This window comes from Panicum hallii, chromosome 9 (genome assembly GCF_002211085.1).
Source record: "Panicum hallii strain FIL2 chromosome 9, PHallii_v3.1, whole genome shotgun sequence".
Taxonomy (NCBI): Eukaryota; Viridiplantae; Streptophyta; class Magnoliopsida; order Poales; family Poaceae; genus Panicum; species Panicum hallii.
Window position 1 is genome coordinate 64934629 of NC_038050.1, and position 242639 is coordinate 65177267.

Here is a 242639-nt window from a genome sequence, read left to right on the forward strand (position 1 = left end):
AAAAGGTTAAGGTGGAAGGGGGCACCAAGGCAAAATCTAAAGTTTGGGATGTCTTTGATAAGATAACCGTGCCAGATCCATTAGAGAAGGGTAAAATGTTATCAAAGGCAAGATGCAAGTACTGTAAGAAGTTTTATTCTTATACACAAGGGTCAACAACAACAACATTGTCAAGGCACATGAAGAACTGTGAAGCATATTCCAAGCATATAGAAAAGAAGCTAGATCAAACTCTTTTGAACTTTGCTCCTTCAAAGGCGGGTGAATCAGGTTCTGGTCTCCCTACTATTACATCCCCTAAAGATTATAATCACGAACAAGTTAAAAAATTAATTGCTAAGATGATTATAGTTCATGAGTACCCATTTAGGATGGTTGAGCACACATGGTTTAACATTGTCCTGAGATATTTGAATCCTGCATATGAGTTTATTGGTAGGAAGACCATAAGAGCTGAATGCTTGAAGGTATACCAATCTGAAAAAGAATCACTAGCAAAGGCCCTTAAAGGTGTGGATTTCATTTCCTTAACCACTGATTTGTGGACATCTAACCAAACATTATCCTATATGTGTTTGGTTGCACACTACATAGATAGTGATTGGAAAATGCAATGTCGTGTGCTCAATTTTTTTGAGTTAGACCCTCCACACAAAGGACCTGTGATAGGGCAAGCAGCTTATGAATGTGTTACTGCATGGAAAATAGAGGATAAGATTGTTTCCATCACTCTTGATAATGCTGCAAATAATGATGGTGCTATCCGTGGTTTGAGATCTAGATTTTCAGCTAGACAGGGAAGTGCTTTCATTTCAAAGTATTTTCATGTGAGGTGCTGTGCACACATTATTAATTTGGTTGTCAAGGATGGAACTGCTGTGTTAGAGTCTCTGATAAACAACCTAAGATCAACGGTGAAATACATTAAAGTATCTCCATCACGCATGCATAAGTTTGTAGAGATTTGCAGATCTCTTGCATTGAAAATTGGAGAAGGAATCAGTCTAGATGTGTCAACAAGGTGGAATTCAACATACAAGATGTTGCGTACTGCTATAGCTTATAAAGAAGCTATTGAAGCATATGCTGATGCAGATTTAAATTATAAGTGGGAACCTACAGCTGAAGAATGGGACTTGTTTCTTACAATTGAACCGATTCTTGCCTCTTTAGCTAAGGTAACCACCGCATTGTCAGCTTCTTCATATCCCACTGCAAATCTATTCTATCCTCACATTGTGGATGTGAAAATTGCATTGAGAGCAGCAATGTGTTCCAATAGTTTAAATTTGAGAAGAATGGGTATTGCAATGATGGAGAAATTCAATAAGTATTGGGAAGAAAAGAACAATGTTATGGTGATTGCTACTATCCTAGATCCAAGATATAAGATGAGATATATAGAGTGGTGCTTTGGTAAGATATTTGATGGGGACCAAATTAGATTTGAGATAGATGAAGTTCGAGATGAGTTAGAAAAATTGTATGAAGATTTTGAGTTGCAACATAGAGAAAGAAAAGCTGCTCAAAGCAAGTCTAGTGCATCCTCATCCTTTACAATTGACAAGACATGCAGCTTGCCATCCGCCTCATGTGAATTTCAGTCATTTTTATCATCTACTGAAGCAAACCCATCGAAGAGTGAGTTGCTCATCTATTTGGATGAGACTAATGTGAGTTTAGGAGATAAGGACTTTGATTTGCTAAACTGGTGGAAGGTTGAAGCGTCCCCCCATCAGGGAAGACTTAAAAGTGTTGATTTATCAGTCCCAGGAGGCTGATAACACTTTTATTACATCAAATGGTACATCACCGTACAACTCTACGCGGTAATGGGCAGTGAAGCGCCACTATCGCGAGGATTACAACCAGAACCCACACTACTACACTAGCTACGAAAAGAGAATCATCAGAGTCTTGCGCCATGCGGAATCCAACGGTGGCCTCAACCACAGGCAAGACTGGGTGCAGGACGAAACCCTACTCGTTGTCTTCGGGGACGTAGTCTGGGTCTTCCACTGTAAAAATAGGAATGGGGTGAGTACAAACGTACTCAGCAAGTCCAATCACACCCAGGGGGGGGGTATAGAAATTAATGCAAAGGACAATCCAAGGGTACGGTTAGGGTTTGTTTGCGGAAAAACTCGGTTATATGCAGGGGTTCATTTTGAAAACACTTTTCAAAACAAGTTTTTCCAATACCAAGGAGCACACGATGTTGATCCACACAGGATCCCAGTTTTAAACTGCTACCGGACTCCCCGTCCGCCGTAGCACACGGCACAACTGCCGGACACTTTTCCAAACAACTCACACTAGCCCATCCATTCCCAAGATAAACACTAGTTATGTGACCACACCGTAACTTACCCAATACCGTGGGCACGGCTATTCGAATAGATTTTTAACTCTGCAGAGGTGTGCAACTTTACCCACAGGTGGGGTACCACAGCACGAACACCTTAGTGCCGGTGCAGATCCCAACAAAGCCATTACCCACCTTAGCTAGACCTGACTAGCCACCACGGGATCCATCAAGGGGTCATTCGACCTATCACCGAGGTTTAACCGGGGCATAAGTCACACAGAGCTTATCCCGTCTCCTTGATCACCCGTTGCTCTCAGCTCTCCTGATGGCTATCAGGCTAACTAGTGGGATTTATGCTAAGCCGTTGCCCATACAACGGTCAAGTGGTTCGCACGACAAGAAGCTAGGTGAGATGTCACATCAACTCGGTCCTTAGGGGTGACAGGATGGATATCTCCCTTCCTCGCTCAACCACACAGGTACGAGCACACCAACGGCAATTCACACAGAAATGCCATCCATCCCGTCTAACTCGTCTTTCAAAACCACATTGTATCCCTTCCCACACACACACATTTTCTTTATAAAATCAGGTGGTCAAGGTAGGGTTATCTCAAACAAGGGTGGCTATCCTACCATGTTTTCAGCACGCAAAACCATGCAATTTTATAAAACAGGCCACTGGGTTGTGTTTATAAAAACTAGGACAGAAACATGCATCAAAGGGCGGAATTGAACTTGCCATCGTCAAACCCTTGCGGGAGGTCCTGATCGAAGCACTGTCCCTCGGGTTCGGGGTCGCAGTACTGGTCCTCGGTTGCTTGGTTGCAGTCAGGAACTTCTTCGTTCACTCCGTGTCCTACGACGCAAACAAACAGACATACAATCAAGCGTAAGAACTAAAAGTTTTTATCGTTGGGCTTGAATCGGAAATAATTTAGTTACGGAGTTAGGGGTGATATCTTTGGGTGGTTTCTTAATGGCCTGACTAAAACTATACTAGAAAGGGCGTGGTAAAGTTTCGGGTCGATCGGAGGTCGTTTCGCACATAAAATGACGGGTTAAAGGTGGTTTCAGGGGTTAAACAGGGGTCCAAGGGCTTGTTCGTAAATATCCGAAAAGAGAAAGGGCCTATTTACGATTCCTAGAAATAATCTGAGCATGTTAAAATGTGTCGGGTATAACTAGGTTTATACCCGAGGGGTTTGGTTTGTAATAATAAAAAGAATGGGGTCTCATTAGCAAAAGAATAATTAAAGGAGAGGGGGGGGTTTCTTTTGGGGATTATAGGAAAAGGAGGGGGCCTCGGGCAAAATTTGCCCTTCCCTCCCCTTCTTCCCCGTGCAAAACAGAGGAGGGGGGGGGGAGACGCCGGCGGCGGCCAATTCCGGCCGGCCAGGCCACGGGCGGCTCGGGGGAACGGGGAATGAGAGGGAGGGGGGCACGGGGAACTAGTTCCCGGCCTCACCTCGGCCTGGGGCGCGGTGAGGAAGCGGGCCCACGGTGAGGGGCGGCGGCCGGTGGTGGGGTGTGCGGTGGCGGCGCTAGGGCGGTGGAGGCGAGGGGCCGGTCGTGGGGCGGCGGTTGTGGGGTGCCGGGGGTGCTCCTCGACCCCTTTTATAGGCGGCCGGGGCGGCGGGCGGTGGAGGCCGGTGGAGGGGTGTGCGGGCGGCGCGGGGGCCTTAATGGCGGCCGCGTCGTGGCACGGCGGGCGGCAAGCGCCAAAGGCGACGTCAAGCACGTGGGGGGGGGTCGGGTGTTGTGCGCACAGGGGGCGGCGCAGGCGGCGAGGCGGGGTGCAGCGGCGGGCGGCGCGTCGCCACGGCTCGGCCGTGCGCGGTCGGCACGGCGGGCGGCGCGGCACGCGGTGCACGCGCGCGCGCGCGCGTGGGCACGGGCAGCCGGGCACAGGGCGGGGCCAGCGCGCGGGGAGGGGGTCCGGGCGTGCGCTTGCGCGTGGGGGGGGGAGGGCCGTGGTGCTCGGCCAGGGGGAGGAGGCGTGCGGCCTCGGGCAGGAAAGCCAGGAAAGAAAGAGGGAAGGAAGAAGAGGAAAAGAAAGAAGAAAGGAAAAGAAGGAAAAGGAAAAGAGAAAGAAAAGAAATGGGGGAGGGAGGAAAAAGAAAAGGAGAGAGAAAGAGAAAAGAGAGGAGGCGCGTGTCGGCGCCGGTCGCGGCGGCGACCGCGGCCGGTCGGCCATGCGCGCGCGGAATCCGCGCTCTGCGCGGGAAGTGACTTGCGCCGGCGCTATTCGCGGCGGTGACCGCGCGCGGACGGCAGGCCTCCGGGCGGCGCGGGATGGGACAGCGATACGGTCAGGGGTTAGGGCTAGGGTTTGACGACGAGTGGTTTTTAATCGAAACCTTCTAACGCGTGATTTGACCTGGTAAATTTTTAGGGCGTCACAAAGGTTAATTCACATAGATTTCCTGTGGTGTCAAGGATGGCAAAAAAGTTCTTAACTGTACCGGCAACCTCTGTATCTTCAGAGTCTACTTTTAGTACTGGGGGTAGAACTCTAGATGATTATCGTAGTTCTTTAAGCCCTACTATGGTGGAGGCGTTGATATGCTCATCTAGCTGGATTCGAGGTGCACATGATGGAAGCTTTACACAAGTGGTATGTTATTCTTTTCTAGTTTCTTACAGTAGGTTTCAGATTTTTTATCTATATTTAATTTCTCTTTGTATTATCAGGAGGAAGATGATGAGGACGATGTCAAGAATATTTCATTTACAAAAAGCTCAGTGGAAAGCAACTAGTAATACTCACAGATTGCAATGCTCACAGATTGTACAAATGAGATGGAATCATGGAGACATGGAGGTGATGATCTGTAGTTGGACACTTGGACATGGACTTCGAAAGTGCTTTTGGAGTGATGGGAATTATAACATGGGTGCTTTTGTATGGCTACATGGACTTCAAATTCAATGACATGATTAGTAAATAACTTATTAATATGTATACATTTTCAAATGTTCAATGAAAAAGTTCACACATCAATTAAATGTTCATAATATGTATACAGGAAGCGTGCAAATTTATTGTGTTGACTCGGCTCGCGAGCCGGCTCGAGCCGGCTCGCGAGCCTTGTTCGAGCCGAGCCGAGCCTACTCAGCGAGCTCGAAAAATTACCGAGCCGAGCCTAGCTCGGCTCGCTTAACCACCGAGCTGCACCGAGCCGAGCCGAGCTCGGCTCGTTTCCAGCCTTACAACCTCCCCTGTGATCCATGATATTTTGTGCTTGGATTTAATTATGGATTGGAGAATGATAATTTAACAGAACATTACGCCCTAGCCAATTCTGCACAATTGCACCTGAATAAGACCTCAATGATGTTGTACCACTCAGCAAATTCGCTTCACTGCAAATGCAGAATGATCTGCAGAAAGATAAGCGGCGAGTGCATTCCGGCTGTAACAGAATGGATCTCAAACCCACCAGGACGAACTGTCAACGAGACAAAAAGCCTTCCCTTTAAACGGTAAAAAACGCAACTCCAGAAACAACAAGCAAAGCTTGTGCCGAATGCAAAATGAAAAGTGCCATTGGGTAATGCCCATGCTAGTACGCGCCAACCTTTCAAGATGATTTTGCTGTCAGAGAAGCTGCTCCATCACCTTTGTGCACATGGACCAAATTCTTCTGGGCCTCCTGAATCAGGATTGACAAACAATGATAAAGTTTAGTCTGCCAAGAGATGATCACACTACACCTTCTTTAACGGCAGAAGTACAGCGACAGAACGAGGTACAGATCCATACAAAAACTGCAGCGACTTTAGACTATTCCGTTTGTATACAACAGCAGCGGCTGGTTAGTGTGGCCGTTTTGACCGTAGGCATACAATTTTTCAGATTTTCAGACTACAGGGCAGCTAAAAACATAGGACGAACAGTTAAACACAGCTCGAGAGAAAAATAAGAAACGAGAGAAACATTTGCCAGGCGGCAGAGGAGTTATGTTCTGTTGTTTCTTTTTATTCCCCTCAGGCTCAAGAACAAGTAATTGATCAAAGTTTATCTGCTGGACAGGACAGCGCACGTCCGGACATGTCTGTAGCCTGGTACTGCAGATGAAAGCCATGGCAACAGGCTCCTACAAATTGCAACAGTGTCGGCGACAAGATGGCTAGGGAAAAAAGATGTCCTGATCGAGAAACTTGCAGATTATCGTACAACACTACAAGACTACGTTCCATAATGAACGCTAGGTGATTGCTGAAAAGAAAGCCTGGAGTCATCTCTGTCTTGCAGGTAGACTGTTGAAGCTTCCTTTTTTTTCAAAAGTAGATGTCCACTCCACAGCATCTCCTTGCTCCTATCTTCAGAAACGGCTTAGTTTAAGTTTGTGAATGATAGCAATTGGCCAGCTACTGTACAACCAAAGGTACTCAAGAATCCTAGCTTGTTCTTAATGAGTGGCTTCAGGGACCGGCAACAAAAGGGCCATAGTTTAGTGTGTTTCTGAAGCATGCTTGTTAATGCAGGTGTCTTTCCTTTTGCGAATTGGACTCCTTGCATTGGAGTAACTTCTGAAGAGAAAATAGCACAATGTGTATCATCATTGTTAAGTGGATTTTTAGCTTGCCTTCTATTTCATTACATCCTTGAGAGACACATCAAGGGGGTATTATGTATGTATTCACCTAAACCCTCTTGAAAAAAAAGAAAAGAAGAAATTATACATATATCACAATTTTTTAAGAAAAAGAATAGTGGAAAATTGTACATTATGACGGAGAACTGGGGTCAGAGGTTGATCCATCCCCTGGTGAGAAACCCAAAATTTCCTTCTTTGCAGCTTGATTGAAGACAACCAGCGCCTCGATGGTGTAGCTATGCATGTACAATGTACACCACTCTGGGACCGTCCTCCAGCTCGTCCATTGACCTCTTCTATAATCACCCTTTCTATCTTCTCTTGTTCTCCAGAGGTGGTTGCTAAGAAGAGGAAGAAGGGGGTGTCGAATCGACATGCCATACCATGACCTCTGAACAATCGGAAGGAATGCCCTTCACCTTGCTAAAATCTTCCAGAGCCACTTGCTGGACGAACTTCATCGAGTCCTGAAAAACAATAAAAAGACCAGAAATTTGTCAGGGCAAGTAGTCGTGAGTTTTTTCTCTGTTTTTTTTTGGCATAACAAAGGAGCAATGAACAGAGGAAGAAACCCTAACAACCTCGCATGGTTGACCATCATAACAAACGGGGTGCTTTAGTGGTTAGGTTCGAGAAAGATGAATAGTCAATTTGCACACCTAAAAGAGGCTCAGGTTTTTTTCTAAGAAGGGCCAATGCACCTAAAAGTAGCTCTGTTTTTCTTTTTAAACAAGGGCCGGTGTACTGCTGCTACAACGAGCCAAGCCGCAGCCACCAACTGGGTTGCCTTGCAATGGACTTCATCATGTCTGCACCAATCCTACTCAGCCATGGACCCCTCCTCCCTCAACCAAATCAGCCCAACGCACCGGAAAAATATATATATATATATATATATATATATAAAGAAAATAAACACGATCCGGCATTCGCAAATGCCATCTCCGGATCCTCTCGGATTCGATCCGTTTTGTCGATCAGCTGCGCCTGCACTGTACCGGCTACCGACACCGACGCCATTTGCTAGAAGAAACCAGCAACTAATCTCTCCTCGGATCAAATGGGAACACTGATCTTTACGCAGAAACGAGGGGGCTTTGCTAACTGGTGACCTGTGACCGGCGACAAGGACGTATACGTTTGACCCAGGGAAAGTTAGGACAGATGGGCCACGAGGCACGGCCTTTTTCTCCTTCGTCCTCGCCCCCACATGCACCGGCGGCCATGGACATGGGCGCCGCTAGCTGACAGCCGAGATGCCGCTTTCATGGCGGGAACGCCTCTTTCAATCTGACCCCAGAATCCGGGCGCCCGCAAACACCACCGCGTGCGGACACCGCCGCGGCCGCCGCGCGAAAGGCGCGGCGAGCCCTTGCTACTTCCGGGGGCTTGTGGGCACACGCATGCGGCGGATGCGGTGGTGGTATGTGTGCGGATGCGTGAAGGGCGATCGTGGGGACTGACCTGGGACTTGTCGGGTTCGGAGGTCGGGTAGCGTCCCCAGCGCTCGGGGTCCCAGAGCACGGAGCTGTTGAAGGCGAAGCCGTGGGCGTCCACCTCGGGGGGCCTCGCCGTCGTGGCGGCCGCGGTGCCGTTGCCGCCGAAGTCCTGGGAGAACCAGCCGGTGACCGCGGAAGCGCTGCACGCGGGGCCCCGGACCACGACCTTCCGCTCGCCCCGCGCCATCGTCGCCACCGGCCACGCGCCGAACGCGCTGCAAAAAGAAGAACCGAGCGCCGTTAGAAATGCTGATGCCGTGCCAGTGATGTGGAAGCAAGACTGCAGTCAAACGTGTCGATTTGATGCTGAGCTGGTAATCACCGAGCATTAACGCCCTAAAAAAATATCAGGCCGAGCACTTTAATCGGCAGGTGTAGCCAGCACTCCGTACCATCTAACATTGGCTACGATCAAAAAGGGAAATTAAATCATGTGATGGCGGTGTTGATGTCAGGCGGCAGGTGGCTGCCATCGCAGTACAGATTGGACACGCCCGCTGAATTGCGAGAGCGGTTGGCATGATAGCTAAGGACCAACAAGCACGGGCACGCTTTGAAGCAAAGCAAACTTGAAAAAGGAGCGAATTCACGTTTGCAGAAAAAAGAAGGAAGAGTGAATTCTGCGACTGGCCAAGCTTCACGAGCAAAAACAGCGCTACCGAACAGCAGTCGGTCGCTGTACGCGCGGCAAAATTAAAAACAACCTGCAGATAGAGCCATTTCTGACTGCCTGCCAGTTGCAGCTCGAGAGGCACATCGGCTTAAAAAGAAAAGAAAACGTGACTGGAAATCTGGAATTGACACGAGCACGAGCAGGAAGATTTTTCTGGTAGGGGCAATGGGCGTGAGCGCGCATGCAGCGGCCGTGCATCCAACGCCATGCAGCCGCACCGGCGGTCGCCACCACCGGTTTCTTTCCGGGGTGCCCTACCGGATCCGGAGGAGGCTCCCCCGTTAGTTGAGGGGTGGCAATCATCATGACATCTCGCCGACACGCTCGGGCCGCTCCCACGCCACCAGACCGGAATGTACCGTGACACTTGCAGTGAAACAGATGAAAAGGGGCGCGAGGGAACAAAGCGAACTGCTGCCAGAGAGCAGCTGCTGCTGCTGCTACGCTGTCAGGCTGGGGCTCTCGTCTGCCTGTCCCCGGACCCGGAGATCTGAATTGGGAAGCAGAGCGCAGGCGCCGGGAAAAGGGAGCTGGAGTGGGGAGATAAAAAGGACCCTTGAATGGCGGACGCCGGGATGGGGAGGGCGACCCTCCTCACATGGCCCGGATTCTCGCAGCCGATTAAACTAGCCCCGCCGCAGAGGCCACCGGGGTGGTGGTGCGTGAGCTGTTGCTCTCGGGACAGCCTGACAAAGTCGCTCGCAGCTAGCCGAGGGCGATGACTAGTGTGCTTTGGGCGCTAGCGCGCATGGCGACAGCGTGCGCCTGGCTTAGCTTGCTCGCATCGGCGCTTTGATTTGCTTTCATTGGTTTGCTTTGTTCAGTTTAGTACACAAGTTGAATGGAGAGTTTTTCTCTCTTTTTTCTTTACTTTTGCGACGACGCCATGCGAAGCGAGGATGGTAGCTGTTTGTTGGTAGTACGGTATTACGTACCTGATCTGGCGGAGCTGGTCGAAAAATCGGAGGTCGAAGACGTCGCCGAGGCCGGCGAAGAGAACGACGCCGGCGAGGCGGTGGTGCTCGATGTGGCCGAGCGCGACGTTCCGCTGGTGGTGCCGCTCCTTGCCCGCGGCGGCGTCGGCGGCCGTGAAGTTGTCCTTGTACGTCAGGTGCCGGTACATGAGCCCCGTGGTGCGCAGCAGCCGCGCCGTGGCCGGCACGTCCGGGGCGGCCTCCACCACCACCCACAGCAGCGGCGGCGCCGCCAGCCGCAGCGTGTGCGCCATCCGCGTCAGCGCCGCGGCGCGCTCTCCAGACGCCGCGGGCGCCGACTCCGTCGTCGTGACCACCACCAGCAGCGGCCGCGGGGTCGCTGTCGCGGCCGCGTCGAGCAGGCCCGCACCGCCGATGAGGGCGCTGCCGTGCGCCAGCAGGCTCCGGTTCACGGCCCCGCCGGCGGCCGTCTGCAGCGCCCGGACCACGTGGCTGCTGCCCACCCCGCCCGCCGAGACCGCCGCGGACGTCCAGTCGGAGACGGACGACGGGGCGAAACCGGTGAAGAAGCCCATGACGAAGCAGAGGCAGGAATGCAGCAGCGCCTTCTTCCACAGCTGCGACCCCTGCTTCTTGCCCCTCCCGCCGGCGCCGCCGTGGTCCGCGGACGACCCCATCGATCAGAGAAACCCAAACCCAAACCACCGCAGAACCTGCTGCCCAGCTAGCTCTCCTCGACCTCGATCCCGAGCTAGACTCACCGGCCTCGTGTCGATCGCTTCCCTCTTCCGCGCCGCGCGGCTGGCTGTCACCCAATTAAGCGTGGCCTAACTAGCTAGCTAGCTTATCAGCTAGACCGCAGCAGCAAAGGGGTGGTGGTGGGGAGGCAAAGCAAATTTGGCAGCGGGTGGTGGTTTAAAAAGGGCGGGAGGTGGCGAGCGAGCAGGAGTGGGAGGGGAGGTAGGAGAACTGGAGAAGCGGCGCGAGGGAGACGACGGGAGACGGCGAGCGGATGGCAGCAGGCTATAAGCGGAGCGAGCGGGCGGGGCCGTGTTGGTGTCACGCATTTTTTTCCCTTCCTTTTCCGCGGAGACGCAGCAATCATTAGGTGGCGTGCGAGTTTTAGTGACGCACTAATGCTAACACTTCCCCAACCGGGCAGGGCCGTCCGTAGCAGCATGTCCCGACGCTCGCGTGCGTATGGTATGTACGAGCGTGCGTGCGTGCGTGCTGGTAGCGTGGCTCGCCGCGTGGTGTCTCCGATTCGGCCTCTCACTACGGCTGGTGGGGTGCGCCGTACACGTCCCATTCCGGGATCTTTGCTCTTGCTCCCCATGTCTGAGATGTGCTTGTACTTTGCTACTGGTTTTCTATTTTATACATACAACTGTAATGCACTGTGTTGCCTGCGTCATGCCCCGTCTACGCTTGGCCAGGCTTCGTTGTAACACGTATCAGGCGCCGAGCTCTGCATAGGTAACGAGTCATGGCCTCACCAGTCGGCATCGACGCATGAAGGATTGGGCCCGGATCGAAGCCTCGCGCGTGTGGTGGCAAATGAGGAAATTGTAGAGGCTGTAGCAGGACAGTAACGGGTTATGGTAATTAACAAAGTGGTATGAGTATGAGGTAGAGCGTAGGGAGCTGTCGGACAAGAGTAATAAGATTCGCATGGAGTAGGGAAGAAATGGATAGAAGAACCGCCACCTCTGCTTTGTCTTTTCCTCAATCGTAAATAAAAGGGATCCGTATAGGGAAAAAATATTGGCAAGTATATGGAGCATGTATCTACAAACATTTTTTCCTCTCTCTTGAGCATGACACCTCTCATCAACAACAGAACATATCTATACAATGTAAAAGCGTTCTTTTACAGGCTAGGCAAATTATATGATGACTGGCCAAGCTGCTTCCTTTAGGGCAGTCAAATCTTGCTCCATACAGCTATATTAAGGCCCACACATAGTGTGCAAGTCTTGAAAACCCACAAATGAAGCAACACGCCAACACGTTGCCTATGTACACGGTACAACTTAAATCAAACCTCTTACTTTCACTCAAAAAAGGAAAAAGTTTCAGACAGACACCGATTAGACTGTCCTGCTGTCGTCAAGCACACAGCACCCGGCACATAGTTTGACGAACAGATTGTGGTTCATCACTCCCATCCGGTGATACCAGTGACTGCACTAGCTTTTTTTTTCTTGCTTTGTGCTAACTATTGTACAGTGCTGAAGTTTCTTAGCTTTCCTTCTTCTTATTAATACAACGGGCAGCTCTCCTGCCAGTTCCGTTTTAAAAAAAAAGTGACTGCACTAGCTTTGTGTTAACTATGCAAGCAGCAAGCAACAGTTCCAGGCGCGGCTGAAATTAAACTGGCCCTAGCTTTGTGTTTGGTGAGCGTGTGACGCGAGAGATGGGTGGCGCCCGGGGCGCTAGTGGGCAGCAGCGGCAGGTGCCGGCCGGCCGGTTGGGTGGGGAGTAGAATCCAGAAGCACTAGCCGGTTGTTGAGGCACTCTTGTTTTCTCCTGGTGGGTTCCAGTTGGGTGTCTGATGCGTGGCATCGCCTGACCGACCCCCCCGGGTGGATGGGCGCCTTTCTCCCCACGACCCCGGCCGCGTCAGGGCTTCAGGCTTCTTCTTCTTACGCCGCGGTCCTGCATGCGGCGGTGCCGGGCACTCGTGAACAGCAAGGCTGTTACGCTCTGTCTCGGCCCTCCGATCCGATTGGCAGCTACCTGCTCTTAGGGACCCCAGTATGTTGTCAGCCTGTCAGCTGAAAAAGGGCACGTGTAGTTCAACATTCATGTGTAATCCATGCCAAGGAGGCAAGGAATGACAGTGCACGCATCGGATACACGAATACTCGGATGCTATCTTCGCTTCGTTTGCTCAATGTTCGTCTTGATTCATCATTCATCTGCCACTCGATCGTGAACAGCTTTTGCATAAAAAAAGGGACCGCCTTTTTTCCATTTTTCGCCACCCTAAAGACCTACTACTACTAATTGGCGATGGGGGCCGGCCTGCCTACTCCACAGTGATGCTAGCACCCGGTAGAGCAGAGCTAAGCTATAGCCCGTTTCGTGCATCTTGCGGACGAAGCAAAGATGTTGGTTAGGATGGGAACCCGCCACCCAGAACCAAACAGGGAGAATCCCGACGAACAAAGGGACCGACATAATTCCGACGAGCTCACTCGGCCGCGCTCCGGCTGCCCGGATGCTAGAGCGGCCGGCCGCTCCGACGCGCTGCTAGCCCCCGCCGGCCGCGAGGTCAGCTCCCGCGGAGCACATGGAAGGCACCAACCGCTCCGTCCTTCCCCCCCGGCAGGAGAAAGAGGGGCCAATAATCCCGACCGGCCCAGCCAGGCCATGCACGTTCGTTCAGCGAAACGTTTCTTTCGCCTGCTCCAATTTTTTTCCCCTCCTGCTCTGTCGGTCGCGGCCGGGGGAACCCGCGAAGCAGCAGCAGCAGCGGGCCAGGCCAGTCACCAATCGCCGCTGAGGAATAGAAGATGCCATCGTAGTCTAGTCACACCACGAGTAGTAGTATTCTAGTGCTCGAGTCCAACTACCAATTGACCTGGGATTTGTCTTTTTTTTCTTCTTCTCAAAGACCCTGACGAGCAAGAAAAGCCGGAGCCAATCTTTTCCCTTGGATCCCAATACATGTGTGCGACAGTGCGAGGCATGAGCTGTTTTCTCCGCGTTTTCAAATTTGCCCCATGACCGTGAGGTTTCGTGTCGCCCGGGGGCGGCCTCGCGTGCACCGACGCGAGGAGGCCCCGTTCGTTGGAGATGTGTGGGTAGGCTGCAGGTTTATTAACGATTTATTTAAGCACACGCAAATGCTGTCGTTGGGGATTAAATTACGCGCGCCCCCGTCCTGGCCAGCCGATGGTGAACCGGCAGCCATGTAGATGTAGCCAGAGCCAGCAGCACGCCGTACGCGCACAACAGCCGCCGGATCCAACTCACCACCCGGCGCCGCACCGCTCAGCCCGACGCGTACGTACGCCGCCGCACATGTCACCGGCGGAGTTCGGCTGGCGTTTTCCGGGGAGAGAAAAACACGGCGGACCCGCGGAGCACATTCAATTGCGCCTCCATGGATCCAGGCCGGCGGCCTTGACTTGGGCGATGTGGCTATGTGAACGGCGGCGGCGGCGACATCTTGGGCTGCGTGGCCGCCATCGTTGTCCGGTTAGCGCCGCCGTTGGGCCGTCGATTCGCGGGCGGGTTTGTTTCGGGGGTGACGCCGTGCCGGCCGTGTCGTAGTACCGGGGGTTAGGTGCCGCCGCGCGCGAGCTCACCTCACTCGGCTCGGTTACGTTTCACCTACTGGGCGTTACGGAGCTGCTGGGAATTTTATAGATTGACGAATTGGTAAGTGATTGGGCTTGGCCCGGAATCTGGCTGCTGATTTTGTTATCATTTTCACCTCGTCTATTCTGAAAACTCGCAGAGCTTTCGTGGGAAAAAAAGGATGTGTCCTGTTTATCAACTTGGAATTACAAATGATGTTCCAACAAATGGGGGGCTCGTTTACTAGCTTTTGTAGAAAATAAAAAAGGAGTGTGCTTTACATTGTAAACTTCTTTCCTTTTCTTTCACCAAAAGTTTGATTAAACAAGGTGCTCCATTGATCTCATGCAACAGCAAGAGTAGTAGTGTGGTGGAAGGGAATTATATTCAACTTGCATGTGAAGATAAAATTCTGAAGAAAAGAGGAAGAAATAGGTGGCCTGGGCGTGTGGGTTTAAGTGCTAAAAATATTTGGTTTTGGTTGCATGGTATCGATCAGAGGCAGTTGGTGGAGGCTAACGAACTGGCATACACATCGTCACATCGAGTAGGGAAATTCGTAGCCTGTGAACTGTGAAGTATTTCCCGTTGAAAGTGAGGAGGGTTCAGTACTTCAGTACGAGGTACAGAAGAAAGGCGAGGTTTTCAATTGCTTCTGGAATGGGCCATTTCCTTTTGACGAGCCGGCTTAGTTGTTTACTTCTGGGATATGGCCCGGGCCACGTATAAAGCTGGACCGCACACATGTACTCCCATTTTTTTTTTGGAAGAACCATATGGGCCTCGGATCTCCATACACAGGCCCGGCCCTGAGGGGGGTCGAGCAGTGCGGCCGCCCCGGGCCTCAGAATCCAAGGGGCTCTCCTCAACTACATGTATACTAGGTATCTCCATACACAGTCACGTTTGCTCATATCACTAATCAGTCCAGTCCATCCAGCCCAACAAAATATCGTCGGAGATCGCGCATGATGCAGACGCAGCTCCTCACCTCCTTGTTCCTCAGTCCCCTCGCGCCCCCTGCAGTCTCGCCAATATCTGCAGTTCAGCAACCAGCACCCTCCCGGCTGGTGCAGCCTAGTCCACGTAATCCCACGGCCCGGTTTGCGCAACGCAACTGGCTGTCCACAGTTGTCAAGATCGAGCCATCGAGGATCAGGTACGATAGAATAGCTAGGCTACAGCATACATGCACGTAACAATTAGCATGATTTATAATATGAATGATGATCACAGACCAATAGATTACATGTTTGTTGCAGCTGGCCACTATTAATCATCCATTTATTATACATTGGTCAGGAACAGAATAGCTGCGAGTTTTTTGTGACAATCAGTAAAATTTTCTCCTTGAGCTCATCTAGTACCTTTCGATTTTGCGCTAGTTTTCTATAACCATCTTTTACGCGTTTAGCACCATTATGTTGTCTAGAAAATATGCATTGATGATCGAACTAGTATTAAAAAGTGTTTGATATGAATATTTGTATTAAGGGCCCCAAATAAAGGTTCGCTCCGGGCCACTAAAATCTCATGACCAAGCCTATCCATACATTGGCTCATGTTCCCTTTTGACTCTGAGAAGAAGAAAAGATGCCACCCAATTTGAAATCTTCAAATCCTTTCACACGATGGCACTGTGTCGGGAGGCCTGAGAGGCGGTGGTGGTTTACCTGTGGCGGATGTCAGCGGTTCGAGTCCGTTTATCTCTAAACAGCAATGTATGCAGCTGAGGTATCCTAACCAACCAACGATATGAATCTTGTTCCTACACGACCCTTGTGCGCCCCACGCAAGATTTACAGCTTGCACTTTTTCCTGCTGGTTGTTCAGTTCTGACTTTGACTTCTGCGTCAATATCCGCATTGTAGCAAAGGTACCATGTGGCATCTTCTTCGTAAAAGCACATTAGTGGCCAGTCACCTTCACAATCTTCAGACCTTCAGCTCTTGCAGAGTGGATTCCATCCAGCCTTATCTCGCAAGAGTTCCATTGGTACAGCACAAGGAAGCGTCGATTATCCAGAAACGTCTTGACGGGACGACAACCAGTTGGTGGTTGACAGAAATGCAGGCCGGAAAAAAAAAAGGCAGAAGTCTTCCGGTTGTACACACCATGGAACTATGGCCTCCCAGTTGTGCACTCTTCAGGGCTCCACTCAGCTGTCGAAACAGGAAAGCTCCTAGTCCCAGGTTCAGATGTCTCGTGCGTTGCTTGCTCCACCAACGCCGCCACTTTCTGGGGTGCGCAAGCCTCTTGCTGTCGCGCTCGGATAATCTTCAGTATCAGAAGTTCAGAACAATAGGGGGAAATGTGGCCATGAAAAGTGGAAGCAGGTAGTACTGCCGCGTTTGATCTCTGTGATTTGGCCCTCCAAACATGCGCACCTTGCCAGCTTCATGAGAAGATGAGCCATGCGAAGAAACGGCAGCCAAAGAAGCCGAGTTATTTTTTCCTCGCAAAAAAAAGAAGCCGAGTTTTTTTAATCAGGTCTTTATATTCTAATCAAAGTGAAAGGACGCATGCATAGATGTTTATTACTCCGCGGTGAAAAGTTATCTGATGAATCAACCAGCTTTAGGATCGATGGGCATCGCAAAGCCTGCACGAGGGCCACATGACAGGATCCTGACCTCACACCTTTAGACCTGGTGGGCAGCGCGTGTTTGCTGAATCGTTCCGGACATGCTCGTGTCCACGGCACTATGATTGTGCGAGTTGGTTGATGACGAACCGATCGGTCGCGATGTCCGATGTGGAATGTTATTCCAAAATTGGAGAGCACAACGCATGACGTGGACTGGGGACTCGGTCTAGACCTAACCAACAACGGCAGCTGTAGATTAGGCCATCTCTGTCGGAGTTTCCACATGACAGACAACTGAGATCGCACTATAAAAAACGCGAGCATATCATTAGAGCTGGAACGCCTCTGAAGATTAAATTTCTTAGTATTCCTTGTTGCCATTAGTAGTTTAGAGCTGACTTGTAGAGACCATGTGCGCCCTTGCCATAGATTTTTTTCATCACTTGACGCGAGTTGGACAAGGGGAGCCTAAGGCGACCGTAAGTCCACATACAACAAGGAGTTGTTTTGAATATTGGTAGCGTTTCCCTTTCCTTGTTCTCGTCATCATCAGTGCTAAGCTCCTCGAAGCAGGCCATCCAGTTCAACTGGGTGGAAAAAATATTGATGAAAAATTCCCAATTGTGAAAACACCTCAGCCTCATTTTGTCTGGAAGATCTATCATACTCGCTCTAGATAATCTTTTCCTAATACTTACTTTTTTAACATGTCCAAGAAGAAATGTTGAGAGCGGGAAACGCCGACAAGCTGATGAGGATCGGAGCAACGACCCCTTCAAAAGCTTGAAGAAATGTTGACCAGCTAGCTCTGATGCTGCTTGCCTAACCGCATGCCGCCCTCGCTGGCCATGCGGCGTGCGTGGTGGCGCCTGCGCGCAGCCTTTGAAACGAACGGCCTATTCTCCCTGATGCTTTTCCCTTTTTTTTTTCCAAATCTATGGCGAGGGCGAGCTCATGCGCTGCTGAATGTTCAGAACGATTTGATATGGGGTTTTGGAAGAGACCGGAAAACGGACGCCGAATAGTCGCTGTCCCGTGCCGAACGAGTGCCCCTACTACACGCTGTGAGCCGGTGACCGGCGCGTCAGGTAATTTGCAATCTAGCGCGCGGCCAAGTCCGCGTCGGTCAACTGCATCGCCGGACGCTAGTGGGAAAAGTCCGGCTCTCGAAGTAGACCTTTGACGTGTGATGAGGTAAAGAGGAGTATCATGCTATCTATAGATCGGCAGCAAGGGTTTGGTTATTTCTGATGTCTCCCAACTCCAAGACTCCAACAAAGCTGGAGGCTCACATGCATGATCGCACAAAATCATGCAGGAACTAGGGATGAGCTAGCTCATCATCTCTTGATGATAGTGAGCTCCAATTGTGGTGGTCATCAGCTATACAATTACAAGCACATCGTTATGTAGTATATCATTCTAATAAAATTGGGAACCACCGCTATGTATTTTTCAGAGTAGTCCAGGATGACCGGTACTTAGTACTAAATGGGCCGGTGAAAGCTTTTGAGCGACCTTCCCGGCCTGGAAAACACCAGCATTGCGGTTGCATACACGCAAGGACGGTATGGATACACCCAAGAACACAGTCCTGGCACGCCTGTGGGGGTGTACTCCATTACTATTACCTAACGTGCAGGTCATGCTGCGCTTTATTTCCATGGCCACACTTTCTGACTTGCATACTACCAGCAGTCTCTATACTTGTTTATGGACGACATCCAAACAGATGGCTGCTGGAGCATGCTCATGTTTTGCATGACTTGTGAGACGATGACGACTAGACATCATGTTTAGATGAATCATGAATGATCTTTTTTTCTTTGGCAATTCTTGCCGCCTATGTGCGTTCGTTCCAGGCCGCCACGCGACATCCAGCAACAACAATAAGGTCTTGGTTTTGGACATGCGTTTCTACGGGCTCGGCTTGAGGGTCACCTCGTCTGGAAATACGGCATTGGAAGATTCATACAAGAGACAAAAACATTTCGAAATCACTCGTACGTTCTCGGTTTTGTAAACTAGCATACACGTACGAAAAGAAATGCATTTTGATCTGACTAGTAGTACTGGCAGTTCTCTACGCACGAAGGCATGATCGAGTGACATGCGCGGTGGCGAGATTAACTAAAGGAAATGCTGCTACTCTAACCATCCGTCCTTTTTCCTAGACTTCAACACCTGCCGAACTTGGCCAAGCACAGCACGGATGTTTGCTACTAGTAAAACCGCAACTGAATTGATGTTGACCTGATCGTCAGCATTGTGTACTGCTGCATGTCTGCATCTATCGATTTGTGCTATATTCCACGAAGAAAAGGCCTCTCTCGAAGGAAAGAGGGGAAAATCTAGCTGGGCACGTCCCGTTCGATCCCTCTATATATATAGTACCACCTCTGATTTACCACCAGCAGCAGATCATATTATTCCACCACGTACCCTAGCTAGCTAACACTAGCTGCCACTGCTTGATCATGGACTACGGCAGCGGGAGCACGGGCACGGGCACGACGACGACGACGACGACGACGCAGCAGCAGTATAGTAGCTGCCGTTCCGTGTCGCCGCCGTCGCGGGTGTCGTCGTGCTCGCCGCCGCCGCCTCCCCCCGCCATGCAGGTGGTGGGCAACGCGCCGCCGACCCTGGTGCTGAGCCCGTGCGCGGCGTGCAAGATCCTCCGCCGCCGCTGCGCCGACGGCTGCGTGCTGGCTCCCTACTTCCCGCCGACCGAGCCGGCCAAGTTCACCACCGCGCACCGCGTCTTTGGTGCCAGCAACATCATCAAGCTCCTCCAGGTAACGCGTCGCGACACACGTAATACTCTCTACGGCCGGCGCGCGCGCACGCCAATGTGTGCTGACGCGTGCGTCACTGTATGCAGGACCTGCCGGAGAGCTCGCGCGCGGACGCGGTGAGCAGCATGGTGTACGAGGCGGAGGCGCGGCTGCGGGACCCCGTGTACGGGTGCGCGGGGGCGGTGTGCCGGCTGCAGAAGCAGGCCAACGAGCTCAAGGTGCAGCTGGCGCGGGCGCAGGCGGACCTGCTCAACGCGCAGGCGCAGCACGCCAACCTGCTCGCTCTCGTCTGCATCGAGATGGCGAACCGCCGGGACAGCAACCACCACCAGCAGCAGCACCAGCCCCCGTCGCCGCCGCTGATGGACGGCGGCGGCGGCGGCGGCGGCGGCGGCTGCAGCGACTTCGGCGCGGCGGCGTACCAGGCGTTTTACGACTCGGACATGGACTCGGCGACGTGGCCGGATCACGAAGCCCAGCTCTGGACCTGATCAGCAGCTGATCTTAGCTAGTAGCACCAGTGGTACACATACAGACACAAGTACTTGGACAACACATAGCACCATACGTGCTAGTAGCTGCAACCGTGCAGGAACAGTAACGTTTCTGGTTGCTTGCTGGCTGCGGCAAGACGCTGTAGCCGGCCGTAATTATGGCTGTACAACTATTACAGTATTACTTCGTCAATACGATTAGTTTGATATTGAGTCCATGCAGTAACGGCCGATGGTGTTGTCCAAAAAAGAAGTTCTGTATGTGTTACGGCCGATTAGGGTTTACGGAAATACTCCCATGAGACGATGAACGAAGTTACGCATGAGCTGACTTTGCCAGCTAGCAAGATAGCTGCGTTTGTTACTAGCAGCAGGTCGCCGGCTCGCCGCGAACTTTGAGCTGTTGCTAGACGAACTGATTTTAGGCAATCGCCGGCTGAATGGACCTGGAACGAACGGTCATGTGCGGATATGCGAGCCAGCAGCTCCATGCAGTTACGCACTCGACTACGTCTACTACTGATGCGCAACCCTGCATAATCACACGTCTTAGCTTGCAAATCAAAAACAGAGTTGGCAATTAATCTGAAGATAGAAAAAGAACAAGCTAGCTAAGCACAAACTATAGCTAGTGATACACGCTAACACAGTAAGACGCATGGCGCATCAGCCAGCGTCATTTAGCATGCATGGATACCAACACGAGCTGCTCTGTGATAGCTAGATTTTCTCGTGGACAATCCCGCGTGTTTCTTTGCGTGGAACATGCCTCGCGCGCATCGCCTCCAGAGTCCAGACAGGTGTGCAGAAGCAGGACGCGGAGCACACGCGCAGCAGTGCAGCAGGGGCTGGAGCCTGGAGCTACGCATGACCCCATGGGTCAGTCACTCGCCATCAGTCACAGACGATACCAAAAGAAGGCCGCCTAACTCTATCTCCAAACCGTACTTGGACAGTTTGGATTGACAGGGAAGAAGGCAGGCCGGCCGGCCGGCCGTCTTATTTACGGTTTCCAACAATCAAGTCTCTCGCATGCCAACCATCATGTGAGCTGGCTAGACGAGGCGTGGTCTGACGCGCGGTCATCGCCGACGGCGAAGTACCTGTTCCAGCGAATCGCTGAACAGCATCAGTCTGCAATCAACCCTGCTGTCTTTCTTTAATCATGGCCTTCCTAGAAGCTACTGCTAGCCTGTAATCTTCGTTAGGGTTACTGCAACCTACTAGGACGGAGAGGAGCTAGTAGGTTTTCCAGCGTGCTGCTACCACCGTGGAATCGCGGCGCATGGATCCAAGCAAGTCCTTTGGATCGACTTGCACAATGTCCCAAGGGAGCCTAGCTAAAATGTCCAGACGAGCTGCTCCCGATCGATCTGCTGGAAACTTGGAGCCGTGATGGTGTGGTGGTGATGGAACGGTATCCCTTGTATTTTTGCAGCGTTCTTTCGTCGGGAGGGAAGAAGTCGTGTGTGCCAGTGTGTATTCACACCCTGGTGCTCTGTGATTTCCAAACCTGTATGTGATTTATCGAAAGCGAGAGAACTGGTAGCTTTTCGTTTCACCATGTGCCAAATCTGTACACGCAGGTGTCACTGTGCATTAAATGAGCTCAGAAGATATTCAAGTCGTCGACCGTGTGCGTGTTATTTATTCATGGGCTCAGTGCCTAATAGCGTATGTGGGCCCGTGGGCCGTAGATCTCCTTTGGGCACCTTCCAGCCCACCCCGCCAAAAGCCCGAGGCCGATCTTCTCGATCTCTTTCGTTGTTTGGAGTGCGGTCGCTTGACGAGCTGACGGTAACAGACTAACAGTAGAAAAGAACAAAAAATCTCTTCGGAGACCTCCTATAAAAAAGAAAAGAGAAAAATAAAAATCAGGGCCAATGGTCTTTGATCTAAAAAAATAAAAAAAAAGTAGAAAAGAAAAGGCTCCTAACGTATCATAATAATTGTAAGTAAAAGTTTAAACTGAAGAGCGTGATAAGGAAAACAAAAGGAGAAAAAGGGGGGAAACCGTAAAATAAATGCATGTATTTAAAAATGGGAGGAAGGAAGAAAGCCAGTAAGTTATCCCCAAGGCACGATTACGTGATGGAGGAAAAAGTACGCAAAATGGTACAAGGGCCATCCACTGGTATACTATGGAATATCCGCTAGAATCTTCCGTCCATGGCACCTTGTTAGGAACAAATGGTGTCCGGCAGCATCTTCTCTGAAACCGGATAGGCATTCTCTCCCCAATTGCATATCAATTCCAGACTCCAGAGGGTCTTTTAAACTTCAGAATCTTGCTGCACGTGGCTGAAATTGCACAGCAGGCTTTGTCGGACTGAAACTTTGTTCTTACTAAATTAAAAAAACGGACGATTTAGGAGGGGCAAACATTTGGACGGCATCATTAGTTCTGCAGGCTATTTTGTTTGTGCTTATGCACCTAACATTTAAATATTTAGTCTGTGCTTAGTGTCGGTGCTACCTGTTGCCGACCAAGTCCACTTATTCGGACTTGCAAGAAATCAAAAGTTCTTTCATTATCTTGTTGCACCATGATTGTTTGATCAGGAAGCTTCCCGGGCATAATACAGAACAATTCTGTTCAGTAAAACATCAGCTCTGGAGCTCATGCGATCAGATATACCTTGCTCCTAGAGCTTTAAATTTCAGGCAGGATTTGCATACGAAACTCTCCTTGGAGAAATTCATGTTGGATGCATTTCTAAGGAACATGTAAATGTAATTGGATCAAGCCGAAACTTTTCTGTAGGCATAAAAAAAATACTAGAGACACTATCCGATATCAACAGGTCAGCGTTCAAGATTACTTTTTTCCTATTTCAGAAGCCAAGAGTTGGAAGCCTGTTAGGTGATTTGACAGGCCTTGTTGCAAAGAACTTCGACCACTAGATCAGGCAATCAACCGCCACGATCCATCATTGGGTGATAGAACTGTGCGTTTTCAAGGCATAAATTTTTCCTGGCCAAGTGTTTTTCCCCTGGCGCAGGAACGGAAAGGGGTGGGCACCATCGTCTGGGCGGCCGGGCGGATGCCGGCATCTTCCCTTTTCCATCAGCTGCAAGATACGTTACATAAAGGCAATCAGTGACGTTCGTAAGCTTCCCACCTCACAGCTCGTTTCGATGTAGACCTGCCCATTTCTAGGGTTCTTTGCAAGTCTGTCCTCCTGGAACTTCAGTTTAGCACCACAAGGATATGTAAACCCGTTTTGCCTGTTCTGAAGTCTGAACTTGTGTGCATATTGTTCAATGCAGGGAGAATGGGATTTCACATCTTTAAGAGGGTATTTACGTAAGAAGTTTATAAGGATTGAAAATTGCTCCTTGGCTATGTCCACTGCCTTCTTCAACCATCAAAGAACATAAGAACGCGAAAAACAGACAAAAGCTCTTCCTCACCCTCCCTCTCACCAGCAGTTCAGGAAGCCATCGAACTGGCTCATCTTGATATTATTTCTGCCATGGTTCAGATCAAGGAATTGTATCCTCCCTAAATTCTTATGTTGACAATGTTTTCTGCCCATTTTTGTGTTTTCTGTATCGTTTCAAAAAAAAAGTTTGTGTTTTCTGTATGAATTTGGGCACACCTTGACTTCAATCTTGTGCAAAGTCGGATCGTCATGCCTATGTCCATGGAAGAGGTATGATGACAAAAGAAGCAGAAAAATGAAGCTTCGGCATTCCTGCGATGAATTATGAACTGACCAAGCTTGATTCTTGTGTTACAGTACGAAATAGGCCTCAGTTACACCATCATGAAGATGGAGCAGCAAAACACAAACAGCAAGGAGGGTGTAGAGGTACTGCAGCAGGTCCCATTTGAGGATGAGAAGCTTGGCAAGGGCCAACTCACCTCAAAAGTCTATCATCTGCAGAGGTTTGTATTTATTTTAATTTTATCATCTACTTCTACTTGTTACTCTAAGTATACTTGGTGACCTTCACAAGTATGTCAGGGTTAGCAATGTTTTTTTTTTCAGAAACATGATTGTTAAGGCTTTATTTAAAGATTTATGAATTACTTATTTTATGTACTAAGTTTCTATGAACATTGTAAGACTGCCTTCCTTGGCAGGCATAACTGAATAGACAGATATCTGGAAAAAAAAACTAGGATCATAATTTTGGCCTGTTCAACAATTACAACTAAAACTATGTGCAGCAAAATTCCATCCTGGATGAAGGGCTTTGCTCCTGCCACTGCTCTCACGGTGCATGAGGACTCTTGGTGTGCGTTTCCAAAGAGCAGAACAGGTTAGCAATGGTCAATTTAAAGCAGAGTCTGCAATGTAATGTTCAGTGCATGAGAATGTACGCTAAACTTGTTCTGCTGTGCTTTGATGTATGCTGTGAACTCCATCAACTCTGACGCTCACTAGTGATCAAGGTATTCAGAAGTGCTTCGCAAACATTGACACTACATTGATAGCTGAATACTTCAGTACTAACTTGGTTGTCTGCATCATCTGTCGCCAGTGCCCACTTTTCAGCAAATGCTCATTGACCATCGACACTGTGAACAGACCCGACAATGGTTGTTCCGAAAACGTTAGTATGCTGAAATCATCAGGACATTTTAGTAGTAAGAATATCAGAATACTAATAAGAGAGTACTACTGTACATCAGGTGCATAATCTGAACAGTGAGCAATTAGCTGCAAGAGAAGTTGAGATCATCGACATCGCATCTATATCCCGAGATTACTGGAGCAAGGTGATCAGTGCTCCAAATGTCGACCTGACAGCCTTCAAGTCGCAAAGAACAGAGCGAGGCCCTCTTCTGAAGGGATGGATGGTATGCAGTCATACAGACTTTTCCTCAACTAGTATGTTCAGCAGCCTAGTGCTGCCATCATCAAGAGACAAATCAGGAATCACATTACGCATGATGTTCGCTGCAGGATTCATGTCGTCCAGTCATGACCGCATACAAACTGGTGATCATGGATGCTCCAATCTGGGGCTTGGGCGAACGGCTCGAAGACTGCATCATTGCGGTACGCTCTGAATGTGCACAAGTTCAGAGCCTTTTTACTTCTTCTGGGTTCAGAAGTCCAGAGCTAATAATGCAGCGTGCTCGTCCATGCAGGGGGAGAGGGCGCTGGTTTTGGCGTGCCACCGGCTGTGCTTCGCGTGGATCGACGAGTGGTACGGCATGACCGTGGAGCAGATACGGGAGATGGAGCGGCAGACGGATATGCTGCTGAAGAAGGTCAGTGTCTCCTACCCCTTTCTCCCTTTGTCTCAGTGTTTGTCTCCAACAAACCTAATGCTACCGGATTCTGACTGAATAACTTGTGATACGCGAATTCGCTGGTGTGATGCTGCACTGCAGACGCTGAAAAAGCCTGGGAAGGCCGGGAGCAAGCACGAGGGCAAGAGGAAGACGCTCAAAGACGAGATCGCGGTGGTGGGGAGCTGCACATAGCGCTAGGCTGCTAGTTTCAGGTGACAGACCATTTGATTCCGGTTCTGGTAGACCTGATGGCATCGGCGCCTGAAGAAAGGTAGCAGAAGTCTGGCACGGGACGGGAAAGATTAGACGTGTGTGGAAATCTGGTGTACGCTTGTACGTATCCATCCACCGACAGTGCTGTATATATACACATACACTCAGGGCATTCAATGGTTTGCCTTTCAAACCAATGTATCGAATGCTTAAATGATTCTTCAGATTCAGAATGCATCCTAGCTGGGACAAGAAAGCTGTTTGTTTTAGTCCGCTAGTTATTTCATCAGTCTGATGCTCCTTCATAATTGTGAAAAATTCCTTCAGGGAGGAAGCGACAATTTTGATATCCTTTACATGCCTTTCCTTATCTGATTGAACGATTGGAATCTTGGATGACGAGGCCGATCTAAGCAGGAATTTGTGAAAATCCCTTCCTTTGGCTCGCCTTCAATAGGTCTGTAAACTTCGAAAACAAACAAATTTAACTTCTGAAAGATGTCCTGAACGCATCGAATCCGATCCAGAAATCCGCATATGTTGTTCAGTTCAGTCTGAATCAGAATCTCTGAACATCACAATTCGAAGCCGCCTCGCCGTCTGGTGGCCCGACGGCCTGCCTCCACGGCTCCATGCCCCGCCGGCCGCCGGCCAGGGCACTCGTTCTTCCGCCCGAAACCGCCGCGCCCATTGTGATGAATGAGAGAGAGGAGGAGGAAGCGGCCATGGACTTCCGAGCCGCAGGCTTCAGTCGGTGCGCACCTGGAAGCTGCGCCCGGGTTGATGGGTGCGGCGACATGGAAGCGGCGGCGGAGCCCTTCTGCGATTCCGAACGGTCGAGATGCAAAGAAGAAGAAGAATAGATTCCCCAGACTTTCGATAAAACAAAGATGTGCTGTGCAATATGGCGATTGATTCTGTTCAGGCCGCCACTTTGGTCCTTTCAGATTTCTGTCTTGTCCAGAAGGTTCAGCAATACGTATATCATTGTTTCCAGCAAGGGTCTGAATGCTTTATACAAAAATGGTGTAACTGCAACCTTGACCAGATGATACAGCTAGTCCTGAAACAAAATACCTGGGTTAACTCTAAAAACAAAATACCCGGGAAATAAGATGGTGCAATCCTCTGATAGGTTGCATTATAAGGATGGAGCCTGGAGGAGGCACAGTCAATCTCCTTGGCAGCACAACGCCCTTTCGAAACTTTTCTGAAACTTTCACACGCCAATTTGTATGGCTCAGAAGGCCACACACAAACAGCTTGATCTTGTCAACTGCTAGTATCATACCATGTATCATGGAGTACTTTTTGAGCCAGCCATGCGTCCAGCAGCAGGATTTGGCCTCGGGCAGTGAGCAAAAGAAATAGTACTTGTGCAATTCTACAAATGGTTTTGTTTGCAGTTCTCAGGCCTGCGAACAAAACTTCGGAGCTCTGAATAATCCTGAATGCATCAGCTTCAGTCCAAAAATCTGCACAAGGTCCTTCATCTTGGCTTGAATATGATTACTCTGGATATAGCATTATATATAGTCTGATATCCTCTGAGTGTCACCTAGCTAGTACTGCACTTTCCATGGATGACCAGCACAATGACAGCGTATCCCACCAAATCAGGCCAGATGCTTTGCTGCACGAATCTTCGACCTATAGACGACTTTGTGCAGGCGTAACACAGAGGACTTGTACGTACAGCTGAATTTGTAAACAAGTAATCCACTATATCTAGTGTGCAGATCAGTGATCGGGGAGCTGGCAACTGCACGAACCCGGTTTTCTGTCAACTACAGTCTACAGGAAGAAACTGAAAAGAAGCTGCACACTATCGATAGCGTGGGGTCTCATCCATGTCTACCACAACGAGCTGGGTGACAAATTGCTTGTCAGCTGATCTGGAACAATCTGCAGAACCCAACCAGACCACTATCTTATTTTAGCTTAGCGTACTTATACTACACCAATAAGTGACCCCCACCACGGATTGTAAATACTCTCTGGAATGTACATGGCATTGCATGCATTTCAGAAAAAAATTGGAGCTGTTTGTTGAGTTCTCGCTCAATCGAGAAATTAAGGGAAACAATGATCCGTCATCTTGGGTGTGTCCTTAGAACCTACCAGATGCACTTTCCCTTTCCATTAAACAAACAAACTAGTGCCAAAAGACAATCTTGAATTGGATTTCCATAGTGACTCGGCTGACGGTAGAAACCTACTTGCAAACCTCTTAACTGGAGAAGCAGGATGCCTGTACCATTTGTTAAAAAAGAACTGCAAAATACCTTTGTCATTTCAAATTGGTGCTGGCATCATATTTAGGTATCTGGTAATTCTGCTCCTAACAATGAAAAGTTTGAAGGTTATATTTTAGTGATACTCTGTAGATGCCATTACCGTGTTCTCCCCCCTTGGGCCAAAGAAAGATGGATATACCAAAGGCCATGTCTGCCGGTAAATCATCACAAGAGATTGGCTCGGCGCCAGGGTTTTCTATCGACTCATGAATCACTAGGCATGGGCTGTGCAGCAATAAAGGCGAACCGACAGCTGTCGCGACGGATGAAGGGCCGCCCGCGAGCCTAACTCTCGGTTTAGGCCCCAGCTATATCCTCATCAGCCAGCCAAGCAGACGCTGACACCGAGATCAGAGGCGGATCGGCGAAGAAGGCTCTCCCTTTCACGGAGAACGCACCAGAAGAAGGGCCACCGATAGCGTAGTTTCACCCGCGTCCGGCTCGCGGACGGCATCGCGCGGTTCGCCGCGGGTGCCCGAGTCCCGCACGGAAGGACCGCCGGCCGGCGACGTGGCGCGATGGCGCGCCCGCCGCGTGCCGCGGCGGCGGACACGTACGCCCCCTCTCTCGATGGGATCGGAGCAGGTGCTACGGAGTACTACTACTTGTCCAGCTAAAACCACCCTCTGAGACTCTGAGTAGGTAGGCTTATATAAACGGGGCTTGTGCGCCACTTTTGATCAGGCACTTGCACAGTTCCAGGCGCTTCTTCTTCTTCGACTTCGACTCGGTGAGTGAGAGAGAGAGAGAGAGAGAGAGAGAGAGAGAGAAGCAGAAGCATCAGCAAGCGGATCCATGGCGACGGCGACGTTCGTGGAAGTGCTCCTCGCCATCTTCCTGCCGCCGGTCGGCGTCTTCCTGCGCTACGGCTGCGGCGTAAGTGGCATGAACCCATTTTAGCATTCTCGTGTCCTGGTCTTCCTGTGTGCTGTGCGCCTTTTGTGACTCTGGCATGATGGATGGATCGGTGATGCAGATGGAGTTCTGGATCGACCTGCTGCTGACCATACTGGGGTACATCCCGGGGATCATCTACGCGCTGTACGTGCTGGTGGCGTGAGGGCCGGGGGCCTTGGGCCGGGGACGGGGAGCATGCCACCGGAGAGAGTAGAATTGTGTAGCTTGTACCTGTGTCTCGGTGACGTGGATTCAGTCAGTGTGGCGACGAACCTGGTCCCTGGAGGTGTTCTGTACTGTATAGTGCAAGCGAAGGTGGTGTAATTGTGGGGCGTAATGTATGCTCGAGCATTGTGCGTCGTTTCTTTCTTCGGTCGCAACGCAGCATTGCAACTGCTGTAATGTAATTGGGTGTATTGATTTATGTCGCGGTTGCTTATGGTGTGTTTATCGATGCCTCGTGTCTGCTATGTTGTACTGTGTGTGAGCTGAGCCCTGTGATTTAGGAATTCCTTCCTCTCCCCCCTCAAAAAAAAAAAGGAATTCCTTCCTTTAATTCTTTTCCACTTTCTTTTGGGGCTAGTTTGGCTACCAACGGGCCCGAAAAGTTGTCCTGGTTCTTTGGGCCTGCCCAACAAGGCTGCCGGAAAAAGGCTCACGAAAAGGGGAGGAAATTCCAGCCCAACTTACTCAACAGGGTCCCGTCTTCTGGGGGGCAAAAGGGGTCCAACGCGTCGGCGTCAAGCCGTTGTCCTCGCGAAGCACGTACGCTACGGTCAGGCCAGCGCGGCAGAGGCCAAAATTTCCCCCAGGAACGAGCGGCGGCGTACGCGTCACGTGAATGGTCGAGAAGTATAGAGCAGCGACAGTCAAGCGGCTGGGAGGAAAACGATCGATCTTTCCCTGTACGCTTCCTCAGACATGCTCCGGGCCGTTTCCTGAAAAGCCGAAACGCGCGATACATCTTTTTTGGAAAAGCTGGAATTCTGCGAGTCTCTGATGTGCCATCTAGCGTCGTCGTCTTGCCCGTCACGGTCCGCCCTGAGCATGAACGCCTCTCCCGTCAGTCTCATCGGCAACAGCAACAGAAACCCAATCGAAACTTCCTGAACACCACAGCGTCACCGAAGTTGCAGCTGTTCATCTTACTCTGGAGCCAGGATTCATGAAGTCGCCAATATAAAATTATGTGGAGCACCAATGGAGGCATTAGTACACAATGTACAGGACACGCCGGCTGTTACATCTGAAGACGTAACAAATGTCACAGCAGAATACAGATAATAGATGCTCTGAGTTCGGTAGGCACAATTGGCAACCAGGACATTTGACTCAGAAGTGGAACATACAGGTTCAGTTGACAGACACCAACACCAGCGACTGCGCTTCCAGATTATGCAGGGAGAATGCATTGCCAGACAGGCGAAACAACTAAAATACTGATTCCGAATGTTGCAGCACCAAGGAAAGACTATGTACATACTGCACGGTCAAAACCACAATTCAGGCTCGGAAGAGCCAACATACAGTTCATAATTACACATGCTGGGAGCAGAATTTATTTTACTAGAGCTATGTATACGACATTTGAGAAATTGAGCGTATCCAGTATAGCTACAACAGAACAGACGAGGAGAACGCTGCCGCACTACCTATTGAGCTTCTCCGTTAAGTATCCCGATCTATATTCCTCTGGGTGCATTGTAGGAGGCACATCCCGCAGCATAGCTTGGTATGTAAAACTGCAAACTAAGACTAGTGCAGTTTGCTCCAACATGAATCCAGAGCCAGGCTGTGAAATTCTCCTGCTTTAGCTACGTTACAATACATTCCCTGGGATCAGAGTTTTCCCTTTCGTCCCTTTCTGTGTTGCCAAATCCAATGTAGAAAGTCTCATCATCATCACTGGCAAAATCCGCAGCAGCTGGTTCATTCTCCCGATGCAGTTCAGACTGTCTCCTATGCAACCTCAACATACGCATGATGACATCAGATGAAAGTGTCGCTTCTGCTCGAGAAGCGTTAACCTCTCTCCCCCGTTCATTAGAGGTTATTATCTGTTAGGAAGCGATATAAACACATTGTAAGAAGTAAAATTGGAGGAAATGTAGCAAGTGCAAGCCCTAATCACTTGTATTTTGCATAAGCAAAAAACAACTTACTTTCTTCACGTTTTTAGGCAGTGACATCACTTTTTTTGAGGAAGGTGTCCACAGCTTGACAGTTTTGTCAATACCACTAGTAGCCATGAAGGGAAAATGCGGGTGGGGTTCAATGCAGTTAACTACACTTTTGTCACCATTCATCATCCTCATCAATTCACCTCCCTTCTTCCTCCATATGAATACATTCCCGCAATCTGATCCACTCACAACATATTCATCATTTGGTCCAAAGAAACTGACTCCCTTAACAGTTCGGTAATTCCTGTGACCTGAGTATGCTTGTGGCTGATCGAGCATGTCAAAACACTCTGGCTGTGCTGCCTCGGGATTTGGACCAAGACCCATATTGCTTTGGAACAAATAGACAAGTTCATCATTGTAGGATACAAGTATCTCCCTTGCATAGGAATATGCAATACTGGTGATGTGGACCTTCCCGCCCTTAACAAGATGCTTAGGGCAGAAGGTATCTACAGGCTGGTTTATGTTTCTTGAATCATCCAACTGGAATCTCCTCATGTCATACAACCGTACATACTCATCAGAACCACCAATTGAAAAATAGTAAGGGTTCTGTGGGTCAATGGCAATGCTATTCAGTCTTACACGGCGTCTGTCATTCAAGAAAGAATAGCAGGTGAACAGCTTTTTTCCCGAATCGCTTCTCAAGTCAAACTGTAAGGGGGAAAACGAGTTAAATCCCACTGCACTAATTCGTTTGTTACCATTTAATGGCTCAGTGACTTACATGCTGTACCAAGCCATCCTCTCCACAACTGTAAAAAATGTAAGGGCTTCCTGGTTCGATAGCCATCTTATGCACCGGGGAATCGTGCTCCCCAACTAGTCTGGTTGTGACTTCACCGCCCTCCTTCAGTTGTCCCACTCTTACCTGTGCGGAAGAAGTGGTTCATTTGGTTGCAATGAAGAAAAAACTCTGCATGGTGTTTTAGCATGGAGTACAAGCAGCTGGCAGACAGTAAAATCATTTCCAATATAATACCCAATAGGAAGGAACAAAAAAGAAAAGTAGGCAAATGCTTATCAAAATAATATGTAGTGCAAGAAACAGTGCTAGTTAAGCGAAGCAAATGCTTCAGGACAAGGTCATAAAGATGCATGCAATCATTTGCTGGAATGGAGTCGTGTTGCCCTGTTTGCCAACAATTTCCAGAATAACAAAAGCTCTAATTGTGTATATCCCGAACTTTGAAAGCAATGCTCCAGTGAAGGCAAAAGATATTGGAATGCTAAAAGCCTGAAACAGAAACAGAAGTTTATGTGATTTGCCTTTTGTGTTCTTGGTTAAGGATCTTGGGCAATGCTGATATAAGGATATAGATGCGCTCTATGAATGGAATAAAAGTTGACATCATGCCAACCTAGGTTAAAAAGCAAATAAGCTAGAACCATGGCAGAAGGTCAGCATGGTTTACAAATTTGTTGCCCAACTTGATGGCACAGTGTTCCACATACACCAGTATTTTTCATAATAATTGATTATGATATTTTGTGCAATGACCTGAGTCTCTTTACACATGGTTCACGTGCCAGAAAATGAATCATGATATAAGTTCCTTGAGCCGTTTATGGTTTGTGCGACAGATAAAAAATGTACTGTATCCATTCAAATAATTGTTGGTAGAGACAAACCTGTCCATCAGCAGCGACAGTTACAATAGTGCTATCATCAGTAAATGGCATCACCCGGGCATGGAAGACATTTTCGTGGTGGCCAGAAGGGTAAACAAGCCTCTTAGTTTTAGCAAGCCAGTCCCATAGTATAATGTTGGTGTCATCTGAACCGGACACAAGGAGGTCACCGGCAGGGTTAAAGCTCACGGTATTAACACAACCATCATGACCACGCAACTTTCCATACTGAGTCATCCGCATCAGTATATGCTACTCACAAGAAGAAAACAGAAATGACAAGCAGTTAGCACTACATCCAAGAATGGTGGTTAATCTAGAAACCCAGCATTGTAGAAATAAATTATTAAATACCAAAGCTATGGCAAAATTCATCAGCATAATCTGTAATACAGCTCGCCAGCTCGGGTTGGATCATATTTGTAACGCACGTGATCCAGTAAGACATTTATCAAGCTTGAAAATGAACAGCGACTAAAAGAAACTAGATAACAAGTAGAGATCAAACATGAACAAAACACATAAATCTTACCCTCCAGGCTACAAACAATAGGCAGCATTTCATCAGTGTAACTTTGTCTAATCTATAGACTCTGACATTGGCTAATGTTATAAAAACGATTAAAAGATTTGATAATTATCGCACTAATTCCATAAATTTTGCAAATTTAAGTTTCTGAACTGATACAGACAAGCTCGCAACCACATCAAGAATACATAGCCTACCCTCCAGCCATCATATTCTACCGAACCGACAGATATATGAGCCCGTGCACCTTCCCTATCAGCGTGCACCCAGCAGACATGCTCGAATCATCTGTCGACTAGGAGACATCGAAGATCGAAAAGTGCTAGGATCACATAGAAAAATAACGGAGAAGAAAAGAACCTCGGAGCCGCTGATTCGGCGGGAGGAGGCGCGGGGAAAGGAGGAGCCGATCTCGCGCCGGCCGACCTCAAAGAAGCAGTTGGCCTTGCGGCCTCCAGCTGCTTCGACGGGAGCGGCCATGGTGAGCGGTGGAATGCGAGAAGCGAGTGCGGAGGGGAGGGGGATTTTGCGTGGGTCTTTTAAGTGGTAGAATCTCCTAGTCGAGGGATATTTAACTGCTCATTTGCTGACTTCTATAATTTTTATCACCTCTCCACACACGCGAAGCTAATAATTTATTAATTCTACTTGCGTGACAAACTACCTCCACGTACCAGTATAGATCACCTATGTAAAATAATCAAAGTGCCCCTGCAATTTTATTGCGATGGTACCGTGCTCTCTCCCTCCTTCTACCTCTATGGTAGGTGGGGCCACCTATCTTCTTCCACCTCCAGCCTCCCATGGTGCCTCGTCCCCGATAACGGCGCCCGGAGCCTTCTCTTCCTCCTCGCCTTCATCTTCCTCTCACCGTGCCCACGGCGCGCTTCTCGCCGCCCTTGATCTCCTCTTCCTCCTCGCCGCGCACACACTCGTCCTCCACGCGACGGTCGCGTCGCGCCAAAGCTTCTCGTGCGCTGCGGGAGGAGCTTCCGGTACGGGCTCCTCGTGGACGGCGGTGGCCGCGGCCAGGACGCTCACGACTGTCAGCCAAATGCCGCTGCTGGTCATCAGCAAGCTCTCCATCAAGCAATCCCCGCACGCCGACGTGGACAGCGGGAAGTGCGGTAGAGCGGAGCACCCCTCCCCGTTGTGCATGGATGCGCCGGACGGCCCATGAGATAGCGAGGCGGCGGTGTTCTCGCTGGTGAGGCGACAGCTGGAGTTGCTGAACGTGGATAACATGATGCTGCGGCACGCCGTGGAGGATCACCACGCTGAGATCCGGAGCAGCAGCAAGAGGAGCACGCCCGTGGCTGCCGCCGGTGCCAGAGGCGAGGGCAGGGTGGCGATGGCCCCGCCGCAGCCTTACCACGCGTTCCCCGGGAAGGCGGATCGCCCCTGGGGCGCCGAGAGGGAACCCGCACCCAGGAAGGCGGCGCCGCTGGACGATGTGGGCGAGGAGCTGAAGAGGACATTGGAGGCGCGTCTGCGGTGAGCTTAGCTTCGGTGGCCATTGCACTGCCACGTCGGCAGCTCGCAGGTGCCGTCGGCGGCCAGACGTGCCGTGCGGCAGAGCTGGTGCCAGAGCGGCGGGTGAAAGGAAGGAGATGGGGGAGCGGTGAGAGCGGGGTCAGGCAGGTGAGAGGACAATGTGGAGGTGGAAGAAATAACTGGGTCCCACAAGTTATAGAAATAGAAGAAGGAGCAACATATATCTTGGTAAGGCAGGGGTAAAGAGGTCTTTTCGCATGCTCCTTCCACGCTGGCCTGGTGATTTGGCACACCACGTCGGCAAAATTGGCAAATTATTAGCTTCGCGTGTAGAGAGATGGCAAAAATATAGAAGCTAAAATAAAAACGATAAATAAGTAGGCGGCATTCGTAAGGATGGCAAATATTTAAATATCCTGCTAGTCGAGGGCTCGAACCTCAGTCGAGGGCTCCAACCTCAGGGACGGTTCTCGGATTTGGACCCTCCATCGCAAGCTTTTACTTTTCAACTTTCGTGTGCTTTTTTTCGATTTTCATTTAGAGAAAAAGAAAAGGTACTTCTAAGATTTTTCTAATCAGGATAGATATGCATCGTTACATGAAATTCTGAAAATGTCGCATACGGTACTACTCAGTTTGTTGTACAGATTTATGCAAAGTATTTCACACGAAAAATACCATGTTAAGTACAGTAACTTTTATGTTCAGTTCTCCAACTACGAGGTATACTCGTATTTTTTACTAGTTAGTTTTTTTAATTGCACACAATGTTATGAATTTATCAATCTCGAAATTGATCGGGCCAATACGTCAAGCTTCTAAAACAATTAGAATAACTCTATCCATCTCCTTAATTAAAGCAAAATAGACAAGATTCTTTCCTTATTTTTCTTAGCACCAAGAAGACACAATGAACAGGAGGTGTGCAATGATTGGTCTATTTTAGAATATAAAATCTGGTTTGTCAAATATAGATATAAACATCCTCGCGACTTCAATAAAAATAATGATGTAAAATTCTATGTTTAATACTTCTAATTAGCATCCAAATATCTAATGTGACGAGGTTTAAAATAAGTCCACATGAAACCAAACACCCTCCACATGTTCAATCGAGCAAAATGCAGCAAAATCGACGCTATAAATTTCATTAGTACAGTGTCCTTATTATTCAAAATAAAATAGAGACAGATGTGGAGAATTTCGTTGGCTGACCGTCGTGTCATCGCTAGGCATGGTACATCCTACTTGAATGATCTCGTATCGCTCCATTGTCGATGGTGATTAAGAGGCCCTTTAGCACGACTTTTTAGTGGACTTTTTGAGCGGCTCCAAAACCGGCTTCTTAAGAAGCCCTGCCAAACGGTGGAATGAGAATAGCTCTAGTGAAGCCCCGTAAAACACGGTGACTGGAACAATTTGGGGGTACCGGAGCCACAAAACATGGCTCCATCCGGCTCCGGCCACACCTCCGCACCTGCCTACCAGCGTTGCCCCTACGACCTCTTCGCGCGCTCCGCCTTCTCGCGACGCTCGACCTCCATGTCCTCTTGCTGCTTCTCCTAGGCGGCGCCGGGAGGTCATGGCCGCGGCGGAGGTCATGGCGGTGGCGGGAGCCTGAGCAGTGGCAGAGGTCATGGCGGCGGCTGGAGCCTGAGCAGCGGCGGGTGCAGCCGGCTGCCGGAAGCCACGCGGTGTGGGGTAGGCCGGCTGCGGGAGGTCGCGCGGTGGTGGCAGGGGACGGGAGTGGGCTGCGCAAGAGGTCAAGCGACGGCTGGCTGTGCGAGAGCCGCTGCGCGGGAGGCCGATGGTAAGAGCGCGAGGCAGGGCTGCTGTCGGCGGGGGGAGCACAAGGTAGGGCAGCAGCCGGTGGCGGGAGCCCGAGGTAGAGGAGGCCGACGTTGGAAGAAGAGGACAAGGAGGATAGAGAGCGCTAGCCAGGCCGGCAGTGGAAGTAGAGGATAAGAAGGAAAAATAAGATGGGAAGAAAAGAAAATAGAGAGAAAGGATAAAAGAAAAATAAGAAGGAAAAGAAATAAGAAGAAAAGATAAAAAAGGAAAAAATACAAGGGTATTATGGATATTTTCTTCTTTTCAATCTATCTAAAAAAGTAAGATGAAGTTGTTTTGCTAAATATTTTTTAAAATAGTTTCAGCTGAATGAGAGAAACCGCTCCACCAGAAAAATCCCTGAAAATTTTTACAGGAGGCGCGGCCTTACAAACCGCGTATTCCGTTCCCTCGCCTCCTCGTGGGCGCGGACTGCACGCGAAATCAACCGCGACCGCCGCGATTTCGATCGGGAGGGGATGGTCAAGGGTGGAAGCTGGCGCCGGCCGCTGCCGCTGTGGTGCCTGTGCGAGTGCACGGCCTGGCTGGTGGGCAGGTCACGGCTGGGCCGCTGGGTGCGCCGCTGGTCAGGTAATTCAGCGCGGCTGTTGCGAGACTAGTCAGACGAGCCCGTCGCCGTCATTGCTAGGAACTGGGCTCCCTCTCGCCTTCAGGCGAACGCTGGTGTGCGAAGAAGCCGGCGGTTAACAGGCCGCTTCTGGTCGACCATATTGGACCCCGACATTCCGATATGCACATATTGGACCCCCCCCCGCGGCCTCTACCCAATCACACACACATTGGGTCCTCAACTGGGCTACTTGTAACTTGTCGGCCGGATGGACACAAATGCCAGGATCCGCTCTCATCCTGGGCCTTCTTCCCCGATTGCTATTGAGTTCCATGACCGGTGTCCTTTTTTTTCTTTTTTTGCAGTGGAGGGAGCACGCAGGTATCGACTGAGATTGAGAGACAGGAGCCTGGAAGAGAAGAGAGAACCTACAAGAATTCCCACTCGATCGGGGACTGACAGGACGTCAAGAGGAACAGCCTGGTCCAACCGGCGGACACCCTGCACCTGCAGCAAGCGCATCGCCCTGCACGCATGCAGCACACATGGCGACGCCGCGTCGCGGAAAAGGCCTCCCGACACGCTGTGACCTAGCAAGCTCGGAAACAGCGCAACCGAGCTGCTCGCCATCAGAACGGATCCCGAGTCCTGACGACCCCTCCGCTCGGCCGCTCAATCCCGGGCAAGCATGCCCATGGCCACATGGAATCCTCGTGCCACCTCATCGTCAGCTAGTGGTGTGGATCCGTCAACGATGATGCTGCGCCTCCCGCGCTCCCGTCCTAGTGCAATTTCAGAGCCACAGGCCCGGCCGGTCTTCCGGCGGCGCGGCTTAACCGACACGGATCGCCGATCGATGACCTGGAATCGTGTACGGACAATGAGCTCGAGCTTTTCGCAGTTTCAGTGCGCCTTGCGCCATACCGTGCCACTCCTTTCTTCGTTGTCCTCTAATCAGGCCATGTACGTCGCGGTTGCAACGCCTTGATGTTTCTCTCTCGTCGATCTTAAATTAAGGCCAGACGAGACTGCTGGCTACTGACAGACAGATTGATCGGGCCGGGAGTACAAAACACTAAAACAAACTGACGCTGATCGATCGATCCACCGTGTTCATCATGCAGCCCACACAGGAGCTGCTCGCCGGCTGGCAAACAGCGCTGCAACTGCAAGTGGCCGTGCTCAGTAGCAAACCGAGATCGGCACCAAGCATTGGCCTAGCACGCACCGTCGTCAGCTTCTGCTACGCCGCGCCATGAGCTCGGTCGCGCCTGCTACTTGGCCACTTGTTGTTTATTATCCCTCTTTTTCTCGTACCGGCCGGCCGGCCGCGTGGAAGCCTGCCGTCGCCGTCGTCGTGCACCCACCCACCAATGCGTAGCATGTACGTACTGGCTGGTGGCAGATGGATCCACGGTCGCCGCCGAACGTGGCGGGGGGTACTGATGACCTATAGCAAGCTGGGTGGGGGGCCTCGAAGCGACACCCCCCGGCCCATCTTGTTGAGTTGCATCCTCTCCATCGTGGTGGCATCAATCGAAGGATGGATGCAGACATGCGTAGATCAATCGGAGCGGAGCAGAGAGACAGATGGTCTCCAGATGGATGCCTGCCGGCCAGCTCGAACGCGCATGTGCGCCACCATCTGGGACGTACGTACGTGATCGATGGAGTTAAAATGCGCTTCGACGTGTGGCCATGTCCATGGTATCATCATAAGTGTATATTCTTTATATATTAATTTAATTAATTGCGTCCGCGATAACTCTTCTTCCTCGTCAAGCTTCCTTGTTCTTATTACTACGTACCACATGCAAGTGCACCCCTTGATTAGCATTCACGTACGTACTGACATTAAGCAGCAGGTAGTGGATGTACCTGCCGGTCAGAAGTTTCAGAGGCCCTGAACTTGAATTCACCTGTGTTCACTTTGGAGAGCTAGCTAGCTTCTCAGCTGTATTATGTACGCATAGCAGAACAGTTCAGAGAAAAACTATCGACACATGCAAACCGCAGCCCTTTTCAGCTTTCAGAAGCTTAGCAGTTAGCCGTGAGCCACCCAAAAAGGCTTCATCGCCGGGAAAATTGAGGAGAGCAAAAGTTACCGCATGCACGGCCAGATAAGAACTAGCACTAGCACTCCATGCATGGGCCATCGGCTGTCGTGCGTAGTATAGATAATGCAAAGTTGTGAAACAAAGCAGAGCACAGTGCAGCATCGATCTCTGCCTGCTGCTGCCCGGTGCCCGTCCCGGCAGCTTTTCTAAACCCCATCTGATGATGATTACCCCGGCGTTGTTTAGCGTGAACGGCGCACACACTCCCTGTCACTCCCCCCTCTGCCCTTTTCCTCCCGCCAGCTCACTTCTCAGGTCTCACAGCTAGCTCCCAGCCCGGGCCTGTCCCTACCGTGCTCCGCTGCACCTCGCGCGCGGCAGTCTCCTCCGCTCCGATCCCCCGCCGGTCCGGTCAAACCTACCACCGTGATCCATCGATCCCTCTCCAGACTCCAGTGTGGCAGTGCAGTGCAGTCCAGCGCTGTAATGCCCTGCCGGTGCCGGGCCACTGGTCGCCTCGTCCGTCCCGGGCATGTGGACAGGAGTTACAGTTGTCCACGTTGCGGCCACGCAGGGCCGGCAGTGGGTGGCCGCCCGGGCGGAGGCCAGGGAGACGGCGAGGGGAGGAGATTCTCGCGGGCGGGGGAGCATGTGCCGCGCCCACCACCCGGCCCCGGCCACTTGCGGGCTTGCGGCGTGCGCGCCGCGGGCGGATTCCCGCGATCCTGCCCATCCTGGCGGCGCCCGCCCGGCCGTCGCGCCGGCCCGCCCGTCCCCTCGGTCGTCCACCGGCTCGCGCCGCCGCCGCCGCCGCAGTTGCTGTGACTTGTGAGGAAGGCGAGGAGAGCAATGAGCCAGTAAGTGACGCGTCAGTGCGTCCCGGTACTCGCGTAGTACGCCACGTGGGCGGTGGACGGTGGGCGCCTCATGACCTCATCGCTCGTGGATCTGGTCTGCTCGTGCTCTGCGGCCTGCAGTCTGCACCAGCTGGCGAGCATGCCACGCGACGCTGGTGTTGGCGCGCTGATGCCGGGGGCCGCGCGCCAGCAGACGTGATGGTGTATTGGTGTTTGGGCGCAGGCAGGCATGGTCTAACGACCCAGGGAGACTGGAGATTTGCTATTTTTAGGAGGCTAGCCATAGCCCCCTTTTTCTGAACTCCGATCGAGTTGTTTTTGGGGTGCTGATGTTGCCTACGCGCTCCCCCACCTACTCGGTCAGAACAATTCCACTGACCATTGCATCGGAAAGCGTAAGCAGATGGAGCACTAGCAAGAGCTGGTTTAGTTGGATAAAGAGATTCACATGCAGTACAATGGCAATGGCATCCATCCAGCAGCTACAGCGGCGTTAGATCGTGCCGTCGTGGTGGCAGAAAAATTGCGTTCAGACAGACACCACCAGCCACATGCGCTGCGCTGTTGATGACAGTCTGAATCAGCGTACGTACGCCCGGCATCGTCGCGTCCAAAACTGTATCGTCGTATCTTTCTGATAGTACGATGTAACTCGACCATCTTTGCTCTGTAAAACGGCTGCTGTGGCCGATCAGTCGGTGGCGTTTTGTTCGGTTAGGCACATACACTGATTCGCAGGCTAGCACTGCCGCACTAGCCTGAGAAAAGAAATTCGAGATTCCCATCTGAGCGACGGCATATCTGCATGATCCCTTGGACAATTTGTCGGCTCTCTTGACTGGCCCATTTTTGCCTGTAAGTTTTTTTTGGGAGGGGGGTGGGGGGGGGGGGGGGGTCAATTTGACAAAAGGAATAGGTGCCGATCTTGCTTGCATGCCCTAAACACAAACCTGTAAAGGAAAGCAGCCGATTGCTTTTCTCGCACGAGGAACCGCGTCGCATGACGACGCACGCCGTATATTTATACCTCCGTGTACAGTACACACAGAATCACGCTCGTACGTGTGTCCTTGAGGCATCTGCGCGCTCACGTGAGGCGTGCCCGCCAGGCTTCAATCCATGCATCTGCGAGGCTCCGTATGGCGCCAACCGGGCAGCTCAGCTCTCCGAGAGCGTACCTGACCAGGCTGGCAAGGGAATGTCCCCAAAGTCCCAAAGCCTAGCGTCGGCAGCGCCGTCCATCTACCCGACCCCTGCACTGGGCGTAGTAGTTGCCAAACGGGGGCACCATCCGAGGAGCCAATAACCAGCTACGACGGCGGCAGGAGATGTGTACCTGGCTGCGCACGGCGCTGCCTCGCTAGCCAGACGCTGCTCGATCCACGAGGAAAGAGAAGCAACGCGAAGAACGGGGCCGCCGTCACGCGCGCGCGGTGGGCAGGGTACGAGTGTACGACGACGGCGACGGGTCCGTCGGAGAGAGGACGGTTCACGGCGCGAGGCGTTCCGGGCCCCCCCTCTCACGTGCGATCGAGCGGGGGTTTGCCGGGGACCGCGCTGCCCGCCCCGCAGCCTCTGTGGACTGTGTGTGGGGGGCGGGCGTACGCCGCCGGCCCCGCGTTGGCGTCGCCCGCCGGAAAATGCTCCCCCTCGATCTGCTTTTGCGCTGCGTTTGCCAGGCCATGCCTCCTCGGCCGTGAGCTGAATAGCTGATGCGAGATCCCGTCGTCCTGCCTAGCTAGTACTACTGCTCCGTAGCTTATACCTCCCGGTCTCCGGTCTATCTAGCGCGTCTGGGCCACCTCCCGGCAGTCCGCCCACGGCGATTGCTGGGCGGGCGCTGGCTGCTCTTCGTGACGACGGACGGGCATCCAGGTGATGTGCCACGGACAAACCGAACGAAGTGCTGGATCTGTCGAGACGAAATGAAATTTGAAGCCTCGCGGGGAACGCTAGCTGACACGGCCGGTCGAGGATGCTCGGGTTCTCTCGCGGAGTAAAAAGGCCAGCTGGCAGCTCCGTCCTCCGTTTGAAAACATATGGTCTGGACCTGGAGTGCGTACGTCAGCGCGAGCGTAGGGGCTGTTGCCAGCACAGCACGTACGTATAAAACCCTGCGATGCGCGCGTATATATACGAGTAACCGTACGCTGCGCGGCGTATCTCATACTCTGTGGTCACGGCTGTATATACTCCTGGTCGGGCGTGCCGGTCTCATGTTTTTCCTGTCAGGAAACGGGCCCTGCGCTGCGCCATCAGACCGTCACGTGCTGTCGTTCCGCTACCGATAAGATGTGCCTTTTCTGGTGCGCCGTGTACGCTAGCGTATCCCCCCCGTTTTTTTTAAAAAAAAAATACGCGTCGAGCGCTTTAAAGACTGCCAGTGTATACAGAGTATAAAAATACTCCGGCTTACGAAGTGGTACTGGTATAAAAGGAAACGGAAAGGATTCCTTTTGAGAAGGGCTCGCCTGGACCAACGCGAATTGTTAATCGGGCAAGGGGGATGAAATGCGAGGCGAGGAAAGCGGGGGGCGAGGGAGGGAGGGAAGGGAAAGGGGTCAGCACGTTGCGTGGTTAAAGGCAGGCTCTGCAGCTGCGACCGAGGCCACTGGGCGGCCAGCTGTTCCCCCACCCGCTCTTACAGCTCGCCCACCTCGCTCCTCGCCGATCCGGTTCGGCTCGGCTGGCCACTCGCCCCATCTGCTCCTGTCTCCGACCCGGCAGGCTGTACTGCAAACAAATGGATGGTTTCCGTTTAGAATTGCATAATTACACATTTACACGGTACTCTGTTCAGCGTGCGGAATTACTCGCCACGAGTAAAGAAATGGGCATGGTTAAGCACGCATGGAGTGAGAAGGCGACATGCAGGCCTTTTCTGTTACAGTTGCAGAGCTGCACAGAGAGAGAGAGAGAGAGAGAGAGAGAGAGAGAGAGAGAGAGAGAGAGAGAGAGAGAGAGAGAGAGAGAGAGAGAGAGCGCCCCAGGGCGCCGGGGGCAGAGGCCAATTGTTGGCAGGCAAGAGGACCAGGCGGCAGGCTAGGAGTAGCCCTCCTCTCCTGTTTCCGTTATCCGCCCGCCCAACCACCGCTCCCTCCCTCCCCCGGAATTATAAACTCCGCCCTCGATATAAAACCCCGCACCCCCGCACCTCGCCCAGTCGCCTCTCCTGCATTTGCATCCCCAATCCCCCCTCGCGCGCATCTCGTCGTCGACCCCCGATCCGAACGGAGCAGGAGGACGAGGAGCAGCGCGCGGCAATGACGATGATGGCGCCGCAGCCGCATCCCCTGCCGCTGGCGCAGCCGACGCTGGCGGCGGCCGCGGCGTTCGGGGACACCACGCTGACCAAGGTGTTCGTGGGCGGGCTGGCGTGGGAGACCCACAAGGACACGCTCCGCGAGCACTTCGAGCGCTACGGCGACATCCTCGAGGCCGTCATCATCTCCGACAAGCTCACCGGCCGCTCCAAGGGCTACGGCTTCGTCAGTGCCCCTCTCATCCTCCCTCCCTAGCTTAATCTAGCTCGCTCGCCTCTCTTGCAAAATGCAAATGCATTGTCGCATGGAGTCAATGGCGTTCTTCTTCTGAGTTCTGACGCGCGCGCGCGCGTGTGATCTGAAACCTTGCTGCACGCATGATTACGACAGGTGACGTTCAAAGAGGCGGACGCGGCGAAGAAGGCGTGCGAGGATGCCACCCCCGTCATCAACGGCCGCCGCGCCAACTGCAACTTGGCCTCCCTCGGCGCCAAGCCGCGGCCCCAGCCGCCGCACCTCCTCCGCCCCTCGCCGCCGGCCACCCCGGCGCCGCACGCGCACGCGCCAGCGCTCCCGTCCCCGCACCAGCCCGCGCCAGGTACGCTGCTGCTGCTGTTACAGCCGGCTAATTACTGCGGTTAACGTGGGTACTGACAAGGGATCACATGCCTTTGGCGCGAATTCCACCTGGATCAGCCATCGCATTGGGGTCCAGGGGCGTCTCGCCGGTGCCGTGGTACTACCACCCCTCCACGACGCCGCCGCCGGCGGCGGCCGCGCACTACGCCCACGGCGCGCACCAGCAGTACCACGGCGTGCTCCCCTTCTACCCCGCCGCCACCACCTACGGGTACGTTCCCCGCTCTTCACAGGCTCGCTTCAAATTCCAATCCCCCCGCGCGCGAAGTTTTGGATGGAGGCCCAGAGAGAGAGAGAGAGAGAGAGAGAGAGAGTTAAGTTTACGATCCGGCGTGCACGCGCCTCGAGCGCCGCGAATTGTCTGCGCGCCGCGCGAGGCTACGAGGATTTCGTGTCCGGCGACCCGCGCGCAGCCAGATGCCGGCTGGAACGGAACGGCACGCGGCGGCCGAGGGGCGGGAGGGGAGCCTGGGGGGCGCAGGGACCGGACGACCGGTCACCGGTAGCGTGGGCGCGCACACACATGGCGCGGCAGCGGGCCGGTCCGGAGCGCGCGACGCGACGGGGGCAGCCGGGCAGGTGCGCGGGCGCAGGCTGGACCTGCCTGGGCCGCCGGACCGCGCGACAGCTGCTGCCTCGTCGTGCTCGCACGTGCCCACGTGCCGGCCTGCACGGCGGCAGGGAAAGGAGGGGCTGATAAATAATGCTTCTGGCCATGTGTTAGGCCAAAGGACTCAGCTCAGGGCCGTAGTTAATAAACGCTTAAACTAGATCGATTAGTACACTACCAGACAATGGATCTGTCATTTTCTGACATGTTTTACTGGGTTAAACTACGTGTTGCACTCGTACTTACCGATGTGTGGTTTTGCGCGACGCGTTTCTGTTCAGGTACTCGCCGAACTACGTCGCTGACCTGAGCTACAACGCGGTAAATCACCTAATCTCTCGCAGTTAATTTTTTTTCTGCACTGCACCATTTCCTTCTCAAGTAACAGTTGTTTATGCTTGATTGGTGAGCGAAGTGCTAATCAGAGTGTTGTCTGGATGCAGAAGCTAGGCCATGCGGCGGCCGCCGGCACGCCCGGGTCCTACCTGCAGGGGCACTTCACGTACCCTGCGGCGGCGCAGGGAGGCATGGTGGCGCCCAACGGCATGATGCCGGTGTACCCGTTCTACCACTACCAGTACCACGGCTCGCAGGGGCTGGGCGTCCCCGCCGCGCACTTCTTCCCGCCGGCCTCCGCGGCCGCCGCCGTCCCGGCCATCATCTCCAAGCCCACTGTCATGGCGCCTCCTCCCAAAGGTAACAAACATCACACAACACCCAAATCAAATCAAAGAACCGTGCCAAGTTGGCATGTGCGCGGTGCCATGACGCTCTCCTGCCGTGCCAAGTTGGCAGGCACGCGCAGCGCAACCAACCTTGAGATAGATCTCGTCCAGTCCAGCTGAGCTGATGGCCCCGGCCGCATCTTTCTGTACTGTGTACCTGCAGTGGAGCAGGTGACGGGTTGCAGCTGAAGGCGCGCGCACGCGCGCGCGGTGGTGATGGCTGGCTGGGTGGCGACGGTGAGCGGCGGCGCAATGGAAGGGGGAAGGAGGCCAAAGGTGCTCTGGTGGGTTTAACAAAGCTGCGCGTGAAGGGGTGTCGTCCGTCTGGTCTGTCGGGGGCCCGAAGCGAAGGCCGTCGCACTGCGTTCGTTCAGTTCCCTCTGTCTCTAACTCTCGTCGTGTGGGGGAGCGCGACCACCGGCAAGGTAGAAACCCAAAAAAGGAACAAAAAAAAATCTGTAACAAATGATTCGATTCGTCTCTCGTTTACCACCGTATTTTTCCAATGGTAAACCCGTTACCAGTGTCTGTAGTAGTCCGACCGCTGCAGGGGGCAGTGAACCTCGATCAATAATAATGATGTCGTAATCTTTCGTCGTCATCCTTTCTCGGTTGTTGTGTGCTCTAGCAGAACCGTTTTAAATCGCGTCGCTGATTCGCCTCGTTGCTCGTAGTTCTGTGAAGTGTAAGAACAGCACAGCGTGGAGACAGATTTTGCAACGGTGAAACTACAGGATGCAGGTGGCTAGAGTGACCAGAAATAACAGGATCTTTCCTTGTTCATTCGGACTATAAATTATTACATTCATACGCTCAACAACTCCAATTGTCAGCAGGTATACCTCGGTAGAGTATGTAGCGACAGCAGGACGTTTACAGATTCCATAGGAGTGCAATTGCAGAACCCCAGTTGAACTTTTGTGGTTTCTTAACGAAATGGAGCCAGGAAGGCATCAAGCCGTAAGAAACTGACCGCAATCTAGAATGACCAAAAATGACAGGTTCGCGCAGTCTCGACTATCTCCATGTGCCGAGTTGGATCGACAGCAGATCACCAACCTGGAAATGAACTTGAGCTTTCCAAATACAGATAGGGCTAAAATCAGAACATAAAAGCCTGAAACGGCCCAAGGTGCTCTTTCATTTCCTATTAGAGTTGTACTACCTTTATGTCCTTCCAAACCAATACATAAACCGAAACCTTTTAATTCCCGCTATAGGTGAAATCGCAGTCCTTTAATGTGCATAATCAGCAAACAAGATGACACGGACATGCTCTTTGGGCAGCTTCGGTTGGAACAAAACTCGTGCGTCCAAACATGCAGCATCTGGCAAGGGTTCGTAGCACCATTCCTTTTGAGTCTACTGAACGCCCTAACTTTTAACGATTGAAATGATCAAAAAATCCAACAGAAGAATTTTTCATCATGCAGCAACAATACCGACGGTCGACAGCTATACTGTTGGATGTAATCTTGAATCAACAACATACACTGCATTTCATAAGGCAAACTACAACATAGAAAGAGAATACACCAACAGTCACACTAGTTGTGCTTAAATTCAGTGTCATAATATATTAGGAGGTCCTGGAGCAAAGTTTGGTAAAGGCAGTCTTTAGAACAAAAGAAATGGAACTTACAATAGCAGACGAATAGAAGAGGGCAATTTCCAAGAACTAAACGTATTAACCAATTCTGGCAGTGTGAGCCACAGTTCTCTAACACAAAAAAATTATATTCTATCCATCATCACCATTAGCAAAACAAAATGCCTCCCAGATGCCAAGGGAACACTACAAGTATTATTGGACTTCTATCCTCAATGTCCAATCACTGAGGCGCCAAAGGCTGTAGGATTTGTTGTGACCGCCCCGATGTATTTCCCCATCATATATTAGCTCTGGGCACTGACCGGACAAAGAAAGGATGGCCATATTTACTGTCTTCTAGGGTGCTCACGGCTTGTTGCTGCGCTTTTTGGACTCACTGTAAAGAATAACGCCTATGACTGTGAGAGTGTAACCGAGCATTCCTGTTATAGACACAGGATTCCTGAATATCATAATTGAGACGACAACTGCCACAGCACCCTTTGCATTTCCAAGAACCTGGAGAGACATGGATGTCAAATCTCTTTTAAACCATAATTTAAGGCAAACTATAACAGACATTATAGCATGTGGTAAATAAATCAATCTAGAGCAATATGATGATGTATACATCTAAAAGATGAGTAGAAAGTTTTACTTGTTTCACATAGGTCTTATCCGTAGGACAGTAAGGTACATATGTTACTTCTTTAAAATGGATTTTTGGAAATGCAGTAGATCTCCAAAAAATTAAGACCAATAACATTCAATTCTGACAGATCTCTAATCAATTCAGTTTCCAAATATTTTTCAGTAAAAGACACTAAAAGCATTAGCTATTTGTGCAGCAAACCTATACTGTAGCCAATTACAGACCCAATTTGAGTCATGTATAGTTCAGAATCAATGTTAAGTACTTCTAGCTATATAGTTGTACAAGACAACAACTGTGTATTTCTAAGCTCAGTAAAAACAGCAAATTACAGGGGTTGAAAAAGGTCAAATATTAATCGACACTTGGGATGCAAGTAGATCTTAGTACCATCCCCCCAACACATCTAAAATAGCATGGATAAAAATTAAGATGTGTCAATGTGGATAAAAGTTAAGATGTGTCAATGTGGCTCGTGAGTGATGCAGGATCATGGATAATTAACAGATGCAACTTCATTTTAAACTCTAAACTTTCAGCTAGAAAAGCCAAATTCAAACAACATCTCACACGCAACTAAACCCTAACTGAATTAACTTCTGCAGGAAAGCTGAATTGATGAGTAATAAAGCATTTCGTACCTGTAGAGTCAGTGCACTAGTATGCTTGGTCACCAAGAAATTGGTCAGATTAACAAAATATGCCAAGCAGGAATTGAACAATAGCAACCAAACAATCTTGAAATCCTTTTTTGCCAGCTGAATTGTAACGCCAACTACATTGTCCTCCATAAAGATAGTTGCAGGAAGCAAGAGAATAACAGCTATTGGAGCCATGTACAATAACAAATTCATAGAATTAAGCTTCTCCCTGTGTGATATCAGCAAAAAGAAACACTCAGAATCCAGAAAATGTGCAAAATGAAACTAGTATATGAATACAAAACAATGTGTACAAAATAGCGAATTCATAAAAAGGGGAAAATGGAGTTACCCCTCAGAAGACAGAAGAATTCCTTGCAAAACTGTCTTCAACGCCCTTGCTGCAGTGGCTCCTATGCACATGATGAATCCAAACAGGTGAAAGCTTGGCTCGCCCTGGAAGTTCAATTTGTATGCTCCATATTAGTTAATGTCAAAAACTTAGGTCCAACAACAGCTTTACTTCGCACGTACTAGCATGCATGAGTGATGCATACAAAGCTCTAGGATATCCACTTGATCAACACTTTGAGATATATATACTTGTTGTGAGAAACATATACCTCCTAAAAGCTTTTTGATAGCAACAACTTCTATACTGAGATGCTACACGTTAACACAATATTCCTCACAATCTTATTATAGGTAAGTGCCTCCAGTAGTCATCGGAGGCTTTGCTAATCTAGTATGCAGTATTGCACAAAGTAGCTATAACACAATGTAGTAGATATTACATATAACACAAAAGAATAAACTTAACAATGACACAATTAACGACGCAGCTCAGGTTCCACGAATATTAAAGCATGGATATTTCACAATTGTAATTTCACAGTTGTCCCTGTAGTAATTCCAGAGGGAACAAATATTAAAAAATGATCCACTGATAAAGCTCGGTCAGCTGGATTACTCTCCAGCTGATCACATAGATAGTGAACAGCTGTTATGAAAGTTGACCACTTGGCCCTAAAAACTAGCCAGCGCCAGGGATAGAATCTGCAGGCATCACGACACACAATGAATGGTTTCTATCTGATAATCCTTAAATCCTATTCCCAACGAAGGGAACACCATCCAATATTCCAAAGAAGTGAGGCTCGATGCTTGCCATTTTACTCAAATTATAGTTAGATGACAGATCCACCTCTCGTCGCCAGCTCGATCCCACTCTTACCGAGTTCCGAGCCAGGCAAACCAGAATTCCCCCCAGATCCAACCCCAACTCCGATAGATCTACCGAAACGAGAGAGATGGAGGCGGAGCAGGCAGTAACTTACTCCGCTGGCGATGATGACTCCGGTGACGACGGGCACGAGGGTGAGGTAGGTGACCCACGACTCGCGCTTGACGGTCATGATGTACGCGAACACGGCGGTGAAGAAGGGCGTGGTGGCGCCGACGGCCTGGTTAAAGGAGACCGGCAGGTACCGCAGCGAGACGTTCCCCGACACGACGGAGCCGCAGAAGACGAGGCTGAGCGCGGCGATCTTGGCGAGCTGGACGCGGGAGCGCACGAGCTGCATGGGCACGACGCGGAGCCAGGCGATGGCGGCGTAGGAGAGCAGCGCGCAGGCGGACATGTGGCACATGGTGAGGAAGATTGGGTACTTGAAGCCGTAGTTGCTGAGGAGGTACTTGTTGAGCAGGAGCACGCCGATGTTGGAGGAGTACCAGGCGGTGACGAGCCCCACCGTGAAGAGGCGCCCGGTCCCCGCCGCGGCCCCCGTGCCGCCGGGGGACGGCGCGGAGCCGCCCTTCGCCGTCATGGCGCTCCTCGGTCGTCGCCGCCGGCGAAGGCAGCACCCCGGCGCCCGCGCGCAGGGGGGGAGATCTGGGGGGAGGGAGGAGGTGGGAATGCGTGCGGGGGTTGGGTCGGGTCGGGTCGGGTCGCGGTTGAATTGGTGGTGGTGGACTGGTGGGTTTGGGCTTGGGGCGAGGCGGAGGCGGAGGCGTCCGCGTGAGCCTGCGTTTATGGGAAGAGCCGGGGAGGAGACGCCCCCCTCTCTGTCGGTGGATGGACGGAGCCAGGGGAACGCAGGGGGGAGATCTTTTCCGGCTTCTCTTTCTGCTGCGCTGTTCGCGTGTTCGTGTAGGGGGCCTGGGCTGGTTTTCTTTTCATATTGTTTGGCAGATCGGCGTTCACGCTGAGTCCAGCGGCGGGGCAGGTATCTTCCCGCCACGTCAGCTCTCACCCTCACCCTCACCTTACACTTCCAATGCACAGGTTATAGTGCTAGCTCTCACTTCTCTCTTCTCCATATTAGCTTTTCTTTTCCAAATTTAATTATTTCAACCTCCACGTGGACCAATAGAAACACGTCACGTCACTCCCGCCCCACCCCTCTCGCCCGACGCCAGCGCACCGCCTCGCTACCGCCCGTCTACCGCCCCCGCGCGTCTGCCAACGTGGGCGAGAGTGGGGCGATAGTGCCCGCTCCCGCCCGGCGGTACTGCTACCGCCTTCTCTCTCCCTCTCACCTGCCTCTCGCCTCGCTCTCGCCTGGGCTGGGCCGATAGGAGGGCGGTACCGGCCCCCATTGGCACCAGCCTTAGGGTTGGGGGGGTTTTCAAACTGGCAGTGCATTATTTTATCCTTAGTGCATCAGACTATTAGGTGCCTAGGCGATATCTATGGTTTATAGATAGTGGCGTTGGATATAAAGTCATCTCCAGACTTTCAAATTTCTATTGTCGAAGAAGCTAATTGATGAGAAGTTTGGGGGGAAATCACTGTTATATGTCAAAAGTATGCAAGCAAAATACGAATTGATCAATTCAGACTACTCGCGTATATATAATTTAAGGGCATACCAATTTAGATGGTCACACCATATATTTTACAGTATTAACTCAGTGCAAAATTTATTTTGAAGCTGTTGTTCACCGTACTTTGGCGAAAATAATCGTCACCAATAACAATATTAGAGTACAAATCAGCCTCTTAATTTAACGCCGGTAGCCTCCCAACGATCATCACTCCTAACTCCTAACTACCACCCCACAGGATCGACAGGTGCGTTTGGTCTGAAAAGTTCGGCAGGGAGGCGCAAATCGGCAACGACTTAGTCCGTTCGGCAGCCGAGCATGACAGCACCCGCCGCTCAGAAAACCCAGCCCGCTGATCGGGTCTCTCCCGCGAGTACAAAATAATAGCTACAGCCGGTGCGACGGCTACGTCTACGCTCTGCTCAGCACCCGCAGGAGTCGAGCACGAGTGATTGCCTGCCTAATTCGTGGACCCGATCGCCCGGTCCGGTGGCACGGGTACGTGTACGGGCTCGTTCATCTTCATCCAGCAGGAGCGGAGCAACGCGCCAAACTTTTTGCTCGGGCTGATGACTCGCAGGAGCAAGCAAGAGACAAAAACGCCGCGCCAGATACGGACCCGACCCGGCGGCGCCCAGGTGACGGTGCGCCGCGACACCTCGGTCACTCGGTTTTCGCGTGCCAGCCCAGCCGTCTGCATCTGGAGACTGGAAGAAGCCAGGAAGGTTCCTCCTCCTCCCCTATGGCTAGGCATGCGAGTTAACACTCAACAGCGACGTGTCTGAGGCCGTCGTGCTTGCTACCAGTACTGTAGTTAGCCGCGACCTCGACCGGTGGTGTGGTGATGTGGGCACGTTCGCTGCCCAAACTTTAGGATGGGAACTTGGGAAGGGGGGAGGGAATAGGAAGAAGTTGGCTAGGACCGGTCAGGTTTCGGCTTCAGAAAAAGGCGACGAAAGCTTGAGGGAGAAGAGGCGAGGCGCTGAGCGGGAGGCACATTCCGAGCGCTCGCTCCCCGTTGCGGAGGGAGGAACGGGTTCTCTTCTTCCTACTCATCATCGTCCTTTTTGCGTGAAGTGGGGTCAGCTCCGGGCTCGGATCGACGGGAGAAGGAAAAGGCTTTAAACATGCTTACATCGTACGACGATCAAGTGGGGAAAGAGAGCACAAACCGCACGCGAACGGGGGCGACCGTTTCTTCACGAGATCCGAAGAAACTAGGCCACCAGGCCATGTGTATCAGCCCGTATTCGGCAGAAAGCCGAGCCGTTGACCTAGTTTCCCCTAAACACCCCCCCCCCCCCCCCCAGCTCCAACCAAAGCTTCCCAGTTCCCGTCTCCACACGTTCTCTTACTCGGTAAAATGCTAATGCTTTTTCCCCCAGGATTCCTGATGCTTGATGATCCTGGAAAGAGAAGATGTTACACGAGGGGGGACCGGCCAACACCGGTAGTGTCATTAGGAGACTGGTAATTCCTGACATATTCTTTGACCGTCTCTAAAAATAACCGGAATTCAAAGGCAGAATAAACCGAGACCGGAGAGCACATGGTAGATCTTGGAGTGCAGAGCATAATCATATACTAAGCGAGAAGCCCATGTGGGTTCCTCGAATGTTTCCTCCAGAACAATGCCTCCAGAAAAGAATATTCTCCAGCTCGGCACCAATACTTAAACATCATTTACAGAGTAAGCAGGCGCTAAACTGGAGTCAACTTCCAGGCAATTACCTGGTAGGGGGTATACTGTATAAAAATAAGAACAGACCCATTTGACCTAGCACAGATCACGGCAACCAACCAAAGAGCCTTTTTTCCACGCACGGAAAGTTTGGCCATCGTCTGACCCAGAGGCATAGACCGAAAGAGCATCCATCCAGTCATCCAAATAAACATGGAAACACACGAGCTATTGGGAATTATGCCATGATACTACAGTGCACATGACAGGATGATTACTCGCCGCTATGACAACATGTCAATTAAAACAGACAAACCTTTTTTTAGGCAGCAGGACGGTTTAAACAACCAAACTAACAGACAAAACTATTCTACTATAGCTGTTTTTTACAAACCAAATATCCAACCCTTGATCTCTATATGTGTTCTAACAGGTTTCTGCATTACTGGAGATAAAAGAAGTCATCTTTAAGGTATCCTCCTCGGTCCTTGCATACAAGAACATCAGCAGCAAAAGATGTGATTTTCTTCCCAATATCATAACCAAATGCATGCCTCACATGCTCTACTATTTTAATGTAGCCATTTTGCTCCATCAAAATTAGCAGCAGCCAGATAATTGTTCCTGTCTTTTCAACTGCCTGCCCATTTCACCCAGTTTCTGAGAATCCTGGGTTAGAAGACATTTGTGAAATAGAACCCTCGAGGAAATAAATTATTAATGTAGCGACAAAACTTTCCATGTTCATAAATTATCAGATATGCACCCAAATGGCCAGTACCCTCTCCATTTTTTCCATAAGGTGCAACAAGATTTCTAAATTCAAACTTCATAATCTTAAAGCAAAATTAGCCTACCGATTTAAATCTAATCACACAATCTCCAAACGAAGTTCAGTATTCTACTTCAACTCGACCCAATCAACTTCAGGAACAGATATGCACCCAAAAGCCTAGTGCTCCCTCCATTTTTTCCATATGGTGCAACAAGATTTCGAGATCCAAACTTCATAATTTTAACCAAACAATAAGCCTACAATTTTGTAAATTTTTTCATGCAAATTGGTACCATTAAGATCTATATTTGATCGTTCTATATCATGATAACCCCCCAAGGTAGTTGTTGTCTGTTAAAAACTGAAAGCTGGTGGGATGTGGCTTGTGGATTGTTGTGTAAAGGACGTTGGATTCTACCAATCTGATTTAAAAAGCACCGCATTTGTTAGCGTTTTCAAGCTGAATCCACAATCTGAAGCTAAAACAGATAGTTCCTGAGTTGCTCGACTCGAGCCACGCTCAAATAGGTCTGGTATATTTTTACCCATTTAAAACTGAAAAAATATGCTCTAACTTCCGGACAAAACAGCAGAAACAGGTATTCACTACTCACCAGCATGTGATCTGCAGAAGTACTTGCTATCTAAGGTTCGTTCACATCTGTAGGATAGCTTCCCAGGACTCTTAAAAAGGTTGCAAACTCCTGTAAATAAAGCAACATGAGCACAGTTCTCTTTGACCAGATAGTACTAACCAAGAAAGAGCACCTTCAAATTTCCAAGAGCATTCTGAGTTTTTGGATCAGCCATTGAAGCCTCTAGGTCGACGTAAAAGAGGTAATCAAAATTCCTGATGCAACCCAGGATCCAATGGGTTAGTAAGATAAACATCACAGGTAATGCTCGTAAACATGTATAATTGCAGGAAGTGAAATCAAATAATTTAGAAGGCCACAGGTTTAGCATCTAACTTTAATAGACAGTCATCAGATACACGAAGAGGCCTTTCCTTGTGTGGACGACTTTCAATCTGTTCATCCATTAAAAAACTGAGCATATATAGTGCATCATTTCTACAGAATGTATACATGTGACAGGACAAAGTTGTTGGGCAGACCTTTGTGAGGTTGATTTCCCTCAGTGCGAATACAGCAAGTGCCTTGAAGAGCTGTCCAGGCCCTTCTTCTAGTGAAAAGACTATGCTAGTCTGGAAAACGACCATACAACAGATCAGCAGGGTTGTCATACGGCGAGGGTCGGGTCCAGGCAGCCAAAATGAAGATGAATAAGAGTTTGCACAATGATTTGTACCTTGAATGGTTTATCAGTGCGAGGTATGATGGGTTCTCGAGCTAGCATCATAAAACGGGTGACATTATCTTTGTCATCCTAAAGAAAGTGATAGGGTAATTTTGAGAACCAACAGAATATTCTCTCTTATTTTACTATTTTAACATGAGTTCATTATACCTGAATATTCTCAGCAAGAACATCCAGTCCATACAGTTTAGCAGCCAATGAACTAGCAATAGCACCAGTGTCCTGGAGCATTTGTTCTGCAACAAACTAGAAAATAAGAGTCATGTTATGATTGACGACAGAGAGTTCACTTGATGAGTAACTGAAATCACATTCTATCCAAAAATCAAAACGAGTTGCTAAACAATAATGAGGAAAACAGAGATATGTGCGTTAGAAGATGAATCTTCCAGGTGAAGAAAACATCAGTCTACCTTTGCTGCACCAGCAGTGTCATCAACAGCTTCTCTGTGCTCGATTCCTAATTCCGTCAATGTGTGCTCACATTGTGCAAGAGCCTAAGAATTAAAAAAAATGACATGTTTGAACAACTACCTCCGCCAAAAAAAAGAATAAACAGTATTGATGCCAGATCAACCAAGCAGTTCACCTGGGGATGACTCATAGCACTTTTGAGGTTTTCAATCTTCACACCAGGATTGGCTAGCAAGCAATGACGAACCGCAAGGCGAACTTCTCCAACAATGTGCAAACTATGCCGAAGCAAAAGGTCATAGTTCCGATGAATGCTACCTCCCAATGAATTCTCAAGTGGCAGTACAGCCCTATCAGCCACCCAGTTTTGAACAGCCTGTCAAAGGAACATGCACAAAAAAAATCTTTCTATGTGACTATACATTGAAACAAAATGACTACAGAAGTGTCTGAAGGCAAAAAAGAAAACCTGAGCTCCAATTCTTATAGTATTGACATTTGCTACTAACCTCTCTTGAAACATAACAATTGGTTTTAGAAAAAAGAAAAAGATTCTGTTACATGCTACAGAGACCTGGCACTACAAGAGGTGCTCCCCTAGTAGCCTATCCAGGAAATTGACAATTTAACATGCCAAGTGACTTAGTCTTATCTATCTCAATTCTTAAATAATATATAAGCAGACACACGGGTTCTGGTCATTTTTGGAAGTACGATTTAACATGCCAAGAGAATTTTTTTCCCCAACACAACAGTGTTTAAACAATGCATGTATATCATGTGCTAGTGATAGGTTATTTGGACGAATTACTCTCAACTAAAGCAACATGGAACCAGTCCAAATGTCCAATTCATTGTCAGTATTTCAGTTACTCGATATATTTCATAATCAAAATATTTAACCACTCCAATTTGATGTCCGTCTTCCAAAACTACAATATGAATCAGGTAAAGTAACTAGGGCATGTGTTCCACCAAGCAACTCACTTAGCTACCTGAAATGCAGTATCGAAGTGCTCGCAGGGCACAGTCTCACAATTCGGGTATGCCTTTTTTGCTGCCGCCTCACTGTACGCCCCAGGGCAACCCTGTATCAGACACCATAGCCAAACTCAACTCCCATTAAGATTATTCGAGACACACGCAAGCACAGACGAAGGAAAAACTGAAACAGCAGACGCGTTTCGTCGAGCACCTGGTAAGCAACCTTGAGCCCCTTCCCATTCGCATCCATGACGTCCGCACTAGTGAGCGGCCCTGAACACAATTGAAAGATAAAAATAAAATAAATCCACAAGCAGCTACCGCGGAATCAAGTGGTTAATCAATTCCGGGGAATCAGCTAAGGCAAAGCGTCGCCGAGCCCGCGTGACTTACGAGGCAGCCAGTGGGGATCGCGAGCGCCGGGGACGGTGAGGCCGGAGACAGGCGCGGACGGGCGGCGCAGCCCGTTGACGTCCACGGACTCGACGCCGTCCGCCACCGTCGCCCGCGGCACCGGGGCGGGAGAGTTGGAGATGGAGTTGGGTTTGATGGAGCTGTCGCCGTTGGCGGCGCTGCATTTCAGGGAGGGGCGGCGGGGGGACGGGGAGGTGGCGGCCGGGTTAGTCGAGCGGGCCCGGGCCGGGAGGAAGGGGAGCCGGAGGCAGGTCGTGGGCGCCATTGCCGCCGCCGCGGTGAGCGGGCTGGGCGTTTATGCTTGCTGGCTTGCTCCGCTGTTGCTCGCACGAGACGAGAGGCAGCGGAGGAGCCGAGGCGTGGAGAAGTGGAGATTTTCTTCTTTTTCCCGGCGGCCGGCTCGGTAAATGCCCTGAGCTGAACGGTGTGGGGGCGTGCGGCCGCGTGAAGCGCCCGGCGCCGTGCGCAGAGCTGAACCAAGATTTTCGTCGTTCTCGGGCTCACGCCGACGACACCACACCGGACCGGACGGACGCTGCCTGCGTACCTGTGGTGTCGGCGGCCGTCTCTCTTACAAGGTTCGCGAGGGAGAACTGGGCTGTCTATTAAGTCCGGCCAACCATAGAAAAGGAGAAAAGTAGTCTTAGCCCAAGAAAGATGGCCTGTGCATCATCCCCAGCATAAGCCAGTCTTGGCCCGGCCCATTGGGGAGAGAATTCCAGCTTCCGATTAGTGTTTGCCGATGCAGAGCCGCAGAGGGATCAAAGCTCACAGTACCAGGAGCCATGGAGCATCGTGTCAATTAACAATACAACCTGAAAGTTCTAAAAAGACCAATTCATCATTAGCACTGATGGTAGCAAAAGAACATTATCCTGGTCTCATTACCAATATACTGGCCGCTCAATCCGCCTCGATGTCATCACAGCACAGCAAACGTATGATGTACCTATCACAAACCAAAGTTCGCATGATAATCGTACCAGCAATGCACAAATCAACTTAAGCTTGTGGCACGCCAAGTACGATATCTTGTGAGACCTTTCAAACTAAAATCCCCGGCAGAATCATAGAGAGTCCGGCCTCGCAATCATGGCCTCGGTTTCTTAGCCTCCCTTGTTCCAATCGGCCGGGCAATAGACTACTGCTAGCAGCAGTACGCATCCATCAGTCGCTGGTGCTCCTCATCCGTTCGCCCATTTTTCCGGGAAAATTTGCGCCATCAGCTTGCAGTAAACTAATCTGCAGCACCCCTTGCATCGAGCCGCCATGCCCCGGCCTTGTCTTTTGCAGGGCTGTCCATGCTTAACGGTAAGAGTATCCCCTTCGGCACTAAGGTGTCTCTCTCGTGCCTGTGGATCAACGTTTCTTGGTCGACAGCTGAAACTGGTGGCTGCGAGTATACTAGTAAAATTACAACGTGAAACCTGATGTCTAATTTTAATCGGCAGTGCACGCAGATGAGTTTGGATTTGTTCTGGTTCCTGAACTGTTCAGATCACTCCAACCATTGGATGACAGGTTGGCTGGGCCTTTCTTGCTTCAAATCATTCTGCGAGTAAGCAAGCATGGGCGGGGCGGCCGCTTGCACTTTCTCTGAAGTGCTCCGGCCACTGGATCGAGCTCCCCCCTGTCCCACGATCTTTCAGCCATTGTTGCCGTCGCCGTCTTGGTGATCGCAATTACTTTCCAGAAGAAAGATCTCGGCGGGCACAACAAAATGGTTAATTCCAGGAACTTTCAGTCCCTGTCCCTATCCGCGCGTTTCAGATCAAACTGGTTATTTTTCTTTCTTTCTTTTCTACTTTTATTTATCGTTGTGCTTTTCTAATCCGTGTTTGCACAACCTTAGTATCTACTCTAGCCTACAGCCTACTAGATTTTGTTCGTTTCGACGTACACGGCTCAGGAACACCGTAGCCTCGCAGGCGACAGAGCAGACGAAATCACGCCCGAGAGACGGGTCCGGGAATCCCACAGCCCCACGAGCTCAACGACCAGCAGCTTTGGAGTCGAGTCGGCACCCGGCACGCAGGGCTTTCAAGTTCCCCTTTCCACACGTCGCCGCGGCTCGAAGCAGGAGGAGGAGGACGACGACGCGGCCGGCCGGTCAAACGCCACCCCGCGCCCAGGCCACGCAGACCGCATCATCAGCCCTGGCCCCTGGCCCAACGGCTAAGCATTTTTCAGTCTATCAGCCCACTCGAATAAGTGTTAGCTTTTTGCTATTGTTATATAGTCCATTTATTTCTCTCATAATTTTTTTTATTTTTATATTAAAGCTGAATATAAAATCACAGCTCGCTTCTCCCCTCTCCTCGAACAACCTGTCGTACTACTTTCCCAGCGCCAACGCCAGCCAAACAACGCGTCGGCGGCTATCCGCCAATCCCACTCTGGACAATCTCTCCCGCAGCCGCGCTCCGGACGGTCCGTCCCCATCACCCACCAGGCCACCACCCATCAGAGCAAGCCCGGAGGAGGAGGGGGGTCCACACCCGGGACACCCTGACACGGCGGCCCCACCCGTCAGCCGAGCCGCGTGCCGTTGCCACGCCAGCACAGCACCCGACGGGGTCGGGGAGCCTTCGTTTGACCGTTGAAACGCCACGACCGCCGTCGGATCCGGCGCGGCCTCCTATCGGCGGCGCCCCGCCCTCGCTTCTCTCGCGTAGAGACGGCGCGGGGTCGTGCCGCACCGGGCGTCACGCAGTAGTCTCCTCGCGCTCGCCTTCTCGTAACCTTCCTCGGCTGGAGTCAGTCCGTCTCGGCCTCTCTGGGCAGCGGGCCAGCAGCAACGCCCTGCTCCAGCCGCCCCTCTTTTATAAATCCTCGCCTGCGCTTCCTCTTTTGACAAATCGGTCGAGAGGGGGGAGAAGACGGTCGATAAAGTCAATCTGCCCGATTGGCTTCGTGCTCGTGCTCGTGCTCGTGCCTGCGAGGAGTGAGCCGGCCTTCTTCTTCTTCTTCTTCTTCTTCGAGGGGAGGGGGTTCGGCTAGCAAGGGGGAGAGGAGCGAGGATGAGCGGCGGAGGCATGGACGGGGCTCCGGCCGCCGAGTTCCGACCGACGGTGACGCACGGCGGCCGGTTCCTCCAGTACAACATCTTCGGCAACCTGTTCGAGATCACCAACAAGTACCAGCCGCCCATCATGCCCATCGGCCGCGGCGCCTACGGGATCGTCTGGTACGTTCTGCTCGACCTCGCGGCTCGTCGATTTCTTGCGAGTTGCAGATGACTGGCAAGCAATCGGGTTAGTTCATAGGTCCGGTCATGGATTGATAGGGCCAATCAGTTCCTTTTTCGTAAAAAAAAATAGTAGAGTACTGCAGCTGAGCAACAAGTTTGGTTAAATTTAGTAGTGTAGTGGTTGGTGAGCTCTCGAATCGAATGAACGCTCCCACCTTTTAAGAGTGGTTGATTGATCTTGTTCTGAAAATTCTGTACGGGTGCGCGCAGCTCGGTGATGAACTTCGACACGAGGGAGATGGTGGCCATCAAGAAGATCGCCAACGCCTTCGACAACCACATGGACGCCAAGCGCACGCTCCGGGAGATCAAGCTGCTCAAGCACCTCGACCACGAAAACGTAAGCGCACACAGTACAGCACCCGCCCAAGTCCCGATTTGCGTTTCAGGTACATGATGATATGTAACCTGACGCCGGCTGCTCCCATTTGGGCACGAACAAACAACAGATCATTGGCATCAGGGACGTGATCCCTCCGCCGATCCCGCAGGCGTTCAACGACGTGTACATGGCCACGGAGCTCATGGACACGGACCTCCACCACATCATCCGCTCCAACCAGGAGCTCTCGGAGGAGCACTGCCAGGTAATGTAACTGAAAAACTCTGATGGCACGCAAGCTGCTCCTGACGACAGAGCCAGTCAGAAAAAACGACGCCATCGATGGTGTCGCCGTCAGATTTTAAAGGCCCTGATCTGACGGGGTAATCTCTGTACGTGTCGGCCGTCGTCGCGTCGTCGTCGCAGTACTTCCTGTACCAGATCCTGCGCGGGCTCAAGTACATCCACTCGGCGAACGTGATCCACCGGGACCTGAAGCCCAGCAACCTGCTGCTGAACGCCAACTGCGACCTCAAGATCTGCGACTTCGGGCTGGCGCGCCCCTCGTCGGAGAGCGACATGATGACGGAGTACGTGGTCACGCGGTGGTACCGCGCGCCGGAGCTCCTGCTCAACTCCACCGACTACTCCGCCGCCATCGACGTCTGGTCCGTCGGCTGCATCTTCATGGAGCTCATCAACCGCCAGCCCCTCTTCCCCGGCCGCGACCACATGCACCAGATGCGCCTCATCACCGAGGTAAACCCTCGCCGATCACTTGTTCTGATGGGTTGCACGACGCCATTTCTCCGCCACTGATCCTCGTCGTCGTCGGCAGGTGATCGGGACGCCGACGGACGAGGAGCTGGGGTTCATCCGGAACGAGGACGCGCGCAAGTACATGCGGCACCTGCCGCAGTTCCCGCGGCGGCCGTTCGCGAGCATGTTCCCGAGGGTGCAGCCCGTGGCGCTGGACCTCATCGAGCGGATGCTCACCTTCAACCCGCTGCAGAGGATCACAGGTCAGTCGCCGCCAGCCCGCCGCCGCGGTTTTAGCGTTTCCTTTCTTTTCTTTTCTTTTCTCCTTGTGCAACTCGTGCGGCTGCTGAATCTTGAGTACTACTACTACTACACGTGTGGTTTTCTATTCCTGCGCCGTGTTGACCAGTGTTAGAATCACTGCCATATTGACGTCGGTTGTTAGTGGCATGGCATGTGAGGGGCACTCGCTACGCTGTGGTGGTGTATAGGCAAGGAAAACACCGGACATTTCAAGAGAGGCATCGAGTAGGTGTGGTACTGGCCTCCGGTCAAAGAAAGAGGCGTGCCACGAGCTAAGTCTGTCCGCGCAAATTTGAGTAGATTGACTGGTCTGGTAAGGTCCAAATGCGATCGATGTTCTTTGTCTGAAATAGAAACTTTTACTAATCTGCAGCTACAAAACGCGGGAGGGTTTGGTAGGTTTCTTCGTTGAATTCAGACCATAACTGCCTAACACAATAGTGGGGGCGTCACTTCTGTCATTCTGTGATGAAATATAGTAGTGTTCTATTTAAGGTGTGCAGCTACTCTGCTAGTGTGAATCTTTTGTTTGTATGTTCAGTTGTTGCCTACCGTCCAAACTGGCAGAACACTACCGCAGTGTGCTGGCAATTATGCCGATAAGCTGTCCAATTGCAACTTACCACAAGGATAAAAACCTTTGTATAAATTCCTGTTCAGAAAGCTCGTCAGCTCTTCTTGTTTTTCTGTTCTGTGTTTTTCAAATATCACGCTTCTGAGTCATCAAACAAAGCTGTACTTGCTATGGAGTGTTCTCCATATGCATGCAATTTGCAGTGCTGTTGCGTTGACCCATCCTCGCTTATTTTATGCTTGCATTGGAGCTTTCTGCGTATTGCTTTTGTCGAAGTGGCGATGACGACTATGTAAAGAACAAACGCGTTTTGGATTGAAAAGAAAAAACAACGGTACAAATAGTCTAAAAGATTATGTTCCTGCACTGTCTCCTCTATGGGTTTCAGACTGTCACAGTTTAACTTCAGAGATTCCTGTACTGGGTTCAGACCAGCAGAGTTTCAATTCGGAGACTCCGTCAGGGTCCAGGTCTGACTGATTTCAGTTCCCACCGAAATTTCTTTTGCCGTGCAGTTGAAGAGGCGCTGGACCACCCGTACCTGGAGCGACTCCACGACATCGCTGACGAGCCCATCTGCACGGAGCCCTTCTCGTTCGACTTCGAGCAGCAGGCTCTGACCGAGGACCAAATGAAGCAGCTGATCTTCAACGAGGCCATGGAGATGAACCCGAATTTCCGATATTAGATTGAATCTCCAGATGTAGGGTTCCCATCTACCTATGCATGCTGTTTGTAAATAGGCGTAAGATTGAAGAGCCGGCTAGACGGAACATTGCATTTGTTTGTTTGTCGAGATGTTCGAGCCCACCATCCTGTCAGTGTAGGGCTGTGTAAGCTGTTGCTGCTGGTTTCAGGCGTTGTTGTAATCGACTGTAGCAAGAATAAAAGGTTTGGAGCATGATTTTCGAGCATTTCGAATCTCAATTTTGTCTGCCTACTTAGCACAGAGCTTGTTAACGAGTGCAACCCAGCTGCTTCAGACTCCACGTAGAGAGGTACGAAGGATTTGTTTGGAACTAGCTCGTGCAAGACACCTCAAGTATCGATCTTTTTACAATCCTTTAGGAAAGATTGGAACTCAGCACACCTATACTTGACCACACAAATTTTTTTAATTCGAACCACGATCCTGTTCAGTTCATTTGAAATGCAAATGATAAGTTCCAGAGGCATATGCACTTCATGCCTATGTATTCGTGATGCTTGACAGCATGCCTAGTGCCTATAGGTTGACGAGGCGAGTGATCAAAGGATATAACCTCCCCAGCCGAACTGTTGAGAGCTTAACTTGACAGGAAAGCAAGCAAATCAGACTATCAGTCGCTCAGAGGAAAATATGATCCAGATTGCCCGAAACATCATTCTAACCAAAACTTCTCTTCCGGTCAGCCCCCAAGGCCCTACCAAAAATGCTCAATCAGTCTACCACCACAACAAAGAATAAGTAGTACATAAGTAGCTCAAGCAGTCCCGCACACAACTTTAACACCACACAAGCTGAGAATGATACCAAGGGAAGCCAGATCCAAGAACAGGGCAGAGTAGCACAATATCTCAGGAATGCAACCATTCGAACATAGTTTTGAGGCAACAGAACGTACTGCATTCATAAGGTAGATCATAGATCTTGTAGTTTCAGTGACATACAACATCAGAGTCTAGCCAAACACCCCCCCATTCAAACATCTGACAGAGTACCAAGAATGGCCAGGGGCAGGGTGACAAATTTATTACAGAGAAGATACTTAATCTGCTGGTTCACACCGACTCCAGATGCAAAACAAGATTACACGATCCCATACAAGCAGCAGCACGTAGTAGTCTAGGATATGCCATTTACGCATCAGCAAACCTGCAACCAACAAGGGTAAACAATCAGATTTGTTCTACTGACCAAGCACAAATTCTGAGTGGTGATTGGTGAACGGTTACTTACCCCAGTTCAGAGAGCTTGAGGTGGGCCTCCTTGTAGTCATCAAAGAAAGCCTTCTCATCCTAGAATGCAATCAACAATTAGAATGTCTCTTACAGATATTCACAATCTGGAATGTTAACTGGAGACATACCGCAGCATATTTCTCAACGAGAGGGCGGAAGACAGGGTCGCTCAGCAGGGCTTTGTCACTTGGGAGCTGAAGGAGGCCCTCTTTGTCACCACTCAGAAGTTCCCTACAGAAATAGTTAAGGAGAGATGGGGTGGCATTAATGCCTAATAACATTCAGCTGCCCAGGAATGATACAACAAAGGTAGACACTTTACAAGCATCTCTTCTTTAAATATAATTGCTTTTCTAAACAAGCTGTAGACTCACTTGAAGTAAGAGTTGTCAAAGACCAAAGGGTTTCTAGTCCAGGGCCCCTCAAAACCAGACCGCTCCTTGTGGCACCTTCCCTGAAGAAAAACTCAAGAAAACAACATCAATGCATGCATACATATTGCATTGCTATGAAGCAAACATGAGTAGACAGCAACAAACCAAGGTGTGGCCACCAGAGAGGGCAACAATGTCCTGATCGCTCAAGCCCATCTGCTTGCCAAAGACTTGCCTCAGATGGTCAGATCCTGGTTAAAAAACAGAAAGCAAGCTGTAAGTGATGGTCCTCATGTCAATTTAAAAACAAGATTCAAGATAAATTTGACAACAAAGCCCACGAGAACAAATGATGAATATAAGCATTCATGGCAATAGTAGTAAAGGTTAGAGATCTACCCTTAGTAGCATCAGGAAGGCGGCCCTCGGGTGGGGGCTGAGGCTTGTCCTGAAAATGACAAATGAAAGATGTAAATACACAGTATTGAAAAATACTGTCACGACACAAAAAATCAAACAAATAAAACTATCACTCAGTCATGTCCATCTCTATAGTTAATTTGAATTACATGAGGAAAGAAAGTTTGGATAGAACAATGTTATCACCAAATGCTAAATGTCACCTGTCACTCCGTAAGAACAAATCATGGAAAATACTATCAGCTTTGGATGCCCTATAGAAGTTGATGGCTTATAAGTGTATGCTTTAACAACGTATCGACTGGGACCACATGTGTGCATAATGCACATCACCATCAGGACACAGCAATCAGAACAATCTAGACATGATGAGAAGTTTAGACTCGCACCATACAACGAATATACTCATACCCAACCCATAATGTGGCAAATTCAAAACATCCAAGAACACGACAAGTGCACAACTGGAATTCCCCTCAAAGAATTGTGATATGGTATATGTAGAAGGAATAAATGGTCCCATGACATAACTGGACCACTACACCTGCCTACTCAGACAAATATATGCACAAGAATCCAAGTATTCCTGAAAGTATATAGCATTCAAAGTAATAAAAAACTGAGCATGGACTGTTGATGGACAATACCTAAACAAAAAAAATACAAACAACTGTTTTTCCCAAGATAAATCCAGCATTTCAATAGTACTATTCATAAGGAAGGCTATTTAGACATTATCTATGTGCAAAACCAACACAAACAAAACCATTAAAGTTGGATCCAGTTTTTTAAGAAACCTAAAATTTGACGGTAACTGATTAGTTGCATCTCCTCACACTATTAAGTATGAAACATGCATAAAAGTCCATTTATGTGACTCAACTATCACATGCCTACAGGATTCAAGGAATGACTCAGTACAAACAAACAATTAACAAACCGTAGTCCTACATACACTGAAAGCGGCATATCATATACTCCATGAACAATCGTTATTGTAAGTTACCATGTTACTTTTTACCAAGGCTCCTAGCTGATACCACATTATAAAAAATATTAAATTAGTGAGCACATAAAGGCAAAAGCCCAAACCATGAACCTACCTCACAGGAAAACAGATATTGCCAGGAGCAAGGCATGAACACAAACCAACAAACGATATTTCAAGGGTGAAAAGGCGTACCCTTGAATGATAGAATCACGTGCCATGAATAAATAAATGCACCCACCAAACCGATAATAATACGCTCATAAATCAGGGGCACTAATTAAACAACCACGATCTCGCCCAACTACCTTCACACCCTCTTGGGCATTTCGAATCAAGGCCTTAAACCCAGGCAAAACCCCAAAGGCAGTAGAAATGGGATGAAAAGTCTCACCTCCCTACCGGGGTGGAAAGGGACCTCAGGTCCACCGGTCACCTCCACGGCCACAACTCCAGCAAGCTACACCGGAACAGAGAACAAAAAAAAAACGTCAGAAACCACATCCATTTGGGGGGCAGTTCGAACCGTCCGACCAGATCGCAGGCGAACCTGGTACAGATCGGCGTAGGAGAGGATGGGGAACTCCTCCTTGACGGGCTCGAGCAGCCGCACGGCGATGTCCAGACCCGCGTTGGCACCGTGCGCCTGCTCCGCCGGGTTCTTCATCGTACCGAAGGGGCCGCCGGTCCTCGAGGACACGTCGAACGTCCCCGCCGAGTGCCACCTGCGCAATCGATACGGAAGCCCAGATCAGGCCACCAAAAACTTCCCCCAGCGATCCGGAAGTACGCACACGGACAGGGTTGGGTAGAGTAGAGACTAGAGAGAGGACTTACGCGAGACGGAGCATGAGGGGGGCGCAGCTCTTCTCGGCGATGAGGGCGCGGAGCTTGCGCCTGGCCTTCTCGACGGCCTCCTGGTACTGCGCGCTCACTGTCGGGTAGCACTTCGCCATGGCTGCGAGCAGAGAGCTTCCGATCGGAGAATGCGACGCGGCGGTGGGGGGAGGGATCGCAAAAGCTTATGGGTCGAATGGCAGCCACGCTCCCACCCCAGGGGTTTATATGGCGAGAACCGAGAGGACGGGGGAAGCGGGGTGCTCGGAGAAAGGGAAGTTTCTCGTCTCGTAGTCGTAGGGCGCATCCTGGCCACCGATCCGCGGCCGAGCGATCGTGCGGCCAGACGGGGGGTACATTTGGACGGGCGCAATTGGCCCCAGTGGCCTGCCATTTGGGCCGCATGCGACTTTACGAATATACCCCTGCACAGTAGGCAGACCGTGGAAGGTAGGGATGGTGTTTCGGTCATTTCGTCTCTGGCCGCGTCCCCACGTCTGCGCAGTTAACGGCGACGGTTCATGGCTTCACGGGCGCGCGGGTCGCGTGAGGGGAAGCGCGGCGGTTGGTGGGTAGCCGCCTGAGCCGGTTGAAATAGTGTTGCCTCGTGCAGCGTGCCGCCGGCCTGATCCATCCTATCCCACATACTGTTCGCCCATGTCCTTGCAATGTTTTTTTTATATTTTTATGTCCTTGCAATGTTAACTCTACTGGCAAATGGCACATGTGTTTGGTCTTCGGTGTACTGCTCACCGGTGCTGAATAAACGATCAGACGGACGACCAGACCACGCTCCCAGATCCGTTTCTGCCTTTCCAGAAGTTCCGGTCCAAGTTTTCATCTCCTCCGGTTGATCCTTTTCTCATGAAGATCTCTGAAGCTCTGGTCTCATTTCTCATTTTTTCTAATCCACCCTAGCTCAAAAGCCAAAACCAGAGTGCGCGACTTGCCATTGCGGCAGCCATTTTTTCCGATGCAGAACATGATGCCCCACACATCACTGGTTTGAAAAACCTTAGCTGCCGGGTCTGAAGCTGACCGCTCGGTCCTACCGGCCTTTCAAAGAACTTTGTTGACGGGGGAAGACGGGCGTGTGAACGGGAACTGCAAAGACATCTTTCTGGAACCAGCCTGAGTGGATCGGTGGCAGACCGCGGACGACCCCAAAGATGGGTTAAAGTTGAAAATTAAACCAAGCGGAAGTTGCAAGTTTAGGTCTCAAAAACTGCAGTTGGAAGGTGAAAGGCTGAAAACACACGATCGACCTGCCTTCGACTTCAGGCAGACAAAACGATGGCCTCGAATCCATTGATCACTGCAGTTTGTTGTACAATACAAAAAAGAAAGAAAGAAAGGCGTAGAGAAAGACGATAAAAAAAGGCACGGTATCAGCGAAAGCCATGGACGAGGCGAGCGGCGGAACGGAACGGAAGCATCTTCTTATCCGAGCCGCCCAAGGTGGCTAAAAAATAGCCCACCCCTCCCCTTGGCCATTGCCCGTTGGGGCTGCGGGGAATCCTCACCAACCGCACCAAAAAGCAAGCAACCGCGCCGCGACGACGGGGAGCTGGCCCCGCGCGGTGGCGATCGGCGCCAAACCGGTGGTGACGGGGACTCCCATGGCAGATTCCCTATCGGCTTGCGCCCATGCCCGCGCGCGTCCACGGCCGCCCGGCGTCCGCGACGACACAACACTGGCGGGTGGCGGAAAATTATTTTCCTTTTTCTCCGGCAGCTTCCACTTGGGGGGTGGACCCCGTGGGGTGGGGCGCTGCTTTGGGCTTTGGCCTTCGCGGGATTCGCGACGACGGCTCGCGCTGCACAGAATGACGGGCAGAAGCGTTCGTCGTCAGCAAGCAGGAAGCAGTGAGCAGGCCGTAAATTATGGATCCGTATGTTCGTGGGCCAACTGGACGATTTTTTTGGCCTTTCTAAGTTTTCCGAACTGGAGGCCAATTCAGAGCTCCAAAGCAGAAAGAAAGAAAAAGTCTTTTTCAACCTCCTCAACTATCAACACAATTTGATTTACCCCACTTAATTAAAAACCGGATATTCAACACCCCCAACTATTAAAACCATCCAATTTACCCCTAGGTGGTTTTGAAAGGCGGTTTTGCCGACGTGACGCCATATCAGCAATCTTACATAGCGCCACATCAGACAAAGGGGGTAAATTGGACCGTGTTGATATTTTAAGATGGTGTTATCGCCATAATCTGACCGGGCCAGAAGTGGGCCATGGACCAAGACGGACCTAGAAGACAGTCACGATAAGCTTGCGAATCGGGCCCTGTGCAGGTGATTGAGGCCAGAAAGGCCGTGTAATTTAGGAATAAGCAGTTAAGATTCGTGTCGTGTTAGGTTAGGGTTGGTTAAAGAGGATAAGTCTACGGACTATAAATATGTACCATGAATAAACAAGAAAGATAGAATCATTCATCAACAACTCTCGGCGCATCGCCTACCCTGTTTTAGGGTTTGCATCGGGTAAGTGACATGCGGCCCCGATCATGCTCTGCGTGATCGGGGTAGCATTATCCTTGCTCGTTTGTTCATATGTTGCTCGTTCTGAAGCCTTGTAGATGGCGAGTAGCATTAGTTATCCTAGCCCGCATAGAGTGATGTTATTCTTTTTTGCATCTTAATCATGCTTTGTTCGTTGCTCTCGTGTGCTTAACGTCGTGTTCGATCACGGATGCGATGGTTGTATCTTGTCTCGTCTTTATCAGTAGATCTGATCTGTTATGGCTAGTTTCTGTTTATTTAGAGACTTGGTTCGATATGTGCATGATTAGGCCTTGCAAACGAGTTGAATGTTCCGGCAATACGCTTTAGTATCAGCTTGTAGCTTGAATAGAGGTTGCTCTAGGAATCGGCTTTTCGGTTGTTTCTTTAATCTCTGTTTGGATTGTTTGTTCCGATGCTTTCGTGTATCTGTTAGGCTCAATCACGTGTAGGATGTTCCGATCGTGCATTGAGGGCTTAGTTATCGTGGGTTGGATTAGATTGATATTTATGAAGCAAGTCTTATTTAAATATATATATGTTTGTATGTTGCCTGTTCCAAAGATCCGATCCGGTATCGATGCAATCGGCTCTCTATAGCCGATACCGAGGAGGAGGTGATGAGCCGATCGCAGCTCGGACTAATCTTTACATATGTTTGTGCACGCAGGAGTTTGACACGTCACACCTTCCTGATCAGGTGCAGGATCAGGTGGCACGCCTAGCGACTTCAAGCCAGGATGTGCGTCGGATCGCTGGGCCGTTGACCGAGGGACCGGAGCCCACCAGCCGTCCCGGAAGCCTCCCGGCTCCTCGTGTTGCCAGTCACTGCCCGCCGGCGGGTTTTGGCCGACAACAGATGGTCAGCTAGACTTATCAAAAATAGTTATAAAAATATTTTTTTCTTAGAAAATATATGTAATTAAAAATCCTAAAATCTGGTTTAGTCTTCTAAAATTCATTTTAGCTCACAAATATACGAAACTAGTTTCTTTTTTTTTCTAAAATTATGCTTTATTTATAGTGTCCAGTTAAAAATTAATAAGATCCTACTATCATACTTTATTTTTTTGCTAAAAGTTGGTTCTGTTATTTATTGTAGGTTATCTCAATTTATTTATTATCATCTCCTGTATATCGTTTGAGGCTCAGTTTCAGACAAGCTAAATGAGCCAAGTTGAAGTTGACTTCCGTTAAAAATACCTAATTCTAATTTGGAAATAAAAATAATTTTAATCAAAATATTTTTAAAGATCTAATAATTCCTAACTAAGAACCAGAAGATAGAGCTTGTTTTAGAAAGAAGTATGAAACCGCTTTTACATATTTTTTTCTATGATAAAACCAGATTTAGGAATTTTGATTGCATATTTTTTTAAAAATATTTTTAATTATTTTTTGATAAAGTCTAGTTGACCACCTTCAACAATCAACACAGTACAATTTACCCCCTTGTGGCTGATGTGGTGCTACGTAGGATTGCTGATATAGCGCCACGTCAGCAAAGCCGCCTTTTGAAAACGTTGAGGAGGCAAATTGGACGGTCGAAAACGTCGATGAGGCAAATTGGACGATTTCAGTAGTTGGGGTGTTGAATATCCAATTTTTCGAGTGAGGTGTAAATCAGATTGTATTGATAGTTGAGAGGTTTGAAAGGGCTATTTCCAAGCAGAAATGCCGAAAGCAAACGTGGGCCTGCATCGCAAACCGAAGGCCCCAGCTGTATCCGGATATCTTAGCACCGAACCAATCTAGTGCGCGTGCGCAGGAATATTCACCTTCTACTATATGATCCGATGGAGCCAGTTTGAACATGGTGCATATATCCAGTTTGAACACTGGATAGTGGATATGTACACTGACCATATATGATTCGGTTGTTGATCTCACGTGAAGATCCCAAACCGTGCGAATGGGCACTCGAACAAGTCATCAACATGCATGCGGGCTCCCACCACACCGTGCAGAAAATCTGTAGAATTAGAGGGTGGAGCCGAGTGAGGTCGTTGCCGACAGTGGGTTTAGCTCAAAGCGAACGTGTTCTCTTGAATCCAATTCATTCTTCTTAGTTCGTTGGTGCGTTTTTTCAAAAAAAAACTTCTGTCCAATTGCCAAATTATTCATGTCCACGTTTCAAGGGGAAAAAAATCATATTCATGCATAAGGATGATGGATTCCAGAGAGTTTTGCATTTTTAAAGAGGAACGCAAATTATTGACGGAACAAGAAGGAGCGAGCGAGGGGAACAGTTCCAATCGACAGCCGTATATACCGGCCAAAATAAATGACCCAATAGTTCAAGCGAGGCGATTCAAGATAGAAAAAAAAAGGTGCGCACACAAATCTGATCGAGGAGACACGGGGGAAAAATATCAGTCGAAGATCCATCCATTCGCGCACGAACAGCAACATCTCGGTAGGGCAGAACAAACGGCAACGAGGGTGTATCATGCGGCGCAATGCAACGAAGCGAACATTCGCTCGCATGCAGGTCCAAGTAGGCAGGCAGGCGCGGCCCCGTCGATTGATCCAGAGTTATTGAAGAACCAGAACGCACAACAGGTAGTGCTACTACACAACCACACAACAACCCTCCACGCCACGCACCCACAACACGATCAACCGGCAGCTAGCCTAGCAGCTGCAAACCGGCGCCGGCCAAACATTTGACGAGGCGCAACGAACTAACGTACCATCTCCGGGGACTCGCTCTCCCACGCCGCGCCATGCGTCAGTCGGCACCGTAGCCGCCGCCGCCGCCGCCGGCGGCGGATCCGCCTCCCGCGTCCCCGCCGCCCCCGCCGCCCCCGCCCCCGCCCCAGCTGCCGCTGTCACCGCCGCCGCCGCCGCCGGTGAGGTCCTTGATGATCTTCCTCTTGATGTCGCCCCTTCTGGGGTACTGGTTCCCGTGGGGCTTCCTCGGCGGGTCGGCCCCGTCCATGGCGTCACGTCGCGCCCACAGGAACGCTGGCGGGCGAGAAGAACCGCCGCCCCTGAGGCTGGGAGTGGTTTTGCGTGGGGTGGCAGCGTGAGTGATACGTGCGCGTGGAGCCGTGCACGGTTGGGGAGCTTTCTTATAGAGGCAAAGGGCCGTTTGTTTAACGCGCGCTCTTGATTTTGCGATTAGGGATAAAACAATGAGCCCGACGGGCGACGACTAGTCCAATCCAGAGCTCTGTATCGAGCTATCTGTACTGTATGGACGTGATTTTTTTCCTCCTTTATCACAGTACACCGGACAGCGCATCCCTCTCGCTCTCCGTGGCGTAGCGGGTGGGGTGTGTGCGCGCGCGCGCGCAGAGTCGCTGGGCAAACGGAGATCAGACACGTGGCTGTGGATGAGAGATGTTGCGTCTCTGTCCGGAGTCGCAGACTCGCAGTTCGCACACACACTCAGCTCAGACCGCAAGCTGGAATCACCTCGGAGAAAAAAAGCTAATCGCCTTTGTTAAGGTGCTGTTCGGATTAAGGGCAAATGGTAAAAGGGCAAATGGTAAAATTTTTGCTCTTATCACATCAGATGTTTGGACGCTAATTAGAAGTATTAAATATAGTTTAATTAAAAAACTAATTACATAGATGAGGACTAAATGACGAGACGAATCTATTAAGCCTAATTAATCCATAATTAGCAAAATTACGGTAGCATTTGCCCTTTTGCACTTTGGGGTGTTTGGATCCAAAAATGTAAAAAAAGTGCAAAAAAGCAAAAGTTTTACACTTTCTTTTTCTCTTTCCATTGGATCCGAACACACCCTAAGTATTTCCTCTTCTGTCCGAATTAGAGTTAGGGGCCATTGGCGACGACGTAGGTGAGCTCTTACCGAGTCACCGTCTCATCGCGTCCTCAATGACACACACGGGCACAAAAGCCTTGGTTGCACGCCAAGTAATTTGTCAGGCATTATTTAAAAAAATTTGTCAGGCACGCATGTAGATTCATGTGCTACTATTGGGCAGATTTGCATGGGCGAAGAAATGCTTGAAACCATCGTGTCGATCGGAAAACCGGACTCCGCCCTCCACGCTCAGGTGCACGAAAGGTGTTGCTGTCATGGCGAGCTCAGCAAGGCGGAGGGGCCGGCGTTGATCTCGAAATCAAAGGTCTACGACCATGCTACAGGCAATGACGCAAGCCCGTGACGTCATGGGTGACGATCGACTCCCCACGAGTGGCTGGCTTTCGGTCAGGCACAGGTCCACGGAAAGTGAAAACCGGAAGCCACCGACGAAGGCGCGTGAGCTGTGTCCGGATTGTCTTAGCGCCGAATCCATCTAGTGCGCACGTGCTCATGAATATTATTCTACTAGGAACAGATCGAGCTAGTCTTATGCGCAGAGGATGCTCGAGAGGGATGCGAACCAGATGTGTTACGCTTTGCCCGCGATCCTATACGATTCGATCGGTTCTTGATTCCCGTGAAGACTCCCCGCACGTGCGAGTGGGCAGCACGCGCCCGTGCGCACGTACCAAGTAGGAATTTGTAGTGTGGAACCGATAAGATCGCCGCCGGCACTGGGTTTAGACCGAGGCGAACATGTTCTCCTGGATCTAATTCATTGTTCTTTTTGTTGAGAGATCAACAGTTTCAAATGGAAGATGGAAACGGTTCCAAATGGATACGGCAGCATCGACCAAACCCATTTCCATCTGATGCGTGCACGCACACGAATCCGATCGAGGGGAGACTAGATCCGGACGTTCATACAAGAAGAGCAACGACGGCAGAGGCGATGATTCGGTGCAGTGAAAGTGAACACACACTCGCAGAGATCCAAGGAGGTAAGTGCGTGCGGCCCCATCGATTTGATACAGAATTATTGAACACAAGTTACACAGCCAGGCAGTGTGTCCACTTCGTACACCACCGTCGTCCTCCACCTCCCGTCCACCCCACACGATCCGCAGGCTCGATTAGCAACCGGCAGCGAGCTAGCTAGCCTAGCAGCGATCCGGGGTCGGCGGCAGCCAAACATGAGCGGCAACGACTAACAAACCATCATGGGGGCTCGCTCCGACGCACCGGCGCACGCGCTGTGCGTCAGTCGGCACCGTAGGAGCCGGCAGCGGCGGAGCCGCCGCCGTTGCCGTCGTCGCTGCTGCCGCCGCCGCTGCCGTCGCCGCCGCCGCCGCCGCCGCCGCCGCCGCCGCCGTCGATCCAGTCCTTGATGATCTGCTTCTTGACCGCTCCCCTCCTGGGGTACGGGTTCCCGTGGGGCTTCGTCTTCTTCTTGCTGTCGCCGTCCTGCCCGTCCATGGCGAGCTGAGACCTGATGAGAGTGGTTTCGCGTGGAGTGACGGCGCGAGTGATATGTGGAGCGAGGCGTGCACGCTGGTGTGGGGGGTCTATCTTATAGGAGTATTATAATTGGCCCGGTCGGCGACTTGTCCTCACGGTGAGCTCTGCATCGAGCAGGGGATTGCTGCATGGGCCGTGATCGCTGGCCGGTGGCAAGGCGCGCTGCTCTCGGTCATATGGGGGCGTGATCATTGGCTTATGGCTGGCTCGGTGCCGGTGGGCAGGCTCGCTAGAGCGTTGGGTTGAGATGGGTTTTACAGGGTTTTGACGTGAAGTGTGTTTGGATAGGTTAAAATGGATTGTATTAGGTAATAAGTCGGAGCGGTACAATTTATATGTAAACGCAGGTTGGAGCGGGTTGGGGTGTGTGGTGATGCGGAAACGAGGGACCCCTAGATCTAAACAAATTAAGGATAAATGGGCTAAATTACTCTCTCAATCCATTAGCAGCAATGGCCCAAACTGAGACGTCTTCTAGATGATCTGAGATTGTGGGAGGCTAAACATCTCCTCGGAACAGGACGGTTCATTCGTGAAGAAGGAATCGCCTTACGTCACATTTAATGTGTCCGCCTTACTACAACTGGGTGAGGCCCGTGGGCAGCGCGCCTTCCCCGTAAAACAACATGATTACAGGGAGGCGTGCTCTCAGAAGGCGCGGCGACCGGGACATAGGGAGCCTCCCCTCACGGGTCACGTCGCGTCATCTGACGATGGGCAGTGGAGTGGCCCCGCCACTCGCAACACCCATCACATCGGATAGACGTGGAGAGAAGCGTCTGCGACCCCGGAAAACGCACATGAAAGACCCCAGGCGATGCACAGAGTCTGGGAGAGACCTCGGAGCATTCCAGGGTCACTCGAGGAGGACCCCAGGTGACGACAGTTCTGGCCCACGGCGCAGGACTCTGCCTGGCGAGCGGGCACCACTTATAGGCCGGCGCCCATCATCAGGCGCCGCATTCACGCTTAAGGCGGCAAGCCTCTTCCCGGGGCTCTTGGCTATAAATAGAATAGACGGGCAATATGTAAAGGGATCGAATCCAATCGACTCGAACTTAGATTCAGGTGAATACTACCACCAGCTCCACACAGGACGTAGGATGTTACGCTCACAGCGGCCCGAACCTGTCTAAACCACCTCGTCTTCCAATTGTCACACGGTCGGAATCCTAATGTGTGTTACATCTTTGGCCGAATCTCTAAACAGAGGTTCCTACGAATCCCTACTTGCGGGACTCACCCACCGACAGACTGGGTTGAAATAGGTTTTATCGAAATTGGTTGAAAGTTGTTGGAGATGACTCGGTATGACTGCAGCTACTCCGTGCAAAACGGTTGGCTAGACCTACACGTAGGCCCATGTTATGAGCCGGATCCTAGAAATAAAACCTCAGTTCACACTATAAAATTTTATTGAAATCGACTGAAATTTATTGAAGATGACTCAGTATGACTGTCAGCTACTCTGTGCAAAGCGGTGTGGCTAGACCTACACGTGGGCCCATCTTAGGAACCGGACCTTGGAAATAAAACATCACGCTCACACTATAAAATTTTATCGAAATTGATTGAAACTTGTTGGAGATGAGATGACTCAATATGACTGGCAACTGCTCTGTGCAAAGCGGTGTGGCTAGAACTACACGTGGGCCCCATGTCAAGAGCGGAGCCACTAAATTTGTATATATATAGTTAAATATGGGTTGGATGGGTTTAATTAGTAGGTCTAACCATGCTTATGGGTTTAAGCATCAAATAGGATAGGGTGAGTTATTTAGTTGAGCTTTTGGGTTGAGCTGGGTTGTCATTTGATTTCTAGAAGCATTAGGGTGGGTGGATAAGGGCTAGGCTTAGCCCCGTTAGCAGGCCTACCGGTGGGATTGCGGATGAGTGAATGCGTCTTCGTCACACCAACACGATTCACAAGCCGCACACTCTCTCAGCGCGCTCAGCTCAGATGATCTCTAGCGCTCAAGTCGAGAAAAAGATGGCAAGGATGTAGGTGAGCGGAGACGCAAATTGCACTACCGCAAAAAGCATTTTTAGGGACGGATAAAAACACATTTTTAGGAACAGGTAGTGCACCCATTGCTAGTTTTTGCAGCTAAAAATAGCTGTTTACAGGGTGGGTGCGTTACACGCCCCTGCAAATCCATTTTCAGGGGCGGGTCACCCCTCACCCGCCTCCGCAAATGGGTTTCCTGCTATTTTTTGCAATTTGCATTCCCGCCAATTTTAATTCTCAATCTAGTTCACGATCGTGACGTGAAATATGTTCGATAACTAAAAATACTTATGCATACAAAATTAAATCATATGTAAATCAAACATCACTAGAGTACATCATTAAAGTGCACATTGAATACATATTTTTCCTGTATTCCTCCATAGGAACGCTACTAGAGGCCGCACGGTGCCGTTGATCGTCCCACTCACGAAGTCCAATGTATTTATCTTCCGTTGCCAAATCTTGTGCTTCGTGAAAAAAATTGCCCCTCATGTTGACCACTTCATGCATAATGAAACAACACAAATTGTCGACTACGTCTAGAAATTGTTTCTCGTGGAGCTGGCCACTGTGTTTCTCCGGGTGAATCTGCAGTTATTGAATCCATGATAAAATTAATTAACCAAGTGCTAGTTACTATAAAAAATAATGTACACATATGCATCTTTCCTTAATAAAGAGTATCGCCTTACACGTTCAGAATCAGTGGTATATCTCTCTTGCACTCTTAGATGCTCGCACATGTAGTACCCACAGTACATGGAACCCGCGGGTTGCTTGTGGTATGGGAACCTTGTGCGTATAGTTATTTTCTCTGGTTTGCCGGCAGGATGAGTTGATCCTTTATGAATGTAGAACTGGTAAGCCCTATTTTAAAATAAAAGAAATGGAAAGTTAATTTATACATGTATACTTCTGTAGAGAAATAAGCATGATGTGCATAGGGAAGATAAGAAATTCTCTCACATTTGTAGAATTTCTATAAATTCTTGGTATCTCTGGGTTGACCAGTCCAAGGAGTCCAATATGGGTAATCTTTCAAGTTTTGGCTGTAGATAGAAAGAAATCCAGTGATTTCTAAAAAAATTATTATGTACGATTTGTAAGCAATCCAGTGGTTTATTATATCAAATGGTTGATAAGACTTACTGGATGTGGTATGGCGCAAATATGACATCCATATCTTCCCATCGCGTCATCATATGCGGTATGTAGACCGCAACCCTCTTCACCGTCTCTTGGTGAAATTTATGTCATTCCTTTTATTTTTCCCTCTTTGTTGCAAATGGCTTTAGGTAGTTATCGTTGCTCTTCATCCATTTTGGCCCGGCATGCCTGGCCTCGCGAATCGCTACGGGGTCAAGGTACCGGACCTTTTCTTTAAAATAATATCATCGATTGTTTGCATCCTGTAGAATATAATGTATGACAATTAAATATTTGTGCATATACAGGACTTTAGGTCGTAATATAAATCAAATTAGTACCGATGAGGCACTTACATGCACCAGAGTCGAACCATTTCAATATCAAATTGTTGGAGGCGGAACATGTGTTGGATTTCTTCAAAATCGAACATGATATCAAAGATTTGTTGCCCCTTAAGTCTGAATACATCCGGATGGTATGGAGCATCGGATGGTACGGAGCATCCGGTAGAAAGTACATGCGCTCCTGTACTAATTATGAAACCTCAGCATAAAACTAGGACAATCCCTTAATGCCTAGTCCGGTAGCAAGTCTTTTCCATACTGAAACTTTTAAGAGAGCATCATCTAAGTTTGGAAGTTCATCAACTCTAATGTCCTTTTTATGCTCTGTGTCAGCGATTGGCGTAGAAAAGTCCGACCGTCTGCTGGCACTACAGTCCACTGGATTATCCTTTGACTTACCCTTCTTAACCTTTTCATCAGACTTCTTGTTTGCGGCATGCCATCTATTCACAATTTCTATCCTTTCTTTGTCGTTTTGGTAATACCGCAACACTCAAAGCAACAGTGATCGGTCCGGTGGCGGAGCCAGTGGTGATACTGAGGCCTGTGGGGATGTCTCTCGTGGTGGTGGTGATACCTGTACCTGTGGGGATGGCTCTCGTCGTTGTGGTGGTGGTGATGTTCAAGCTGGCGGTGATCGCGAGGCTGTAGGTGATGGCTCTCGTGATACTGGAGCCGCTGGTGATGGAAGAGCCTGAGGTGATGGCTCTCGTGATACTGGAGCCATTGGTGATGTATCTCGTGGTTATGGTGATGGCAGGGCCGGTAGTGAAAGCTCTGGTGATACCCCCTGCTCTTGTTGTCGTGGTGCTGGCGAGATATGGTGCGGAGCAGCCAATGGTACGTGACCAACCGCGAGCAGCCAATGGTTTGTGGGGAAAAAATCAATTTAACTTGTACTAAATAAAACAATAAAAACCTCAATATATTATTTTACCACTAGATGTTGGGGAAAATCTAACATGTATCTTTGAAAAATAGGAAAAAAATAAATCTTCTTCTCTCTCCTCCATAGATCTAGGGCATTATTTACTTAAGAATGATGCTAAAAACTATAGATCGAGTCAAAATGATTATATAATCTCGTTCTCCTACTAAAATAGCACAACTTCATCTAAAAGTTCGAGACAAATGGTGTCTCAAATGGCTAATCCACGCCATGGAGATCTAGAGCTAGTTAGAGGCGAGAGCTCCATTTGAGCCATAGAACTAATAAAAGAGCTCAGAAATGATAAGGAATTAGCGTCAATTTAACTCCTAGAGCCTCCAACTCGAAGGAAATTAAGTTGAAAAGCTCCCCCCCCTCTCTCTTTTTTCGGCCCTTGGGGGAGCTCCTACCCCAAGCAAACAATGGGGGCTGAAAGGAGGAAGAAGGTGCCCAGATTTTTATAAATATTTTTAGGGGCGGGTTGGAGGGTGAGCCGTCCGTGTAAATTTATTTGTAGCGACGGCTCAATCCCCCGCCCCCCCCCCCCCCGGCACCTCTGAAAATGGCGTCCATTTGTAGGGGCGGCTTAGGGGTGAGTCGCCCCTGCAAATGGATTTACAGGGGCGGTTTGGTTGTTATAGTACCAACTCCCTATTTGTAAGAACGGGTGATATTTTGGTCCGCTCGTTATAGAAATTCGGGGTGTTGCTATAAATTATTTTTTATTTTTTAGTAGTGTTGGAAATCGGGGCTTGTTAGGCGCACGCACTCGCGAAGTTGTTTGGTCATGGTTCATGTGCTGTTTGGGAGCTGAACAGCAGCAGCAGCGCCTCGTCAGTGAGGAGGAGAACAACGAGAACATCATACAAGCGCAACAAAAAGCGAGTCCACTCACCAGAGCGTGGCCCCATCGGCCAACCAAGGATTATTGCGCGCGCGCACAGGCACACAGATGACGGAACCAGGCACGAACACTGCGATCGACGACCATCTACTCTACACGGCATCCACATCCTACAACACATACCGATCGCCACGCTTGCTTCATCAACCGCCGGCACAGCTAGCAGACCAACTTAATCAGCGACAACCAAAGTACTGTACCTAATAACCATCTTGGGCCTGGCTCAGCTCCCTCCGCGTGTCATGCGTCAGTCAGCGCTGCCGCCGGCGTCTGCTCCGCCCCCTCCGTTGCCGTCGTCGTTGCCGCCGTTGCCGTTGTCGCAGTGTCGCTGCCGCTTCCATGACGGTTCCGGGCGCTCCTGCCGGCGATCTCTTTCACGATCCCAATCAAGATGCTGCCCCTCCTGGGGTTCGGGTTGCCATGGGGCTTCTTCCTCTGGCCGCCGTCCTGCCCGTCCATGGCGTCACGTGCGCGAACACAGCTAGGAACGCCAGCGAGGTAGGCCGGCGCCGAGAGTGTTCTGCGTGCGACTGTTCGAGAGTTGTCTTCACTCTGCTGCAGAAGTGTGAGGCGAAGGTGCTACTGCTATCCAGTCTTTTATATATATATATATATATATGTGCAAATGCCAGCTCTTTACCCCCAATGACTTCTCGTCCTAGTCTTTAGCACTACCTCTGGCTTTCGAGCTGATTCAGGCCCTAGTTTGATGCTCATTTCTACTGGGTACTGCTGTCTGCTGCCCTAGCTCCGATCCGGAACGTGAGCTTTGGGCCTTTGGCTGGTCCTGTGGCTCTTTGTTCTCCGTCCCAGCACGTGACTGGTCAGCTGTGGTGTGTGCGGGCGAACAGAGGCAGGCAATGCAAGTGGGATATACCGGCCGGCGGGTGTGGTGTCTTGTCGCGGCAGTCGCGCGCCACTCGCTCGCTCGGCCCCGCTCGCCTCAGCTCGCGATGACGTAACCGTAAACCTTAAACGACGGCGAACTGCACAGGGGGGACGGCACGACGAACCGAGACACGGAGGTCCGGCCAGGCCGCACCTACTGGCGTTCGACTTGATGGGTCCGGCCCGGCGCCGAAGCATGTGACACCGTCCAGCACTCCAGCGGATGCATGCATGCATGTACCCATGAAAGTCTCACACTCTCTAGTCTGGACTCTGAACCACCAAGGCACCAGAGCAGCAGCGGATGAAAGGATTGCCGCAGTCAGGGAGTCGCGGTCACCGTCCTCCCACCGAGCACGGCGAGAAGTCCTGTACGACGGTGGAGGAAACGGAGTTGCTCTCCCTCCCAGAAAAAGAAAGGCAGGAAGGAAAAAATGCAAATTGGCCGTCAGGTCACCGTCAAGCGCTCTTCCTTTTTCCCGTGGCCGTGGTGGTTCTGTTTGGTCTCGGACGGATCCTGGCCAGGGGCGCATTCCGCGCCTGATCCTTATCCACACTCCACAGTCGCGTCCCGACGACCGTCGCGTCTTCCGGTTCGCCGGTCACTGATTCACCCGCCGCCGTGCGCACTTCACCGGACGGGCACCGATTTCCACCCACACTTCTGGGCTCTGGCACGGCGGAGCAGGGGTGCTACTGCTACCGGCCTACCGCGCCCGCACGCTGCTCGGCTCCCTCGTGCATTGGATAGCTGGATCGCCCGCCGTGTCTCGTGACCCCGCCTGGATTCTGCCGTCCCTGGCTCCCTGCCTCCTGATGATGGCGCGCCCCAGGCCCCACCCGGCCGGCCACGAGCCACCACCCGCGTCCTTTTTGGGGGCTCCGGCGGATGGATCCGCAGGCATGTTCAATGAACATGTGCAGGTTGACGGACGCCACCACCCCGACGCGACCGTGACCGGCGGCATCTGATCCAGCAGAGCAGGGGTGGGGAGGGGCGGAGAGCCTCTCGCCGAACTGCTGGTCCCTGGCCTGGCCCGGCGTGTCGTCAAGACGGGAGAGAGGCTTCCTCTTTCTTCGCTCTGAAAGCCACGGGAGGACGTGTCCTGCCTGACCCGGTGAGCCGCCCTCCAACCCTAAGGAGGCAACAGAGCGGTGGTGGCCTACACTCGCCACCGCGATCTCGGGGGAATCCGGGCCGGGGAAAGAGAAATGAAACCGGGATCTTTTTTGCGTCACATTTTGGAAACAAAAGATAGTGGGCACTGCACTGAGCTAGCGACCACAAGATTTTGTTTGCCGCACCTGCTTATTAGCCTAGGGCTCCTTGGGGCAGAAGAAGAACGGAGAATTGAATTTGAGGATTATGACTCCGAGCGAAGATCCACGCCGTTTTTAGCCAACCGGGGCTCGACACAACCCCCTCCCGTTTTCTAATGATCTCGACTCGTCCAAACGAGAGAAAAGAAAACACTAAAACAGAGCAAAAGCGCCGCACGCCACGAAAAGAAAAGCAGAGGTTTCCTAGGGCACCGGGGCGGATGACGAAGACGAAGTCGCCGAATTTCTCTGCTTCTTCAGTCCGGGTCGGCCAGTCAGTGGGACAAAAGGCTTGCCACTTTTCTTGTTCCCTAGCATAGCCATCGATGCCGAGTCGGGCCCAATCAGCAGGTACAGCTTCCGGGGCAAGACTTCGCCATGAAGGCGAAGCACAACGCAAGCACCTCGATCTAGCGCTGACGGTGACAGGAACCTCGCAGCAAAGGAAATGAACCAACAACCTTGACAGCCTCTGAATGCAAGGTTCAAGAGCATTGGGTGAGGAAAAACGGAACCTGATTGCAAGAAGGGCAAGAAAAACACAGCAAGATGCATGCATTGCTGCTCTACATTTGCCGTGCCTGTCCGGTGAGTATAAGAGGAGCATGGTTGTCCGATGCCTATCGTACTGGTATCGGGTAGGGATATCTCTATATTATATTACGGGCAGATTAGAACTGTATCCTACCATATCCATATCTGTAGGAGAGGCTCCTTTCCTCCAAGTCATGTACCCCTCTCAATGCAGTACAATCAATCCATTATATACCAACTCTATTATTCTACGGAACGAAACAGATCACACAACTGCAGTGCAGAGTGCAGACTAGAAATTCGTCACCACTACAGCAATCCATTATGGTGTGTTCGATATAAATACCAACACGACAGTGATGTTCGATAGAGGAAATAAATCCCCATACCGCAGGATACAGCTAAAGAACACAGGCTAGAGAGTGTAGTTGTGATGCCGGAGTTCAGACTCCATTTGTTCACAAAAGCTTCCGGATTCAGATCATTCACTGCCCTGTCTGAATTCTGAAACTCTGTATCCGATACCTGTTGTCTGCATCCAAAGGAAGCCAAGCATGTTCAGTGCTTTTCTGATTCGTATCGGAGGAGTATCTGTGTCGGACACCGAATGGAGAAGCGTCTGTATCCAAGAATTCAGTATCCACGCATTGTAGTTTCAGGCTTTCAGTAAGTATGAGAAGAAGAAGAAAAGCTTGTTCAACTGAAAGAAACAGAGTACGCAACCACAATGCAGAACAGAACAGAAATTCACGACCAGTACATCAATTGCAACGTCCGACATAAATACCCACACGATAAGTGATCTCAAAGGGAAAGAGAGAAAAAAGTTCCCCATACTACAGAGTACAGACTATAATTACAGCTAAAGAACTGAGACTAGAGTGTACAGAGCACTCCAGCCGAACCCGGAGTTCAGAGACTCTATCTGATCACCGAAAGCTTCCGAATTCAGATTATTCCGTGCCCTGTCTGAATTCTGAAACTTTGAATCCCATATGGCCATACCATTATCATAGATATAGCTTAGTCACGGGCACACCCCCACCCACCCCACCCCGACCCTCCGCCGGTTCAAGGACCGGCGCTACCGCATTTCTCACCGCGTCGCGGGGACCCAATTCTTGATTCTCCAGACCATCTTCCCCTTGCCCGGACCGCATCAACCACCGGGGGAGACGCGGCAGCGGTCGCTGACTTCCTTGTTCTTGCCGTCTTCCTTGCGCGCTGCTGCCCTGGGGACGAGGCACCGGAAGAGGCTCGCGAAGATGCGCGCCTTGATCTGCCCGCGCCGCGGCAGGGTCCGCCTCGCCGCCTGCTGCTGCGGCCGGCGCTCCATCGCCGCCGTGGGTGTCTTCTTGCTCAGGAAGGCACGGAAATTTTGGGGCTGAAGAGCCGTGTGCTGTGCTGTGCTGTGTTGTGTCTGATGTCAGAGGAAGGAGTGACAGGGGGAGGCGACGGCTCTGCATTTTTATAGCCGTTGATGAGATGCTGGGCAGGGGAGGGCACTGGGTAGAGTAGGGGCCAAGCTTCCTTAGGGAGCAAGGACCAAGCCGCGGCAGGGTCCGCCTCGCCGCCTGCTGCTGCGGCCGGCGCTCCATCGCCGCCGTGGGTGTCTTCTTGCTCAGGAAGGCACGGAAATTTTGGGGCTGAAGAGCCGTGTGCTGTGCTGTGATGTGTTGTTGTCTGATGTCAGTAGAACACTCTACTCAGTCAATCTAGTTCCTGTCTGAAACCTTGAAATGCTGTGGCAAGACCCTGTCTTGTACGTGCTACCCAGTTCAGAAAGACTCTGTCCATTTTGCTGCTTGGCATATGCTATTCTGCATCCGTGCCATCTGGATGCATTGCCAGCTGTACAATGTGAAAAATAATAATAGAAGTACTGCAAATATGGGGATAATCATCCACATTTGCTGGTTGCCAGAAATCAATTCTGACTTGCAAGAACAATGGTGACCAGTCAATCTAGTGTTTCAGCGTTTGGGTGTAGTAGTCACATAACTAATCTGAAAAATGTTGGATTACGACTGGCTAGGTTCTCGATTCTGCATTCCAGCTGGATTGAAATAGAAAAGTAGGCCCTTGTCTGGCTGTCCAGTTGCCCTTGGTGATTCTAAGCATTAATGTATCTTGAACAAATAAGAGAATCTTTGATGCCAGAAAGCTTTTAGATTCAGTACTGAAATCATGCAGTCTGGTTCTCTGTTAGACATGGATATTGCAAGTGCACAAAAAGCAGACATAAACTAAGACATATTTTGATAATCGTTACAATAATGCACAATCAATCAACCATTAAAATACGGACACAGATGGACCCGAGATATTATAAGAAATTATTTGGACATCCAGAGAGCAGTTGACTTGAATGACACACTACCCCTGTGACCGATCTATTCCGTTCACATTGAGGATGAAAGTCTTGGTCATCGGCATGGACCAATTTTCTGTTTGCTAGTGTCTGGAATCAAAGGGAATGCAAGAGTAACAAAAGCACAACAAAATAACTATCACGGTAATAATTCATAAGAACATTGTAACTTATATGATATGCAATGTTTTTGGCTGAAATATAAACAGTTTCTATCATTAGTGAAGGATTGAAGGTAAGACGAAGCCAGGTCCAGATACTCTCAACAATCTGCGGTCTTCAAAATGCTGAAACTTACAGGTTTTAATTTTAGTATCAGACCAATCTCTCTTCACTAGACCAACACTGCTATAGCCCATATGAGAGTAAAAAGTTGGAGATTGTTCAGGTCTGAACTCTGAAGGTTGAAAAAGCCACTGTTTGACTTGATCCATGATGCTGAATATAAAGATGCATCGACCAAGCCACTCAAGATAACGTGAGATCCCTGCCATGTTATTTAGAAGTGCATTTACTCTACGCACCCAACAAGATTTTGAGACACACCATCCTGGTGCCCCCAACACAAGAGACATGGTAATTATTTAGGGCCTAGGGAAAAGGTTAGTTAAATTGCTTTACATCTAAGCAAGATTCCTGTCTGCCTAGGGCTTATTATTGTATGAAGACAATGATCTGTGCTTTTTGACTTGAATTTGTCTGTAATGAGAAACGTGATTCGCATGGGCTCAATCAGTTTCTAACTGATAATTTGCACATGTCCACTTGCCCAAGCAGTTCCAACACTACAAACTACCTGTCACTGATTAATACAGCTAATATTTTATTATCACACATTGCACTGAGAATATGCAAAAACCCAAACCAGGATTATCGACACAGGCTATGATTATCGAATACTGATCAACATATTATTTTTCTTCCTGACCCAACTATCTCTTCGTTATAATGGAGGAATCAAGACTCAGAGGGGCCACTTTGTATATCCAAAATGGAACGAATGTGATATCATATACGACTTGATTGCATTTGAAGCAATACAGCTATAGTTGGTATAGCACACTCAAAATGTACAATACAGACTTCACAGTTGAAGTCTTGGCTTACAGCTCACTCCTAGCTGTTACTTCAGTTACTTGGGTGGGACAACTAGTGTATAGATTAGCAATGTCAAGACGATGATTATCGCCCCCACCAAGGTAAACTGGGGACTTGTCCATAGCATCAAGTTAGATCTTTCAGTTCTCTTGATTGGATCAACCTCTTCTGACAATGGATACTCACTGCGCCGCGGATTCCAGGTCACATACTTGTTTGGTGAGAAATCTGAAAATAGGGTCCTTTTCCCTTTCTTCTTAAATGTAGACCAAGCCTTGTCCCAGTCGGTAGAGGTTTCACCTGACAAGTAAGAACATAGATGTGTACTACCTTCATATAGATATCTAAACAAACTACCTATGAAGAGATAAGTAAAAACACATATTTTGTTCTTGTTAAAAAGGGATGGCTTCCATTCTTAATTAAAAAGGGAAACAAGAAATTATAAAAGATAAATTGGATTCTGCAGATACATTAGATTCGCATCAGCAGATCTAAACTATCAAAACTTAAAATCTACAAAGAAAATAAACCCGATTGCTAGTAAAGCTGATGCCAAAATTTAACCTCCTAATGCTTTTTTTTGAGAAATATCCTCCCAGATGAAGTAGTAGATTCTATCTGTTTGTCAGATTTGATTTTTGAAACACTATATAGTTTGGTTCATTCCATAGGTTCCACCAGGAATGTATAATGCTGCCGCTTGCTACCTCTCTTCTTTCCTTTGTAACCAACATTAGAATCCACTACCACCAGCTGACTGTGGGACGAATTTTATTGCAGACTGGAGCTTCAGTCAGCCATGCCCATCCGTTTAAATTTTTTGTCCAAACATCCTGTGCAAAGGAACAATATAAGGTAATATGCGTTGTGTTTTGGGGCTGCTGGGAGCAAAGTTTGCTAATTAGAACAGTCTGCAAGCTATCCACAGTTAGATTTTTGTTTTACAGAAGAGTCAAAGCCACCTCTTATTAGTTTAATATATGCTTGCTGTGCTTAGGAACTTGTGTTGGCATTTTTTTTCAAGAAAAGATCAAAGGAAAAGAAACCTAAAAGAAACCTGCACACTGATGAAGTAAAAAGTAACTGTTTCTTTTGTTTGTTTTCCTTCAGGAGGGACTTGTAAATAGCCTTTTTAGAACAATATTTTATCAATATATCAAATATCAAGATACTAGTTTGCTCTTTTACTGTTTCCCTTCCAGAAAAGGAAAAAAGGTGGGATGAAACCAGTGGTCTGCTAATGCGTTTTTCATTTATCCAGTCTACCATCTTTTAGCAGCTTTGATATCAACACTAAACCTTCTAGGCTCTGTTTGGAACTGAGATGGCTTTTCAGAAGCCCTTTTTTTTGTTCTATTAGATACAACAGTTCGTGGATACAACATTTTAAAGGCATAATCTCATCTGATTAGCAAGGACTCTCCTAAAAAATTAGATTTGGTAAGCAGCATAGCAACAAAAGGCTGACCATGGCGGGTCTCACAGATTATGCATAGCATTGTATCATTATGTAGAATAGAATTTCTAAAAATACCTTCAAGAAGGAAATTCACAATTCAACACCCAGTATCCACAAACTAAATGTATGGACAGGCAGCATCAAAGCCAATTTCGGACTACTCAGAGTCCAGGGATTAGTAACTTTTTGTGCAGATTATGCATAGCTTTGTCTCTTTATATAGACAAACTTTTTGAAAATACCTTGAAAAGGAAAATTCACAATTCACCAGCCAGTATCCACAAGACCTGATGGATGGACAAACAGCATCAAGACCAAGACAGACATAGACTACCCAGAGTCCAACAATCAGTAACTTTTTGCGCAAATGGACCTAAAAAAATATAACACAATTCAACTGTGAAAATCTCCTGAAGGTAGACACACTATGTTCTATTCTTCAAATCAAGTAGAGCATTGACAATTGGAAAAAAAAAGAATGTTTCCAGTTTGGTTAAGCAAATTTACAATGCGAACCAACGATGGAGTACGAAATGGCTATGATTAAATTCAGTACCTACTGGATTTTGAAGTGTAAACCTCACTCTGAGAGGCATATAAATGGCAGCATAACTACACAAGGAGAATCATGGTCAACTTTTCCTCGTCTTAATACATTTCTTTATGTCAAACCCAAAATGTAAGCACACCTTGGCTTACCGTTGCATACAACAACCAAATCTTAGCACGTGAAGCCCTACGACTTTTCCTGCTTGAAATTAACGGAAATAAGCGTTATATTTAGCTCGAGTCTTAGCACATGAAGCCCTACACGGTCCAGTGAGCGGATCACGTCAGAGTGAACTAGGATCCAGGAAAGCAGGTAGTTGCATCCTGGCGAGATGGCTGGGTTAACACTCATCTGTGATCTGTCATACCCAATACACTACGACCACAGAGCCTAACTGACCCCAGTACTAGTCCAATAATCCACTGCGGCATTTTATCAAACACCTTGCAGTTTCAGGGAGCAGCAAGGAACCTGACGGCAAGCAGATCGTTTACCTTTGTCGCTGGGGCCTTTGTCCGGGGTGCCTCGGGAGCAGCGAGGGACGAGCGCGAGGGGAGGCCGTCGCGCCAAGAATCTCCCGGAACCTAGCAGTATATCCATGGCTGCCTCCCTTTCGAGATTCTACTTACTAGCCTGGCAGGCCTCCCGATCCCAGATTCTTTTTGTCACTCCTGTTTCTTTCGCCGCGCGGCTTCCCTTCTTATCCCGGTTGCAGGGGAGACTGGTGGCCGAGGAGGCGGCGTGGCAGGGGAGAGCCGCGCGTTTCCGGGACAGCGCGGGGGGGGGGGGGGGGGGGGGGGGGGGTGGGCGTGTCGTACTGCGCCGTGCCGCAGTGTGTGGCTCTGACCGTATGAGAGAACCGTCACGCCTTGGGCAACGTCAGCGCAGGGGAAACTGCAGTGTCTGATTTGTTGGTTTTCAGATGAGAAACTGCAAAAGTCCGAGATTTTGCTGAAGCTTGGTAACATCATTTGTTTTGCTCGAAATTTATCGATCTGATTTGGCAGGATCTGGCAACGTTTACCTGCAGGTTGCAGCTAGATCCTAGCCATGTCCTCTCTCGTCGACTCATAACACGATAATTCCAACACAAATGTTTGTAACTTTATACGGAAGAGTGATGCTATACGTTAGGTGCCGGAAATGGATGATGTTTTCAGACGACTATGTACAATCGTTCCATGCCTACCAAACACAATTATTCCCCTTTCTTCATTGATCTCCTCCTCCATCCTATTGTTCCGACGTAGCAATTATTCCCCGCAAACACCCACCTCTAGCGATCTCTCGCCGCCTCCCCGCGCGCGCACGATGTTAATCAATCCACGTTATTGTTCCTCACCACACTTGATGCTCATCGGTAACCAGCGTAGCCCTTGCTTCACGCATGTCGCCCTAGTGACTACCTTCGTCGTTGTCTCGCTGGACTCTCCCTAACCAGGGATCACTAGAGGATGCCAATAATCCCGTCTTCACTCACTATCGCTAATTCATCCGACGGCATACTGTGAGTGTTATATGAGGGTATGACGTATAGGATGTGTGTCTTGCATACAAAAGACTACACCCTCCCCTAATGCAATTACTCTCCCTAATTACAGGTGTTTATTTAATTGCATCTTCTGTTAATTGGAACTTGTGGTTGGAAACTTGGAATATTCAGCAACTTTCACTGAACAACCATGGAATCTAAAATAAAAAAATGCCACTTTTAGTTTAGGAAGGAGACGGTTCAGGCGTTCGGCAGCCTGAGCCAGCGTTCGGCGGACGGCTGCAGTTGTCAGTTCCACTTCCACACCGTCAGCTTCCGAGCTTCCTATCCGAAGGAATAACATCCGCGCCACCCAAAACCCCTCTGCACATTCCCCGCTTCCATCTCCACCGCCACTCCGCCCATTCCCCGCCATGGCCTTGGCCATGACCTCCTCGTCCCCGCAGCCACCGCCCCCCTCCCACCGCGGCCGCCGCCGCCCGCAACCCGCCGCGCCCACGCCCAATGCCAACCCCAAGCCCAGACCCCGGGCCAAGGCCCTCCCCCTCCTCTCCGACGTCGGCGTCGGCCGCGACCCCGCCGCCATCAAGTACTACGCCCGCGTCGCCTCCAACCTCGCGGGCGCAGGGCGCCTCCGCGACTTCCTCCTCGCCGCCGAGGGCCTCCGCGCGGCCGCGGGCGACGACCCCAGCTTCGCGGCGCGCATCAGCGCCCGCCTTCTCTCGCGCGGCGTCGCCGCCGCGGTCCGCGATCGCGGGCTGCCCCACGTGCTCGAGTTCCTCCGGGACGCCGAGCGCGTGCGCGTCCCCGCGGCCGAGATGCTCGACGCCGACGCCTCCGACGCAGTCGCGGCCGCCTGCCGGATGCTGCTGGAGGAGCGACGAATGGCGGAGTACGTGGAGGTCGTCGAGGCGCTAGCCCGTAATGTTCCCCAATCTCTTCTTATCTATGCTTTAGTCGGGCTTATTTCCCTCCATAATGGTGTAGCATGAAGATACTTCAGTCACTTGATTTATGTCATTTATCTACCGGGGTGGCACATTTGTTACCATTTGATTTGCTAATGTTGCTCTATGCATCTGACCCACTTAAAAAAAGGCATCAATGATCACATGTTTACCGTGTGGTAGTTTCATACTAGATATATTTTACTTGTTTGTCTGTTATTGAATGGTTTAGGTGATTTTGATGATTTGCGGAACTATGAAGTGACATGCCAGTATTAAGACTGCGGTTTTTTTTTTCTCGAATACGCAGGAGAGCTGCGCATCATTGTATTAAGTAAAAGTAGCGATTACAGGCCCCATGTTGAGGCGGACGCACCCAACAACGCCCCTGAACCGGCACATGCCATGGGGAAAGAAAAAACACCGGCCAGAGAAACAAATCGAGCCTACTCACGCTTCAAACAACCTAAACTAGCGGCTCCAGCCTCCACCCAGAGTTTGATCTCCAACTTGATAGACTCGAGGAGCTGGTCTGTGTTGGAGGAGCGCCGATCAAACAGCCTGGCGTTCCTCTCCTTCCAGATGAGCCAGACAACGAGCATGAAAAGAGTATCGAAGCCCTTCCTTCGCTCCTTGGTCTGCAGGCGCCTGGCATGCGCCCACCAGTCCTACAGCTTCAGCTGATCCGAACGGAAGCAACAAGTGCAATCCATCCACATCAGAGCTTCCCACCAGATTTGCTTGGCATACGAGCAATTCACTAGCATGTGGTTGCACGTTTCCAACTCTTGATCACACAGCCAGCAAGTATCGTGGGCGTCAAGGCCATGCCGACGTCGGCAATCCGCTGTCCAAATCCGCTCTCTGGTGGCCAGCCAAATGAAGAACTTCACCTTCGGAGGAGCCCAATTCTTCCATATGCGCTTGGCACCTTGAAGGCACGTGCTGCCCTGGTGCAGCATCAGATACGCAGATTTGGTAGAGTAGACTCCGTTCTCTGTCCATTAAAACTGCGGTTAGAACGCTAACTTCAGCACAGAGAACTGATCTGTTTGATATTAGCTACCAATTGACACATGATTTCTACCTGGTTACCTGTTTAATTGCTGTAACGACAGTTTCAGTTGGCATGCATCTCATTTTGGAGAGCAGGTGTCATTTTTCACGTACATATAAACATGTTGTGATTCTTAATGCTTTTGACAAACAGACAAATATGAACTGGCAATATGTGCTTGTTGTTTAATGCTGTTTGTGTTCTGAAAATGTGCCATGTTGATTGGTGAAAGTTTTATTGTGTTACATCCTGCTTATTAGGCAACATCGTTCATATGATCATATTTTATTAATTCTTCCCTACCCATTCTTTGCATGATAATCATATAATCTTAAATCATTGTTGTTAATATTGTGCTGTGTTATTTTGTTTGCATAGGATATGGTTTCTATGTTCAAGGCATTGTGAAGCCGATGGATGTATTGAAAATATTTGTCAAGAAGCGTGACCCAGATATGGCCATAAGGTGATCATACTTGTCACATATTTATTTAACTTGTCCTGCTTTTGCACATTAAATGTATGATGATTACCTCTAAGTTGTTACTTGTTACTGTTAGTATGATATGTTTCTTGTGGAAGAGATTTTAAGTTTATGCACAATCTGATATTTCATCTTTGGATTTTCCTATTGGGTTTGGTTAAATCCATACTGTTTCTAGCAATCTTGATACCTGCTTATGGATTTTTCTCTGACATGTAGGTATGCACGCATATTTCCTAATTCCCAACTTTTACTCTGCAATACCATGGAAGCTTTTGGAAAACGAAAGGAGTTGAAAAATGCTTTAACGGTCTTTGGAGCTCTGAAGGGTCAGCTTGGTGGCATAAATATGTTTGCATGCCGAAGTATAATAGATATATGCGGCCACTGCGGCTCTTCTGTTCAGGCTCGAATTATATTTGAGGTACTTGATATCCCTCATTGGCCACAGTTAATTTCATTGCTAGTTGAATTTGTTTGTTTTACATTTATAGATATATCCATTTGTTTCTTTGATTTCAAATTAAGGTATATATAAAAGGGATAACCTTGTATCCGTTGCCGTCAAAGCAAAAAAAGTAAATCGCTTGCTTGTAAAGTTCTTCATCTCCGTCTACATCTCTCTCTCTCTCTCTGAAACCCTGAAAGAGGAATGTCTAACTAGTAGGAAAATTATATCCAAATAAAACACTACTTCTGTTCACCTGCTGTACACGAATGCTTTAATAACAAAAGACATTTCCAGGCTTCACTCATATATCACACATGTGACTGGTATGCAGGGGCTGCTTGCTGATAAGATTACTCCAAATACTTACGTCTTCAACAGCCTTATGAACGTGAATGCTCATAGTTTGAGCTACAACCTATCAGTCTACAAGCATATGCAAGTAATGCATCTTCTACCTTATTGTTGCTGTTCATAGGTAGGTTATTTAGCTCCATGCAAATTGGTTCGGTTGCATCATATTTTTTATTTTCCCTTTTGTCTGCCTCTCCTTTTGTAACTTGTTTGTCTCACTAGCTATTTTCTGCCCAATTTTTGGTTGCTATTGCATGCTTGTTCATGTCGTTTCTAATCATATTCACTAGAAGAATATTTATGCTGTGCATTTGGTTGTTCCTTTCATTTTCTTTTTCTGTGTTCATGACCAATCTTCTATAAGCTTATTTGCATTGACCTTAAGCTCCTGTTTACACCTTTTCTTTTTCAGAATCTTGGTGTGGCTCCTGATTTGACTTCATATAATATTCTTCTGAAGACATGCTGCAATGCCAGAGAATTCAACATGGCTCAAGAAATTTATGAGGAAATGAAGAAAAAGGAGCGAGATGGTCTTTTAAAGTTAGATGTTTTCACATATAGTACAATGATGAAGGTACGGGGCTCTAGACGTTACTGTCCATGCATTTTGATGATTTGTGATTTCCAGAATTTTTTTTCTTTAAATTCCAGGTGTTTGCAGATGCAAAAATGTGGAAGATGGCTTCCAACATCAAAGAGGATATGCAAAGGGGTGGTGTTCGTCTTAACCTAGTAACTTGGTCATCATTAATCAATGCTTATGCAAATTCTGGTCTGGTTGATCGTGCAATAGAGATCCTTGAAGAAATGATAAGGGATGGCTGTCAACCTACTGCCCCATGCTTCAATATTATCCTTACTGCTTGTCTCAAGTCATGCCAATATGATAGAGCTTTCCGTTTATTCTATAGTTGGAAGAAGTCTGGTATCAAGATATCTCTATCTCCTGAACAGAAAAGATATCTTGATGGTGCCTTTACATTCTGTAAAGAGTATCCAAGTAATGACGGTACTATATTGGTGGTTCCATTCAGGCCAACAGTTACAACATATAACATCTTGATGAAGGCCTGTGGTACTAATGCTGAACGTGCGAAGTCTGTAATGAACGAAATGAGGCGGAGTGGCCTTTGTCCTGACCTTATTAGCTGGTCTATTCTCATGGATATTTACGGAACATCCCAAAACAGGGATGGCGCTGTTCAGGTTAGTCGAAGTTTTATGTTGATTTTCTTTGCACAATATGATCTGCTACAATATTTGGTATGATATCTATCGTGTCAACTAAACACTCTCTCCTCGTTTAATGCCCTCTTGAAGTATTCCACTCTATCGAACTGGATATGCGTCTGTTGGAGAAAGAATGAAAGAACCAATAGATTAAGTAGACCATGAAACAGATGTTGAATTATTTGATTAATTCACTTAATAGCTTGTGGAGTTCTGGTGGCAAATCTTCCTTCCTGCATCTACTGATACAGTGCATATTTTATTTTTTACTTTTTTCTCGAACATATTTTATTTTTTTACTTTACATTCCATAATAGTTTCGCTTTCTCTTTGTCATTGTTGATGAAGATACTCCTATCAATTTAGCATTCCTTTTAACTTACCTGGATAAACATAAGGTCACACTTACTTTCTTGATAAATGTGGATTATGATGATTGTATTGCATTATATTTTTTAACCAATAACACTAAATTAATAATGCTATCATTTTCTTTTTGACATAGGCCCTCAGGAGAATGCAGCGCGTTGGGATAAAACTTAATGTCTCTGCATATACTGTAGCTATTAAGGTTAGTCGTTGGAAAACACTTGGTTAATGTGCACCTCCTGTTAGATAAACTTATGATTTGGCAGTAAACTTTTGCTACATTTCACTCCAGGCATGTGTTGCAAACAAAGATTTGAAGTTGGCACTGCACTTGTTTGATGAAATGAAAACGCACCAACTGAAGCCCAATTTGGTGAGTCTGTAAAATTTATGGTGCAAACTTTGATGCTTTGATTTTCATTAACAGAATTGATGCTTCGTGATGTAACATTTTGTTTTGTTTTGATGAATGATCTATTTGGCACTTGGCAGCATCAGAGGTTCTAACAAAGGCTTAGACTTTATTCTCTGTACTAGTTGACGTTTGTGTCATGCAGACTAGTTGGTGCCATTGTTTGATTGTGCTAATTGCTTCGGATGCGTGCATGCCTTCTTGGCGTTAAATTATTTGGGGTGTCATTAGATAACATTGGAAGTTGTATGACATAATGGTTCATTCTTCAGGTGACGTACAAAACTCTCCTGACAGCACGTAGCAATTATGGATCATTACAAGAAGTCCAGCAGTGCTTAGCAATCTATCAGGAAATGAGGAAAGCAGGGTATGTGACTGGAACAATAGTGTGCCTTTGGCACTCTTTTGAATCAGTACAAGTGCTTTTGCCTTTACTTCTTTCTACATTATTAGGCCAATCTCAATGGGAGTGTCATAGGAGTGTCCTGAGCATTAAATGTCATGCCACATCAGCAAATTTGCTGACATGGCAGAGTCATTTATGAGGATGACACTCCTCCGGCTGATAACTGTGACACTCCCCACTGAGACTGGCCTTAGCTTGCTGCTTTGACAGCAATTCATGATTGCATTGAATAAAGAACAAAAGGTAATCTGATTCACTAATGGTTGAACTAAATAAAGAACAAAGGTTTTATGACTTTATCTGATAAACACGTTCTAGTATACAATAGAGCTGTTGTCTTGAAATACAAGCATACACAATGTACATCAGAAGTCCTTTAAGCTGCAATTATTTTGAACACAAATAGATATGAACAAAGGATGTGATCCACTGAAGCTTTATTTGACAATCTCAAGCCTAGGTGTCTACTGCTTCTAATTCCATTGTTCAACCTTTTTGTGATAGACTGGTATTGTGACAATTTGCATTCCTTTTGGTGTTAAATTCTACAATTTAATCATTGCAGGTATCAAGCAAATGACTACTATCTCAAGGAATTAATAGTAGAATGGTGTGAAGGGGTTCTGTCTAGTGGGAGTGCTAATCGAGATTTTTACAATTTGGATCTGCAACCTAAGAGGAAAGAATCATTCAACATTTTTCTTGAGAAGGTCGTAACAGTCTTGCAAAAAGATGTTGATCAGAACCAAATTGTTGATGTTCGTGGCCTTTCGAAGGTAAATGATAACCAACAGTATTGTCCTTACTGTTACAGAAACCGTTGCTACTTGTGCTCATCATTAACTTCGCAGGTTGAAGCTCGAATTGTTGTTCTCTCTGTTCTTCGGAAGATCAAAGAGCAATACCTCCTAGGTAATGTTGAGATGTCACTTTGTTCATTTTACAATAGAAGCACAGATGCTAAGTCTCTAGGTTGACACCTCAGTGCCTCTTTTGAAACCTCGAGCAGGAAGAGCAGTCCTGGATGATGTGGTTATCATCACGGGTCAGGAGAAGACCTCAAGAGCTGAAGTTGAAACTAGTGCAGTCGATGTTGAGCATGCAATAGTTACAGTTTTGACAGATGACCTGGGCCTTGAAGTTTTGATTGGACCTGGAAGCCTTCCTCCTGTTTCAGCAAAACTCAATGCTCCGACTAAATCTAGAAGCAATTTAGAGCAAGTATCAAAAAACTTTACAAGGAGACCACAGGGAATGATAAAAATCACTTTCAACTCGCTGAATCATTGGTTGAAGAAGAAAGCAGTGAGGATTGTACAGTGACATTTCCTTGAATTACCATTTTGGCCCATTCATATACAACCAAAATTAGCAGTTACTCTAGGATTGGATGTACATATGAGAGCAGGTATCCTGGTATTCCAGGCACACACAACATAATTTGTAAAAGGACTTGTTGGCAGCCAATGGAGTCTTTGACTCTTGCTCAGCATTAGACTCTTGCCCAGAACATTCAGAATTTCAGATACCTAAACATCATGGTTTCTATTCTGTATTTTACGCTCTAAATTTAATTTCATCACTCAATAGGGTTGTATACTTTTATCCCAGTTGCCAGGTTCCAGTTTTGAAGTGTTTCTAAAGATGCGAGGTATGAATTCCACTGCTGCGATAATGAACTTTCAGTACATGTCTGGCAGCAATTGTTCCATGAATTGTTCTCCAGCAGAAATAAATAACACTATAGTTGATGTTCAAATACACAAGTGATACAAGGGTGCTGGTAATGACAAGTTAGTAAGGTCTTCACTCATGTCAATCAGGTCCTTGCAAATTCTGAGCGGAAGACATCATCTTCGCTGAAGAAATTTTCAACACCTGCGAGCAGAAAATATCAGGTATCATAAGAATCTTGGTTAACTCATGCATTCTGAATGAACATTAGACATGGGGAAGATTGCTGTTAAGTGTTGTTTACCTGGTGAAGTGCACTAATAAGCTGAAGAACATATCACAGATCAGATCACACATCTGATTCGACTACCGAGCGTTCAGTGTGTGTTAAAAAACAAAAAAGCAACCTAACACGACAAACTGAGAAGTACGGACAGACGACCAAGATCTCGTACCTAGCATCAAGAGTACTCAAATCCAGTCCTGCTGCTGCAGCTTGAGAGGCAGATATACCTCGGTGAGGTACTGAAACCCGAAGGAGCTGAGGGCCTGTATCTCAGCCTTTTGCCTGGTGCGCAGCATCGTCTCCAGCTCCTTCACCCAGCCCTCATTCTGCTTCACAAAGTCCTCTTCAAGCAGCTCCTTCCCCACCTTGATATCGTGGTCGGTCATGGGGAGACGGCACTGCTCCGGCACCCTGTACTTATCCAAGTCGCTTGGCCGGACACCAAGCCACTTGATGTCTGGCGTCGTCAGATTGGCACTGTCATAAGACATGTTCTTCGAACCACACATGTACACTGACAAGATCTTGAGCCCGTATGGATCAGAGTCAACCAGTGCGAGCACCGGCAGCTTCAGCTCCACCTTGAGCCGCCGCAGGAACAGCCGGGTGGCGACATCCGGCTGCCCCTTCGCCGTCAGAATGATGCAGGGGAAGCGGTTGTAGAACCTGTCCTCGGCAAGGCGCATGAATGCGGCGTCCTTCTCCACCAGCAGGATGAAGAGCGCGTCGCTCTCGATGCCCGAGACCCTGTCGATGTTGGGCGGGATGGCCTTCCCGCCGACGCCCATGCGCGTGCAGTCGATCCGGTCCCCGTCGTCGGCGAAGACGAGGCGGCCGACGACGACACCCTTCTCGGAGGCGACAACATGGAGGGAGGACCGGGTGCATCCGAGCATGCAGGAGACGTCGTCGAGGACGGCGTCGGACTGGGACTGGTCCCCGAAGAGCTTGACATCGGTGTAGAAGAGGTCACGCTTGGTGACGTGGATGCCCCTGCGGAGGACGGCGTGCACGAGGGAGAGGACGCGGGCCGTGACGGTGGCCTTGCGCGCGGTGGCGACGTTGGCGAAGGGGCGCGCGGACTCGCGGCGGACGAGCACGATGCGGTCGAGGTCCGGGAGGTAGACCTGGTTGGAGGCGGCACGGGAGGGCACCGCGAAGGAGAAGCCCCGGCCGGAGAGGATGCTGCGCGCGGCGGCAAGGACGAGGCGGTTGATGCGCGAGGTGACGGAGGAGGAGTCCTGGTCGGCCACCACGATGTACGAGGAGGTGGGGTCCGCGGAGGGGTCGTGGTCCGCGAGGGACTTCGCGGCGGCCTTGGATTTGGAAGAGGAGGCGGAGGCGGAGGCGGAGGCGAGGGAGCGGAGGGTGGCGAGGATGGAGGCGTCGGGGCGGAGCTTCGAGCGGAGGGACTCGGCGTAGGACGCGGCGGCGCGCGGCTTCTTCGAGCTAGATGCGGCGCCGGCCGCGGCTGCCCCCGCGCGGCGCTTTTTCTCCGACATGGATCCGGGCCGAGAGATCGGAAGGCGGCGGAGGAGAATGCAGGGTTTTGGGAGGGCACGCCGGAGACGGCGGCGGGGCTTGAGCTCGAGCGCGGCTGCGATTTGGTTAGTTTGGGTGGGGGAGAACTGGAGAAGGGAGGGAGCGGGGGAGAGGGCTCTCGGCCAGGCGACGTCTTGGCTGAGCTAGTGGGCCGAGGGGCTTCTGGGCTTTAAGGGCCTTTTTCCGGTTTACCCCATTCGGCCGCGCACTTTGCCTGCTCGAAAGCGCGCTGTCCGATCTCCGCGATGCAGCGTCAAATCCATCAAGCAATCGGGGATTTGGCGGACAAGCTCATAAACCGGTCCTTGTCAAAAAAAAAAAAGAAGCTCATAAGCCGGACAGGCAGATGAATACTTGGTCGAGCACCGAGAAGTGCAGGTCTAGATACAAGTTGATACAGTGTCCACTTGAATGTAAAAACTTAGAGCGACAGCAATGAAGGGAAAACAGAACGAACATACCAGATGCTACAGGTTCGTGTAGTAGATATAGATATACAACAATTATAAACCATGCATATATACGTTGCTCGGGTTTCGCAGCACAAAAAAGGTTTGTCCATGCACACACTAACAGGGATCGGTGAAGATTCAGAGCTACTTACAACCTGACCTATAATATGGTGCGAGTGTGGGACACTAATTTTCTAGGAACAGCATGCTCTCAACACATCCTGCATGTCAGGGTCATCTCCGGCTTCTTTGTCCTGTAAAAATGATACCAGAAAAAAACCAAGTTGTATTCAGTATCATAGGATGATTGAATGGAAATGTTCTTATGAGGGGGTACTGACCTTGTGGATGTACAGGATGTTCTCGATACCAGGACCTGCAACAAGTAGTCCCCCTTGATACCTAAAATAGAGAAACGCATTCCTCAACTCAACCGCGGTAGGTCGTTACTAGAAATACAACTGCAGAAGCTCTAACAGCCAACTTGAAAGACAATTACGAATGCTCTAAAGTGGAAATACAACTGCAGAAGCTCTAACAGCCAACTTGGAAGACAATTACGAAAGCTCTAAAGTGGCAAGACCAGGACGTGGACATACCATCCACCTTTTGTCCTGGTGTTCTTTTCGAATGACAATTCCCAATCCTGCCTGTATCCTTCCCTGTACAACTGTATTATCTTTAGCCCAGCCTGTAACATGATGGACAGAACCGTTTATGTATGTGTGGGGTAACATAAACTACGCAGCATGCGAAATATTATAGCAAGAGTTACCGCTGGTGTAAAGGTTGAGAACAGCCCAAATGCAAATTCAAGAGCATCATATGATGAGTGAGTTGGGTCTGCATATACTTCTGCAATGTACAGTACAGAGTAAAGAAGTGGCCGCTTATCAGAATATATATTGTTGCATAATTACAAACCTAAACACCTATCAGGAAACCAAGGGAAGCTTATTTTTTTCTATGTTTGGGAAAAATGAAGATGAAAAAAGGATCCAGGTAAAGTTGGATGGACATGTGCTTTCTATTTAATGTTACTGGACATTTGGTATATGGTTTCTTTTACAATAAAGAAGCAAAGACAGAGTATACATTGGTCATATCTAAAATTTCAGTCCCAGCGATTCCTATGGGTAGCCTAGTATTACTTCAGGAGCTAAGTACACACTGCCACACGAGTCATGATAAAAGCCCCATTATCAACTTGTGTATCATTGATGATTTTCAGTTCCAAAACTAACATGTAAAATAAATAGGCATACCAATGTTCATGAGATAAGCAGAAGAGGTTTGTAAACCAAACTGCAGAATACAATCCACTGAGTTCATTGCTAACGCCTTGATCTATTGATTGGGGGTACGAGGTGTACATAGTTTATTTGGATATTTCCATAGAATTTATTTCATGATTGTTTCTTTTGCTGTTGTAGATGCAGTGGTCATAAGAACTGGAGCAGAAGTTATTCAAGAAACACACCTCCTTTGAATTTGGTTTGCTCACAAAATGCCTTTGCCTGGATCAGAAAAAACAAAACAGCGCAATCAGTCACCAAAACACCAGGTTATCTATAATAGAAATGGAGTTTATCAAACAAATAATTCAATACCAACTACCGGAATTTTATGTAAAGATGTAGCTCGTCTTCAAGAGTTGTACGTTCTAATAATATTCTCAAGGAACAAATGTTACAGAACCTTCGTCTATAGTACTGAATTAGCAAACTAAACCAAGATAAATATAGAAACAGAGGCCCTTCCAAAGGAAAGAGAAAAATAAAAAACTCGCTGACTATAATAAAAAACTGCATTCCAACTTGCTCATGAACCGTACAACACATATTGCATGCATAGGAATATTAGATTTTGCATTTCACAACTATCAAATTGTAGATTAAACAACATAATGTAGTAGTGATGTTCTTTTATGGTAGATGAACAAATACCTGGTCAACACTACCTGGTCCAATTAAAACAAGAGCAACTCCAGCAGCTTGCATGACATCCTGCAAATTAGTGGCAACCCAAGAAATAATAAGTTTAGAATATATAATACAGATGAACCAAAAGAGAGCCTTGTCTGTTATAAGATGGCCTATTCTTCCATCAAACATAAGCCACGTTTTGTAACCCTTGCAACATAAAACTAATCCCATATCAAGGAAAGTCATATTACTTAACAAGAAAATGAGACAACTCAGAAATAGCAAATCTGTAAAGGTTGTTCTTATAAGGTACTAAAACAAACTTTTTAATTCAAGGGAGAGTGGGAGACTATGAAACTACAGAAATTAACAAAGGCATTCCTTTGGTATCTATCCTCTAAACTCTAATCCTCCATCTCAGCCTCTCATTCGCAATCCCCTGACTATACAGTCCTCCAAGCTGGATCCATGCTCCCCAGATCTTATGAGGCTACATTTGAGGAATCAATTTGACTTTATAGATTTAGGAAGTCGCCTACCTTTGAGATTTAAAAAGATCTACGTTTTAAAAGAAAAAAACGATTTGTCTAACTAACACTAGGCAAAGTACTACTGCAGGGTTTACCAGAAAAGCTGTTAACGTTTCAACAACACTGAGTAGAGCTGATATTTTTTATTGGCACAAAAGGTGGGAAGATTTCATATTTGTAACTGTGCCTCGGCAAATGGCAAAGTACTGAACGGCATCCCTTAAGCATTTGATTGTTCCCTTCTTATTGGTTACGGATAAACAGAGTGAGAAATCATACCTGTTTCTCCGCGAGAAGATCGGCCCTCTTCCGACACAGCACACACCTGCAAACAACCAGCAGCATGCCAAAAACTCAGTCACGGCAGTCTCTCATAGCTCAACGAATAATTCGCAGAGGAAAGGCAAACCGACCCAAAATGGCGGGCAAACGCGATCACGGCTTTCCTGTCCTTCCACAGATCAACGATGGGCACCGCCTTGCCGCTCAGGTCGAACACCTCCACCCCCTGCAGCTTCTGCGCCAGCCCCTCCGCCGGCGCGGCCTCCGCGGCGCTCCCTGCGAATCGGGTTGAACTTACCATGTGAGTATGGGCGCGCTAGGCTTCTTCACGGAATCAAACGTACTGAAGCAACCGGTGGGGCGGAGGGCGGGAGGGAGAAGCGATACCGATGGCTCCCGGCCTGGCGGCAGGGAGAAGCCGCCGGCGAGCTCGCTGCGCTGGCCGCTGGTGGAGGAGGGAGACGCCGACCATGGCCCTCGCGCGGAGGCACATCGCAGGTGGGCGCGGGGCCACGGGTGCCGCAGCCGGTCGCGGGCCGGCGCTGGCGGCGGCGTGAGGCATGGCGAGCGGCGCGCGCGCGGCCATGCGGTTGGCACTGGGCCACTGCTGGCTGGGCAGTGGCGAGGCGGCAAGCCGGCGAGCTCGGGGGGCAGTTACGTGGGGTCTCGGTGGCCAAGTCGCGGTTATGCGGCTGTTGCCACGCGGTGGGCGTGAGCCTTAGGAAGAAGAGTGCGGCTGTGCCAGCGCCCATGTTCTTCCTGGCTCCCGTTTGTTCTGAACACGGTGTGGCCCACACGTCAGCCACAGTAGAAAACTAGTCTAGAACTCGCCCGCCGCTACGCCCCCACCCAGCGTCCCAGCCCAACGACGCCTCGCGGACGCGGACGGCGCGGAGCCAGAGAGGCCTCGCGTTCGCTGGGAAGCCGAAGGCCGTAGAGCACAGGGGTTCTGGACTTGTAGAGCACGGCGGCGCGGCATGAGGGGCTTCCTCTTTGCGCTGGTCCGCGCGGCACGGTCGCGGTCGAGAGCGGAGCTCCAGACCGTGCAGCGCCGCCGGCCGTCGGATCTCGCCCAGCGTTTCTCCCACTCCGCGGCGGCCCCGGAGAGGCCGTCCTTCGGCATCGCTTTCGACATCGACGGGGTCATCCTGCGCGGCCGCAGCCCGATCGGGGGGGCGCCACGCGCCATCCGCCGCCTCTACTCCGAAGACGGTAGTGCCCTTGCGCTTCTCGTGCTCTGCTGCATTGCGTTGGAGCTGCTTGTAGTTTCATCAGGCAGACTCAGAGAATGCCTCGCTGCTGTACTTGTACCGGCGAAGTGGACTCGGATGTCAGGCCATGCCTGCCGCATTCGTGTCTTTTGAGCAATTCATCGAACGGGTCCTAGACATTCGGCTTCTTTGTTTCAGGTGTTGTCTCGTGTAGGTTACTCCACTAGTAAATCATATCTAAATCTAAGCTGCCCCGATTTCTCATTTCTGGAGTGCAAACCTGTGCAACTAATTTCTGCTGCCAATGTTGCTATTTGCTAAGTTAGGTCTCTAGCTTCGGGTGGTTAAAAGCTTATTGATACAAATTATTTGCTCCTTTTCAGGTACCCTGAAGATTCCGTTTCTGTTTCTGACTAACGGTGAGTAGTTCACTATGTCATTTTGCACGTCCTGTTTTGCTATCATTATTACATATTAGTTCCAGTGGAGAGCAATGGAATACTTCTAAAAATTCCTACCTTACTTCAAACAATGCATGGTCATCACAACTAAGGGTTGTACAGAGGCACCATGGCGCTTGCCACTTTCCAATTATGTTATGAAGTTTTATTGAGGTTATTAAGGTTTACCAATCTGTTGGCAGGAGGAGGTGTTCCAGAGCACAGAAGGGCTCTTGAGCTAAGCCAACTTTTAGGGGTTAGCATTTCACCAACACAGGTACTTCTACAGTACTCATGAGTCCTTGCTTATTACCGCACAGTAGTGGGCCTTCAAGCTGCAAATAAACCCATACATTAGGGAAAGAAAGGGATTGTCTTTTATTTTAAACCATCGACTATGTTATATTTCCGTTTATGAAATTTTCTGATGAATGCAGGTCGTGCATGGCCATTCTCCTTACAGAGAGCTGGTAGATCGGTATGCCTTTGTAAATACTTACACCTCTGATTTGCATCAATGATTTCTTGTTCTTCATGGACTTGTAGCACCTGAATGAAACCCCCTTTTTGGTCACTGCAGTTTTGAAAATGACCTTATTGTTGCTGTTGGAAAAGGAGAGCCTGCAGTAGTGATGTCTGAGTACGGATTTAGGTAATTCTTCATGTTACTATTATGATCACAGGTCAAATTTGTTGTGTGAGTTCCTCACAGGTTATCTGTATGTGCAGAAAAGTTCTATCCATAGACGAATATGCATCGTATTTTAAAGATATTGACCCCCTGGCTCCTTTCAAGACTTGGAAAGTTGATCAGGAAACAAACAATTACATGTCTGCAAAAGTGCACCCATCATATGATGTTTATTCAGAGCGAGTTAAAGGAGTGTTTGTTGTCAGCGATCCTGTTGACTGGGGAAGAGATCTACAGGTACTTTTTTCATGCCCGTCTTTCACTAATAGAAACCTTATTGGGCTTCATTTCTTTTATTTTCGCAGAATATATCTTATTATGTGATCTATAAATTTTTTTTTTGCTATAAGAGCATCAGAATAATCATGTGAAATTATGTTATGTGTAGGTTGGCATAAATAAGTTCAATAATCTGATTTTTTTTATATGAAAGGTACTTTGTGACATCTTGTCCACTGGTGGACTTCCTGGAAGTGGAAAAGGGGATCAACCTCCTTTGTATTTTGCAGCTGATGATCTTGAATACCAGGTAAGTTGATGTGTGAAGAATGGAGCTACACTGTAAACCTCCTATGCCATCCAGGTTCCATAATATTTAAGATAACAATTACACCGAAAGAAGCTTAGTTTTGGGCTCCTATGGTAGGCAGCATTTCCTTCTGAACGGCTTGGGATGGGTGCCTTCAGGATAGCATTGGAAAGTATCTTCAATCAGTAAGCTCTTATTATGCTTATGAGATATTGTACTTCTAATTTATTAGCATTGATGTGCGGCCTGCTTATTCATTTTCTGGTCATTTGAACTGCAGAATAAATGATCATCCACTGAAGTATACATCTTATGGGAAACCAAATCCATTTGTGTTCAAGAATGCAGCAACCATACTTGAAAAGCTTGTTATGAGTATGTATCCTAATTCACAGACATCAAAGGAAGTAAAAGATTGTCAGTTTTCAACTATCTACATGGTTGGTGACAATCCTGAAGTTGATATCAATGGAGCTTCGAAGGTTATTCTCTGATACATTTATACTTTATATAAAAAGTATTCTCTGCATGGAGTGGCTGATGGTGTGAGGAAGTTGCACAGCTTTCAATATCTGTTTCCTTGACAAAATTTCAACATTGCCTATTATTAGAAGATATGTGTTTCCAGAGTTGAACAGCTAGCATGTAATCCAGCGAAAAATTGATTACCTGATCAAGGAACTTGGAAGACAGCATTACCTTATTGCATAACTAGCCATCCACTTTCAACATCTTCGTTTTCTATGCTGCCCTCTCGTTCCATGAAAGCAGGACATCGCTTCCTGTGAAGATATACTTACCCTATGCAATTTGAACTTTGCAGGCTGGCCACCCATGGTCGTCTGTTCTTACAAGAACGGGTGTTTTTAGGGGAAACGATAATGATCCACAGTTTCCTGCAGATACGGTATGTCTTATTAGCTAATTTTTTTCCCACCCTATGGCTTTTAATCCGGTAACACATGTTTGTCAAGAAAACATATGTATACATGATAGTAGTTTTGAGACTTCAATAAATATAACCATAAGCAATACGCCTAATCTCATTATCTCAATTCTATTATCCTTTTTGGTGTTCTCAGTAGTAGAGCAGCACACAGGACTAGAGAGTTTTGATCCCCATATGGTGCCAAATCTTGAGTAATGGACAATAAATGTCTGTGCTAGATCGTGAGTCATCCTACACCACAACAATATTATCCAGAAAATATGGTGGTGGAACTAACCTGGTTCAGCTGGTGATAGGTGTGGGCGATTTGGGTGCCTTTCTTTTTCTTAACAAAGAAAATCACCTATTTCATTATTTGTAAACAAAATATGTTATATTCATGTTTCACTGACAGCTAATGTTTTTTTAGTGTTATATATTTATGTTCCTTGGATTATTGTTCTTGACACATGCTGATGTGGCAAGATGCCTGCTTAACTGAAATTTGTTGACCAAACACTTCACTATCGGATGCACAATGAAGATAAAAACAGAAGCATTGGCTATTCAATATCATGAATTCATTTCCATAATTTGCTTGCTGTTTGATCAAACTTATATATGTTTTGCAGGTTGTTGATACCGTTGAAGATGCCATCAACTATATTTTGGAGAAGGAATGTATACGGTGACAATACCATCTATGCTCCTTTGACCATTGTTATTTGGCGTGCTTGACAACATGTACAGCCAAGAGCCAATTTCCTTTTTCTGTCTAGTAAATTTGGAATAATCGTCGGCTGGAGGTTGATATCTTATTCATTCTACTAACAAATACACGGTGGTGACATCAGGCCATACTCTTGCCAATCTTTTTGGTGGCTGAAGAGGCTAATTTATTATGTATAAAAAGATCAAAAGCTCGTTGCTGTGGGGCTGAAACTGAAATGCAACTCGATTGTAATAGATGTTCTTGTTTACATGCAGATTATTTGCTTCCCTCTTACTGGTCGTTACTTATTTGAATTTATGTTTTACTATTATAGCCTTCCATTATCAGCTACATTGAACTTATATATTTTTAGCTTTGCGCCGCTTTTTAATTAACTTCAAATCTACAGCATCAGCATTGATTCAATTGTTATTTGCATTGAATTGAGATGATTTCTCCTTATAATATTTCTTCATTTTTGTCCATTCCAATTCGCATGACTTACCTACAAGAAAAATATTGTTAAGTTGCTTCATTTACTAAAAAAATGTAATTTGATGCAAATTCAAATGTTGCCTCATTGCTTTGTTCTTTGTATTAAAATGTAATTTGATACAAATTCAAAGACACCTTTCTTTTAGGACCAGTGATGGCTAATGACTGCGTATTACGGCCTGCCTGGTTGTGGCCTTGTGGGCTGTGGCGCCGTGGCCCGCTAGAGCTGAAACTGAAATCCTGATGGAGCCGCTGAACTCTCGGCCCCACATAATCCCAAAAGTTCCCATAGACCAAGTCCACGAGAACCTTCTCATCTTCTCACAGATAAGCTGCGCGCTTCCACTCTTTCTCCTACCTCCGCCGTCCGTCTCTGCGCCCAAACCATCCGGCGCCCTCCCGCCCCCACAATGGAGACCTCCTTCCTCCCCACCACGCTCCCCACCGCGAAGCCCCTCCCTGCATTCCGAACCCTTTCCACCGCCGCCACGCTCCGCCCGCACCCGCGCCCCCGCACCTCCACCATCCGCGCGGCCATCACCCGGGGCCGCAAGGAGGAGACGGTGGCCACCGTCCGCGAGCAGCTGGAGGGGTGCTACCTCCTGGCGGGCATCAAGTACGAGGGCCTAACGGTGAAGCAGCTGCAGGGCATCCGCGACGCGCTCCCCGAGACCTGCAGCCTGCTGGTGGCGAAGAACACGCTGGTCGGGAAGGCCATCGAGGGCACTCCCTGGGAGGCGCTCAAGCCGTGCATGAAGGGCATGAACGCCTGGCTCTTCGTCCACACCGAGGAGGTCCCCACCGCGCTCAAGCCCTACCGCGCCTTCCAGAAGGAGGAGCGCGTCGAGGAGACCAACGACTTCGTCGGTGCCGTCTTCGAGGGCAAGTTCTACGGGCCCGGCGACTTCAAGGCGCTCGAGACCATGCCCAGCCGCGCCGAGGTATACGCCAAGCTGCTCGGCGCGCTGCAGGGGCCCGCTACGTCCCTTGTCACCACACTGCAGGCGCCCGCCAGGGACGTCGTCGCCGTGCTCTCCGCCTACGTGCGTAAGCTCGAGGAGGAGGCTGGCTCTGCATAGTGCGGGTCGCGAAATGGTTGCCATCCACTCACTCTCCCTTCCGTTTGTAGGTTTCCTTGTACCTTTACTGGATCTCAATCATATTTGAATTGAATCACACTTTCCATTTCACAATGCGTTGCCTGAATTACCGGATACTGTCATACTGCTGAGTCCGAGTGTATTGCTAGGTAATTTTCACAAGTATCATGGTTTAGGAATCGGTATGAGGTCATATAGGAGGTTTGGTCTGTGACTAGGTAATTTTGAATGATTCGACAATTTTGTTTCTGTGAAAAGCATCTCCATTGACTGTTACTATCCCAGTGAAAAATTGATTCGGCAATTTAGTTCTATCTGTGACGGTGTTAGGAATCGGTATGTTTGGTTTGGTCCCAGTGAGTGCCAAAGCTAGATAAGCCAAATTTTGGCCACTTTGACCAATTTTGGTGGCAATTTGGTTGGGTGCCAAAATTTGGCTTGGTTCCCATCCTCGTTGGCCATCTTATTTCATTTTGGAGGCCGCAGTTGGCCAAATACCGGATCACCAATTTGGTGGCCAAAATCTGGCTTTTGGCTAAGGTGGCAAATTTTCTAGCAAACCCAGCAGCCCATACATTCCCCAGAAAAACTTTTGGAAGCTCTAGAGTACTTATGTTATCATACTCTGGTTTTAGGATCAAAAGAATTGTCAGTCAGGAAGCTGAAATGTCATGGTACCATCAGCTGGCTTTGTATTTTCAATTACAAGTGAAACAAAAATCTCTCAGAAGCTCAAATGAAAACTTTGAGAAGCTACACCATCACGGCTGCAATTTTAGAACAACTCGAGCATCCCGTTTGTGGTAGCAACAGGACTATAGTTGGAAAACCTTATTAGTTGTTGTGTAACTTCCCTCTTTTTTACTGTGAAACTGTGACTAAGCATCAACTTGGCAGTGATATACACAATATGTTTACTGTGTGAACATTGACTTGCTAAATAACATGGAAAAATTGATTCACAATTACCCCCCTTTTGTTTTGTGCTAATTACCTAGTATTAATAGTTATCTTCAAATGATCACTGGTGGCTAGTCCAATGGTATAAGACCTGTCTTCTGGCTGAGTGATGTGTTAGGAAATTTCAATTGTAGATTTTCTGGGATATAACCTCATATTACCTTGGTTGACGAACCGTAATATATGCATCACTATGACAACTAAGTGTACCCTTCGTGTAAAAGGGTTATTTTCCAAGTTTTTGCACTGGAGTGGAGGTTGCAGAAACTACATAGGTATGGGGATATCAACCCCACAATGGATGTCGATGCTGCCTGCAGGAATTTTCGTGAGTGACGATGAAAAGCTTACTCGCTGGCAACAAGTTGGAAATGCGACAGGTTATTAATATGAATGTTATGTTCTGGATCTGGCATGAGAAATTACTGCCTATGGCTTCTCCCCTGATATTTTTGTTCTGTTACGTATTTACATCCACAATACCTTCTAGTGACTAAAGCAATCAGCCTGGCTGTTCACTAGTTAGGTGGATTTCTTAACCATCTAACGATTTAGGCACTTCAGATCTACTGTGGTAAGTCAAATTCATACGCATGTTTGTTCTGGTGGTGAAAACACAAGATGCTGTCAGTCAGTTAAAACATAAGCGCTATCTAGATAAATATCTGTTTGTTCTATGTAGAGCTCAGCAGGCACTCAGTCATCAAATGAAAGATGCTTCAGTTCCATGGTAACATTCTTTGGAACTTTCCTTGATGTAACAAAGTGGTGAGATTGTAGTTTTTCTGTTATGTGCTCATAGTCTGTTTTCTTATATAATGTATTCCCATTATTCCATTGATGATTAATGTAGCAACCTAAGCATATTGCAGAGTCATCATGATTTCAGTTTTCAACTGGAGAGATGGTTTATACAGCTTCAAGGCGCAGTCGCTTGACTTTTCATTATTCATCCATTCTTGCTGTGTACTCTCTTCAAAGAACCAAACTGTGCGTAGTTTCATTTCCCGTGGTTGAATCGTTGCCAAGTTGATGCTTATGCATTTCAAACTCTCTCGTTTATCAGGTCTGAAAATGAAGAACTTTTTCACCTTTACCTCTACTATTTCTAACTAGCACAATGCCCATGCGTTGTTACATATAACAAGCTGTGTCGTGACCGCGCGAGGCATTGATTATTCAAGCTCCGATTGGAATTCCGATTGATTTGTCCGGTTCCAATTAGTATTTTAAGATTTGTCGGGTTCCGATTAGAGTTCCGATTGATAGATCAAGCACATTCCTTGGTCCGTCAATCGGAATCCTAATTGGAACCCGGACAAATCAATCGGAATCCTAATCGGAACCCGGACAATCAATGTCTCGCACGACCACGATACGGCCTGTACACGGAGTGAACGAGCATAAAGTTGGTAGTTGGTGGTGGTATTATGTACGCCTACCGTATCAACGTATGAGCATTATGCTAGTAGGATGATAATGTAAACCATAGTATTCACGTGCTGGTTATATATCTGGGCATCATGTGAGTGATTGTTTATCTTGCACCGAAGGCGGGCTTGCTTTACTAGTCAAAAGTATCATATGTTTTATTTCAAAAAAAAGTATCATATGTTCTTTTTGAAGAAATAAAAGTATCAGAAATTCAGAATCAGGTACACCACCTGCTTCTGGTTGCAATTTGCAAGAAATCTGCATCTTCTGGGCTTGCGGGTTTGAGTCACCACGCTCACCTTTATTTCATTTGATTATGAACAACTAGAAGCAGTGGGCCGGACTCCTTGGGCTTGAGGGCAAATCATCCACCACGATCTTCTCGTTACGTTGACGTGTACACTCGCATCAGTGCTCGGGGAGAGCGCACGGAGAAGGCGGCTTCGCCGGGACGCCGTAGGGGCGCTGCGCGCGTGCACGGCTAGACCCGGGCGGGCGACGCGTCTTGCGTGCCGGCGAGCGCGGCCCGCGCGGCGGCAATGGGCTGTAGCATGGGCGGCTTGTGAGGTGAAACTTTGGGGACGTTGCAAATGCCAGTGGGTGTCGACGGTCGTAGCGGCGGCGCAGCCTGTGCAGGAGGCAGCGGCGCAGATTAGGACGGGACGGAGAAGGAAGGCGACGGCGCGCGTGGGTCTGCTGGCGGAGTTGGTTAGCTCGGGCGGCGCGGTCAGCGGGAACATGACTCATAGCGACGAGGACGACACGGAGGCATCGGTTCGTGCTGCTCTTGTGCGTGTTACTGCCGACGATCGTAGTGCTCGCCGTGGCAGCCATAGCCAACCTTGACGGCGAGATTGAGAATGGGTTTTTAACACCACGATAAGAGATAGTTGATGAGAAGCCTCGAACTTCTCGTACTCCCGCGACGACGAGCACGGGCCAAACTTGGAAAAGTTCGTATGAGTAGGCCCTAAAAAAGGTTCGTACAAGTGGAATTTTCGACGTCATGGTTGGAAAACAGACCTGGCCACTCCATTTTTTTTAAAAAAAGAGAGAGAGAGAAAGGATAAGCCGTATCAGGTGAAGCGAGCGAGCAAAAGCAAGCACTCTGGCATTTGGATCACGCACACGCAGAGAGTGCGCAGCTTGGCGCCTGTGATCCCCGACAGCCCCTCCGTCCCCTATCAGACGCCATACGTGCGCGCCAAATCTAATCTTTATCCAGCCAGCCATTGCTCTGTAGTCGCTGACGCCGCCGCGACACTCTCCTCTCCTGGAACCGAAAATGAAGGCTCCCTTCCGCCGTGCGGGGGGCGTCCCCCTCCTCGATCCTTGCCGGGACAGCGCCACATTCCCCCCGCGGCCACGTGAAGACGAATCGACTGCGGGCGTAGCAGGACTTCCGGCTGCGCCTGCGCGCCCTCCCTCCCTCCCCCCATGTGGGGGAAGAAATCGCGCAGAAAAGGGCTCGCCCCGCGGCCACACACCGGAAAGGAGAAATGCGGCCCCGGATAAAGCGCGCCGTCTCGGCCACAGCGCGGCCAGGGGATAAGGGAAAGGCGGGCGATGCTGCCGGGCGCGGGCTGCCCCCTGCCAGAATCGATCTGATGGCGGCCAGCCCCCGACCGAGGCGCGCGGCCGCGCTCGGCGTCGTCGGCGTGCACCGCGCCCGACTGCTCCGTCGGTCGTCGGCCTCAAGAGGCCAGCGCGAAAACTAAACGAAGTCCCTTGTCCGCGCACTCACGAGTCACGCCGGTGTCTCGCGAGCCTGTTGCCGGACGCGAACGTGTGCGCGATGGCAATGGCATGGCCGGGCTCATCGGGCTGGCCGATGAGACGAGCTTTTGTGGATCGAGACGCATGTTTTCCTCTAATCCTCTCTGCTTTTTCCGGACGTGCCTGCTGCTGAGTCCGGACGCCGCGGACTCGTTCGTTAGCTGCTTGCTGCCGGATCGCTTCTAACAGGGATGCTAGCTGCCGGTATACAGGAAAAACGTGGTGCAGAGCACGAACAAAAATACTGTGCTAACACATATCCCTTATATTTTTAGGAGAAAACTTTTCATTTGAATTACATTTCCGTACGATTCGTGCTAATATTGACATTCTCGGAGGACAGACCGCTTTTACTAGTTATTCTTGCAGGGGTCTTAGGCAATCAAGACCAGCCAGTGACTTTGGTTATTGGGCAGTCAAAATTGTGACAGGTTCTTGGACTTTGCAGGAACGTGCGCAGTACCTGATGACGGGTGGAAAGGCGGCGATGCCCTGCCCCCGGGATATATATCTCCATCAGCTCCATTGGCTCTTTGGACGATTCTGTCTATCTACCTCGAAAGGTATCGGGGGATGAAGGGTGGTGATGGCTCGGTCTGGGGCGAGCAATTTCTCTTTTCTATTTTTCCCTTCCGGCCTTCATGGAAATTGGTTGAAGTTGAACCTTAGCTTTGTAATGAACATGCATGGGTCTTTTGTAAGCCACATTTCAGCTGCTAGCTGAGTCCGGTTTTTCTCATCCCTGATTCTGCAACTGAACTTTGTCTATCTTCCCTTCTCTTTGAGACTAGCAGCAAGCAGGGCGTAGTTCTTGCGAGTGTTCCTTAGCTACGCGCCGTCCGTTTCCAGAGGCAGGGAGGTACGGGAAAAAGGAGCCTTTCTGCGAGAGGCGCAAGAATCTGGATTCGCGGCTGGCCAAAGGCATATATGCTACCCCGCGCTTTTAACTCCCAGGCTGAAAGGAGAGGCAGGCCAAAAAAAAAAACACTTCGCCAAGCTCGCTATGGATTAGCCTCGATCGGGCTCGAAATGATCGACGTGTCCGCTTGCTGCTGTTAACTGATGTCGGAAACACGGAGGAGGCCGCGCGCGGGCGGAGGACGGCGCGAGTCCAGTCCACCTCGGAGCGCGGCGGACCAGCCAGTGAGCGGGCTCACCGGGTCCGGCACGCAACCTGACAATATTCTACGGAGGCCGTCGCTCTAGTCTTCGGTGCTGCCGCGTTGGTTGGTCAGGGCGATGGCTTGCGCGTTCGACTTTGAAAAGTTGCTTGTAATTCCTCAACGACGTGCGTCGTTCGCGGTGGCCTTCCAAGGAAAATTTCTCAGCCACAGTTGGTGCCTCTGAGGACAGGTTGGCTTGGCTAGCTGAAATTCTCCTCCTTCCAACAAGAAATTAAAACCGAATCCGTAGGTCAGTTCCGTTGTTATGGAATACGTGTCCTTTCCCAGCCCGATGAACACACCACAACGGTCACACCTAAGCGATGCCATGCCATAGATCGCCACCAACTTCACGACTTGGGTTTTCATGCTAACATTTTCTCATTGGCTCATTGCTAGTTTTAAATAAAAATATAAATTCAGTAGAGAGCATTGCCCATCTTTCTCCTCTATTAGATGGGTCTCACTGCAAAGCGTGTGTGGAGCACTCTGTGATCAAAGTAGAAAGGAAAACAGACGACACTTTGGTGGTTCCACGTGAGGATGGAGCCGGAGCTGGAGCAGGTGGAGCTACATTTTCTGGTTCCACCGGCTCCAGGTGTCCGCCCAAGAAAGGACTTCGGCTCTTTCAAAACCTTCCGTAGAGGCTTTTCACCAAGCAGCGCGTCGCGGGAGCCACGCCAAATGGGCCCTTACTTAATTGAGCAAAGTGACTGCCGTGGGAGATTAGCTTAGCACTTAATTTTGTGCCTTCCCGTCCTCACCAAAGCTTGCGAGTACGTCATTAGAAGCCCCCTCCAGGCTCTAGAACGTTCTAGCCGCATTCCTTGCTGGTTGCCGTCGCCATCTCCAGCTTAAACAAAACGAGGGAAAGGGACGTGAACTCGGTCACTCAAAGCCAACCTATCCGCCGTCCTGCTAATCACAACCGCTAACACGTACGAGTGGGTCACACGAGCTCGCAAGTCACAACTCACAGCCAGCAACAGATGCAAAATCAATTTTCCGTGACCTTTTTGTCGAAAAATAACAGTTGTGCCTCAAGCACAATTTGTTCGATTCTTATCCGTGGCTAGATGCAAACATTGGTAACAGTGAAAAACGTGAAATTTGTAGTACAACGGAGGGCAACAAAGTCGGGAAAAGATTTAGTTTTTTTTTCAAAAGTACTTCTCCATCCAAAATGTAGTTTGTTTTAATTTTTTAGATTTATAGATTTTGATATGCACCTAATAATATATATTTAGATACATAGCAAATTCTATGAAACTAGAAAAGTTAAAACGAACTAAATTTTAGAACGGAGGGAGTAGTAAAATTTAGTCATTGATGAGATTTATATTCGATTTAATTGGAAAAGCACTTGATTGATCACCTCCCGCTTCGCCACTAGCCAAACCTGGAAACAAGCCAGCGAAACAGAGTGCTCCAGCTCCCAAATCGCTCTCCAGGTCCCGATTAAACGCCGTTAAGCCCTCCGCCGTGACGATCTTTCCCTCCGAGCCGCGGGTCCCACACTCCCCGGGCACACCACCAGCCCCCGCACAACCCACCCGAACCACCGACGTGCGGGCCCGCACGGCTTCCCCGGCCCCACCAGCCAGGGTCCCAGCCGCGGCGGACCCGCGCGCGCCGCTCGACGTGGCAGCGGGCGATCTGCGGATCCCGGGGCACGCAGGGAGCGCGCGGCTTTAGATCTCGTCGGATCTCCGCTGGGGCGCGGGCCCCGCGCCCACCCCCTGCCCACCTCCACTTGCTCCACGTCACGGCGGTCTCTTCCCTCCCCCGTTATCTACCGCCTCCCTCGCGCTCGCCATCACACCACCGCATCGCCTCCGCCATTTGGACACTCTCGCGGCCTCATCTCCTGCTTGTCCTTGGTTGAACCTGCGCGTAGGTTCCCCCACGCGGCCGGGTCTCGGGGCGCGCGCAGCCCATGCCACTGGCTCCCGCTTCGTCGCCGCAGGGCTACGACTCCGCGTCCTGAGTCCCGCGAGGTGCGCGCCGCGCCCTTTAGCTGTGGCTACCGAGAGCTAGCTCGTAAATTCAACTGCGATGAGCCAACTTTTTTGTTGTTGAGATTTTATCCCTTTTGAATTTAGCTGGTTTTGGGGGGTTGTTTGTACGGCAGAGCTCCGGAGGTTCGCATCCAGTGGATCTCGGCAAGTCCGTTTCCTCGAGCGGGGCGGGTCGAAGGTGCTGCTGTTCCCTCGGGTCGAGGCAAGTTCGAAATGCGCTGTTTGCTTCACTATCTTTTCCTGCTAGTTTTGGTCTGACGAGGTTTATCTTTCTGTTCTATATTTAGCTCCCAAGGGGCAAGGGCGGTGTATTAGTGGGATTTTCTTTAATTTAACGAGATGTTTAATGATTCTCAGGAATTGGAAGAAACTGAATTTGGGCGTCGCGAACTCATGGGTTAAGAACAATTTCTTCCAGCCCGGCTACAAGTAATCCTCTTCTGACCATTCTGCAGAATAGTAGCTTATTCTGAGCATCTCTTATGTCCAGGACAGATTGGTCCTTGATTCCTGTATGTTTTCCTTGCAGATTCGTAGTTGGATTCAGCATATGCATTTCTGATGCCGACATAGGATGTGCTCCATCATCCGTGAAGTCCCTCTAGCTGCACAAATCACCACTGCACTATCTGTATCTCTCTTTGAATCGGGTTAATGGGTAGCGCCTGCCAAGCCGGCTCGGATGGGCCTCACAAGGATGTGAGAGGGATTGCGAATGGTGTCACTGAGAATGGCCACCATCGGGTCGAGGCTGATGCGGATGAATGGAGGGAAAAAGAAGAAGACTTGCCCAATGGGCACAGTGCGCCACCAGGCGCACACCCGTTGGATGAGCAGAAGGAGCAACAGACCATTCGATGGGAGAGGTTCCTCCCTGTGAAGACACTGAGAGTCTTGCTGGTGGAGAACGATGACTCTACTCGTCAGGTGGTCAGTGCCCTGCTCCGTAAGTGCTGCTATGAAGGTATGCCCTACAAATGACGAAGCTATTTTATTTGATTAAATTGGTCATATATTTGGTCGTTGGTTCTTCCACTAGATAGTGAATGAAGTTGATATTTCCAGCCTGGATTTATGTTCCACTCGAACTACCCGCGTTGCAATCTGTTCTCAAAAGAATGTGTTAGGATGTAGATTGGCATTGTTTGTTATTAAAGTTTGTGTTTCTTATGCAATTGTTGGTTGCAGTATCTGTATACATATAATGATATAATCTAGCGAATAAATTAGCTATGTTGATCTCCTCTTTCTTTCCTCGTTTAATGAGAGACTTTGCTTTGGATGTCCCTCTTTTCTAGGGACTAATATGGGATCTTTTCAAGCCATTGGGGGTGAAGGGGTTCGTGGAAATCACATCGGTTGTTTATACTTGTGTAAATTGATGCTGTAAAGAAGTATGATTTTACATGGAACTACTAAAATCAACCACAGCTTAAAGAACCCTAAAGCCAACAATTAGCTGGCATATCAATGCTCCTTTAGCGAAATAAGGTGCTACTGATGAATGTAACTATCTAGGTGCATAAATCGTTGGGTGTGGTAGGCACAGTTAATTACAATATATGGTTATGCATGGGAATGCAATATAGGTACAACAGGGACTATATTTGTCTCATCTAGCTGGAGACTCCCTCTTCTTAGGTTTAGATGAAAAGGGTTCTCTCCTGCTAGAAATTGCAAAGTAGTCCCCTCGCCCACTACTACGGCAGGCCTGAGAGGTGGTATGTCTCATCTAACACAGCCCCATAGTGTCTTAGGTACACGCTGATCCCATACTATGGCAGACCACCTGCCTCAGTTCCAAGTCTGCAGTGAGTACTCTGCTGGGCAACCTGCTGTAATTGGGAGCATTGTGATTGGGGTGTTGCGGTATTGTAGCACAGCAAGTAGCCTGTGGCATCGCCACCCTGTGCCACAACACGTAGTGTGACCCAGAGTACTGTATTATGTGAGTGACACATGTCATCTCTTGGGCCTATTGTGGTGGACCAGTGGAATTTATTTTGCACTTTATAGTGAGGCCGGGATATTTCCATTTTAACAATTAACTAGGGATCAAGAGTGTCAAATAATGGGCGAACATTAAATGCTTGAAACTGGAAGGCGATAATAGTCAGGTTGAGGGGCTAGAGTTATTTTAGTAATTTATATGGGATGTTGCATAGACTTAATGCCTTATTGTATTTTTGACTAGTTAGCATGTACCAAAGAAAAATAGTGTGTCCCTAGGGGTTACGTACAGGCTTCAGCCAACAATATACCTCCTTGTCCAAGATCTTATGTCAATTCAATGGATTAACTAACTGGCGTTTGCATGCCCCCTTTTCCAAAGTATTTTCTCACGAAAAGTTTATGAACTAAGCTCTTATCTATCAAATTCGCTGTATCATGACTTGATCGTCAAGGCACAATCACCTGTTTTATGGTATGTATTACCTTTTCCCATCCAAAATTATGGACCACATCTCGTGTAGCCCCTAAAATGGGAGATGCAGGCCCAGGCCCATTACTTACTCCCAAACCTGCAACAAGATCAGATAGGGCATGTTGCAGTTGCTGATGCTGCCATTTGTAGAGATGGTGTGACCTCCCGTCACATTTATCCACTGCTTATGAACATTGTTGTATGGCTTTTCCTGGTATTCCATTATGGAAAGTCATCAACTGTCAATTTAATCACATATCCTCAGGGCAGGTGGCTAAAATCAAACTGTGCTCATGGAAATATTTTGGATTTTTATGCAATCAAGTTCACCAGGACATTTCTTTCTGGGTGGATTTGGAAAATGCCATCGGTGTGGCTGTGACATGCGGCCCCATGACCCTTATGTAATGATCACGTCCGATGGTCTTTTCCAATATTGGCATCTTTGTTATGGTACTCGCCTAATTTTTCAATATTTTTTTAAAATAAATTCCATCTTGAACTTGGCTACAAATTGTATATTTTGTTAGCAGTAGAAGTTAGTGATAAGCTGAAAATCAGCCTGTGTGAAAAGTTGGATTAATATCAACTCTAGCTTAACACCACATATTCCTAGCAATCATTTTAATTATTTTTTTACTAATTGGACTGACATCATGTTCTTGTAATGGAGTAATCCACTTGATACACTGCATTTTCTCTCAAAATTATAAGTAACTATTATTTGTACTTAGATATACTGCATTTTCTCTCTTAGAAATTCTAACATACAAGAATTGTGAATTTAGAATATATATTGCACTCTTTTCACATCTTTGCCTGTGATATGTGTTCACTTGGTGTGGAACAGCTGCAATAATGGGATATTCTGATCCCCATATTCCAGCTTTATCTCAGTTTCTTTCTTTCTTTTTTCTTCATTTTTTTTTTGTGTGTGTGTTTTGGGGGGGGGGGGGCAGAAAAATTTCTATCTGGCAGTGCAAATGTAAACTATTCTCTATTTCACAACAGAAAATGATACTCTTTCTTGGGTGTCATTTTTGTTAGTTTGTTTATTTCAGGAGAGCTTGGTACACAACTAGAACTACCTCTATAGAATTAGAAATCAATCAAAGCATGGATTTGGTGATATATATATGACAAGAGACATGCATGCAATTTGATCAATATCTTCCTGACCCGACAGAGAATAGAATATTAAATTAGTAGCATCTAGGCAGCTGCGCTTTCTGCTAGGTTACATTAAGTTTTTATAGTTGATCGTAGAACTTTGTTTTTGTGTTGCTAATGATCACAAGCAATGCATCTATAATGGTTTGACTAGGATTAAGCTTAAACTATGTGCCTCCTACTGTCTTTTCTCTATGCGCCCTCCCACTGTACCAAAGCTAGAAGTGTACTGCTCCTCAACTAGTTTGTTACATTGGTAACCACCAGTTCCTGTGGGCTGTGGTACGGCTTTTGGATAAATAACACCTACGTTCTTAAGAAAATTTCATGGACATTAAGAACAAAAAATGTATCCTTGATGTATTTGTTAACATGGCCAATGTGTTTTATTCTATGTTCTATCCCTGTTTGGATCATGTTTGGTCATTAATCATTAGCAGTGGAAGATTTTATCCATCAACATCTACAATTGGAAAATTTTAGTTGTTTTAACATTTTGACAGCAATTTATCTCCTTCCATTTCAGTTATCCCTGCTGAAAATGGCTTACATGCATGGCAATATCTTGAAGATCTGCAGAACAACATTGACCTTGTATTGACTGAGGTTTTCATACCTTGTCTATCTGGCATCGGTCTGCTTAGCAAAATCACAAGTCACAAAGTTTGCAAGGACATTCCTGTGATTAGTAAGTAACTTTCCTCAACTCCTCTGTTGCAAACGAAATGTTGTCCTATTAATCATTTAGTTTAAATACTTTTAGCTGCTACACTGATGTGGTTTGCATGCAGTGATGTCTTCGAATGACTCTATGAGTATGGTGTTTAATTGTTTGTCAAAGGGAGCAGTTGACTTCTTAGTAAAGCCACTACGGAAGAATGAGCTTAAGAACCTTTGGCAGCATGTTTGGAGGCGGTGTCACAGTGTAAGCTGTTTATTTTTATTGGATATTAATTCTGCAGAACCATGATGCATTGATGCACAGTTTCTTTGACTACTTCTCGCTCTGGGTTTTCTTTGCCATTACTCTTAGTTGGATTTGCCTCTTTGGTGCTCAGTCCAGTGGCAGTGGAAGTGAAAGTGGCATCCAGACACAAAAGTGTGCCAAACCAAATACTGGTGATGAGTATGAGAACAACAGTACCAGCAATCATGATGATGATGATGAAAACGATGATGACGAAGATGATGACTTGAGTATCGGACTCAATGCTAGGGATGGAAGTGATAATGGCAGTGGTACTCAAGTATGTGTTCATTGATTACTACTTGCTCTTACATATGAAGTTGGATTTGGATGGGTATGTAATCATATATATAAAATAAAGTTTAGTATTCCCTCCGTTCCAAATTATAGGTCGTTTTGGCAAATCAAGATACATAATTTTTGCTATGTATCTAGACATAGTGCATGTCTAGATGCATAGCAAAAGTTATGTATCTAGAAATCCCAAAACGACCTATAATTTGGAACGGAGGGAGTAGTAGAATACTACTTAGAACTAAGTTCATATATCACCTCAAATTAGGTCGTAAGGTTATTTATTCTGTGATATATCTGGATATATGATATTAAATAACCAATTTACATATGCCACAGTTGAAATAGGAAAATAAAGTTATTGATCGCTTGCATTAAACTCGACTCATTTCGTGGTAACCTTTCTTTCTTGGAGAAGTAATATATTGTCTGATAACTTTCTCTATGCGTAGTTTTTTACGTCGATGTATTATCATGTGCACAATCTGTTTTAAAATGCAGAGTTCATGGACAAAGCGTGCCGTGGAGATTGACAGTCCACAGCCCATGTCTCCTGATCAGCTAGTTGATCCACCTGATAGTACATGTGCACAAGTAATTCATCCCAAATCTGAGATATGCAGTAACAAGTGGTTACCAGGTGCAAACAAAAGGAATAGCAAGAAACAGAAGGAGAATAAAGGTATCATAATCATATGCTCCACAGCATTCATCGTATGGAAGAAATGAACCTCTCCACAGATCATACTTCACACTACTGTCTCATTCAATCAAATTCCACGTTTTTGCAGATGAATCTATGGGGAAATACTTAGAAATAGGTGCTCCTAGGAATTCGAGTGTAGAATATCAATCATCTCTCAATGATACCTCTGTTAATCCAACAGAAAAACGACATGAGATGCACATTCCCCAATGCAAATCTAAAAAGAAAGTGATGACAGAAGATGATTGCACAAACATGCTGAGTGAACCAAATACTGAAACGGCTGATTTGATTAGCTCAATAGCCAGAAATAAAGAAGGCCAACAAGCAATACAAGTTGCTGATGCACGTGGTTGCTCTTCCAGAATACCCGATGGAAATGATAAGAATCATGATTCCCATATCCAAGTGACACCACATGAGTTGGGTTTGAAGAGACTGAAAACAAATGGAGCTACCATGGAAATCCATGATGAGCAAAATATATTGAGAAGATCGGATCTGTCAGCCTTCACCAGGTGCAAAACATAATATCAGTGTCATTACTAGGTTATGAACATAACAGTAAGTTGCATGCTAACTCTTTCTGATTCTGCAAGGTACCATACATCTGTGGCTTCCAATCAAGGTGGAGCAAGATTTGGGGAAAGCTCATCGCCGCAAGATAACAGTTCTGAGGCTGTTAAAACAGACTCTACCTGCAAGATGAAATCAAATTCAGATGCTCCTCCAATAAAGCAGGGCTCCAATGGCAGTAGCAACAACAATGACATGGGCTCCAGTACAAAGAATGTTGTCGCAAAGCCTTCGGGTAACAGGGAGAGAGTAACGTCACCATCAGCTGTCAAATCTACTCAACATACCTCAGCATTCCATCCTGTGCCACATCAAACATCACCAGCTAATGTAGTTGGGAAAGACAAAACTGATGAAGGAATTGCCAATGCAGTGAAAGTGAGCCAGACAGAGGTACCACAAAGCTGCGTGCAACATCATCATCACGTCCACTACTACCTCCATGTTATGACACAGAAACAGCCATCAATTGACCGTGGATCATCGGATGCTCAGTGTGGTTCATCCAATGTGTTTGATCCTCCTGTTGAAGGACATGCTGCAAACTACAGTGTGAATGGAGGTGTCTCTGTTGGTCATAATGGATGCAATGGGCAGAATGGAAGTAGCCCTGCTCCCAATATTGCAAGACCAAACATGGAGTGTGTTGATGGCACCAGGAGCAAAAATGTGGCTGGAGGTGGTAGTGGAAGCGGAAGTGGTAATGACATGTATCAGAATCGGTTCCCTCAACGAGAAGCTGCATTGAACAAATTCAGATTGAAGCGGAAAGATCGGAACTTCGGTAAAAAGGTAGCCTGTTTTCAGTTACATGCCTGTTGTAGCAGTAAGTCTTACAATCAGTAATATAGGTACTTGAATTGAAGGCTCCTGCTAATTCTGCTGAGTATGGCGAGAGACTTATAATGCTGTCCAAATGGTTTGCATAAATATTATCAGAAAATACAGAATCAATTACTAGTAACACTCCACCTTTAGAGGAATTTTTTTTTCTACTTCCCAGTATACCCTACTTTTGATAATACCAGCATAGGAACACTGCAATAAGTTTCTGTTTGCTTTAATTTGTGTGCTTTGATACGGTTTCATTTCTCTCTCTCAAAATTCTGTTTTCTGACTGCATCCTTTTACAAGATTGCACAGTGATGTTCATTTTTTCTGACTGCTGGCCTGAATAAATTTTGCATTGGACCATTATCTTCTAATGGCCTTGTCCGCCTATTTGCAGGTTCGATACCAAAGCAGGAAGAGGCTGGCTGAGCAGCGGCCACGGGTCCGTGGGCAGTTTGTGCGACAATCTGGACAAGAAGATCAAGCAGGCCAAGATTCAGAGAGATGACACGAGCCTACTAATACAACAAGGTGTCTTCTTCCTCGGCAGATCTGAGAATTATAGGCAGGTCTTCGCATTGCTGATAGCAGTCCATTGATTCCCAACGCTAGAGTACTCATCAATAAATAAGAACCCAGTTATCATTTCTATGGCTGACTCCAGATGAACATCAGAGTGCTATGGAATTAATCTGTGTAATATTTATGGGTTTTAATGTGATATAGATGCAGTGGCGGTTTGCAGCCTTCAGTTTCCGTTGGCCCTTGCAGAGACATATACATATACTTGTCAAAGAATCTCTCTTTTTTCTTATAATCTTGTTCAAGAATCTTTAGGAAGGAGCAAACCAGTAGCGCCATTGCTAATGAAGTGTGCACCTTAATCTCAGGATCGAGCTGGAATAATTGGTTCGACCAACCATTCATTGAAGATCGTGCTTTTGAATCAACAAATATATTTGGTTTCATTACTTCCTGTCGTATTCCTTAGCTGCTGTTTTTCTTTGTTTTTTCTCCGCAAACTCGTTTCTCTCGTATATAAATGTAAAACAAAGTAGGGGCTTGCTTCTCCTGTTTCCTTACAAAAAATGTGAGATGCAAAATAGGTCTCTTATGCTAGGTGAAGTTCAATGGACTTGGCTGTGGCGAATGCTTGAACGCAAAAGTTTGTGAAGAAAGGATTCAACGAAACTTTACTCATAGTGCTACCTGAATTAGCAGCATACAAAGCATAACAGAGCCAGATATCACACAAAGTCATCTCAGCCGGTATTACAGTAACAAAGTAGCCAGTATTACAATTACAAAGTAGTACTCCCTAGTGTCTGCTCCCTGGATAGAAGAAGTCAGTACCATTCTCCTTCACTTTGAAATGGAAGCTCCATACTTTCTGCGCTTTTGCCCTTTGCTCGCTGAACGTACCCTTGTTGACCACAGAAAGCTGCAGAGACATCTCAACGGCTTCAGAAGATTAACATCAGAGTGAAACAAAAGGTGCCAAACATTGAAATAAGACGACTAGTGCAAGTTCATCGAACAACCAGCTCAAATGAAAAAAATTAATCCACCCTGGTACAAGCATATGTGAACAGGATTATAAAAAAAAAACCTGACCTGGCCATGAACATCAGCAGCCAAACCTGTGCTCAAAGGTGCTGCTTTAACCACAAGATCTGCAATGTGGCGCAGATGTAAAAGGAGACCCATGTTCTCCTCGACTGCATATATATCCTCGTGGATGAGGATCACCAGGGAGCAATTCTGCCAGGACATAAAATAAGTGAAAAGACTTGAAAATAAGGTAACAGCTAGCAACAGTACTGACAATTTTTTTTCATCAATGGATCTTTTACCATCTCAGATGTAAGTGTCACACAATAATACAAGAAGTCCAGCACATTGTCTACGGAACCATGGGCTGCAACTTCCAAAAGTGAAACATCATCTATCGTGATGGTGAATTGGCCTGCATTTTCTCCGGTCCTGGTTGCCTCCACCACTCTTTGAATTTCACTGTACAGTCGAACAAAACAATCAGCAATGGCACCGTCCCTAGCTCCACCTGCAGCTGAGGAACATATGAAATGGCACACCTTCATAATTAGTGCGTCCAATAATATCTGGAAATAACATAAGGTAATAAAACGATTGCTTGCCTGGGAATGCTTGCAATTCGAAGAAATGAAGCCTCTCGTTCCTTCTATGCAGGGAAAGGTTACATCCCTAGCAAATTTCAGAAGATTAAAAAAAAAGTAATGCTAATCTGTGGATTCAACTAGCACTGGAATCCAACATGCATTTTCCAATAAAGTGTGAAATCAGGGCCTACAGAAATGTAGTGATCAGATGAATGAAGTAGTTAAACCAGCTCCTATGACTATTTAAATAGAAAACTAGTGCATTTTATCGGAGTTTTACAGAAGATCAGCCTGCACCTGGGCTCGCTGGTGCTCCAAATTGAATGAGAACATGAGCTACTACTTCTAGGCATGCAAGCGAATGAACAGAACAGATATAGCAACTGAAAATATATACAGTCTAGCACAGGTTTTGAACAACAATGTGCACAATTTAAGGTGGCTAACTGGCTATGTAGGCATGTAGCATGGCGCTGTTAATACTTAATACTAATAGGTAACCTTCCCACAATTCCAAGAAACATTGGAACGGTGAGGATCATTTATACATCTAAGAATATAGCACACCAACAATCTAACTTTCTAAAGGGTGGCCTGAGATGTCTAATTACCTGATTACACATCTGACGAATAGCATACCAGCAAGAGCCTAGAAGCCCCATTCTTTTAACAGCCAGATAGACTACGATCCTATCAATTTGGGTGTTCTCTAATCCCAAGATGATCAATGCCCACTGTGACATGGCCAAAGATGCACTAAGTATCTAAGCACACACACAATATGTGCGCTAGTGTAACAGTGAAACTATTAGGCATCTAAGCTATGCAAGCCGGTTAGCACAAAACGTGTTCGACAAAATGCATGCGAGGTGTAGAGGGGGTGAACCGTACCATCTTGCGCAGGATGCGGTCGTAATGGGTGAAGGGCTGCGCGAGGGCGAGGAAGGCAGCTGCCCCGCCGCCGGCGAGCGCGCGCTTGAGCAGGAGGTGGAGGACGAAGGCCCCCGGGGCCTCTACGCAGTCCTCTACCACCACCACCCGCGCCGCAGAGCCCATCGCCTCGCTCAGGAGGTCTCCCCCTCCGTACTCCTCCATGGTCCCCTGGGTAAACACCCTTCGCCGGAGCGCGAGACTGGCGGCGGCGGCGGCGGCGGCGGCAAAGGAGTTTGAGAAAAACGGGTACAAAACAGAGAATCAGGCGCCCACGGAGTCGGACAGGGTTCGGGTGTAGCCAGCCATTCGATTCGTTTTGGACGCCTGGATAAAGCCGACTGCTACCGCGCCGGATTCGCGTCCCCCGAGGTCCGAGCAACGAAACGCGTATAAGGCAAAATACGTTAGATTAGTCTGAAGGCGTACTTACTTTGCAAGCTTCAGGAGTCACGACTCAAGCTAGAAGGCGCATGCTCTGAGATGGTCCTGTCACCACGGCACCACGCAAAATTGTTCTTCGAGGCAGAATGGCATCATTAGACAACCAAATTTCATAGGAACGGCTGAATTAAATCTAAAAATTAATTACACATACTACTATCTATTGCTATTAGAGATCGATAGTAATTTGTTCTCAGATATAGCAATACATCATTTATAAAAGGATATTTATTTACTGCTTAATTTTAAGAGTTTAATTTGTGTATATTTCATATGTAAAATTAAAGATTATTAATATTGGAGAAAATAATATTTAGTAATGTATATCCACTCGATACTTCTCGACGCACATGACGTGATGTACCTAATTGATATGTGTCGGCTATTCACGAGCGATGATTATACCATCGATATAACGGTAATATTCACATAATACTATAATAAATTAATATCTTTCTTGCAAACTATATACAATAGTTTGTTATATCTATGATGCGGCAGTTCAATTCACACGCCTGCACACGCAATACGCCTGCGCAGGCAACTCTCATATGGCCCTTTCATCTATATAAAATAGTGTGCGCCGGCAACTCTTCGTGTGCCACAGTCGTCCACCGCATGAGAAAAACAACCCCCGCGAAACCCAAACCCATCATTCCTCTGTGTGCGGTGTCATTTTGCTCCGCCAGCCGCCTTCTTCCCCTACTGGCCTACTCCCTGCTCGCGCTCGCCAGGCGGGGGCCATGGGTTCCTGCTTCTCATCGGAGGGCGGCGGCAGCAGGAGGAAGGCGCGCACGGCGACGTCGCGGATCCCGCGGGCCGAGCAGTCTGAGTCGATCGTCCCGACCGAGCTAGTCATCCCAGGTCTTGTGCATGCTGCATGGTCCTCCTGCTCCGTCTCCCTCCTCCGTTCGTGCTCCTACTCCCGGAAATGTTGCTCCAGTCCTCGGGCGTTTCTTTGGTTTTCTGCTTTGCTTCGATTTCGCGGCTTGCTAGTTCGGTGATCCCTTAGCATGGAGCGGTTTCCTGGTTCTGGTGTGCCGATCGAATTCTGCACGGAGTTTGTGGGGGGTTTTGTAGGTTACTGGGTTGTTGATTATTTTTTCTTTCTTGTTTTTCGCTTGTTCCATCTCAACACGGAGCAGCCGCTCCGCCGCCGTGCTGTTGCGCGCGATCTCTTTGAGTCGCTTGTATTGTTTGGAATTGGGATACTCGACTTCATTTCTTGCGCGTCGAGCTATCAGTTTCGTGAAGAAACGCTGGTCGAACACGATCCTGCCACAAGTAGAGGTTCCTTGCTTATAGATGCTAATTTCCTCTTATTTTTTTCTTTGTGCTATTCGTTAATAATTGAGATGGCGAGGTTAACATCACGAATTCTGTGTTTCTATTTTTCGTAAAAAGGTGCCATCACATTACATGGGTTATTATTTGGATATAAGTTACCATTAATGTAATCATGTTCTATGTTATTGCGTTCTTAGAATAGTTTACCTTTTTCTTCTCATTTTTGCTGATTAATACTAGTGTGATTTTTTCAATAAAAAAATAGTAGCATGGTTTCCCCCTTACATTGGCACGTCTGCGTTTGTATCCCTGATGATTCGTCCTTTTTTCTGTTGTTTGTACAGAGATGGTAGAATCAGTGGACACAGTGGAGGCCCCTCATGCTGAGTTCATCACAAACCATGGTCTAGAGGGGTACAAGAATTTCACCTATAATGAGTTGTATGTGGCAACAGATGGCTTTAGAGTAGACCGCCTCCTGGGACAGGGTGGGTTCGGCCAAGTGTATATGGGCTTTCTTGACAGCACCAATCAGGTGGGTTAATATGCATCTATTCAATTAAATGGCTACAGATATGTCTATGTGTACTAAATCATATGATTTCTTTTGCCAATTCATTGAGTATAAGTATGACTGAAGCGGTGTGTGCAATAAAGGATCAATGTTGTATTTTTTTTATTTTTCTTCATTTATAGCTCAATGCTGATCTATGTATATGGTTAGTCAATGGTATTTGTTGCTACTGCATTACTAAAATGAACTGGAGTGATCTTATATTATGATTCATTCAAGCGGCACATACAAGAAAGGATTGCTGTAGTTTTTTTGCCTTTACTTACATCTTGGTATGGTTAACTTATCATGAAAAAAATGCTTGGAAGCGAAGATGTCAATTGACTTCCATTTACTTATATGATATTCTAATTCTCGAAAACTGCCCTGGACAGGAGGTGGCGATAAAGAGGCTTGATCTCCAGGGACAGCAAGGGGATAGGGAATTCGCCAATGAAGTTGTGATGTTGAGCAGCCTGCACCACCCAAATCTTGTAAAGCTTGTTGGTTATTGCGCTAACAATGGTCAGAGGATCTTAGTTTATGAGTATATGCCTTTGGGTTCCCTGTATAGTCATATCCACGGTATGCTGCCAACCTACCATATATAATTCTTCCTTTTCCTATACTATGTTAGAAGCTGGTGTAATCAGAGTTGATTATTGGTTTATGCAGATCTTCCCCCCGGTCAGCAGCCTCTTGACTGGAGTACAAGAATTAATATACTTCTTGGTGCTGCGAAAGGTCTTGAATATTTGCATAGCAAGGCCCCTCCTGTCATTAATCGTGATGTGAAAAGCGCAAACATTTTGCTTGGAGAGGGGTATCACCCAAAGCTGTCTGACTTCGGCTTAGCAAGGCTAGGTCCAACTGGTGATAATACCCATGTTTCAACTAGAGTTATGGGTACACATGGATATTGTGCACCAGAGTATCTGATGACCGGTAAATTGACTGTAAGCACAGATGTCTATAGCTTTGGTGTTGTTATGTTGGAGGTTCTCACCGGAAGAATTGCTAGAGATGAAAGTCTCCCTGAACCTAATCGAGACCTTGCTCTATGGGTAAACCATTGCTTTCTGTTCTCAAATTTTTTGTACTTGCTTCTCTTCAATATTATTTAATAAAGCTTCCTTCATCTAAAAAACTTGCTTCTCCTCAATGCTAGTATAATAACTTTTTTTAGGGCAATGCTAGTATAATACTCTGCTAATGAGGAAGTACGTAGTCCTATTTAGAATCTCGGAATCTTGATTCAGAAGCCTCATAAGCTTAGCTGTGCTCTGCATCAATCAACGCCATAATTTTACAAATGTCACTTTAATTTTTTCTTAATCATATGATCGATATATTAAACTTTTTCTGTGTTTCTTCTATCAACTTTAGTCTCATTGTTACAGAGGCAGGAATGTCACCTTTGTTTATTTTCTTCTCGAGAACATGATGGTCACATGAACTCACAGTTCTTCATACATATTAAATCTACGTTCACTAAGGATGATTTTGGAATTCTATCTAAAGGCCAATACTATGTTTGAGAAAATTCCTTATTTGACACTAGCAAAGTTACTTATTCCTCTACTACGTTTTCTTTCACGTTCTGCCTATTTCTTGGCCACAGCATGTATTCCTTTTGGCTAACCACGATTTACACATCAGTACTCTAAAAAAGGGATAAAGGCTTAATATGCTAACTAATTTCACTAAGGTTCAGGTTTTTGCATGATATACAGAGGTATGCTTTATCCTTTTGCGATTACTCGCTTTAACCATTGTTGTATGGTTTCAGGCTGACGAACAGGGAATCGCCAATCTGGTAGACCCGGCGCTGCAGGGTCAGTGCTCCCTGAATCGTTTGTCCCTGGCCTTTGCTGTTGCTAGAAGATGTGTCCGTGAATTACCAGATAGGAGGCCAACCATGCCAGAAATTGTCACCGCTCTCACTAGGATCTCAGCGCCGGAGCCCAGGAGGCGGCGGTTTGAGCGTGGGGGACCAAGCACACCGGCTAGAACTAGCTCTGATGGGAACCAAGCGCAGGGTCAAGATCAGGGAGAAGGAAGCTGAGGAGTCCAGTGCAAAGCAAAACAATGATGCTCTTCTGTTAGGACCAGCATTTTGTGGTGATGTTTAGTGCCTGTATGGGAGCCAGAACAGGCTGTGGTCCCTGTAAGCCTGTTCAGATGATATGGTAGAATTGAAGGGAGGTACATGTTGATGAATTTTGCTAATAGAGGCCATAGCTACCCAGTCTTACTCTTGTGTTTGTTGTGGCTGAGGCTTGTTCCCCTTGCTTTAGCTGTTTGATGTCGTCCATTATGTTCTGCAGTAACATGTACTCCTAAAAGGGTTTGTTATATTGATTCCATATAGTTTTCTGTTGTTCCTTTTTTTCTTTGAAGAAACTTACCTGAGATCTCAGGTGTTAGAATGTTTACTCAACCTCGCCATAATGGACTTTCCTTGAAAAAAAAATTACTAGCAAGGCAAATGCATATGCATGCAGACCTGTATAGTGTTTGTCCTATTGTGTTGACAGAAACAACGGCGCTAACGGGCATTCGCCCATGATGCTGTGCGCGTTTCGAGATAAAAATGACATGTTTTTACCACAGTTATTTCGAATGACATTGTGAGTAACCCTGGAAAATATAAAGAGCTTTCAGCACCTCACTTGGGTCTGTAATCAGACCGTTTTCCATCCTCCATTAATACAACGGCACATAGTTCTCCTACATATTCGAGGATAAACAAACGTGTATAAGAAAACAATCTTCACATATCAAGAATTTGTTGCAAGCCACCTGTATTGAAGGAACAAAAATACAAAGAGATCATTTCTTCACAGTGGTTTTGACAACTTTCTGAAGAGAAATAAAACATGCTCTCTCCAGAACAACTCCTCCATGACAGTGTCATAAACTAATAGCACAAATTTTCCTCTCTTTTTTTTCCATGTGTATATTGGAAGACCATTCTTTTCTTTCTCCTACTTGGAACACTAACTATTGACAATTTTAATGAAACTAATAGAAGAAAATTTACACCAATGACTTACAACAGTTTTCCAAACCTACCAACAAAACTTTATCTGACAACTGAACTCAATATGATACAAGGTACACTTCCTGCAAAACTTGGAAAATAGCAGCTGAATTTTCCCATGGGGAAAATATCACTACTGTTTCTTAACACATCGTTATGGCAATCAGGCAGTCCAACCATTAATGAACAGTCCAGATCCTGTTGAGAGCTACGACTTCCTCCAAGACTAAGAGTTTAGCTTCCAGCTGTTTCAGTGGAATTCTGCCTTGCCTGCTAAAAGCAATTCAATATAGTGAACCAACAGTACCTCAACTTTGAACAATCTTTCTAGAGCAATTAGGTACATTCATTTTTTTTTTCTATAGGCCATGCAAACGTTGCATAGTTGTGTGTTCCCTTTCTTATAAAGATGAACAATATACCTTCTTTTGAGTTTCCTAAAAAAAGGCTGTTGTTCAGGAAAATTGACAAGATAGTAGTTTAAAACAAAGCTAGCAACAAACAAAGATGCTGAGAATGACAAGTAGGGCCTGGCACCATACGTCATTAACCCAGCCTTATTTTGGTAAACTTTTGACGTTATATTATGATGTACCTTGCTCTTGTCGAGCCATCCAAGTCCTCTAGAAAGCAGACCCATTCTCCTGTTAGATGCATCTTGATTTGGCTCTTGATTCGTCTTCCCAGGAACATGGTCTGCGCGTGGCGAACTACAGAAATGCCAAGTAAATGAAGTATTGACGCATGAAGGTAGAATTCCAGTTTCTTAAAAAAACAGCAATAATATCAATCAGATGTGATTGGTAGAAAAAAAACATCCAGTCCTAATAGAGAAAAAAATATAATGGGAGAGGAAAAGAAACCAACTGAAGCAATAGTCAGTGAGGTGCGTGAAGACTAGTCATGACCAGTGGAATAGTAGACTTTGGATCATAGGTGGATGTTCAATCTAGCAACCAAACATACCTTGAAGTGAAACATTGGTTGGCTTTAACCTGCCCAGCCTGGTACTGCTTTGTAGCCTCCAGCATTGTTTCTGCCATTACAGCTCTCTTCTCCATTTGCGAAAGTGCTGCCATTGCTGCTTCATACTTCTCCTGCATACAAAAGATACGGCAAAGTTAGGCATCTGCCTTCTCAGATATAACAAATTGTGCAGGAACAGGAAGTAAAACTTCCAAAAAACTGCTTGCAAAAGTTCGTTCAAGAATTAACCTGGAGCAAGTGAGCAGCGTGCTTTCTTTCAGCAGCATCTCGCTCAGCAGCTATGCGTGCATCTTCTGTTACTTTCTGTTCTTGCTCCATTCTTAGCAAGATCTGTACATACAGGTTAATGCGTAGATATTTCTAGCCAATCAGATGGTCCAATGGACCCGGGAAGGCCATGTAATATGATGATTAAGAACACATAGATTATGGCCAAAGAATGTGTGCAGTAAGCCAACACCTGAAGCATTGCTTGCTCCTGCTCTTGCTTGTCCGCAAAAGCTTTTCGCAGTCCAGATACCTCCACCTCCAATTTCTCAACCTGTTAGTCTTTTCCAAGTCAGCATTGTGTGTGTGTGTGGTGTGTCTATTTTGGAAGTTTTAAAAGTGTCTATTTTGTAAGCTGAGAGGGAATAAGGGAAAAGAAGTGATTCCAGATAGCATCATACTTTGGCACTCAACGTCCTTCTGTTGTCATGCTCGACCATCTCCATTAAAGCAGTTTCCAACTCCTCACCCCTGAAAATATAAAGAAATATTAGCTTTGTGGGCATATATTAGTGGGCCCAATTAACAAGTGTCACAGAACAAAATTAAGTTATGTAGTTTAATTCAGAAACAGTTTTAACTAGATGTATCATGAAAACAATGAATGGGAATAAATTTGACTTTATTCGCAGAAGTTAAAAAAGGATTATGAGGTGTTGTGAAGATGTGAAAGAGATAAAGCTGGCATGCTGATTTTATATCTCTGTTTCCCTAAATAAACAGAAACATAAATATGGTACGGAGAGGGCCATAAACCAAAGGGAAAAAGATACTGCATTTATTGATATGTTAAATCTGCTCAACCAAGTACAAATGTTATGTCATTGTATCAATAGCTGGATACTTATATTGAGCATAAGTTGCTAGTCTTGACTCATATGGGCATACATATGTCCTGGACAAAATATAACCAAACCTGAGATCTGCTGATCTTTTCTCCTCAAGCAGCTTGCACAGTTCAACCTTTAGCCATGACACCTGCATGAACATTGAAGAATTGCATGTGTATAGAATTCAACATATTACATATAGGCATATAAGAAAATAATGTTCGAATACTTGGGTAGGTTAATAAGATATGTCAGGATATTATTCTAAGACAAAAAAATATAAACAGCATGAAAGAACCATTCGGTTGTACAAAAAAAAGGGTCACGGATGACGGAACCATTAGGAATCAGCAGATTTCAAGCAGAAATTCTAATTTGAAAACAAAGAATAAAGACAACATTTTCCATTTCTTTTAGAAAGTATTAACACATCTAAGATAAATATTTTCGACTTTTGGTGAATTGTTACCTGATCTTGAAGATCAACACCCTGATCCAAATCATTTTCTAGTATAGAACTCGTACTAAGGTAGGTCTCAAGATTTGTTGATCCAGTGTCTCCATTCAATTTCAAACCATCCGCCCCTTCCTTGGACTTAACTGGTGAGCACACACATGAAGGATCATGTTTAAAGCTATATAATTTGGTCGCTAACCCCTTCTTATCTTTCCAGGAATTACGGTCTTTCGATCTTTCCTCCATTGCAGTTAAAATTTCAGGCCTGTGCTTTTTCCTTAACACTTGCAATCCCATTTCTCTAACTGACTGAAAGCCCATGCAAGCTGTCAACACTAGCTGGCTGCTGTCAAAAGTAGATCCAGCAAGAGATTGAAGTAGTGTAATTGCATCTCCGGCATCTTTTGTGGTCACCAGTGCAGGCCCTGCAAATTTACATATGAAGACAACAATGTTGGTTGCACATCAAAATTTGGTCAAAAGGAACAAATAAAGAACTCGCTAACATTTTCCAGCCTAATAAACAGAGGTAACGTCAGAAGAGGGATATTTAATACCATATAAATCCAGCAAAGCAAGAGTAGTCCTGAACAACATTGTACGATTTCCTTCAAAAAGGATAACATCCCAAACGCGAAGTACTACAAGGGAGGTAATGTCTTTACTTAGATATCATTAACGCACGCATGGTACAGAATACACAACCAACAAAAAACAAGAAGATTTTCCATATCTGGTAATGAGATTTTTAAATGTTAGTAAGCCAAAAGGGGATTAACCAGAAGTTAACTATCAGCAAAAATATTTGTGATTGTATATATCATAATGAAAAAAAACCAAGGCACTGTATAAAACCTGACCACTTTCCCATGGAAGCATATTGATGAAAATTGAAAGAAACCATGGTCCGGTCACCCATCCCACTTGAACTCCCAAGAAATCCATATGTTTAGCTGAAGAGAGTTGCAATCATGTAAGTGCCAAGTGATAGCCACACAAAAAATAATATTTCAATGGGAAGAATTTTTAAGAGTAAAAACTTTGATACACTGTGCCTTAAAAAAGAAGAGCAATGCGTAGACATATGTTTGATCTTTTATTTTAACATATAGTGAATGTTAACAAATACGAATATCAGTAATATAATTAGAAGACATACCCAATTTAGGGAATCTTTCTCGTACAACTTCCTCAAGGACGAGCTGGTCAACCTGTGTTTTGAGAAGCAATATAGTCTAAATGTTCAAAGGAAAGAGTGCATGCATTAAGATTAACGAATTTAGACGTACCTGAGATTCAATCATTTCTTCAGTGTAGTAACCATCAAAGTAATCATCAATAACCCCTACTAGAGCCCTGAAATACAAAAGCAAGTGACAATAAAGAAACTGTGCAGTCTTGCGCTAGAAAAGCCCATTGAGCCATTTTCTATATACAACGTACATACAATGCAGACATACCAAAATGCATTTTCTTCAGGCATGAACAACAAAAATAACCCAGCAAAAAAGTTCATGGCCTGCGAGAGAAAAAAGTGAAGATATCAGATAAAAGGTACTTCGGTGATATAGGTTGTTCAGAAATCGGATTAAGCTCCTAAAGTGAGGCAGTGGAAAGCAAGATAAATGCACAAAACAACCTTATAAAGATAGCTATAATAACACTCTGTATGTGGAGATACACTTAATTGATTTTGCATTTTGTCAATCCCTTCTGAGTATATGGTCCAAGAAATATGTTGCTCAACAGAAGATCAGAACTAATGATTGAAAAGGGATGACTTGTCATATCTCATAATGTATCACTTTGTCATTTAAGGCCATAGGTTACAATTTTTCTCAAATGCTCAACAGAATTAATTATGAGAAGCATGGCTTTTCAGAGTTCGTATGGACCACTTACCATGGATTACAAACTTTACTTCTAGACTTAAGCTAACAAAAGGCTAGATAAAAATTCAAAAATCTTAAACAGGCAATAGTTTACCTGACAGTACCCAACTGATGGATTATGCCTTGCATATGCGGTTAATAACCGCCTCAAAGCATTCCTCCCATCCTCATCTAATGCAGGGTGTCCCGGAAATGTTCGTGGCAAGTCCTGTAATGAAAACAGAAATCAAGTGTATAGAAACACTAGAGCTTGTCAGCCATGACATACTTCCTCTCAATTCAAACTGTTGGAAAGAAAAACCTTCTCTATCTGTCCTTTCCACTTCTCAGGTTGTGCGACTTTTCTTCGTGCACTTGTCTGTTCATTGAGCATTGGGTCGACTAGGTCCTTTTCATCCGATTTTGTGGTACCTTCAAGCAATTTGTTGTAGTACCCAGTAATTTTCCGAGCACCAACACCCACAAAAGCTTGCCATATCTGCAGGGAAACCAACAATATGTGAGCGTAAAGGCATTGAACCTCACACAAAATGCAGACAATGTCAAATTGAAAATCTGCTTCACGGTTGCACCTGTCCTCTAAGAGCCATTGGCACGCCTCCACGAACCAAGCTCTCAAGCTCCTCCTTCCAAGGAAAATAAGACCCATCCTCACCTCCCTCCAGAGCAGTACCTGTAGAATCATCAGGTGTCTCTTGCCCAAGCTCCACATTCTCTGCAACATGAGGCACAGCCTCTGCTGGATCCCCTTCATGACTCACTTCTGCAGTTCTTCCTTCCTCTTCAATAGAAGCAAGCTGTATAGCAACCTTTCCACGAATATCATTTGCACAATCATCTCTCTTCACTACCCGAGAGCTCATCATTTTCTCAATGATGCTAAGCGCTGCCCGTACACGCCTCTGCGACTCAACTTTTATGGGCTTCAGTTCATCCAACAAACCCTTATCCAAGAAGAGTTCTACCAGCTTTTCCAAGTTACCACTATTCCCATCTTCCAATTTTTTGGATCCTCCATTTGAATCTCTTAGTTCTTCCATGTCCCCATTCACTTCCTTCAATTCTTCTGAGGCTTTGGTCACCTCTGCGGACCTACTACTAGTCTCCTCTTCCACTTTGTCCACGTTGTCAGTTACATCTTTCTGATCTTCTGACACACCATTTGCTTCTTGCAATTCATTGCTGGCATCAGCTTCATTCGGGTCTTCCAATTTATAGTTATCTTCTGCATTCTCCATTTCCTCATCTTCTTTTTTATCACAATGCATTCTAGCACTGTTGTTCTCTTCCACTTTCCCTGCTCCTGCATCACCATCTCTGGCAGCAGCATATGGTGAAACGCTGGGTGTGGCGGGCACATTCGCATAATCAGCCAACCTGTCGAAGAAGTCTCTCCATCTATGCGCCCTCTCCTCCTCCTCTTCCTAACAAACAACCATACAAAAATAATAATAATAAACTTTCCCAGAAACAAACAAGGAACAGAACATTTCCACTCTGGCAAAGTTAATTACCTTGTAAATCTTGGCGTACTCGCGGAATCGCTGCAGATGCTGCGGCCGCACCGCGAATCCATACGCGTCCCTGCGCCAAACCTCAGCACCATCAGCAATGGCGCCCGTAGGCAATCCCAACCACGGCATTAGCATTCGCACCCCAGGGCCCAGGCAATACGAATACGAGGAACGAAACAACAGACGATAGAAGGGAAGAGGAAGCGAGCAAAGTGGGGAAAGGAGGCGCCCTTTTTGTGGGGTTTACCGTGGGGACTCGGCGTCCATGGGGATCACCACGCATTAAAGAAGAAGCAACAGGGCGAACTCCTCGGCAGCGCACGCCATGGATTGACCAAAGCCATAAACCCTAGCCCGCGCGGGCCCCGAGATCCACGCACATGGGAAGAGGAAATTCCGGACGAAAAAAGAAATCAGGGATTGCAGCGGATCGCGGCAACCGGGTGAAGCCTCGCGCTGGCGTTAATTGCAGCGCACCCGCGCTGCCACGGCGCCCGAGGGGAGGCCCAGGCGCGAGGCGACGAAGAGGAATTGGAGAAGAAGAAGAAGATGCGGCAGCGCGGATCGAGGAAGGCGAGGAGGAGACCAAAAAAAGAAAAAAAAACTCATCTCGCGTCGACGCGAGAGCGCGGTGCACGTGGCGCGCGGCACGACGATGGCGCGCGCTCCTGCCCCTGCCCCCCCTGCATGGATTCCATTTCAATTAACCGGAGAGGAGTAGGGTACGGTGCTTCACCTCTTGTACTCGAAGTCGAATCCCATGGCGGCCGCCGCCGACGCGCGGCCCGCGGCGCGCGCCGTGGTGGCCAGTCGGTGCGCAGCGACTCGACGGCGGGCTGCGTACCGGCCGGCGCGGAGTTGCCCTGCAGCGAGAAGCGGCTTGGGTTGGGGGGAAGGGGACGACGGCGGAGAGCTTTGAATGGGATTAGAAACTAATCGCCTGGGTTTGACCTGGATTTGGAGCGAGAGTGGTCAAAAATGGTGTCACTATAGTAGCACCCGATCGATGCTTCTTAATCAGGCAAAAAAAAAAGATCAGGCAATTTGGGCCATGGAGCAGCCAATACTGGTACTTGTAATCATGGCACGGTGCCGCTCGTGCGTGATCAGGCCAGGGAGGGCAATTTGGGCAATGGACCAGCTTTGACCCTACGAAACCTCGTCGCCTGGCGGTTTGGGGAGGAGTTGGATACTTTTGTGGCCATGACCAAGTGTACGGTGTGTACTAGTAGTATACCAAACGGTGGTTGTTACACCTGGGCAGAACACACGGGCTCCAATCAGCAGCGCAGATCACCAATCTGATGGGTGTTTTCAGCTTGTCACGCTCGCGGGTCCGGCTTCCCTCTTCCCTGCATTATTGGACTCGCCAATTCAGACACAAACCCTGTACCGAAGATGTGAGCTGCGGTGCACGCTACTAGGCTGGACCGAGGAGGACATGGCTCCCGGTTCAAGAAGATCTGGTGGTGAGGTGGGTCCCATGGGGTTCGTTAGAGTAGAGCACAGCTTGCCACATGGGCCATGGCGGCATGAACCAGCAACCAAAGAATCCTGCAGGGCGTGGTGGGCGATGATGCAATGGTGGGCCCAGATGGGCCCCAAAGAGCTTTTGCGTCGTGGTTGTAGCAGGCCCGCAGCCTGATGCCGCCGCGGGCCGCGCGCCGCAACTGGGATGTGCGAGAGCCTCTGCAAATCTCTCGGCCCAGTTTTTGTGTGCGCTGGCTGGCCGGGCTGATATTTTTCCGGTCCACGGCATGACAGGCCGAAGCCCAACTAATGGCCTAGGCTTCGTGTTATGGGCTAACGCGGGCTGTCCGCAGCTAAATGACAGATAAGGTGACGTCAGCAGTCCACGCTTCCAAAAATATCTTTGCCGTACCTGGCAGCATGATGTGGCCCTCCACTAAAAAAAGTACCTATGGTAGGGTCGTCTCAGAAAAGGAAAGACTCACTAAAATGTGATCCGCAAAAACGCAAAAAAGCTGTAAACGCAAAGATGCTAAAAGAATCTTACTAATTTGAAGTATTAAATGAAGTCTATTTACAAAACTTTTTGCATGGATGGGTTGTAAATCGCGAGACGAATCTAATGAGCCTACTTAATCCATGTTTGCAACAGTGATGCTACAGTAACCATCCGCTAATTATTGCTTAATCATGGATTAATTAGCATCATTAGATTCGTCTCGTGATTTACAACCCATCCATGCAAAAAGTTTGCAAATAGACTTTATTTAGTACTTCAAATTAGCAAGATTCCTTTGCTACAGTGAAATTTTGCAAAAACGCAAAATGAACTAAACAGGCCCTAAAGATTAGCTCCGTTGTCCTCATATTAAAATATCAGACGTACAATATCAAAAGCCTGGATTTTGGGAATGGACTCTACGTCCTTTGTTTCTTTTACGTTTATTCAATGTAAATATGCACAATTCACAGGGATGGGCATGGAGGGACGGACCATGATTCATCTCTAATGCTAAGCTTGTTGCCGTTAAGACGTCTTCTTGGTACAGCTCTCGTGGTTCCGACTTCTCTAATGCACGTACTATTCCTACTACTGTAGCGCTATTATATTCACTAAAGCAGTTTCGGCGGCCGACTTCCGCTGGCTTTATCCGATGCAATCATGCAAGCACCGAACACGGTGGAAGCTCCACAATTCGAGCGGCACGACAGGAATACACGATACGATCGCCATCGTGAAGAAAGTGAAACGACAGAGGACCCAAACCTTGCCTTGCCTTGCCATACACGAGCTCGCCCGGCTTGTCACCGCAGAAAGGTTTTCTGTTGCGGACGAGAAGCCGTTGGTGCGCGCGAGCCAGCAATTTTTCGTGCCGGGAAGAGAGGGGTTCTGGCACGCCAAAGATCACGTGTGATTGCGAACAACCACGGCACCGTCGACGTCGGACCGCCCTCTCCTGTAGACGAGCACGGTAAACCGCACGGCATGTCGCGAGCGACGGGCCACGTAGTACGACGTCGCCTCCCTTCGCCGACGTCGGTCCGGTCCGACTGCGCGAAGTGGCCCACACCACGCAGCAAGAGATACTTCTCTCCGAGGAGCGAGCGACAGCCCAGATCCAGATCCCCGGCGGCCCCACCAGCAGCGCTCCCTCCCCATGCTCAGCAGGATCCAGCCGTCGGCCAGCCCACCCGGCCGAATCGGAGCCCCCTCCTCCGTTGCGGCGTCCCATCCATCAATCAATCGCCCTCGCCCTCGCCCTCGCCGTACACCACCTTCCCCCCTCCCGCACTCCCGCTCTGCGCCTACGGCCTCCTTTCCCCTCAACCCCAACCCCGACCCAACACCAACAAGAGGAGGAATCAATCCGCCCCATGCCCACATCCGTCGCCACCCACGCATCCCTCCTCCTCAAAGCCGCAGCCGCCAAGCCCTTCTTCTCCCCCCGCGCGGCGGCCCGGATCCCGCCGCCTTCGCCCCACCCAACTCCCCGCGCCCCCGCCGCCGGGCGCCTCCCGCCGACCACGGCGACGACGGCCGCCGCTGCCGGCGCCAGCCGCTGGTTCCGGTGGCAGTCGGCGCGGGGGCTGTGCGCCGCGCCGCATTCCGGTGGTGGGGCCGGCGGCGAGGGGATGGGATCTGATGCGGGGGTGGGCGCCAGGAGGAGGGCGGTGAACGGGCTGGCCAAGGAGGTCCCGGCGGTGAACGGGATGTCCAAGGAGGACCCGCCGCCCAGGCTGCTCACTCTGCCCACCGTGCTCACCATTGGCCGCGTCGCCGCCGTGCCGCTCCTGATTAGCAGTGAGTTAAAATCCTTTCCCCCTTTTAATTCCTCCTGTGTGTTTCTGCTGGTCGGGTTATCACGTGCTGTGGAGGATGGATACGTGTAAGTTGTGTTTCCTTTTTGGGCGCTCATCGTTCGTGGGTGGTAGCGATGTGGGAAGCCCGCAGTGATGATAACGTCATGCTGTTCAAACGAATACTACTAGCAGTAGAAAAGTACTACTGGCCAAGGCCAGTTTGTTGCGAGTGGGTTGCTGGAACAAATTTATCTAGTCGCCTTGCAGTGATCGATGCTGGGTTTACATGAGTGTTTTAACCTCCTTAATTCACTGTCTTAACCTTGAATTGCCAGTACCTACGTGTAACTTGCACAAACAATTTATGTTTGCCTTAACTACCAACAAAATGAGTTTTATGATCCAAGTTGCAAAGAACCTCGAGGGGTTATGGATTGTGGCACATAACTGTATGTTTGGTGGTCCTGAGGTTACACAAAAACCCACCCCTTCTAAAAACCCCAAGCTGCAGTACTTGGTCAACATTTCCCACCACCTGCACAACAAGCCGCATGAGGTGGTTGTGGAGATGCTTGTGCAGGTTGTGGAGAAAGAGATGCTGCCCACATACTATCATCTGTTCTTATTTTGAAAGGGTGGGGCTATCTGTAACCTTAGGATCACAAAAACCGTGGTTATATGCTACAACACTTAAATCTCAGGGGGTTTATGCAGCTACTTGAACTGCAAAATATTTTGTTTCAATAATTTTCTCAAAATAAATTTAATGTAAAATGAGGCCAGTGAAACATGTGCAGCTACTGCTGCCCTCCTTAAGTCCTAGTGTCAAATACTCAAAATAATTGTCTTTTCATTTACCCTGACAGCCCACAGTTTTTTTGAAATGACTTGGTACATGCATCTTTTTTAGCTCTTGTTGATGCACGAAGTTGGTGCAATCATTAAATGGTTGGCGCAATTCTTATCGTCCATATGAAGTAAAGAAAACAGTATTTGTTTGCTTACTGGGGGCTGAATAGTTTGTTTTCCTTAAATGGTCCAACAGCTTAATTTTCATGCAGTTGGACTTGATGACAAACCTCCTTAGGCAACTGTGTCTTTTCTGCTGCTTCTATGTTGGCAAGCTTAAGCACCATGCGCTATTGCTTCAGACACAATATACTTCTGTTGTTTCTGCTGGCCACTGCTATTTGATATGCACTTACAACTTGTTTGGTTTTGTGCTTATGTTTGACCTAATAAATTTAATTAGACCGCAGATGTATTGTGTTGCAATGGTTTATTTATCTTATTTTTACGTTTTGTTATTATTTCTATGTTGCCAACAGCTTTCTACATGGATGGTCGGTGGGCAGCTACGGCCACAACTGGCATCTTCCTTGCTGCTGCAGTCACTGATTGGCTAGATGGTTATCTTGCTAGAAAGGTTTGTTTTCAAATATTTTATCTGAAATTATATGCTGGACAGGGTTATTATACCATCATTTTCGCCTCCTTTTATCATTTCCTGATATAGTTTATATACAGATGCAGCTAGGAACACCTTTTGGTGCATTTCTTGATCCTGTGGCTGACAAGGTTCTCTCTCCTTCTGCCCACCATATTCTGGCATCTCTATAACTAAGACTGCCAGTTTTCAAAAGATGAGCTACACATGGGATCTAACTTAGTTTCCCTCTTCACTGCAGCTTATGGTAGCTGCAACATTAGTTTTGCTATGCACCAAACCTTTGGAAACATCAATACTCAGGGATGGGCCATGGCTTCTAACAGTTCCTTCCATTGCTATCATTGGGAGAGAGGTAGCTACTCAACCAATCTACACTGCCACTTCCCAAGTAGTTAGTGAAAATTGGTTCTTTTAAATTTTGTCTTGGTGAGCAAACCTAAATCTGGAAATTTCAGCATGGTGTTGTGGCTTATGTTGATATGTTTTGTTCTCAGTTGTAAATATTACATGCCACCTTATGTATGTTTCATGCATTACTGCCTGCTTAGCTGGATCTACCTTTATCCCTTAAGGCTTACATGATAAGTTAACAACATCACACTTATCAAACTGGCCATAAACTTGGTGATTATATGAGTGCATGTATTTATATATACAATTATACCTGTCAAACTTCATGAAACACAAGTGTAGAGGCCTTAAGTGGAGCTAGTATCAAACTTCATGAAACCTTCATGATAAGTTAACAACATCACAAACTTCATGATAAGATGTGTGGCTTGTCTATTAAGTCAGATAGAGTTATTTCACCATGTTGCCCTAAAAGCTAGGGGAAATCATCCCTAAAAGCTAGGGGAAATCATCAGTTTGTCTGATAACTGATAACCTTCCGATTCTATATGAATATGTGTGCTACCATTAATGGTTGTATTTCTCTTTTCTTCAGCATAGACATTGTCCAGTTTCCTTTTAAAGAATACCAGTTGTTTCTCATGCTATGTGGTACAGGAGCTTTCTTGCTTGCCACTTTTAAAAGTCTAACACATTATTTTTCCTTTTGTGTTTGTAGATTACAATGTCAGCTGTGAGAGAGTGGGCTGCATCTCAGAATAGCAAAGTTCTTGAGGTTCCTCTATCCTCTATTAGTCTTCTGTTCCATTGCTGAAGTTCAACAACTAAAGAAATTTCAACTTTCCACAACAGGCTGTTGCAGTTAACAACTTAGGGAAGTGGAAGACCGCGACGCAGATGACAGCATTGACTCTGCTTCTTGCCAGTAGAGACCCAAGGTATTTGACATTTCTTTTGAAGGTGTTACTTATTTTTTCCTTTTTCGAATTCATTATGATATGGTTCGCGTTGTGCACTCTATTTTTCAGTCTACCTGCGCAAGGTGCTCTGGTTACCCCTGGTGTTGCGCTGCTTTATGTATCCGCTGGACTTGCCATATGGTCCCTAGTGGTGTACATGAGAAAGATATGGCGGATACTCCTAAAATAGTATTAGCATATAGTGTAATAGAAGAAACAGAAGCAAGGAGAGATTACATTCAGGATGATACAATTTTTGGAAGGTTGTTGAGTTGATTGATGGCCTAGAGCTGGTTATGATCCTCAGTAACTTGTGCATCATCTACTTTTGGTGAATTTGCCGCCAAAATTGTCAGGATCCTATTAGATTCCTAGAAACAAAAACATATGATGTGACCTAGCAAGTTGCTGAAGTGATTGCTTCTTTCAGCTATTCGAAGTCATCATGGGCTCATAGCTTGTGTGTTGGACGCCGGGTGTAATGAGATGTTAGTCTACGACGAAGAAGATTGTAACCTTATACAAATACAAAACCAGGGGGTTTGGGCGTGTCGAATTCGACCATTGTAATTTACACATAGTGTCATATGCCAGGAGCATAAACTTGTTCTTTTCGGGAGTGACAACCCCGACTCCGACGCGTGGGTGATGAGTATAGATGCTCTTCTTTTGAATGGCTACGGTTGTTTCTTCTCGATCGCGGTCGTGTGATCTGAGACCTGAACTGTTCGTTTATCACGAGTCGCGGTCCAAATCTGGCGATAAAGGATTTGATTGAAATGTAATTTTTTTTCAATTCTGCTGAAACTGAAATGTTTCTTATGCACAGTAAATCTTATAGAATTGGTTTATTTTAATTTATGAAATTCATTTATGTGAATGAAATTCGTGTAAAATTTGAGTTCAAAAGCGGCAAAGTCCAACCCGCTACCCCGCCTAGCGCCTAGCCGTCCATGAAGAGCGAATGAAGCTCCCGTCATGGCTCACGGCCGTGCCGCCTGACCCTCGGGCGTACGGCCACCTCATACAGCTCTGCGCTGACTCCGGCCACCTCGCCGCCGGCCGCCAGCTCCACGCCCGCCTTGTCTCCCTCTCGGTGACACCGTCCAACTTCCTCGGCTCCAAGCTCATCTCCCTCTACTCCCGCGCGGCGCGCCTCGACGACGCGCGCAGGGTGTTCGACGCCATCCCGCGGCCAAGCGTCTTCGCCTGGAACGCCATTCTCATCGCGCTCTCGCTCCACTCGCCAGACCCCTCTGCCGCGGTCCGCCTCTTCGCCGGCTCCGGCATCTCACCGGACGAGGTCACACTCTCCGCGCTCCTCAAGTCGCTCGCCGCGTCCGGGCCGGGGCTGTCCGCGCTCGTGGCCGGGGAGCTCCACGCCGTCGCGATCCTGCGCGGTTTCGGGGCCGACCTGTTCGTGTCCAATGGGCTCATCACTGCCTATGCCAACGCCGGAGATACGCGCTCTGCTCGCGCGGTATTTGACGAAATGCCGCGGCGAGACGTCGTGTCCTGGAACTCGCTCATATCATCGTACGCTCGTGCAGGATTGTACAGGGAATGCCTGGACCTGTTCCAAGAGTTGACACGGTTTCATGCCGGTGGTGGCGGTGTTGGGCCGAACAGTGTTACGGTGACCAGCGTATTGCATGCCTGCGCACAGCTCAAGGCTGTCGATTTTGGGGTCAGAGTGCACCAGCTTGCTGCCGAGAATGGGCTTGATTTGGATGTTGCAGTTTGGAACTCAATAGTTGGATTTTACGCGAAATGTGGGCGGTTGCAGTATGCAAGAGAATTGTTCGAAGGGATGCCTAAGAAAGATTCAGTCAGTTACAGTGCCATGATCACTGGGTACATGAACCATGGGCATGTTGACAAGGGAATGCAGCTTTTCTGGCGAGCAGATGTTCAAGGAATAAGCATTTGGAATGCAGTGACTGCTGGATTGGTTCAAAATGGTCGCCAGTCCGATGTTCTTGGCCTACTGCATGAGATGATTGGTTCTAACATGCTACCCAATTCAGCCACGCTTTCAATCATCATTCCATCAGTTCCTTTGTTCTCCACGCTGCTGGGAGTGAAGCAAGCTCATGGGTATGCGATCAGAAACAACTATGATCAAAGTATCAGTGTTGTGTGTGCATTGATCGATGCTTACTCGAAGGCAGGATTTTTTTATGGGGCTCTCAAGGTGTTTGAATTGACTGGCGATAGAAGTAAAGTTGTATGGACGTCAATCATATCAGCTGCTGCATCCCACGGAGAAGCTGCAGAGTCATTGCGCCTGTTCTATGAGATGATCAGTGCTGGCACTAGGCCGGATACCATAGCTTTCACTGCCATGCTTACTGCTTGTGCTCATGCTGGCAAGGTAGCTGATGCTCGTAAAATTTTTGACTCCATGCAGGTTGTGTTTGGTATCACTCCAGTGATGGAGCAATACGCTTGCATGGTTTCTGCACTCAGCCGTGCAGGGATGCTGAACGATGCACTTGAGCTTGTAAACAGTATGCCGTTTGAACCAAATGCAAAGGTCTGGGGTCCATTGCTTAATGGAGCAGCAGAATTTGGTGATATTGAGCTTGGTCGATTTGTATTTGATCAACTGTTTATGATTGAGCCTAAGAACACTGGTAATTACATTGTAATGGCTAATTTGTACTCAAATGCTGGCAAATGGGAAGAAGCTGAGATCATAAGGAGCATGATGTGGGGAGTTGGGTTGGAGAAGGTTCCTGGTTGTAGTTGGAATTGAAGGGTTCAATGGTCTGCATGTTTTGTTGCTGTGGATACATCAAGCAAATGAGCCACAAAAACTATGTGGCTGTTGATGATTGAGCGATCAAATATAGAAAAGGGCTTGTCCTCAACCAGTCTTAGTCTCTTAGATGAAGACAAGTTATACTGATATCATTCAAAAGATCTAATAGTTGAGATGTGATTATCATGCCTCAGAGCACACCTGACTTTTGAGCTATTTGGACCACATTATTTCACTCTCGACTGTGTGGTCGGTTGCTTTGATTTGATTGATCAACTAAATTTCGTAGGACCAATAAACATGAGTTGTAGCCAACGAGTGCATCCTTCCACGATCTTCTTATCTTAACCTTTTGAACTGATAGCTGACCTTAAACTCTATTTCTTTACAAGATGAGAGATACCAAAGCAACAGGTAATTCCATGAATATAAAATCATTGGAAGCAGTAGCAATCTAATTTGGAATTTCAGGTTGTGCAGGCATTAGCTATACCTCCAGTCCTGGGTGGAACACCAAACAAGCTATGTGCAGAAGATTGTTCACTTCATCAACAAAAGTTGCTCTACTGCTATGGATCCAATGAATAAAGGTTCTAACTTACAACTATAACCTGCTGTTTTGTGTAAAGCTGGAGAATACACTGGATTTTTCTACAGTCCATAATGGTTTCCTGAACATTTTGTTCTATCTATCAAAGTAAATGCACAGACCTGCTTTGCATATCCCCTAGGCCCCTACCCCATCATGGCATTACAATCAGAACTGCACAGAGCTAGCACAACAAGATCTGTCTTTTACTGCCCCGTGCCTGTGGATCATGCTTCACATGCTTGGATCATTCTACTTCACTACTTCCCAGCTCATGAACTCCAAAAAGGAAAAGCGCGCGAACAGTTTTCTGATTTGCAACAACTTGTTCTGGGCTCACTATCAGGAAGCCATGACTCTTATTTCGTTTTGTTTCCAGGGTTCACATGCCGAACTTCACATGCACCAAGTGCGCAAATGCAGCAATGTGATAACGTTACTGGTGGCATCTTTGATGGAATGATCTTAAGCATTAGGGGTTCGGCTATTTACAGCCTTACAATGTTGGTGTATGGTGGTCCAGCTCACCCTGGAGCCTTGGAGTCCAAGTGAAGCTAAGTGAGTATAATCACCTCATCTCTTTAATCATAACTTGCAGCTTTGCGTTCCCATTTGAGTACATACAGGGAGAAACATAGCTTCAGAGGTCGACCGTTTCATAATTAGGATCACATAGTGCCTAAAATATCCAAAAGAATTCACAGAGCGCCTAGGCATAGAGCCATCACAGATTACCACAAACAAAACACGCACGAAGACAACCAGGGGGAACTTTTGTCACTTCGTTTCCCACTGTTATGACCTCTGTTGTCTGTATATTCTAGGAAAATGGTTGGGATGGAAACATTGCCATTGGCTAGTTACGTCAATTGTCTGTTCCTGTGTCTGGATCTGTCAAGAATTTCAAAATGTTTTGAATTGTTTCGGTGGTGTTATGCCTGTTGATCCTGATATCCTGTGGCACGTGATACACCTCCCAGGCCCCAGCAGAGGCCATGGTAATAGCCGGCGGTGGCCTCTGTCCACTGGGTGGCCCTGCGCGGAGCACCGGCATGGGCTACGTGTGCCTGGCTGCCTGCATTCACTTGCCGGAGAAGCGCCGTCGCCATCATGTTCGTCGCTCTCGGCGCAAAAGCTAGGCTCCCAGATCGGGAGTGATGGTCGCCGGTAACGTAGTAATCATGCCAGAAAAAGACGTGGACCCAGAGAAGGATAACACTACTGCGCTGGGATGCCGATACCTAGAAGTTACCGTTTCCATTGGAACAGGTACAGTCTCCATCCCTTCGGCTTTGTCGTTCTACTTTGATCTCTTTACACTTTCTTTACCTGTTGCTTTACAGAGCTTAGTCTTTGACTGCCTAAATCTCCAGTCTAACCATGGTGCCGAAGATCCTGCAGCAGCCGTCCAATGACCCAATACAGTGCACTGTACTGATCCTGGCAATCACCCCAGGGAAAATGTCGCCGGTTTCTGCCCGTTTTCCCCATGCCCATTATTCGTGCATTATTCCTGGCTGTTAAGCTCGTGGGCGAAGGAATTTTCGTACGGTACAAGAACACCAGCAGCAGAGCCTGAAGCTGGAGGAGAATCCCAAGTCCTCGCACAAACCACTCGTGCCTCGCAAGCTGGGGCGGTGCCGGATGCCAATTCCTCCAGTGTTTCTCCAGCTAATTCCTCCCGGCATTCAACATGGCAGGTCGGTTTGAATTAGTCTATGCTTTGTTTCATCAAACTCTGCGTGCTTACACTGTTTGTTAGCGCATTGTTTTTAGGAGGATGTTGTTTGTTTATTTGAGAGTTCACATGAGAGGACGGACAGCTCAAATGTCATTGTTAACGCTGTGCCATCTGTCGGTTACCTCTCCGATTCAGTCCAGTTCAAATCAAACTGCAGCAGTAGCAGCACAGGCAGCTCGTGAGGCAGAGCGCGACGAGGACAGGGACGCTCGACGCGATCTCGTCCTGGTATCATGGTACGTGCTACTCACATTCGTCCAGATATTATTTTTCTATAAAAGAAAACAAACGAGAAGTCGGTGGATGCTGGAATTCTTTTCAGGCGCTGCTATGCTAAAAACACGAGGAAAAGAAAATGCAGCAAGAGGACAGGACAGGAGGGCTGGCCAGCCGTCTGAGGTCGACGAACAGCAGCCAAGCGGGTTGAATGAATGAATGAAGCAGCAGGATCTGGCTTTCACGTGGCTGCCCTTTCTGCCCTCGGCTCCTCCCTCGCTTACACACACCATGGCAGAAATCAGGATTGCCGGTTGCAAGGCCCAAGGCGGTTGCCCCACATGTCCCCCCCTGCGACCATCTCCTTGTTAATTATGCAGGTAAGTACACCATTGCTTTAATATCGTTAGCATTCTTATCTGTACCATCTACTCTGCAGGGTTAGTTTTTTTAAGGTTAGGGCTTGTGGCTTGGCACTTGGCAGCATCCAGGTATATTTTTGAGCTCAACACTCACTCTCATGTGAGGTGAGGTGATTGCTGCAAGCCGGCAACGTTGCACTCAAGACTTCTCTTACATTTTGTCTCCTGTGTCAGTCCAAAAAAATCCCAATATCCTCTTCTTATTTCTGTAAATTCTTAGTGAGGTAAAAAAGGAAGAAAAAAGGCAGATGCAACTGAAGAATGGACGGCAGTGTAGTGGAAAGAGAGGGGATGGTTCGAGTGACGCCAGTAATGCACTTCACGGGTGGCCGTCACGGTCTCTCGGACAAAACCGGCTCCTGTGGTCATCAAATCCCATGCTTCTTTTCGAGGCGCGGGGTACACCTCTCCCAGACTCCCACAGAGAGCGTGCTCCAATTCAGCACCAGCCTCGCCTCACCTTCACTCCCCAGACACAGGCACCCGGCACCTTCCGCTTCAAGCCTCCTCCACTTCAGCAGCCGTCGCCCGTGCCCTCCCCTGCCGCGCGAGCTCAAAAGCAGAGCCGCACGCAGGAAGCGCCCGCCTCCGTCGCCACCCACTGCAGATTACTAGAAGCTAGCAACAGCCCAAGCACAAGCCGGGTATCACACGCGCATCCACCCGGATAGAAGAAGGATCGGAGAATGGCTGCGCAGGCCATGGAATGCAGGTTGCTACAATTTGCTGGAGTTGCTTGATTCTTTCTTGCATTCATGGATTGTTTCTCGGCTCGTACCATCGTTTCTTGAGTTGCTTGTTGGTTTTTCCAATGGAATCCTAGGAAAAAATTCTGACCAGCTTCTGCACTTGCGTTGCACTGCATTGATTGCAGGGTGAATGGCGGGGGTGGGGAGGGCGGCGGTGGCATGAGGACGGTGGAGTGCCTGAGGGGCAGGCTGCTCGCGGAGAGGGTGGCATCCAAGGCTGCCAAGGAGGAGGCCGACCAGCTGGCCAAAAGGGTACAATCTTATCCCACCTTCCGTAGCACGTTCCGTACTGTTTCATCCTCTTGAATTTCTATTTGTTCACATCCTGATTGAACTCTCTGTCTGCTGAATGTTTGATCTGATGGTTGGTTTGGCCGCAGCTGGACGAGCTGGAGAAGAAGCTCGCTGACGAGGTGAAGGTGAGGAACAAGGCGGAGAGGAGGCTCAGAAGGGCCATCAAGAAGCTCGAGTCCCTCAAGATTCTGGACGTGGAGCTCTCGGACGGCTCCATCAGCTCGCTGTCCTCCAATGGCCGCTCCGGTCACCAGGCGCCGGAGGTGGATGAGAGGAACAGCCCTGGCTCGTTGACCACCAATGATTCCGTGCCGTATGGTCCTCAAGGAGGTGGCGATGCTGATGCCGACAGTTCCAAGGGCTCCTCCGCCGGTTCCTGTACTCAAGGGAACTCCCAGGGCGGGAGCTGGTGCTCCGTTGTGTCCGAGCAATCCCCGGCTGGTGCATGCATGGATCTTGCCGGCACAAACAACAGCAGCAGCAGCTCTGAGGAGAGTGCCGCTGATCATGATTCAGAGAGGTACGCATGCAGAGTAACTCATTGACAACGAGTACTTAATTTGCTGTTTGGTATATAAAATAACAAAAATACTTGCTCAATTGCTTTAGGGATTTGTTTTCCACTTTTATTTTTTTGCTTGCATAGTTCTCTCCTTTCAGTCTTCTTTCAAGAGTAATTGTTGGGCTTAAGTTTCTCTCATCTTTTTCGAGAGGAATTGACTTCTTTCAAGCTTCCTGCCAGAATTATGACATCATTCCACCTCTTAAATGTTTACCTCTTTGGAGTTCCTGGAGGCTAACTCCACTAGGCATCTTTCACCATGTTAGCTGTAGAGGAAACAATTAGTGCTTCCCTTCGCCTTAGGACAGAATGATTGCCTTTTACATAGCACACAGGAGGTGGACGGATTGTCTGGCACTACACATTGCACGCCACATAGACTGAAACAAATCAGCCTGAGAGTTTCCTTTTATCAGCTACCACATCAGTGGATGTTATTATAGCTGAACCAGATGATTGTGCGCGTGCAACTGCAAACCACATGATCAGAAATGAGCAAGGAGGAAAAAATAGTTTTACTCGAAACTTCGATCCTCACAAGTCTAACAACAAACGTTATGGGCATATTTAGAGAGAGAAAAAATCTTGTTAAGCAATTGCATTATGCAGGTACCTTGACAGTTCACTCCTCACACGTATTGCTGGGATATCTGACTCATGTTATGGTGTTCTCGTGGCAGGCAACACCTTGATGCATCCAGTGGCTGTGGCTCAGCGAAATCCGAAGCAGAATCATTCCACGACAGCGACAACAGGCTAGCGCTTGTGCTAGTAGATCCCCAGCTCGTTGCACAAGCGGACGGTGGCTCGAGAACGGAGGACAACGACAGGCAAACAGCGGAGCTCCATGCCGTGACCCACGACTACGAGGAAGCACAACAGGAAGAAGAAGAGACCAACAGGCTCGCCATCGTTCTGGCCGACCCCCGGCCCCAGCCGGCCACCGCGGGAGCCGGTGCGCCGAAGCCGCACGCCGACGTGGAGTCCGTTCTCCTGGCGCTGCGGCGGGTCAAGGAGCAGCTGCGCTACACGATCGAGCGGCGGTCGGAGCTCGTCGCGCACCGGGAGCTCTACGGCCACTGAGGCCACCGGGAGCGCGCTCGGGCGTTCACCATCAGACCTGCAGTGATTTATTCTATTCATAATGCTGTTTACGGGTGCATCTGTTCCTTTTCACCTGCAGTGATTTATACATAACCTGTTTAGGGAGTGTCTGTAGAGAATGGAATAAGATTGGCTCGTGTGGAGCCACGCTGCTTACAGGGAATGGAATTCTTGGTAGCTTATCTGTTTCTGTTTCTTTAGTTTATGCATACAGCGTGATACGTTTGTCAGAGAAAAAGGCCAATGGCATTGTGCTGAATGCACGCCGTCCCTGTACCTTTTTGTCAAGGACCATTCACCCACTCCACCGGCCGACCAGCATGCTCCGTAACATGGGCCTCCATATCCCATTTTGTAGCAGGCAGGACTAAGGGACACGATATGCGAGTGCTGACTTGTGTCTTCCAACAGTTGACAAGTTGACAACACCAACTAGAGTACACGGAAACGAAACCATCGTCGCTAAATTAGAGGAAAACAGAAGGTACATGACCACCATCCATAAACCAGGCAGCAAATTAGCTACACTGCCCAGCTAAGCACCGTAAGTAGAGTCATACAAAGCAAACATCTCTAAGATGGTCGGGACTGGGAAACACATGACGCCCCGTTCATGCAGTTAGTGGTGTACAAACTATGGCTTCACCAAAGTCTCCAAGGATAATATCTGAGACCTGAAAGAGGCGAAGTCGATTCTTTCCATCTCAGGGAAATTACAAAGGAAGAATTTTTACGGGATGGTAACAGCATCATCTAATTCTAACCTCATCGAAGGCAGAGTGCTTCGATCATGCTGTGCCTGTGACAGTGGCTGCGTCCTGCTTTAAGCATATACAAACGGATAGAGAACGCAGAAAGTTAGAACCAACCAATCAAACGTGAAAGCTCTGCACAGAAATCATGTAGGCAAAATTTCTTCATAAAACCATGTAAGACATACCGGCTTGGAGTTGCCCTTGCCATTTTCCCGAGTCGATTCACTGGATGTTTCTGCAAACCTGGCAAAGTTGCGAACAGATATAAGCCGAGCTGGTTGCTAGGTAAAAATTCTAGAGACTAATCAGTAACGGCACACCACCGTCACGTTCACTAACCTGGCAGCTCGCGCCTTTCTTTTTTCTTCTTCTGCCTTGTCAACATTTGTACCCTGACCAAATCGTTCTAAACGGGCTTTTTTCTTAGCCTCTTCATCAGATGAGGGCGAGGCAAGACCAAACCTGGCAATTCCATTCATTTAACTACGCATCAATTCACCACTCGGGGCAAAAAAAAAACTAAAATAATGTTACAGAATTTTCTGAGTAATTAACACACCTCTCAGCCCTGGACTTCTTCTTTTCTTCCTCCTTTACATTTGAAGACCCAGTACCAAATCTTGTAGATAGGACAAGTGAAATGCACTTTACTTAGTAATAGTGATGTACCATTTGGAAATTTGATCAGCCAAATAGGAATGATACAAAGTTTGGAGTATGCTCAAATTAAACCGAAACGGCTGAGGATCTGCTAAGCTTGGCCTCAACTGGATTAAAGAGTGAAGTTTGCTGGTTTAAACTTTTAAGCAACCACTGAACCTCATTTAGTAAAATTTACATGAAACACTACACAATGAAGACTATATATCCATATTTGACTATTACAGCGTAAGCCCCCCAAAAATGTATAACAGCAATAATCTCATGGATAAAGAAATCAGTTGACCGCCTTAGTATGAAACAAACGAAAAGTTAATAGCTCATCTGATATCTTATACAGCTCATAAAGCAATACTAATTTCATAAAAGGGCATACCCAATACTGAACGCTCCCACACATGGTGGGGTCTTGGGTACGGAGATTTCATCATATACCAGAAATATTGCAATAAAGTTACAAACAACCCATATGCATAATATGAGCAGACATGTCTGACTTCAGATTTCAGAACAAACAAAGGATTAAGAAGATTTCAACAAACCATTTTATAGCCCAGGACCCTACCATCTAAGCAACAAAACTAATCTACACATTTCAAATTTGACTCACTGAGGTTAGAACATCAGATGAAAAGGTTAAACTTCTTCAAACTAGAAGACTTTCCAGCTCAAATTAAACACAAAAGATAAAACACTTCAACTATAATTCATGCAAGGACCTAGCTTCTTAGGTCGTAAATGCACCGAGATCTCCATGAATCAGATAAGCAACAATTTGGACACCACACTTGATCATACACAGTAAAAAATGGGTGTCCAACAATCTAAGAATTACTGCAACATCACCAACATGCTTTGCAACACCATGGAAAAGTGCAACCTCAAAGTACACTGGTCGGGGAATTGAAAGGTATGACGCTAGACCTTACCTCTCCTGTATTTTAAAACTCTAAACGCCCAAAAGCTTACAATTTTGCAATTCAAATATACACCCAATGACAAAAACTTGAATATTTTTGCAATTCTACATCATCTATATTATTCCAAAATTGAGTTAGGTCAGCTGCTCCAGCTCAAGTTGAGCTGAGCTCGCCGACCAGGGTTCGAATCCTAGTTTCCACACAAGCCTCCTGAGAGGCATGGGCTGTATTCAACGCCCTGCAATCTATCTCTATGTAGACCTGTTTAAATCTAAAAGAGATAAACTAATAGCTCGATATTACCGAAATATTGTGCTTGAATCGTGAACTTACGGATTTGTTAGGAGAAAGCCTCTAAACCCTAGGAAAGGGGATTCATGGAACACTTACCTCTCGGCGCGGCTGCTGCGCTTCTCCTCCTCAGACATCACCACCTGCGTCCCGAACCGCTCCGCGCGGCGCATCTTCTTCTCCAGATCCGTGGCCCCGGCCGCCGCGGTCGCGGCAGCAATAGGGTTTTGTGCCGGCGTTGAGGAAGCGGGGCTCGGAGCCGCCTCTCCGGTGTCTGCAGCCACCGGCGAAAGCGTGGCGGTCTCCGCGGGCGTGGAGCTCTGAGATGCCATCGGCGACGGAGAGGAAGATGAGAGCTCGGCGGGGAGGTCGCGGTCCCGGGGTGTGGGCGTGTGGCGAGAGATATTTTACTACCCTTTTCTGCGCGTCGCTGCTGCTCTTTTCTTTTCCCTTTCCTTTTGTCCGCAGTCGGCGCCTCGGCGGTCGCCCCGCCCGCCCCCCTGGGCCTTGACAGCTTTTTTCTTGGGCTTTTTTCTTGGGCCTGCGATATACACATAATTGGGCCTGGTTTGTGGCATTTTTTTATCTTCATTTTTTAGAATTAGGACATATATAATATGTGCTAACTTATGTTTCTCTAAAAAAGGTTTCTGTAGTATGTCAATATCAAGTTTTTATAATAATTTAAACTGTTTTTAATTATTCTTCTACATTAGGTTTTCTCTTGTTATGCTCCCACGTATTCACCGATGAAAAATGCCCCTGTGGGGGAAAAAATGTTGTGACCTTTTTGGCATGGACAATAACGAATGTATGTGTGTGAATGTCAGTGCGAGAAATGGTATTGCAGTAGAGCCAGGTACCATTTTGGACCATTGAATATATTAAGATAGAGTAGGATCCTAGGAGATCCCAATGTTTGTAACTTTAGTCCTCTGGAGATACCATTTATAACCTAAAGTCACATGCTTTTGACTATTTCAACAGGCATTTTCGTGACTACCTTCTCATCTACTAGTTCATTGTGAAAATGGTCAAAGAAAACTTGCTTTTTCAAAACATCCTACTGATTCAAGTTCACTGCTAGAAATGGCATATTAGTGTATTAGCGCCCAAGCATATACCTTTCGGAAATAGGGCATGGAAAATAATAATTGTACTGAGTCAGTGTATTAGAGAGACAAAACTTATATACACAGTTTGTAGATGACAGGCTCCCTTCACCTACGAATAACTGACATTTCACACACCGGCACCATTTTCTTTGCTCCTTTTTTATAAGGCGTATTAAAAAGGTTTTAACCAGCAAAAGGTCAAATCTCAATTGATATGAAGGTTTTTTGCAATAGTTCACATCGCTAAATCCATACTCCAGAGTACGTCTAATACTAATTATTGGTTCCGTAATACTAATTGGCAATTATATATACACGAGAAAACTGAAGGCCAAAAATATATTTATCAAGACTTTACCGAACCAAATACGATACGCGCGCCTTGTGTATAGAAATAGGTAGAGAGAGTACACGCGCGACAGAGATAATGTCGTAATTTGTTCCGCCATCATCTCTTGGATGATACCGAGACATGTACATGCGCTGAGCGTATGGAAGATGGCAAGGTGCATGTCCCTGCCGACCAAGCAACACGTTACACGTGCACCCAATCAAAAGCAAAAGAATCCCCCTGCGGCTCTACAACCAAAAGAATCCCCCTCGGAATCTATATATACAACCCCAATTAGGGTTACTTATAATTTAAAAAAATCCACAACTAGGGCTACTTGATATCTCATGGTTGATCCTTCTCTTCTTAGTTCTTACACACGGTCCAGTTCAGCCGCACCGGCAGCGCGCGAAGCTATCAGCATTACCTGCTGGAGCGTTCGATCCTCGCTCGACGGCGACGATGCACGCACAAGTGGCGCCGGAATGGGCGTGGTGGATCGGCCGCCTCCTCGGCGCCGTCCCGCTGCTCGCGCTCGCCGTCTGGCACCGCAACGACGTCGGCCACTGCGCCGCCTTCGCGATGCGGCGCTGGGGCCGTCATCGTCGCGCGAGGCTCCCGCCAGGCCACATGGGCCTCCCATTCGTCGGCGAGAGCCTCGCGCTGCTCTGGTACTTCAAGCTCGCGCGCCGCCCCGACGGCTTCGTGGACGCCAGGAGGAGGCGTTACGGCGCGGGGGGCGCGGGCGGCGTGTACCGGACGCACCTGTTCGGCTCGCCGACCGTCCTCGTCTGCTCGCCGGCGGCCAACAAGTTCGTCCTGCAGTCGTCCCAGGACGGCACCTTCGGCATCCGCTGGCCCGCGCCGGAGCTCGTCGGCGTCTCCTGCGTTGGCAACGTCGACGGCAGCCAGCACGCCAGGCTCCGCGGGTTCATCCTCGCCGCCATCAACCGCCCGGCTCGCTCCGGACCATCGCCGAGGTCGTCCAGCCGCGCGTCGTGGCGGCGCTGCGCTCGTGGGTGGACAAGGGCACCATCGCCGCCGCCACCGAGATGCACGAACAGATATGATCGAGATGCATGCTCATGAGTTTGATGCGACGATTCGAATAAATAAAAACGCATACAGGTGACGTTCGAGAACATATGCAAGACGTTCGTGAGCATGGATCCGTCGCCTCTCACCGACATGATCGACGGCTGGTTCGCCGGCTTGGTTGCCGGATTCCCGCTAGACCTCCCCGTAACCAGTGGCGGAGCCAGCAACAAATTTATGGTACGGCGATTTGGCGAGTCCGCGAGTGCATGACACAAGCTAAAGCCGCAAGACACAAATCAAAAGCACCATAGAAATAGATGTTACCTCTTATATGATGCATTAAAATTACTTGCGAGCAGTACAATCCACATAAACATATCAATAAACGATGAACCTGCAAATTTAAGATATAGTTATTGATCAAAACTAATTTAACATGTATAGAAAAAAATTCATAACAAAACTAGAATATGCATACCAATTAAGATCTAGGAAATTGCATTTTTCTGTCTTTCTTTTTTTGAAATGCCTTTTTAATTTGTTGAAGATCAAGACCTTTGAATATTTCTCTTTCGATGTAACACAGCATCAAATCATTTAACCACCCATCGGTCATCTTGTTGCGCAATTCAGTTTTAATAATCTTCATAGCTGAGAATGCCCTTTCAACTGTTGCTGTCGCCACCGGTAATATCAATGCCAACTCAATGAGACGATAAACTAATGGAAAAACAATGTATCTCTCAAGTCTAACCATTGTTTTTGAAAGGCTTGCAGTATCATAACAAACTTTGAATTCTTCAAGTCGCCGCACATGAATGATGAAAGTTTGAAGTTGATCTTTTATGGTCTTGCGGTCATCAAAAGAGAAGTCATCATAATAGATATCCGCAATACGAGCAAGTTTCTCAACATCAAACTTAGAGAATGAATCTCTAGGGTCAAGACAAGAAAATCCAACAAGCAATTCTGAGGACCGCTCATTAAAGCGGTGATCAAACTCCGTGGTAAGAGCATCAATTGCAGCATAGAAGATATCAACACGAAAATAATGATCTTGAGTGCTATTGTTTCTCCCACCTTTTCTTGATCGACCAAATCGTGGTACTTGATCACTCATATTTGGTATTGGGATACATTTTGCAAGGCAGAAGGCTTTTGTTTCTTCAAACAATGGTTCCCAACCTTCACTTCTCAAATTATTCAAACGTGTCGTGACATCAATAATCAAAGATATAGCTTGAACAATATTTTGATCCTTCCTTTGCAAGATGAGTGAGAGCTCATTTGTAATACGAAGGATTTGCAACATCATCTTCATGATAAATACAAAGCTGAAAAATTCCATTATTTGTACCAATCCTCCTGCCCTAGATGGATTGCGCTCATCTTGATTCACAATTTCTAACACTTCTATTACTGAATCCCACATTGACTCAATACGAAGTAAAGTCTTATAATGAGATCCCCATCTTGTATCTCCAGGTCTTGCCAATGATGTTTCTTGTTGTTTACCTCTCCCAGATGATATTTCTCCACTCTCTAATTTAGACAAGAGATTCAATCGATGTCTATCAAGCAATAAATCCTTCCTTTTACATGAAGTGGAAGTGCTGCTCACAATTAGTGTCACATACTCAAAGAAATCTTCAATAGATGAGGCGCATTTTGAGACAGCAACAACTACCAATTGCAATTGATGAGCAAAACAATGGATATAGAAAGCAAAAGGGTTCTCATCTTTAATCAATTTCTGAAGACCATTAAATTCTCCTCTCATATTGGAAGCACCATCATACCCTTGCCCTCGTATATTTGCAACAACTAAACCATGATCATTTAACACTTCAAGTAATGCTTTCTTCAATGATTCTGATGTTGTATCCTTGACATGCTTGATACCCAAAAATCTTTCTATGACTTTCCCTTTTTTTCACAAATCTAACAACTATGGCCATTTGCTCTTTGATAGATATATCACGTGATTCATCAATAAGAATAGAGAATAGACAACCCCCTATTTCTTCCTTTATTGCCTTTGTGATTGCTTGTGCACAAGAGTTTGCAAGGTCTTTTTGAATCGTACCGGAAGTCATTTTTGCATTTTTTGGACACAACTCATCAAAAGCACGTTTCACTTCCTCATTCCTTTCCTTGTACCAATCAAGCATTTCCAAAAAGTTGCCCTTATTCAATGAATTAGAAGTTTCATCATGCCCCCGAAACGGCTCACCTTGCAAAGCAAGATAAGCAACAATACTCAAGGAAGCTTCCACTCGGGTTTCATATTGGACCAATGCATCTTTCGTATGAGTTGACACCTTATTTCTTACACTTGATCTTTGGTTATCAAAATCATAATATGATGTTACTGCAAAGTTATGAATGCTACTAGGCCCACCAACATGTTTTGGAAGTGCTAAATAACCATTCTTCCATTGCGAGAATCCGACTTTTGTAAAAGCATCATGACCAAATTTCTTTTCTATTCGATCATGTCTAAAAAGATAGCAATAGAAGCAATACGCTTTATTCTTCTCCACACTATATTCCAACCAATTGTATTGCTTAAACCATTTCTTTTGAAAACTCCTACTATCATTCGAGGTAGGAAACTTATGATCCATTGGTTGAAAAGGACCTTTAGCTATAAAAACCCTTCTAACTTCATCTCTAATATTAGGGGCAAAACAATCAATTGAAATACGAAGTCCTGGATCCGATATGATATAGTCCGGGTTGAACTCGGTTATACCTTCTTGAAGCTCTGCTTGAGCAACTTCATCTTCTACACCAGTTGTTGCTTGAGCAAATTCATCTTCTACACCGGTTGTTACAAGCGCAAAATGATCTTGCCCATCTTCAACCTCTTGTTGAGCATTTTCACTACCACAAGTACTTGGTTGTCTACTTGAACCACTGGAACCAGTGCCAAAATAGCATTTTAAACCTGTAAAAATAAAATCAATTATCAGTCAATGTAAAAGTGAAATGAATCAATCAATTTTTGCGAATCACAAGAATACCTTTTTTGAGATATCTTTCCTTTTCCCTTTCCATTACCAGCCATCTCTGTAATTCTTCTTGGAGTTGCCTTTGCAATTTCTTAACCTGTAGAGGTATGTCAGGACTAGAGTATTACACTTAGCACTCAATCACATCTGGGATTACTTGCTTTTGTTCTTTTAAATTTACACTTAACCAAGAAAGGCACTCACTTCCTACTCCAGCTGCGACCTGTACTGCTGAAGTGCTGATTTGCTGAATGCTGCTTGCTGCACCTTCGCCCCCTCTCCCTCTTGCGGCTGCAGCCTGCAGCTGTGGCACTGTGCAGTGCAGCACTGCAGCCGTGCAGCGGTGCAGCCGTGCAGGCCTGCAGGGGCTGGGTGAAGCGTCCCCCCCATCAGGGAAGACTTAAAAGTGATGCTTTATCAGTCCCAGGAGGCTGATAACACTTTTATTACATCAGATGGTACATCACCGTACAGCTCTACGCGGTAATGGGCAGTGAAGCGCCACTATCGCGAGGATTACAACTAAAATTCACACTACTACACTAGCTACGAAAAGAGGGTCATCAGAGTCTTGCGCCATGCGGAGTTCCAGCGGTGGCCTTAACCACAGGCACGACTGGGTGCAGGACGAAACCCTACTCGATGTCTTCGGGGACGTAGACTGGGTCTTCCACTGTAAAAGTAAGAATGGGGTGAGTACAAACGTACTCAGCAAGTCCAATCACACCCACGGAGGGGGTATAACAGAAATCAATGCACAGGACAATCCAAGGATGAGGTTATGGTTCATTTGCGGAAAACTCGGTTGTATGCAAAGGTTCGTTTAAAAACATTTCCAAAATAAGTTTTCTAGTACTAAGAGGCACACGGTGTTGATCCACACAGGATCCAAGTTTTAAACTGCTACCGGACTCCCCGTCCGCCGTAGCACACGGCACAACCGCCGGACACTTTCCAAACAACACACACCAGCCCAACCATTTCCAGAGAGAAACACTAGTTATGTGACCACACCATAACTTGCCCAATACCGTGGGCACGGCTATTCGAATAGATTTTAACTCTGCAGAGGTGTGCAACTTTACCCACAGGTGGGGTACCACAGCACGATCACCTTAGTATTGGTGCAGATACCAACAAAGCCATTACCCACCTTAGTTAGACCTAACTAGCCACCGCGGGATCCATCAAGGGGTCATTCGACCTATCTCTGAGGTTTAACCGGGGCATAAGTCACACAGAGCTTACCCCCTTTTTCCTTGATCACCCGTTGCTCTCAGCTCTCCTGATGGCTATCAGACTAACTAGAGGGATTTATGCTAAGCCGTTGCCCATACAACGGTCAAGTGGTTTGCACGACAGGTAGTTAGGTGAGATGACACATCAACTCGGTCCTTAGGGGTGACAAGATGGATATCTCCCTTCCTTGCCCTACCACACAGGTACGAGCACACAAACGACAATTCACACAGAAATGCCATCCATCCCGTCTTACTCGTCTTTCGAAACCATATTTTATCCCTTCCCACACCCACACACACTTTCTTTATAAAATCAGGTGGTTAAGGTATGGATATCACAAACAAGGGTGGCTATCCTACCATGTTTTTAGTAAGCAAAACCATGCAATTTTATAAAACATGCCACTGGGTTGTGTTTATAAAAACTAGAACAGAAACATGCATCAAAGGGCGGAATTGAACTTGCCATCATCAAGTCCTTGCGGGAGGTCCTGATCGAAACACTGTCCCTCGGGTTCGGGGTCGCAGAACTGGTCCTCGTTTGCTTGATCACAGTCAAGACCTTCCTCGTTCACTCCGTGTCCTACGACGCAAGCAAACAAGCACACAATCAATCGAAAGAACTAAAAGCTTTTATCGTTGAGCTTGTATCGGAATTAATTTAGTTACGGGGATAGGGGTAATATTTTTGGGTGATTTCTTAATGGCATGACTAAAACTATACTAGAAAGGGCGTGGTAAAGTTTTGGGTCGATCGGAGATCGTTTGGCGCATAAAATGACGAGGTAAAGGGGGGTTCAAGGGTTAAACAGGGGTCCGGGGGCTTATTCGTAATTATTCGGAGGGAGCGAGGACCTATTTGCGAATCCTAGAAATACTCAGGGCCTGCTAAGGGGTGTTGGGTATATTTAGGTTTATGTAATGGAGGGGTTTGGTTTGAAATGCTAGAAAGAGCAGGGTCTTTTTAGCAAAAGGAGCAAATAGGAGAGGGGGGTCCTTTTGGGGAAATACAAGAAAAGGGGGGGGCCTTGGGCAAAATGCCCCTTCTTCCTCCTCTCCCCACGGGAAACAGAGGAGAGGGAAGGGAGCTTCTGCGCCGGCCGTCCCCGGCGGCCTGGGGCCCGATGGCGGCCCGGGGGTGGGGGAAAAGGGAGGGAAGGGCGAGGGGAACCGGTTCCCGGCCTCACCTCGGGCCGGGGCAGCGTGTGGGAGCGGGGCGACGGAGGCCGGCGGCAGTGGCCGCGGGAGCTCGGCGGGGCGGCGCTGGGCTTGGGGAGGCGAGGGGCTGGGTGGCGGTGCAGGTTGTGGGGTGGGTGAGCCGCGCGGGGGGCCAATTTATAGAGGAAGAAGGCGGTGGGGCGGAGGGGAACGGGATGGTGGCGGCCGGCGGGCGGTGCGGGGCGCCATTAATGGCGTTCCGGCCGCTTGTGGTCGTCGCGGAGCGGCGAGGTGGACGGGACGTCTCGGGCGAGCGGCGAGCGGCGCGGCAGCTTGATGTGGCCGAACGGCGGAGGGGGCGGCCAGCAGTGCCGCGCCAAGGTACACAGGACTGACGAGGCATATCAGAAGTTCAGAACCATACAAGTGCCATTTTTTGATTAGCTCAAGGATGCATGCAAATTATTCTGACGAGTCCATCGACTTTGACAGGTGGTGGAAGAAACGATCAGAGTAGCCAACGTTGCTCCAATGGTTCATCGCGTGGCACACAGAGATGTCGAGTACAGAGGCAATTAAGCAGTCACTTCAGTACTTGTCACAGCTCTGAAAAGAAAAGGCTTAACAATCTAGCAAATACATTACCCGCAGGTTATACCATACCTAAAGGGTGGAGGGTTGTGGTTTGGCTGCGCTCGCTGCATACGGACGCCAACTAGTACGAGATTCAACCCCGACGGATGGGACGTGAGTTCAGAAGTGGCTTGTGCCTGCTTCCCTTATTAGAGATCTCACAGAGTATACAAAGCCAGCTCATATGCTGAATGTGTCATGAATGATTAAAATTTGTGCCGATCATTCAACATTGCACATCGTTGTTAATTACTTGATCATCAGAAACCACTGAAGCCAGGCACGTACCAGGCCTTCGGAGGAGGGCCAAGGATCTGCGCTGGAAATATGCTGGCAAGGCTGCAGCTCACTATCATGCTGCATCATCTAGCTGTTGGTTACAAGTAATTACTACTAACTAGCTAATTGACACAATGCTACTTTTACGTGATTTGATAGGACATAGCTAATACATCCTACTATACGTGATTTGATAGGACATAGCTTGCTGTTTGCTAAATAATACTCAAAGTTTTAAATTTGAATAATCTTAAATTGATGATCATATTATTGGCTTGAATTCTTTCAGGTGGGAGCTGCTCAATCCCGACGCTGAGGTTACATACCTTCCACGCTCGAAGCCGGTAGATGGGGCTGTCATGTCCTTTAGCAAATTAAGCTCTGGTTAAAATGCAAGACGTGCAGTAGTGCTCAGCTCTGTGCAGATTGAGAAATATAATTGAGTTGATAGCACTACTGCAAGCATTTGATAGTATTATGTTCCTCGTGCTCTACATTATGTATGTATATCAACATCAGTATGCTGCTTTAGTTATAATATACATGTATTAAAAGTTCTATCGTTGAGTGAGATAGAATTCATGTAATCTTTACTCTGCTGTTCTACAGTAGAAACGACTAGGGGGAACCCAAATTTACCTTTCTAACCCCCAGACTAGCAGGGAGCAAAAATTAACCAAAAGGATCATCCTAATAAACATCTTGGTAATTTAATATCATGCATTATAGATACTATATATGTAGCCGAGTCTAAAGGAGAAATAGCGTGGTCTAAAACTTAAAACATAAATAAAAAATGATGGCTACGGACGAGCACAGAACGTTTTAACTTATTATTAGGAGTACGTATTAGCTACTCTAGTTGCCATACCATGCCAACTTTATTTATTTTTTGTGTAATCTTTATGTCAGGGTTGTATACAGCTAATCATCATTTCCTAAGTAACCCTGCTGTATTACTTTTTTATGAGAGTTTAGGAGTAAAGCTTTTTTTTTTGGTGGTGTGCTGGAACTGTACCTATCCCTATTCTTTTCTTTTTGTTCTCAAGCAAATATTACAGCTTAATTTTGACCTCCAACGCTCACTGAGATTATTCTAATTTTTTACATTTTTTTGAACTGATTCTCATTGTTTACTTAACTGGGAAAGAAAAGGAGCAGCAAAAGCATACACGCAACAAATTAAGGTTCTTCAAAACTTGCTAGGATGAACATGACTTAAGCAGTTAGGTCAGAGATTTTCGGCTAATGGAATAAGAACCTCTCTCCACATAGTCAGATGCTTTAGCCGAGTCAATTAGGTCATAGATGACGTCATGACGACATACAAGCTCCTAAATCATTGCATTGAAGCAACGAAAGGATGACCCCATCGATGACGTCACCCTTGCACACTGAACAGATGGGCCGGACAAACTCCGACCAGGCAACAAAAGTGTAACCTCACTAGCAACACCCCCCCCCCCCCCCACCCCCCAATCTTTAGCCGCCCGCGCGAGAGGCGTAAACCGATTCCGTCCTTCCGTCCCTAAACAAATTTAACAGTCGCCCTCTCCAAGTCTAAGCAGCCCCCCATCACTCCATCAGCACCTCACGGCTACGGGATACCCCACTAAAATCCACTCGTATAAATACCAATTCAGGCCGATCAGCGATCATCTCATCACCAGGCACCAGGCACAAGATTTCTCGGCCAGCCGCGCTCACAAGACGTCCAGAACCGCCGCTGCTTCGGGTCTCCATCCCCTGCCTGCCACACCCAGCTCGTGCGTCGCCATGGCCGCCGCTGCAGCAGGACCAGGACCAGCCAGGTGAGTGAGATTAGATTGGCACTGTGATTCTTGCCGTCTTGCGCGCGTCCGAGCTAAATGGAGTGAACCGCCTGTGCACGCAGCGGCAGCGCCCCCGCCGCGAAAGAGGCGCTCCCGCCGGCCCTCGGCTCCACCTCCCAACCTCCCCCCGTCTTCGACGGCACCACCAGGTAGATCCACCACACCAATGCATTGCATGCTTCTTCTTTTTGCAGATTTGCATTGATCAGATGGTGTTTTTTGGGCTGGCGTGAAGGCTGTACATTTGCTACTTCTGCCCGTTCGCTCAGCGCGCCTGGGTTACCAGGAACTTCAAGGTACTGCTACCACTTTCAGTTCCGCAGAACCTGTTTTTATTTTTATTTTTTAACTGATTTTGTACCAGTGAAAATAGGAGGTCTTGATATAATGAAGCCTGATTCATTTGCTTTGTCTGCAGGGTTTGCAGGACAAGATCGAGCTGGTGGCCATTGACCTGCAGGACAAACCAGCTTGGTACAAGGAGAAGGTTTACCCACAGGGCACGGTACGGTGATCTCCCATTCTGCCTGTCCGTGGTCATCCATCCTCCCCTCCGTGAGCACTTGAGAACATTTCTTTCTCGGCAGGTGCCTTCGCTGGAGCACAACAACGAGATCAGGGGCGAGAGCCTGGACCTGATCAGGTACATCGACAGCAACTTCGACGGCCCGGCGCTGCTTCCAGAGGTAAGGCTGATCATACACCCTGTCACCTTCAATGCAGCGAAGCACTCGCAACAATGCAGTGGTTTCAGACTGTCTCAGAGCAGGGGATGTGCAAAACTGTTAACGCTTGGATGTGTTGGTTTCCTGCAGGATGCTGCAAAGAGGCACTTTGCTGATGAGCTGATCTCGTATGCCGATGCGTTCACCAAGGCGCTCTACTCGCCCTTGATGGCCCACGCAGATGTGTCAGATGAAGTTGGTAAGTAAGACCGTTGCTTTGAGCTTCAGACTGAAAAGATTGCAGTTTGAATTCAGTGACACGCTGCCTCGCTCAAACCGTCTGTTTTTTCGTCAGTTGCTGCTCTGGATAAACTAGAAGCTGCTCTATCCAAGTTCAACGACGGCCCATTCTTCCTCGGCCAATTTAGCTTGGTATCACACAGCATTTCAACATGAAATGTTTTTTTTGACTTTTCCTATGTTGGATTACCCATTTTTTAGATTCTTTTTCTAATATAAATGATGCCCTGTCAGGCGGATATTGCATACGTGACGATTTTGGAAAGGATTCAGATATACTATTCCCATCTCAGGAACTATGACATCGCCAAAGGCAGGCCCAACCTTGAGAAATTCATCGAGGAGATGAACAAGATCGACGCCTACACACAAACCAAAAACGACCCTCTGTTTTTGCTTGATCTTGCCAAGAATCATCTTAAGGTTAGTGATAGATGCTTCCCGGAGTGAAAATATGATCAGCTCTTTTTGCAGCTTTTTTTCTTTACTTGCCACTCGTTTACCAACTGCGCGTCGTAACATTTTCAGATCGCCTGAAGACGTGGCAGCACGGCAGTCCGTTGACGAGAGACACGACAGTTTATCAATATGATGCTACTGCTTTGTTCAATAAAAGATGACATGTTGAAAAGGGTTTTAATATCATTTCCTAAGTAACATTTCTGTATTACTTTGAAGAACAATAATGTCACAGTGGCATTTATTGCTGAGGGGTTAGCAGTAAAGTTTTTTTTGTTTCTATGGTGTTGTGTTGAGACTGTAGCTATCCTTTTCTTTTTCTTGTCAAGCAAATCACGGCTTCGGACCTTTTACCGCTCACTGTGATTATTCTCCTTGTTTAGTTTTCTGGCAAAGAAAGGGACAGCAAAAATAGCATGCACTCAACAAATTAAGATCTGCAAAACTTGCTAGGATGAGCATGGCTTAAGCAGTTGGGTCATAGCTAGATTTTGGCTAATGGAATAAGAACATCGATCGATCTCTCCACATCGGCCGATGCTTTGGCCGAGTTAGGTCATAGATGACGATATACAAGCTAAACATCTAAACCAGCGCAATACAATTGAATCATTGCATAGAAGCAAACATGACGATGAAATTCTCACCAGACACAAGGAACAAAAGTGTAGCCTCACTAGCGTGATCATAAGAATAAGACTATCTTTTTTTTTGTGGTGGTGTGCAGGAACTGTAGCTATCATATATGTCCTTTTCTTTTTCTTCTCAAGCAAATATCACAGCTTTTGACATCTAAGCTCCCTGTGATTATTCTCATTTCATTGTTTAGTTAACTTTTGCTTCAAAATTTTTTTAGTTAAACTGGGAAAGAAAAGGAGCAGCAAAAATAGCATGCACTCAACAAATTAAGACTCTGCAAACTTTGCTAGGATGAGCATGAATTAAGCAGTTAGGTCATAGATTTTTCGCAAACGGAATAAGAGCATCTCTCCACATCGTCAGATGCTTTGGCCGAGTCAGGTCACTGCAGATGTCGACATACAAGCACCTAAACGCAATGCAAATCGAATCATTACGTCCAAGCAAAGTGTAATCTCGCTAAAATCCCAATTCCCAACCCAAGACAAATTCAGCACTAGCAGGCATCACCCATCAGCTCATCACGGCTACCCTCCTAAAATCCACTCGACCGTATAAATACCAAGGCGGATCAAGATCATCTCACCACTACCCGATTACTCGGCCCGCCCACTGCTCACCAGAACCACCGCTGCCGGTGTCAGGCGTCCATCCTCCCCTGCCACTCCCAGCTCGTTATACACGTCGCCATGCCCGCCGCTAGCAGGACCAGGGTCACCCAGGTGAGCGAGAATAGCTATAGATTGGCCATCGTCGAACGATGACACTGTGATTCGGATTTTCCCTGTGTTTCTTGCCGTTCTGCACGCGCCCCGAGCTAAATGGAATGAAACGCATGTGCACGCAGCAGCCCCGCCCCCGCGAAAGAGGCGCCCACGCCGGCCTTCGCCTCCACCTCCCGTCTCCGACGGCGGCGCCACAAGGTCGGTCCTCGTACCGTGCCATCGCCTTCATTTCCTTTTTACAATATTAGAGCCATCTCCAATACATTACTTATCTCTCTCTAATATAAAAAATTTATCTTTTTAGTATTGTAAGGTGCTCGAACATATTACCAATTACATTCCCAATACTAAAAATATTTTTTATAATTACCAAAACACATCTTTCTCTTACTCAAATATAGGGGATTCCTCCCGCTACCATATCCATTGAGTAATCTGCTACAACACTGGCTATCAAAAATATAAAAATAATTATTGACAATGGAGAAAAAATATATATGGTATGAGAAATAAATAATCTACTGGAGATGTATATTATTATTATGGCATTGCATGCATCATCATACCATGATTCTGACATTGCACATTATTTATGTTAACCACTTGGAGGACGAATCCACGCTGGAAATGTGCTTGCATTACTTTAGTTCATCAAAATGCTCCATCCTCTAAGCTGTTGGCTACAAGTAATTATGAACTTGTTAATTACCATAATTCAACTTGTTTAGGTAGAGATTGTTGTTTACTAAATTATACTCAAGTTTTAAATTTGAATAAAATTCAAATGATAATCTTTGTTAGCTTGAAGCCTTTCAGATAGGACTAGGAGCAGCTTAACCCTGATGCTGAGGTTCCACACTCGAAGCCGGTAGATAGGGTTTCCATGTCCTTTAAGCTCTAGTTAAAATGAAAGGCATGTTCAGTTCTGTGCAGATTGAGAAAGAAAAATTAAGTTGAGAGCACCGTTGCGCGCAAGCATGCTGCATTAGTTCATTTGATAGTATTATATATGCTGCTCGTGCTCTACAATATGTATGTGTATCAACAGCAGTATGCACAGTATGCTGCTTTAGTCATAATATATATAGTGTTCTATTATACAATGAGTGAGAATTCGTGTATAATCCTTACCCTGTTGTTCTATTGTAGAAATGACTAGATATAACCAAAGTTTACCTTTTTAACCCCCAGACTAGGGAGCAAATATTAACCAAAAGATCATCCTTATTAACCATCTTGGTAATTTAAGAGCATTTTTAATCCTCAGACTAGGGAGCAAACATTGACCAAAAGGATCATCCTTATTAACATCTTGGTAATTTAGGAGCACATACGCTATAGCCTTATATGTAGTCTCTAAGTGAGAATTAGCTAGAAAATAGTAGTGCCGTATAAAATTATAAAAACATAAATTACCAAGAGATCGACTACCTAGGTGCCAAATCATATTTCTTAGGTACTTCAACTGAACTTAGAAGTATTAGCTACTCTAGGTGCCATATCATGCCAATCTTTTTTTTAGAAAATGTCAACTTTATTTGTTGTTTGCATAATCTTTATGGTAGGGTTGCATACAACTAATCATTACTTTTTCTAAATTTATTTTGACGCCTCTCGTTTAAATATAACTGTAGTATCTATTTATGTCCATATACACATTGACCCTATACACACACCACACTCACACCGCTCAAACTCAACCAGACCTACAACTAACTACACTTCCTAAGTAAGTTTTTCAATGTTCTACGGCTGTTCTACTGCTTTGACGTTAGTTTATCAATGTTCTACTACTTTGTTCAATAAATATATGACGTGGTGTAAAGGTTTTATGCAATGGATAATAAACTAGTCCATGTTGTTGTTGTATTTCTGGGTCATGACAATTGTGTTGTAAATCTCCACATTATACTTATAAGTGAATCTAGTATTGCAAAATGAAAAAGGAGAAAAGAATCCTTGTTACTGATTGTTAACGTGTGCTTTGAGTAGTCCAACGCTCTACTCTTATGTATTCCGTTTTTTCGTTAAAAAAAATGTATTCCGGTTTGTTCCATCAAATTTTAATATGTGTTTATTAACTTTTGAAATTATAATATTTTTTATTGCATAAGAAAAGAAGAAAAAATTTGGTTTTACGCCACATAGGATGGAATCAGACTATCTTATAATCTCTTGTTTAAATCGATTGGTTCTCAGCTAGTTCATACTGGTCTAATTGCATGGTCTGTCTTGTAGTGGAACCAAAGTGGTAATAATCTTTTAGTCAGTACATGGAGTGTATGAATTTTCTTGAATGTAGATAGATAAAAAAAGATAATTAAAAGATGGGAATAAATTACTAATAGCACTCTTGGAAAACAGACACCAATGGAACATCTCTACCTATGGACCACTTCAATGATATCGGACTACCGGTGCTGCCACGCAACACATGCATGACTATGCAAGCAATAAAAAATAATAAATTAATTGGACCAAAAATTCAAGTTCCTTTTGGATCTTATTTTCTTGTTGATCAACAACAATCATCAGCATATCATATTATCATACTATTGCCACATTCGAGTTCTTTACAAGTTTACATGTACGTTAAAGTACAACTTTATCCTACTTCTATCAGGATTATCACATTCTCAAGATGTATTATCTACCTTATTTGTTTTCTCTTCTTTTCTTGATTATATCAGGGTATACTTTCGATTTTTTTCTGCTACTAATATAGAAACGTGTACTGCACCGCAATTTTCATTAAAAAAACATTCCAACTATGTCGACATCATTAGCTACCACCGCATCTTCCTCCATTGTCCATTTCCCATCCGGAAGGTAGTAGAGCTTGGTGCGCCTTACTGGCCAGAGAATCAACCTTCTCCCGTGCCTTTTCAGGTCCTAATTACAAATATGAGCATTTAATGTCACCATCTCTTCGTTCACTCTCATATATTAGCTATCTAGAAATCCTTCCAGACTGGTTTGCCAATTCTCTTAGCTTCACCACCATTTGTTCCAAGTCTGGTCCCTTCTGCACCGGATACAGAGGGCTTGATTGGTTGGATTCTAAAATTTATCGCACCTAAATTAGGGAAGGCCAAAATATTAGCATGCCAAAACTTTGGTAAGAATTTTAAAATAATATTTGGTTCAGTGGGCTACTTTTATGGACTCCAACCAAACGCGTGCCAATTTTATGGGCTTGCGTTAGTTTTAGGATGGCAAATTTTTGAATCTCGAAGCAGACCTAGAATTTCCAACCCTAAGCTAAGCATGCAATTGTGTACGTTTAGTAATCTTTCTATCTGGATCTTTTCATTGACCATTTCGAAGTAAAATTCATTTCTCAATTTTAAAGCCCTCACAAGGCTTTCCAATGCGTTTGCAAGCAAATACTTATTTTGCTAAGAGAAAGTTTTCCGATAGTTACAAAATCTACACCAAAACTAATTTTTAGAAATTATCTTGTATTACAATTTCTTCTGTTTTGGGGGCAAAATGAAACCTTAATGGGCCTGTTAAGTGCTTCAAATAAGGTGACAGCCTAGCTATCTTTAGCCCAGTTTCCTCTCTAGACCTTGTTTGATTTGAAGAGAATTGGAGGAGGTTGGAGGGGATTGGGAGGAATTAAATCCGCAACAAGATAAAATTACTCTCGTTCCCCTCCGATCCCCCTCAACCCCCCTGGCAAGACCGAAGAAAGACCGCAGTGGGCTGTATTCCCAGCACACATGTGCATATCCTATTGAAACTCCCAGCACATCTATTTGTATCAAGCTCCACTACTGCACCCACGCAGCAATCACCCGCCGAAATCCTTCCAGAAAATCCAGGAACGCTCAGGGCCGGAAGGTCGGAACTCGGAAGGAGGAGGACAGCCAGCCACGCAGACACCGGGCACCCGCACCACGTTTGCGTCCAAGTGAAGCCAGCACCCGGCTGGCCTTCTCAGGCTGCTCCGCCGGCCGGTGACCCCATCGACCGCCTGCATTGACGTGCCCGCTCCACCAATCAGCGCCTCGCACATTCACTCCTCGGCCCCATGAATTCGCTTGCCTTTCATCCCTGCTGCCCGTCAGCGCTGACGCCCGCCTCCACCTCCGCCCCCGTCACCACTGACGCCCCGTCGGCGCGTATAAAGATTCGCCGCCCGCGCCGCGAAGCTCACCGCATCGCCGCGCAGAAACCCTCCCGAATCGTCGCCATGGCAGCCGCCGCACCGGCAAGGTGGGTACGCCAAGTGGCGGAGTGGGATCCTGTCTCAGTCGTGGCCCGGCCGTTTAGATTCGGAACTGAATTTCTTAATGGGAAATTTCTTTGTTTGTGCAGCTCCGTCAAGGAAGTGCTCCCGTCTCCCCTGACCTCCGCCTCCGAGCCCCCGCCCCTCTTCGACGGCACGACCAGGTAGGCCTGTTCAGCCCATCAACTGCATGTTTCCACGGTTCCTCTTGTGCGCAGAATCAGATCAGGAGACAAAATTTTAATCCTTTTCTTTTCCGGTCCCGTGAAGGTTGTATGTTGCGTACCACTGCCCGTACGCGCAGCGCGCTTGGATTGCCAGGAACTACAAGGTACCACTACCTTCGCTGTTCTTTGATTTGTTGAAGCAGCTCTTCTTTTAGCGGGGAGTGCTCGTGTCGTGCTGAAAAAAAATGAAAACAATCGTTTTTCTGTTCCCTTCTTCTATGCAGGGTTTGCAGGACAAGATCAAGATAGTTGCAATCGATCTTGCTGACAGGCCAACATGGTACAAGGAGAAAGTTTATCCAGAGAACAAGGTCCGTTTGGTTAATCTGTTCCTCCTTAATATCTTCATGTACAAACATTCCAAGTTTTTTTTTTCATTTTCCTCTTCGTTTGCATTTACCTTCATTTTTTCGGTAGGTGCCTTCCCTAGAGCACAACAACCAGGTGAAAGGAGAGAGCTTGGATTTGGTTAAGTACATTGATAGCAATTTCGAAGGCCCATCATTGCTTCCTGATGTAAGACATATATTAGACCGCGATCCCGTAATGCTTGCAGTAGTTTTTCAGGCTCGTTAATGTCTGAATTCTCTTCGCAGGATCCTGCAAAGAAGCACTTCGCTGAGGAGCTGCTTGCCTTTACCGATGCTTTTAACAAAGCACTATACTCATCTATAGTCTCTAAGGAAGATGTGTCCGAGGAAACTGGTAACAGAATAGTTCGTGTGTTTGACTTGTTTGAAAATGTTTTTATGTTGTATAATATGCTAATTTTCACATGCGGATTCTTGATACCAGTTGCTGCTCTGGATAAAATAGAAGAGGCCCTAGGGAAATTCAACGACGGCCCATTCTTCCTCGGTCAGTTAAGTCTGGTATGTGACTAAACTCAAGTAACAATGCCCCCCTGCAGTGTGGTTCAAAGTCAAAAGTCTCTTTTAGAGAGAGAGAGTTGTGAACCACTGTCCACAGTTGACGTGTGGTATTGTCGTGATTCCTTGCAGGTGGACATAGCATATGTGCCATTTATCGAAAGGTTTCAGATATTCTTTTCCAACATCAAGAACTACGATATCACAAAGGGCAGACCCAACCTTCAGAAGTTCATTGAGGTAATTCAGACTGATGGACGCTAAATTAGGCTAAGTTTTTATGTCAGTGGTACAATCACTTGCACTGTGGATGGTCATTTCTTCTTCTGACAAGGCACAAGGCAATATGGCTCAACGCAAACCCATTTTCTTGATAATGCTTTCCCAAGGAGAAATTTTAACTCTGAATTGCGATGTTCCAGGAAGTGAACAAGATTGATGCATACACACAGACTAAACAGGACCCACAGCTTTTGCTTGAGCACACAAAGAAGCGGCTTGGGGTAAGATATCTCCTAATATTCTGCGCTGGTCCATTTCATCCTCCATTTTTCTAATTGTTTGACCGGCATTTTAACTTCCAGATTGCCTGAAGCTTGTGACCAAGGATGAAAATCTCGCCAGGTGGCTACCAGCATAGACTACTTTGTTTACAAACACATGGCCTTCTATGCCGTATGTTAGCCGTGCTTTTAAAACAAACTAGTTGTTCGGGTTTATATCATTTGTATGTAGTGCATCGACGTCAGTATGCTACTTGACAGGAAGAGGATGTTATAATGATGTGCAATGTGCTTTGTTAAATGTTGCTTTGTTCAATAAATCAGTGTTCCTCTCCTCTCATATTAATGTTCTCACTGTGGTATTCTTATACTCTGGTAACTTTGCGAAAGTGTGATCAGCCAAGTAAATAACGAGTGGAAAGAACAATATCCAAATTGATCATTAACAGATTTGGGCTGTGTTTGACACAAGTTGTTTCTCTGTGTTTGTACATGAAAAAGGAGAAGCTTTAATAATACAAATACAAATAAACTAAATAAAGAGGATGTGCTTTTCAGCACCTTCTCCAATAAGAGCAGATTCTATAAATAAAGAGGATATACAAGGGAACAACTAGTTGAATATCAGTGCTTAGCTATAAATAAGAAAGCAGCACCCTTTTTTTTGCTAAAAGAAAAGAAGAGAAGTTTAAGTGTTTAACCTACCGCCAACTAGCACCATCAAATCAAACTCCTTTGCGGCACAAGGATCAGCCACCTAGAAGTTTTAAGAACTTCCAGTCAATTGCCTCACCGTTATTTTTTTTCTCCAAGAACATCCAATTCACATATTTCGTCAAGGAAAGGAGTGCATCATTGCAGTATTATGATCAATATGTGAACTTAGCCAAACACCAAGTTGTAGCACACCCAAGTTTAATACTAGCACTGTCCCAAAAAGATTGTTATTCTAATTTTTCCTAAGTCAAACTGTCTTAAGTTTGATAAGTTTACAGAAAAACTATTGATACTTAGGGCATCAAATAATATTTTTAGATTTAATATAAAATATATTTTCATGATATACCTATATGGTGTCATAAATATTAATACTCTTTTCTATAAATTTGGTTAAAGTTAAGATAATTTATTAACTTAAAAAATACTAGAATGATACTATTTTTGGGAGAGGTAGTAGTGTTACTCCGAGAGTCCCGGTGCTAAATATGACCTACAAAGTGAACCATACATCCATGCAGATGTTTGTGCAAGCCTGCAAGGCCGGCACATTTCGTTAGCAGCTAACAATCTCGCAGGATTCGTGAAGAGCTGCAAGGCAAGGTGTTTACTTTTCAGTGTTGAATAATAATCGCCTCTGATCTCCGACTCATGTGCTGCTCATATGGTGACACGCCAAATCAATGACATGGCTTCAGCCATTACCACTCACTCATCCGCCGCTACTCGTCACTGCTGACGCTAGAGCTGTATCGTTGACTGATGACCTTGGTGCTGACATGTTGCGTGCTCTTGGTTAGAAGCTTAGTACGTGCGTGCAGCAGTATAACAGCACTAGAGTTTTCACTTGCAAAATGCATCCTTTTTCACCTTTGTATCACAGCAGGTGGCGGTTGAAGCATCACCGGCTGTAGCAAGTTCTTGACAGTTCTGTAGCAGAGTTAATTGAAGCATCACAGCCTGTAGCAAGTTCTTGACAGTTTGTTTTTACTCCTCTGGATGATCATATGACGTAGTTGGACATGAGACAGCAGAGTGCCATGTCATCACTAACTCTTTTTTTTTCTGTGAATGCAGCTTTGATATGGAGGCACTTCCTCCTACCTTGACATCTGCTTGTGAGCAGCCACTTCTGTACGATGGCACAACCAGGTCGATTATTGCTTTGCTCTCTGAAGTTTAATAGGCCACAGACTGCATTTGCAAATTGCAATTATGCATGTTCATTACTCGTGGTATTTTGCTGTCTCTCTGACTGCACTTTACCTAGCTGACATCTGCTTAGATCTGGAATACAGATTGTACATGTCGTACGTTTGCCCTTATGCGCAACGGGCATGGATCACAAGGAATTACAAGGTACTGCTGATCCTATGAGGTCTTCTGGAGCTAACTTTGATCCATCAGTACATGCTTTATTTATTGAGAAAAATCAGTACATGCTTTTGAATTGTGATTGCTTTGGGGCACCAGGGTTTGCAGGAGGAGATCAAGCTAGTCCCCATGGACCTGGCAGATAAGCCTGCATGGTACAAGAAGGTTTACCCCAAGTACCAGGTGCGGCTAGACTCCAGATACATGCAGTTTACCACGGTAAAAGAAATTTATGAAACAATTACCACCTAACGAGTTTGTCCTTCTCCCTGACAGGTGCCAGCCATGGAGCACAACAAGAAGATCATAGGAGAGAGCTTGGATCTGATCAGGTACATAGATAGCAACTTCGACGGCCCTAAACTGATCACCAATATGAGTTCATCGTAACCGTATTTCACCACATGATGGAGTAGCTTGCTCTTCTTAGGTTGGTAATCCAACTGGTTATCTCAGGATCCTCAAAACAAAGGTTTGCAGTAGAACTTTTGGGATATTCAGATGCTTTCAACAGGGCATTGCTCGACGGACTGAGATCCAAGGGGCCCGTGACTGCTGAAGCTGGCAAGAACTAAAATATTTAGTTATTCTTATTGGATTTCAGTTGTACTTATGATTGTGCACATACTATATCCTCATTTGTCAAGCATTTCTGATGATCAGTTGCTGCTTTGGACAAAATAGACAGCTCCCTGTCAAAATTTGATGATGGTCCTTTCTTCCTAGGCCAATTCAGTCTGGTAAATTTGCAGAACTATTTTTGGCTCCTCCTGCTAGCTGTTTGAAAAAGAAAATCAAAGTGCTAATGGTGTTTGAGCTTTTGGGACAGGTGGACATTGCATATGTACCATTCATCGACGGATTTCAGATGTTTTTTGCTGGCATAAAGAATTATGATATCACAAGAGGGAGAGTTCATATGCAGACATTCACTGAGGTAATTCAATTAACGTTTTCATTAACTTATTTTGACAGGGTCTCCTGACACCAGAACAATGTACCGCAGGAACTGAACAAGATTGACGCGTATACACAGATGAAGCAGGACCCTCAAATGCTGCTTGCTCTCACAAAGAAGTTTGGGGTATGAATTAACTTTTATACGGCCATCTTGATCCGAGACACTACCTGCATGTGTTGTCGGTCAGTTGTGCTGACTTGTAGCAATAGCATCACTTCTTGCGTTTCTGATGGAGTTATGATTTCTTCTGCAGATATAAGGTTTCCACCTCGGTGTTCTGATAAACGGTTGAATAATGATGAAACGAAGCACCGAAACGATGAGATCAATAGCTTGTCTGTTGAGTGATGTCGATATGTTTTGTTCTCCAGAATGCAAAGTTACAAACACTTATAATATTTTACTCATATGTACTTACACAGTTACACCCACCGAATATTGTGCTACAACGTCTCTGAATGTGTATAGTCGGCCGTCAGCGGTCAGGCACGTAAGATTCAGATAACTAATGACGCTTAAGCAACTCTCCTAAAAGATCGCAATGCATAGGCAAATGCTTGCCAAGGGAATGAATTCTCAATCAATAAATGTTTGCTATATGAACACCCAACTGATAGTACTCGAGAAAGATGATCTTCTTGCTTCATTTCCGAAAAAAATCGTGAGGGAAATTAGCATTTTACATTTTACAATGTGTCAGGTCGAGTGTATGATATGATTTTGCAGTGTTCATGTGCGCTCTGGTAGGCTCTAACAGCATTGTACGCGCGGATGCATTCTGCAACCTGTAGCATTAGGACAAGCGAAGCAGCCCCTGCGCAGCCGCGAGCACCGCCGGCCGTCGGCTGACCACCAGCCATCCCTCGCTGCAAGTGGAATGCGACGAGGAGCGGGGCCAAGTCAGCAGCCCCGACCTTTTAGCAGCTTGTGCCATATCCACTCTGCAATGCTAGTGCTAGCGACGACGCCGACGAGCAAACGCCACCCTGCGCCATCGTCAACGCCGTCGGCGCCCGGTTGCCGCAGTGCCGGGCTGTAGGTCCGTCGGTCTCGGAGGAGCGAGGGCCGTCAGCAGCGCGCGAGGGGAGAGGGAGTCAGCGGATGCGCGCGGGAACTCGTTGGAGGCTCACACGGGGCCATGGCGGCGGATCTAGCGGAGGTCACCGGTGGCAGCGCGACCTCATCACCTGAGGTGTCGCCGGCCTAAATATTTACAGGTATGCCCCTAAACATTCTCATATAGCCTCCTAGATTGGATCGCGATTACTAATGGCGATCCAAATCAGGGGTATATGTAAATAGTCGGATCGCGATCTAAATTAGGGAGGTATTTGTAAATAATCGGATCGCAAATACAAATAGGACCCTGGTTTGCCGTACTATCTCGTCGACTCGTGCTCCGGCGGTCTGACCCTTGCGCTGACGTCCTCGCCACCTTCCCTTCCAGCCGCCGCCGCCGCCATCCTCCCCACCATCCGTTGCAGCTTGGAGCGCGAAGATCCATCCCCATTGGAACCCTTGCACGAACCAACTCTCCCGCAGCAAGAAGAGGAATCGCTCCATTCGCCGCCGCCACATCTGAACGGAGAAAGAAGAGTCGCGCGCTTGAGCTAACGACGCGGGCATGGCGGCGGGCGATGCTGAAGGGGCTCTACAGAATTCTACTAAAAAGTTTGTGCTGTCTGCATCACCATTCTGGCTATTGATTTCCGCTTAATAGAACCATGTACAGTGTAGCTCAACTGAAAATTCACTTCCTCTGATCTGGGAGGCAAGAAATTGCTTCACGTTCCGGGATGAACGCTTCAACTCTCGCCGTATTGTATCCGCTGTCTGTGATGACTTAGTGATTTGGTCCCACCGCTTTTTGTGCAATCTTCTGATAGGGAAAGCACTTCGCCACTAGCGATCTTTCCTTCTAAGCTGCAATCTTCGCTGAAACCTTCTGTTTGGCACTATTGGTGCCTTGTTTGATTTCCAGGTGGGGAATTCTACCCTTCGTAGTTGCATTAAAGAAAAAAAACACTTCCTCTCACTTGGGCATTCTAAGTTCTGACTACTTGAAATTGCTGATTGTGGTATAATTGACACTTCGTCAAAATCTGCAGGGAACTCCAAGCAAGAGACATTCTCCAAGTCTGTTTAGATAAAACAATGAGGACTCCTCTTCGTGAAATGATTGAGAAGGCACAGACCATCCACTCTACCGCTCGTCTCTCATTCAGAAACCTTGACCTTATTATTAGTCCTGAATATGAGTAGTATATAAATTATTAGTCCTGAATATGAGTAGAATATAAATGAGGCTTGTTGACATTGAGTTTCCCATGCTACCGATCGTCTCTGATTAAGCTTGTAGAATGTATATTTGCATTGATGCTGCCAATGTCTGAGTTTTATGGGCTTTATTAGGTGAGGAATTTTTTATACTTCTTTCAGGGCCATGTTGTACACGAGACAACTAAATCAATAGATATTGTGTAAACACCGGCCCAGAAAGAAATTCTCCTTAAAGGTCACAATGCTTGGTAAGAGCAAATGCCTGCCAAGGGAATGGAATGATTTAGGCTAGCCTCATAACAATGTTTTATCTTTTTGTCCTTCCAGTGGTAAGCATCTCATTGAAGAATGTTCGAGGGTGCAAAAATTGCAGAAGATATCCTGCAAATTCTATTTACGATCCTGATATATTTAGCTGTCCTTTTTCTATGTTGTATTATATGTCTCACTTTTCTATTTTTGCAGGATATCTTTGTCATTGGTGCATTTTTTGAGGGAAAGGCAGGAGCACTTCTTGAGCTGCTTAATAAGTGTACTACATTTAGATGAAAACAAGCAAGTTGCTTCTTTTGAACTATGCTCTATTGTTATAAAGGTTATGTGCTCATTGTGGCCAAGTTTTTGAGGATCCAACGGCAACAGAGTGAGGAACCCTCTAGCTAAGGTTTTGAGGCAGCCACATTTCATTGTCTGGGACAACATTGATCCTGTCATTTCCGTTCTCGTAACGGAAATGGGGTTTGCCTCGGTTCAAAAATAAAACATTGATCCTGTCACTCATGAGGTGGTGGGTGGCCTCAAGATTGTTTATGCTGTTGGAGCTGGTAACACTATCTTCTCATTTTTTACCTAAATTTTGTTTGCCCGCTCAGAGCCCGATTGGCATTCTACCCTTCATGTTGGTTGCTTCTGATGTTGAATAAAGCATAAGTGCATTACAAACATGGCAGTGGTTTATGCTCAGATTTTACTTTATCTGTTTACTGCTCACCCATCAGCTTCTTCACAAATGGCAATGGACACAGAGAGAACAGTACCTACTACTTTGGTGTACTACATTTTGTGAGTTCTCGTGTCATTCTACTTTTCTCCTTACATCTCTGGAATGGTAGCGGCTTTAGCAAATGAGAGAACAACAAGTAAATCCGTCTATTTTGCTCATCGCAGAGATGATAATACTTACTTGCTGACAGAGTGGCTGAAAGAAGCACTGAATCTTCACTCGTCAGCTATGTTTGCATGGACCTCATCGTATATTCTGAAACGAGCTTTGAGAACAAAGACGACCTGTCCTCCAGCAATTTGGTGGGCGTGTCGCGCTCAACAGCTACACCTGAAAACAATAGCACAGCGTCATCACAACAGATGTGGTGCTCAACGCATCAAATTCTATGGTACTGCTGTTAGTGGTGCTAACCATCGTCAAGAAGCAGCACCATGTCGCTGTCAAGAACCGAAGTAATTCTGTGCGCGATCGTGATGACTGTTGTCTCCAAAAACTGCTGCCTCACCGTTTTCTGGATCAAATTGTCGGTTGCAGTATCCACTGAAGCAGTGGCTTCGTCCAGAACAAGGACCTTACTCCGTTTCAGAATTACCCTACCAAGACAGACAAGCTGACGCTGGCCTACGCTCCAGTTCTCACCGTTCTCTATCACTGCAATCCAAGTCACGAAGATTTCAGAACAACCAGTACTATGTAGTATGTACTACGAAAAAGTATGAAAGGTGAACTGCATGACTGAATGTGAAAGGTGAGGGGGAAAGAAAACTAGTAGCCTTGAGCTGCATGACTCAATGTAACGATATCAGACCTGGTGAATCAAGCTTCAGCTCCTTCTTCCTAACTTCGTCCCCTAGCTGACAACAATTCAAGGCCTGAAATAGCAGCAGATATATATTCCAGATGTTTTCTTTATTTTTGAGAAAAATAAACAGATTGATGTTGCAACTTAGCTAAAATCAACGTGCAAAAGTGTGATAACTTTCAAGCAAGGGACCGTGCAAAAAGTAAAACTACCTCCCAGATTTGATTATCAGTGTACTCCCCAAGAGGATCAAGGTTACTTCTAACAGTTCCCTCAAACATCGTTGGCTCTTGTGGAATGATGCTCAGTCTGGATCTCAGATCATGCAATCCAATGGTGCAAATATCGACGCCATCTATTAGTATCTGACCAATAGTAGGGTCCACAATTCGGAAAAGGGCCTGAATGAGGGTTGATTTGCCACTTCCTGTTCTTCCAACAATCCCGGTCTTCATGCCCCCAGGAAAAGTGACTGTAAGGCCCTTCAGAACAAATGGAAGTTGTGGGGCATATTTCACCTGCATCAAACCGAAAATTATGAACACCGTCCACCTAACATAATTCCTTTGCTCTTTTCATATGACCCTTTGACTTCTTCAAATGTATTGAGGAATGATCAGAGCATCACAAAGCACACATTTTAGCTATTCCTTTGCATCAAAAGTAATTCTTAGAACACTACGCTAGTACTGAAAAAAAAAGGATGAGGGATATACATGGAGATTGTAGAGCTGAATTTCTCCATTAGATGGCCAGTTATGATCCAACTTATCTCCTGACATGAAAAGCGGGGGCTCTGCAGGAATGCTTATATATTGCAGAATTCTCTCTACTGATATAATCTTGTTCTCCAAAGTGCACAAACCCCAAACAACCAAGGCTTGCAGCATGTTCAGATTAAGTCCATATGTGATAGCAAGACCAGCGATACCTGAAAGTTGGGCACTCAGAGAAGATTTCGAACTAATTTACTACCATCCATTCAGTAGAACTATACACTTGTTCATAATTGACATGATACCTGGATCGATGAGACCTGTTGGCAGATTGATCAAAAATATCAAAGAGAAGGCAAATATAAGAGATGACAACACATCCAATCGGAAGCAAAGCCACTCCCTTGCCCCACTGTTGTAGAATTTCGGTTGAGAGTAAGCATCCATTAGGTGGCTATTAGTTGCTACAAACTGATTTTCCTTGCCGAAACTTCTAATGGTAGTTGATCCTGTTATTGATTCCGCAAAATGCTGTATGATAGGAGCTTTGCAAACTCCTACTAGCCTTTGCAGCTCCCTGGCTGTATCTATGTAGTATCTCTGCACAAAGGCAAGTATAATGAGATCAGTGATCCTGCAGCTTTACATGCAAGAGGATAAGAGTGGGGGAAATGTACCTGATACCAGACACAGACAGCAAATACAGGAATGAAAACAGCAAAGACCTGCCATGCAACCTGAGACATCACCGCTACAATTCCAACAAGCTGAATGATGGAAAATGCCACCGAGCCCATCTGGCCAGCAATGTTGGTGTCCACTTCGCTTTGATCAGTTGAAGCCTGCAAATTCCAAATTCATGTGTTAGCATACTCCAAGCAAATAAATTGAACTTATGAAATTTAATCCTATGAAGATGACTTGCCCTGTTCAAAATGCGCCCACTCGGAGTGGAATCGAAGAAAGACATAGGAGCTCTGAATATGGACATATGCATCTTGTTGAATAACGAAGTCGCTGTCTTATATGCAACTGTTGCAAGGAACAGCGATCTAACAAGGATGCATAATGAACTCCCAAGAGCCAACGCGACATAGACATAGAGCAGCATTGACATGCTCACTGCAGGCTCGACGTCCTTCGACACGGGAGCTGCCGAAGCCATCCAGTAATTACTTGCAATTTGAAGTGTTTGAAAAAGTATCTGCGCCAGCAACACAAACGGTACAAGAGCTCCCCTATAAGCTAGGATGAGGTAATTCCAGTAGACCCAGAACCCCACCCTGCCTTTCTCCCTTTCCTCTTCTTGCACCAGTTGCCCACTCTGAGCATTGCCTTCATCTTCGTTAGCTTTATGTTTCTTCTCACATGATGACAGTGATCTGGATAGCTTCAACTTTGCTGTCCCACTGCAAGAGGAGGACATATTGCCTCTATTCATGGCATTAATCGCATCCAATGTTGTTAGAGCATCCTTGTGAGCACCAACTAGCTCCATGAACTCTTCCCCTGAACCCAGTATCTCGTCGTATTTCCCTGCTTGTGCTATTCTCCCATCTTTCATGACCTACATTACAAGTTCTGTAAGAAGAGTCATACAATTTTTGGCATTAATTATACATGAAAATTTTACCAAGAAGTTCTCACAAGAATGAGATCAGCAGAAGGTAGGAATTCAATCTGATGTGTGACATAAACCACTGTTTTTGAAGCCAAATCCCCAAGCAAGCATTCCTGCAAAATAAAAAGGTACACACTTAGCAATGAGTTCTCAAACTTCTATTGAAAGTCTGCAAATGATGAGGTTTAATCAGAATAAATCAATTGGTAATCAGAATAAATCAATTAATCATGTACCTTAAAAAGGTGGGATCCTGTATGCGCATCAACTGCACTGAATGGATCATCAAACAAATAGATATCAGTATCCTGGTACAAAGCGCGGGCTATCTGAATCCTTTGCTTCTGTCCGCCACTAAGGTTGATGCCTCGCTCGCCAATGATCGTCTGGTCACCAAATGGCAAGATCTCCAAGTCTTTGTTCAGGGAGCATGACTCAAGGGCTCTGTCATACTTCTCTTTGTTCATCTCCATGCCAAACAGTATATTCTCCTGAATTTTTCCGCTCTGTATCCATGCCGACTGGCTGACATATGCTGTCGTCCCACATATCTGAACCTCTCCTGCTAACTTTGGAATCTCACCAAGAATACAGGATATCAAGCTAGATTTGCCGGAGCCAACTGTTCCACAGACTGCAACACGCATACCTGGCCTAACTTTGAAGTTCAGGTCCTTCAGCGTTGGGACTTCAGGTGAGGCTTCCCAAGAGAAGCACCCATCGCTGATGTTGATTGCAAAGTCAGAGCTACCACTTGGCATCCTCTGTACAGCATCACTCGGCAGCTCCTCGAGGCATAGGAATGATGCTATCCTGTCAAGGGACACCTTGGTCTGAATCACCATTGAGATAGTGTCAGGAAGGACATATATCGGTTCCTGCAGCACCCGGAATGTGGCCAATGCAGACAGCACCTTCCCTGACTCCAATGGGATCCCCATGAGCATGCAAGCTCCGAAGGTCACCACAGCAACGAAGGTCGGAGTCCCCCAGAACACGAAGGTCACCGTGGCCGATGTGTAGAGGTATTTCTTTAGCCAATTCGTCTCCGTCTTCCTCAGCTCGATGATCTTGGACAAGAATCTCATCTCCCACCCCTGCAGCTTCAAGATCCTCATGTTGTGCAGGATCTCTGACGTCGCCTTCATCCTGACGTCCTTGCTGTCCATCAGCTTCTCCTGGAACTTCTCCTGCATTTTTCCCGGGGGCACATTGGCAAGCATGATGACCACGGTGGCGCCGAGCGCCGCAAGAGAGGCGAGCCCGAGGGTGGAGTACAGGATGAACATTGCCATGCCCACTTGCAGCGGTACCAGCCAGAGGTCGTGCATGTACCATGCGAAGATGCCGACGCGGTCGGCGTCGACGCTGATGATGTTAATCATCTCCCCGTTCGTGCGGCTCCGCCTCGAGTGGCTGGAAAGCGCGAGGCTCTTCTGGTACACGACGGCGACAAGCGCCGACCGCGCGCGTATCCCGGCCTGCTGAATGCGGAAATTCCAGTGCCCCTGCGACAGGCACTCGAACACCTTGGCGACGATGAAGGCGAGGACAAGGAGCTGCCCCTGGCTCGCGTACCTCTCGTCGCCGTTGAGGTACTGCACCAGGGAGTCTATGAGGTACGGGCCGACGTAGGTGGCGACGTTGTAGACCAGCGCGTAGAACACGGTCACCCCGACGTGCCCCCACACGGTGCGCAACAGGGCTTTGGTGAGCTTGAACGCCGTGACGACCTTCCGGCCGGAGCTGCCGCCGTCGCCGGTGAGCGCCTCGAGGTTGGCCTTGAACTGCGGGAGCAGGCCAGCGACGCTGTCGCCGGGTTCGAGCCCCGGGACGTCGTCCAGGACGAGGGTCCTCGTGTGGCCGACGGCGAGCAGGGGAGCCATCCACGAGAAGGTGAGCACGCTAAGAAAGCCGGAGCCGGTGAGCAAGGACGTGTCGGCGGCGCTGCCGCTTCTCTCACCGGCCGCCTCGTGCGCGCCGATCAGCAGAGGCTCCTCGGAAGCATGGCCGCGTCCATCCCTCCTTCCGAGGAACCCGGCTGCGAGTAGAACCACTGCTGCAATAACAGAGACGGCGTCGAGCGCCCACGACCGACCGGACACGGGGAACCCGTCGAGGCACGCCGCCGCGTGGACGCCGACGCCGACGACGGAGAGGAGCATGAACAGCGCCCACCAGAGCCTGAGCGGCGCTGGGAACCGCTCCTGGTGCCGCTGCCGCCCGAAGTCGAACTGCACATACGCCGCGAGCAGCAGCCACGCCGCCGCGCGCGCCGCTGCGTCCACCTGTTCCGCGACCGCGTCGTGCGACCAGCTGGCGGCGGCAGCGTCCGCGTACCACGAGTACGCGGCGACGAGGGCCTCGAACGCTGCCAGAGCCCACGTGGTGCAGACTGCGACCCCGTAGCACCGGAACCCGCCTGTGCCGCGGCCGGCGTCTTCCCCCACGCCCCCGTCCTTGGCGCGGCCGCCGGAGAGGGTGAGGCGGCGGAAGAGGAAGCGCCCCGCGACGGCGAGCGCGAGGACGAGGTGCGCCGCGGCGCTAATGCCGTGAAGAAACAGCGGTTGCAGGGCGAAAACGAGGGATTGCTCACCGGCCGGCGTTGCCGCCATCGCGGCCGCGGCGGTCGAGGAGGGCATGGGCGTCTGCAACGCGGGGCCCATTGAGGCGCAGGCCCGGATAGGCGACGGCTTATATAGCCACCACGGCGGCGGCGCATCAGTCGTCGTGGCGGCGGCGACGCGGCCATGGCGGTCAAAGGATGACGGGTCACTGGCCCTGGCCACCTTGGGTGCGAAGCACCGCCGGCCGGCTTCAGTGAGCCTGCACCGGTGCACCCAATCCAAAGAAAATACTAATCTGCACTTGAAACTGCACCGGCTGCAGTGAGCCTGCACCGGTGGATACTTCCAAAGTATAATCCCAATACCTTTTGGGGATTCCCTAGAAGAGAATAGCGGACGAGTGATCAAATTCAACTCACCAAGTTTCGCTATTTACCGAGAAAAAACTACTCCATGTAACATGATTTAAACCCAATCTAAGCACTTGAAATTTGGTCCCCACACCAAGTCCCTAGCTACCCTTGTTTCCCAGTTTCGATGGTTCTGCTATCCAACTTGCGACCGTGGCAAACAAGAGCTAGCTACTGTGGCCTCGGAAACTCCCTTCCATGTTTCCACACTTGAGTGTCTTTTTTCTGCCAACCATCCTAGCGTCACTCTTCCAATATTCAAGTGTTTTGCAATCCTACAGACCCGTAGAAAACAAGATACCACAGTTTTTATGTTTTCCTTCTTCGTGCGTTTTTTTGAACCGGCCTGCGTCCCAAAGAGCGAAATGGAATCGGTAATAAAAGCACATTTCAAACTCACAGGTCACAGCTGATGTAAACTGGTCGCACCGCAGAACCTGCCCTGCTTGGCACGCCATGCTGAGTAGCTTTGCTTGGCACCATGCATCCATCATTGATCATTCGCTCCGCTGCTGCTTCACCCGCTTGGATCCTTCCCTAGTGCCAGACTGACTCATCTTTCCATTTATCTGACAGCGACCGAGAAGGAGCCAAGGAACTAGTGGGGAAAAAATGGCATGCTTGGTAGCGAAGCTAGCGATACATGCGCTGTCTCGCTCGCCTTGATCTCCATAGTCCAAAGAGCGTGGGCCTTCTCCTGGTCACCGCACGTTTTTTCTTTAACATTGTTTTCATGTTCCTCGTCGATGATCTCTAATTTGACTTCGACTTCTGCGACAAAGAGAGAGCCATCCGTGCCTCTATCGGACATGAACTATCAGTAAATTTTGAGCATATTTTCGAATTTTTGACCTGCACACCTCAAAAAGATTCTCCAAACGTCCCAATATATTATATTGACGTAGGAATCTCTACAATCATATAGTGGAGATTGCAATAATCTAACTGCCGAGATTATGAAAATCAGATAAACAATCTGTAGCCGATCCAAACAGATAGATTATAGTGGAGATTACAACAATCCAACTGACGAGATTTGTATTCTTTGTTCTGCCGGCGGTAGAACAAGGTAGATTCCAACTTTAGGGGGCATACTGTTGATTTATTTTACGGTAATCAGGAATAGTACAATAATATCATGGGTACATATGAAACGTGCGAAAGAGTACAACTAAAACCACGCAACAGTATGACGGAGAAAAAGGCCTAAATCAGGCTGCCAGTTGCATCAAACCTACAGAACCACAAAATGTGATGAAACAGTTTACCCAAATATCACATGATTCCAAAGGCTCCTCAGTTACTGAAGAAGACGCATGCTAACTTGATTGTTCAGACAGAAACTCCTGTTTTTGGTAATGAAGGCATTCATCGCATCGGTCTTTGTACGAAATTTAACCAGCACCATTCTTATGGGCTCTGGGACACCAGGTCTGTGCAGCAGTCATGTATGGAATCAGACAACCATGAACTCAACAAGTTGAATACTGGCAAACAAGAGTGGGTGTCTCAAAATCCTTACCTGAGAAAGTTTTCAAATGAAGGTTCAAAGTTAGTGCCACACAGAAAGCGTTCTATGTCCTCTGGCAGGGCATATCGTGGAACTCCTTGCAATAGTACCTGTGAAGACCCATAAAGCAAAAACACAAGTAAAACATGGTGAATTGTTTCAAGACAAGCCGACCAGTAGATATCAGATGCTTATGATCTGCAAGAGCCAAGAGTAAGAGCGTGGGGATGCAAGAGTGCCGTTCATCTTGGTATTTGCACAATCAATAGCACTGAGCAGAGGAGAGATAAGAATAAACAGAAATTGATAACATGCATCTACTTTAATGCAAAACTATTAACTTACTGCTTTTCCATCGAAAGATTGTTTGAGATCCCACACATCACGACTTATCTGTTATATTAGAGTAGACAAATATATAATTGTTTACCCCTTGCTGGACCAAATAAATGAAAAACTGGTAAAAGAACAAGTCTTGCCTTACCGCTTCCATCTTGTATAGACGATTCTGACTTGTTTGCCTAGTTGCTGTGGTAAACGCTGCCTTTGAAGGAAACCTCAACAAACTAATCACATAAAGCGTTAAAACAATTTTTAGGTTGATAATCACATCAGAAATGGGAAGAAGCAAATTAATTATACAGAAATTCAACTCCAAATCTATACCAATACCATGTCAACAACTACAAAAATTTAATCAAGGCATGTCAGATGTTTACTATAGTCACTCATACATAACACATCGTGCACTCAAAGAGAAGTATCTTGCACTAGCAGACATCCTAATCAAATAGATCACCGCACAGACAGATCAGCAAAGGCTAGTCAGGGACGAGTTGGCCTACTAAGAAATGGCAAAGCTTCATGAACACTATATGAAAATAAGAATGCATCAACAAGGCTAAGTTATCACTTTTGTATTGATGATGGGATCGGGATGAACACATGAAGTGGGTTAGGGGCCCAAATAAGTAAAACAAGGTATATAAAAAGGTCGTATATACAGAGCATGCTGAGGAACAAAAAGATTGGGAACACAAGAGGAACCATACGCGCTCAACGGAGTAAATCCCCTGTTGTAATCCATCTTCACATCATCCAATGACAATCCACATCTGTCAAGGTGATGGATAATGTCTGTTTTCAACATGTTCTTTTCAAGACGGTTTCCCACGCCAGCGGTACTGTAGAACCTTCCATAGGCCAATCCTGTTGCAACAGAAAAGTATTATTTAAATGTAAGGTGAACAAGTATATTAAGGTAAACAATTATTACAGACTAAGAGTACCAGCAATACAAGAAAAGCTAAGAGGCCACAACAAAATCCTCTTGACTCAAAAAATCAAGGTACAATAACACAATCACTTTGAATACATATGTCACGAGTTCAGTGACCTATCCAGTTGATACTTCAATAAGTTAAGCACGACAATACTCTACGAAAATGAAACCAACAGAAACATCTATAAGAGAAATTTTCTTGTCCCTGTACACTCACGTCCCGAACAATGAAAAAATGTGTTCCAAAATTGAACCGGTTTTCTTTTCTGGACGTGATGGAACTTCCAGCAATAACAATGAGTGGCCTTATACTGGTAGAAATGTCGCTTCACAGTGTTCTCCAGTAAAATCAGAGCACTATCTCATTCTCATACTTCCAAACCTATTTATTATTCGCACTACCAAACATGGTGCGATATCATTACCTTAGAAATCAAAGGTTTCAATCAAATTCACCGATACCTCACCCTCCCCGCATTTATCGTCGGCTAGTCAATCTCCCTACATTCCTACTCGCTATTCTAAACCAGGAATAGAACATTAAACCCTAAACCCACGAAGAAGCAAACAAACTGACAGGCTACAGCACAAACACGAACAGGTAAATGGAAGGCAGAACCACGAGTAAGACCAAGCCACCTTCGCTGGATGCCTTGAGGAAAGGGTCGTTCTGCGAGTCCGCGCCCGCGGCCGCGGCTTCGCCGGATGCATCCGCTGAGAAGAGCCGAGCGGACCCCGGCGCGGAAGCGGCCAGGCGAGAGGAGGAGGAGGGATCCCTTGATGCGGCAACGCCGCGGCGGAGGGCGGCGGCCGCGAGCCTCGACATGTCTCTGGCGGCGCGGCGGCTGAAGAGGGAGGAAACAGGAATGGCGTCGGGCGGAGTCCGGACTCGTGGGAGCACGAACGGATCGCAAATGGGTTCCCTTTCTGATTGTTGTGTAACCAACGGGCTAGTTTTGGGCCGTTATTAAATGGGCCTTTTGGATCATCAAGGTTTGATGGGCTTATGACCTGGGAAGCCCGAGAACCGAACAGAGTACGCCGGTGATGAGGGTTCACAGAAATTTAGGAATACGTCTTTGCAGCAAGCTCTAGAACGACGGCGAGTATGCGATTCGCGCATCGGCTTCGCCACGAACGAAAAGAGAGAAGAACCAGTCCCGTCTCTTTCGTTTGGAAGGTCGACGGGGAAGAAGAGGAGGCGAGCGCCCCACCGGCGACCAGCCCGCGACGACGCGGCCCGAGGAGGCCAGGAGAGGTGCTCCTGAGCTCCAGATCGTCACCCCACCGCCAAGCCGTTGCGACCGCCGCTGCCGTAGCATGAGGTGGCCGCCGCCGATCTCGCTTCGCCGCCGCCCCTTCCTCCTCCCCGCCCTTCTCGTCGCCCTCTACTCGATTCCTGGTGAGATCTGGCTCTATCTATCAGAATACGGGTTTTGTTTTCGGATTAGGAGGTCAGTTTGAATGTTTGATCGTGAGGGAGGTTTGACCGAATTAATTACCGTATTTTCTGGTGGAGTGGTTGCTTAGATGGGAAGTACTAATCGTTCCAGATTGTTTTTTTTTTCCTCAGTGGATTTGTGACTAGCGAAAAAAAATCCGCATGGTGAGGTCTGAGGTGCGATTCTCATAGGGGAAGTAGGTTTAATAATTTACAACTCGTGAAATGGAAACTGCATGTAGCAAACAAGTGAAATTTTGGCAAACTAGTAGGTGCCTCGGTGATTTATTTTCAATAGTGCTATTAGTGTGAAGACTTACGATGGTAACATGCTCTGCAGCATGGCTGCAAAGGGAAAGTATAAAGTTTGCAAAAAAAGTTGTATTCATGATGAAATGTTTCAAAGTTGGTATAGACAAAGGAAAAGGCCATTGATTTTGCGTCGTAAGGAACAGTGTGGGGATTCTCTTGGTGTTGGTCTGTTGGATTAGTGTTGTGGTGCATTTGTTAGTTCAACTTGAATATTTTGCTTAGGGTCTGTAAATTATGAGTGCTGTTCTGTGCATAACTCATACTCGTTGTGAACCCCAATAATCATCTTTGCTACATGTCCAATATTCGTGAGGGTTATTTTGTTTTGAATTTTTGGAGCACAGGTCCCAGATTGTTAGCAGCATCAAGTGCCAAGAATGATTTATGTCTTCATTGTCTGTGCATTCCAGTTATTTTTCTATCAGTCATCAGGAACCAACTATTGGTTGTCACTATTGAGCAAACACAACTTTTGGTAACATTAGTGACTTACAGCCATCAGACTGATATAGTGATATATGATTCTCATCATCTTCCTTGCAAAAAGAAAAAATGATTCTCATCTGGCTGCATTTCAAGCAGATGTCCAGCATGTGGTTTCATATTGGATGTCAGTAATTTTGCTTTATCAAAGTTGGTGTATTTTTATTACAGCCGTTCTTGTGTTATCTTTTGTGATACTTGTACAGATTTGTAAATTTAACATACTTGTTTAATTCCTTCACTATTATTTGTGCATGACTGATAAGCTTAATTGTGTAGGGACTTTTTCATTGAGGTTTGTCACACTCGATACTGTTGAGATATTTACTACTCATGAATGGTTTGGCAAGCCAACAGTGTATTTCCATTGCAATGGAGAGAACAAGACATATTTGCCAGACGTGAAGGAGGCACACACACTGTACACCTTTAAGGGTGAAGAATCATGGCAGGTTAGTTATACTGTTGATGTAGTTCTTAAGATTGGTCTTCAGTTCCTCACTAATTGTTTTGTTAGCGCCACCTTACACATTGAGTATTGTGCAATTTTGGCAGCCGTTAACAGAGCTTCCAGAAAAGAAATGCAAGCGATGTGGTTTGTATGAAGAGGACACATTTAAACCTGCTGATGTGTTTGATGAATGGGAGATGTGTTCCAGTGATTTCAAGGATGGAAAATACACCCGCTTAAAGGAAAACCAGTTCAATGCAACGTTCTTATGCCCAAACTGCACTGCTTCTGCTGGTATGCTGATATCTAATATTATTCTTATGTTTTTTAGTTATTTTCTGTGAACTAGCTGGATTTGCAGTTGTTTTTCCAGTCTAGACCTAGATAATTCTTTGCAGATTTTTTTTACTTGGTTACGAGTACTTCAAATTCATGGATAACACCTCTGTGGCATCTCTGATGATGAAATTACTGTGGAATTGGGGAAAATATTGGGTGCCAACCCAATAGATAGTTAAAGAAATGCCTTGTGTGTTTGAGTTATACATTGTTTTTCCTCAAGATGTTTCTTTCTTTCCAGGTGTTCATGGAAACCGTGAGCCTAGCTCCGAGGTGGAAACTAATAAGGCATCTGTTCTGGTGATCATCATAGTTAGTGTTCTTGCTTCAGTCCTTGTCATCATTGCCTTGTTTTTGGGCTACAAGTACTGGCAGAAGAAGAAGAGGGAGCGAGACCAGGCTCGATTCCTCAAGCTTTTTGAAGAGGGAGATGACCTTGAAGATGAACTGGGCCTTAGCAATGAACTCTAAATCAGCTCGTAGAGTACCTGCAGGCTACAGCCGATATTTTCAGATGTAGATCCCACGTTGTCATGTATAGAATGCGTGATTTTCACTTCGAAATTTTGTAGGCTGTAGCATACATTAGTTTAAAGAAACCACTGACAAAACTATGATTCAGTTCGATCAGTGTTTCTCCTGACCTCTTAGCTTTGCCACAGGGAGTAAAATGGTAAATCTTGCAACAGTTTGCAGTAAACCCAGTTACATGCATATAACCGTGCAAAAAAGAAGGCACTCCTTTCCTAGTCTTCGTCGTAAGCTCCATGATCCCCTTTCTCTGTCAGTTTGCCATGCTTATCCAGGTAGCCGCTGGCGACCAGCTCGCTGACAACATTCTCCAGGGCCGGCGTCGCTGGCTGATCAGGAAGCTCGAAGCCCGTCGTGCTATCAGCAGCGTGTCTCTTGAGCATGGGCGCGAGCTTCAAGAGTGCGCCATCTCGCCTCATGTGCGGGACGTTGTTCTCGTCGAACCCAGCGTACTCCACGTAGAGCTGCCCACCTGTTTGCTGCCTCCTTGGAGACCCCCTGGAGTGGATCTTCTGACAGCACGCCGGAGTCGACGATATTTCTCGCGCGCGAGTGGAGGCCGAGGCGTCTCAGAAGAGGGATTTGGTCGCTGCAGATGGGTCCGCACGCACTGTTCTTCATCTTTCTCTCGAGCTCGTGATGGTGCCGGGAGATATGATGTAACTCCGTAACTTCTACTATAGTCAAAAAATTCTTGGCCTACTAGTCCATTGAACGATGGGTTGGGCCAGTCCTTAAAACAAGTTTTGGTCTGTGCATCTGGCCTGGTTGCCAGTCCTTAGTTTGGAGGGTCATAAAGCTCTCGTATGGAGGGGTTTAATATAAGTCCAATCTAGTGTTTGATTGTAGAGCTTTATACGTAGTTGGTAATGATTTTTCTACCTCTCATTAATACTGAGTAAGTGAGGGGACAGAGGTAGTAGGAGAAAAGAAGGAATATTTTTGTGGGGTCCATAGAAAATAAGCTCCCTTAAGCATCTCTTGAAGGGGCTTACGAACTTACAGAGTTTATCGGCATAAGTCTCACCTATAAGCTCTTATGTTTGAATAAAAAGATGTATATTTAGGATTTATTGGTGGAGCTTATAATAAGTCCCTCCAAACCAAACACCCCTAAGAAGAATGAAAAAAAAGCTAGGTAAACAAGATTGGAGATTTCATCGAGGGTTTGTGTCCTGGGATTGTGTCTCTAGCGTTTGTCAGCGTTCTTCCAAATGCTATTATGCCAGTGTATATTATTAGTGTCCCTATGTACTAACTCAACCTTGTTCCAAATGCTATCATCCGGCTAGTCCGTATCGAGGTGGTTCTTGCATTCAACCTTGGTCCCGTGAAACGAAATTAATTTCTGTGTATCAAATTAATTCTTAATCATATAGAGTTCGCTTGTCCTTCACATTCAAGAGAACAATAATGATGAACCTAGCATGTTCTTGTAGCTCCTTTTTTCTTTTCTTGCCTCTAGCATGTAGTAATCGGGATATCTTTGCCCGGCATGTCTTTTCTAGTTTGCTAGTTATTATATTGGAGGTGCTAAGGCATACTTTTGAGCAAAGTCCAGGATTTCTTAAATGTTTTTTCCCTGATTGGGTCACGACTCTCGTGGCATGACGTGGTGAGACATCCACCAAATAAATTCCTGGTGCTTCTTTAGCTAATGATCTCAGAAAAGATAAATGACGAGCATTATACAACATATAGACCAGCTTGAATTCATCAGTAGTGTAAGAGCTGTAGTGGCACCAAGCTAGCTGTACAGGAACTAGTATTAACAATTGTGGGCCGTCCGGCCATGTTGACACATTCAGGCGTTCAGCTATCAGATTGGTCTACCTGGAAAGCAGGCAACCTTATCAAATAATGCAAACGAATAGTTTCAGGTGCAGATTCCATGCATGTCGCTTTCTCATAACAGGTTCTCTTCTCTATAGATCTCAGAAGCTAAGTAGGACCTGTTTGACACAGCTGAAACTTGTTCTGAAGCCAGCTGGTGGCTAGCTGGTCAGAGAAGCAGCTTATTAAAGAAGCAGCTGGTCAAAGAAGTTAAATGTTTGGCAGACTGCTTATTAAATGGGCTGAAATCCTATCTGAAGCGAGAAATGACTGAAATAAATAACCTTACTGTTTCTACCGGTCCTAACTCTACCACTAGAAACCCCTTTAGTCACTGACAACCTGGGCCCACAGTCAACCAGACCGGGACCAGTCAAGGTCAGCCATGGCCGGACCATGACAGGCCGTTCCCGGCGACGGCGAGGCCAACTGGTGGCGAGGTTCGGCATCATCAGCTTTGCTGCAGCCGGGGACACCTGCAACGCCGCCCGTGACGGCCAAAAGACTGGCCGGCGATGGCCGGCGACGAGCAGCGGCGCCCACGGCGGCGCGGACGAGCGGCATGGCCGCGTTCCGGGGAAATCGACGACGAACGTCGCAAAATAATGAGAGCATGAGCATCGGAGGCTCACCAGAAATCGATTTTTGTGGTTGGATGACGAGAACGATAGCCGGAGGTGGGACTTCGATGGTGAGGGGTGGAAAGGTCCGGCAATGGCGGTCTGATGGTCGGGATCTTCAATCTCTGGCCATGGAGGTCAATTCTCAGGGGGACAAGTGGAGGAGAAGGGAATTAGTGAGGCTGCGGGGGCCGGCGCGGGGGGCGTCGCGGGGGCCGGCGGGGGGCGGCGCTGGGCGGCGCCGCGGGGGGCCGGCGCGGGGGCGTCACGCGGGGGCGGCGCAAGGGTCGCGCGGGGGGCCGGTGCGGGGGCGGCGCGGGGGTCGTGCGGGGGGCCGGCGCGGGGGCGTCGCGGGGCGGCGCGGGCCGGCGGGGGGCAGCGCCGGCCGGCGCGGAGGGCGGCACAGGGGGGCGCTGGCGGGGGAGGATTGGGGATCGGGAAAGTGGGTGGAGAGGATAAGCTGCGCTGAAGCTGGTCCGGTCCGGCTGCTGAAGGACGCGCGTTTTCTCGGTCCGTCCACAATCGCTGCTGCGGGAAGCTGGGCCAAAAGCGGACCGTTTGGCCACCCCGCAACTTAAAATTGTTCAGAAGCACCCCATAAGCTGCGCCAAACAGGGCCTTACTCCTGCAGGTGTGAGTGTGACATCTTTATACTCCAGTGCGGGTGCTTTCCGGCTCGTTTGGTTGGACCACGTTAGCAAATTAATCTTTGGCCGTCCGATTATTTGATGGTGTGAACGTCAAGTAGAAAATGTTATTATGTATCACGAATATTGAGACTTGCCATTGTGGTGCATTCGCTAGAATCATGTTTCGCGAAAACTCGACCCATTCGAGAGAAATCCAGATAGAATAAGACGAAACGGCGCCATAGTGCAGACTTGCAAATATTATAAACGATAAACAAAATGGCTTTAACAGCCGTACTGCAGAAGAAAGCTCACTTGATTCCAGCAAAGCAATCTCATTTCACAAGTCACAAAAGGGCTCTCAAGTTTTCCTCAGAGATCTCAACTGAATATGTGATTGGTAAGTTTGCATTGCTTTTCCTTTTACATATCTGAGTTGTGTTACGATTTTGCAAATCTACTTCCTGTATCTATGGTCGAGGAGTCTCTGAAATTCTGATCTGCTCCCTCCTAAAAAGAAAGAACATACAAAATGGTAGAGGAGTTGTTGCCATAACTTCTTTTTTGAAATAGTACTATCACTACAAATTATCTAAGATCAGGTGCTCCAGATTAACAAAGCATATAGATATGTGAAATCTGGATAGGTAAACATTAATAAAGGAACTAATAAATAATTCGGTAGCCTTATATCTTCAGTGTTCAATGGTCTGGGCACAATTCTTCATATCTACAATGAGGCTTCTAGATAACGGAAAATGGGGAGGAGCCAACGGAACCATGCATTCATCTTAAGAGGAAACAATACAAAAGAAGTTCCAGTACCAAAGAGAGTTACAGGAATAGAGTAGCAGTGCCTTTCAGAGTCATAATTGACATGGATCAAGCAAGGTCAAAAGTGGCACCTCGTGGTTTCTTACCTTCCAGAGGACTGGCCAATGAGTCTCTGAAATTCTGGTCCGCTCCTCGTATAAAACATAAAGAAAGAAAATACAAAATGGTTAAGGACTTGCCATAACTCCAATACCAAAGAGAGTTACAGGAGGAGAGGAGTAGTAGCTTTCAGAGTTATAATTTACATGAATCAAGCAAGAGCAAAAGTGGCACTGAAGCAATGCCTAGGTACATATATTATTAACATATTTCTCATTTATTCAAGTTTAAAATTGTCGGAAGAAATCTCCAACCGGGTGGCGGATTGCACCCGCCTAATCCTAGTTAAGGATGGGTTTGGAGGAGACTTAGGTGCGCTCGATCGATGTGCGGATGAATGCAGGAAGGATGCAAGGATTTAGATTGGTTCGGGCCGCCGGAGCTTAATAACCTACGTCCACTTTGGGGATGTATTGACTGTATAAGTCTGAAAGGAGAGCAGCGCGAGCTCATGTGCCTAAAAACTTGTCCTCTAACGAGCACTATCTCCCTTTTATAGTTCAAGGTAGGTGCTTACACAGTGCGGGACCCCGACAGGTGGGTCCGGCCTACAGGGGCCTGCTCTATGAGAGATATGGAGATCTTCATCTCCAGCTCCTCTCCGTAGTCTTCTCTATCGGGAAGTTGATGTGCGTATCCACAGCCAGGATATGGCCGTGTGCAGCCTTGTCTGCACAGTGACCGCTATCAGTGTTACCCAACAGTGTAGTCGTGCTGCCACTGTTGGGTCAGAACCTTCTGTCAGGCGAAGAAGCAGCGCTGACCCGCCGCGTCGTTGCCTCCGCGCGCACTATTGCAGTGCACGCCTCAGCACACCTGTTGCAGGCCATCATTACGCCGCGCGCGGCACCATGACGGGACTGCACGCCGCTGGTGCACTGTACACGGTGACACGACGTGCCGCCTTGAAAACAGGCGGGCTTACCGTAGTGTCAGCCTACCTGTTTCGTGTGTCAAGGCTAGGCCACACTTTTTACTTGGGCACGCCCGGCCCAGCTACCGCATTAAATGCTGGTTGGTGGGCTGGAGACCCGTGAAGGGCCTCCTGCCACACGCATGTGGCAAGACCAGCCCCGCTCCTTCCGCAGGGGCGGCACGTGGCGGCACCGGACCCCTCCCCGGAGGGTGGGGGTCCGGGCCTCCGAGGCCGGTTGGAGCGGTCAGGCTCGTGATGGTCCGGTCATCACACGTGGCGGCCCCGGACCTCCCTGGGGAGTCCGGGTCCGCGGGGGCTACCCGAGAGCTCCCTTGCCTTCCGTGGCATGCGGAGGTCCTGGACCTCAGAGAGCTCGGAGAGGGTCCGGAGACCATGATCCCAGCTGTCAGGCCTGGGCCACATGCCACGTCTCCCGGGAGGCGAGGGAGAGATCACGTATGGTGATACGCTAAGGGCCTGGACACCCTAGCAGGAGGTATCCCTGTATGTACCGACAAAAATTATTTCATAGAGAAAAGGCAATTGAGTTCTAATTTATTCTTCATATAGGTATAAACTTTGTGTTATGGGCAATGATAACACCCACGAACTTGAATTCATCCTTTGAGACAAAAAAAAAAGCAGAACAACTGATTGGAGAACTAGTAAAAAAATTGACCAATATGTATGACAAAAGTGATATTCCTTCGAAATGTGATTGAAAGGTCTTTTGCAGTCTTGAAGCAGAAGTGGCGTATTTTGAAGAGTATGCCAAGTTTCTCATCTCGTACTCAAAAGCATATAATCATGGCTTGTTTTGATTTGCACAATTTTATCCGTGATAGCAATTTGCGTGATAAGGAGTTTGAGAGATGTGATGCTGATGAGCAGTACTTGGTACCATCTATAAGTGGCACTGCACAAATACAAGAAGATGGGAGTGAAGAGATAGAGAATGAAGATACCATGAATACCATTCGTGACAAGATCAGTGATGATTTGGTTAGTGCGAGAGGAGGATAGTTACGTTGACATACATCATAGTTTTATGAGCTATTTATCTTGTGTAATTGCTACACTTCTATTTATGCGGACCATATGGATGAAAAACTTAAAAAATTTAATATTTTCCTTTCCAAGATACATTTACATGCGAAATAGTGAACATATTATGTTTGTACGAGTATTTTAGTTTATATACAGTCCCATAAACCTTTAAGGGTATTACAGATATTTCACCCACAGCACACAGTTTTTCACAGCTCACAGCTGCTCTAACCAAACGGTCTTCTGATTTTCCCACAGCAGCTTTTTCACAACAGTTTTTTCACAGTCCACAGCTCACAGCAGCTTTTTTAAAAATCACAGCCCAACCAAACGCACTCTTAGTGCATACAGGTGGTAATGGGCCTCAAATTTTAATCTAGATAATCTAAGAGCGGAAGCCCGGTTCTAATTTTATAAAATTTCAAGCTAAAAATATATAAAATATATAAGGGTCAAGTTGGATTGTGAAGGGAGTACCAGAGCTATGATGCGTTAGCACCCTATCAGTGCATCGATCCGCTGAGCCTATCACAACCTTTAACATAGATCGCTTGAAAATGCATTGCGCACACGACCTCACCTCAGGTACAACCATACATCTAAAGAACCATTTCTGAGTTGCGTATAGGTGACTTTAAACAATTAGATTCTGAACTGTACTTCTGGTACCAAATGGTTGTACACTTGTCCATGCAGTTGCACTTGAACCATTTTCTCTGCACTATTGCATTCTAGCATGCAAATGACATGCATTACCGGCAGCACAATTTTTTATAAAGATCATTACCTGTATTATTAAATATACCTGTATTTCTGATCTTCAACGAGTAGATGGTCCATTAAGCAAGTCATGTTTCTTGCATGGACCGTTTTTTCCCCTGAGACCAAAGTTTTGTGTGCAGATGGGCCGATCAATCGTCCTAGCTCTTGTTGAGTTTTGCAATTGACGAATGGTGCTTTTCCATCGTGTGGCGGCATTCCTCCTCTCCCACTAGGCCACTACCTCCGGTTTCATCTGGGGCTTGGTCCTTCGGAGATGTCTTGACTCGTGGCAGCAAATTGCTTGGGTACCGAAGTTTGCCGCCCGTCAACTCTTTTTCGTGCAAGCAAAGCATGATGACCGCCAGCGGGTGTTCGCGCACACCAAGGACGATGACGACCAAAGAAGACGTGGCACTGGAAGGCCCCAGATCCTATAGTCCTGCGCTACACGAAATACATTACTGGCGTTTCTTTTCTTTTCTTTTTTCTGACGGAAGATCGACGTGTGTTGATGTTTTCTTTAGGAGAAGATAAGTCTTCCGGCTAACTAGTTGACTTCATTGATCAGTCATAGAATTCCTCCGTAAAATTTCACCTCATAAAACAAAATCAGGTGGTTCCAAAAGAGCGTCCACACGTCGATTACCACTGAACGCTCAAAAGACCAAAGTAGGAGTAGCCTTGAACTGAAGCTTGCATCTGGAACGGCCCTAGAACAACTGTTGCGGCCCTAGTCCGCAGGTCGCCATCGATGCGCTACACGGTGGTTAGGTCCCCGCAGCCCGCACCGAACATGCGATCATCCTGCGCGCCCTGTGACGATAAAGGCCGGCACTGGTCCGGTCAGACTCAGACACCACCGGCCTCGCCTTCGGTTTCAAGGGGCCTGTCGGCCTCCACGGGATGGCCCCGGGCAGCCGGGCCGGGGGAGCGGAGCCGGAGATGCCGCGCCGGCCGGATTCGGTGGAGCGTGACCGGAGCGGCGCACCACCACCTCCATCCAACTTGGCTGGCTGCTGTGGATAGTGGGGACGGGATTATCTGCACGCCGATATAATTATACCGGCCACCGGGCCGCAGCCAGCCAAAGACCAAAGTGTTTGACGTGCCCCCTGGACACCTTTTCTCAACGCGATCTTCTACGGCGCGCCCTCGTGCAGCCGAGGGTACGTGCTGGGAGTTCGAGTTGTCGAGATGTGTACGCACACCCGGGATATTTCGACACGTCGAGCGAGCCACGTGCCTTAGATGCTCGGAGAAGGCATGCTCTACGGCTCCCCGTTCCTTCCGTAGACACGACTAGCAATTAACCAAGCTAAAACCCTGCAAAAATCCAGATTCCAGCGCTCATACGTCCAGCCTACAGGAGCAAACAGCAGGCGATTGATGTGTCGCAGCACCACGCCGGCCACAAGAGCCTCGCTCGTCGCTCCTCCATACAATTCCAGGCCATGGCGGGCCAGTCGGTACAGTACAGGTCAAAGACTCCGGTGCTGCCCGAGGCGGGTGGACCCTCTTGCCCTGTCGAAACTGTCGGACGTGTCCGCCAGTCAAGTCCTGAAAGCTGCGCAGGGCCGGCACGGAGCCCCACCCCACCCCTCAAGAACGTGCACGTGCCGCCCTGCCGCGCCGTACAGCCACCGCCGCCACTGCCAACTCCGTCCTGCCGAGCCGCTCCCGGCCATGAGCCGTCTCGTCGCATCAGGCAACGAACGAGAGCGAGCTCCGGCGGCTCGCGCGCGTCGGCGGCGCCCGGCCGCCCGTCGCGCGCCAGAAAGAAAAACCGTCGGGGCGCCAGCGCGCGCGCGCGCGCCAGGCGCAACGCCTCGATCCCTCCCTCCCCAGTCCCCAGTCCCCACGCGGTTGGCGCGCCCCACCGGCCCCGCGCCCCGGGTCGCGGGCCCCGCTGGCACCTTAAATTATTGGGCGACCAGAGGAACCCTACCTATACCAAAGGCTACTACTACTCGTACTACTCCACCAACGAAGGGGCCCACCCGCCGGACGGCCCCCCCAGTCAAGGCGCCGCGCGGCACGTGCCTCGCACCGGACCACCCGATCTGGGTGGGGGCACCCCGCATCCGGGCCGCCGGGCGTGCTTGGACTCGACTCGAGGAACCTGCAGGAAGGCACGCACCGCATCTCGAGACGGCTATAAAGAAAACGGGCCGGAAAAATATTCGGGCGCTGCAGTTCTGGGTTCGGGGAGGACTGGAGGAGGGAAGGAATCAGATTGGCAGATGAGATTGGTGGGAGTGGGAGTGGGGGAGGGGAGGGGGAGTTCAGGTCAGGCCTGGTGACCAAGCGGGCAGGCGACGGAGGGAGAGGGGAGGCGGATTTGAGAGGAGGAGTGGTTGGCGCGTCGCCGTCGCGCGCCACCGAGCCGCGTAGGCGCTCTCCCCTTTTTAATCACTGCCGCGCGGCCCGCCCCCTGCGTCTGCTCGTGCCGGCCGCACTGAGCGTGAGCGGAGCTCTGGGGACGGACTGGACTGGGGCGATCAGGTACTTGTTCGTTCCACTCCGCCATTAGTTTCTTCTTCCTTTTCGGTTGTCTGTGATGACGCTTTTTGCGCGGTGGCGGCGGTGGGCACGGAGGGGGGTGGGAGAGGAGTAGCGGATTTGTTCTCTCTTTTGATTCGTTTTCTGGATCCATTTCGGTGAGATTTGGCGATCTTCCTGAATGAGCTGTGATGCGTACCGTCGAGATTCCTGATTTGTTGAAGGGGGATATTAGGGGTGCTTCTCTTCCACGCAAGCGTGTGATCTTTTTGCTTGTGCTCGGGTGAAGTCTTTGGTGCCTTACTCTGCACACCACGGCAGGCGGCGTCAGCCTTGTTTCCTGGGCTACTGCCGCGCTTGAATTTATCGCTGACGATTTGATTGTGGCAGTAGGTTACTTCCAATTATGATCTCCCTACGCTCATCTTCTCAACAATGAATGAATTGGGCTGCAGCGTCTGGGAAAGAATTGAATTCGTTTGAGAGAGTTCAATGATGTTGTAGGCCGTAGTGTTTGCACTAATTGAGCCTTTATGTTGTGTGCGCAATCCATTCATCATTAATCCATGTTTGATTTGTTTGTATCTTTGATTCTTCTATACAAAACTCGTGCTGTCTTTAGTTTAGCTTGCAATAAATAATTTCATCTTGTATTTTAAGAAAAAGATTGATTTTTTATTTGACGGTGCTTCACTGCTTCTAGCAGTATCTTTGATCTACCCTACCATGCACCATCTGCTTGTTTATTGTCGGTTGGTACGCGTGTGCTGTACTGCTGTGCTTTCTTGCCCCTTTAGCTCTTCTGCTTTAATTTCGGGAACTGACAACGATTTGTACCAGAGTGCACATATTATCGGTTGATTGTCCGTGACACGGCAAGATGTCACTAGCGAAGAAGGAAGAGGTACTCAGAAACTTCCTCGGGGGTCAATTCATGTTGTTTGGACGTCTCTTTTGTATTAGTGTAAAAATCTTGGATGTTTTATGAGCAGGTTTGCAGTCACCGGCTTGTGCCACGATTGGGTGAGCCGGCAGTTGGTGTGCCTATTAAGAAGAGACCTGTTCTCTTGTCTGATAGATCTGTTGCGTCTTCCATGCCGCTCTCAATAAAGCCTCCGTCTCCAGCGGAGTTGCCTGTTTCTGCTTCCGTGGCGGCTTGCAGCAATGAATCATTCTTCAATAAATCAGACACAAATGCTATCACCAAAGGTAAGGGAATCACTGATACCCAGATCCAGGACCATGCCAACAGGTCCTTTACTACGCTATTGATGACCAGTGGCCACAGAGGCTTATTTAATGCATCAAGTGAGACCCCTTCTGCCGAGAGTGCTACAAGGTGTTTTCCGTTGATTAATGAGTCGGTTGATGAATCGCAACGTCAAAAATTTTTGGCTCTGGATTTACAGTTACCATCTCATCAAAATGGCAAAGACAGTAATTATGGCTCTATTGTGAAGGAAGAGAAAGCAGACCAAGGTCTTTCTGGCCTTTCTTCAGCAGAACTCCACAATAGTGTTCATGTTGCAAGTGAAATCAATGCTTCTTCTAATTCTAACAGTAGCGATGGGAGACTACCTAACTTGGATCTGAATGTGCCGCTGGACCCAGCTGATTCACTTGAAGGTTTGCCTACTATGCATGAAAGTGGTAGTGGGTTGTATCATCATAGTACAATTCAGCGTCAGAAAGCTCAGGTAACTTCAGCGGCGCCGATTTCTACAATAAGCAGTGGACTAGGTCAGAATATTGGCAGTACTCTCAACATGTCTAATTCATATGGGCTTTCTCGTAAGAGTGGGCCAGCTGATGTTACATTAGATTTGCAACTTAAGCCACCAGCTAGACCTGAGCTAGGGATAAACTGGAAAGGACTTGTTCCTGCTCCAGAACTGAGTCTATCTCTGTTTGGTAAGCCCATGGATGAACCCAAGTCTCTCCACGTTCCTAATGCTTTATTTGATTCTGAAACTGCTGGAGGTTCCAAAAAGGGCAGCCAGGGGACTGCTGCTACACCGGGGTCAGATAAGGTGCTGCTTGAGAGAACCATGACACTTGGGCCCTGCAATGCAAATCCACAGGATAGTACATCAGCAACTGTTTCTGGAATTGATCAGATGGCATCTAATAATTTGGTGAAGAAAGAACCTGAAGAAACATCCCAACAGCATATTCTTAAGGGTGCCGAAAACGCGCATCTATTAGAAAGACAAAGTGTTGGACCAGTTAGCAATTGCGCTGAATCTGAAAAGACTGACAGTCTACCCCAAATTCCCAGTAAAACTGGGTTTGATTTGAATTCTCACATCTTTCCAAATAACAGTATCCATGATGGGCTTGATGTAGCAACTGATAATGTCCCAATACCAGCTGAAAGTTTGCCTGATATTGCCCATGCTAAGACCATGCCTGCTGCTCCTGAAGTTGGCATAAATGTGAAGTGCGAAGAATCCACAGGTGCTGCCATGAGCCCTGCGGTAGCAACAGTAAGTGGTCATTCGGCACCATTAATGGAAGCAAAATCATTGCCTTCACAAAGTACTCTTGCCAGCCCTGCTGTTCGATTATGTGAATCTTCAAGTCAGCCCTCCGTTTCTACTGTTTGCAAACCACCAGCTAGCCATGTTCATGCTCATGTGGATACGAGACAGAGGCCCTGTGATGCATTTCCAGGTTCCTCCAATCCTGCAGCTAAACCTTTGCTTAATTCTCGGGACAATGCTACTATTGATGGCATGTCACAAGGGAGTGCTGAAATGGACTGTTCAGATGATGAAGATAACAATACCGTTACACGATTTCCAATTACAAATAAGCCTCATGATGGGCCATTGAGGAATGGCCCGACTACTAAGGACGACCGTATCAATGCTAATAACTTATGCAAAGAGCTAAAGAAAGAGCATGACAGTGATATGCATCAGGACTGCTCATCTGTGACAAATAAGGTCAATATGGAGGCTGTTGATGGTGACAAGTGTATTAAAACCAAAGTCAGTGTTGTCAGCCTTGCAGGTGACCAGTGGCATCGAAATGAGGTTTTTGTTAGTGAAAAATCTAAAGACAAACAATCATTCAATTCAGATAAGACTTCCACAGGCTCTGGTTCAACAGACCTTCAAAGGTCGTCAGCTTTGCAAAAATCTACTTCTCCTAAATTGCAATCCACTAGGAAATCTCATAAGACCTTAGATAGCTGTCTTGAGAAGGCTAGCAGCCCAAATATGAAGTCAGAAATGTCTCCACATGGCAAGCAAGCTGCAAGTTGTAATGAGCACCATGCAAAAATTGCTGCTGTGAAGATGGAGCATCAGATCGAAAATGAAGAGGTTGCTAGGCACTCTGAATTGCAACGAAGAGATTCAGTCCAGGGCGAAGACTCAGAGGTGGACAGGGCTTCAAGCAGTCAACCACATAGTGAATGTGCCAAGGGCAAGACAGCATCTGAAAAATCAGAACATGACAAATCCAAACCTGACGGCTCATGTAAGACATCTCCTCTACAGAATGAAAGAGATGGACAGCTTGTTGGGTCACACTGGAGAGATCTGGGGCATGCTTATGTGAATAGGTATGCTTCATGTCATTTGTTTCCATTGCGGGATACTGCAGTAATCATGACTCGAGGTCCCCTTGCATGTGGTGCCTAGGCGTGCATGGTTTTATGTTTGACTGGAATTACAAAAGTTTTTCCCATTTTGTCCATTTGCCTTTTTTTACAGGAATGAAAGATGGGAGAGGTTCATGGAATCTGAACGGGAAAAGAACAATGGAGAATGTCATGGCGGCAGACATGCATTTGACATGACCAACCAACGAATGACAGGGCACCGTGGTGGTTGGCGGGGTGCTGTACCCTGTGGCCATCCAAGGAACTTCCGAGGTCCAAGAATGAGAGATGAGTTTGCTGATGAACCTATTGGTGGCAGGAGACGTTCATTTGAAGATGAACCTGGGCATTTGCATCGGGCTCCACATAGGCGGCGGCGTTCACCGCCACCTGACTGCCTCATGAGAGAGGTGGAAATTGACGGCTTCCATGGAAGAGAGATTCCTGAGCCTAGGCTGCTGGCTCGCGGGCAGATAGAAGATATCTTAGATGACATGATGGAAGACAGGGTTTTTATGCCACGTTCCCATCGACACCGTGGCCAAGGTGACCATGGATTCATCCAGAGAGAGAGGAGCCAATCACCTGCACAAAGAAGGGGTGGCCATGTGCATTTCCACCGTGGACGATCACCAGAAGCGATGCCCAGATCGCCGCCATTAATGCGAACGGAGAGGCCATACTTGCCCCACTGCCGTCACAGCCGAGTCCATGTCGAGAGAGGAGGCATGCAGAGAAACGTGAGGAGATGCGGCATGGAAGGGGATGCATTCGAGCCACCACTGCATCCTGCTCACCTAGCTGAACTCCATGCAGAAGAGGAACTCGCTGGTAGAAGGAAGTATAGAGAGAGGAGAGCATATCTTCGGTCTTCGGTCAGTGACGAAGACGAGATGATGCTCTCCTACCATACAGAGGACGACATGGAATTTGCCGAAGCTGGTGGTGGTCCACGGGAGCACGATGGCCGGTTCAGGAACAGAATGGGCCATAACAGGGCTAGGGGAGAGCAAGAAGATGGGTACAGGCACCGTGGCCCTCAAGGGTGGCGAGATGGTGACTCAAATGACAGTAGACCAAAGCGGAGGAGGTACTGACCTGCTCACAGCAATAACCGACTAATGCAGAAGACGTTGGCCTTTGGGTGGACTGATTGATGAATCTGCGCCATAGATCTCTCTCAACCAAACCCAGCACTGTTTTGCCAGCGCCTTCCGTTCCATACATTGGTTTGTTTGTTGCATTCTTTTCTCAGGAAGCCATGGTGCTGCAGCGTGACATCTACAGGCACCCTGCAGCTTCTGAAACCAACTCCTCTGTCTAAATACGCCCTGGATCCTGCTTGATAAGCTGCGCTGCTCATGGGCATGGAGGCGAAGACATTGAAATTTCAGGTCAAGTTCAAAGTGAACGAGGACTTCCTCTAAAAGCCTCCGGGCACGTGCTGTTTCCGCCTGGCTGGAATCGAGCAAGGAGACGAAACCTCCCTGGGCAAAAGCTACACTATACTTTTACTTGCAATGGTGCTGGTACGGCTCTTGTATTAAAGATGGTGTGTCTCTAATTTGGTTTGAGTTGATGGGGGTTACGGCAGCTGTGGAGCCGGTACCCCTGTGACCCGATCTCCGTCGTTCAGTCTTTGGTTGGCCTCGCCGGACCTTGGGTGTACAACTGCCGGGCAATGTGCGCCGAATAAAATTGTTTGTGTTTTTTGGGCACCCATCCTTGTTGACTTGTTGGTTGGGGATCCGGTGTGATCCCGTGGAAAAGGTGAGCAGGGCGCCATGAGGACACCGCGGCTTCGCTGGAATTTGGCGTCGGGCGTGGAACTGGAAGGAGCGGCGAAGCAGCAGCAGCTGCTGCCGTGCTCGGCTGGATCGATGTGAACGTTATGCGAATGCGATGCGTACCATCATCGTCGGGCGCTTGACTTGCAGACGAGCTTTGGTTGGTCGGCTGGCTGCCGTCCTGTTCGTGCTCGATAGGTGCGGCCCTGCGACATGCTGTGCTGGGGACCGCCTGGTTTGACGTGGACCGGATGCGCGCGCTCGATGGGCTAGCGTGTGAGAAGAATCGATTGGTTTGTCGCTGGGCGAGTCGTCGGCGTCGTCGTGTGCGCCGCCGCCGGGCAAAGTCACCCGTTTGGTTTTGATTCCGACGGTGGCCAACCTGTGCTCTCGTGAAAGTCACCGTAGTTTTCTTTCAAAAAAAAGAAAAAAGAGTGTCATCGTAGCGGCGGGGCCGGCGGCGGCGCGACGGCACTACTCGTATTTGGGAGTGCGACCGATGGACACCGGGCCGTACAAGTACAACCATGCCTGCTGCGATCAAGACCGAGGTACGGTGAAATACTGAAATACCGCGGTCTGTGTAAATGGAGAACAATCTCCAGCAAGCTCGGCTGCACCCGCACGATAAGGCCGCATATCAATCGGGCCATGACGGACGGCCCAACAAGTACCAAGTCATCCATCGACTTGAGTCTCGCACCGCAAACCTTCCTCTCCGTTACCCTCTCTCCTCTCCGTCGCTGTCGTCGCCGTCCGTGCGAGTCATGGATCCAGCCGCTCCCCGCCGCGGGCGCCTACAGATCTACCTCCTGGTGGTGGCCCTCACCGTACTCGTGGCCCTCGCCGCGCGGTCCGGCGCCGAGGTCATCACCCTCACCGAGGAGACCTTCTCCGACAAGGTAACCCTCCCTGCCTTTCTCGTCTCGGGCTCTCTTGTCTCCCCGCCTTACCTTCCAGTCGGAGATAGCTCTAAAGACTCGGGCACGCCTGTGCTGCACTACTTGCTGCGCTCGTCGGCCAAGGATTAGCGATACTAGACAGGTCGGCATGCTTAGTCATGGAGCTTTAGCAGTTGTATGCCAATTCACTTTCATGAGTGCATAATGGTTAAGTTGACACTTCTCTTATTAAACGGATGGATCATAACCTCTTACCTGTTATAGGCAGTGCAGGAATTCAAATCTATTATTAGTTGCTACTTTCATATTGAATTATTGATATTGACAAAGGCCAGAAAGTGCTATTGCAGAGCTGCTGTACTGTTACATATACAATTCGAGTTGCTTTCATACCACATGTTTGTTTTGGTCAATGGAGTATTGATTCTGAGAAATTCTCTCTTGTTTAGATCAAGGAGAAGGACACGGTATGGTTTGTGCAATTTTGCGTCCCCTGGTGTAAACACTGGTAAGGCATGCTTCTCATAGGATTTGGTATACCGTGTATAACCTTTTTGTTTCCACGAAGCTGATTTTTCAAGTGTATGTCGTATGCAGCAAGAACCTTGGAACACTTTGGGAGGACCTGGGAAAGGTTATAGAAGGTGAGGATGAAATTGAGATAGGGCAAGTCGACTGTGGTGTCAGCAAACCAGTATGCTCCAAGGTGGATATCCATTCCTACCCAACATTCAAGGTGTTTTATGAAGGCGAAGAAGTAGCAAAATATAAAGGTATACTTTGCTTCACCAGCTCACTATACTTTTGCAAAACCTCCATCTTAAACCAACTTTGAGCCTTATAGTTTTAATCCATTGTTCTTATGGCCATCTATGGATTATGGTTAGTGTAGCAGCAGAATATCAAAGACTAAAATCTCTGACCAAATTTGAATTTGACATTTTAAGGTACTTGCATATCAAATAAGCACCCACTTCCGTGAAGAATTTACTTTTAGATCAGTAGGTCACCTCTTCTATCAAGTATCAAGATTTTGTTAAACGCACTAATCGTGATGTGGATACTGCTGGGTTTACTATCACAGGCAAAAACAAGTTAACAACACATGACTGAATGATGATAAGAATATCTCATATTCCATAACAGTAAATTGGATGCTTATTGAGCAATCGGATCATGCTAATTTACTGTCAAAATGAATATCACTACATGTTGAACTCTTTGGAGTACTGCATGCTATGATACTATAGATTGTTGAAGTTCTCGCTTACAAGCTGCTGTGTTTTCTTATAGTAGCAAACTAGCAATCATTATATGCAATCATTATATGCAAACTAGCAATCATTATACTACTTTGTTGAAGTTTCTACTGCCCCTGAGGAGGCTGATTATATGCAACAGTTGATACTCAGCACTAAACAAAAAAAGTGTGTTTTCTTATAGTAGCAAACTAGCAATCATCATTCATCCATCTGGTAACTTAATAAGTCTTTCGTGCTTCATAACTGTCAGTTGTCTATACTACATATTCTTTTGTTTCTTCCGTACTCTGGTTCTGCTCTCTTCCTTTTGACGGCATTCTGTATTGACATCTCACATGAAACTGGATTCACATACGGTACTGCAGGACCTAGGGATGTGGAATCACTGAAGAACTTTGTATTGAATGAAGCTGAGAAAGCGGGTGAGGCAAAGCTACAAGCTGATTAAGGCTAGAACATGGGCGTAAAGAAGGATCTTGCTTAGATCTTTTTGATCTTGCCACCGTGTCCTGTATCCTGGCATTTGATAGAGTACAAGGGCAGTTCCTAGAAAAGAAAATACCTTGTATCTTTTGAGTTTTCACCTGCTATTCTGAATCAGCTAATGGAAGTTCACATGTACTCCAGTCCATACGAAGTGTTCGACATTGATAAACTTCACTGATTAGAATGCAACGACACATAGGCCTATCTATATCACTTGCGCATTCGCCGGCAGTTGCAATGGTCGTTGTATGGGTTGTAAATTGTTTTTGCCTGTGATAGTAAACCCAAATACGCCGGCAGTTACAATGGACGGGCCTTACAATACGACCTTGAGGGGATAATGCATTCGCAATTTGAAGCTCGTTTGCACTTAAAACTATTGGGACTTTATGCACACAAACAAGTCAGCCAAGAGATGTTCAGAGTTCAGGTTACGCTTGAAGTATAGCGACAGAACAACGTACAGAACCATACAAAAACTGCAGCATTAGACGGCATCACGGCAGCAGTGATGAACTGCTTGTGACAGTCAGCAGTCCAGTCCCGGTGTGTGCCTGACGATGACCTTTGATGAACAGAGCGATTCAGCAACCCACTTATGACCCCAACGTAACAGCAAAGCAATTCAGCAGCGCATTTGCAGCCACAAGTTGAAGAACAGTTCAGCATTTAGCTAGGCCTCTAGGCTCTAGCTACGACGTTTCGTCAGACAAATCTGAAGTGCAAATTGCAAAACAAAGAAGACGATTGATTTCTCCAGCCCAGCCTCAGAAAGACCGAAGTCCAAGCAAACTATGTGGTCATGCCATTCGGATTAGCTCACAAGCAGTTGGCACAAGATGGCGGGTGTAAAGGGGTTAAACGACTGTCAAAGATTAATCAAGCCTTTTCTTTACTCAAATGGTTAAAAATTTCACAGCTGTCGCAACTCACAGCATATGTTTTTCCGGCAAGACACATCGAGAGGTAAAGTTACAAGAAAAGATGCACCCTACCAGAACAAAAATCCCCCCGACAAGAGCTCTCATTCACTTGGTCGGCGGCCCCGGCCACGTGCTGATCCGCTCCTTCTCGTACTTGACGAACAGCGCGGCGGCCGCGGCGACGGTGTACGCCTGCAGGAACAGCGTGGCCGGCTGGTGGTACTTGACCAGGGCCTGCCCGGATCCCAGCTCCACGAGCAGCAGCGCGGCGAGCCCCAGCGCCGCGAGCGCGCCGTTGAGCCGCTCGCTGTACGCGGTGAAGCCGAACTCCACGGGCGCGCCGAGCGCGGACCGGGGCTCCCGCAGCGGCACGGGCGGGAGCGTGACGGCGTTGGCGGACGCGGACGCCGCGGCCTTCTTCTTGCGCGCGCCGCGCTTCTTGGGCCCGACGCGGGACTTGATCCGCAGGACGCGCTCCTCGAAGTCGTCGTCCGCGGTGGCCGTCTTGGTGGTGGCCGGGGCCGGAGGCGCCTGCTCCTGGTCCTCGCCGGAGGAGGAGGCCGCGCGGGGAGCGAACGGCAGTAGCAGCGCGCGAAGCCGGAGCGGGGAGCGGAGGACGGTGGTGGGGGCGAAGGGGCCGGAGAGCGGCGTCGCCATGGCTCCTCCCCTGGCCGCGTGCACGCACCAGCACTTCATGGCGCGACGGAGAGCGGGTGCTTGCAGCGTGCGTCTCGTCCTGGCTTGGCTTGCCTCTGGTTTTGGATAGGGTGTTGGCCTGTTGGGTCGGCAGGCGAGTGGCTCCGGTGGCTGCACGGTGCGTTGAAAACTGCCTCGTGCAGCATTGTCGTCGACTTGTCGTGTGAGGATTGTTCCCTGAGAAAATTCGGGACAAAGTGGCGGAGAATGGTTTTTATCGTGACCGTCACATGTAAAGTTCATAATTTGGGCCTTCTCCTCGTGCATACGTCTGTGCTAAAACTTCAATGGGCCTTTAGCCCACTAAATGAACATGATTTGCGTAGATTATGACAAATGCTATTTAGTATCCGTTTCAAAATTGGATGTCTTAGCAAATCTAGTTATATAGTTTTTGTTATATATTTATTATTATACATTAAGATAAACATGTGTTTAAATATATAGTAAAAATTATACATCCAGAATTGCTAAAACGACCAACAATTTGGAACGGAGGGAGTAGATGTTCTTAGCAATTATTGATTTTCCTAAAAAAAGAAATTATTGATTTTAATATGGTTGGATTCTGCTTCAAGAATAGGGATTTGGTGAGCCATGGTAGTGGTGGACACTGTGTCGGCTTGTGGTGTCAGGAGCCAGGAGGGATGGTCGCTGAGACTATCTCCAGCGATATGGATAATGAGGAAGAGTTTTGACTATTGGGCCGAACATTCACGGTGAACGCCACTTTTCTTCACCAGCGATATTTGAGCAATTAAACCACAGCAATATATGAGTGATGATTTCTTTGGTTTGCTCTTTCGAAAAAAAAATGCTTAGGTGTGCTAAGTGTGCACATATTGATAGTGATAGGTCCATAGTTGAAATATTTATCTTGGGCGACGCAAGCACGGCGCGCTCTAGAGTCTAGACCATGAGATTGCATCATTCAGTTCGATAAATGATGTGACAATGTGCTGACAGAGGAGATCAAACAACTTGGCTGCTAACAGAAAGCTTAAAGTTCCACACATCGGACGACGCATTCAAACTTTGCCAGGCCATTATATTCAGAGGTGAAAGAATATTTAGCTAACAATACTTAGATACATTGATGATTTGATGGAGGTACATATATATAGGCCGGTGGCCTATCCAGTGTGAAAGGGGTCACCTAGTGTGAAAAAGATCATCGAGTGTGAAAGGTCTCAAATAGCACTCCCCCGCAGTCTCATCGTGGCGCTACGCAGAACGCATATAGACTGGAGAAATATTACAAGTAGCAGAATAAAGAGGGAGAGCAAGACGAAGACAGTGTCTCACTCCCCCGTCGCGCAGCCGGAGGCATACCGACATTCAGGTTGCGGCAAAAATCCAAAAAAAGCCACGAAGGAAGGTCTTTGGGAATATGTCGGCGTACTAGAGGGCAGTGGGAACGTGGAGGACACAAACGTCCCCAAGAGCAACCCGCTCGTGGACAAAGTGGAGATCGATCTCGACATGCTTTGTGCGCTGGTGTTGGACCAGATTCGTAGAGAGGTAAACAGCACTGACATTGTCGCAGTAGACAACGGTGGCGTGACGAAGGGGCTCGTGAAGTTCCTGAAGTAACTGATGTAACCAACAGGCTTCAGCGACACCGTTGGCAACAGCGCGGTACTCAGCCTCAGCACTAGAGCGGGAAACCGTATGCTGGCGCTTGGAGGACCAAGAGACAAGGTTATCACCAAGGAACACGGCAAAGCCTGAGGTGGATTTGCGCGTGTCAGGGCAGCCGGCCCAGTCAGCATCAGTGTAGACAACTAGAGCAACCGGAGAGGTGGGATGAAGCTGAAGGCCGTGATCCAAGGTACCTATGAGATACCGAAGAATGCACTTCACTGCAAGAAGATGAGGTGCTCGGGGATCATGCATGAGCAGACAGACCTGCTGAACGGCGAAGGCAATGTCAGGCCGTGTGAAGGTGAGATACTGTAGAGCTCCGGCCAGGCTGCGATAATTAGTCGGGTCATCCACTGGAGTCGAGCTCCGGCCATACTAGAGCTTTGAGCAGGTGTCAACTGGTGTCGAGCAAGGTTTACAATCTTGCATCCCGGCACGCTCCAAAATGTCGAGTATGCACTGACACTGGGAGAGAAACAAACCGGCAGAGCTGTGAGTGACGGAGATCCCAAGAAAGTGATGAAGGTGTCCCATGTCCTTCATGGCGAACTCATGCTGAAGAGAGTCGATGATACGACGAAGGAGATGGTCTGAGGAGGCTGTGAGTACAATGTCATCCACGTACAGGAGTAGGTAAGCCGTCTCAGAACCAGATCGAAAAAGGAACAAGGAGGTGTCGGCCTTGGATTCAGTGAACCCAATGGAGAGGATGTAGTCAGCAAAGCGACTGTACCAGGCTCGGGGTGCTTGTTTCAGGCCATACAAAGACTTGTTCAAGCGGCAGACATGATCTGGAAGCGAGGAGTCAGCAAATCCGGAGGGTCGTACGCAATAAATTGTCTCAGTGAGAGTACCATGGAGGAAGGCATTCTTGACATCGAGTTGATGGACCGGCCACTGCTGAGAAAGCGCCAGTGTGAGAACGGTGCGGACAATTGTGGGCTTGGCGACATGGCTGAAAGTCTCGTCATAATCAATGCGGGGGTGCTGAGTGAAACCGCGAAGGACCCAGCGAGCCTTGTACCTGTCAAGAGAGCTATCCGGATGAAGCTTGTGACGAAAAACCTACCTGCCAGTGACAATGCTGACGCCATGAGGGCAAGGAACCAGACTCCAAGTGTCGTTGGCCTGCAGGGCCTCGAACTCCTGTGTCATCATCGTACGCCAGTTGGGATCACTGAGAGTGGAGCGAATGGAGGTTGGCACTGGAGAAACAACGATCGTCTGAAGGTTGAGACGGGGCTGACGAAAATCAGTCTTGCCACGGGTGTTTATCTGATGCTCATTGGCCACAGGCATGATTAGGACGGCCTTGGCTGGCAAACGACCAGGCGGTGAAAAGCCGGAGGGCCAGATGCGCACGGGGACGGGCGTACTGTGGCTAGTCGTGGACGTGCCGGGGCCGATCAGGGACGCGCCGCAACCAATCGGGGGCGCCCCGCAACCAGTTGGGGGTGCGCCGCAGCCAGTTGGGGACGCGCCAGGGCTGGTCGGGGGTGCGTCGCCGCCACCGGTCGGGGGTGCGCCGCGGCCACCTGTCGGGGACGCGCCGTAGCCAGTCGGGGGTGCGCCAGGGGCCTCACGAGGCGGGAAGCCAGGAGGCGGCCCTGGCGGACAGGCGCCGCTAGCTCCCACGCGCGGGCCTCTAGTGCGTGGCGGGTGTAGCGACATCGACCGCACATGGCGTGCGGGCGGCACCGGCGTTACCTGCAATATGTTAATAGGAGGGGCCACAACTTCGTGCTCATCTAAGAAGGCATAGTCATCAAACCAAGTAGAGGGGGTTGTGAATTGCTCCGCGAACGGGAAGGAGGACTCGTCGAATGTTACGTGACGAGAGATGAGGACCCGATGGCTGGACAGGTCGAGACAACGGTAGCCTTTGTGTTCATCGGAGTACCCAAGGAAGACGCATAATGAGGAGCGGGGTGCAAGCTTGTGTGCGGCGGTAGAGGAAAGGTTGGGATAGCAGCGGCAGCCAAAGACACGCAGGTGGGTGTAGGTTGGCTCGGTGCCGTGGAGAGAAAAAAAGGTGTGGTGAGGTTGAGGGTTTTGGTCGGGAGGCGGTTTAAAAGGTAAGTAGCAGCATGGAGGGCCTCAACCCAGTAGGAGGGGGGCATGGCAGCTTGGAATAGGAGGGTGCGAAGCACATCATTGGTTGTGCGAATTACGCGCTCGGCCTTGCCATTTTGCTGGGAAGTGTATGGACACGACATGCAAAGGGCAACACCATGAAGGAGGAAGAAGTGACGAGCATTGGCGTTGTCAAACTCGCGACCGTTGTCACACTGGACACTCCGAACGGTAGTGTTAAACTGAGTGCGAACATAGCTAAAAAAGTTAGAAAGAATAGGGAAAGTGTTGGACTTTAAGCGGAGGGGGAAAGTCTAGAGAAAGTGAGAGCAATTGTCGACAAGGTAATATTTGTAACCCGAGACACTGGCGATGGGTGACGTCCATAGGTCACAATGGACCATATCAAAATTGCGACTAGCTCAAGAGTGTGAGGAAGGAAAAGGTAAGCGAACATGACGATCAAGTTGGCAAGCATGACATAGGGAGCTATGAGCATTCTTATTACAAGAAATGGCATCGGTGCGAATGAGCTTGGCAAGAGCTATGATAAGATCAACTATTTGATCTGCTAGGCGTACGAGTGAAGTTATTGTATGGAGTGCAGCAGATTGACCAAATGAAACACAAAGCCTCCCCAAAAAGGGAAACCACCGTTTAAATATGATCAAATTACAATTTGATGTTGGCATGAAAACTTACGACTGACAGGCAAATTTACCCGCGATACACAACTCCCGTCCCATACTAATCACATGCGGTCAATTAAAGTTTTAGTACGGTTGGAAACCCTCGGCCGCCAACACCGCCCGTTCTCTAACTCCTAACACGGCACACACGGCATATACTCGTTCAGCCTTCCCAGATTCTCCATCGTCTCGCGTTGCATCCTCCAGTTTGATCTGATAGCTTAGGCCGAAAAAACTGACGGCATGAAGCACCGTGCCGAAGAGGACGACGGATTGGCCCGCCGCCGCCTCGCCGAGGTCGCCTACTTCTGTGCACGACCCCGCGGCGGCGGGCACCTGCTTGAAGGTCACCTGGCCGTAGCTCGACGCAAAGGGGTCCTGTGGCTGCTTCTTCCCCGCCTTTTTCCGGGCCCCTGCCGTGGTTGTTCCTGATGGCGGAGGAGATGCCGGTGGCGTGCCCCGCCTCGGAGGCCACCGCCGTTGACATCTGCGGCAGCTGCCATTAACGGGACGCTACGTTGGTTTGGGTGTGGATTGGTCTTTTGGGATTTCGATCTAGTGGCTCGGATGTTTGGCTAGGATGAATCGGGATCCGAGTGGATTTCCTATTTCCGACAACGGCAAAACGAACAGATCAAGGATTTTACAATTTGAAACAGAAATATGATCGAATGAAACACAAAGCCCCCCAAAAAGGGGAACCATCGCATAAATATGATCGAATTACAATTTGAACTTGCCATAAGAACTTACAACTTACAAGCAAATTTACACGCGATACACAGCTCCCGTCCCATACTAATCACATGCGGTCGATCAGAAAATCGGGATAAATTCCCAAGAAGAAATTCAAGGCGGAGGGACCAGCAGCCCCGGCCATGCACGCACATACCGATCGCCATGCATGGCACCAGCCGCGAAAGCAGAGCCGCATCACCTCCTCTTGTTCCTGCTCCCGAGCAGCAGCGAGACGTAGAAGAGGATCCGGAAGAGGAACCCCCACGCGACGGTGATCCAGAGGCAGTCCCACTTGGTGAGGTCCGTGACGGCCTGCTGCGCCAGGAAGTCGGGCCCCGTCGTGATGCACGTCGCCGTCCCGATGTCCACCCCCAGCGACTGGCTCATGGCGCGCAGCACCCGCACCTTGAGCGCCGCCGGCAGCGCGGCCAGCGGCGTGTTGTCGAACATCTGCACGCCGCGCACGAAGCACCGCGCCGGGTCGCTGAACTCGTTCTGCATCACCGCCTCGTACGGGTACTTGACCAGCGACAGGTAGTGGAACCAGATCCAGTACCGCGGGATGCGGTCGCGGTTGATGAAGAAGCCGCTGAAGAGGAGGAAGTAGGCCAGCGTCGACACCACCACGGGGTACCCCAGCATCACGTTGGTCACCACGCCGGAGAGGAACGTCGCGAACCCGGACCCGGCCCAGAAGGACGCCAGCACGATCGCCACGAAGAAGAAGAAGCCCTCGGCGCCGCCAGCCAGGCCCACGGCGAAGAAGGTCGTGAGCGCGAACGCGAAGGAGAGCACGATCAGGGACGGGAAGCCGACGATGGTGTGGGAGAGCACGTACGAGGACCGCCGGTACGCGTTGTAGGCCGTCTCCCGGAGGAAGATGTAGCGCTCGTTCAGGAACACCGGGAGCGCGTCGGAGCAGGTGTAGAACATGGTGGACATGGCGATGGCGAAGAAGCCCAGCCGCTCCTGCACGCCCTTGGGGGAGTCGTCCAGGCGCCAGAAGATGGTCGCCAGGATGAACCCCGTGACCAGCACGGCGGCCAGGCGGATGATGAAGATCTCCGGCGTGCGCTTCGTGTTGATGAACGCGCGGCGGGTCAGGACGCCCATCTCGACCCAGAACGGGTTCGCGAACTTGGACACCGCGGCCGCCGGCGCCGACTCCCCCGAGGGCACCGACACGGACCCGTCGGTCGCGCCGGACACGAGCTTCCCGCGCGAGATGCTGGCGCTGATGGCCTCCTTCAGGGACAGCGACGGCTTCCCGTCGTGGTGCTTCATCTTGGGCGCCATGCGCATCTGCCACTTCTTGTTGTGCTCGACGAGGTCCCTGGCCCCGTCCGGCATGGTCTCCAGCTCCCTGATGAGGTCGAGCGCGAACTCCGTCGGGTTCTCGTTGCCCGGGATGGGCTTGCCGAAGTCGTCGAAGAAGGACGGCAGCGCGCCCGGTGGGCCGTAGTACACGGTCTGGCCGCGGGAGAGGAACAGCAGGCTGTCGAGGAGGCCGAGGATGCGGTAGCTCGGCTGGTGGATGGACATGACCACCACGCTGCCGCTCTGCGCGATGCGCTGCAGCACCTTGACCACCATGAAGGCGCTAGTGGAGTCGAGCCCGGAGGTGGGCTCGTCGAGGAACAGTACGATGGGGTCGTGGATGATGTCCACGCCGATGGACACGCGCCGGCGCTCCCCGCCCGACACGCCGCGGTGGCCCTCGTCGCCGATGATGGTGTTGGCCGCGTTGCGCAGGCCGAGCTGGTCGATGAGCGCCTGCACGCGCTTCTTCTTCTCCTTGGTGGGGAGGGAGCGCGGGAGGCGGAACTCGGCGGCGAACATGAGCGTCTCCTCGACGGTGAGCATCGGGTACAGGAGGTCGTCCTGCATGACGTACGCGGAGATGACCTTGAGCAGGTTGCTGTCGAGCGACTCGCCGTTGAGCGTGACGGAGCCGTGGAGGCTCTCCTTGACGATGCGGTTGGCGAGCGCGTCGATGAGCGTGCTCTTGCCGGAGCCGCTGGCGCCGAGCACCGCCATGATCTCGCCCTCCCGCGCCTCGCCGGAGATGTTGTCCAGCAGCGTCTTCATCCTGGGCACCTCGGGCTCGGCCGTCTCCCCGCCCGCGCGGCCGAACGGCAGCGCCGGCAGGCACGAGCCCTTCTTCCGCTGCTTGACGCTGTACGTGAGGTCCGTGAACTTGAGCACGAACGGCAGCAGCGGCCCGCCCCCTCCGCCGCCGTGCATGTGCTCGCTCAGGTCGCTGCCGGTGGACCCCGGCACGGATCCGCCCAGCTCGATGGTGTAGTGCGAATGCGTGGGCGAGGACGTGGGCGACGACGCGTCGCTGCGCGCCTCGTTGACGCGCTTCAGCAGCTGCGCGAGCGTGAACGACGACTGCTTCGTCGGCGGCGACGGCTGCGGCTGCATGAGCAGGCCGCTGTGGTGGTGCGGCTGCTGCTGCTGGTGGTGGTGCACGTGCAGGAGGCCGTTCCGCGGGATGTCCTCGGCCTCCTCCATCGGCGACGACCTCCGGTCAAAGAACGGCAGCTTGTCCACGAACCGCGACATCGCCGACGCCGCGCTCCCCCTCACCGGCCGGCAGGTCCCGCTCCCCTGTACACCCCCGCCTCGCTGCCAGCCGCGGTGAGTGAGAGAAAGAGAGAGACACACAGAGAGGGGGGGTTCTCGGCGTTGGCTTGGACTCCGGGGATCACACGAGTAACCATTCTTATAGCTCCTCACTGGAGCAGTCAAAAGCGGCGCCGGGTTGGTGCTGGGGGATTGGCTAGCTGCCGGCTGCCCCCGCGCCGGGTTTTCTTGCTGTTAGTTGGAATCGGTTAAGTGAGTTGCCGCGGCCACGGGTGCGGGGGAACGAAGGAGACGGAGGGTTAGCTTGGGTTTAGGAGCGGGGTCAAGGCGGTGGGTGCGGTGGGTGGAGCTCCCCCCACCCTGAGCGTGCGCGCAAGGGATGGCGCTCCGGGTGGTTCAGCGCCGCCCAGCCAGAGCCCACCAAATGGGCAGCTAACACCAAGCGTAACAGCGCCGGGCTACGCAAAAGTATGCCAAAGAATGCATGGAGGGTTGGGGGCAGTGGTGTCATGGGTTGGCCAAAGCCATGGGATGTAGCAGGGGACGACGAAACAGACTGAAATCACTCTTGTTTCAGAGCAGCACACCACTGGATCATTGGATTGTTCGGTAATTCACTCTCTCGATCGAATGAAGGGCTGTTCATGTCATTTTCAAATCATTCTTAGACTGTTTTTCCATTAATTGTTTCCTGGAGATGGGAGCATGCTTCTAGCACATGATGTTGAGCTAATCTTAGCTACTTACCTTACAGAATCAGATCATCCACCGTGTTATGTGACACGATAATATTATCCAGACCGTACGGACTCTGGAAATTGACTCTCCTTTGTTTTTCTCACGCTTTTAACAACGCAGTTAGGTCTTGGGTGCAAGCTGCCCGGCACGTCAATGTCTTGTCTAACCTAGTACGTGACTTCGGAATCTTATTAAACAACAACACCACGTATGGGCAGCCGCTCTCGTCCGAAATCGCGGTCCGCCAAGCCTGCGAGTCTCGTTTCTTGTTGCACCGCTCTTCACGTAGGCGAGCGCCCGGAGGCGGTGAACAAATCGCCATCTACCCATCGGCATCCCAACGCTCCAGGTCTTACCAGCCGCATACTCACTGACCGGACAGGTCGCTTTTCTTCATCATTCACGGCAGATGCACGGAGGAAACAAAATCCAGAGTTTGTGTATGCAGGTAATTAAGAATGCAGTTCGTGATGAAAGAAAAAGGGGATGGAATCAGGATTCATGGGCATGTTCCCATGCTATTTTCTGGATGCTTTTCGAGCAACCTGTTACGATCATATTCTGACCAAAACTTCTTGTGAAAGCGAAAGGAATGGCCTGACGAGCAGTGCTAACCAAGTCAACCATAAGCTGACCAACACCATCTACTCTACTTTGCAGAGTTCTTTTACAATTCGGGCTGTTTCTGACGAGCTAAAAAGATAAAACTTCGTTTTTTTCCAGATGAATAAATAACTGTTCCAAGCTTCCACCGTGTACTTTTGACCACGGGGAAAATATACGAGTGTTTCAAAAAAAAAATCGATGGACTTGAATCTATTCAAGAGTCGAGTTCGGTCAATTTCGGTAATGGTTCATCTTATACTAGTTGAAAGTTGGAACAGAAAGAATCCCGAATTTACATGTCCAGTTCATGTTTTCATCCACTGATCCACCTCAAGAAAATCAGAGAGGAGGCAATACTCCAAGTCCACGGGAAACCAGGTTTGTTTTCGAGGAACCAAAAAAGAGAACAGCTAGTTAAGGTGGGCCACAAACCGACCAATTCCAGACCCGGCCTCCAGCCCGTGATGACCAACACGAAACAGCCCATCTCAAACGTCTCTGGTCTCTTCCCCGTCGTCTCCCCTCCAAAACCCCACCGCGCGGCACCCGCCGTTCCCCACTTCCCCGCCGGTGCTCACTGCCTACGCTCCTCTCCGGCCTCCACCACAGCCTTCCAAGTCCCAATCCCATGGGCGACCCGCACCTCCTCTCCTCCGCCCACTCCGCCGCCGCCTCCTCCTCCTCCGCTCGAAAACACCCTGGCCCCATCGACGAGCGCTTCTCCGATCCCAGTCCGTCCATCACCAAGCGGCCTAGGGTTGCGGCGGAGCCGCCCGCGCCCAGAGACTCGGCTCCGTACCCCGAGGCGGAGGTCCGATCTCTCTTCATGATGGCCGGAGGAATCTACCCTCTGGCGCGGGCCGAGGCGCTCCGCGGCCTCGCCGCGGTCCTCGAGAAGGTGGACGCCGGCTGCGGTGTCGGGGCAAGGATTGCGGACTGCTGCTACGAATGCGCGGTGGAGCTCATGAGGGATGACGACGAGGGCGTCAGGCTGGCCGTCGTGCGATTGGTGAGGTGTTGTCATTTTGTTGGTACTTTGTTGTGCTTGTATGTTTTGGTGGGGTTAAATGACTTTCAAATTTGAGGTGTTGAGGTAATAAATCTCCTCCTGCGATGGATAGGTAGGCCTATGTGCTCAGAAGTTTGCTGCGAGAACGGATGTCGATGCCAAGGGCCATGGTGACCTCATGGACTTGATTTTCCTACAGGTATGGTTCACCACACATTACAGATTTGCACTACACTAGGATTGGATGGCAAAAAGAATAAGGGCTCTCGGATAATTACGTTGAGATGGTTCTGACTTTCGACAGCATTTGATGTTTTTGTATTTACTTGTTAGACTTTTGTTTCCCACTGGTTACCATTAATTCTCATCACCCAAAATCCATAGTGTCTATCCTGAATTAAGGGTTGATATTGTACTCTAGTTTGAAATATCACACTTCATATCTGTAAATAGCATGTTCTATTTTTCTGTAATGCTTATCACTTCCTTTCTCTTTGGGTGCTTGTCTATTCAGCTTAGCTCTATGGCTAGGGACATGTGCACAAAAGTGAGAATTGAAGCATTTGGTACCCTTGGTAAAATGCAACAAGTTTCCGAGGATGTATTACTTCAGTCGCTGTCTAAGAAGGTTATAAAAACTGACACTATGAGTGGTTGTATCATCAACGGGCAAAAGTTACCTCCTAAGTTAAAAATTCCCTGTGCTGCTGGCATTTTTGCCCATGGAATTGAAGATGAGTTTTACCAGGTTCGTTCATTTCTCTTCTACCATGATTTCTCTTAACACAGCAATAGTTTTCTTTTTCTTTTATTGTTGTTTCTGTATTACAGGTGCGAACAGCTGCCTGTACATCATTGGGAGCACTGGCAAAGTTTTCTAGTCAGTATGCGGAGAAAGCCTTGGACTTGTTGATGGACATGATGAATGATGATACAGAAGCAGTTAGGCTGCAGACTTTGCAAGCACTATTTCATATGGCAACATATGGATATTTGAGTATGCAAGAGAAGCACATGCATATGGTATTAACTATGAACATAGGTTGCCAAGTGTAATCAAGATATATATGATTTTTGTTTTTTTTGCGGCTTTGCTATTATATTAGTCCCATGGAAATTCTTTAAATCAGTGACTACCTGGTACTTCTTACTCTATTTATGGATATGACTTACAACAATATTGCAATTTGTTGGATAAAATGGAGAACTGCTATTAAGGACTTAAGGTCACTGTCTTTCCATTGATAAATATATTGATCACATAGTTATCTGTCAGGGTCCTCAGCAAAGTTATTGCCAGTAGCCAACAGTTTTCCTTTCACAAATCTATGAGTGTGTTAACAAAATGGCCATGCTTGTTTTAACATGCTCTACTGATCACACATTCTTATTATTCTGAAAACAGTGTTCTTTTGTCGTAACTGTAGGGAAATCTGTGGTAACCAGAGCTACTAAAGCCAGTACCAGTGTCTTGAAGGATGAGTACTGGCTGGAATGTTATTGGGAGGAATCTTAATTGACAGTGATCTGACCAGTTAAATTTGTACAATGTTCTGCAGACTACTATCATACATGCAAGGATAATGAACTTGACCACAATCCACATGAAACATTCATGAACAATTTTGAAGCAAAGCAGTTCAATTTTGTAGTTTGTATAAGTGGTGGGTCCATATTTTCCAAATTTTTGTGCATTCATTGCCTCAGAGCAATCTTAGGTCTAGTTTTTGAAGTAAATGAGGACATGCATAACCAAAGATCAAGCAGTTTTAAGTCCTATTTTTGTTAAGAGTCCTCCCTCTGAAGTCTGAATGACTTGTAACTAGATTTGCATGTGTTTAAAAAGATCTTCTAAATAATCAAATGTAGTAATCTAGATGAATATTTGCTGTTTTCTAAATGCTAGTAAAATTTGGCAATCTTATGTATGTATTTGCTTTTGTAGTTTCTTGGCTTGCTGGTTGATGCCAATGCCTCAATTCGAAATGCAGCACACAAGATCCTTGGGTTAGTCAACCTGCCCAAACTTCAAATGTTCAAATCTGCACTTGATGGTCTCATTACAAGTTTGGAGAAAAATCCTGAGGTATGTTAGTCTCATACCTATGCTGAACAATCATCACAACTCTTGCTATCTCTTAAATTTGTGTCATAGGTCATCATGTAGAATATTCACTCTATTACTCTAAATGGGTTGAGTATATGGCTTTATTTGACATAAGAGTTCACTCTTATCGTCCATATAGTTCAACTGTATTTATTTATTTATTTCTTGCAGGAACAAGACATATATGGTATTCTTTTTTCTATTGGTAAGAATCATGGGAGCTTTTCAGCTAACATAGCTAAACATTTGGCCAAAGAGGTATTCTCAATTTCCTAATTCCTGTTTTGTTTACATTCATGCCATCTGAGAATTATGCTGCTAGTTGTACCTCTCTGTATTTCAATTCATAAGTTTGTTTTTGCATTCAGTTATCACTGTCTAGTTATATTTTTTGCATTCTTTTATTATGCCTATTTTTCTAATGTTACTTTATCTGCATGTCTTAGATCACAATGGCATCTGACGGAGAGCTTATCTTGGACAAACCTAGGATCAAAGCATTGTTGATAGTGTCAATCTCAGCACCTTTTTCTGATGATAAGCACAAGAAGTTGGACATACCTTCAATTATCTTCTCACATGCAATTTCCCTATTGGAGAAGGTTTCGTCTGCACTCGGAGAAGAGGTTAATCAGGATTCGATTTTATCCTACTTGTGTCATAAAGGTGGAATGCCATTTTGGGGAAACAGACCAATATCTACAGAGTTTGGAGAATCTGAAAGCTGCAAAGTTGAAACTGTGGAAGTTGGTGTCAAAATAGAAAATACTGCAAAGGCAGCTAAGTATCTAGATAGGGTATTGCAATCCATGGAATCCATACTACAAACTGTTGAAGGAGCCTGGACTATGAAAATGTCAAGCGATATTTTTGAAGCCAAAACTATTTTGAGGTATCAATGACTCCTCCTTTTTTTACTTTAGCATGCAGCCAATATATGTGTTAAGTATTTTGAGTATATTTCAAGTGACTTTGAACTTTCTTGATTGCAGAACATGCAAAGAAGAGCTAAAAGTATTGACTGAAAATTCTTCTGGATCAATTGGTGCATTCTCAAGCTTTCTATGCGATTATCTTCATGCAATACACTTGATTGTTGAAATATGGCAGTTGATTAAATTGGATAATTCTTATACTTTTGGCTTAACATCACTTGCTATTTTACTGGAGAAGTTGAATATATCCATAAGAAGGCTGGAATACTGTTATGCTGGATTAAATGGAGAATTAGAGGTTCAAGTGTTGGAGCTTTCTTTGTTAGCTAATTTATTTGGATTGTCAAAGATCGGAGCTTGTTCAAAGGTAGTTCTAGGTGAGTTGCTTTGGATTATTAGTCGCCTAGAAGGTCTGTGCGCTGATGGGTCCTGTGAGCTCTCTGACTTCAGCAGGGAAATTAAGAAAGCCTTTGATGCCAATCCTATTGGCGATACTCTGATCGGCAACATTCACACTTTGTTTGAACTCTTCCGTGTAAAACCAACAAGAGATTTTGGAATGCTTAAAGAGATAAGTGCTGTGTTGCAAGTTTGTGATAACAGTTCTGAGAATCCACTATCATACATTTGTGGATTACCAGTAGGTATCAGTTTTAACATATCTCTGTGGAACATATCTAGTCATCATAGATTGTGGTTCCGCATGAGCGTTGGTGAGTCCGTGCAACATGCCTTCTTAGAGTTTTCCTCTTTTGAAGGTAATGAGGAGCTGAAGAACGGCTCTATGGTTGTTCCACTTGATGCTACTCCAATGGCGCATTCATTTGTCCTAAGGGTATGTCTGCTAATGGAGTGTTCATATGGTATCAGCATCAACCAGGGAGGACATGGAGGACCGACTGATTGTTTTGTCCAACTCTCTGATGAACTGGATGTTTATTTTGTCAGTACTGGGCAAAGGTGATGAAACTAGTGCTCATCATATGCGCATCATCTTCAACACTTTTCTCCAGTATCGTGGATGGTTCGCATGCTCTCACAATGCAAAAGGTGGATTGTAACAGGAGGCCAGAAATAAGAGTATCATGATATCCATTGAATTACTCATGTTCGATGTGGATGGACGAGGCAAGTGACTTGGAAAATCCTCGCCTCAAGTCATCCAGGATTTCTGAGAAAAGGTTTCTTTTGTGCTGAGATTTTTGTAGCAGTAGCAGCATCAAAGCAGATGTGCCACGTGTCATAACCTTATGTATAGTTTGGAGGTGCAAATGGTTTGCAATCGTGTTGAAGCGATTGGAGTTTGTACGGACTGTGAGCCTGATGATGGAGAAGGCCCAGCTTAACCTGCTGTACTGTGACGGACAAGATTATTGAGCCGCCTGCTCGATTGGAATTGCTCAGTACAGTCAATGTTCTTACCATACTCGTGATATATAGGCCAGTGTACTTTGCTAGTTCTTCCTAGTATAGGTTTTAATTTGTGCACTTCACTTAGGATCATGTCCAGATTATTGAGAGATCGCTGTCATGGCCCTGAGATGTGCGTCTATCGATAAGCTGATTGTTGTTTTGCCAACCAAAATAGTCAAACTTCTCGCTGATGAATCAAACTCCCATCGTGCACGAACCATGATGCAAACTGAAATGTGAGAGACGGTTGATTCGAAAAATGAAACAGTAGACAAATTAGCTTGCTCACGTCTACCACTGTCTACAAAGAATCATATCATGCATGAAACAAACGAAGTCAATTCTCTGACTACTCATCTGAGTTTGATCCATTGCCTTTAGTACTACACCATTTTACAAACTTCTGCATCTCGGACTGTGCTAAGATTTACAATTGAATTTGAAGATAAAGAAAGAAAGAAACAAAAACCCTAGCAGGCTTGCCAGTTGCTAGCCCTGAAGAACTAAGCTAAGAACTAATCTAAGACGAGATTTCCGCCTGCCGCGCGGAAGAAACTTCGCTGAGATGGAGCGGACACTGCACCGGACGCACTGGCCTCCCGCTTCCCATCCACGGGAAAAGGCAACTCCGCATGCACTTGCACGAAGCTTTCAGTTGCCGGACAGCCGCTGGGCCTTCCTTCTCCGGCGGGCGGCGGCCATCAGGCTCTCCCGGCCCGTCGCATCAAGTACAGGTCGCGCGGCTCCTCTCGTACGCATAGCGGGATATGAAGTGGTCCTTGAGCACTGAGCAGGTGGTACCTCGCACGGATCGCCTTCACGAACTCGGCCTCAGCCTCCGGGCTGTCGAACGCCAGCCCGGTCTTCACCCGCGGCAGCGCCTCCGCGTGATCGGGCTCCGCCGGTAGGGTCGTCGCCGTCTCCGGCGCGCTCTCCTCGTCCTCCTCCCTTTTAAAGGTGCAGTTGTCCGCTTGATCGGGCTCCGCCGGTAGCGTCGTCGCCGTCTCCGGCGCGCTCTCCTCGTCCTCCTCACTTTGAAAGGGGCAGTAGTCCCTGAGGTAGCTCAGGCGGCGCGAGCAGGCCTCCTTCCTCTCCGTCCAGCGGGCCACTAGCTCATGGCCGACCGGCGTGGCGGCGCTGCCCGCGTCGGCGGCGACAGACGCCAGGAACGCGGCGGTCATCTCCGGACCCGAGTGCCGGAAGCTCTCCGGCGGCTCGCCCAGCACTCCTGTCGGGAACGGCGGCGGCTCCACCGGCGCCGCGCTGGTCTCCTGATCCGCTGGGAGGACGAAGCGGACCCTGAGGCCCGTCCTCTTGCGGATGCCGTCCACGGCGGCGGCAATGGCCTCCGGTGCTCCATGATCGCGAGGGCTCCTGCCCCTCTTTAGAGCCGGTCGCAAGCGCTGCGGCGTCCTCTGCTTCTCGACGTCGTCGACATCGCACGCCTCCTCCTCCTCCTCCTCCTCCTCTTCCCTCACGGCCCTGATCCGCTCCCGCCTCACCGACGCCATGATCTTCCGTTTGAACTCGCCGCTCCACCGCCGCTTCTTGGCTGACCCATGCGCCGCTTCCTCGCCGGCCGGGAGTGGAACGGGAACAGCAATGCTGAAGCATGTGAGCATCTGGAGCGCGCGCGGCGCCATGGACGTGCGCACGGAAGACGATGGCCGGCCGATCGCCTGCTCGGCTAACGATGAGTTCTCGTGCTCTGGCCGGAACGAGCGGGCGGCTTTGCCTTATACGCCTCGCCGCGACCAGAGTCCGAACGGGGTGATGAGCAGATCTAATCTCGGTTACGAGCATGGACGGATAGCTAATCCATCCGGCATCCACATGGGTCATTTTACGTTATAAAACAAGATATTTACCGGTGCAAATCGGAACTGAATCGGCCGTGAAACAAAAGAATCCAAACTGAATCGGGCATGGAAAAATAGTTAAGTTTTGGTGCATGCCCACATACTCCGTAACATTGGAAACTATACCCACATTTCAGATAAACCAAGCCGGATATACTCTCGCTTAGCGTCAAATTCCTTGGTGCTAAATTATCATTCTCTATTTGCTAGTGTGTGTTTCGAAAAAAAAAAAGTGTTTCGTAATTTATGCAAAACTGCGAGGACCAAGTAAGGGATATTTTTTCATCGAATTCTCAAAGGACGCAAACAACATGGGCCAGAAGTTGTACATAGGCCTGCAGCCCAGAATGCTTTGTCTGCCACACATAGTGGGCAGAACGAGAAAGTGATGAACTGACTAGGTGGCCTGCTTGTGCTATTTCTTGCCCTTTTTTCCCTTTCCCGAAAAAACTCTCTGGTTCAAGTCCAGGAGCTTACTTTCCTACAAAAGAAATTCCCGCATGATATTTTATTTCTTTATTAAGGATAATTTTATTTTCAGAAGGAAAAAATATTTTTTCAGAAAACAGGTTTTGTTATGAATTTCCACGCTACTAGAAACCATTGGATTGCAGCAAAACCGTGAAACAATACGTCTAGCAGCGTGGCAATAGCAAAACTGTGTGAATGTAAAGAAAGGTGAGTTATTTTTTTTCCTCCTTCACAATCGCAGCTCCCATGACGAACGGGAAAAGTACCAGGACATCAGTCAGATCACATCTTCCTTCACGGTCATGGTAATTCCGGCCTTGCATTATCACGAGTCACCATGTCAATGCAGTTGCAAGCGACGTGTGGACATGCCGCTCCTTCCATCAGCTCCGGGACGCACGCGTAGACATCATCACTGCCCGGGCCAATCTCTTTCGGTGAGCTGGTTGCGGGCTTGGCAGCCGGTGCCGCGGTCCGCCGCCTTGAATCCCGGTGGCCGGAGAGGGACGGGGTTGAAGACCCGACGAGGAGGCGGCGCCGCGCCGTGCTTCCTCCGGCCTCCGCGGAGGCGGCGACGAAGCGTGAGGTCGCGGTTCGGGTTGGCGCCTAGCGTGGCACACTGGTCAGAGGATCCTGGCTCGTAGCGGCAGCCGAAACAAAAGTAGGAGTGGTTGGCGAGCGAGCGATCCGATGAGGCGATGAGGGGACGAGGTGACACCCGTCTGTACGCAGCATCTGGTGCTGCGAAGCTACTACCGGTTGCAGTTCTTTTTTTTTTCTAGGGGCGCGGCAGCAGCTTGGCCGGACACATTAGCCTGGCGAGCTGTCGCGCTGTGGCAAGAGTCCTGGGAAATTAAAGAGAAAATACATTTCCGTGATCCCTTTCGCTTCACTTATTGTACGAGTAGTGCTCCCTAGTACTGCGTGGCGTATGCTTGGATTGCTCTGGCCTTGGACAGTGGACAGCGACTACTGGAGTATTGGGCACGGAGGCATGTTCAGTTTAGGTGTACTACTTGACTTCCGGCGGCGGTAATCTTAAGGTACAGTAAGTACTTGAGACGGCAAAGCTGGTTTCTTATGCAAGTGCCGTGCGATCTTTGCGATGAGCCCGAGCTTAACTGTGGTGACAGCTGAAAATGACATGTAGTTTGGACATACTCCTGTTTGAACTTGTAAGTGCTTGCTTGATTCAAACGAAGGTAGTGCCGAGACGTGCTAGCTAAGCACACGCAGTAACACGCGTCCCATTTTTTGTGTGTTCTGCAGTGCGTGTTCATAATCCTTCCCAGACGCTGAGATGCCGCCTGGCTACACAAGGCAAGCACCAGATTTTTGGATGCTTCGTTCTTAGCAAGCCAAGCGCCGGCCAAATCTTGCGGTAGAAACCTCGCCGACCGCCTCCCATTGTTCGCATCCGATTCCAGCACGAGCGCCCTTGCTTTCGTCGCGGTTGCTGCTCGCATGCCTCACGGTCGCTTTCGGCTTTCGCTCATCCACGGGGGGTTGGGCTGGTTGGGTGGGTGGATCACGAGCTCCGATCAAGCAGCCATCGGTGGATGGATGCCAGAGCGCCATCCCTCTCCACCCTTCCTTTTCTAGCCAGTGGCCTCGCACTGTCGCGTCGAGGAGACCCCGTGCCCTCATCGACTGGTTGGTGGCTCCCGTGCCGTGCGCCCCGCCACCCATCCGCCCCCATCCGAGGCCGTCGCTTGTGCGGTTCTCCCTGGCAACAAGCGCCCACGAGCGGACCCGCCACGCTCCCTAGTGCGGACACGATTCGGAGTATCTCCTCCTGTACCGCGCCGTACCGAGAAAAGCAGAGAAGCACCGATCCCTACCAGCCCTTGTCCCCCTAGAGGCCCCGTGGTGGTGGCCGCAGTCCTCTGCCACCATTCCCGTTCGGTGCCCGTGCGCGGCACTGCAGCCTGCAGCGCCCAACAGGTAACACTATCTCCGAATACCGTCGTTATCTATATCCTTCTCTATATCCGTTATTTACAGACTTCTCTACAAGATTATCTCCTTTATATCTTATTTCTCTCCAACAACGTTCTCTAAATCTCGTTCTCTATATATTAAACCCTATATTAGAAACGTATTTTGTTCCAAATTTTTATACGTACGTATTTATCATACCTCAAATGGTATGGACATATTTTATTTTTATTTAATCCAGTATTTAAAACGTAAAGAAAAAATAGAGAAGAGGAGAGAGAATCTCTATATATAGAGGAAACCTGTAGCGTTCTCTATTTTAGAGGACCATTTAGAGAACGCTACTGGAGTATATAGGGAACGGAATCTTCTTTATATATAAGGTAGAGAACGATTTAGAGTTTTGCGTTGGAGAGAGGCTAATGGCAACCCGCAGCAACGGCGTCGCGACGCGCGCTCGCGCCAGAGCCCAAGATCTGCGGCGGGCTGCCCGTCGTCCGTAGCACGGCGAGTTCCGCCGGGCGGGCGAGTTCCGCGGGCGCGCGCGCCGAGGCCGCACGCACGGCCGCGATCCGGCACGCCACGGCGCGCCATGTGAGCGCGCTCCGCGCTGCCGCGAATCTTCGTGCGCCCCCGCAACCCACCCCCCCCACCCCGGGCACAGCAACAGCAAGCAAGCCGTACGTCTCGCCCCGACCGATGCGGCTCCGTGCCTCCCGGCCGCCCGGCGCGCGGGCGCTTCCAAGAACTTTCCGGCCGCAGCCTGCCAGTGCCTGCTGCAGGCGAAGAGCGAGCAGCCTGGCCCGCACGGGATGACGTGGCTCCTCGCCATTGGTTGGTGTGGCGTCACCGGGGAGCGGCTTTCTCCAGGGCGACGTGGAGGAGACCGGTTGGCTGTGCTGACGTCCGCTTTCCCGAAAAGATTCCTCGCGGCCCGATCCGAGCAAAGCGCGCGCGGGCGACGAAAGCCGCCTTCAGTCCTTCACAGCTCAAAGCGGCGTGGGACAGCAAGGCTCGGCGGCGGGGACCCTTTTCGCCGGTGCTCGCGCAGGCCCAACGGCCCTGGAAGCCCAGATCCCCGGACGCTCACACGTGGCGCTACCGGGCCTCGGCTGCTGACGTCGCCGCCGCGGGTCAAGCAAGACATCTATCCGCCGGGACTCCAAGCTCCGTTGCTTACCGGCTAATTTTCTTTTTGCGAAATTGCTTGTTAGAAGTATATCGAAGCATTTTGAGATAACTGAACGGACAAACTCTATAATATATTATTATTTTTATTATCTCACAGTCGTACCATGTTCCTTAATTTATGGAATAGAAAAATAAATATTATAAGTTGTATAATAATAATATCTTATCTAAGCGGTTTCATAATTCTTAATTTTAACCTATAAAATTACTATTTCATAAAACAACCATTTTATCTCCCTCCTCCGCATCATAAAAAACCCGCATAAATCTGACTTATGAGACGGCACGCCTCACCATCGCGAACTGGCACTGGCCTGTCACTGACGGGCTGTCCCCACGTGCACGCGCCCAGGGCCCCACCTGCAGAGCCACCAGAGTCCAAGGGGGCGAAGGGATAAACCGGCGAGCGCAGCCCACGAATCACCCCTTTATTAAACCCGTCGAGTATTAAACTATTCCGCGAATCGATCGGTCCACTTACCCCCGCGATAATAAAATATGTTTATATACGCCATAAAGAAAAGGAGAAAGGAGAAAAGCCTCGTCCCCGTCCCCCCTTACCTTTGGCTTCTGCGCTGCGCCACCAATCGCCATCGCCTCCTCGCCCAGTCTCCGCGCCGCCGCCGCCGCCTCCTCCCCCTTCTTCCCCTCCTCCTAGGGTTTCGGTTCCATGCGATCTCGCGCCCGCGGCGGCCGGGAACACTAGGGAGCGCCTCCTCTCCGTGCGAATCTCGAGAGCCGGGCGACCCAATGGGCAAGGGCGGGCAGGACGAGGGCAGGCGGCGGGACGGATCCGCCTCCTCCGGGGCGGACCCGGCCCAGCCGGCCTTCCCGGCGTGGGCGCGCACCCCGAGCGAGTGCCTCGCGGAGCTCGGCGTCTCGGTGGACCGCGGGCTCAGCTCCGAGGAGGCGGCCGCACGGCTGCAGCGGTACGGGCCCAACGAGCTCGAGCGGCACGCCCCGCCGTCGGTCTGGAAGCTCGTGCTCGAGCAGTTCGAGGACACGCTAGTCCGCATCCTGCTCCTGGCGGCCGTCGTCTCGTTCGTGCTCGCGCTCTACGACGGCGCCGAGGGCGGCGAGGTCGGGGTCACCGCCTTCGTCGAGCCGCTCGTCATCTTCCTCATCCTCATCGTAAACGCCGTCGTCGGCGTCTGGCAGGAGAGCAACGCCGAGAAGGCGCTCGAGGCGCTCAAGGAGATCCAGTCCGAGCACGCAACCGTCAAGCGCGACGGTCGGTGGTCACATGGCCTCCCGGCGCGCGACCTCGTCCCGGGGGACATCGTTGAGCTCCGTGTTGGCGACAAGGTCCCCGCAGACATGCGCGTGCTCCAGCTTATCAGCTCGACCCTCCGCGTCGAGCAAGGATCCCTCACTGGTGAGACCGCTTCGGTTAACAAGACCAGCCACAAGATCGAGTTGGAGGACACAGACATCCAGGGAAAGGAGTGCATGGTTTTTGCCGGTACCACTGTTGTTAACGGCAGTGCTGTCTGTGTCGTGACGGGCACAGGCATGGCGACCGAAATTGGCAAGATCCATGCGCAGATCCAGGAAGCATCTCAGGAGGAGGATGACACGCCACTGAAGAAGAAGCTCAATGAGTTCGGTGAGGCGTTAACTGCCATAATTGGTGTGATCTGTGCCTTGGTTTGGCTCATCAACGTGAAGTATTTCCTCTCCTGGGAGTATGTGGACGGTTGGCCTAGGAATTTCAAATTCTCATTTGAGAAGTGCACTTATTACTTTGAGATTGCAGTGGCACTGGCTGTTGCAGCAATTCCAGAGGGTTTGCCTGCTGTGATCACCACATGCTTAGCACTCGGCACAAGGAAGATGGCGCAGAAAAATGCCCTTGTGAGGAAGTTGCCCAGTGTGGAGACATTGGGTTGCACAACTGTCATTTGCTCTGACAAGACAGGAACTTTGACCACCAATCAGATGTCCGCTGTGAAACTTGTAGCGATTGGGAGGTGGCCTGATACACTTAGGACCTTTAAGGTTGATGGGACCACTTATGATCCAACTGATGGGAAAATACACGATTGGCCAAGCTTGAGCATGGATGAAAATCTCCAGATGATTGCAAAGATCGCTGCAGTTTGCAATGATGCAAGCATTGCCCACTCTGAGCATCAATACGTTGCCACAGGGATGCCGACAGAAGCTGCATTGAAGGTATTATTTGTTCATGTGATAAATTTTCTGTTGTACATCACCACAACCATCATTACCTTTTAATTGGAATGCTCTTAGAGTCTTAAGTTGATGCTTCTTGCCTCTGCCTCAAATTTGTCTTACATGTAGCTTGGAAGCAGTCTGCAAAATGTTAATAGCACCTTGTCCAATAAAAATAAAATATAATGAAAGAACTGGTATCTACTTTTCTGACCCCATATAAGATTAGATTGGTAATTTATTAGACAGTTCCTTCTTTGAGGTGCTCGATATATGTTGTAATTTACATTCTTATGACTCTCTTATACTTATGGCAGGTTTTGGTTGAGAAAATGGGGCTTCCTGGTGGTTATACCCCATCTTTGGATTCGTCTGATTTGCTAAGTATGTTGATTCCTCTGTGCCTTTGTTAAAAAAATCTGGATGCTTGTTTGAAGAATAAGTAATAACTACTACAACTACTGTTTGAAGGGTGCTGTCAGTGGTGGAGCAATGCTGCTAAGAGAGTAGCAACTCTGGAGTTTGATCGCACCAGAAAATCAATGGGAGTTATTGTTAAAGAAGACTCTGGGAAGAATTTGCTGCTTGTCAAGGTATTATGAATTACTATGATCTATTTCTGCTGCAATTAGCATTCCTTCTACTTTTAGATCATCAGTTGCTACTTTACAGTAATCATCTATTCTAGTTTCATTCTGTTTAAGCAATGAGGAAGATGTAAACAATCACTTGTAGATCATCATGCCCAACCAGCAATCCCATTTTGTTGCGTCCTGCTTTTCCCTCGAAGGGGTGCAACTTTTTGTCATAATAGTTTGCTTCCTTATTAGATACCTCTTTTGATGGAACTGGCATGTTTTGTCACTAGTTGTGATGTGTTTGCTATGTCTTTTCCATTATCCTATTAGTGTTTCATGGTGGAAGTAAACTTTGCAGGGAGCAGTAGAGAATCTGCTAGAGAGATGTGGCTATATTCAATTGCTTGATGGATCTGTTGTGCTCTTGGATGATGGTGCCAAGGCACTCATATTATCTACACTCCGTGACATGTCAGCTGGTGCTTTGCGCTGTTTGGGTTTTGCTTACAAGGAGGATTTGGCAGAATTTGCAACATATGATGGAGAAGAACATGCAGCTCACAAGTACCTGCTTGATCCTTCATACTACTCTTCCATCGAGAGTAATATGATATTTTGTGGTTTTGTTGGTCTAAGGGTGAGGACTTGTACTCCATGGAACCTTTTTTTATAAGATTATTCTAATATGTACTCCCTCCGTTCCAAATTTTAGGTCGTTTTGGCAAATATAGATACATAGTTTTTGCTATGTATCTAGACATAGTGTTTATCTAGGTGCATAGCAAAAATTATGTATCTAGATTTGCCAAAACGACCTACAATTTGGAACGGAGGGAGTATATGCCTCTTCATGTTTACAAAAGCATGCACTTTATAACACTCAAAACTATGACAGGATCCTCCGCGAGAAGAAGTCCACAAAGCAATTGAAGATTGCAGAGCTGCTGGGATTCGTGTTATGGTAATAACAGGTGATAATAAAGAAACAGCAGAGGCCATATGCCGTGAGATTGGGGTGTTCGGTCCTGATGAGGATATCAGTTCGAAGAGCTTCACAGGAAAGGAATTCATGGCGCTTTCTGATAAAAAGAAGCTCCTAAGACAACAGGGTGGCCTTCTCTTCTCCAGGGCAGAGCCAAAACACAAGCAGGAGATTGTCAGATTGCTCAAAGAAGACGGTGAAGTGGTTGCGATGACTGGTGATGGAGTGAATGATGCACCTGCTCTTAAGCTGGCTGATATTGGAGTTGCAATGGGCATTACAGGCACTGAGGTATGGCTTATTTCATTATGGTTGAGATTCCTCAGGTTTTGTGGGAGGGTTTCTGATTCTTCTCCTATCAACTTGTGCCAGGTTGCCAAAGAAGCTTCAGATATGGTGCTTGCAGATGATAACTTCAGTACTATAGTCGCAGCAGTTGGTGAAGGGAGGTCTATTTACAACAACATGAAGGCTTTTATTAGGTCTGTTTTCAGATAACCTATGGCCAACCTTTTGTTTTGTGTACAATTGTTGGATTACATTAAAACCATAGGGTGATGACCGTTGAGTTCATGTGTGTCAATGTGAAATTGCAGATATATGATCTCCTCAAACATTGGAGAAGTTGCGTCCATATTCCTGACATCAGCTTTGGGTATACCAGAAGGCCTTATCCCAGTGCAACTTCTTTGGGTCAATCTTGTTACAGATGGCCCTCCTGCGACAGCTTTGGGTTTCAACCCACCTGATAAAGATATCATGAAGAAACCTCCCCGAAGAAGTGACGACTCATTGATCACCCCTTGGATCCTGTTTCGGTATATGGTATGTTTTCTAGTGAATCATGTTATTGGTTGATGGATTTGAAGTTAACATGCCATGCTCATTTCTTTTTTACATGAAGCTGCCTTGCATTTTATACATACTTTTAAATGAAAGACTAAGTCTTTTAGCGGCACATATTGAATTATTGATATTGTAAACCTGTAGTGGATAGTCTCACGAATATATTTGTCCTAGTTGAATGACACCAATTCGCCTGAGCATACTTGGATATAGTAACTCAAGGTTTAGGTTTTCTTCTGACATGATTGATGACATGAAGGGAAAGCCATGAATTCGACGTAGCTGCACTATTGATGTTTAAATGCTCACGACTTAGATTAAATTTGCATCTATTACCTAAAAAATTGTGGTCATAAAAAGAGACAATGTTGCTCCAAGTTTGTGTTTTCATAATATTTTATCCCATGAAATTATTTCTGAAGTAAATATATTGGCCTGTCAAATCTGATCTAACTGATCTGCAACTAAAGGATAAAGGAATCTAGCTAATAATTGAAGTATCATGATTCATGGAAATCCATTAAATAGCCAAAATTCCACCTTGTAATTTGCCAATTTTTTCCCATTTGGATAATGTATATGGTGCACCACATGAAACATAATGTACCGACATTTTTTCTTACTTGAGATCCTTGTCTTGGCATATGTAGGTTATTGGCCTTTATGTTGGGGTTGCAACAGTGGGAATCTTCATTATCTGGTACACACATGGCTCTTTCCTGGGAATCGACCTGGCCAGTGATGGTCATACTCTTGTGTCATACTCCCAGCTATCAAACTGGGGCCAGTGCTCCACATGGGAGGGCTTCAAGGTGTCACCATTCACAGCAGGAGCAAGCACCTTCAGCTTTGATGCGAACCCGTGTGATTACTTCCAGGGTGGCAAGATTAAAGCGACGACCCTCTCTTTGTCTGTCTTGGTGGCCATTGAGATGTTCAACTCACTCAATGCCCTGTCGGAGGACGGCAGCCTTTTAAGCATGCCACCATGGGTTAACCCATGGCTTCTTCTGGCCATGTCCGTGTCTTTTGGGCTGCATTTCTTGATCCTCTACGTGCCTTTCCTCGCTCAAGTGTTTGGGATTGTGCCCCTCAGTTTCAACGAATGGCTCTTGGTGATAGCAGTGGCCTTCCCAGTGGTGCTGATCGATGAGGTTCTTAAGTTTGTGGGACGGTGCCTGACAGCACGTGCCAGAAAACAGTCAGGGAAGAGGAAGGCGGAGTAGATGCTAGTGATCATCAGTATTAGATTTCTAGTAGTGCCACGGGGAATCGACATTCGATGTGACACCCCATTGTTTTTGAGTTGCAAGGGCTCTCGATCTTTTCTGAGAGTGTTTTTTAGATTGAGCATATGACCGTGCAGGGCAAGTTAGGCTACTATATAGAACTCATAATCAGATCGCAAGGTGAACAGACTGCATTTATTCGTTGTAACGGAAGTTGGTATTGTGAACGTGCTGGAGATACAGCATGTTTGCCTTTTTACCTCTAATGCTGCACTTTATATGCCTGCTGTTAGTGTTGACATATGTTGCTCAGTGTATGCTTGTTGCAGTGCCCTGTTCGGATTAGCTGTGAGAGATTCCTCTTTGTGCAGACGATGATCTGCAGCAAAGTTTCAAATTATAGCCACTATATAAGAATTCAAGAGGACCTGAGCCGCCTCTCCTGACAAAATATAGTGAAATAAAGTACTGTACTTTCTTTCTACATGTGGGAATGTACATCGTTTGTTTAAATTTACATGTATGGAACCAAAACTGAGATGCTGCCTTTGAAATTCTGTACGTGGAATGATGTGAAGATGCGCATGGTAGTTTTGGCTTTGTATTTACCTACCCTCCTCGCTCTTGATCATCTTTGAGAAGACTCTCCTCATGGACATGCCATCGAGGTCCCCCAAATTCGCGGACATGGTGCTGGCAGACCCATCGCTGGCGGTCGACAGGTTGCGCTGGTACTCGGGAACGAGCTTCGTGTCGTCCGTGCCGGAGCTGTCCGGCGACGCCTCCTGCAGCTGCAGCGCGTACTCGAGGCACCAGAGCACGTCTCCCATGGCGGGCCGCTCCACGCCGTACTCGGCGAGGCACTTCTCCGCGGTGTCCGCGAACTTCTTGAGCGACTCCGGCCGTATCGTCCCGGCGATCCGCTGGTCGACGATGCTGTCGAGCTCGCCGTTCTTGAGCCGCTTCGTGGCCCACTCCGCGAGGTTCACCATGTCGTGGGGGAGCGTGGGGTCGATCACCGGGCGGGCGCAGAGCACCTCGAGCAGGACGACGCCGAAGGAGTAGACGTCGGACTTCTCCGTCAGCATCTGCCGCCGGAAGTACTCCGGGTCGAGGTACCCGAAGCTGCCCTTGACGGCGGTGCTGACGTGCGTCTTGTCCAGCTCCGGCCCGGTCTTGGACAGCCCGAAGTCGGCGACCTTGGCCATGAAGCTGTCGTCGAGGAGGATGTTGGCCGACTTGACGTCCCGGTGGATGATCGCCTTGGCCCCCGAGCCCGTGTGGAGGTAGTGCAGGCCCCTGGCGGCGCCGATGCTGACCTCGAGCCTCTGCTTCCACGACAGGGGAGGCAGCTCCGAGTCGTAGAGGTGGCTCCGGAGCGTGCCCCTGGCCATGTACTCGTACACCAGGATCATCTCGCCGCGCTCGTCGCAGTAGCCGATGAGCGACACCAGGTGGCGGTGGCGCAGCCGGGAGAGCAGCTCGATCTCCGTGCGGAACTCGTTGAGCCCCTGCCGCGACCGCCGGTTGCCGCGCTTCACGGCCACTCGCGTGTCGTCCCGCAGCGTGCCCTTGTACACCTTCCCGAACCCGCCGACGCCGATGACCATGCCCTCGTCGAACCCGCTCGTTGCCTCCTGCAGCGCCGCGAAGGGGAACCGGTACCCGGCGCCGGCGCTCTGCCCGAGCGTCACCGTGTTGTTCCTGGTGCCGCCGCTGTTGCTCTTGCCGAAGCTGCGGGAGCCCAGCGCGCTCGCCGAGAACGCGGCCCAGGTGCTCGACGGCTTCTTCTCCGGCTTCTTCCGTCGCCGCGCCCTGAGGACAAGGAACGCGACGGCCATCACCACCGTGACCACCGCGACCGCCGAGCCGGCGACGATTCCAGCGATGATTTTCTTCGAACGGCTCTGCGACGAGGGGTCGCCGCCGCCGCCTGTGCTCCCGACTATTCTCATGATCTCGAGGCCGTTGAGGAGGCCGTCCGGATCCATGTTGCCCAGTCCCGTCGCCGGCCCGACGCTCACGGTGATGTTGCCCATCGCGTCCTTGGCGCTCAGCACGAAGTCCTTGTACAACGGCACGGCCAGCGAGCCGAAAGTGTCCTTGTTGGCGATCTCGTAGTTGGAGAGCACGGACCACCCGCCGACGTACACGTTGAATGCCAGTTGGTTCGCCGCCTTGCTGACGATGTCGCAGAAGTGGAGCCGGAGCAGGTACGCCCACCCCGGCGTGGATGGGAATCTCCACGTCATGTTGAACTGCGCGCTTATGGTGCTGTCCATTAGAGCCTTGTTGAGCTCCCTCGCCGTCGCGTAGACCATGTCCGGCGCCGCCTCCGGGGTGGCGAAGCCCGGCGTGCGCTGGACCGTCTTGGGGGCCACGTCCATGGGCACCGCGACGGTGCGGTCGACCAGGAAGGTCTCGTCGGGAAGCCATGTCCTCCACAGCGTGTCGTTGCTGGGCGTGATCTTGGGAGTGCCCATGTTGATCCTGTGGATCGTCTCCAGCGCCTGCGTGGACAGCCCGGTGTACTGGCCCAGGGGGTTCACCGTCTGCGCCGTGCCGGCGAAGAGGTCGTCGGGGTGCGAGACGATCTCGATGGCGTTGACGAACGCCACCTTGCCCGTCGGCGTGAACGCGATCGCCAGCGTGCCGCGGGCGACGTTCACCGAGAACTCCCTGACCGTGGCCGTGCCGTTGGCGGGCGCGTACGGCCCGTCGGTGAGCACCACGCCCTGCACGGACACGCTGAACCTGGCGTCCGCGGCGAGGTCCCCCGACTGGTACGGGAAGGGGAAGAAGTGGAGGCGCACGAAGTGGCGACCGGGCCTCTTGATCGCGAACGTGTACGTGGACGGCGCCGGGAACACGCGCGCGTACCGGTACAGCTCCGCCTCGCCGGAGGAGGCGTTGGCCGCTCCCGCCGACGCGTTGGCCCCGGCGCTCTGCGGCGCCGACAGCACCGAGCCCGGCAGGGTGGCGTCCCCGACGAACGTCCGCCCGCCGACGGTGGCGCTCGCCGCCGTGCCGCAGAGCACGAGGTAGCTGTCCGTCGGGACGAACGCGGCGCGCGCGGCGGCGAGCAGCGCGGACAGCACGACGACGGCCCGCAGGAGCATGCAAGGGACGCGGCGCGAGAAGGACCGCGGCAGGACCATCAGCTCCTCACTCAGTCGCTCTAGAAGCATCTCGTGGGCGGCGGCTCCCGGGGACAGAGACGTGGAGCCCGGCCGCGGCGCGGAGCAGGCAGCATCAAGGCCCCATGGGAGCCATGGGGGATGGATGATTAATTAGTTCAGGAGGTGCTCAGAAACCTGCAGCTTGCTCGGCGACGGGATGGATGAAAGTGAAACAGGGAACTGGCGAAGACAGGCACAGCAGCTGCTGCAAACCTAGAGAGCCTACCCACAGGAAGGTGAAACCGGGGGCTTGGTGATTGGAGATTTCGGCTAGGCATGGAGGTAATATTGGAGGAGGAGCATTTGGATTAGTGGGGAAAGCATATCAGTGTCACTTTCCGAGGATCTCAGGTAGAGGGTGGCTTTGTCTATTTTAACGGGGGGCTTTTAATCCTGTCATTTTCCTGGATTACAGGTTGTCAGGCGAACACTGGCTGTTTGATTTGGTTGCTCGTTGACGCGTGACCCCGAAGGAAGACCTTGTTTATTTTATTTAATTTAACCCCATGACATTAGCAAAGCTTTTGTATCCTTTAATCATTTTTATTTACAACCACAAAAAGCAGAGGGTGAGAGGAAGCTGTAGGTTCTTTTTACAGGGCACCGAGTCAGCAGCTCAGCATCCATCCCATCCCGATCCTGCGGCTCCGGTCGGTCCCCTGACCCCGTTTGTGCGCGCACGTCGAGCTCAGCGAGGTTCCATTCCATCCATCGACGACGCCGCATCCGGCACGCAGAGAGCGAGAGGGGGGAGTGGAGCAAACGAAGGATCGAGAGCGGACGTGCCTTTTGTCAAGGAGAAGGAAAAAAACGGCCCCGATCCTCGTCCCCCGACGAGGAAAAGAAAGGCGATCGGTTTGATTTGATCGTCGCCGGTGGTGGTGGTGGTGGTGGTGGTGGTGGTGGTGCGGGTGCGCTCTGCTTTCCCAGGTCCTCTCCGAATCCCTCCCCGCCCTGCGTCGCGACGCGCGCGGCGCCGGTGGGAAGGGCAGCGGAAGCCTCCGCTCCGACGCCGGGTCCGCCACGCCGCCACGCGACCGGATCGGGCACCACCAGGCAGGGGCAGGGCGGCCGTCGCTGTCGCGTCGTGCCGTCGTGCGCCCCCACCACGAACGAAGCCTTGCGGTGCGGGTCCGTTCCGGTGGGAAATGCTCCGTGCGTCGTGGCACCTGATGCCCTGGGCTGGCAGCAAAGTCTGAGCGTCTGATCAACAATCGACGCCATGGCATGCATGGGTACAGACCTGGGTTCGGTACGAGGCGGTGGCGGATGCAGCTGCGTGTTTCGCGTGCACGCTGGGGAGCAAAGAGAAAGTTGCCGTGTCGTGTGGGCACGAGGACCCGGGAAAATGAGTGTAAACCCGCACCACTTGTCAGCAAGATGCTACTACTACTACCACCATGCTACTGCTAGTGCACTCGAGGATAACGCGCGGCGCGGCGGCCTGAGAGGGACATGATCTCCAGCTGCCAGAGCACGCGTCGGCGCCGCGGATGGGGGGACACGGGCACCGTCTCGTGCTCGTCCGAGGGGCAGCGCTGTTGGGTCCGTGTTCCTGTGCGCGGGCGCGGGTTGACTGGTGGGATGGACTGGGACTGGGAGTCTGGGACACTGGGTGGATTCATGGACGGGGGCGCCGGGGGTTGGGGGACGGCGGGATGGGGAGGCGACGAGCTGGAAATGGGGCGCAGCTGGAGGCACAGCGACACGAGCGTAGGAGAGGTGGCCGAAAGCGACAGCCTCACGCGGCATTTCGCCATTTCCCGTCTCTCTCCCTTCCTTGACTTGACCAACTCCCTAAAGAAAGAAGGCGGCTGCGTGTTTTTGACACAGCTGGTGATGGTTGATGAACAAGACACTGCACCTAGGAGCATGGGGACATTGTTGTGCGCGGCGCTATAGGCTTTTGCGGACCCATTTTTTGAAGAAAAAATGAAGAAGAATCAAGAGTGATTAACGAGCATGGAGAGATATATATAGTCGTGCACGAAGAATACTTGAATACTTGAAACTGACAATTGAATACTTGAAACTGGTTTTTGCCAAACTGGCAACCATCTGGATACCAAGTACAAACTCACTCGCTGTAGGTGTTTGTTTAAGCACCACACATTCGCACTGCTGATCTTTCCGGCAATACGCCTTTTGAAAATTGGATGGTCATGATCTTTCCGGTGTAATTTGCTCAAGGGCGATTAGATGGCAATAATAGATGGAACCGTCGAAGATCAGCCACGCAAACATCTTCCTCTTGCGATCACATATTACGCAGAAAGAAATACTTGGCTCAATGGGCAACAAGACAAATGTAGTCACTGCTTACATGGCAGTTAAATTAACTCTGAAGATGGTCAAACGGACAGCAATACAAATTTTGCTCAGATGACAAACATAGGGACTACAAGATCAGGATCAGTTATAAATATAGTGTAGACTTGAACCACAAACGTTGCGGCACCATTTGTGCTACTGATCGCCTATTGCTACTGCTTATGTTCTAGGTTGGTTTCTCCAAGTTCTCCAACCATGCAAGGGGTATATGGAATAATGGAAACGACTCAAACATACCAGCTGCATGCATACGTGGTAAGTTTTGGACGCATTTTTTCCCTAAGTATTGAACCTTTGAGGTGTTCAAATGAATAGCTATTCCGATATAAATGATACCATCAAGAAAACCACCTCTTTGCATTGCAAGGATGAAACCCCAGGATGTAAATGTAATCCCTGA

General features: G+C 48.2%; 36 protein-coding genes and 2 pseudogenes across 61 annotated transcripts; 22 read left to right on the forward strand and 16 right to left on the reverse strand.

The window, feature by feature from the left end:
- Positions 1–6856: 6856 nt before the first annotated feature.
- Positions 6857–11014, reverse strand: LOC112878133 (probable glucuronosyltransferase Os03g0287800). The gene is made up of 3 exons (XM_025942550.1): positions 10020–11014; positions 8377–8626; positions 6857–7379 (listed from the first exon to the last, which is right to left on the reverse strand). The coding sequence occupies exons 1-3, from the start codon at positions 10694–10696 to the stop codon at positions 7254–7256; spliced, it is 1053 nt and encodes a 350-aa protein (XP_025798335.1). The 5' UTR covers positions 10697–11014; the 3' UTR covers positions 6857–7253.
- Positions 11015–19344: 8330 nt separating this feature from the next.
- Positions 19345–20424, forward strand: LOC112876746 (LOB domain-containing protein 1-like). Its single transcript, XM_025940919.1, has 2 exons — positions 19345–19712; positions 19799–20424. Exons 1-2 carry the CDS (start codon positions 19392–19394, stop codon positions 20201–20203), a joined length of 726 nt encoding a protein of 241 aa, XP_025796704.1. The 5' UTR covers positions 19345–19391; the 3' UTR covers positions 20204–20424.
- A 3053-nt stretch (positions 20425–23477) lies between these two features.
- Positions 23478–25939, forward strand: LOC112875528 (phosphatidylinositol transfer protein 2-like). Its single transcript, XM_025939406.1, has 10 exons — positions 23478–23702; positions 23832–23862; positions 23950–24098; positions 24384–24475; positions 24601–24608; positions 24698–24769; positions 24849–25016; positions 25123–25218; positions 25311–25433; positions 25557–25939. The coding sequence occupies exons 1-10, from the start codon at positions 23683–23685 to the stop codon at positions 25647–25649; spliced, it is 852 nt and encodes a 283-aa protein (XP_025795191.1). The 5' UTR covers positions 23478–23682; the 3' UTR covers positions 25650–25939.
- Positions 25940–28663: 2724 nt separating this feature from the next.
- On the forward strand, positions 28664–29334 carry LOC112875588 (low temperature-induced protein lt101.2-like). Its single transcript, XM_025939480.1, has 2 exons — positions 28664–28843; positions 28944–29334. The coding sequence occupies exons 1-2, from the start codon at positions 28763–28765 to the stop codon at positions 29025–29027; spliced, it is 165 nt and encodes a 54-aa protein (XP_025795265.1). The 5' UTR covers positions 28664–28762; the 3' UTR covers positions 29028–29334.
- Positions 29335–30304: 970 nt separating this feature from the next.
- Positions 30305–34817, reverse strand: LOC112875587 (DDB1- and CUL4-associated factor 8). Of its 4 annotated transcripts, none has more exons than XM_025939477.1 (5): positions 33968–34817; positions 32683–32934; positions 31778–31921; positions 31027–31704; positions 30305–30921 (listed from the first exon to the last, which is right to left on the reverse strand). In XM_025939477.1, the coding sequence occupies exons 2-5, from the start codon at positions 32923–32925 to the stop codon at positions 30679–30681; spliced, it is 1308 nt and encodes a 435-aa protein (XP_025795262.1). In that variant the 5' UTR covers positions 32926–32934; positions 33968–34817; the 3' UTR covers positions 30305–30678. The 4 variants fall into 4 exon arrangements, with proteins under 4 accessions (XP_025795262.1, XP_025795261.1, XP_025795260.1 ...); XM_025939476.1 differs by having other exon boundaries at positions 33886–34817; XM_025939475.1 differs by having other exon boundaries at positions 33572–34817.
- Positions 34818–43197: 8380 nt separating this feature from the next.
- LOC112876644 (probable RNA-binding protein ARP1) lies at positions 43198–45861 on the forward strand. The gene is made up of 6 exons (XM_025940797.1): positions 43198–43508; positions 43674–43881; positions 43980–44133; positions 44814–44853; positions 44976–45228; positions 45421–45861. The coding sequence occupies exons 1-6, from the start codon at positions 43284–43286 to the stop codon at positions 45444–45446; spliced, it is 906 nt and encodes a 301-aa protein (XP_025796582.1). The 5' UTR covers positions 43198–43283; the 3' UTR covers positions 45447–45861.
- A 927-nt stretch (positions 45862–46788) lies between these two features.
- On the reverse strand, positions 46789–50160 carry LOC112874344 (probable sugar phosphate/phosphate translocator At3g11320). Its single transcript, XM_025937621.1, has 4 exons — positions 49479–50160; positions 48494–48597; positions 48142–48370; positions 46789–47367 (listed from the first exon to the last, which is right to left on the reverse strand). Exons 1-4 carry the CDS (start codon positions 49965–49967, stop codon positions 47215–47217), a joined length of 975 nt encoding a protein of 324 aa, XP_025793406.1. The 5' UTR covers positions 49968–50160; the 3' UTR covers positions 46789–47214.
- A 2696-nt stretch (positions 50161–52856) lies between these two features.
- LOC112874343 (arogenate dehydratase/prephenate dehydratase 2, chloroplastic-like) lies at positions 52857–57054 on the reverse strand. Of its 2 annotated transcripts, none has more exons than XM_025937620.1 (12): positions 56535–57054; positions 56353–56414; positions 56153–56245; positions 55333–55533; positions 55157–55240; positions 54894–54989; positions 54735–54812; positions 54541–54630; positions 54395–54453; positions 54192–54273; positions 54038–54127; positions 52857–53308 (listed from the first exon to the last, which is right to left on the reverse strand). In XM_025937620.1, the coding sequence occupies exons 1-11, from the start codon at positions 56818–56820 to the stop codon at positions 54068–54070; spliced, it is 1191 nt and encodes a 396-aa protein (XP_025793405.1). In that variant the 5' UTR covers positions 56821–57054; the 3' UTR covers positions 52857–53308; positions 54038–54067. The 2 variants fall into 2 exon arrangements, with proteins under 2 accessions (XP_025793405.1, XP_025793404.1); XM_025937619.1 differs by having other exon boundaries at positions 52857–53317; positions 56535–57048.
- A 2298-nt stretch (positions 57055–59352) lies between these two features.
- On the forward strand, positions 59353–62690 carry LOC112873831 (mitogen-activated protein kinase 5). The gene is made up of 6 exons (XM_025936911.1): positions 59353–59742; positions 60016–60145; positions 60255–60392; positions 60554–60886; positions 60966–61149; positions 62279–62690. Exons 1-6 carry the CDS (start codon positions 59576–59578, stop codon positions 62449–62451), a joined length of 1125 nt encoding a protein of 374 aa, XP_025792696.1. The 5' UTR covers positions 59353–59575; the 3' UTR covers positions 62452–62690.
- A 656-nt stretch (positions 62691–63346) lies between these two features.
- Positions 63347–66535, reverse strand: LOC112873832 (L-ascorbate peroxidase 1, cytosolic). The gene is made up of 9 exons (XM_025936912.1): positions 66324–66535; positions 66037–66211; positions 65881–65946; positions 64478–64526; positions 64244–64329; positions 64079–64158; positions 63833–63935; positions 63703–63761; positions 63347–63618 (listed from the first exon to the last, which is right to left on the reverse strand). Exons 1-9 carry the CDS (start codon positions 66440–66442, stop codon positions 63603–63605), a joined length of 753 nt encoding a protein of 250 aa, XP_025792697.1. The 5' UTR covers positions 66443–66535; the 3' UTR covers positions 63347–63602.
- Positions 66536–77530: 10995 nt separating this feature from the next.
- Positions 77531–83804, reverse strand: LOC112873342 (annotated as a pseudogene).
- A 1733-nt stretch (positions 83805–85537) lies between these two features.
- LOC112877159 lies at positions 85538–88468 on the reverse strand. Of its 3 annotated transcripts, XR_003225451.1 has the most exons (3): positions 88182–88468; positions 86386–86511; positions 85839–85975 (listed from the first exon to the last, which is right to left on the reverse strand). XR_003225451.1 is itself a non-coding variant. In XM_025941374.1 (2 exons), exons 1-2 carry the CDS (start codon positions 88285–88287, stop codon positions 85710–85712), a joined length of 372 nt encoding a protein of 123 aa, XP_025797159.1. In that variant the 5' UTR covers positions 88288–88468; the 3' UTR covers positions 85538–85709. The 3 variants fall into 3 exon arrangements, 1 of the variants encoding a protein (XP_025797159.1); XM_025941374.1 differs by lacking the exon at positions 86386–86511 and having other exon boundaries at positions 85538–85975; XR_003225452.1 differs by lacking the exons at positions 85839–85975; positions 86386–86511 and adding an exon at positions 87517–87885.
- Positions 88469–89529: 1061 nt separating this feature from the next.
- On the forward strand, positions 89530–96447 carry LOC112876369 (pentatricopeptide repeat-containing protein At5g02830, chloroplastic). 2 transcript variants are annotated; one of them, XM_025940464.1, is made up of 12 exons: positions 89530–90100; positions 91562–91649; positions 91887–92091; positions 92450–92557; positions 92882–93046; positions 93124–93678; positions 94208–94273; positions 94364–94444; positions 94756–94853; positions 95458–95668; positions 95744–95804; positions 95902–96447. In XM_025940464.1, the coding sequence occupies exons 1-12, from the start codon at positions 89593–89595 to the stop codon at positions 96213–96215; spliced, it is 2460 nt and encodes an 819-aa protein (XP_025796249.1). In that variant the 5' UTR covers positions 89530–89592; the 3' UTR covers positions 96216–96447. The 2 variants fall into 2 exon arrangements, with proteins under 2 accessions (XP_025796249.1, XP_025796250.1); XM_025940465.1 differs by lacking the exon at positions 89530–90100 and adding an exon at positions 90668–91104.
- Positions 96448–96564: 117 nt separating this feature from the next.
- LOC112876370 (DNA topoisomerase 6 subunit A3) lies at positions 96565–102313 on the reverse strand. Of its 3 annotated transcripts, XM_025940466.1 has the most exons (10): positions 101971–102313; positions 101715–101859; positions 101581–101626; positions 100793–100852; positions 100327–100363; positions 99622–99701; positions 99446–99537; positions 99188–99248; positions 97022–98291; positions 96565–96770 (listed from the first exon to the last, which is right to left on the reverse strand). In XM_025940466.1, the coding sequence occupies exons 1-9, from the start codon at positions 102167–102169 to the stop codon at positions 97038–97040; spliced, it is 1974 nt and encodes a 657-aa protein (XP_025796251.1). In that variant the 5' UTR covers positions 102170–102313; the 3' UTR covers positions 96565–96770; positions 97022–97037. The 3 variants fall into 3 exon arrangements, 1 of the variants encoding a protein (XP_025796251.1); XR_003225299.1 differs by lacking the exons at positions 99188–99248; positions 99446–99537; positions 99622–99701; ... (3 more) ...; positions 101715–101859; positions 101971–102313 and adding an exon at positions 96871–96923 and having other exon boundaries at positions 97022–99036; XR_003225298.1 differs by lacking the exons at positions 99188–99248; positions 99446–99537; positions 99622–99701; ... (3 more) ...; positions 101715–101859; positions 101971–102313 and having other exon boundaries at positions 96871–99036.
- A 126-nt stretch (positions 102314–102439) lies between these two features.
- On the forward strand, positions 102440–106368 carry LOC112876371 (uncharacterized protein YKR070W). The gene is made up of 11 exons (XM_025940467.1): positions 102440–102795; positions 103178–103213; positions 103438–103511; positions 103672–103712; positions 103815–103886; positions 103964–104162; positions 104359–104454; positions 104572–104639; positions 104735–104936; positions 105278–105361; positions 106015–106368. The coding sequence occupies exons 1-11, from the start codon at positions 102561–102563 to the stop codon at positions 106072–106074; spliced, it is 1167 nt and encodes a 388-aa protein (XP_025796252.1). The 5' UTR covers positions 102440–102560; the 3' UTR covers positions 106075–106368.
- A 494-nt stretch (positions 106369–106862) lies between these two features.
- Positions 106863–107820, forward strand: LOC112876373 (50S ribosomal protein L10, chloroplastic-like). The gene has a single exon (XM_025940469.1). The coding sequence runs from the start codon at positions 107000–107002 to the stop codon at positions 107666–107668; it is 669 nt and encodes a 222-aa protein (XP_025796254.1). The 5' UTR covers positions 106863–106999; the 3' UTR covers positions 107669–107820.
- A 7038-nt stretch (positions 107821–114858) lies between these two features.
- Positions 114859–122826, forward strand: LOC112874233 (two-component response regulator-like PRR73). The gene is made up of 11 exons (XM_025937444.1): positions 114859–115019; positions 115154–115242; positions 115398–115469; positions 115570–116004; positions 119162–119323; positions 119427–119560; positions 119694–119882; positions 120398–120578; positions 120688–121120; positions 121202–121970; positions 122407–122826. Exons 4-11 carry the CDS (start codon positions 115695–115697, stop codon positions 122515–122517), a joined length of 2289 nt encoding a protein of 762 aa, XP_025793229.1. The 5' UTR covers positions 114859–115019; positions 115154–115242; positions 115398–115469; positions 115570–115694; the 3' UTR covers positions 122518–122826.
- A 428-nt stretch (positions 122827–123254) lies between these two features.
- On the reverse strand, positions 123255–125389 carry LOC112874236 (elongator complex protein 6). Of its 2 annotated transcripts, none has more exons than XM_025937447.1 (5): positions 125039–125389; positions 124166–124232; positions 123863–124071; positions 123624–123770; positions 123255–123450 (listed from the first exon to the last, which is right to left on the reverse strand). In XM_025937447.1, exons 1-5 carry the CDS (start codon positions 125240–125242, stop codon positions 123328–123330), a joined length of 750 nt encoding a protein of 249 aa, XP_025793232.1. In that variant the 5' UTR covers positions 125243–125389; the 3' UTR covers positions 123255–123327. The 2 variants fall into 2 exon arrangements, with proteins under 2 accessions (XP_025793232.1, XP_025793231.1); XM_025937446.1 differs by having other exon boundaries at positions 123863–124077; positions 125039–125388.
- Positions 125390–126198: 809 nt separating this feature from the next.
- Positions 126199–129667, forward strand: LOC112874235 (probable serine/threonine-protein kinase PBL7). Its single transcript, XM_025937445.1, has 5 exons — positions 126199–126385; positions 127153–127343; positions 127757–127946; positions 128037–128425; positions 129151–129667. The coding sequence occupies exons 1-5, from the start codon at positions 126265–126267 to the stop codon at positions 129424–129426; spliced, it is 1167 nt and encodes a 388-aa protein (XP_025793230.1). The 5' UTR covers positions 126199–126264; the 3' UTR covers positions 129427–129667.
- Positions 129668–130120: 453 nt separating this feature from the next.
- LOC112874232 (ecotropic viral integration site 5 protein homolog) lies at positions 130121–137412 on the reverse strand. 5 transcript variants are annotated; one of them, XM_025937441.1, is made up of 18 exons: positions 137088–137408; positions 136352–136421; positions 135410–136261; positions 135139–135315; positions 134932–135045; positions 134406–134464; positions 134235–134301; positions 134105–134156; positions 133806–133898; positions 133503–133586; positions 132958–133370; positions 132575–132636; positions 132060–132129; positions 131852–131932; positions 131620–131721; positions 131371–131501; positions 131000–131114; positions 130121–130677 (listed from the first exon to the last, which is right to left on the reverse strand). In XM_025937441.1, the coding sequence occupies exons 1-18, from the start codon at positions 137111–137113 to the stop codon at positions 130639–130641; spliced, it is 2607 nt and encodes an 868-aa protein (XP_025793226.1). In that variant the 5' UTR covers positions 137114–137408; the 3' UTR covers positions 130121–130638. The 5 variants fall into 5 exon arrangements, with proteins under 5 accessions (XP_025793226.1, XP_025793227.1, XP_025793228.1 ...); XM_025937442.1 differs by lacking the exon at positions 137088–137408 and adding an exon at positions 136599–136675; XM_025937443.1 differs by lacking the exon at positions 133503–133586 and having other exon boundaries at positions 137088–137412.
- Positions 137413–139547: 2135 nt separating this feature from the next.
- Positions 139548–143518, forward strand: LOC112877992 (cardiolipin synthase (CMP-forming), mitochondrial-like). The gene is made up of 7 exons (XM_025942367.1): positions 139548–140123; positions 141451–141548; positions 141650–141700; positions 141811–141924; positions 142642–142698; positions 142776–142861; positions 142952–143518. The coding sequence occupies exons 1-7, from the start codon at positions 139697–139699 to the stop codon at positions 143070–143072; spliced, it is 954 nt and encodes a 317-aa protein (XP_025798152.1). The 5' UTR covers positions 139548–139696; the 3' UTR covers positions 143073–143518.
- Positions 143519–143842: 324 nt separating this feature from the next.
- Positions 143843–145881, forward strand: LOC112875018 (pentatricopeptide repeat-containing protein At2g37310-like). Its single transcript, XM_025938687.1, has one exon. The coding sequence runs from the start codon at positions 143847–143849 to the stop codon at positions 145638–145640; it is 1794 nt and encodes a 597-aa protein (XP_025794472.1). The 5' UTR covers positions 143843–143846; the 3' UTR covers positions 145641–145881.
- A 148-nt stretch (positions 145882–146029) lies between these two features.
- On the forward strand, positions 146030–151513 carry LOC112875019. Of its 2 annotated transcripts, XM_025938690.1 has the most exons (10): positions 146030–146236; positions 146615–146793; positions 147216–147504; positions 147579–147935; positions 148012–148212; positions 148299–148572; positions 148835–149326; positions 149489–149615; positions 149744–150177; positions 150900–151513. In XM_025938690.1, the coding sequence occupies exons 7-10, from the start codon at positions 149301–149303 to the stop codon at positions 151300–151302; spliced, it is 990 nt and encodes a 329-aa protein (XP_025794475.1). In that variant the 5' UTR covers positions 146030–146236; positions 146615–146793; positions 147216–147504; positions 147579–147935; positions 148012–148212; positions 148299–148572; positions 148835–149300; the 3' UTR covers positions 151303–151513. The 2 variants fall into 2 exon arrangements, with proteins under 2 accessions (XP_025794475.1, XP_025794476.1); XM_025938691.1 differs by lacking the exon at positions 148835–149326.
- Positions 151514–151740: 227 nt separating this feature from the next.
- Positions 151741–154393, reverse strand: LOC112875020 (protein MODIFIER OF SNC1 11). Of its 2 annotated transcripts, none has more exons than XM_025938693.1 (6): positions 154049–154393; positions 152638–152697; positions 152418–152540; positions 152264–152321; positions 152088–152141; positions 151741–151997 (listed from the first exon to the last, which is right to left on the reverse strand). In XM_025938693.1, the coding sequence occupies exons 1-5, from the start codon at positions 154279–154281 to the stop codon at positions 152112–152114; spliced, it is 504 nt and encodes a 167-aa protein (XP_025794478.1). In that variant the 5' UTR covers positions 154282–154393; the 3' UTR covers positions 151741–151997; positions 152088–152111. The 2 variants fall into 2 exon arrangements, with proteins under 2 accessions (XP_025794478.1, XP_025794477.1); XM_025938692.1 differs by having other exon boundaries at positions 152088–152144.
- A 1464-nt stretch (positions 154394–155857) lies between these two features.
- Positions 155858–163158, forward strand: LOC112873343 (annotated as a pseudogene).
- Positions 163159–164260: 1102 nt separating this feature from the next.
- On the forward strand, positions 164261–166374 carry LOC112875736 (protein IN2-1). Its single transcript, XM_025939691.1, has 9 exons — positions 164261–164569; positions 164653–164739; positions 164826–164886; positions 165009–165095; positions 165178–165276; positions 165406–165514; positions 165611–165687; positions 165790–165978; positions 166084–166374. Exons 1-9 carry the CDS (start codon positions 164535–164537, stop codon positions 166090–166092), a joined length of 753 nt encoding a protein of 250 aa, XP_025795476.1. The 5' UTR covers positions 164261–164534; the 3' UTR covers positions 166093–166374.
- An 884-nt stretch (positions 166375–167258) lies between these two features.
- LOC112875071 (protein IN2-1 homolog B) lies at positions 167259–173551 on the forward strand. 2 transcript variants are annotated; one of them, XM_025938765.1, is made up of 10 exons: positions 167259–167375; positions 167501–171599; positions 171702–171776; positions 171883–171943; positions 172064–172150; positions 172257–172355; positions 172436–172711; positions 172841–172948; positions 173131–173211; positions 173293–173551. In XM_025938765.1, the coding sequence occupies exons 2-10, from the start codon at positions 171415–171417 to the stop codon at positions 173299–173301; spliced, it is 981 nt and encodes a 326-aa protein (XP_025794550.1). In that variant the 5' UTR covers positions 167259–167375; positions 167501–171414; the 3' UTR covers positions 173302–173551. The 2 variants fall into 2 exon arrangements, with proteins under 2 accessions (XP_025794550.1, XP_025794551.1); XM_025938766.1 differs by lacking the exon at positions 167259–167375 and having other exon boundaries at positions 167618–171599; positions 172436–172544; positions 172635–172711.
- A 1222-nt stretch (positions 173552–174773) lies between these two features.
- LOC112876238 (protein IN2-1 homolog B-like) lies at positions 174774–176668 on the forward strand. 4 transcript variants are annotated; one of them, XM_025940302.1, is made up of 10 exons: positions 174774–174907; positions 175006–175080; positions 175227–175287; positions 175402–175485; positions 175579–175634; positions 175733–175866; positions 175966–176042; positions 176132–176239; positions 176309–176445; positions 176517–176668. In XM_025940302.1, the coding sequence occupies exons 2-9, from the start codon at positions 175013–175015 to the stop codon at positions 176390–176392; spliced, it is 672 nt and encodes a 223-aa protein (XP_025796087.1). In that variant the 5' UTR covers positions 174774–174907; positions 175006–175012; the 3' UTR covers positions 176393–176445; positions 176517–176668. The 4 variants fall into 4 exon arrangements, with proteins under 4 accessions (XP_025796087.1, XP_025796088.1, XP_025796090.1 ...); XM_025940303.1 differs by having other exon boundaries at positions 176309–176386; XM_025940305.1 differs by having other exon boundaries at positions 174781–174907; positions 175579–175681; positions 175759–175866.
- Positions 176669–178336: 1668 nt separating this feature from the next.
- LOC112878173 (ABC transporter C family member 3-like) lies at positions 178337–186174 on the reverse strand. Of its 2 annotated transcripts, XM_025942598.1 has the most exons (12): positions 186066–186174; positions 182925–185634; positions 182715–182801; positions 181993–182634; positions 181745–181909; positions 181373–181667; positions 181068–181282; positions 180564–180869; positions 180358–180421; positions 179961–180200; positions 179727–179876; positions 178337–178511 (listed from the first exon to the last, which is right to left on the reverse strand). In XM_025942598.1, exons 1-11 carry the CDS (start codon positions 186164–186166, stop codon positions 179773–179775), a joined length of 4929 nt encoding a protein of 1642 aa, XP_025798383.1. In that variant the 5' UTR covers positions 186167–186174; the 3' UTR covers positions 178337–178511; positions 179727–179772. The 2 variants fall into 2 exon arrangements, with proteins under 2 accessions (XP_025798383.1, XP_025798382.1); XM_025942597.1 differs by lacking the exon at positions 178337–178511 and having other exon boundaries at positions 179479–179876.
- Positions 186175–186682: 508 nt separating this feature from the next.
- On the reverse strand, positions 186683–189374 carry LOC112878174. The gene is made up of 6 exons (XM_025942599.1): positions 189097–189374; positions 188228–188384; positions 187660–187741; positions 187521–187568; positions 187188–187285; positions 186683–187098 (listed from the first exon to the last, which is right to left on the reverse strand). Exons 1-6 carry the CDS (start codon positions 189281–189283, stop codon positions 186966–186968), a joined length of 705 nt encoding a protein of 234 aa, XP_025798384.1. The 5' UTR covers positions 189284–189374; the 3' UTR covers positions 186683–186965.
- Positions 189375–189548: 174 nt separating this feature from the next.
- LOC112878175 lies at positions 189549–192171 on the forward strand. Its single transcript, XM_025942600.1, has 4 exons — positions 189549–189859; positions 190973–191145; positions 191249–191438; positions 191725–192171. The coding sequence occupies exons 1-4, from the start codon at positions 189778–189780 to the stop codon at positions 191952–191954; spliced, it is 675 nt and encodes a 224-aa protein (XP_025798385.1). The 5' UTR covers positions 189549–189777; the 3' UTR covers positions 191955–192171.
- Positions 192172–200941: 8770 nt separating this feature from the next.
- On the forward strand, positions 200942–206585 carry LOC112875708. The gene is made up of 4 exons (XM_025939653.1): positions 200942–201256; positions 202094–202157; positions 202246–204824; positions 204976–206585. Exons 2-4 carry the CDS (start codon positions 202134–202136, stop codon positions 205958–205960), a joined length of 3588 nt encoding a protein of 1195 aa, XP_025795438.1. The 5' UTR covers positions 200942–201256; positions 202094–202133; the 3' UTR covers positions 205961–206585.
- A 141-nt stretch (positions 206586–206726) lies between these two features.
- LOC112875710 (protein disulfide isomerase-like 5-1) lies at positions 206727–209506 on the forward strand. The gene is made up of 5 exons (XM_025939655.1): positions 206727–207129; positions 207188–207552; positions 208002–208060; positions 208150–208325; positions 209180–209506. The coding sequence occupies exons 2-5, from the start codon at positions 207238–207240 to the stop codon at positions 209260–209262; spliced, it is 633 nt and encodes a 210-aa protein (XP_025795440.1). The 5' UTR covers positions 206727–207129; positions 207188–207237; the 3' UTR covers positions 209263–209506.
- A 660-nt stretch (positions 209507–210166) lies between these two features.
- LOC112875709 lies at positions 210167–211099 on the reverse strand. Its single transcript, XM_025939654.1, has one exon. The coding sequence runs from the start codon at positions 210917–210919 to the stop codon at positions 210329–210331; it is 591 nt and encodes a 196-aa protein (XP_025795439.1). The 5' UTR covers positions 210920–211099; the 3' UTR covers positions 210167–210328.
- A 4890-nt stretch (positions 211100–215989) lies between these two features.
- Positions 215990–218745, reverse strand: LOC112875794 (ABC transporter G family member 5-like). Its single transcript, XM_025939767.1, has one exon. It carries the CDS (start codon positions 218629–218631, stop codon positions 216259–216261), a length of 2373 nt encoding a protein of 790 aa, XP_025795552.1. The 5' UTR covers positions 218632–218745; the 3' UTR covers positions 215990–216258.
- A 1698-nt stretch (positions 218746–220443) lies between these two features.
- LOC112876955 (protein SIEL) lies at positions 220444–225587 on the forward strand. 5 transcript variants are annotated; one of them, XM_025941141.1, is made up of 9 exons: positions 220444–221005; positions 221118–221204; positions 221520–221753; positions 221837–222028; positions 222951–223091; positions 223284–223370; positions 223559–224004; positions 224105–224691; positions 224806–225587. In XM_025941141.1, the coding sequence occupies exons 1-9, from the start codon at positions 220625–220627 to the stop codon at positions 225009–225011; spliced, it is 2361 nt and encodes a 786-aa protein (XP_025796926.1). In that variant the 5' UTR covers positions 220444–220624; the 3' UTR covers positions 225012–225587. The 5 variants fall into 5 exon arrangements, with proteins under 5 accessions (XP_025796926.1, XP_025796927.1, XP_025796925.1 ...); XM_025941142.1 differs by having other exon boundaries at positions 224105–224687; positions 224806–224967; XM_025941140.1 differs by having other exon boundaries at positions 220445–221005; positions 224105–225587.
- A 5814-nt stretch (positions 225588–231401) lies between these two features.
- LOC112875582 (calcium-transporting ATPase 4, endoplasmic reticulum-type-like) lies at positions 231402–237007 on the forward strand. Its single transcript, XM_025939469.1, has 8 exons — positions 231402–233094; positions 233412–233478; positions 233566–233687; positions 234031–234309; positions 234568–234945; positions 235027–235136; positions 235251–235479; positions 236151–237007. Exons 1-8 carry the CDS (start codon positions 231418–231420, stop codon positions 236724–236726), a joined length of 3438 nt encoding a protein of 1145 aa, XP_025795254.1. The 5' UTR covers positions 231402–231417; the 3' UTR covers positions 236727–237007.
- LOC112875583 (receptor-like protein kinase HERK 1) lies at positions 236901–240256 on the reverse strand. The gene is made up of 2 exons (XM_025939471.1): positions 237343–240256; positions 236901–237108 (listed from the first exon to the last, which is right to left on the reverse strand). Exons 1-2 carry the CDS (start codon positions 239915–239917, stop codon positions 237005–237007), a joined length of 2679 nt encoding a protein of 892 aa, XP_025795256.1. The 5' UTR covers positions 239918–240256; the 3' UTR covers positions 236901–237004.
- Positions 240257–242639: the final 2383 nt, after the last annotated feature.

Bases quoted from the DNA above. Each gene is read 5' to 3' on its own strand.
- LOC112876644 (XM_025940797.1), top strand. From the start codon at position 43,284: ATGACGATGATGGCGCCGCAGCCGCATCCCCTGCCGCTGGCGCAGCCG. The intron at 43,509-43,673 runs GTCAGTGCCCCT...TGATTACGACAG, and splicing joins GCTCCAAGGGCTACGGCTTC to GTGACGTTCAAAGAGGCGGA. The intron at 43,882-43,979 runs GTACGCTGCTGC...CACCTGGATCAG, and splicing joins CCCGCACCAGCCCGCGCCAG to CCATCGCATTGGGGTCCAGG.
- LOC112876373 (XM_025940469.1), top strand. From the start codon at position 107,000: ATGGAGACCTCCTTCCTCCCCACCACGCTCCCCACCGCGAAGCCCCTC.
- LOC112875582 (XM_025939469.1), top strand. From the start codon at position 231,418: ATGTTTATATACGCCATAAAGAAAAGGAGAAAGGAGAAAAGCCTCGTC. The intron at 233,095-233,411 runs GTATTATTTGTT...TACTTATGGCAG, and splicing joins CGACAGAAGCTGCATTGAAG to GTTTTGGTTGAGAAAATGGG. The intron at 235,137-235,250 runs GTCTGTTTTCAG...GTGAAATTGCAG, and splicing joins AACATGAAGGCTTTTATTAG to ATATATGATCTCCTCAAACA.
- LOC112875588 (XM_025939480.1), top strand. From the start codon at position 28,763: ATGGCGACGGCGACGTTCGTGGAAGTGCTCCTCGCCATCTTCCTGCCG. The intron at 28,844-28,943 runs GTAAGTGGCATG...TCGGTGATGCAG, and splicing joins TCCTGCGCTACGGCTGCGGC to ATGGAGTTCTGGATCGACCT.
- LOC112877992 (XM_025942367.1), top strand. From the start codon at position 139,697: ATGCCCACATCCGTCGCCACCCACGCATCCCTCCTCCTCAAAGCCGCA. The intron at 141,549-141,649 runs GTTTGTTTTCAA...GTTTATATACAG, and splicing joins ATGGTTATCTTGCTAGAAAG to ATGCAGCTAGGAACACCTTT. The intron at 141,925-142,641 runs GTAGCTACTCAA...TTGTGTTTGTAG, and splicing joins TTGCTATCATTGGGAGAGAG to ATTACAATGTCAGCTGTGAG.
- LOC112877159 (XM_025941374.1), bottom strand. From the start codon at position 88,287: ATGGATATACTGCTAGGTTCCGGGAGATTCTTGGCGCGACGGCCTCCC. The intron at 85,976-88,181 runs GTAAACGATCTG...CTTACTTGTCAG, and splicing joins CAAAGGCCCCAGCGACAAAG to GTGAAACCTCTACCGACTGG.
- LOC112875019 (XM_025938690.1), top strand. From the start codon at position 149,301: ATGGCTGCGCAGGCCATGGAATGCAG. The intron at 149,327-149,488 runs GTTGCTACAATT...CATTGATTGCAG, and splicing joins GCGCAGGCCATGGAATGCAG to GGTGAATGGCGGGGGTGGGG. The intron at 150,178-150,899 runs GTACGCATGCAG...TTCTCGTGGCAG, and splicing joins GCTGATCATGATTCAGAGAG to GCAACACCTTGATGCATCCA.
- LOC112873832 (XM_025936912.1), bottom strand. From the start codon at position 66,442: ATGGCGAAGTGCTACCCGACAGTGAGCGCGCAGTACCAGGAGGCCGTC. The intron at 64,159-64,243 runs GTTTGTTGCTGT...GTTTTTCTTCAG, and splicing joins TCTCTGGTGGCCACACCTTG to GGAAGGTGCCACAAGGAGCG. The intron at 63,936-64,078 runs GTGAGTCTACAG...CTATTTCTGTAG, and splicing joins TTTGACAACTCTTACTTCAA to GGAACTTCTGAGTGGTGACA.
- LOC112878173 (XM_025942598.1), bottom strand. From the start codon at position 186,166: ATGATCAATGATGGATGCATGGTGCCAAGCAAAGCTACTCAGCATGGC. The intron at 181,283-181,372 runs GTATCATGTCAA...CCCAACTTTCAG, and splicing joins AACAGGTCTCATCGATCCAG to GTATCGCTGGTCTTGCTATC. The intron at 180,422-180,563 runs GTAGTTTTACTT...CTGCTATTTCAG, and splicing joins CTGATAATCAAATCTGGGAG to GCCTTGAATTGTTGTCAGCT.
- LOC112875794 (XM_025939767.1), bottom strand. From the start codon at position 218,631: ATGTCGCGGTTCGTGGACAAGCTGCCGTTCTTTGACCGGAGGTCGTCG.
- LOC112875071 (XM_025938765.1), top strand. From the start codon at position 171,415: ATGAATTCGCTTGCCTTTCATCCCTGCTGCCCGTCAGCGCTGACGCCC. The intron at 171,600-171,701 runs GTGGGTACGCCA...TTGTTTGTGCAG, and splicing joins GCAGCCGCCGCACCGGCAAG to CTCCGTCAAGGAAGTGCTCC. The intron at 171,944-172,063 runs GTACCACTACCT...TCTTCTATGCAG, and splicing joins GGATTGCCAGGAACTACAAG to GGTTTGCAGGACAAGATCAA.
- LOC112875709 (XM_025939654.1), bottom strand. From the start codon at position 210,919: ATGAAGTGCTGGTGCGTGCACGCGGCCAGGGGAGGAGCCATGGCGACG.
- LOC112875587 (XM_025939475.1), bottom strand. From the start codon at position 33,691: ATGGCCGCTCCCGTCGAAGCAGCTGGAGGCCGCAAGGCCAACTGCTTC. The intron at 32,935-33,571 runs GTTCTTTTCTTC...TCTTGTGAGTAG, and splicing joins GCCGAATCAGCGGCTCCGAG to CATATACTGATGCGGATGAC. The intron at 30,922-31,026 runs GTAAGTTGTTTT...GCTTCCTAACAG, and splicing joins TGCCTAAAAACGTGAAGAAA to ATAATAACCTCTAATGAACG.
- LOC112874343 (XM_025937620.1), bottom strand. From the start codon at position 56,820: ATGGCGCCCACGACCTGCCTCCGGCTCCCCTTCCTCCCGGCCCGGGCC. The intron at 55,241-55,332 runs GTGAACTGCTTG...TTTAATTCTTAG, and splicing joins GTGCTATGAGTCATCCCCAG to GCTCTTGCACAATGTGAGCA. The intron at 54,274-54,394 runs GTTAGATGCTAA...GGGTTGCATCAG, and splicing joins TCTGATGACTGTCTATTAAA to GAATTTTGATTACCTCTTTT.
- LOC112874235 (XM_025937445.1), top strand. From the start codon at position 126,265: ATGGGTTCCTGCTTCTCATCGGAGGGCGGCGGCAGCAGGAGGAAGGCG. The intron at 127,344-127,756 runs GTGGGTTAATAT...TGCCCTGGACAG, and splicing joins TTCTTGACAGCACCAATCAG to GAGGTGGCGATAAAGAGGCT. The intron at 128,426-129,150 runs GTAAACCATTGC...GTATGGTTTCAG, and splicing joins ATCGAGACCTTGCTCTATGG to GCTGACGAACAGGGAATCGC.
- LOC112873831 (XM_025936911.1), top strand. From the start codon at position 59,576: ATGAGCGGCGGAGGCATGGACGGGGCTCCGGCCGCCGAGTTCCGACCG. The intron at 60,393-60,553 runs GTAATGTAACTG...TCGTCGTCGCAG, and splicing joins TCTCGGAGGAGCACTGCCAG to TACTTCCTGTACCAGATCCT. The intron at 61,150-62,278 runs GTCAGTCGCCGC...TTTGCCGTGCAG, and splicing joins CCCGCTGCAGAGGATCACAG to TTGAAGAGGCGCTGGACCAC.
- LOC112878175 (XM_025942600.1), top strand. From the start codon at position 189,778: ATGAGGTGGCCGCCGCCGATCTCGCTTCGCCGCCGCCCCTTCCTCCTC. The intron at 189,860-190,972 runs GTGAGATCTGGC...TTAATTGTGTAG, and splicing joins CGCCCTCTACTCGATTCCTG to GGACTTTTTCATTGAGGTTT. The intron at 191,146-191,248 runs GTTAGTTATACT...CAATTTTGGCAG, and splicing joins AGGGTGAAGAATCATGGCAG to CCGTTAACAGAGCTTCCAGA.
- LOC112875710 (XM_025939655.1), top strand. From the start codon at position 207,238: ATGGAGAACAATCTCCAGCAAGCTCGGCTGCACCCGCACGATAAGGCC. The intron at 208,061-208,149 runs GTAAGGCATGCT...TGTCGTATGCAG, and splicing joins GTCCCCTGGTGTAAACACTG to CAAGAACCTTGGAACACTTT. The intron at 208,326-209,179 runs GTATACTTTGCT...ACGGTACTGCAG, and splicing joins AGAAGTAGCAAAATATAAAG to GACCTAGGGATGTGGAATCA.
- LOC112876955 (XM_025941140.1), top strand. From the start codon at position 220,625: ATGGGCGACCCGCACCTCCTCTCCTCCGCCCACTCCGCCGCCGCCTCC. The intron at 221,205-221,519 runs GTATGGTTCACC...TTGTCTATTCAG, and splicing joins TGGACTTGATTTTCCTACAG to CTTAGCTCTATGGCTAGGGA. The intron at 222,029-222,950 runs GTATTAACTATG...TTGCTTTTGTAG, and splicing joins AAGAGAAGCACATGCATATG to TTTCTTGGCTTGCTGGTTGA.
- LOC112876238 (XM_025940305.1), top strand. From the start codon at position 175,013: ATGGAGGCACTTCCTCCTACCTTGACATCTGCTTGTGAGCAGCCACTT. The intron at 175,486-175,578 runs GTGCGGCTAGAC...TCTCCCTGACAG, and splicing joins AGGTTTACCCCAAGTACCAG to GTGCCAGCCATGGAGCACAA. The intron at 176,240-176,308 runs GTAATTCAATTA...AATGTACCGCAG, and splicing joins ATATGCAGACATTCACTGAG to GAACTGAACAAGATTGACGC.
- LOC112878133 (XM_025942550.1), bottom strand. From the start codon at position 10,696: ATGGGGTCGTCCGCGGACCACGGCGGCGCCGGCGGGAGGGGCAAGAAG. The intron at 8,627-10,019 runs GTACGTAATACC...TTCTTTTTGCAG, and splicing joins GACCAGCTCCGCCAGATCAG to CGCGTTCGGCGCGTGGCCGG. The intron at 7,380-8,376 runs GTCAGTCCCCAC...ATTGTTTTTCAG, and splicing joins CCGAACCCGACAAGTCCCAG to GACTCGATGAAGTTCGTCCA.
- LOC112876369 (XM_025940464.1), top strand. From the start codon at position 89,593: ATGGCCTTGGCCATGACCTCCTCGTCCCCGCAGCCACCGCCCCCCTCC. The intron at 91,650-91,886 runs GTGATCATACTT...TCTGACATGTAG, and splicing joins GACCCAGATATGGCCATAAG to GTATGCACGCATATTTCCTA. The intron at 92,092-92,449 runs GTACTTGATATC...ACTGGTATGCAG, and splicing joins AGGCTCGAATTATATTTGAG to GGGCTGCTTGCTGATAAGAT.
- LOC112875708 (XM_025939653.1), top strand. From the start codon at position 202,134: ATGTCACTAGCGAAGAAGGAAGAG. The intron at 202,158-202,245 runs GTACTCAGAAAC...TTTTATGAGCAG, and splicing joins CACTAGCGAAGAAGGAAGAG to GTTTGCAGTCACCGGCTTGT. The intron at 204,825-204,975 runs GTATGCTTCATG...CTTTTTTTACAG, and splicing joins GGGCATGCTTATGTGAATAG to GAATGAAAGATGGGAGAGGT.
- LOC112876370 (XM_025940466.1), bottom strand. From the start codon at position 102,169: ATGGCCGCGCGCGCGCCGCTCGCCATGCCTCACGCCGCCGCCAGCGCC. The intron at 99,538-99,621 runs GTAACTCTTGCT...ATCATGTTACAG, and splicing joins TCTCAACCTTTACACCAGCG to GCTGGGCTAAAGATAATACA. The intron at 99,249-99,445 runs GTATGTCCACGT...TCTCTATTTTAG, and splicing joins ACCAGGACAAAAGGTGGATG to GTATCAAGGGGGACTACTTG.
- LOC112876746 (XM_025940919.1), top strand. From the start codon at position 19,392: ATGGACTACGGCAGCGGGAGCACGGGCACGGGCACGACGACGACGACG. The intron at 19,713-19,798 runs GTAACGCGTCGC...CACTGTATGCAG, and splicing joins ACATCATCAAGCTCCTCCAG to GACCTGCCGGAGAGCTCGCG.
- LOC112874344 (XM_025937621.1), bottom strand. From the start codon at position 49,967: ATGACGGCGAAGGGCGGCTCCGCGCCGTCCCCCGGCGGCACGGGGGCC. The intron at 48,598-49,478 runs GTAAGTTACTGC...TTGAACTTCCAG, and splicing joins GAGTCATCATCGCCAGCGGA to GGCGAGCCAAGCTTTCACCT. The intron at 47,368-48,141 runs GTACGAAATGCT...ATGTCTCTCCAG, and splicing joins CTAGTGCACTGACTCTACAG to GTTCTTGGAAATGCAAAGGG.
- LOC112875583 (XM_025939471.1), bottom strand. From the start codon at position 239,917: ATGCTTCTAGAGCGACTGAGTGAGGAGCTGATGGTCCTGCCGCGGTCC. The intron at 237,109-237,342 runs GTAGGTAAATAC...ACTTTGCTGCAG, and splicing joins GATGATCAAGAGCGAGGAGG to ATCATCGTCTGCACAAAGAG.
- LOC112874233 (XM_025937444.1), top strand. From the start codon at position 115,695: ATGGGTAGCGCCTGCCAAGCCGGCTCGGATGGGCCTCACAAGGATGTG. The intron at 119,883-120,397 runs GTATGTGTTCAT...TTTAAAATGCAG, and splicing joins ATAATGGCAGTGGTACTCAA to AGTTCATGGACAAAGCGTGC. The intron at 120,579-120,687 runs GTATCATAATCA...ACGTTTTTGCAG, and splicing joins GAAACAGAAGGAGAATAAAG to ATGAATCTATGGGGAAATAC.
- LOC112875528 (XM_025939406.1), top strand. From the start codon at position 23,683: ATGGTTCAGATCAAGGAATT. The intron at 23,863-23,949 runs GTATGATGACAA...CTTGTGTTACAG, and splicing joins TGCCTATGTCCATGGAAGAG to TACGAAATAGGCCTCAGTTA. The intron at 25,434-25,556 runs GTCAGTGTCTCC...GCTGCACTGCAG, and splicing joins CGGATATGCTGCTGAAGAAG to ACGCTGAAAAAGCCTGGGAA.
- LOC112875020 (XM_025938692.1), bottom strand. From the start codon at position 154,281: ATGGCATCTCAGAGCTCCACGCCCGCGGAGACCGCCACGCTTTCGCCG. The intron at 152,322-152,417 runs GTTAGTGAACGT...CAACTTTGCCAG, and splicing joins AGAAAGGCGCGAGCTGCCAG to GTTTGCAGAAACATCCAGTG. The intron at 152,145-152,263 runs GTATGTCTTACA...ATATGCTTAAAG, and splicing joins GCAAGGGCAACTCCAAGCCG to CAGGACGCAGCCACTGTCAC.
- LOC112875018 (XM_025938687.1), top strand. From the start codon at position 143,847: ATGAAGCTCCCGTCATGGCTCACGGCCGTGCCGCCTGACCCTCGGGCG.
- LOC112874236 (XM_025937446.1), bottom strand. From the start codon at position 125,242: ATGGAGGAGTACGGAGGGGGAGACCTCCTGAGCGAGGCGATGGGCTCT. The intron at 124,233-125,038 runs GTACGGTTCACC...GAAATTTGCTAG, and splicing joins ACCGCATCCTGCGCAAGATG to GGATGTAACCTTTCCCTGCA. The intron at 124,078-124,165 runs GCAAGCAATCGT...TATGTTCCTCAG, and splicing joins CGAATTGCAAGCATTCCCAG to CTGCAGGTGGAGCTAGGGAC.
- LOC112876371 (XM_025940467.1), top strand. From the start codon at position 102,561: ATGAGGGGCTTCCTCTTTGCGCTGGTCCGCGCGGCACGGTCGCGGTCG. The intron at 102,796-103,177 runs GTAGTGCCCTTG...GCTCCTTTTCAG, and splicing joins CCGCCTCTACTCCGAAGACG to GTACCCTGAAGATTCCGTTT. The intron at 104,455-104,571 runs GTAAGTTGATGT...CTCCTATGGTAG, and splicing joins CTGATGATCTTGAATACCAG to GCAGCATTTCCTTCTGAACG.
- LOC112878174 (XM_025942599.1), bottom strand. From the start codon at position 189,283: ATGTCGAGGCTCGCGGCCGCCGCCCTCCGCCGCGGCGTTGCCGCATCA. The intron at 187,742-188,227 runs GTATGGTTCCTC...TTATGTGATTAG, and splicing joins GGATTTACTCCGTTGAGCGC to TTTGTTGAGGTTTCCTTCAA. The intron at 187,099-187,187 runs GTAAGGATTTTG...ACTGCTGCACAG, and splicing joins TCATTTGAAAACTTTCTCAG to ACCTGGTGTCCCAGAGCCCA.
- LOC112875736 (XM_025939691.1), top strand. From the start codon at position 164,535: ATGGCCGCCGCTGCAGCAGGACCAGGACCAGCCAG. The intron at 164,887-165,008 runs GTACTGCTACCA...CTTTGTCTGCAG, and splicing joins GGGTTACCAGGAACTTCAAG to GGTTTGCAGGACAAGATCGA. The intron at 165,688-165,789 runs GTATCACACAGC...ATGCCCTGTCAG, and splicing joins TCCTCGGCCAATTTAGCTTG to GCGGATATTGCATACGTGAC.
- LOC112874232 (XM_025937439.1), bottom strand. From the start codon at position 136,486: ATGCTAATGCCGTGGTTGGGATTGCCTACGGGCGCCATTGCTGATGGT. The intron at 133,899-134,104 runs GTATGTCTTCTA...AACTCTCTTCAG, and splicing joins AGAAAGATTCCCTAAATTGG to CTAAACATATGGATTTCTTG. The intron at 131,502-131,619 runs GTTAATTCTTGA...TTTTGTATGCAG, and splicing joins ACGCTGCTCACTTGCTCCAG to GAGAAGTATGAAGCAGCAAT.